Genomic DNA, 285,659 nt, shown 5'->3' with positions numbered 1-285,659 from the left:
TGGCCAAAAAGGAAATGCAAATCAAAACACCATTAAGATTCCATCTTCCCCCAGTAATATTGGCCATCATAGAAAATTCCAACAACAAAGTCTGGTGGGGATGTGGCAAAAGAATGCTACTACTGTTGGTTGCAAAGTAAACTAGAACACTCTGGAAGAAGGCTTGGAGATTCTTTAAAAAACAAAAAACATAGAACTTCTCTATGACCCAGCAATACCACTGTTGGGCATCTACCCAGAATATTACAAATCAGGATACAATAAAGATATTTATATGCTCACTGTTGCACTATTTATGATAGCCAACAGCCCTACAATGCATGAGTGGATCAAGAAAATGTGGTACATATACACAATCGAATTTTACTCATCTGTTAGAATAAAATTGTGCCACTTGCAGAGAAATGGATAGACCTAAAAAAAAATTATGTTAAGTGAAGTAAGTTAGGCTTGGAGAGACACATAACACATGGTGGACATAGGGGAGGAGTGCAATGGTATGACTCCCTTAAACAACTATCCTTAGCTGTGCAAAAACTGCTTAGTTTGATGTAATCCTACTTGTTAATTATCTCTCCAATGTTTTGAGCCCCTTGAAGTCAACTCAGAAAGTTCTTGCCTATGCCAATATGTTCTAATGTTTCTCCTATTCCTTTCTGTATTCTAGGAATAGAAAATGTAGCCCATTTCATTCTACTCCATGGGCTACACCTTGACCTAACTTTTTTAGTGGGTACTTATTTAGCTCACAGTAGTTTCAATGTTTCAGGTCTAAGAGCCATATTGAGATGATATTAGTTCAAGATGACAAATAGGGATCTAATTTCAGTCTATGAATGAATGTCCAGTTTTTCCAACACATTTGTTGAAGAGGCTGTTTTATTTTTCCCAACATATATGTTTGGGCTCCTTGTCAAATACCAGATGGTTGTTATGTATATGGGGTTGTCAAACATATGTTGAATGACAGAAATGAGATATGAAAGAGTACACACTGTCTGATCCAGTTAAATAATGGAGTTCAAGAACCAGAATAAATAACCTATGGTCACAGAACTCAGAATTCTGGCTTCTTTGCAAGTTTCTTAACTGGCAAAGACTGCCAGAGAATTTTCTGATTCTAGAAAGACACTGCATCTTGTTTTGTGTGATGACCACATGGATGTATGTGTAAGAATGGGTCAAAAACCAGGCACCAGTGGCTCACTCTATAATCCTAGCTATTCAGGAGGCTAAGCTCTGAGGATCCCAGTTCAAAGCCAGGCCAAGCAGAAAAGTCCATGAGACTCTTATCTCCAATAAACTACTCAGAAAAAAACAGAAAGTGGTGCTGTGGCTCAAGTGGTAGAGTGCTAACCTTGAGTACAAAGAGGCTCAGGGATAACACCCATGCCCTGAGTTCAAGCCCCAGGACTGGCATGCACGTACACACAAAATTTTTTTTTTTAAAGACTGTATCAAAGCCAGGCGCCAGTGGCTCACAGCTGTAATCCTAGCTACTGAGGAGGCTGAGATCTGAGGATCACGGTTCAAAGCCAGCCTGGGCAGGAAAGTCCATGAAACTCTTATTTCCAATAAACCACCAGAAAACCGGACGTGGTGCTGTGGTTCAAGCAATAGAGTGCTCGCCTTGAGCTGAAGAGCACAGGGACAGTGCCCAAGTCCAGAGTTCAAGCCCCATGACCGACCAAAAAAAAAAAAAAAAGACTATCAAAATGTTTGAGGGGATAGATCACAGATAGATGCGTTAATTATTCTGATCTGATCATGTAACACACTGTTTATATGTCTGGAAACATTACACTATATTCATAGTGTAAATTTCTATGTGTAGATTAAAAATAAAATTACATTTTTCCAGCCAGAGGGATAGTCAGTGGTAGAGTATTTGCTTACAATATGAAAAATCCTGAGTTCAATTTCCAGTACCCACTCTCATATAAGTAAGTAAATAAATGTGCCAAACAACAAAAATGCATACTTACTTTATATATGTTAAATACCAGTAAAAAATGAAAGGATGGGGTTGGACATGCGGCTCAGTTGGTAGAGTGCTAGCCAATGAGTGTGAAAGCTTCAGGTATACAGTTTGAGTTCCAGTCTCAGACCAAAAAAAAAAAAAAAAAAGAAGAAGGAAGGAAGGGTATATATGCTCTTCAAATAGGAGCAATGCAGAAGAGTATACAATGAATAAATAGCAACAAATGCTGGCAAACTTGGGGGCCAGAAGAACCCTCATAAACTGTTGGAAATGTAAATTAGTGCAGTCACTATGGAAATCAGTGTAGTTCCTTAAAGAACCAAAAATATAACTATCCTATAATCAAGCTGTACCATACCAGAACATACCTCTGTTTAACTGCCAAACTCTGACATCATCCTAAGTGCCCATCATCAACTGATGAATGGATCTTAAAAATGTGGATGGATTTATAAAGTGTTCCACAAGCCAGGCACTGATGGCTCATGCCTGTAATCCTAGCTATTTAGGAGGCTGAGATCTGAGGATTCTGTTTCAAAGCCAGCCTGGGCAAGAGAAGCTGTGAAACTCTTATCTCCAATAAACCACCAGAAAACTGGAAATGGCGCTGTGGCTCAAGTGGTAGAGCGCTAGCCTTGAGCTGAAGAGCTGAGGGACAGTGGTCAGGCCCAGAGTTCAAGCCCCACGACTGACAAAAAAAAAAGTTCCACAAGCAGTGGAACATTATTCAACTAAAAAGAACTAAACAGGTAAATGGATATCATCATGCTAATTGAAATAAACCAAACTCAAAAAGGCAGCTATTGAATGTTTTCTCTCAGATGTGAAACTTAGACTTAAAAGAAGAAAGACCATTTGTGGAAGGGACCAACAGGAGGTAGGTGGGTGAAAGGAGAGGTGATTGGGGGTTTGAATAGATCAAAGTACTTTATATGTGTGCAAGAAAATAGAATAATAGACATTAAAATTATTTTTAAATGGGAATATCAGAGTAATAGGGTTAATTTGATCCAAGTATATTACCTGCTTATATAGGCATATTACAACGAAACCCCTTTATACAATTAATAGTCACTAATTTGAATTAAAAATCTTAATTTAAAAAAGTGTATACTGGAAGTGGTACTGTGGTTCAAGTGGTAGAGAGCTAGCCTTGAACTGAAGTGCTGAGGGACAGCGCCCAAGCCCAGAGTTCAAGCCCCACGACCGACAAAAAAAGTGTTTACTCTGGCTGGAGGCATGGCTCAGCAGTAGACTGACTGCCTAGCAAGCAAAAGATCCAGAATTCAAACTCCAGTACTGTGGGAAAATAACAATAAAGTTTTCCTTTATTTCCACAACAACAAAAATCAAAATAGGATTCTGGAACATTTAGATGTATGGCTCCTCGAGCTTCTCTGATCACATCTATATGTTTATTTCTTTACAATATCTCTGGCATTTATGTCATCCAGAGCCTTTGACCTATTTATATATAGGAGTTTTTGCCTTCATGGGAAAAATTCAATAGCCATACTATGCCCCTCTTTCAATTGAGAGGTAGTTAATACAACCACTACTATAAAAAATTACAATCGTTGGGTTGGGAATGTGGTTTAGTGGTAAGAGTGCTTGCCTAGCATGCACAAAGCCCTGGGTTCACTTCCTCAGTAGCACATAAACAGAAAAAGCCAGAAATGGCACTGTCTCAAGTGGTAGAGTGCTAGCCTTGAGCAAAAGAAGCTCAGGGATAGTGCCCAGGCACTAAGTTCAAGCCCCAGGATTGGCCAAAAAAAAAAAAGAATTTACAGTCTTGCTGGGCTTGCCTGTGGCTCATGCCTGTAATTCTACCTATTCAGGAGACTGAGATCAGCCCAGGCAGGAAAGTCTGTGAGACTCTTATCTCCAATTAACCAGCACAAACCCAGAAGTAGAGCTGTGGCTCAAGTGATAGAGCACTAGCCTTGAGTAAAAGAAGCTCAGGGAAAGTGCCCAAACTCTGAGTTCAAGCGGGGGGGGGGGGGGGGGGTGAACTATAAAACCATGCCACATAGAGTTTTAGGTTCAAACTATTGCAGAGGCAATACTTTTTTACACATACAGTCTGGCTTTGAACCATGATCTTCACATCTTAGCATCCTAAGTAGTTAGGATTATAGGCATAAGCCACTAGTTCCCAACTCTTTTTGTTATTGTGATGAGGATATCACTTAGTTGCCCAGGCTGACACTCTTGGAATCAAGCAAAAATTGAGCCGGATGAGATGCTGCACTCAACCCTCCTTTTATTTTATTTTATTTTTTTGGGTCTGGTCATGGGGCCTGAACTCTGGGCCTGGGCGCTGCCCCTCAGCTCTTCAGCTCAAGGCTAGAGCTCTACCACTTGAGCCTCAGCCCCACTTCCAGCTTTTTTCTTTTTGCTTATGTGGTGCTGAGGAATAGAACCGAGGGTCTCATGCATGCAAGGCAAGCGCTCTACCACTGAGCCACCTTCCCAGCCCATCAACCCTCCTTTTATAAGAAATGTGATTATACTATTTGCCTGGGTGTAGCAAAAAGCTTAGATTAAAACTTAAGCCTTCTGACTGCTAACCTGTGGGCTACCAACAGGCTACTTCCTCACCTGCCCAGGAAGCTGAAATCTGAGCTCTTCTAAGCAGGCACATGGTGTTGATGCCAGGCCTCCCAAGGCAAGCTGCTGTGGGAGAGCCTCTGGGCATAAGCAGGCACCAGGTAACATAAACACCTGTCAATCCATGGTCCTGCTGCCGCAGCCCCTCTTCCCTTCCTTCCTCCACTGCTGTAGTCCTGATACCACAGGGGCTTAGGGAAACCTGTGGGGAGGACTCTGGTTTCCACTTTTTTCTCTCACACTACTTCTTACCACCTACCTCAAGCTCATCATGGACCACCAAGGGGGATAGGGAGATGAGGGCGTGGTAAGGAGACCTCAGGAGGCTGACAGTGAGGGGCCTGATGTTGACTCATTCACTGCACTTAAGGATCTTCCCTCCTCCGCAATTCTTCCCCTTTTCTTTTCTCTTTTTCTTTTCCACTACTTCTCCAATCTGCTCTTCCCTGGTCCTCAAATCTGCTCCCCTCCCCGTCCCCCCCCCCCCCCCCCCCCGCCAGGCCTTTCCCTGTTTTCAAAAGCCACTAGATAAACCCAACCCTCCTCATCACCAGCAAGGCCACCCAAGCAGAACACTGCTTTTCCTCCATCCCACTACACTTTGTCTTTCCTTTGCATTTTGTCCTCTCGGACAAGAGGGCAGGGAAGCAGGCCACAATGCCAGTGGGGTGAAGGGGGGGGGGAGAGGGACGGAGGGAGCATCCAGGACGTGCCCCCCGCCCCCCCCGCGCTTGGAGAGCTAGGGCACAGCAGCTGTTGCCAAGTGGACTTGAACTTGACTTCGAACGTGGAGAAGGGGCAGTTGATTACCTAGAGAGGAAAGCTGGAAGTCATCTCGGTCACCTCCCTATCTGCCGTTCCGTTAAAGCGAGGGTGACCTCGGGTGTCCCCCTCCTCCTCCCCCCCTCCCGCCCCAGTTCGGATTCCCGCGCTCCAGTCCTTGCACCCTCCAAAATGAAATCACCTCCCTGCGGTACCTCGGAGGGAGCAGAGCAACCGACCCACGAGAAAACCTCGGGCGGGGAGCTGGGAGGTGGGGTGGGTCCCTCCCCACCCCCACCCCCGGCTCCGGGCTCCCCGTCCCCTCCCTTCCCGGACCGCCGCCCCCGGCGGCCGGCGCGGGCGGTGCAGCATGCGGCAAAGCTCTTTGCATAAATTATGCTCATGACGCAGCAGCTAAAAAAATCCAAGTAGCAGAAGGAGGGAAAAAGGGGGGGTGGGAGGGAAATCGGGGGGGCCGTGGAAGGGGGAAAGCAGAAAAATATATACCTGATCGCCCCCCCACACACCTAGCTCCCCCCCTCGCCCCCGTCCCGCTTCCCGGCCGTGCCCCACCGCCCGGCTGCAGCCCACCGAGCCCCCTCCGGCTCTGCCCAGCCCTGGCCCGGGGGGCCCCGGGGGCGGCGGCGGGTCCCGACCGACTCTCGGGCCGAGTCGCGCTCCGGCCCAGCCGCACTGGCTTCTTTGTCTGCGGGCGGCGGCCGCCCGGGCCCCCGGCCCCGGTCCCTCGGCCCGGGCTGTGAGATGGATCTGTAACCGGTGGCCGCTTTGCACCCGGGGCGAAGGCGGCTCGGGCTCCGGTAAGTAGCGGGGTCCGGGGCGGGGAGGGGTTTGCACGGAGGGGGGAGGGGGCCGGGCAGGGGAGGTTTCGGGTTTGGTTAATATGCAATGCCCGTAATTAGCATAATTTATATATTTATGATAAAGAGAGCGGGGTGGGGGGGGGAAGCCGCGGGACCCGGGGCAGCGGGATGCGGGGCCCGGGCGGCGGGCGGGCGGTGGGGAGCTCGGGCGTGGGGCGACGCGCCGCTGCCCACCTGGGGCCGCCGACCCCCGGGGGCCGCGCCCGGCTGAGCTCGGGCAGGAGGGCGGGGCGGCCGCCAGGTGGACGCGGCCAGGGAACCTGGCCCAGGCCCCTCCCCGTTTCTGCCCCTGGAGCCCTAGTGGGGTACAGATCACAGGGGAGGGGGGCTCTATCCACAGACACTCCCCCCCCATGGCGATCGTGAGCAGATCCTGTCTCCCCAGGACAACCCGGATGTCTGGATTCCCGGTGACTGCCGCCACCCGGAGTCAGCCAGGGCCACCTGTCACCACCTTGCTCCCAGAGGACGGGCCGGACTCCCGGGTTAGAGACCTGGGTGCCCAGAACCTGAGCACCTCATAAATATTTCATCACAATATTATTATTAATACTAGTCGCAAAATGGGCTCAATCACTTCTCTCTGGTCATTCACACCTGGCAGGGCCAAGGGGGTCCGGGAGGGAGAAAGGGCTTCTGACCTTCACTTGAGCTTTGAGATCTCCCTCTGGGCTAGGTAGGGTCTGAAGCTTATTAGCCTCTACCGAACAGCCTAGGCCGCTGCGCCAGGGAAATAAAAAGCCCTCAAGAAGCTTAACTGGGCCACGGACCAGAGTCTCTGAGCAGACATCCTGGCCTAGTCTGCTCCTGGAGATGCCTCCTTCGCAAAGTAGAGGGCCGGACCCCAGCCCACGTGGTTGCATCCCTCTCCTCCTTATCTTGGTAGCCTGAGTCTGCAGGCAGAGACTAGGGTGCTGTTTCTGTGATTGGATCTTCCTTGTCTGTGTTCTCTACAGCTTAATTCCTTCCTTCCTAGGCTCAACAAAAATACCCACCAAAGGCCCTATCTGAACAATTCAAAGGAAGCCTCTTCTGTCTGAAGTTTGCATTGTGAACATGAAAACAGATTTAATCACTATAAAATTATAATAGGGCCTATCAAGTGGTACATTTCTTTATCATTCTAGCTATGAGGGAGGAGAGGGTACTAACTCCACAAGGCCCCTGCTGTCTTGAAATTTACAGTCTATTGGGAACAAGTTTTGTTTTGTTTTGGTGCAGTTACTGGGGCTTGAACTCAAGTACTGGGTACTGTCCCTGAGCTTTTTTTCTTTAAGGCTGTATTCTAGCACTTGAACCACTGGCTTTTGGATGGATAATTGGAGATAAGAGTCTCACAGACTTTCTCTGTCATTCTGACTTCAAACTACAATCCTTAGATTTCAGCCTCCTGAGTAGCTAGGACTTAGCCAAGTGCAAGGCCCTGAGTTCACAACTGATACACACACACACACATACACACACACACACACACACACACACACACACACACACACACACACACACACACACACACACACTGGTGCCCAGCTAAAAAAATTTTTTTACATCAGAGTTCGTGAGACTCTTAATCCCATTTAACCACCAAAAAGCCAGAAGTGGAGCTGTAACTCAAGTGGTAGAGCGCCAGCTTTGAGCAAAAAAACTAGGGGGCAGTACTTAGACCCTGAGTTTAAGCCCCAGTACAGGCACCAAAAACAAACAAAACAAATAAACAAAAAACAACCTCGGAGGAAGAAAAAGAATAGGAAGATGAGGAATCCAGAACATTCTGGCTTTAGTTTGCTCAGCTGTTAACAAAGTTATAACAATGTCTCCAACCCCTACTATGTACCACTTACCTCTGGAGTTGAGTGATACATCCATTAGTATTATATAAAATAGCCCATAGTCAATTCTCAAATGAAATGCTAATTGCTTTCTTTTCTGTATGCATGTGAAAACCTCTTTGCCCCCGTTATTATTATTTCCTCTAGTTTTTGTGATTCTGATTTGTGGCTCCAAACAGACAACTTGTCTTCACAGGGTTCGGTCACTTCTCATTGCTTATAGCAGGCTGGTCCACTATTGGAGATGTTCAACCTCCTATGTGCCTGTTACTCTGGTCCTTGGGCCACTGCCACAGGATTATCTAAGGGCTGATTATGTAGAACCCCAAGGCCTGTTGGGGGGAGGGACTTGCTGGAGATCTTCATTTTTTTAGTAAGTTGACTAAGTAACAATCATGCATATTAAAGCTTGAGACCATAGGTTAATGTTTTTACCATCTCTTCTGGGAAGCCTGCCCAGATTTCTAAGAAAGTACTCTGATAACCCAGAGTGCTGTTTATCTTATCTAAGGTTCTAAGTGTTTGTCAGATTCACTCTGGGTTCTGCTGGGTGTACTGTCTCCCATTAGATTGGAGAAATTGGGACAAATGTCTGGCTCTGATCACCCTTGGTTCCTCCTGAGTGTGGATTTATTTGCCTGGCATGCTGTGGAAGTGAAACTCTAAAGTTTTTTTTAGTGGCTCACACCTGTAATCCTAGCTACTCAAGAGGCTGGGATCTGAGTTCAAAGCCAGCTCAGGCAAACAAATTTGACTTTTTTTTAGTGTGTGTGTGTGTGTGTGTGTGTGTGTGTGAGAGAGAGAGAGAGAGAGAGAGAGAGAGAGAGAGAGAGAGAGAGAGAGAGAGAGAGAGAGAGAGAGTGTGAGAGAGAGAGAGAGTACTGAGTATTGAACTCAGGGCCTTGCACTTGGCTTTTTCACTCAAGACTGGTGCTCTACCACTTGAGCCATACCTCCACTCTTGGCTTTCATCTGGCTAATTGGAGAGACTCACCCGGCTGTATTTGAACCATAATCCTCCAATCTCAGCCTCCTGAGTAGCTAGGATTATAGGCATAAGCCAACAACACCTGGCTCTGAGACTCTTATCCCCAATAAACCACCAAAAAGCTGGAAGTGGAGGTGTGGCTCAAGGGGTAGAAATTTAAGCAGAAAAAACTAAGCAAGAACTCAAACTCTAGTAACAAAAAATAAAAGAAAGGAAGAAGAAAGAAAGAAAAAGACTCCTGTTCCCTTTACTTCTCCAGAAACTTGAGAGCATTTCTCTTCTCTGTCTTCCTACCATACTATTTCTAACTCTTTTAGAAATTGTATTACTACTGTGTCACATCAGCCTTTGCCTTTCCAATTCCATCTTACCCAGGATGCACTAGGTGTGGGCTGGTGCCCACCCCAACCTACAGTGACCATGGATCCTGGAGCCGGGTCTGAGTCATCTCTGACTGTCAATGAGCAGGTATGTTCTGGGACCAAAAGAGGTAGGGGTGGTGAGGGTTATGGGCAAGGGCTTTGGGCAAGGAAGACCCACCCCATTGTTGTTTTCTTACCAAAGTTCATAGTCATTTCGCCTATGTAGAGGGAGTTACCAGCTAGGGTTTCTCAGGGGCTGAGATTGGGACTTAGACTGACTTTAAGATTAAAGTTAAAAGCTGGGTTTGCCGGGCGCTGGTGGCTCACACCTGTAATCCTAGCTACTCAGGAGGCTGAGATCTGAGGATCGCGGTTCAAAGCCAGCCCGGGCAGGAAAGACCGTGAGACTCCTATCTCCAATAAACCACCAGAAAACCGGAAGTGGCACTGTAGCTCAAGTGGTAGAGCGCTCGCCTTGAGCTGAAGAGCTGAGGGACAGCGCCCAGGCCCAGAGTTCAAGCCCCACGACCAACAAAAAAAAAAAAAAAAGCTGGGTTTATGCCTGTAATCCTAGCTAGTCAGAGACTGAAACTGGAAGATTGCAGCTCATAGTCAGCAAGGTCAGAAAAATCAGAGAGATTCTCTCTCTAATTAACCAGAAAAAAGCTGAGCTGGTGGTATGGCTCAAATGGGTGAGCACCAGCTGCAACCTGGCTGAGTGAAAGTGTGAGGCTCTGGTCTGAGTTCAAGCCCTGGAACCAACACACACACACACACACACACACACACACACACACACACACACACACACACACACACACACACACACACACACGAGGGGGGGGAGGGAGAGAGAGGGAGGAAAGAAGGAAGGAAGGAAGGAAAGAAGGAAGAAGGAAGGAAGGAAGGAAGGTAGGAAGGAAGGAAAGAAAGAGACAGTGAGCAAGCTATCAAGCAAGCCAGGCTCTGGTGGCTCAAGCCTGTAATCCTAACTACTCAGGAGGCTGAGATCTATGGATCATGGTTTGATGACAGCCTGGGCAGGAAGTCCGGGACACTCTTTTTTTTTTTTTTTTTTTTTGGGGGGGGGGTCCGGTCGTGGGGCCTGAACTCTGGGCCTGGGCGCTGTCCCTCAGCTCTTCAGCTCAAGGCTAGTGCTCTACCACTTGAGCCATGGCGCCACTTCTGGCTTTTTTCTTTTTGCATATGTGGTGCTGAGGAATCGAACCCAGGGCCTCATGCATGAAGGCAAGCGCTCTACCACTGAGCCACCTTCCCAGCCCGTCTGGGACACTCTTATCTCCAATTGGCTGTCAGAAAACCAGAAGTGGTGCTGTGGCTCAAAGTGTTAGAGCAATGGCCTTGAGTGAAAAAACTCAGGGAAAAGGCCCAGGCTCTAAATTCAAGCCCCACAACCAACAAAAGAAAAGAAATAAAAAGAAGGAAAGAAAGAAAAGTTTGGGCCTCAGGTAATTTATTCTTCATTTTTCTTCTATACACACACGTACACACACATAGCAATTTTTCTTAATAAGTTTACTCTTTGTTATTTTTATTTTCTTTCTTATTTTTATTCTTTTTTCCCTTTTTTTTTTTTTTTTTTTTTTTGTCGGTCGTGGGGCTTGAACTCTGGGCCTGGGTGCTGTCCCTCAGCTCTTCAGCTCAAGGCAAGCGCTCTACCACTTGAGCTACAGCGCCACTTCCGGTTTTCTGGTGGTTTATTGGAGATAGGAGTCTCACGGTTTCTCCTGCCCGGGCTGGCTTTGAACCACTATCCTCAGATCTCAGCCTCCTGAGTAGCTAGGATTACAGGCGTGAGCCACCAGCGCCCGGCTTCCCTTTCTTATTTTTAAATGCAGAAAAAAAGTTTAACATTCCTTAAACCATAATTGGAGGTTTGGGCATGGTTCAATTGGTAGAGTACCTCCTAGCAAGTACTAGGCCCTGAGTTCAAATCCCACCACTGCCAAAAAAAGAAAAAGTAAAACCACATAAACACACACAAAACCAAAAATTTAATCAGAGTGCAGTCCTTCAAAGTTATGTTTGAATGGACCAAAGGGAACTGCTTTGGGAGATTTATTTCAGGCCCACTTTCCTGTTCGGTCATATTGTCCCCTTTTCCAGCACAGTCTCTGGCTGGCTCCAATTTTCCAGCTTCGGGAATGTGTTGTGGAAGTGGTTGCAGACACCGGATAAGGGTAGGGAGAGCTGACACCAACACAAAGCTCTTTATTTGTGTATGTATGTGTGCATTATGCACGCACATGTATGTATGCTGGTATAAGGGCTTGAACTCTACTACTTAAACCACATTTCCAGCCTGGCTGTTTGTTGTTGTTGCTGTTGTTTCTGGTTAATTGGAAGTACAAGTCTTTTGGACTTGACTGTCCAGGCTGGCTTCGAACCTTGATGCTCAGATCTTGGTGTCCTGCATTGCTAGGATTACAGGCGTCAGCCACTGGCTCCAATCCTTACAAAATTTTTAGTGTACAGAGTTCATCCAGGATTCTTGAAGGGTCCTAACAGCAGCATTTCAGTGTGTGGGGAGGAGTAAAGAGCCTGGCATTTGAGCAGAAACCCCAGTGAAAGAAAGGTCCAGGACTGTCCACACCACAGGCTCTTGGAGGGGCCCTAGTGGTCTGAGCATGTTCCCTGGGACCTCAAGCCTGGCTCAGAGGGTCAGTGCAGGGGTGAGGCAGGAGAGACTGCATCTTCAGGATTCCTGCTCCTTCCTTCAGGAATATAGTTTGCAGGAAAATTCTAGCCCCTTATCTCAGAGTTTTGAAAATAATGGTATCAGGAGCTTTAAAAAGTTTCTCATCATTATGGAGCCCTAATTTTTTCCATCCACTTGTCTTTGGGAAATTTCTAGAGGGTTTCAAAGAAAAGGAAAGATGGATTTGTGTCATGGCCCAACCTAAAATGTGGACACACAGCTTGTGGTAGGAGCCTGCATAGCCACCATTCCAGTATCCTAGCAGCCAAGAGGATGTCTGTGTATAAGGCCATTTCCCATTGCCTGCACTACGTCCCACAGAGCAAAGAAGAATATCTCCCAAGTGGTTTGGCTCTGTGGGACTTTTCTCTGTTTCTGTCAGGCCCTTCTTCCTATCTCCAAGAACTGCTTTGTTCTAGTAGCTTCTCCCCTGGCCGAGGCTCTGATGATTCCTGAGGACACAGTCCTCTCTGAGTAGGAGGTGAGCATCCTGAAGTTGCCCTCTCCTCTTTCCCCCAGCCATACCCAGAGCTCCTGCTGCTCCCCCTCCCCCAGCAATGTCTCCCATCCTCCTCTGCTTGCAGGTCATCGTGATGTCAGGCCATGAGACCATCCGAGTGCTGGAAGTTGGAGTGGATGCCCAGCTCCCGGCTGAGGAAGAGGGGAAAGGACTGGAGGGTGCGGCTACCGAGGGCTCCCAGAACCAAGACCCTGCTGAAGCCAGAGAAAACGCTGGTGAAGCTGGGCCAAACAACCCAGACCCCCCTACAGATGCAGCTGGTATGAGGCTATTACTCCAATGTGGCTTTGCTCCCCTTGGGTCCCTTCTGCAGTTTCCTGGTGAGCCAGCCTAAGTCCTGGGGACCCATGTGGCATTACAGCCTTGTCTTCCTGCTCACTGGATAGCCTGTGACCACAGTCTGAACATCTAGCCAGCCTCCAGGGCTATTTCATCCTCCTTGTTCCTGAAATTGAGTTCTCCTTGAATCACTCTCAAAGCAAAGCTGGGATCCACTGAGTGGTGAGGACTATCCTAAGAAATTTGAATCTAGCCCAGTGCAGGTGGCTCACACCTGTAATCCTAGCTACTCAAGAGGCTGAGAGCTGAGAATTGCAGTTCAAAGCCAGCTTAAGCAGGAAAGTCTGTGAGACTTTTATCTCCAATTAACCACCAGAAAATTGAAAGTAGCGCTGTGGCTCAAAGTGGTAGAACACTAGCCTTGAAGAGCTCAGGAACAGTGTCCAGGCCCCCAGTTCAAGGCCCACAACCGCCAAGAATAAATAGATAGATAGATAAATAAAAATTTGAATCCACCTCAGTGTGCTCCTAGATACAAACCAGAGTGTTGGTCTAATGCAGAGAGGCCTGAACTTTCAGGATGGAGGCTTTTCTTTTCTTTCTTTCTTTCTTTTTGTTTTGTTTTGTCAAGTTTCAGGGCTTGAACTAGGCCTGGGTGCTGTCCCTGAGCTTTCTTGCTCAGGGGCTAGTGCAATACCATTTTGAACTATATAGCACCATGTCCGATTTTCTGGTGGTTCATTGGAGGTAAGAGTCTCACAGACTTTCCTGCCCAGGCTGGCTTTGAACCACGATCTTCAGATCTCAGCCTCCTGAGTAGCTGGGATTACAGATGTGAGTCACCAGTGCTGAGCCCAGCCAACCCTTTCAATCTCAATCATTTTTATGTTAGAGCTGGAAGGTTCCAGGAGCTGAGGATGGAAGGGCATCTTACCTTCCTCAGACTGTACAGACAGATGAACTAGAACCCTGAAAACGCCTTTCCCTCCTCTCAGTAGACTTACGGTGCTGTTCTTTTCCAAAGATGACCTTAGGGTATGAACTAGATGCTCCTACAGTACAGATGTGAGAGAACCATGGCTATTCTAGAAGCTAAGCTATGGGCCTAAACACTGCTCCATAGACCACCCTTTTCTCATCATTGAATAAAACACCATATCAAGAGGTTGACGTCTTGTTCTGCAGAAAGTCTCTCTCTCTCTCTCTCCCTCCCTCCCTCCTGTGACTTCCTTCCACGTCAACAGTTGATTTCTCCTCAAAAAGAATTTCAGTGGACTACACCACAAAGAAATAAGGACCAATCAAAAATATTCAAAGCAGTAATGTTTACAAATAAATACATAAGCTGGCTGCCAGTGGCTCACATCTATGTCCCTATCAGGCTGAGATCTGAGGGTCGTGATTTGAAGCCATCCAAGGCAGGAAAGTCCTTAAGACTGTTACCTCCAATTAACCACCAAAAAGCTAGAAGTGAAGCTGTGGCACAAGTAATAGAAACCTAGCTTTTAGCAAAAAAAGATCAGGGACAGGCCCTAAGCCCAAGAGCCAGGACTGGCAGAGAGAGACAGAGACAGAGACAGAGAGAAAGAAGGAGAAAGAGAGAGAGAGGAGTGTACTGGTGCTTGAACTCAGGGTCTGGTCGCTGTCCTTTAACTTTTTCACTCAAGGCTGCCATTCTACCACTTAAGCCATACCTGTACTTTTTGGTGGCTAATTGGAGATAAGAATCTCACAGACTTTCCTGTCTGGGCTGGTTTTGAAGCCCAGTCCTTATATCTCAGCCTCCTGAGTAGCTAGGATTAAAATCATGAGCTTCCAGTGCCTGGCTAAAAACTCTTCTTGACTTCAGACTTCAAGGAAGGCAGAGAAAAGCTGGCTGGCATAAAGAGCTCCTATGACCCTGCAGTTTGGTAAAGTCATATCCAATTTCAGGAACTTTGCCCTGTAAGAATTTCCATGTCCCTGCTTTGTGTGTGTGTGTGTGTGTGTGTGTGTGTGTGAGAGTGTGTGTGTGAGTGTGTGTGTGTGTGTGTGTGTGTGTATTGGTCAGGGGCTTGAACTCAGGGCCTGGGCACTGTCCGTGTGTGTGTGTGTGTGTGTGTGTGTGTGTGTGTGTGTGTGTGTATTGGTCAGGGGCTTGAACTCAGGGCCTGGGCACTGTCCGCGCGCGTGTGTGTGTGTGTGTGTGTGTGTGTGTGTGTGTGTGTGTGTGTGTGTGTGTGTGTGTGTGTGTGTGTATTGGTCAGGGGCTTGAACTCAGGGCCTGGGCACTGTCCCTGAGCTTTTATGCTTAAGATTAGCATTCTACCACTTAAGTCATAGCTCCACTTCCAGCTTTTTCAATCAAGGCTAGTGTTCTATCATTCTGAGCCACAGCTCCACTTCTGGTTTTCTGGTGGTTAATTAGAGATAAGAGTCTCAAAGACTTTCCTGCCCAGGCTGGCTTAGAACCAAGATTCTCAGATCTCTGCCTCCTAAGTAGCTAGGATTATAGGCATAGGTCAGAGGCATCCAACTAAACCAGCACTTTTTGTATCCAAAAGTAGCTTGAATATGAGATGAAGAATTCAGTTGCTGGCTGACTTCCCCTTTGCTGTTTTCATCAATTCTAGCACTTTACCTTCCTGCCCTACTGATTATGTAACAGGTTGTGACAATGTAACAATGTCTTTTAGAGCCAGAAAATGAGGGGTTGGTACCCAGCTATGCACAGACGTGTATTTCATGCAGATGAGAAGAGAAGGTGGCCTATCTTTCCTGTCTGACCCAGAGCTCTCCAGCTGAAGTCTCACACTGAGCAGCACTGGGAAAGCTGCTTCATGGGTCAGAGAAAGCCAGCAACTAGTATTCTGTTATACGAGAAATAAACATGGGCTAGAAGTTACCACTTCCGGCTGCAGGCAAGATATTCTACTCCATTCACCCCTCCCCTCACTTCTTGTTCTTTCTCTCAATTCCACATGAAGTGAAATCACTCCCGGGAATCCCTCCGAGTCCTGCCCCTGCCATTGCCACCTTCAGCCAAGCCCAAACCCAGCCTCAGGCATCACAGACCCTGACGCCACTGGCTCTACAAGCTGCCCCCCAGGTAAGGGCCACCCTAGGGAGTTGGACAGAGGGCAGTGGGCAGGAGTATGGCATGAAGGAACTATGGGATCTGAGAAACTGTGAGGCAGTATAAGGCAGAGGCTACCTACTAGACTCCCCTGCCTTACATAAAGCCCACTGGAAAAGAAGATGTGCATTTGTTGGGCCATCTCCTTGTAGAAATAACATGATCTCTTTCATGCTTGGAAGAGCTAAGAGGTTGTTCAGAGTCCTCATGCAGAGCTAGGGAACATCTCTAGCACAGCGAGAGGCTGTGTGTGGGATCCTGCAGTCCTGGTGACCTTTGCTCTATGCACAATTCTCTAAGGCATCCAAGCAAAGATAGTATTCTCCACCAGAACTTCTTGGAAGCCTCTGCAGACCCTGGACTGCTTAGTTGCACCTCTGCTCTTGTTCATTGTTCACAAATCACTGGTTCTATAGGCAAGGCTAATCTGGCAAGCACCCCTCAGGATGAGGCCTCCATCTAGGCCTTGGACCTTTTCCTCACCCTCCTGTGGCCTTTTCCCTCACTGCCCTCAGAATAATTGTTTATGCTCAACTGGGTCTGAGAGACCAGTGTTTGCTCTGTGGATGTTGATTTTTTCTTTTTATTTTTTTTTCTTTTCTTTTCTTTTTTGAAATCTTGTTTGCTTTTGCAGGTCTTGACTCAGGAAAACTTAGCCACAGTTCTGACAGGAGTTATGGTTCCAGCAGGGGCAGTTACTCAACCTCTTCTTATCCCCATCAGTATTGCAGGTCAAGTGGCTGGGCAGCAGGGGCTGGCCGTGTGGACAATTCCTACAGCAACTGTGGCTGCCCTCCCAGGACTGACCGCTGCTTCTCCTCCGGGGGGAATTTTCAAGCCACCTTTAGCCAGTCTCCAAGGTAACGGCAATTCTCCCCAGGACTGCACCAGATGCCCTGCCACCCCACACTCCACCCTTGCACATGTACTTGCCGTGCTGGACTCAGAACCTGAGGCCCACCCAGGCCAAGAACCCTGCAGTCTGGATCCAGTGTTCCAGGCATCTAACCACAGAGCCACAGCACCAACTTTGGGACTCTAGGCCAGGACACCAAGCCAGCCAGCAGGCCTTTCTTTCTTCAGCCAACTGCCTGAGACTGCTCTCTTCCCCATGCCAGAATTCACCCATGACCAGCCTCCTGAGAAGGATTGCGAGAAGATTCAACATCTAGTTCTTGAACCTACGAGTCTACTGGCCCAAGGGAGGGGGGTGGGAATGAAAGATGTTGACATGCATCAGGCCTTCAAGCATCCAAGGAATTACAACTGCCTGTTCCCATGCCCACTGCCCCAGCCCCCTGTCATTCTTGTGCCAGATGGGATTGGAGCCACTCTGGGCCATGGCTAGGCACTTGAGCACCTCTGTCTCTGCCTTGCTCCATAGCAACTGCTGTGCTGAACACCGCCCTTCCGGCACCTGCACAAGCTGCCCCACCAATCCAGGCTGCTTCACCAGCCCAGCCCCGGCCACCAGCCCAGCCCCAGACGTTGTTCCAGACCCAGCCGCTGCTACAGACCACGCCTGCCATCATACCACAGCCCACTGCTGCCACCGCTGCTGGCCCTCCCCCCAAGCCAGTGGACACCACCCCACAGATCACCGTCCAGCCTGCAGGCTTTGCATTTAGCCCAGGAATCGTAAGCTGCTGCCCTCACCCAGGGCTAACCAGGGATGGACCAAATCTAGGGCTTCGGGTGGAAGTGACCCTTCCCACAGAGAAGGACCAGCCCCTTGAATCCAGCCCTTTCCAACACCAGCAGAGATGGGCTCCCTCTGAGGTCTTCTTACAGCTGTCAGCCTGTCCAACCCAAACAAAAGCAAGCAACCCTCTACCAAGAGGCCTGGGCAAATTCTCCAGAACCTGAACCTCTGGATGAGCCTTGGAGGGTGGGATGTCTAGGGATTACAACCTTGAGAGCTGTCGCTAAGGTGCAGCTGGTGGCTCACGGCTCTGTGCTAGTGTCTTTGTAATGTGGCTCCTGGCTTAGCGGTGGGGTTGCCAGATGTGACTAAGAGCACACCAGCCTCTCCAGTTTGGCCCTTCTACCCCCGCCACCAGGCCTGGCTGGAAAGATTAAACAGAGTTACTGTTCTATGACTGGCCCTACCCTTCCCTGTTGCCCCTGGTGACCCCTTCCTAGTTCTAGGTATTCATCTAGTGGACACAGACCTGCAGCCCTCTTTTATGCCCACTCCACCCCAAATGTCCTTGCACTCTTCCCTCTGTCTGGGTCTCTTTTCACCCTTTTGGCCTCTGAGCAAGGCTCTTTCTCCACCCACAGATCAGTGCTGCTTCCCTTGGGGGACAGACCCAGATCCTGGGCTCCCTCACTACAACTCCGGTCATTACCAACACCATTCCCGGCATGCCAGGGATCAGCAGTCAGATCCTCACCAATGCTCAGGGACAGGCAAGTGGTGAAAGCTGAGGGTGGGTGCTGTGGAATAGCCAGCCAGGTCTTGGGCTAAGTAAGCATCCTAGAAACTCAAACTGGGAGTCAAGCTGAAGACCCTAGCTGTTGGGGCTCAGCTAATGTTGGGGCCAGCCACCGCGGTCCCCTAGAGGTGTTCATTCTACTTGTAGGATTTTCTATGGACAGGCTTTGTGCTGGGTGCTTTCTCATATTTTATCTCACTGTTTTGGGTACAGATCTATTTGGTAGAGATTTTTATTTTACTGGAGAGAACAAGATTCAGAAATACTAAGTTAAGCTGGGCACTAGTGGCTACTAACTACTCAGGATGGTGAGATCTGAACATTGTAACGCAAAGCCAGGGTGATCAGGAAAGTGCAAGAGACTCTAATCTCTAATTAATCACCAAAAAGCTGAAAGTGGAACTGTGGCTCAAGTGGTAGAGTGCCAGCCTTGAGCAAAAAAAAAAACAAAACTAAAGGACAATGCATAGGCCCTGAATTCAAGTTCCAGTACAGGAAAGAAAGGGGGGAAGGAAGGGAGGGAAGGAGGGAAAAACAAAGAAAAAGGAAGGAAGATTAAGAGTACTAACTTAACATTCAGGTCTCTGACTCACAAACAGCCCCACTCCAGCTGTACCTCAGCTCTGAGGATGAAATAAAGGAGCCTCCAGGCTGGATTGTTGATGAGAAAAACAGCCAGATGGTTTAAGTGTTTTGTCCAAGTTAGTTTTTGCCAGTATGGGGATTTGGGCTGAGGGTGGGTTGGATACAACCCTCATACGTGGGGCCCCTCCCTTATTTCCTCTTAGGTTATTGGAACACTTCCATGGGTGGTGAATTCAGCTAGTGTGGCAGCTTCAGCACCAGCTCAAAGCCTGCAGGTCCAGGCTGTGACCCCTCAACTGTTGTTAAATGCCCAGGGCCAGGTGATTGCGACTCTGGCTAGCAGCCCCCTGCCTCCACCTGTGACTGTCCGGAAGCCAAGCACGCCAGAGTCCCCAGCGAAGAGTGAGGTACTAGGGATGGAGGCATTGGGGGTTTGGGGGAGGGAGGGAATGGGTTATTTCCCTTCAGACTGCTGAGCAGAGCAGCTTCTAAAGTTCCTGGGGGAGCAAGACACTTGCAAAAGTGAGGAAGGCTCCTAAGTAGAAGCCAATGGGAATCTATGTATGCTGCAGATAGTCAAAGTGGACTGGTCTGATTGAGCTACAGAATGAACAAACTGGCAGAAAAGCCCCAGGAGTTTATTCTGTACCCCTTCTGCTTCCTTTCCCCCACTACCTTATATTGAGGCTTTGATTATTTTTTCCTCATTCCAGAAGCATTGTTTGAGGGCTTACTATATTCCAAGTACTAAAGATACAAAGATGATGGGGCTGGGAATGTGGCTTAATAGTAGAGTGTTTGTCTAGCATGCATGAAGCCCCGGGTTCAATTCCTCAGTAGCACATAAACGGAAAAAACCAGAAGTAGCTCTGAGGTTCAAGTGGTAGAGTGCTAGCCTTGAGCGAAAGAAGCTCAGGAACAGTGCCCAGGCCCTGAATTCAAGCCCTGGGATTGGCAAAAAAAAAAAAAAAAAAAAAAAAAAAGACTAAAATGTCCCTGTTAGCCTTAGGTAGCTCAGCATAGGGGTGTGGCTAAGGTCCTCTGGGTCCCCAGAAAAGCGAGCTCTGACAGATAAGGGTCAGGTGAGAATGAAACAGGAGCATGAAACTAGATGGATGCTTCTCAAACTTGTGCATCAGAATCACCTGGAGGGCTTGTCAGACTATTTTCTTATTCCATAGGTCTGAATGGGGCCAAGAATGAACTAAGTTCCCAGAGCCATTGGGACCAGTGGTCCTCAAAAGTTGTATGCTGCTTCTAAGCTTTGGAAATAACCACTTAGCCTTATCTGAAAATAGATATTGTAAAAGTATCTAGTTAAAAGAGACATTGTAACCAAGCAGTTGATGGCCCATGTCTGTAATCTTAGCTACTCAGGAGGCTGAGATCTGTGGATTATAGTTCAAAGCCAGCCAATACAGGAAAGTCTGTGAGACTCATCTTCAATTAAATACCAAAAAGCCACAAGAGGAGCTGTGGTTCAAGAGGTAGAGCAGCCGGGCGCTGGTGGCTCACACCTGTAATCCTAGCTACTCGGGAGGCTGAGATCTGAGGATCGAGGTTCAAAGCCAGCCCGGGCAGGAGAGACCATGAGACTCCTATCTCCAATAAACCACCAGAAAACCGGAAGTGGCGCTGTAGCTCAAGTGGTAGAGTGCTCACCTTGAGCTGAAGAGCTGAGGGACAGCGCCCAGGCCCAGAGTTCAAGCCCCACAACCGACAAAAAAAAAAAAAAAAAAGAGGTATAGCACTAGCCTTGAACAGAAAGAAAGAAAGAAAGAAAGAAAGAAAGAAAGAAAGAAAGAAAGAAAGAAAGAAAGAAAGAAAAAAGCTTAGGGACAGAACCCTGGCTCTAGGTTAAAGTCGCTGGGCTGGTATGTAGCTCAGTGGAAAAGCACATGCCCAGCATGAATGAAGCTCTGAGTTTAATCCCCAACACTACTACCAAAAAAAGAAAGAAAAGTCCCTTCTAGTTCTACCTCCAAAGATGACTTCTGTTGACAGCTTATTTTATATTTCTCAATTTTATTTCATGAAAATTAATATGTATTTAAAATTTTTAATATTTTAATTAGTATTTTAATATTTTAAAAGGCAAATTCCATAAAACCTTTCTTTTTTCACATCTTTCTTTTTTCACTTAGCACTATGACTCAAAGTAGTTTGGTTTTTTTTGGTCTGTGTTAGAGATCAAACTTAAGGTCTTCTACATGATGCAGATACTCTCTCTGGGCCATCTCAAGCCTACTTTTTTTTTTTTTTTTTTTGCTGGTCCTGGGGCTTGAACTCAGGGCCTGGGTGCTGCCTATGAGCTTTTGTGCTCAAGGCTAGTGCTCTACCACTTGAGCCACAGTGCTACTTCTGGCTTTTTGTGGTTAATTGGAGATAAGACTGTCATGAGCTTTTCTGCCTGGGCTGGCTTTGAACCACAGTCCTCAGCTCTCAGCCTCCTAAGTAGCTAAGATACCAGCGCCCCGCTTCCAGCCTTACCTTTTTTTCTGTGATTTAAAAATTTTTTATTTTATTGTAAAGATGCTGTATAGAGGGGTTACAGTTACATGAGTAAGGCAATGAGTACATTTCTTGTCGAGCATTGTTACCCTCTCTCATTGTGGGAAGGTCCCAGTAATTACCTATCAGTTTCCTACTCCTAGATTTTTAGAGCCTAGAATAAGGTTGAAGTTTCTCTTTTGAAAGAAGGGATGTGAGAGAGTTAGCCCAAGGGGGTTATTTATTGAGGCTTTGACCATGTACACCCAACTTTTCTGAGTCTCTTAGTGGCTTGTCTCAGGTGTTACATTTAGGTGATTATTTAGAAGGTCATTATCATGGTGTGTGTGTTCATAGGCATCTGCTAATTTTGCTTTTTGTTATGTCACAGGAATGTGCTAGGTGAGTGAGACTCTCATACCCATTTCTGTCCTGCCTGTGCTCCACCCAGGAGTTTCTACTTCCTGAGTTGGCAGAGACCAACAGAGGCTTTTCTCTTTTCTCATAGGTGCAGCCCATCCAGCCCTCACCAGCTGTACCCCAGCCTGCTGTGGTCATTGCTAGTCCCACCCCAGCAGCCAAGCCATCTGCCTCTGCTCCTATCCCCATCACCTGCTCAGAGACTCCTACAGTCAGCCAGTTGGTGTCCAGTAAGTGGCTCTGGGGAGAGGAATGTGGAATTGGCTGGGGGGTAGGGGGTGGGGGATGGAACCCAACCTCCTCAGATACTGCTGTCCTTAATAAACTACCTAGAACTGGGTGCCAGACATGCACCCTAGTTGTTCCAGAAACGGAGGCAGATCTCTTGAGACTAGAAGTTCAAGGCAAACCTAGGCAACATAGTGAGCCCCAAGACCTTGTTAGAAAGAAAGAGGAAAGAAAAAGAAAGGAAGGAAAGAAGGAAGGAAGGAAGGAAGGAAGGGAAAGAGAAAGAGAAAGAGAAAAGGGAAGGAAGGAAGGGAGGGAGAGAGGGAAAGAAGGAGAGAAGGAGGGAGAGAAGGAGGGAACGGAAAGGAGAGGGGAGGTTCCTGAAGTTCCAAAGGAAAGGGAAGAGGGCTTGACTTTGTTATTCCCATTCCTATTGGACAGGATTCTGGGCATATTAGTGAAGGCTGTTCCTGACTGGTTGTTTTTCAGAGAGGCCAAACCATTGGCTATCTCTACTGCATTCTCTCACCCAGTATTTGAGGAATGTGGATGGCCAACAGCTATGCTTGGGGCAGAACTAGGGAGCATGAGGGAGGCCAGCAGTTAGAGCTGGAATTTAAATAGATCTTATACCCACCCCCCCCACCCCCCAATGCAGTGGTCCAGGGCCCTTGTCCACAAGTCTTACTTGTCCTGGTGGCAGGAGTCTTAAAGGTATACAGCCTTTTGACAGATGTCCTCATTCCTCACCACTGAACCAGCAAATAGGCCACATAGGTTGAGTTGATTCCCATTGATACAGTCATCCTTGGTCCCTTCCTCTGGCCTAGAGCCACATACTCCAAGTCTAGATGAGGATGGGATCAACTTGGAAGAGATCCGGGAGTTTGCCAAGAACTTTAAGATCCGGCGGCTCTCCCTGGGCCTTACACAGACTCAAGTGGGCCAGGCTCTGACTGCAACAGAAGGACCAGCCTACAGCCAGTCTGCCATCTGTCGGTGAGTAAGATTGCCCTGGAGAAGGTCATGAGGCCTGCTCAGGGCCTGTTGCCCCTGGGCACTCATGGGGACCAGGGCATCCAGCCTCTTTCCATATTTCTCCTTCTTACCATCCTGTCTCCTTCCAGATAAGGAAGTCTAGACTAAGGATGGATGTGGACACAACTGCAGCAGCCAAAGACTGACTCAGACATTCTAGGGCCCAAATCTATTCAGAAATTGTAGCACAAAAGCTAGTTCATAATAAGCCCAATTCTGGTGCCCCCATGCCTATCATCCTAGCTCAAAAAGAACCTGAGATCTGAGGACCATGGTTCAAAGCTAGCCTGGGCTGAAAAGTCAGTGAGACTCCTATCTCAAAATAATCAGCAGAAAGCCAGAAGTAGAGCTGTGGCTTAAGTGGTAGAGCAAAAAAAAGCCAAGTGAGAGTTTAAGGCCCTGAGTTCAAGCCCCAGTTCTGGTACACACACACACACACAAAGAAAAAGAAAGCTATGTTCGAAAATGAAGCACAAAAATGGGAGTTTTCTCTTGGCCCTCAACTACATACAATACTCTTGTCACACCCTACCTCTCCCTCATGTAAGGTATAACTAGAAAGCGATAGGGCTAGGTTTTTCTGTGTGCAGTTTGCAAACTTGTTTTGCTGCTAGGATCAGCAGAGAGATAATTAGAATTTCAAACAGAAATAAGTGCATGGCTCACTAATGGTTGAATGTTTACATCTACTGCTGCTGCTTGCTGTCTATTCCATGATGTGCTCAGCAAGAAGGAACAGCCTGACTTGTGAGTTATGAAGTCATGTGTGACACTGGTGACACTGGCGACCCCTACAGGCCTACTCAGGATGACTCCTCACAAGCTTTCATTTGGAAACATTCTGGACCTGTTGTTTAGGGCACTATTGTCATTGCCTTGCCCATCTGAGGCCCAGGGCATGGTCTGCCTGCTAGCACTTGGGAAACTGAAGAGTCTGGGCTTGCTTGAACCAGAGAGATAGTAGTGCTGTAGGGGCAGTAAGGGTACCCTGGATAGAGTCTCTCCAGCTTGTGAGGGTAGTACTTCCATCCAGATATGGGGTATGCCAAACAGACTGAGACACTCTCTCTGTCCCTTGCTGGACATGTGTTGCTTGCAGGTTTGAGAAGCTGGACATCACACCCAAGAGTGCTCAGAAGCTGAAACCAGTGCTGGAGAAGTGGCTGAACGAGGCTGAACTTCGGAACCAGGAAGGCCAGCAGAATCTGATGGAATTTGTGGGAGGTGAGCCCTCCAAGAAACGCAAACGCCGTACCTCCTTCACTCCACAGGCCATCGAGGCTCTCAATGCCTATTTTGAGAAGAACCCACTGCCCACTGGCCAGGAGATCACAGAGATTGCTAAGGAGCTCAACTATGACCGAGAGGTAGTGCGGGTCTGGTTCTGTAACCGGCGCCAGACACTCAAGAACACCAGCAAGCTGAACGTCTTTCAGATTCCCTAGGGCTCAGCCCCCAGCCCTGTGTTTCAGCACTTTGTACTCTTCCCTCGGCACCCAGCTGTTGTCACTGCCCTGACAGTCCTACGTGCAGCTGTGCTGGCCCTAGGTCATGAGCCTCACCATGTGCATGTGTGTCAGTGCCTCCCTCTTCTCCCCCAACATCTCTCACACCCTGGGAGGCAGAGAGACAGGGCCACATGAGAGCCCCAGGCTCTGGGCTCTAGGCACTCTGAAGGAGGGTATTTGTGGTGTCTCTTGGAGAAGCACTTTGTAGACATGGTTTCCGAAGGGCAAATTCTATGTCCCACCTTTGGGGCAGGGCTGTAGCACCTCCTGGGGGTCCACCGGCATTAGCTCTTGTTTTTGATGACATTCTCTTTCTACGCACCTCCCCTTTCTCCTTTGCTGCTCCTTTGTGTTACTGTGGCAGCTAAAACAACTCATCCAGCCTCACACTGCCCTCTCCTACTTTGCATAGTTATACTAAACCCCCCGAAGAATCCAAGAGATGCATTTATCAAAGTGTAGAAGGTCAGAAGGTTTCCAAAGCTTGGGACAGAACATGAGTCCCTCTTGTGGTTCATTTGGTGGAGGAGATGACATTACAATAGAATCTTTTTCTTGTGTAATCCATGTTGGAAGGAAGCAAGCAGTGAACTTTACCTGCTGCCTGGGTCTGCTGCTGTCCTGAAATTTCGTAATGATAAGCCCATCCTTCCAGATTTTAATCTAATCTCTGCCCATGGCCATCTGCCCACACAAAAAAAGAGTTTGAGTTGGAAAACATTACCCTAGTTAAGCAAGCAAGCAATCCTGGAGGGAAAAAAAAATGAGGAAAGGAATGCTTTCTCTCTACCATTATTCTCATACCCAACTGGGAATGAGTACTGGGAACTTTAAACAGACAACAAGGCACTAAGGGAAGGTTAACAATCCATGAAGCATGGATGGCAGCCTGAGGAAGTCTTATGTAAAAGCTGACTTAAGCATAATGTTCTTTGTAATTTTAAACCTTGGGGATGGGGAGAAATCTCACTTGATGCAGAGTCATAGACCACGTGTGTAAGCAGTCTCCCCCCCATTCACCATCCCCCCCCCCAAAGCTCCAGAGTAGAAAGGGTTTTCCTCTAGAGGGAGAAGCCATGGCAGAGAGTTGGGCATTGCATCCAAGCTGAGTTTCCAGCCTCACTGTGGCTAGGCAGCTTTTTAGGATTGGGCTGGGGAGGCATCTTAGTTGTAGATTGCTTACCTAGCAATCAATGCACAACCACCTGGGTTCCCTCCCACATGCTTAAAAAAATGTCCTATGTGACTCTAGATTCTCCAGATTTTGCTGTGTATGCTGTGCCACAAAGGAGCACAGTCCCAGAGCTTAGTTTCTAGCAGCTGCCCCTCATCCCCATGCTCCATTTGGACCACCCAAGCCTTCCAGAGTTTGGTAGAAGTGAAAAGAGAGGTGGACAGCTTCCTCACTCAGGCTTCCAGGAAAGAATATATCTCCTGGAGGGAGACTTCACCCTCTAAGTCATGGTTATCAACCTATATGAGATGAAGAGCCCACTTGGGAGGGGTATTGTTGACAAGTTTTCATGAAGAATTATCACCAGTACCAGAATTGGTCAAGGAGTCAGTGACTCATATTTCAGTGAATTAGGGACATGCACAAATGTTTGCACTCAGTAGTGCTTTCTTTTTCTGGGAGACAAGTGGGTCACAGCTGGTGTCCTGGAAGTAGCATCTAATACAGGGTGTGCAAAAAGACACCATCTGTCCTGTGGCATGGTAGGAAAACAAAACCCCAAGAACCACCGGTCTAAATTAGGCTGAGTCACAAGTTCTCAGCCCCTCCCTCATTGGAATCTGTCTTCCCAAGGCTGAACTAATCTTAAACCAGAGGAACAATCCCAAGGCCCAATGGAGGTGGCCAAAGAGTGTTCCCAAAGCAGAGCTCTCTCAGCTATGGTCTCTGGTCCTGACTTCCCCACAAAGGACCACTGCGAAGCATCTGGGGCCTGGGCCATTTGCCCAAGGTAGTTCATGTTGTTTTTCATACCGTCGGGCACCATCAGGGACTTGATAGATGTTTTGTTTTGAAAGTATCTTTCTGGACTTACTTCAGAGCTCTGTGGCTTCTTTGCCAGGGTTAAAATGAGAATGGAAAAGACAAGAGAAGGAACAGGAATGGTTTAACTGTATAATTTGCTTGTTTTAAGAGAGACCAAAACTTCTATGATTTGCTGAATCAGCTGGAGCCTTTGAACCCTGCACGATCTAGGCAGGCAAAGTCCAGGGAAGAATTCTGTCACATGGACTGAGTAACACACTGAGTATGGAATGTTAAACCTGGTTGTTTTGGTGTTCTTAGAAATCCAATCACATTCCCATACCCAGATTTCCTTTCCTGCCTCCCAGGTTTTGATGTTCTATTTCTCAGTACTGAGCAACACCTGTTGAAGGCTGGAGGCAAGAGTGGGGAGAGGGGAGACTGAGGACAAGTACTTGATGTAGTTGTGTGGAATAAACAGTATTTTTTCTTTTGTACTGCGCTGCTTGTTTCTTGGTCACTTGTCAAGGTAGAAACATAAGGAATCAGTATTAGAGACCTGGAAAATACAGGAAACTGCCTTTGCTGTGAACTTGCAGCCTGGAAAATCCCATTGCAAAATCATGAGGGTTAGTGTCCTGTCATCCTACTTCAGAAGCCCCTGCTCTGGTCCTCAGTTTCAGGCCTCCTTATGGGGTTGCAGGCCCAAGGGGGTGTGCCCCTTTTTACTTCTAGGCTACATTCTGGGCATCAAGGATCCCAGAATCCTCTGCTAAACTCATTTCCGGTACCCTCTTCTCTGGATATAATATTGGCAGACTCTGCTAATGGTCTGCACACTTACAGGTCTCAAAGTTCTTTGGAACTGGGTGCTGGTGGCTTATGCATATAAATCCTAGACACTCAGGAGGCTGAGATCCAAGGATCTCAGCTCAGAGCCAGCCTGGACAGTAAAGTCTATGAGACTCTGATATCCAGTTAACCACTAGAAAACTGGAAGTGGTGCTATAGTTCCAAGTGGTAGAGAGCTTGCCTTGAGCAAAAGAGTTCAGGGACAGGGCTGGGAAGGTGGCTCAGTGGTAGAGTGCTTGCCTTGCATGCATGAGGCCCTGGGTTCGATTCCTCAGCACTACATAAGCAAAAAGAAAAAAGCCAGAAGTGGCACTGTGGCTCAAGTGGTAGAGCGCTAGTCTTGAGCTGAAGAGCTTAGGGACAGCGCCCAGGCCCAGAGTTCAGGCCCCACGACTGGACCCCCCAAAAAAAAAAAAAAAAGAGTTCAGGGACAGTACCCAGGCCTTGAGTTCAAGCCCCACAATGGAAATAAGCAAGCAAATGTTATAACAAAGTACCTTAGACTGGGTAGTTTATAAACTGCTCACAGTTATGGAGAGCATGAAGTAAAAAAAAAATCAAGAAATTGGTAATCTAGTATCTGATGCAACATAGACATCTTCACATGATGAAAAAGCAAAAAAGCAAACATGTTCCCTCAGACCTCCTTTTTTAAGGGCTCTATCACCACAACTTAATCTAGATATGTAGAAATCTACATGAATAGTTAGCTTGATTTGTACAGTTCTAATATTGTTTCTCCTTCCATCCTTTCTTCCCTCACTCCCTCCTCTTTCTCCCTCCTCTCTCTCCCTCTTTCTTTCTTTATTTTTGTCGGTCATGGGGTCTGAACTCTGGGCCTGAGCACTGTCTCTCAGCTCTTCAGCTCAAGGCTAGCGCTCTACCACTTGAGCCACAGCACCACTTCCAGCTTTTTCTGCTCATATGGTGCTGAGGAATCAAATCCAGGGCCTCATGCATGCAAAGTAAGCACTCTACCACTGAGCCACCTTCCCAGCCCCCTCTCCCCCTCTTTCTTTCTCTCCCTCTCTCTTTCTTATTTTCATTCTTTTTCTTTCCTTTCTCTCTCCCCCTTCCTTCCTTCCTTCCTTTCTTCCTTCTTTCCTTTTCTCTTTTCTTCTTTTCTTTTCCTTTCTCTTTTCTTTCTTGTTCCTGTACTGGGGCTTGAACTCAGGCCTGGGCACTGTCCCTTAGCTTTTTCACTCAAGGGTGGCCCTCTACCACTTGAGTACACATCCATTTCTGCAGGTTTTTTTTAATGGTTAATTGGAGATCATGGATTTTCCTGCCTGGACTGGTTTCAAACTTCAAATCCTCAGATCTTAGCCTCCTGAATAGCAACGATTTACAGGTATGAGCCATAAATGCCCAGTTATACAGCTCCTTATAAAGATGTAGCTGTAGCCGGGTGCGGGTGGCTGATGCCTGTAATCCTAGCTACTCAGGAGGCTGAGATCTGAGGATGGCAGTTCAAAGCCAACCCTGGGCAGGAAAGTCCGTGAAACTTATCTCCAATTAAACACCAGAAACCCGGAAGTGGTGCTGTGGCTTAAGTGGTAGAGTGCTCGCCTTGAGCTGAAGAGCTGAGGGACAGAGCTCAGGCCTAGAGTTCAAGCCCTATGACTGACAAAAAAAAAAAAAAAAAAAAAAAAGATGTAGCTCTATGGTAAATGAATCTCCATTTGCATTTCCCCCCAAGACTGAAGATGAGTTTATTGATGAGAGAGTATAGCTTTCACAAAGCTTGCTCTCTCCTCTATCTGTCTGTCTGTCTGTCTCTCTCTCTCTCTCTCTGTTGGCTGGTCTACCTCTTAGGCATGGGTTCATGCCATCTTCTTTATAGTGTCCTGTCTCCCACCTTGCTCGTGCTAATGAGATCTCCACTGCATAATTTAAAGTGGCAAAAACAAGGCATTCCCTTTTTCTCTACCCAACCAGCATTTCTGTGCTAGACACTGTGCTGGGTTCTACACTATGTGTCATCAACCTGCTTCCACCCAGGGTGTTAATGGATGTCTAAGACTCTGACACAAGCTTTATAACACTCAATTGAGACAAAATATTAACTAGAATCCAGCACTTACCCCAGCCAGCATAGATCTCACATTGCTGATATGCTAATCCACGCTGAACTGTGACACTTCAGTACACAGGCCAGGGCATAGAAGAGATGCTTAATAACTGTCAGATGGGTAGCTTGGTGCATTTCCTACTCTTCATTTAAGGGAATAATAAGCCTAGGTTCAGGCTACTGAGAGAGCAGGGGCAAGGATTCTGCTTAGCTAGGCAGGGTTTAGATTGTGAAATGTGAGAGTGAATGGAATCTGGCCAGAGACAGAGCTAGCAGCTCCCATCAGGAAAGTTCTGGGAGCTGATATTACTGGCTAAGACCAGTTAAGGGTGGCTGCTGGCAGTTAGCCCAGGAAGATTTTAGAGAAGGGGGTAGGTGAAATAGGTTTGTGGAAGGTCTGTAGTTCTTATTTCCAGGCTTGGGGAAGTTCATTGTTAGGTGGATGGGTTGAAAGGAATTGACTTTGTATGAACTGGAAGAGATGTGGGATGGTTTCTGGACTATAGAGACAAGGGAGGAGAAGAACTTGAGATTGTTTGGAATTGTGTAGCTGTGAAAATTACTGATTTTATTTTCTTTCAACTACAGGGTCCTTCAAAGCAGCTAACTGGCCCTCAGAGGCTCCTTGGGTGGACTACAGGAAGAGGATAAGATTTAAGGCTAGATGGTCAAAACCCAAAAAAGCCCGCCAGGTTATGGTTTCTTCCTGTACTTGGAGGAAAGTGCCAGGTATTGACCTAGGCACCCAGCAATACTAACCTGAGCAAATAGAGTAAGAAGGGAAGCCTAAGGGTTGGAAAGGGGCTGCTGACCTGAAGATGATGATTCCTCAAGTCCTCAAGTCCTTAAGTCTTAGAGAAAAGTGATTTAAGTAGATATGATAGGTGCTAGGATTTACTTTGGTCACAAGAATAGTAATATCTAGGCCGGGCGCTGGTGGCTCACGCCTGTAATCCTAGCTACGAAGGAGGCTGAGATCTGAGGATCGCGGTTCAAAGCCAGCCCAGGCAGGAGAGACCGTGAGACTCCTATCTCCAATAAACCACCAGAAAACCGGAAGTGGCACTGTAGCTCAAGTGGTAGAGTGCTCGCCTTGAGCTGAAGAGCTGAGGGACAGCGCCCAGGCCCAGAGTTCAAGCTCCACGGCCGACCAAAAAAAAAAAAAAAAGTAATATCTAAATATCAATGCCTGGCTTTCTTTTTCTAAATATTTTCCTAAACATGGCACAGTTAAAATTTTTCTTCTGGGCCGGGCACTGGTGGCTCACGCCTGTAATCCTAGCTACTCAGGAGGCTGAGATCTGAGGATCGAGGTTCAAAAGCCAGCCCGGGCAGGAAAGACCATGAGACTCCTATCTCCAATAAACCACCAGAAAACCGGAAGTGGCGCTGTAGCTCAAGTGGTAGAGCACTTGCCTTGAGCTGAAGAGCTGAGGGACAGCGCCCAGGCCCAGAGTTCAAGCCCCACGACCGACAAAAAAAAAAAAAAAAAAAATTTTCTTCTGGGGCTGGGAAGGTGGCTCAGTAGGAGAGTGCTTGCCTTGCATGCATGAGGCTCTGGGTTCGATTCCTCAGCACCATATACACAGAAAAAGCCGGAAGTAGGCGCTGTGGCTCAAGCAATAGAGCACTAGCCTTGAGCTGAAGAGCTCAGGGACAGCGCCCAGGCCCAGAGTTCAAGCTCCACGACCGACCCAAAACATTTTTTTTTTCTTCTGAGCCAGGCACTGGTGGTTCATGCCTGTAATCCTAGCTACTCAGGAGGCTGAGATCTGAGGATTGAGGTTCAAAGCTAGCCCAGACAGGAAAACTTTTTTTTTTTTTTTTGTCGGTTGTGGGGCTTGAACTCTGGGCTTGGGTGCTGTCCTTGCGCTCTTTAGCTCAAGGCAAGCTCTCTACCGCTTGAGCCACAGTGCCACTTCTGGTTTTCTAGTGGTTTATTGGAGATAAGAGTCTCATGGACTTTCCTGCCTGGGCTGGCTTTGAACCTCGATCCTCAGATCTCAGGCCCCTGAGTAGCTAGGATTACAGGCGTGAGCCACTGGCGCCTGGCTAGAGACTCTTATCTCCAATAAATGACTAGAAAAACCAGAAGTGGTGCTATGGCTCACATGGTAGAGTGCCTTGAGCTGAAGAGCTGAGGGATAGCACCCAGGCCTAGAGTTCAAGGCACATGACTGACTTTTTTTTTTTTTTCACCTGGACAACTGAATATACCTTTTTTTGTGTGGTAATAAACTCAGGGCCTCATGCTTGATAGTCAGGCATTCTGCTGCTGAGCTACACCTCCAGACATTTTTGTTTTTACTATTATTATTATTACTATTATTATTATTGTTACTATTTCCTCACCTACTTCTTGCTTCTCATGAAACTAGGATGACAAGGTACGTAGCCACTGAATGCTGTGGAGCAGGTATAGTTATCTGCTTACAACTGAGGAAGCTAAAAATCTCAGTGACAATATGTGGCTATTGTTACTTTGTTTTGTGCTGGTACTGGGGCTTGAACTCAGGGCCTGGACACTGCTGCTTTTATTGCTCAACGCTCATTCTTTTATCACTTGAACCACAGCTCCACGTCTGACTTTTTGGTGGTTAAGAGTCTCATGGACTTTCTGACCAGGCTAGCTTTGAATTGTGATCCTCAGCCTACATTCACTTTCCTTTTTAGATTAGGCTGGTGATAGAGCACTTGAGCCACAGCTCCATTTGTGACTATTCTGGAAGTCACCAAATCAGTACGTGAAGATGCCAGCCCCAGCTGTGATCTTCAGATCTTCTAAATTCTAACATGCCCCCTTCATCACCTTTAAAAAAAGCCACAATACTTTGTCGTTTGTTTTTCAACCTCATGTTTTTCTTTCCAAATGACTTGGGGAGAAGGCTCAGGGCAAAATGATTTATCAATGGACCTGGGTCTTCAGCAGGGTCATATCCTTAGGAGATGTGAATTTAATAAGACAAGAGGCCAAGCATGAATAAACGTACACGAATAGGGAACCTTTGGGCAAAGGAGCCACTGGAAGCGCGTCTGTGTCACGACTCAGAGTCAGGTGTTGACCTGAGCCCGCAGCCCACGCCTCCTCCACTCAGGTAGAAGCCCTTCAAATCCAGACCGCTCGGCCCGCCTCCAGGGGCGGGGAGCTGTGGAGGAGCTAACCTATCATCGCTGTAGAGGCTGATGAAGTCTATTTCTCATTGGCTATCGCCAGGATGACGTTTTTTTGCCGGCCCAGCAAAGGTAGAGGGCGCCATGATTGGTTGGCGTTGAGGCGGCGGGCCAGTGAAGGGGCCTGACGAGTCTCAATCTTGCACTGGATTTTTTTTTTTTCCTGTCCGGGTTTCCTGGCCGTCGAGGGGGGCTGCAGGGGGCGAGGAGACGACTCAGCAGGAACCTGGATTTATTTCTAAGAGCTGCAGGGCTGAGAAGGGGTGACCGGAAGCTCTCTTAGGACTGACCGGAAGTGAGGCCTGGAGGGGGAAAGTGCGGGTCTCGGGAGAGGGGAGGATTCTAGTCGAAGGGGGCGGAGGTACAGGTACAAAAGCGGCCCTGCCGGCTGGGCTTGTGGCTGCTGCGGGTCTGCTCAGGAAGACAGACTGGGCCAGCACGGACGGGCTGCGGAGGCTACCCTGGGGAGTGGGTGGGTGTGCAGGAGTCTGGAATAGTGAAGCCGAGGGAGGCCCCACGCCCCTGGGAGCGGAGCCGGAGAGACTCTTAGAAGCCCGGGCACCCAACACTAAGGTGCCAAGGGAACCCGAGATTAGTTGTGCAGTTGTGCAGGGCAGATTTTTTTTAGTGGTGGTGGTGGTGGCTGGTGGGCACTACAGGTGTGATTTTTGTTTGTAGTTTATGCTGTCTTGCACCCTTGGGGGTAGGATTAAGTGCTGCGCTTTTGTACATAGAAGAAACGGTGTCACCGGGAGCAAGAGCGGAGCCAGGATGGCTTGGGCTCTGAAGCTGCCTCTGGCCGATGAAGTGATTGAGTCTGGGCTGGTGCAGGACTTTGATGCTAGCCTGTCTGGGATCGGCCAGGAACTGGGTGCTGGTGCCTATAGCATGAGGTGAGTGAGATTTTCCCAGACCTTACCACTTACTAACAAAGGCAAGAATAAGAAACACGGGGTTGGGAGGTGGGGAGTGGGCAGAGAGGAAAGGTGTATGGAGTTTTAAAAACGCTGTCTGAAGTTGAGGGAAATAGGGACTTGGTTTGAGTTGGCGTTGTGGAAGAAAGGGAAAAAGAGATTGTAGGCAGTGTGAAGTCTGGGCAGGATTAGGAGGAGGATGAAGAATTGGTCCTTGATCAGCAACCAGAAAGTTGAGAGACTGTTGTGCCAATGTGGGAGGGAGACTTGGGACCTGATGCTATGTATATGTGTGGGTGTGGTTGGATTTATGTGAAGAAGGGTTACTTTCAGTATGTGAGGGACGTCTATGAAGTTGGGGACAGGGGAGCTGAGGATTAATGATTAATATTGATCTATTGCTCATTGGAAAGAAATGAGGAACCTTGCTGCAGAAGTCCACACAGTCGCATCTTATCATTAGCATGCTTTTTTGTGTGTAGGTGTTGGTCTTGGGACCTGAAGTCAGAGCCAAGGCACCGCTCTCCCTTAGTGTTTTTGCTCAAGGCTGGTGCTCTATCACTTGAGCACCAGCTCCATTTCTGATATTTTGGTGGTTAATTGGAAATAAAAGACTCAGGGACTTTTCCTGCCCAAGCTTGCTTTGAACCTTGATTTTAATATTTCAGCTTCCTGAGTGGCTCGAATTATAGGTTATGAACCACTGGAACCTGGCTCACAGGCTGCTTTAAGGTTTCACTTAAACTTCCAGGGTTTCTGAGTTTTTAATCATTAGCTGTGAAATGAAAAAGTGGCAAAGAAAACTTTTAGGTTTGTCTGGACCTCAATGTATCAAACTAATTGCTGATAATACATTAAAAATATGGTTTGAAAGCAGCATATATAACTTATTGGTATGTATTGGCTACCAAAATGGTTTGTTTCAGCTGTAGATGTGGACATGCCTGCTTGTTGGAGTTAGGTGGACTATAATTAGATTTTCCAATTCAGTGTAAGACTTCATCTAAATGAGTCAAGCAACTCAAGAACTTAAAACTTTAATTGGGTTTATGAGGTGATAGGGGAAAGTTCTCTTTATGAAGCAAATGGATGAATTCATCATTCTAGTGTAAGAGCCACTGAGAGTTGGGTAATGTAAAATTTTTTTTTTTTTTGGTTGGTTGTGGGGCTTGAATTGTGGGCCTGGGTGCTGTCTCTCAGCTCTTCAGCTCAAGGAAAGGGCGCTATCACCTGAGCCACAGCTCCACTTTGGGTTTTCTGGTGGTTTATTGGAGATAAGAGTTTCACAGACTTTTCCTGCCTGGGCTGGCTTTGAACCACAATCCTCAGATCTCAGCCTCCTGAGTAGCTAGGATTACAGGCGTGAGCCACTGGAGCCAGGCTTAAAATTCCAATTCTTTATCCTTGCTAATTCAAAGTTGTCTTTTCTCACTGAGGCAAAATTATGAGTTAGAACTTAATACTTAAGTACTTCAGGAATCTTTGCTTACAGTTAGAATAATAAAGTCTATCTTTCTGTAAATATTTTAATGGTTTTCAGGGAAAATTGAGATCTGTTATGCAATGTCTTGAGAAATTTAACTTTAGTGTTTTATTTTTGTCAGTCATGGGGCTTGAACTCTGGGCCTGGGCGCTGTCCCTGCACTCTTCAGCTCAAGGCAAGCGCTCTACCACTTGAGCCACAGCACCACTTCCAGTTTTCTAGTGGTTTATTGGAGCTGTCTCACTGAGTTTCCTGCCCCAGCTGGCTTTGAACCAACCTTGATCCTCAAATCTCAGCCTCCTGAGTAGCTAGGATTACAGGCATGAGCCACCAGTGCCGGGCTTTAACTTTAGTTTTAACTTTAGCCTGTTTGCCTGTAAAAATAGATGAACTGCTGGGTGTGAATGGTTCACACCTATAATCCTAACTACGCAGGAGGCTGATCTGAGGATCGCAGTTCAAAGTCAGCCCAGGCAAGATTGTCTGTGAGACTCTTATCTCCAATTAACCACCAGAAAACCAGCAGCATTTTATGCTGCTGTTCAAATAAAGATTGCCACAGCAAAAAGTTTGATTTTGTTTAGGATAATAAAGTTTAGGATGGAAGTTATTAAATATGATTCTAGCCATATAGTCAACTTCATTAAAAAACATCTGATCATCTGCTGTGTATTCAACTATATATACTCTTCATACCATGAGACTTAACAGTGTAAGAGTGCTACTCATCCTAGCTACTCAAGAGGTTGAGATCTGAGGACCATAGTTTGAAGCCAGCCCAGGAAGACAAATTGGAGAGCCTCTTTTCTCCAGTTAATCAGCAAAAAAGCCAGAACTGGAGGCATGGCTCCAGTAGGTAAATTGCCAGCTATGCATGAAAAAGCCAAGCAAGAGTGCAAGAACTTGAGTTCGAGTGCCAGTACTGGCACATACCGCACCCCACCCCCCCCCCAAAGAAAGAAAAAAGAAAAAGAGTGCCTTACAAATCATACCCTGACTAGTCTTCATTACATATTTTTACATTTATAACTTTCTTCCAACATCAGACTTTTGTTCAGTTTTCAAATATGCTTTATTTCCTTGAGAGTATATCATGCCACAATTTTAAGTACTTTATTTTTTACTTTTTTCACTTTTTTGGGTGTATTATGTACTTGCCTCTATTGTTTTCATAAGCAGCCCTTTAGAATTCTCCATTTTCCCTTATATTTTTCTACATGGCACAGACTTTCTAGTAAAAGTAAATGAGATTCCTTGAAAATATAGACATATAACAAATGATTTCATTTCTGTGTCATGACCAGAATAGGCAAGTCTATAGAGAAAGATTAGTGCTTGACTAGAGCTGTGGAGGAGGAGGGAATGGGAAGTTACTGTGTGCTAATGGACATAAAGTTTCTTTTTGGAGAGAGAAAAATATTCCAAAATTGTTAGTGATGGTGATTGTCAACTCTGACTACATTAAAAACAGTGGAATCATACACTTTAAGTTTAGAGTAAGTTGTATCTCAATAGAGTTGTGTTTATAATTTTTTCCCTTTTCATTTTTCTCTTCCCTCCTCTCCCCTTTTCTTCCCTTCCCATTCCCCTTCCTTCCTTCCTTCCTGCCTCCCTCCCTCCCTCCCATCATTCGTTCTTTCCCTTCCTTCCTTCCTTTCTTTCTTCCTTTCTTTTTCTTCTTTCTCTCTTTCTTTCCTTCCTCCCTCCCTCCCTTGCTCCCTTCCTTCCTTCCTTCCTTTTTTCATTCCTTCCTTCCTCCCTTCCTCCTTTCCTTCCTCTCTCTCTCATTCTTTTTTCTTTCTTCCTCTTTCTTTCTTCAAGTAAAGTTCAAATAACAGAACAGAAAACTAACTTTTTTTGTTTCTCAAAACAAAGTCTTGGGCGGGCAGGCCTCAAACTTGCTATGTAGCCGAGTTTGGCCTTTAGTTCAAGATCCTACTGCCTTAGCTTCTTTTTTCTTTTTTTTGTTTTTATTTTTGTTTTTGGGTTCGGTCGTGGGCCTGAACTCTGGGCCTGGGTGCTGTCCCTCGCTCTTCAGCTCAAGGCTAGCACTCTACCACTTGAGCCACAGCGCCATTTCCGGCTTTTTTTTTTTCTGCTTATGTGGTGCTGAGGAATCCAACCCAGGGCCTCAGGCATGCAAGGCAAGCGCTCTACCACTGAGCCACCTTCCCAGCCCTGCCTCAGCTTCTTGAGTCCTGGAATTACAGGTGTGCCCTACCACTTTCTGCTAGTAAAATTTACCATTTTAAACTGAACAATTCAGTAGCATTTAATATGATGACTTCATTGTGCAATCACCATCTCAATTTACTTCCAAAAGGCTTTCAACACCCTAAAAGAAAACTCTGTGCCCTTTAAGTAGATTGCTCTGCATTTCTTATCGGTTCCCCTGGTAACCACCAGTCTGCTCTATTTCTGTGGATTTATTTACTATATAGTACATGGCTTCTAAGCTTTAGCATAGTGTTTTATCCATATTTATCATATATTACTACTTAGTATTTTTGTGTGTGGGTGTGTGTAGCTCCTGGAATTAAACCCAGAGACTCTCATATGCTTAGTAAGTGTTCTACTACTGAGCTAACATTTCTAGCCCCATTCATTCCATTTTATGGTGGAATAATATAACATTGTATACATATACCACAATGTAACCCATTAATGGACATTTATATTATTCATTAATTAACTTTCTCATTGCTTTGACTGAATGCCTGACATAAATTAGTTAACTTTCTCATTGCTTTGACTAAATGCCTGACATAAACAAGTTAAAAGGTGGAAGATTTATTTTGCTTATACTTTCAGAGAGCTAAAGCCATAGTTGTTGGCTTTGTTGGTTCTGGGCCCTTGATGAGCAGAACATCATTGCAGCAGGAGTATGAAGAGAAGGAGGCTGTTTTCCTAATACTGGATGGGAAGCTGACAGTGAGGAAGGGATAGGAGAGCAAGTGTAGCCTTCTGTACACAGTCCCAGTGACCTCCTTCCTCCAGCTAGGCCTCACTTTCTAAAGTTTGTGTGACCTCTCAAAATAGCACCAAGCATTCAGGAACCTGTGGGACACAGTTTGGTTTAATGAATAATGCTGCTATGGCCTTATAGGGGTTTTTGGTTGTTGTTTTTTTGTTTTTTGTTTTTTGTTTTTTGTTCGGTTGTCGGCCTTGAACTGAGGGCCTGGGTACTGTGCCTCAGCTCTTTTGCTTAAGGTTAGTGCCTGCCACTTTAATCCACAGTACTACTTCTGGTTTTTCTGGTGGTTAATTGGAGATAAGAGTCTCATGGTGAGTTTTCAGCCCGAACTGGCTTTGAACCACAATCCTCAGATCTCAACCTCCTCAGTAGCTAGGATTATAGGCATGAACCACCCGCACCAGCTGGCCTTATATTTTATGTTAGTAAGCTTCCTGTCACTGTAAAAAATACTTGAGCTAATCAGCTCATAACGAGGAAAGGCTTATTTTGGCTTACAGTTAAGACGCTTCAGTCCAGGATCAATTGGCTTCATTGCTTTTGGGCCTTCGTGAGATGGCACGTCACCGTGGGGAGCACAAAGCCTGGAAGAACCACTTACTTACCTCATGCCAGAGAGTAAAAGAGAAAGTAGCTGGGGCCACGCTTTCTCCTTCAAGGACATGATCCCAACGATCAGAAGACCTCTTCACTAGGTCCTATCCCTTAATGTTTTCACTACCTGCCGATATTGCCAAACTGAGCCTTTAACACCTGGGACTTTGGGGGGCGACTTCATATCAAACTGTAGTATGTTTGTTTTATAAAGGGAAAGACCACATGATAATTTGTAAACATTTGTGTACAGATGTTATGGGTATGCCTCCTGAGTAGCTAGCCCAAGTGGAAGAACAGCTGTGAGTGGAAAAGCTAAGTGAAAACTCAAGGCCGTTTGTGAGAACATGGGTTCATTTTCTAGTACCACCATAAAAAAAAAAAAAAGAAAAAGAAAAAAGAAGATTACCCAAGCAGAAAAATTCACCAAGACTCTCAACCAGTTGGTAATGATGTCAGGTACTTGTCAGCAATGCAGAAGATCAAGAGGATCATGGTTCTGGGCCAGCCTTGTTAGAAGAGTCCACAAGACTATTTCAGCAAAAGAAGCTAAGGGTAGTGTCATGTGCCTGTCATTCCAACTATGACAGGAAGTGAAAAATAGGAGTGTAGTCTAGGCAGTAAGCAAACCTTTATATCAAAAATAACCAGTAGAATGTGGCACCCATGGCTCAATCCTCTAATCCTAGCTACTCAGGAGGTTAAGATCTAAGGATCAGGGTTTGAAGCCAGCCCAGACAGGAGCTGTGGCTATGGCTTAAGTGGTAGAGCATGAGCCTTGAGCAAAAGAAGCTCATATATACTGCCCATGGCCTGAATTCAAGCCCCAGGACTGGCACATGCACACAAAAAGCTCAGTATAGGGATTCAAGGGCAGATTTAAGCATGCAAAAGGCAGTGAGCTTGAAGACAGGTCAATGTTAATTATTCTTCTGAGGAGCAAAAGAAAAAAGAAGTGAATAAAAATGAGCAGAGTTTAAGAGACTTGGGGGACACTGAAGCAGGCCCACATATGCATCGTGGGTATCTCCAAAAAAGAAAAAGGAACAAAAATAGTATTTGAAGTAATACCCACAAAGTTTTCATGTATGATGAAAGATAAATGTAAATGTCCAAGAAGTTCACTGAATGCCAAGAATTATGAACTTAGATTCACACCATGACACATAAACTTTAAATCTTTAAAACAACAAGAGAAATGAAATGTCACAGGATGCTCAGTAAGATTTTTTTTTTCAGTACAAAATGAACCAGGACTTCCCAGGTGCTAAACATGGGCTCTACCACTGAGCCACATTGGCAGCCCTCAACATATTTCAATAGAAAACTTTGGAAGTCAGAAGGCTGAGGGCTGATATACTCATAGTACTAAAAGAAAATACAAGCAATCAAACTAAACTTGTCGATCAAGAATCTTTTTTTGAGGAGTCTGATCCTGGGGCTTGAATTCAGGGCCTGGACATTGTCCCTGAGCTTTTGTACTTAAGGCTAATGTTCTGCTACGTGAGCCACAGTTCTACTTCTGGAGAAGTAGAAGTTAACTGGAGACAAGAGTCTTTGGGCTTTCTCTTGCCCTGGCTGACGTTGAACCATAATCCTCAGATCTCAGTCTCCTTAGTAGCTTGGATTACAGGCATGAGTCACTAGTACCCGACTATCAAGAATCTTGTATCTGGGGCTAGGAAGGTGGCTCAGTGGTAGAGTGCTTGCCTTGCATGCATGAGGCCCTGGGTTCCATTCCTCAGCACCACATAAGCAGAAAAAGCCAGAAGTAGCACTGTGGCTCAAGTGGTAGAGCACTAGCCTTGAGCTGAAGAGCTGAGGGACAGCACCCAGGCTCAGAGTTCAGGCCCCACAACCGGACCCCAAAAAAAAAAAAAAAAGTACCTACCTGGTGTTAATGATGCCACAGGTAAGGTTTTTCAATTAGCAATGATGAATTAAATTGTAGGCTGGGAAGGGCTAATCCTACAATGTATGGGTGGGGATGGGGGGAAGAAATAGACACAGCTCCTGAGATAGGGCTTTGCTGATCCAGATTTGTTTGGTTATACTTGTAATGGCTTGTAAACTCTCTGGAAGCAGATTTGTGCCTGACATTAGTCAGATACTCTGTGTGTGTGTGTGTGTGTGTGTGTGTGTGTGTGTGTGTGTGTGTGTGTGTGTGTGTGTGTGTGTGTGTGTGTGTGTGTGTGTGTGTGTGTGTGTGTGTGTGTGTGTGTGTGTGTGTGTGTGTGTGTGTGTGTGTGTGTGTGTGTGTGTGTGGTGTGTGTGTGTGTGTGTGTGTGTGTGTGTTTTGTCCTGGGGCTAGAACTCACAATCTGGGTGCTGTTCCTGAATTTTTTTTTTTTTTTTTTGCCAAAGGCTAGCCTGTTGAGCCACACATCCACTTTTGGTCTTTTGGGGGTGGGGGTGGCAGTACACAGAGATAAGAATCTTAAGATCTCCCAGACTTTCCAGCCAGTGCTGACTTCTAACTATGAGATCCTCAGATCTCAGCTTCCTGAATAGCTAGGATTACAGTGTGAATCACCCATGCCCAGCCTAGTCAGATACTTTTAAGCTTCAAAAATAAGTAAGGCTCTGATAAAGGCTTTTAGGGGCTTTTTTTTTTTTTTTTTTGCCGGTCATGGGTCTGAACTCTGGGCCTGGGCACTATCCCTTAGCTCTTCAGCTCAAGGTTAGTGCTCTACCACTTGAGCCACAGCACCACTTCTGGCTTTTTCTGCTTATGTGGTGCTGAGGAATCGAACCCAGGGCCTCATGCATTCGAGGGAAGCACTCTACCACTGAGACACCTTCCTAGCCCCCAGGGGGCTTTCTAAGTGAAAGAAAAATGAAAGTGCATTTCTTATAGAAGAAAATAAATGGCAAGTAAGTAAAAATAAGAGAGAGTTGAAGACTTGGCGAGAAGAGGGAAATAAATCAACTTTGGTAAATATTGGATACACGTATAAATGTGCATCTATACGACAAGACTGATATAAAGTGGGCATGGTCAAGCATACCAGCAATCCCAGTACTTGGGAGGCTAAGGAAGAAGGATCTTGAGTTCAAGGCCAACATAACACCCCCCCCCCGGGCAAATAAATGATAAATAAATACTTATAACTGTGCTGAAGAGATAGAAAGCCCAGATTTTATTTTCATTTTTATTTTTATTGGTTTGTGGGCCCTGAACTCAGGGTCTGGGTGCTGTCCCTGAGCTCTTTTGTTCAGGGCTAACACTCTACCACTGAGCCATACGTTTTTAGATAGTTAACTGGAGATGAGAGTCTCATGGCCTTTCCTGTCTGGGCTGGCTTTGAATTGCAGTCCTCAGATCTCAGCCTGAGTAGCTAATATTTCAGGCCTGTGTCACCAATACCCTGCCCTTTTTTTTTTTTTTTTTTTTACAGCTTCTGGCAGTGTAGCTCAGTCCGGCCTCAAAGTTAGGATCGTCCTTTCTCTACCTCCTGAATGCTGGGATTACAGGTATCAAAACCATTAAGTGCTTAAAAGATCTGAAACAAATTCCAATAACATTATTCTCAAAGAAAGATTGTCAGATGACCAGTATCTTTCTACCAGGAACAGCATAAAATCAGATATAGTATAATTTTTATTTATTTATTGTGCATTATACTTAACAGTCTGTGTTCCAGGTTTAAGTTGCAGGGCAGAGTTGAATAAAAACATACTGAGTCTTATTGCATTCTGTCATTCTTTTTTGTTTTGACATACAGTCTTAAAATATAGCCCAGGTTGGCTTTGAACTGTTGATCATTTTGCTTTCTCCCTCTTGGCCCTCACAAGTTCTGAGATTACAGAAATGACTACAAACTTGGCTTGAAGTTACATCAGTGTATGTATGTATATATAATGTGTACGTATATATATATAATATGTACATATATGTGTGTATATATAGTATATATATAATGTGTGTGTATGTGTGTGTGAGTTCTAGAGCTTGAACTCAGGACTGGGAGGTGTCCCTGAGCTCTTCTGCTCAAGGATAGTGCCCTACCACTTGAGTCACAACTCAACTTCTGGCTTTTTTGTTAATTGGAGATAAGTTTACTGCCCAGGCTAGCTCTGAACCACTATTCTCAGATTTCAATTTTCTGAGTAGCTAGGATTACAGGCATAAGTGCCTAGTACTTGGCTTCTACTATATATTCTTTTTTTTTTTTTGTCGGTCATGGGGCTTGAACTCTGGGCCTGGGCGCTGTCCCTGCGCTCTTCAGCTCAAGGCTAGCGCTCTACCGCTTGAGCCACAGCGTCACTTCTGGTTTTCTAGTGGTTTTATTGGAGATAAGAGTCTCACAGACTTTCCTGCCTGGGCTGGTTTTGAACTGTGATTCTCATATCTCAGCCTCCTGAGTAGCTATGATTATAGGTGTGAGCTACCGGCTCCCGGCCTACTATATATTCTTAAAGAATTCATTTATGTATACATGAGACAATATATTAGAAATGATCTGTACAACTTGGGGGAGGGTTGGGGGCAGAGGGAAAGTGTGAGAAAAAGGAGGGAGGGATAACAAGTTTGACAAGAAATGTACTTATTACCTTACTTATATAACTGTAACCTATCTGTACATCACCTTGACATTAAAAAAAATAACTTCACACAGTACATTAAAACCTCCTGTTGTCACTGTAAAAAAATTCATTTATGCTTCCTTTAGTATTTATAATACTATAAAGACACTGGAGAAAAAATAAGTGTTTTCACAATAATTTAGTATGATTCATTGCTAGGCAAAGATAATGATACCTTCCTTTAGAGATAAAGGAACCTTATTTCAATTTGTTTTTGTCACATCCCTGCCACTTAAAATAGGACAGAACATAGCAAAAGCTAGCTTTCCTTAAATATCAATCTCTAGGCCCAAACTAGCACACTGCTACTTTCTCCAGTTCAATGTGGATGGAGGACTATGACAGGCTGTCCATATGAGGAAACCTTGGTCATTAGAGGCTGTCTTTGGAGGTTAGCTACTAAAGGACATTTAGAGCCTAGTCATGAACTGTCAATCCATTTTATGGTCTATAAAACTTAAGGCTACATTTGGGTTACCTAAGTTTTACTTATTTTCATTTTTCCTCCATTTTTCCTATATGTAACTTAAAAAAAATCATATCTACATATCTATGTGTGTGTATATATATATATATATATATATATATATATATATATATATATATATTTTAACCTTGAATAAGATATTAAGAAAGCCGGGCGCTGGTGGCTCACGCCTGTAATCCTAGCTACTCAGGAGGCTGAGATCTGAGGATCACGGTTCAAAGCCAGCCCGGGCAGGAGAGACCGTGAGACTCCTATCTCCAATAAACCACCAGAAAACCGGAAGTGGCGCTGTAGCTCAAGTGGTAGAGCGCTCGCCTTGAGCTGAAGAGCTGAGGGACAGCGCCCAGGCCCAGAGTTCAAGCCCCACGACCGACAAAAAAAAAAAAAAAAAAAAAAGATATTAAGAAAGACTATGCAGTATTGAAATCTAGATAATATTAATGGCCATAGCATTCACTGGTAAAACCATATGAAAACAGGAAAATGGAGTTAGTTAGGTCGTGTCTTCTGGTGATAGCCAATGGTATTTTTGTTTGTTTGTTTTTGCCAGTCCTCAGGCTTGAACTCAATCCTAGGCACTGTCCCTGAGTTTCTTTTGCTCAAGGCTAATACTCTACTATTTGAGCCATAGTGCTACTTCCAGCTTTTTCTGTTTATATGGTACTGAGGAATAAAACTCAGAGCTTCATGCATGCTAGGCAAGCACTCTACCACTAAGCCACATTCCCAGCTCTCAATGATATTTTTATATTCATAAATTATTCCTTTTGGGAGGGGGTTGTTAGCACTGGGTATTGAACCAGGGCCTTGCATATACTTACCAAACACTCTGCTACAGTTTTCAACTCTGATAAACATTCTGCAGACTCATTTGGACTTTTGGACTCCAGATCATTCTGGTTTACAGTGTAGATATAATTCCCCCCCACCCCTTGTTAAAATTGCATAAAAAGCTAGTGTGAGCCTGGCATTGGTGGCTCATACCTGTAATCCTAGCTACTTGGGAGATTAAATCCTCACTACTTGAGGTTTAATTACTTTACCTTTCCTAGAATTTGTTTTCTTTCTATTCTTGAGATAATTTTTCTTGAAAGAAAAGGAAAAAAACAGGAAAAGAATTTAGATGTTTTTCTGTCTTAGCTTCATATTAATTAGTATGTACATCAAAGAATGTCCTGTGCCTTTCTTACCATTTTCAAAAGTCTCAGCAGATTTTGGACTTTAGCTTCCTCCTGATATATGTATTGGTACCATTTCTTTTTAAATTTTTGTTTTTATTGAGATTAAGTGAGGGGAAGGTGGTTCAGTGTTAGAGCGCTTGCCTTGCATGCCTGAGGCCCTGGGTTCGATTCCTCAGCACCATATAAGCAAAAAGAAAAAAGCCGGAAGTGGCGCTGTGGCTCAAGTGGTAGAGCGCTAGCCTTGAGCTGAAGAGCTGAGGGACAGTGCCCAGGCCCAGAGTTCAGGCCCCATGACCGGACCTCCCCCCCCCCCCAAAAAAAAGAAAGAGATTAAGTGATTACATAAATTTCACAGTATTGTGAGATAGTGATACTTAAAGTCACAAACACATTTTATCCTTCACAAGGCAAATTGTCATTATTGTGGTCTATAAAGTTTGTGAATTCTATGAGCTTTGACATACAACTATTTCTTCCACACTGGGTGATATGTACATTTCTTTCCTTTTGTTTAGTGTAAGCTGTTCCCTCTTTCCCTCTCATTCCCTCCCTCCCATCGCTGCTCTTGAGTTTCATCAATGTCCAGTGCAAATGATGCGCCGCCTTCTCTGTTGTATGTTTTCTTGTTTCCTTCTGGTTCTGTGTCTTCCTCCTAGCTTCCCTCAGATGTGTGCATGCACACTCACACACACACACACCCATATATGTGGTCAAGAATGTGGAGTCATTTAGTAATGATACGACAAAATGAGTAGAGGTCCTTTGTTTCTCGAGTCCTGTTTGCTTTGTCATATCTCCTTGCATTTTGGATTTAACATCCACATATCAAGGAGACCATTTGCCGTTTATCTCTTTGCTCTTGGCTTACCTTGCTCAAAATGATTTTTTCTAGTTTCATCCATTTCCCTGCGAATGCATTATTTTGTCCTTTCTAATGACTGCATTATATTCCATTGTATATAGGTACCACAATTTTTGGATCCATTCATCTGTAGTGGGGCATCTGGGTTGTTTCCATATTTTGGCAATTGTGAACAGTGCAGCAGTGAACATGGAGGTGCATGTGTCCTTGTACCCAGGTTCCTGTTGCTCAGGGTATATGCCTAGGAGTGGTATGGCTGGGTCATAGGGGAGGTCTATATTTAGCTTTCTGAGGTACCTCCAGATTGCTTTCCAAAGTGGTTGTATTAGTGTATATTCCCACCAGCACTACAGTAGGGTTCCTCTTTTTCCGCATCCCCTCCAGCAGGTACCATTTCTTTTATATCTGTCTGTCTGTCTGTCTGTCTGTCTATATCTATATATGTATATAATCTTACTTATTTTTTGCCAGTTATGGGCTTGAACTCAGGGCCTGGGTGCTGTCCCTGAGCTCTTTTGCTCAAGGCTAGCACTCTACCACTTTGAGCCACAGCTCCACTTCTGGTGGTTAATTAGAACTAAGAGTCTCATGGCACTTGGCTGTCCTGGCTAGCTTTGAACTGTAATCCTCAGATCTTAGCCTCCTGAGTAGCTATGATCATAGGGGTGAGCCACCAGTGCTTGGCTAAAATATGTATTTTTTAGAATAGTGTTTTCCTCCTTTTGCAAGCCTTTAATCCTAATTACTTAGGAAGCAGAAGAGATCTGGTTCAAGGGCTGGGAATGTGTCTTAGTGGTAGAGTGCTTGCCTCACATGCATGAAGGCCTGGGTTTGATTCCTTAGTACCACATAAACAGAAAAAGCTGGAAGTGGCACTGTGGTTCAAGTGGTAGAGGGCTAGCCTTGGGTAAATAAAAGCTCAGGGACAGTGCCTAGGTCCTGAGTTCAAGAACTCGGGGGGTGGGGGGAGTGTTAAAAAAATTGGGTTCTGGTTCAAGATGAGCTAGGCCAAAAAAAAAAAACTTCCAGTGACTCTCTTCTGAGCAATGACTAGGCACAGTGGCATCTGTCATCTCATGCTAGCTGGGAAGTAGAATGGCTGGGAAGCACAAATAGGAGGATCACAATCAGGCTAGGTTGGGTATAAGCCAGATCCTATCTTGAAAATAGCCAGTGTAAAGAAGATGGAGATGTGCCTCAAGTAGCATAGCACCTGCTTAGCAAGCAAAAGAAAAACTTCTTTTCTTCATACATACATATATTATACACACACACACACACACACACACACACACACACACACACACACACACACACATAAATAAATGTATAATATGGATCCATCTAATTCTAAGTTGATTGGTAAACTTTCTGTCTATTCTCTACCTCCCTCCTATTTTCTTTCTCCATCAGATAATGCAAAGATAACAGAATTTCTTTTGAGAAAGAGAGCTAAATGAGGGTTGTAAATACAGAAATTGAAGTTCATGACATTATCCCAGCTTAGTTTCTAACTTCCTTAGTTGCTATCTATTCTTGTCATGCTGCAAGGAAAGCTCATTAAACCTCTTCCTCTTCTAGAAGAGAGCATCATAGCTGATATGCCTGAGGGGAGAAGACCATAGTTATGAGTTAGTAGACACTGGTAAGGGCTACTGCCTTATAGTAAGAGGGTATTTATACTTCAGGGGACCATGCAATAGCAGATTTTATGCCCTAGTTACATACAGGATAGTTCATTCCTGAAACTGCCTGTTTGTTTTTTTCTTCCACTGAAATGCTTTCTGCTATGGCTCCACTCTCAAATATGGGTTTGCACTTGGGAATACATATTTTTGACATATATTCAACTTATCCTCTTAGCAGGTAAGTTTTCTATATATTTATGTTTGGTAGAGCAATGGTAAGATCAAGAACTCCAAAATAATACATGTATATGGCCCTTAGCAGTCTAGAGAATGAAAATAAACAGAAGTATAAATCAAATCAAGAATATTTACTAAGTATATGCAAGAGAAGTTATCTTTTTTAATAACTTGTATTTCATTTTAGTTAATTAGATACACGAAACAATTGGAGAATATAGTAAAATACCAAGTTATACTTCTGCATCAGCTACTTAAAGTCTATCAGAGCAGATTCTTCTAATCTGTACTGAATTTACTAAAACTGGTTCAGAATGAGAGAGAGGGGGGGGGAGAGAGAGAGAAAGAGAGAGACAGAGAGAGAGAGAGAGAGAGAGAGAAAGTAACTGTGTGTATGTTTTGGTGCTAGTCTTGGGGCTTGAACTCAGGGCCTGGGCATTGTCCTGAGCTCTTTCATTCTAGGCTAGCTTCTGGCTCTTTGGTGTTTAATTGGAGAGAAGAATCTCATAGACTTTTCCTGCCCTGGATGGCTTTGAACCTTGATTCTCAGATCTCAGTCTCCTGAGTAGCCAGGATCACAGGTGTAAGCCACCAGCGCCAGGCTTGAATCTGCTTTGAGAGTAGGCAGCAGCCTAGAACTGTGTCTACCAGTGATCTTTCTTTGTTTGTTTGTTTGTTTTGGGTCTGGTCGTGGGGCCTGAACTCTGGGCCTGGGCGCTGTCCCTCAGCTCTTCAGCTCAAGGCTAGCACTCTACCACTTGAGCCACAGCACCACTTCTGGCTTTTTTCTTTTTGCTTATGTGGTGCTGAGGAATTGAACCCAGGGCCTCAGGCATGCAAGGCAAGCGCTCTACCACTGAGCCACCTTCCCAGCCCTGACTACCAGTGATCTTTAGTCTCCATCTCTGGGAATGTGGTAATCAATGCTACTCATTTCCACAGTATACTTTAAAAAATGCAGTATAGCTAAAACATAAATAATTTGAGCACATTTGGGCTTTATGGGTCTTAAAAATCTCAGATGAGGAAATACAGTGTTATGTAGTTGGTTTGGCTGTACTGTTTTAACTTTAGGGATGACTTTGAATCAATTTTAGAATTTCAAACACAAATGGCAGTTCCTTGCTTAGTCATAGGGGCTAGGTGTGATGCCACATAGAGCTGAGACTAGCAACTGTTGCTGTGTATCAGCCTTGCTAAGCAGTGACATTTGAAAAGAAAAAAATAACACTGAATATAATAAGTATAGGGTGGTTTTCTTGAGCTGTTACTATTTCCCCAAGTCTCCTTTGCTTTGATGCCTAGTAATCCTTTTATCTTTCAAGGAATCATCAGATGTGATATATTTGAGAATGGTGTGGCAGTAAGGTTTCCCAAAGATTACTACACTGTTCCTTTAGATTTGTAGTGTTTTGCTTTAACTGTCTATACTATTTGTGATTTTGAGAAGTAGAACTGAAACTAAGTACTTTTCAAGAAAATGTCATAATTTTGTAGTTTGGGAACAATAATATGTTTCATCTGATAAGTTAATATGGATAGGAAAGATTTCCCATTGCCATCACACATCTGAGTGACATTAGCATATATCCAGGCCTGAGGAAAGAAAGTATTGTTTGTGTTTCTGGCCTTTGCACTAATTTTTTTAGTCTCTAGAAACTGTTTTCGCAAAAATGGATTTGCAAGTCAGACTTGCCTAGTATGTATGAGGCGCTTAAGTTTCATCCCCATTAAAAATAAGAACTCTGACAACAACAAAGATTCATAATTGTTGAGCTTGGTGGTGGTATACACTTATAATCTCAGCACTTTGGAGGCTGAAGTAAGATTGTGACTTCAAAGCCAGCCTAGGTTACATAGCAAAACCTTGTCTCAATAAAACAAAATAAACCCAAATCTGATCTGCATCTAGGCTAACTGCTTTCAACCAATAACATCTATCTTTACTGTTTGACCATCTGAAGAAAGTGAAGTTTTTCTTCCTGTTTCGTGTGTGTGTGTGTGTGTGTGTGTGTGTGTGTGTGTGTGTGTGTGTGTTTGTGCTACTGAATTTGTGCAGTATTACACCTGTGTGTTAGGCTACTATCAAGAGTATTTGCTGCTTGTTTTCCAATGAGAATTTGTAGTCTTTAAGATTCTTGGACTTGGGGCTGGGATGGTGGCTCAGTGGTAGAGCGCTTGCCTTGCATGCCTGAGGCCCTGGGTTCAATTCCTCAGCACCACATAAGCAAAAAGAAAAAAGCCAGAAGTAGCGCTGTGGCTCAATGGTAGAGTGCTAGCCTTGAGCTGAAGAGCTGAGGGACAGCGCCCAGGCCCAGAGTTTAGGCCCCACGACCGGACCTCCCCCCCCACCCCAAAAAAAAAGATTCTTGGACTTGGAGTGTAGCTCAGTGGTACAGCATTTGCTTACCATGGGGAAGCCCTTGATTTAACCTCTAGTACTATGAATCACACATAGAGATTCAAGCATCTTCTGGGCGTAGTGGTGATGCCTATGATTCCAGTATTTGGGAGGCTGAGACAGAAGAACCATGAGTTCCCGGTCAACCTGGATAATATATGTAGTATGATCCTGTCTCACAAACAATAACTATAGCAGTATCCAAACAGACAAAAGGTTCATCTATTTCTATTCCTAGCACTGCCAAACAATAAAAAAAGGAAGGGTTGTCTTTAGTTTCTTATCAGAAGGGTTTTTGCCTACATATAATTGCCAAGTATACTGTGTATATATGCTACTGAGGAATACAGGTGCTTATAAGGAACTTGTTTTTTGTCTGTTTATAGCAAAACATTACTTTTTATCTCTTTCATGTTACAAGTATAATATTTATTTATTTGTTTGCTTGTTTGTTTTATTTTTTGGGTCTGGTCGTGGGGCCTGGTGCTGTCCCTCAGCTCTTCGGCTCAAGGCTAGTGCTCTACCACTTGAGCCACAGCGCCACTTCCGTTTTTTTTTTTTTTTCCTTTTTGGTTATGTGGTGCTGGGGACTTGAACCCAGGGCCTCATGCATGCAAAGCAAACACTCTACCACTGAGCCACCTTCCCAGCCCCTCAAGTATAATATTTAAAAATGGAAAGATTTGACTGTATTCCTTTTTTGTTTATTTCTTTTTGAGTCAGGGTCTTGAAATATTTTTAGCCACTAGACGCTTAAATTTGCTATCCTTGTCTTACCCTAAGTACTGTGATTATAGGCGTGTTGCACCCTGTCCAGCAAATGTGAATCTTTTTGTTTTTGTCATGATTCTGAGGCTTGAACTAAGGACTTCACACATGCTAGGTGAACAGACTCCACTAAGCCAAATTGCTATACTTTCCTTTAAAAACAACAACCTAGACCTTAACTATTTATCATAAACATTTCAAACAAATTCAAAGTAAACAAAATAACCTAACCCTTTTGTACCTGTCACTCTACTTTAAAAGTCATTTAAATCTTCATCAAGTTTCCATCTTCTCAGTTTTTTTTTTTTTTACATAATCTTTATGTGTTCATATTGAAAGCACAAATTTGTATACTTAAAACCATCTAGCACATACCTGTCATAGCATAGAACAAGTCAGAACCTGCCTGGTCAAGACCATTGTTCTCTTTAGGTTTGCTTGTTTGAGAATGTCATGTAAATTGAATTATACCTTATGCATTCTTAGTGTCTTTTGTGTTGTTGTTCAGTATTAAATCTTTAAGATTCATCCATGCTGTTGCATTCCTTTGTTTTGCTGGGTTGTGTTCATCCCAGGATTATGAGCACATTTTGTGCACTATTCTCTTAATCGTAAACATAATGGGTTCTTTCTACTTTCTATTCTAAAGCTGTTAACATTCATGTTCAAGTCTTTGAGTGGACTCATGTTTTTATGAATAAATACACATGAGTGAATTGCGTGGCGGACTTTATTTAAAACAAAAACAAAAACAACAAAAACTAGCCACTCTCTTTTCTAAAGTTACTGTCATTTTCATTTCCATTGGCAAGTGTTCAGGTCTAGTTGCTACAATTCCTTACCATTTGGGCTGTCAGTCTTTTTAATTTTAGTTGTCTTCAAAGGAAATTAAAATGCATTTTATTTTAGGAGTGCTGTGTGTGTGCGCGCGTATGTGAGCGCATGCACGCGTTGGCAGTGGGGCTTGAACTCAGGAACAGAGCATTCTCCCTTACCTTTTCACTCAAGGCTGGTGCTCTACTACTTGAGCCACACCTGTGCTTCCAACTCTTTGGTGACTAATTGGAGATAGAGAGTCTCATGGTCTTCTCTACCTGGACTTGGCTTCAAACGATCCTCTGATTTCAGTCTTCTGAGTAGCTACGATTACAGTTGTGAGCCACTGGCACCTGACTTAGTTTATGACTTGCCTTGAGATAACTAAAGATAACCTGTAATTTGGTGCATTTCTTAAATTTTGTGCATTTTTAAAAATTGGAAGTAAAGTACATACAGATCAAGATCCAGGAGAAGTTCCTGGTCATCCTTGCCACTTGATAAAATTTTTTGTTACTCCTTCACCATAAACATTTTATGGTCCCATAGATACTTTCTCATGAATTTTTTTTCTGTTTTTTTTTTTTTTTTTTTTTGCTGGGACTGGGGCTTTAACTCAGGTCCTGAGTGCTATCCCTGAGCTTTTTTTTTTTTTTTTTTTTTTTGCTCAAGGCCAGCACTCTACCACTTTGAGTTACAGTGTCACTTCCAGGTTTCTGGAGATAAGACTGTAATTGACTTTCCTGCCCCGACTGGTTTCAAACTGATCCTCAGATCTCAGCCTCCTGAATAGCTAGGGTTATAGGTGTGAGCCACCAGTGCCCAGCTATGTATTTGTTCTTGATTCCAAAAGATGGTTCTCACTTTGCACATGAAGGAATAAAGATTTTATGGGAGCTTGCCAAAGATTCATCCAAGTTTCCAGGGACTGAAACATAGGACTTTGGCCTAGTTCTGTATTCTTCTTCCTCTAGTACATCAGAATGGCTAGCAGAGCCATTCTAGAATTCTTTGGTTATGTGTCTTTTGTATGCAAGTTAATACAGAATGATAGACATTAGAAGATTTTTTTCTTGGAAGAAGGAACTAAAGGCTCATCTAATTGTTAGTGATATTTCACAGACTGTCACTTTGAAATATATGCTCATTTGTTACTAATTTGTTCTTAATTTTTCTTTGGGGGGGTAGTATTAGAGTTTGAACTGAGGCTTTATACTTAAAAGGCAGGTGCTCTACCACTTAAGTCATGTCTCCAGTACCTTTGCTCTGGTTAGTTTTTTTTTTTTTTTTTTTTGTCAGACGTGGGGATTGAACTCTGGGCTTAGGTGCTATCCCTGAGCTCTTCAGCTCAAGGGGAGCGCTCTACCACTTGAGCCACAGCATCACTTCTGGTTTTCTAGTGGTTAATTGGAGATAAGAGTCTCACGGACTTTTCTGCCTGGGCTGGCTTTGAACCATGATCCTCAGATTTCAGCCTCCTCAATAGCCAGGATTACAGGTGTGAGCCACCAGCGCCCGGCTTTGCTCTGGTTAATTTTGAGATAGGTTCTCACTTTTTGTTCAGACTGACCTGAACCATGGTCCTTTTTAGTGTTTCTGAGGTAGCTGAGAAAACAGGTTCAGGCACCATGCCATCTTTTTCTCTTGAGATGGGATCTTTGAGCTCTTTTTTTTTTGTTGGGTGGTGGGGACTGGGCTGGCTTGGAACTATGATCCATCCAATCTTTCCAGTGTAACTGGATGACAGGTGTGGTCCACTATGTTCATCTATTGATTGAGATGGAGTCTCATAGGTTTCTTGCCCAGAGTGGCCTCAAACCTCTGTCCTTTCGATCTCTTTCCCAAATAGCTAGGGTTAGCCGGGCACCAGTGGCTCCCATCCTAGCTACTCAGGAGGCTGAGATCTGAGGATCACAGTTCAAAGCCAGCCCGGGCAGGAAAGTCCATGAGACTCTTCTCTCTAATAAACCACTAGAAAACCGGAAGTGGCACTGAAGAGCGCAGGGAGAACTCCCAAGCTCAGAATTCAAGCCCCACAACCGACCAAAAAAACAAAAACAAACAAAAAACCAAATAGGTAGGGTTACAAGTATAAGCCACTGGCACTCAGCTACCCTTTTCTTGTGGCTTATTCTATTTATTGAGACAAGGTTTTGCTGTTTTTCATGCAATCATTCTGCCTCAGCTCCTTGTAGATGGAATTACAGACTTGTGCCACTCTGCCTGGCTTTCTTATGGCTGCTAAGGAATTATAAAAATTGACCTAGTCTGAATATATTGTATAGCTTTAATAAAATAGTCAGTGCTAGCTAATGAATAAATGCTGGAGATTCAAGAAAAGGACACTGGCATCCACTCAGCCCTAGTGAAGGCCACTTGGTGAATGACATCACATAGTGAAGGTGATGATAATGCTTTTTTTGTTGTTATTTATGTATCCAGTATACTTCTGTTGGACATATCATTTTGTTTTATTTGTCTCTTTACTTTTTGTGCTGGTACTTAGGGCTTGTACTTAGGGCCTGGACACTGTCCCTGAGCTTTTGTGCTCAAGGCTAGTGCTCTACCGCTTGAGACATGGCTCCATTTTTGCTTTTTGCTGGTTAATTGGTGATAAGAGACTTTCTTGCCTGAACTGGCTTCAAACTGTGGTCCTCAGATCTCAACCTCCTGAGTAGGAGCACAGGCATGAGACACCAGTGCCTGGCTTTCTTTTATTTTCTAAGAGACAGGGTCTTGCTATGTTGTCCAGGCTGGCCCTGAACTCCCAGGCTAAAGCAGTCCTCCTGTCTCAGCTTCCCCTAATGCTGGCATTGCAGGCATGTACTATCATGTCTATTGAGAAATGCATTTAAAAGGGAAATGCAAGGGAGGTGTCAGTCTCCTTTTAACAGGCCATTCTATCAAGAGCTAATCTGATCTCTTGAAACCTCTATTACCCCCTACCTTTTATTATTTCTTTTTGAGAGCAATGTCCCATGACCTCCACTCAGCCTCATCTCCTAAAGGTTCTATGCCTCAACACTGCCATAATGAGGACCAAGCTTCAGGCCAGCATATAATGTTTGTATCTTTGTGGGAACATAAACCATAGTCAGATGATAGCCCTGAGTGTCCTGGATTTACATTTTGGAACACTGCATATAATTTTCAGAGTCCTTTCAGAAACCCTATGTATGACTCCTAGAATACTATATGGATAAATAGGTAGTTAACAGATAATATTTGTCCTTACCTACATTTTTGTGGTCAGAGGGCTGTCATAGCAGAACTAAATGGGTTGGATGATGCTCTGCCAAAGTGCATGATGTTTATTGCTTTCCAATGCAAGATTAGTTAATTGTATTTTTAATTTTTTTTTTTTTTGGTCGTGGGGCCTGAACTCTGGGCCTGGGTGCTGTCCCTCAGCTCTACCACTTGAGCCACAGCGTCACTTCTAGCTTTTTCTGCTTGTGCGGTGCTGAGGAATGGAACTCAGGGCCTCATGCATGCAAGGCAAGCATTCTACCACTGAGCCACCTTCCCAGCCTGATTAGTTAAATTTTTAACAATAAGTCTGCTTTGCCCATTGTCAGATATTAATGAAAGCCATTTGTTTTCTTTTAGTGATGTCCTTGCATTGCCCATTTTTAAGCAAGAAGAGTCAAGTTTGCCTCCTGATAATGAGAATGAAATTCTACCTTTTCAGTATGTGCTTTGTGCTGCTACGTCTCCAGCTGTGAAACTCCATGATGAGACTCTGACATATCTCAATCAAGGTGAAATGTTTCCTCTCTTGTTAATATTGTAGACCTGATGAATTCAGGCTATTTTACTAGGGACGTTTAGAGGAAAAAGGGTAGAAAGTATATTTTTCCATATGTCCTATCAAACTTACTTCAGAGATTTGAGTTTTAATATCACTTTTTTTTTAATGCTGGTCCTAGGCTTGAATGCAGGGCCTTGCCACTGTACCCTGAGCTTCCTTTGCTCAAGAATAGCACTCTACCACTTGAACCACAACTCAATTTCAAGTTTTTTGTAGTGTATTAGAGATAAGAGTCTCATAAACTTTTCTGCTTAGGTTAGCTTCAAATTATAATCCTTAGATATCAGTCTCTTGAACAGCTAGCATGAGCCACCAGTGCCTGAATCATTAATAATACATATATATATATAATTAATATTTATATCTTCTTGAACATTCTTTTTTTTTTTTTGGCCGGGGGGTGGGGGGTCCGGTCGTAGGGCCTGAACTCTTGGCCTAGGCGCTGTCCCTCAGCTCTTCAGCTCAAGGCTAGCGCTCTACCACTTGAGCCACAGCGCCACTTCCGGCTTTTTTCTTTTTGTTTATGTGGTGCTGAGGAATCGAACCCAGGGCCTCATGCATGCAAGACAAGCACTCTACCACTGAGCCACCTTCCCAGCCCTTCTTGAACATTCTTAATTCACATTTCCTTCTTTTTAATTTATGTTTACTGTTTGGTTATTGGCTGAGAAGTGTTAAACCCTAGCTCTACTGTTTGCCAGTTATGTGGCGTTGGACAAGTCATTTTAACTTTTTTTTGTCAGTTGTGGGGCTTGAACTCAGGGCCTAGGTGCTTTCTCTGAGCTCTTTTTGCTCAAGCTTGCACTCTACCACTTGAGCTACAGTGCCACTTCTGGTTTTCTGGTGGTTAAGGAATCTCATGGACTTTCCTGCCTGGGCTTCAAACCATGATCATCAGCTCTCAGCCTTTTGAGTAGCTAGGATTACAGGCATGAGTCACCAGCACCCAGCTTCATTTTAAATCTTTGTTTCAATTTCTTACTTGTAAAAATAGGATTAAGGGGCTGGGAATGTGGCTTAGTGGTAGAGTGCTTGCCTAGCATGTATGAAGCTTTGGGTTCGATTCCTCAGTACCACATAAATAGAAAAAGCCGGAAGTGGCACTGTGGCTCAAGTGGTAGAGTGCTAGCCTTGAGCAAAAGAAGCTCAGGGACAGTGTCCAGGCCCTGAGTTCAAGCCCCAGGACTGACCAAAAAACAAAAAAGAGGATTGGTAACAGCTTAGGAAGTTGTATCTAGTATATAAAATAATCTCTGTGTGTGTGTTTAACGTAGTACCTAATGTCTTATAAAGGTGTATAGTTATTGTTACCAATACTAATGATGTTATCTTGTATATTCAGCCAACTGAATTTCATCCTTTCTGAATCTAGGTAAGTTAATTTGTGAGACGTAATATATGACTCCTTTTTCTTCTAGGACAGTCTTATGAAATCCGAATGCTAGACAATAGGAAACTTGGGGAACTTCCAGAAATTAATGGCAAATTGGTGAAGGTAAAAGAAAATAAGTAAATCCTTCTGTACAATATCCTTTTGCTGACCCTTTTGGGTCAGTATATAACCTTTGCTTTAATATTCTTTTGTTTTTATAAAGGGCTTGATGGTATTTTTTATCTGCCACAGTTGGTCGAGAGTAAACTGATCTGTTGGTTTTTTTGGGGTCCCTTTCTTCATACAGATTTTTCAGAGCTGCAGAAACAAGGTTTACAAGTCTATGTTCAGGGTAGTCTCCTGGCTTGATGATGTGCTTTTGGATGAAGTAACTTCAAGATGATGATGATGATGATGATGATGATGATGATGATGATGATGATGATGATGATGATGATTTGTGTATGTGCGTGCACTTGCATGCATGCACACTACTGCCAGTCCTCGGGCTTGAACTAAGAGCCTAAGTGCTATCTCTGAGATTTTTTGGCCAAAGGCTAGTGCTCTACCATTTGAGCCATAGCTCTACTTCTGGCTTTTTTTTTTCTTTGTCATTTTTGGCAGTCCTGGGCTTGAAGTTAGGGCCTGGGCGCTGTCCCTGAGCCTCTTTGTGCTTAAGGCTAGCCCTCTACCACTTGAGCCACAGTGCTACTTCCACCTTTTTTTGGGTAATTTATTGGAGATAAGAGTCTAATGGACTTTTCTGCCTGGACTGGCTTCGAACTGTGATTCTCAGATCGCAGCCTCCTGAGTAGCTAGGATTATAGGTGTGAACCGCTGGCATGTTTTTTTTGTTTTTTTGCCAGTCCTAGGGCATGAACTCAGGGTCTATGTGCTGACCCTGAGCTTCTTTTTGCTCAAGGCTAGTGCTCTACCACTGAGCTGTATTTTTGGCTTTTTCTGAGTAGTTTATTAGAGGTAACTGTCTCATGGACTTTCCTGCTTGGGCTGGCTTCAAATCATGATCCTAAGCCTCCTAATTAGCTAGGATTACAGGTGTGAGCCACCAGCACCCACAGCTAACTTATTTTTTTTAATTTTGAGATTTTTTTTTTTTTGGTTTACTGGTGGTTTATTGGTGGTTTATTGATAAGAGTCTCACAGACTTTTCCTGCGTAGGCTGGCTTTGAACCACAATTCTCAGATCTCAGCCTCCCGAGTAGCTAGGATTACAGGCATGAGCCATTAGCGCCTGGCAAGATTTTTGTTTTGTGTATGTTATTAGGATGGAACCAACCCCAAGCCTCACATATGCTAGGCAAGCACTCTGACACTGAGCTTTCCCCAGCTCTCCTTGAGATCTTTAGAGGAGCTTTAATAGCTCTTTGGATTCCTGGTATTTGTAGCAAGATAAATAGAAAGTACCATTGATATGATCTATCCTTTGGCCTTGCTGCATCCCTGAAAGCAGCTCTGTTGGAGTTACCCATAAAAATCTGGTCAGAGTTCTCACTCTTGCCATTCTGCTCAAATTAGACTTATCTGATCCAGAAATGGAGGTTCAACGAGTGTCAGCATGTTTCTGTTAGTACCTGCAGGATACAGGCTTCATTCAGTTGTACCAGGTGATCTTTGAATGGCTCTCCCAGAACATCCACTCAATGAAAAAAGACTATGGTAGTTCTTTGTACATAAAATAAAAATGTAACAAACAAAGGTGGAACCTTGCTGTTGATGAGTAGCAATTCACTTTGTAGATAGACAGTAAGGATTTTGAGAATTCACAGCACAGCTGGAACAGTTTTAGTAGAATTGTGAAAAGTGATGGGAGGGATTAATAGGCACCTTCACAAAGTAAGAGTAACAAAAGGAAAGTTGATGGAAATAGGTCTCACAACTTTCATTGATTGTATGATAGGTTAGCAAGCAGGGGAATTGGTGAGTTTTGCTTATATACCTGAAGGGCTAAGCTAGACATTACAAAGCATAACAGTGAAAGTACATAGAAATGTTTACACAGAAGTACGTTGACATTTTAAATGTGATGCCAATTATACTAATGAAGATTATAAGCCAGGTATAGTTGTGCATGCCTGTAATCCCAAGATTTAAGAGACTGAGGCAAGTGGACTGAGAGTTTGAGACCAGGTTTGAGACCTGGGTTACATAGCAAGACCTTGTCTTAAAAAACCAAACCAAGCCAGTGCTGTAATACTAGCTACTCAGGAGGCTGAGATCTGAGGATCATGATTCAAAGCCAGCCCAAGCAGAAAAGTCTCCATGAGACTTCTTTCCAGTTACTACTGAAAAACTGGAAGTGGTGCGGTGGCTCAAAGCAGTAGAATGCTATACTTGAGCAAAAGAGCTCAGGGACAGTGCCTAGGCCCTGAGTTCAAGCTCCACAACCAACAACAACAATGAAAAACAAAACAAAACAAAGTTGAGCATAGGTGGTTCATGCTTATAGTCCTGGCTACTTGGGAAGCTGAAGAAAGGATTTTGACTTGAGGCCAGCCTGGGTATAAAAGTTTGCAAGACCCCTTCTTAATCAATATGTGGAACTGAGATCAAGAGCATATACTTCCAGGATGGCCTGGGTAGAAAAGTCCACAGGTTTCATCTCAGTTGAATAAAGTTGGGCATGATTGTGTGAACCTGTCATCTCAGCTGTGACAGAGAGGCCTAAAATAGATAGCCCTTGGTCTAAGTTCAGGCCCAGACAAGACATGAGACCCTAGCTTAAAAATAACAAATAAAAATTGTTTAAAAAGAAATGTACTCTTTATCTGACTTACATAACCATAACCCCTTTATAATAATGTTTTTGGTTTTTTTTTTTTTTGGTTGGTTGTGGGGACTGAACTCGGCCTGGGTGCTGTTCCTCAGCTCTTCAGCTCAAGGCTAGCAATCTACCATTTGAACCACAGCACCACTTCTAGCTTTTTCAGCTTATGTGGTGCTGAGGAATGGAACCCAGGGCCTCATGCATGCAAGGCAAACACTCTATTACAATCTAAGAAAACAGAGCTGGAGGCATGGATCAGTGGTAGAGCATCAGCCTAGCAAGCATGAGGCTCTTAGTTCAAGCACTAATATTTCTGTAAAAATAAAAAAGATTACATATGAGAAATTACGAAATTTATCCAGGCACAGAGTTTAATATGGTACAGGTTTTCGAGGAAAATGGTTCTTAGGTAATTTTGATTATGACTAAAATCCCACTACCAAGGACTCAGCTACATTGATTTTCAAGGGGCATAGTTCACTGACTTTGTTGTTCTTTTTAGAGTATATTCCGTGTAGTATTCCATGACAGAAGGCTACAGTACACTGAGCATCAGCAGCTGGAAGGCTGGAGGTGGAACCGACCAGGAGATAGGATTCTTGATATAGGTGAGTTAAGACACTGTTGCATAGGAAGTGCCTTTAACTATGGGCTGAGGATTAGTTTTCTTTACTTGACATTTACCTTCATTTATATGCTTTAGAGCTTCAGCATGAACTTTGAAGTGTTTTTTGATTCTTTTTTTTGGTGGGGGTGCGGGGGTTGTGGAGCTTGAACTCTGGGCCTGGGCACTGTACCTGAGCTCTTCAGCTCAAGGCAAATGCTCTACTACTTGAGCCACAGCACCACTTCCAGTTTTCTGGAGGTAAGAGTCTCACGGACTTTCCTGCCCCGGCTGGCTTTGAACCAACCTTGATCCTCAGATCTCAGCCTCCTGAGTAGCTAGGATTACAGGCATGAGCCACCAGTTGCCTGGTTTGAAGTGGATATTTATTAAGAAGAAACATTACTTATACACGATATCAAACTGATATAGCAAGTATGAATACTTTAGTTCCTTGGCAATTGCATCCATTACTTCAGAATGGTTTTGGTTTATCTTAAATTGTGGTAAAATGTTATGAATGTTTTACTTTATAACAGAATTTACTACCCTAGTCATTTTTAGTATGTTTCATTAGTATTAAGTACATTTACTTTGTGCAGCTGTCAGCATTATCCATCCCAAGAACTTTTTTCATCTTGCAAAGCTAAAACTATATACATTAAACAGTTAACACTTTATTCCCCATCTCCCAGTGTCTAGTATCTCATAAAAATGAAACCATATAGTATCTGTCCTTTGGTAACTGGCTTTTATTATTTGGCATAATGTCTTCAGAGTTTATCCTTATAGTAGTATATGTGAAAATCTCCTTCCTTTTTAGGTCTGAGTAATATTACATTGTAGTGGATGGGTATATATATATATATATATATATATATAGAGAGAGAGAGAGAGAGAGAGAGAGAGAGAGAGAGAGAGAATGTGTGTGTGTGTATGTGTGTGTGTATACACTGTCTTTTGTTTATTCATCTGTTAATGTATACACAGATTGCTTCCTTCCATCTTTTGAATATTGTGGATAATGCTGCTTTTTTTTTTTTTGCTAGTATTGGGGCTTGAACTCAGGGCCTGGGCTCTGTTCCTAAGCCTCTTTGTGCTCAAGGCTAACACTCTACCACTTGAGCCACAGTGCCACTTCCAGCTTTTTTTGTTTTATGTGGTATTAAGGAATCAAATACAGGGCTTGCTAAGCATGTACTAAGCATGCTGCTATTTGTTTGAGTGTCTGCTTTCATTTCTTTTTTGCATAAATACCCAAAATTGAGATTTCTGGATCATCTGGTAATTCTAGTTTAAATTTTTCTGAGGAATGAGTATATTGTTTTTGAAGTGGCTATACATTTTACATTCTCATTAGTGCTCAGAGTTCCAAGTCCCATATCCTTACTAATACTTCTCTTTTTCTTTCCCTCCTTCCCTCCCCTTTCCTCCTTCCCTCCCTTTCTTCCTTGTTCTTAGAGTGGAACCCTGGGCCTCTTCCATGCTAGGAAAGCACCCTGTCACTGACCTCCATCTCCAGACCGACCTCCTTCTCCACCACCTTCTCCTCCTTCCTCTCCTCTCCCTTCTCCCTTCTTCTTCTTCTTCTTCTCTCTCCTCCTCCTATTTTCCCCCTCTTCTTCCCTCCTCTTCTTATAAGAACTGTTCTAATGAGTGTGAAGTGGTAACTCATTATGGTTTTGATTTGATTTTTCCTTATGAATAGTGACAGGAAATACATTGGTTATTTGTATATTTTTTGAAAAAATAGCTGTTCAAGTATTGTCAGAGTGTATGTGTGTGGGTGTGTATGTGTGCTGGTTCTGGGTTTGAACCTAGGGTCTGGGCACTATCCTTAAGTTTCTTTAGCTCAAAATTAGTACTCCACTTCTTGAGCCACAGCTTCACATCTGTGTTTTTCTGAGTAGTTTATTGGAGATAAGAGTCTTACAGACTTTTGTACATGGTATGGTTTTGAACTGTAATCCTTAGATCTCAGCCTCTTAAGTAGCTAGGTAAAGGTATGAGCCACTAGTTGTCAGGTTTTGCTTGTCAATCGTGGGGCTTGAACTCTGGGCTTGGGTGCTGTCCCTGAGCTCTTCAGCTCAAGGAAAGTGTGCTACCACTTGAGCCACAGTGTCACTTCTGGTTTTCTGGTGGTTTATTGGAGATAAGAGTCTCATGGCCTTTCCTGCCTGGGCTGGCTTTGAATCGTGATCCTCAGATCTCAGCCTCCTGAGTAGCTAGGATTACAGGTGTGAGCCACCAGTGCCCTGCTTGGGTTTTCTTTTAACTATGTTGACAACATCTTTTTGCTCTTCTTCTTCCTCCTCTCTCCTCCTCCCTCCTCCTCCCTCTTCCTCCTTCCCCTCCTCCACCTCCTCCTCCCCCCCCCCCCCCTTCTTCTTCCTTTTGTGCTGAGGCTTGAACTCAGAGCCTGGGCACTGTCCTATAGCTTTTTCACTAAAGGCTAAAGCTCTACCATTTGGGCCACATCTCTACCTCTGGCTTTTTGTTGGTTAATTGGAGATATGAGTCTTATAGACTTTTCTTCCCAGCCTTGCTTCAAACTACAATTCTCAGATTTCAGCATGTTGAATGGTTAATATTATAGGCACAAGCAACCAGTATGTGGCTATTTCTTGTCTTTTCTTTCGTCTTCTTTTTTTTTTTTTTTTTTTTGTACCAGGACTATGGCTTGAACTCAGAGCCTTACACTCTTGCTTGGTGTTTTTGCTTAAGGCTGGCACTCTACCACTTAAAGCCATACCTCCATTACTGGCTTTTTGCTGGTTAATTGGAGATAAGTGTCTTGCAGTCTTTTTTGCCTAGGCTGTCAGTGAACTTTGATTTTCAGATTTCAGTCTTTTGACTAAATAGGATTACAGGCATGAGCTACCAGCACTGGCTTGATAATATCCTTTTAATACACAAAAGTTTTAAATTGAGCTGTAGTCCAATTTAACTATCTTTTAAATTGGCTATGGTTTTGGTGTCTTATCTAAATCCAGTTATAAAGCTTCTCCTATATGTTTTATAGTTTTAGGTCTTACAGTCAATTAGGTCATGGATCTATTTAGAGTCAATTTTTGTATATGGTACAAAGTAAAGGTCTGCCTTTATTTTTTTGGCATGTGGATGGATATCTAAGAGCATTTGTTGGAAAGACCATTCTTCATCCTTTTGAATAGTCTTGGTACCCTTGTTGGAATTCACTTGACAATATATGGACTCTTGGTTCTGTTCCATTTGTTTATATGTCCTTGGACTTGTTAAGTAAGCACTCTACCTCTTGAGCCATTACACCAACCTCTTTTCACATTGGTTATTTTCAAGATAGCATCTTGCTTTCTGACCAGACCAACCTGGACTATGACCCTCCTATTGGTACTTCCCTTTGTTGCTAGGATGACACCCCCATGCCTAGTCATTGATTGGAGCCTTGTTAAGTTTTCTGATGGGGCTCGTCTTAAACTACCCAATCTCTTCCTCTCAAGTAGCTAAGATTATATTCTTGAGTCACTGGGCCTGGCTTGTTTGTTTTTTAAACAGGGTTTCACTATGTTGCCTGCACTCCCCCTTCCCGCCACTAGGGTTAGGGTTAGAAGAAGAAGAATGCATAAGTCTATTTTAATTCTTTTATTCAGACTTTTTTTATTTGCAAGAAAGAAGTTTAGGGTATGATACATGAAAATCTTTGTAATTATGGGTGAATGAATCCTTGCTTTTTAAGTTGAAACCAAGTAGACCTGGGCATGGTGACAAATGCCGTTAGTCATTGGCACCAGGGAAGTTGAGATAGGAAGATTGCTTGAGCTCAGGCGTCTGAGACCAGTGTAAGAATTCTGTCATTTTGTTTCCAGATATCCCAATGTCTGTGGGCATAATAGATCCTAGAGCTAATCCAACCCAGCTAAATACAGTGGAGTTCTTGTGGGACCCTGCAAAGAGGACATCTGTGTTTATTCAGGTAGGAATGGCTGAAAGCATTCCAAATTGTTTCTTAAAGGAGAAGATGGGTTAATTTGAAATTTTATTTTGGTGGTAAGAATAAATCTGGTCCTCACATATGCTAATAAGAATACATTCTACCTGGAGGGACAAAGGGTAAACAAATGCAGCAGTGGTACTCACTGGATACTATGTTGAAAATGAACTATACAATTTGTGGGTGAGAAAAATGGGTGAGAGCAAGGGAAGGGGTGACATTGTCCAAAAGGAAATCTACTCTTTACTTTTGTAACTGCAACCCTGCTGTATGTTACCTTTATACCAACAATAAAAAAGATTTAAAAATACATTCTGCCACTGAGCTGTACCTTAAACCTCTAGTTGGAAATCTTTTAAGGGTCCTAGCCTATCAAGAAGCCTCAGCATGTGCCTGGACATTGAGAATTTTTAAAAAATTGCTCTTCTAATTTTCTGTTTATTTACTTACATTTCTCCAAAGTAATTGCTGATGGATGTATAGTGTATTGTTCTTTGGTTGTCTCATAACTTACCTAATGCTTATTTGTGTACAAATTATTCTAATTTTTCACTATTATCCATAAAATTATTTCAAACAGTTGCATACTTAAAATTTTATTCACAGATTATGTCCTTTGAATGATTCCTTCCCAAAAATCTTTTACTTATAGTGTGGTGCTAGTGGCTCATGCCTGTTATTCTAGCTAGTCAGGAGGCTGAGATACAGAGAATCTAGGTTCAAACCAACCCAGAGAGAAAAGTCTACAAGCCTCCATCTCCAAAATAGCAGCAAAAAGCTGGGCTGGAACCATGGCTCAAGTGCAAGGCCCTGAGTTCAAATTTCTATTCCCCCAAAATTCTTTCCTTGTAGTATTGATAGCCAATAATTTATTGAAATAATGACTTTGAAATAATGACTTTGTTAGTCAAACCCTTTGTATACATGAATTTAAGACTTTGAACAATAACTAGCTCTGTGAGGTAGGAATAGTCTGAGCCTTAGAATGGTTTAATAACTTAACCTAAGCTAGTAAGTGATCAGTCAGACAAGGTTCTACTATTAAGATTTACCAGTCTTAAGCAGGTGGCTCATGCCTGTAATCCTAGCTACTCAGGAGGCTGAGATCTGAGGATCACCATTCAAAGCCAGCATGAGTAGAAAGTCCATGAAACTCTTATCCTCCCTTAATCATCAGAAGACTGGAGATGGCACTGTGCCTCAAGTGGTAGAGCACTTGCCTTGAGTGAAGTGCTCAGGGTCAGTGCCCATAACCAGAGTTCAAACCTCATGACCAACTTCCCCCCCCCCAAAAAAAAAAATTCACCAGTCTTAGACTTTAAACAGTAGCCAGGCAAATCATATCCTCTACCATTTCTATAAGCGTGCATATTTACTATTTTTTCAAGCCAGACTGTGCCTCCTTTTTTTTTTTGCCAGTCCTGGGGCTTGAACTCAGGGCCTGGGCACTGTCCCTGAGCTTCTTTTGCTCAAGGCTGGCATTCTACCACTTGAGCCACAGTGCCACTTCCAGTTTTTTTCTGTTCATGTGGTACTGAGGAATTGAGCCCAGGGCTTCATGCATGCTAGGCAAGCACTCTACCATTAAGCCATATTCCTAGCAATGTGCCTCCTCTTTCTAAAATCTGTCTTACATAAGAAGCTTTACTAATAGTAGTCTTTCTCCTATAGACTAACTCTATGTTGTCTGAAGCAGATAATAAATTTAATTCCTTACAGCAGGTTCAACATATAGCATTAGATCTGTACATTTATCTTGTTTGAATTTGCAAACAATTTAAAATTTTCAGTGGAAACAAGGGTTTTTGTTAATTTTGTTCTCATTTCCTTCATTAGACCATATTTTCTTCAAGATCAAAAAGAGGAAACAGTTTTTATGAGTGTTCATAAATGGCCAATTAAAAAGTTTTGCTATGGGTAATTACTCAAAATATATCACTGATTGGTTTGGATTGCTAGCTATACTGATGTTTTTATGTTGTATTCTTTTCAGGTACACTGTATTAGCACAGAGTTTACTATGAGGAAACATGGTGGAGAAAAGGGAGTGCCATTCCGAGTACAAATTGATACCTTCAAGGAGAATGAAAATGGGGAATATACTGAGCACTTACATTCAGCCAGCTGCCAGATCAAAGTCTTCAAGGTATTCTTGGGCAATGTACTGGCCCTTGGATCCTTTTTCCTTGTAATTCTATTTTAATGTAAGTTACCAAGTTAGAAAGTTAACTGGACTATGCAGACTGTCTAAGCTAAAAATCACTGAAATAACTACTAAGATACTTGGTCCACTGATACATATGGAGATGGTCACAGGATAGTAAGAACTTGCAAAAAGAGACAAACAAAATCATGCATTCGTATTGAAGCCTGTTGAAAGTATAAGCTCTTCTAAAGCTTACAGAATTATAGAGATGAATGTTTTTTATTATTGATCATCTTTGTGAGTGTATGCACTAGGATTTGCACTCAATCCTTGTATTGATAGCCACAGTTGGTGCTGTACTACTTGAGCCTCACCTATAGTTCTGCTTTTTTTTTTTTTTTGGCCAGTCCTGGGGCTTGAACTCTAGGCTTAGGCGCTGTCCCTGCACTTCTTTTTTGCTCAAGGCAAGTACTCTACTACTTGGAGCCACGTGCTACTTGCAGCTTTTTTTTGTGTAGTTTATCGGAGATAAAAGTCTCATGGACGGGCTGGGAAGGTGGCTCAGGGTAGAGCGCTTGCCTTGCATGCATGAGGCCCTGGGTTCAGTTCCTCAGCACCACATAAGCAAAAAGAAAAAAGCCGGAAGTGACACTGTGGCTCAAGTGGTAGAGCACTAGCCTTGAGCTGAAGAGCTGAGGGACAGCGCCAGGCCCAGAGTTCAGGCCCCATGACTGGACCCCAAAAAAAAAAAAAAAGTCTCATAGCATTTCCTGCCTGGGCTGGCTTCAAACCGTGATCCTCAGATCTCAGCCTCCTGAGCAGTTAGGATTACAGATGTGAGCCACTGGCACTAGGCTTCAGTTCCAGTGTTTTGCTGGCTAAGTGGGGATGAAAATCTCTCAGAATTTGTCTGCTCAGGCTGGCTTTGAACATAATCCTCACATCTCACCCTCCTGAATAGCTAGGATTACAGGTGTGGGGCACTAGCACCCAGCATCATAGTTGATCTTATTTTGGCCTACCTGGTACAGGGGGTTAAGTTATGGGCCTCATATTTGCTAGGCAGGTACTCTACCACTGGAGCCAAACCTCCAGCTCTTTTTTGCTTAAGTTATATTTTAGATAATGCCTCATGCTTTTTCCACAGAGCTAGCCTTGGGACCATGATCCACTTACCCAGGCCTCCCACCTAGCCTAGCGGGAGACATACCATTGTACCTTGTTTGTTAAGATAGGGTCTTTCTAATGTTTTGCTTGCTAACTTTTTGCTTGGACTAGCCTCCAACTGTAATTTTTCTAACTTCGATTTCCTGAGTAGGTGGTTAAAAGATGGAGTTTAGGTCTTTATTTTTATTGCCTGCATAAATATATTCTCATTCCAAGATATTTGGTAATATAAAAGAATTCAGGAGCTGGGTGTTAGTGGCTTATTCTTGTAATCCTAGCTACTCAGGAGGCTGAGATACAAAGGATTGGAGTTCAAAGCCAGCATGAGCAGAAAAGTTCAGGGTACTATCTCCCATTAACCAATTCTGGCAAAAAGCCAGAAGTAGAGGTATGGTTCAAGAGGTAGAGTTCTGGCTGAGTGAGTACAAGCCCTTGAAACCTCTATACTGGCAAAAATAAAAGAAAGAGAAATTTCCCAACTTCTCCCCAGAAGTAGACACTGTCATAACTGCTTTTATACAAATGTTTACATAGGTATATACATAGTTTGCCCTCTTTGAAACAAAGTAGGATTACACTATGTGAATTATTTTGAGACTTAAGAGAGTCTTACTGAATTGCCCAAGGTGGCCTCAAACTTATGATTTACCTGGCCTGTACTGCAGTATTCTTCCTCAGCCTCCTGAGTTGCTGGTGTTGTAGGTATATACCACACCTGGCCTATCATTCCTTTCTAATCCCAAGCAACATTTCAATTTTGTTTTCAGACTTAGATGGTAATGTTTCCTGTCTTTGCATCATTGTATATGTAAGTTTTATATGTGAACATGTGTTTTCAAGAAGATGAGTAGCTAGGTATAAGACAAAATATTTCTTATTTTAGCCCAAAGGTGCAGACAGGAAGCAAAAAACAGACAGAGAAAAAATGGAGAAACGAACACCACATGAAAAGGAAAAATATCAACCATCTTATGAGACAACCATTCTTACAGAGGTAAAAGGATTTCTTTTGGTGAAAATTTCAGCCTATTCTTTTCACTTTCTCTCTCTCCTTCCCCTCTCCCCCCTCCTCTCTCTCTTGTCCCTGTCTCTTCATTTCCTGTGGGGCTCATAATCAAACCAGGGCTTTACACATGCTAGGCAGACAGACCACTACTATTGACATACATACCCTTCATCTTCACTTTTTTTTTCTCAGTCATGGGGCCTGGGCACTGTCCCTCAGCTCTTCACCTCAGGGCTAGTGATCTACCACTTAAGCCATAGCACTACTTCTGGCTTTTTCTGTTTATGTGGTACTGAGGAATCGAACCCAGGGCCTCATGCATGCAAGGCAAGCACTCTACCACTGAGCCACATTCCTAGCCCCAATCTTCACTCTTAAGAGAGAAATATATATCATTTAATTTCTAGCCCACTCTAATTTTACTTTGGAGCATTTTTTGTTTTTACTTACTGAAACCTCAAAAGAATAAAGATTTACTACATAAACAGAAAAGGCCACAAATGGTGTTATGGCTCGAGTGGTGGAGTGCTAGCCTTGAACAAAAGAAGATCAGGGACAGTGGCCAGGCCCTGTGTTCAAGGCTCAGGACTGGCAAGAAAAAAAAAAAAGGTATGCTTTTGAAATAACAATATTTAATGGGCCATTAGAGTGAAATGTGTTCTTTTTTTTCTTTTTCTTTCTTTTTTTTTTTTTGTCAGTGGTGGGGCTTGAACTCTGGGCCTGGGCGCTGTCCCTCAGCTCTTCAGCTCAAGGCAAGCGCTCTACCACTTGAGCCACAGCACCACTTCCCAGTTTTCTAGTGGTTTATTGGAGATAAGAGTCTCACTGACTTTTCTGGACTTTTCTGCCTGAGCTGGCTTTGAATCGTGATCCTCAGATCTCAGCCTCCTGAGTAGCTAGGATTATAGGCATGAGCCACCTGCACTGGCGTGAAATGTGCTTTTCTTTATCAACGCTGTCCTCTGTTTTCAGTGTTCTCCATGGCCTGAGATCACATATGTCAATAACTCCCCATCACCTGGCTTCAACAGTTCCCATAGCAGTTTTTCCCTTGGAGAAGGGTAAGTCGAAAATGAAATTGGCTTGTATTTGTACTAAATATGTACTTCATTATATTTCCACACATAGTATCTTTCCAAATCAACAAGTATTTCTGTTTGGTCAGTCTTTGATAATTTTTTGTATTAACTAAAATTTGGATTATCTTCAAAAGAGACTTAAAGAGTTTAATATAGCCTTTTTTTCTTCCTTCTTTTTCCTTCCTCCTCAGAAATAGCATTAGAGATACCAAAACATTTATGGTCAATTTTTAGCAACTATGAGACTAATTATCTGGGTGGTTTCCATGTGTGCACATGTGTGGACATGCACGTGCACTTCTGTGTATCGGGCCTTGAAATAGAACTCTTGCTTAGCTTTTTTTTGCTCAGGGTTGGTGCTCTACCACTTGGGCCACATCCCTTAGGTCTTAGCCTCCTGAAATCTGAATTCAGTCTCCTGAATCTTTAGGATTATAGACATGAGCCACTAGCACCTAGCCTATCTGGGTTTCTTGATTTGCCCTCTTACTGCTCACCTTGTATTATTTACTTCTTCATACCTGCAGCAGGGAATGTTACTTGGTATTGAAAGCACAGTTGTTTAGACACTAAAATCTGTAGTGGGGAGAGGGTATTTCTTGGTAGTAGAGCACTTGTCTAGTATAAACAAGGCCTTGGGTTTCATTCCCAGCACTGAGAAAAAAAACCAATGTTCCTAATCATTTTTAGGGGCCTTTAAGATGACAGCCAAAATAAAATTTAAGTATCCCTGGGATGCAGTTAACCTTGCTGTATTGTCTTTTATTATCAGAGATATTTGAAAGTCAATATTGATATCAACTCTAGTTTTAAAAAATAATTGGTTTATAGTCCTAGTGTTTAGCATGTGTTCCTTATAGCCATATTGAAACTTAGAAATAAGCTAGCAAATGTGTGTGTATTGATGGATCATAATGTTTGCTTTTTGATTTAGTTGGGTTCTATGTTTGATCTACTTCTTGAAATATTGAAAGTAGCTTAAATGTAACAATTACCAACAGAAAGAAGTAGTAGTTTTAGAAGAAATACGTTCTAGGGCCCTGAGATAATTAGTAAGTTTGAATATCATACTTGAATTTTGCAGCTCAGGCTAAACTAAAACTTCAGCGTTATTCTTTTTTCTTTTTTTTAGTTGAGATGTGCTGGCCTTGAATTCATGGGCTGAAATTAGTCTTCTGCTTCAGCCTTCTAGGTAGCTGGGATAATAGACATGTACCATATACCATTTTAAAGAATTTTTTCTCACCAACTACAAGGATGATACCATCTATTTATAAGCATTTTAAAGTACTGTACATAGAGTTTAAGAATTGTGCTTTACATTTTCTTTTTTTTTCCCCCCTGTAATTCACTATTAGGTGCGACTTTTTCTCCCATAAAGGAAGCAGGCATTAGGGAAGCAGATAATCCAAAATCAGAAGAAGAAAAAAAAGTCAGAGGTGTGGAGATAGCCTTTGGATCACAAATTAAATAGCACTCATTCCTGAAGCTGCTTTAAAATAATGGTTTGCAAGGAACCAGTGGCTACTCACGCGGCTGAGCCCTGAGGATTATGGTTTGAAGCCAATTCAAGCAGGAAAGTCTGTGAGATGCTTAGCTCCAATTTAATCACCAAAAAGCCAGATATGGAGCTATAGCTCAAGTGGAAAAAAACTATAGGATACCAGGGCTTGAGTTCAAGCTCCAGGACTGGCACACAAAAAATTTGTTTATCAGGTGTTGCTCAGTGATAATACACTTGCCTGTCATGTACAAGGCCCAAGGCTTTGGGGGTCAGTCCTTACTACATACATACACTGTTTTTTTCATGATAAAACTGTGATAATATTACATGCATAAATCTTACAATATTTTCCTGTATATGTGAATATTTAATATAGTAAGATAGAAGGAGTAGTAGTAAATCACTTGATTTTATATTTTATTTTATTTTATTTTTTTGTCAGTCATGGGGGCTTGAACTCTGGGCCTGGGCGCTGAGCCTCAGCTCTTCAGCTCAAGGCTAGCACCTTACCACTTGAGCCACAGCGCCACTTCCAGCTTTTTCTGCTTATGTGGTGCTGAGGAATCAAACCCAAGGCCTCATGCATGCAAGGCAAGCACTCTATCACTGAGCCACCTTCCCAGCCCTTATACATATTTTTATAAATATTTTTCTTTTTTGTGCCCCTCCCCCCATACCAGGACGTAAACTTTTTGTTGTTTTGGGTTGTAGGGCTTAAACTCAGGGTCTGAGTGCCATCGCTGAGCTTTTTTCGTTCACTTTGAGCCACAGCACTACTTCTGGTTTTCTGGAGGTCAATTGGAGATAAGAGCCTCATGGACTTTCCTGCCCCAGCTGGCTTCCAATTGTGCTCCTCAAATCTCAGCCTCCTGAGTAGTTAGGATGACAGGCTGAGGCACCAGCGCCCCATTTAGGACCTGTGCTCTTGCTTGGCTTTTTCATGCATGACTGGTTCTGTGCCACTTGAGCTATACCTCTAGTCCAGCTCATTTACTGGTTAAATGGAGATGAAGTCTCACTGACTTGCCAGAGTTAGGCTTTAAACTTCAATCCTCAGAGCTCAGCCTCCTGAATAGATAGGATCACAGGCATGAGCTACTAGTGCCTGGCTTCTAGTGTTTCTCATTGTAATAAATTTCTTGTAAATATTCTTATTTATTTTTTATAATGCTGGAGATTGAATCTAGGCCACTTCAGTCATGCTAGGAAAGTGCTGTATTACTGAGCTATAGTTCCAGCCCCTTATAAATATTCATTATGACATAATGAATGTCATAATGACATTTATATCATAAGTTACAATTTATGGAAATTTTTTGTTTTTTTTTTCTGTAATAAAAAATGTTGTAAGTAATGTAGTTTCTCCATCTTCCTATAAGGGTTTTAGGTTGACATAAACTGAAAAACTATGTTGTTAAGAATATTTTAAGAGGGCTGGAAAGGTGGCTCAGTGGTAGAGCGCTTGCCTTGCATGCCTGAGGCCCTGGGTTCGATTCCTCAGCACCACATAAGCAAAAAGAAAAAAAGCCGGAAGTGACGCTGTGGCTCAAGTGGTAGAGTGCTAGGCTTGAGCTGAAGAGCTTAGGGACAGCGCCCAGGCCCAGAGTTCAGGCCCCACGACCGGACCCAAAAAAAAAAAAAAAATTAAGAGAGCACAGGTTTTTTCAAATCTCTAAGTTAAATCTTTAATTAGAAGATGAAGAATGAGATAATGAACCCTAGTATGTGTCATGGACTCATCCCTTCATTTTAAATGTTTCTTTAGAAATGGTTCACCAAACCATCAGCCAGAGCCGCCCCCTCCAGTCACAGATGTAAGTCTAAAGCTGAATGTCACTTATTTGTGATTCTATATAAATGCCCAATTGTTAGGGAATGTTAACACTCATTTGTTTATTGAATTTTCACTCTGAGCCAGAAGTCATGCTAGGGATCTAAAATATAAATTGATAACTCAAGACCTTGAATTAAAAGTTTTTTGTTTTTTTTTTTCTCCCTCAGCTTTCTATTTGTCTTGTTTTTCATACTTTGTTTAAACATTTTTAAAAAAAAAATTTGGGGGATGGAGTGTCATGATGTTCCCCATGCTGGCCTCAAACGTGTGGCTTAAATGAGCTTCCCACTTCATCTTCCTTATAGCTATTCTTACAGGTACCATTGAATTTAAAGAGCTTATAGTTTAGTGAGGGAGATAAATATAAAACTCCATGGTAGCTTTCATGATTAGAGAAAGATACTGATATGATGTAAATAATTGTAAACAAACTAGGCCTATCTGAGTGTGGGTTTGTAGGTGTGTTTGACTGGCAGTGTACCTAAGGAGGTAACAAATGAATCTATTTAGCAACTAAAAATAAATGCTTTCTCCCTTTCAGAACCTTTTGCCAACAACCACACCTCAGGAAGCTCAACAGTGGTTGCATCGAAACCGGTTTTCTACATTCACAAGGCTTTTTACCAACTTTTCAGGTGAAATTTGCCTTTCCTTTTCTTTTCCCCAGAATGGGATATTTACTTGCATTCTAGAGTCTTCTGGTATTGATGTGATGGGGGTGGTGTTTCTTTCCTTTTTTTAGTTGATCATCAATTGGTTGTATAAAGGAGTTTCAGTTTGAGAAGTCCATTTATGTATACAGTGTTTCTTGATCATAATCACCTTTCTATCATTCTCCCAAGTGAGTGTTTTTCTGATAAAATGAATTTTATTAACTACTCCTGGCTTTTTCATCAGTTTAAAAGCACCTCTTAGTTTGAACTCATTTTAGCTTTAAAATGCTTATTCCATGCAACACTTTTTCAAACATAATTTCCTTAAGGGACATTTGTAGGTAATCTGAATTTTTCCCTTGATGTCTCTATATTGTATTTTATTTACATCATCTACTTTTGGTCAGCACTTGAGTACCAGCAGTGGTAGGAATACACAAATGAATAAGGCATACTTGGTGATCAGAGAAATCATTCATCATCTCGTATAAAAAAAAAATCACATGAGGATTAAACACTAGTAAATAGGTGGTCCAGTGGAAGTGTATATCAAGAGAGATGTTCAGGGGATGGCCTGGTGTTAGGGAACACATGTAACATGTCAGGTAAATCTTGTGTGATAGGAGTCTTGTCACATGGTAGGAGGGTATTTCAGAAGGAAGAAGAATTTCCTTATTCAACAAATCGATGAAAGCATTGTGTTAAGTGGAGGAGTTAGGTGGATGAGAACTGAGACATTAGAGCAGACAGGGATCTATATGCCATGATAGGTTATAAACTGCTGGTGATGAGGTATCCTTGTAAAAGACCCATTTTAATAGCCATTAATGAAGAGAATCTTTGCCTTTGTCACTTATTTTCTTATATTCATTCCAGGGGCAGATTTATTGAAACTAACTAGAGATGATGTGATCCAAATCTGTGGCCCTGCAGATGGAATCAGACTTTTTAATGCATTAAAAGGCCGGTATGTAATTGCTGTTAACATAGCAATGAAGGGCTGGGAAGGTGGCTCAGTGGTAGAGCGCTTGCCTTGCATGCCTGAGGCCCTGGGTTTGATTCCTCAGCACCACATAAGCAAAAAGAAAAAAGCCGGAAGTGGTGCTGTGGCTCAAGTGGTAGAGCGCTAGCCTTGAGCTGAAGAGCTGAGAGACAGCACCCAGGCCCAGAGTTCAGGCCCCACGACCGGACCCCCCAAAAAAAATAGCAATGAAGTTGGACTCAGGGATTCAGCACATAGTTACATAAATTTTGTCAAACTTTTTTTTCCTTCCAGTTCTGGAGTTTAAACCCAGAGCCTCAAGCTTTCTAGGTAAACAGATACCACTTGAGCCATACTGTCTAAGTCAAAACTTGTGTTTTTGTTTTAATTATTTTTTTTGTGTGTGTGTGTTAGTCCTGGGGCTTGAACTTAGGGCCTAGGCACTATTCTTGAGCCTCTTTTGCTCAAGGCTAGCATACCACTTGAGCCATATCTTTACTTCTAGCTTTTTTGGTGGTTTAGTGGAAATTAGAGTCTCATATACTTTTCTCCCCAACCTGGCTTTGAACTGCTGTAGTCCTCAGATCTCAGCCTCTTGAGTAGCTAGGATTTATAGGCGTGAGCCACCAGCATAGCTCAAAACATTTTTGGAAATGCCAGCCATATACCAAATAAAGACAGATGTATATGTGCTGCCAAAATGAGCACCCTTTCATATATTTGATCTAAGGAATTCCCCATACAATCCCAGTTTTCATTTCCAGGTTGTTTTTTCATCTAGAAAATATTCATTGTCTTCAGCATGAGCCAAGTACTTTTGTAGGTTTTATAGATAAACTGGTAAGCAAACAGACAAGATGTAGAGTTTACCATTTTTTTTTAGTTGTACTGGAGTTTGAACTCAGGGCCTCAATTTGCTGTGCAGGTGCTCTACCACCTGAGCCATGTCTCCAGCCCTTGTTCTTGCTTTAGTTATTTTCAGGTAGAGTCCCACATTTCATTGTCTTCAGACAGGGGAGATGATGGCAATGGTGGGGTAAATCTCACTAACTTTTTTTGCCCAGACTAGTCTTGAACCATGATCCTCCCAATCTTCTCCCAATTTTCACCTCCCAAGTAGACTAGGAACCACTACACCTTGGCAACATTTACTTTCTAATAAGGAGAATGATAGATATAAACAATAAGTATTTTGGATAATGATAAGGGCTTTGAAAGAAACAAAACAAGCAGTAGTAAGTTGAATACCTATAATCCCAGTACTTTTGAAGCTGAGGCAAGAGTATTGTCTGGGCTCAGCCTCCTGAGCAGCTAGGATTACAGGCATTAGCCACTGGCGCCCAGCTGTAGTAGCATTTTTAAAGAAAAAAAAAATATGTATTTTGAACCTGATCTATAAAATAGTCATACATTTTGAGGGTTTTTTCCCCCCTTTTGTTGGTTGTAGGGCTTGAACTCAGGGCTCAGCATTGTCCCTGAGCTCTTTTGCTCAAAGCTAGCATTATACTACTTTGAGCCACAGCACCACTTGTGATTTTGTGGTGGTTAATTATAGCTAAATGTAATGGACTCTCCTGTCAGGGCTAGCTTCGAGCTGGGATCCTAAGATTTCAGCTTCCTGAGTAGTTAGAATTATTGACGACTGAGCAATTGGCTCCTGGCTGCACTTTGATTATTTTTAATCTTTACACCAGAACCCACAAATTGAAATGACTACAGGAACCACACAGGTATGAAGGAATGCCAAGGTTTTGCTGAAGAATACATACAACACGTAAGAGATTGTTTTCATGTGAGAATGAGGATCCTAGATTGCCAGAACTGAGTTTTTAAGAAAAGTCAAAGTTTTGTTAGATGTCTCCTTTTGGAACTAATTCACATTCAAGAACAGAAACAATCACTGAGGAGCTAATAAAACATATACATGAGGGGCTGGGAAGGTGGCTTAGTGGTAGAGTGCTTGCCTTGCATTCATGAGGCCCTGGTTTCAATTCCTTAGCACCACATAAACAGAAAAAGCTGGAAGTGTCACTGTGGCCCAAGTGGTAGAGCGCTAGCCTTGAGCTGAAGAGCTGAGGAACAGTGCCCAGGTCCAGAGTTCAAGCTCCATGACCAACAAAAAAACAAAAAATATATACATGAATTGTATTTGTTCCATGAACTTCCACTTCTCAACCACTGGTCTAGTAATGTAGACATACAATCTCACAATGTACTTACCATAAAAACTATAAAACTAACAGTTCTTTTCTACCTCCTTAGGATGGTGCGTCCAAGATTAACCATATATGTCTGTCAGGAATCATTGCAGTTGCGGGAGCAGCAGCAACAGCAGCAGCAACAGCAACAGCAGCAGCAGCCACAGCAGAAGCATGAGGATGGAGACTCAAATGGTACTTTCTTCGGTAGGTGGTTCTGGGCAGACCAGGACAGAAAGGTGAAAATAAGACTTATGGGCATGTGTGATGGGCATTTATCAAATCACTACTGCACCACTTCTGGTTTTCTTGTGGTTAATTGGAGATGAGTCTCACGGACTTTCCTGCCTAGGCTGGCTTTGAACTGAAATTCTTAGATCTTAGCTTCCTGAGTAGCTAGGATTATAGGTATGAGCTTCTAGCACTTGGCCCCAACACTTTTTATACACTTTAAATTTTATAACTAATAATCTCTTTGTTGTAAATGTTATTTTTGCCAACATTTAAATGAAGAAAATAACTTGTCCTACATCTCATAGCCAAAGAATCATGATCTGTACACCGGCAATATGATATCTGAGTCTTAGAGAAAAGTGGACATTCCTAATGGTCAGATTACCTATGAATGCAGAGAACTAACTTTTGTACTGACTATGGTTGTTTTCTCCCCCTTTCAGTATACCATGCAATCTATCTAGAAGAACTGACAGCTGTTGAATTGACAGAAAAAATCGCTCAGCTTTTCAGCATTTCTCCTCGACAAATTAGCCAGATTTACAAACAGGGACCAACAGGAATCCATGTGCTTATCAGCGATGAGGTAGATTTTTTTTTTTTCAGTACAGTTGATTACCAGATGATAATTGAATTTGTGAGGACATATAACAAGAGTTGTAATCAATTTTATTAGGTCAGAGCTTATTTTCTTTCTTCTTCTCTGTGTGTGTGTGTGTGTGTGTGTGTGTGTGTGTCTGTGTGTGTGTCTGTGTCTCTGTGTGTGTGTCTGTGTCTGTGTCTGTGTGTCTGTGTGTACGCGTGTACACGCCAGTACCAGTATTATGGTGTGTGTGTGTGTGTATGCGCCAGTACCAGTATTATGGTGTGTGTGTGTGTGTGTGTGTGTGTGTGTGTGTGTGTGTGTGCGTGCGCGTGTGTACATGCACGCATGCCAGTACCAGTATTAGGGCTTGAACTTAGGGCCTGGAAGTTCAAGGTTGGTGTTCTACCACTTGAGCCACAGCCCCACTTTTGGCTTTTCTGGTGGCTAATTAGAGATAAGAGTCTCAGACTCCTTCCTGTGCTGGCTTCAAACTGCAGTCCTCAGAACTCAGCCACCTAAGTAGATAGGATCACAGGCGTGAGCCACTAGCTAGAGAAAATAGCTGGAGCTTTATATTTTCTTTCTTTTCTCTCTCTCTCTCTCTCTCTCTCTCTCCCTCTTTCCTTTTCTTTTCTTTTTTTTTTTGCCAGTGCTGAGGCTTGAAATCAGGGCCTGGGCACTGTACCTTAGCTTCTTTTGCCCAAGGCTAGCATTCTATCACTTGTACCACTTCCAGCTTTTCTGTGTATGTGGTACTGAGGAATTGAACCCAGGGCTTCATGCATGCTACACAAGCACTCTACCACTAAGCCACATTCCCAGCCCCTAGAGCTCTATTTTCTAAACCAGAGGTTTCAGACTTTTTTGTGTGTGCCAGTACTAGGGCTTGAACTCAAGGCCTGGGTGCTATCCCTTAGTTTTTTTGTGCAAGGCTGGTGTTCTACCACTTGAATAACAGCCCCACTTCCAGCTTTTCGGTGGTTAATTGGAAATGAATTTCATGGATTTTCATGCCTTGGAAACATAGTCCTCAGATCTCAGCCTTCTGAGCAGCTAAGGTGTGAGCCACCAACACCCAACTTTCAGTTCTTTTTTAAATTCATATTTATTTATTTATTTAAATTTTTACTTATTTTTAAGAGATAGGCTCTTGCTATGCTGCCCAGACTGGTGCTGAATTTCTGGGCTCAGGTGATCTACTTGCCTCAGTCTCATGAATATCTGGGAGTGTAGGCGTGTTCTGTTGTGCCTAGCTCAGATGTTTTTGCTTGCTTACCTCCTAAACTAATTTTTAGAAACTATGTATATCCTCTTGCCCATATTTAAGTTGATTTCATATTGTTTAGGTTTCAATAGTTGTAAACGATTGTTCATTTGTGGGAAAAGTTTAAAGACATCATTTCTGGGCAAATGTGACATTTAGAAACAAGATTGTTTTATTTATAAAAGAGTGATTTTTTTTTCCAGTACTGGGACTAAAATTACAAGAATGATTTAATGGATGATTTAGCATCATCCATTTAAAAAAGTACGTGATTATGCTTTTTATGAGTTAAGAGTTTCTGTGTCATTCCTTTGTTTTCCTCAACTCAGATTTTCATTCACTTCTTTTACAGAGTAGTTTTGTTCTGTTTTTGTTTTGTTTTGTTAACACAGGTCTCATTGTGTAGTCCAGACTAACCTTGAACTCATGATCTTTTTGCCTAAGCCTCTTAAGTGCTAAAATAAGTATGCATCAACATTCCTGACTCTCATAGATTTCTGTGCTAACGCAACATTTTTATGCTTATACAGCTTTCGTTGATTATTCTACTATATAGTCTCACTTTTTGCTTGGACTGTTCTGGACTGCAGTCCTCCTACTTATACTTCCTACAGTAGCTTGGTTGACAGGCATTTACCATACTGAAATGGCAGGGGGCAGGAGGGTATAACAAATTTTTTACCCAGGCTAATCTGGAACTGTAATTCTTTTGATCTCAACTTCCCATATAGCTAGGATAATACATACATGCAACTGCCTCTAATTATTGGTTGAGATGGAAGTCTCACAAACTTTTTGTGCAGCCTGGTCTTGAACCTCAATCCTCCTAATTTCCACCTCCTAAGTAACTAAGATTATAGGTGTTAACCACTTCTGTGGTATTGCCATATTTCTTTGAAAGAAAAATTTGTTTCAACCAAAGAGTTTGTTTCAGTAAAAGTTGAAAAGTGGAGCCAGGTGTCAGGTGCCAGTGGCTTATGCCTATAATCCTGGCTATTCAAGAAAGCTGAGATCTGAGGATTGTGGTTTGAAGCCAGCCCTGGCAGAAGGTCCATAAGACTCTCATCCCCAAATAACCACCAAAAAGCTAGAAATGGAGTTGTGGCTCAAGTGGTAGGATGCTAGCCTTGAGTGAAGAACCTCACAGACAGAGGGACAGTGCCCGACCCTGAGTTCAAGCTCCAGGACTGGCACTCCCCTCCCCCCACAAAAACAAAAGTTGAAAAACTGGGAGAAAGATAGAGGGAATAACTCTACATGCATTGTATACATAAATGGATATGTTAAATGAAAACCCCTTAATACAACTAATTAATGCTAAATGTTTTTTTTTGGGGGGGGGTCCAGTCCTAGGGCCTGAACTCTGGGCCTGGGCGCTGTCCCTCAGCTCTTCAGCTCAAGGCTAGCGCTCTACCACTTGAGCCACAGCACCACTTCCAGCTTTTTTCTTTTTTTGCTTATGTGGTACTGAGGAATCAAACCCAGGGCCTCAGGCATGCAAGGCAAGCGCTCTACCACTGAGCCACCTTCCCAGCCCTAATGCTAAATTTTTTTAAAGGAACAAAAAATTAACAATTTGAAAAGAAAAATAAATAAGTAAATGTTATACAACTAATTGATGTGAGTTAAAAGAAAATATAAACCCTCCAAATTGAAATTCTATTTATTAATAAAGTATCACCATAGTTATGCCACTGAATAAAAATAACAAGTATATTACATGTTTTAAGAACTAATTACTAAACATTGATATGTTTTACTAAGTAATTATTAAGCATCAAGAAAAGGCAATAGGGTTAGATTAGTGGTAGAGTAAATGCTTGGCATGCATAAGGCCCTCGGTTCAGTCTTCAACACTTACAAAAGAAAAAAGAATTAGACATGCATCTGCTAGCGAGATTGATTATTTCATTTACTTCCCATAGCCTAACACATGATGAATTGTCTATCATCAACTACTGCCTATTGTAAAAATGACAGAGTTCAGCATCAATTCCATCCTGGTTTTCCCCTAGATTTAAGTGCTGTGGAACCTAATTGACCTAACTTCATTGGAATGGGTAGAGTTCTGTTATAACTGCATCGGAGTTCTTTTTAAACTTCTGTGCTATATCCCAAGAATTGCACAGTGGTATTACCAGAAATCATTATACATATATACATATATTATCCATACATATCATATATATATATATATATATATATACAGTATACTTACATGTGTGTGTGTGTGTGTATATATATATATAGAGAGAGAGAGAGAGAGAGAGAGAGAGAGAAAGAGAGAGAGAGAGAGAGAGAGAGAGAGAGAGAGAGAGAGAGAGAGAGAGAGAGTGCCAGTCCTAGGTTTGAACTCAGGGCCCAGGAGCTGTCTCTGAGCTTCTTTAGCTCAAAGTTAGTGCTCTACCACTTTGAGCCACAGTGCCACTTCAGATTTTCTGATGGTTAGTTGGAGTTAAGAGTCCCACAGATTTTCCTGCCCTGACTGGCTTTGAACTTCAACCCTCAGATCTCAGCCTCCTGAGTAGCTAGAATTACAGACATAAGCCACCATCCCCTGGGCCCAAAATTATTTTGAGTCCTCTCTCTTGACAATTTGATCATTCTTCAGTTGGAAGCCAAGTGATTCATATAAGGGTTGGTTATTCTGATATTAGAGTTCACCATTGTGGTTCCACTTCGGTACTGAGGCTTTCATACCTCAGGTAGAGGTGTGGCACCCCTTTTGACAGTGCTGAACTGTGAACTTGAGACCTTATATATATGCTAAGCAAGCTCTCTACCTCTGAGCTATCTCTTTACCCCTTGGTAAGATTCTAGAAGAGAGAAACTTACGCTTTTATTTTATAAGACATGTTATGAAAATTTTAGAAGAGAAAATGGGGAAGAGAAATTTTAAAAGTATTGGCATATGGCATTAACCCATATTTTACTTTTTTGTTGTTGTTGGTCATAGGGCTTGAACTCTGGGCCTGGGCGCTGTCCCTGAGCTCTTCAGCTCAAGATGAGCACTCTACCATTTGAGCCACAGCGCCACTTCTGGTTTTCTGTTGGTTTATTGGAGATAGGAGTCTCACGGACGTTCCTGCTTGGGCTAGCTTTGAACTGTGATCCTTAGTTCTCAGCCTCCTGAGTAGCTAGGATTACAGGCATGAGCCACTGGTGCCTAGCTCCATATTCTACTTTTTTAATTTTAAGATAAGCCTTTTGAGAAGTAGAAGGAAAATACATGATTAATAGAAATTAATGATGTACTCTGTGACCTATAAAGGCCCTCATATAAACCCCTGTGGATGTAAGGTTGTCCTTAGAAATACAGAAATAGAAAGGGATTGTTTCCTATTTAAAGCTAATATAATTTTTAAACCTCATAATCAAATACAGAAAATTAAAAGGTTTAAATAATCAGCAAATTTTCTTGCTTTTTTTCAGATGATACAGAACTTTCAGGAAGAAGCCTGTTTTATTTTGGACACAATGAAAGGTAATAAAACAGTTATAAGACAAATATCGTTTTCTAAATTGCTTAAAACCTTCTTTCAGGCTGGGTTTATAGCTCAGTGATACAGTGCATGCTACAGCCCTGGGTTCCACCTCATAGCACCAAAAACAAAACATGGTCTTTTCATATCTTATATGCCCTTGAATTTACAATCCTCTTGCCTCAACCTCCTGAGTGCTGTGATTACAGATGTGTTTCCTATAATCTCAGCAACATATTGTACTTCTTTCAGAGGAAAAAGTAGGGTAGCAACCATAATGTGCAATAGAGAAAGTCACATTATTGGAGATTGTTCCTTATATGATTTGGCTTTTGCTATTGTCAAAGTAGACAAAGTATATTTGATGATATATTCATTCTATCTTCCATTGGCAAATAAAGAAATAAAAATGTTGTTTTTAAGCGGGGTGCCAGTGGCTCATGCCTGTAATCCTAGCTACTCAGGAGGCTGAGAACTGAGGATCAAAGTCTATGAGACTTACCTCCAATAAACCACCAGAAAACCAGAAGTGGCACTGTATCTCAAGTGGTAGAGCACTAGTCTTGAGCTGAAGAGCTGAGGGACAGCACTCAGGCCGAGTTCAAGCCCCATGAACAACAACAACAAAAAAAAATTGTTTTTAGCCAGGAACTAGTGGTTCATGCCTGTAATCCTAGCTACTCAGGTGGCTGAGATCTGAGCAGAAAAGTCTGTGAGACTCTTGTTTCCATCTAACTACCAAAAAACAGCAAGTGGCACTGTGGCTCAAAGTGGTAGAGTAATAGCTTTGAGCAAAAAGAGCTCAGGGACAGTGCCCAGACCAGAGTTGAAGTCTCATGACTGATTCCCCCACTCCCCCACCAAAAAAACCCCATGTTGTTTTTGTAATACATATTTATTATAGATGCCCCTTGTTTTATGGTGAGCTCAATATCCTGATAAACTCAATATAAATTGAAAAATATTTTTAAAAATGCAGACTATCATTCATTACTGCAACACAGTACATAGTAGATTATCAGCATTTTACCCTGGTGATCTTGTGGCTAATTTCAAAATGCAGTTGACTGCCAGTGGCCAGCACCATAAAAGACTATCATATTGCATGTATTTTGAACTCAAGAAGGGTTTGAAATTTAAAGTACAGTTTCTAATGAATATGTATGGCTCTTGCATCATTGTAAAGTCAGAAAATTGGAGTGCTTGTAAGCTGGGAATCATGTGTGCCAATATTCTATGTTAATAAGTATGCTGCCCTTTGTCCTGTTCTGAGTCTGTTCCTTCTCACCAAGAACCTTATGATAGTTTTGGTTTTGTCCTATTATGTTTTACAGATGACTAAAGAGTATTTCTCTCTCTTTTTACAGCAGAAACCAATGATAGCTATCATATCATACTGAAGTAGGTGTGGAGCATTCCACGGTCAGTGTCTGCTGCTTCCTTCACCTTCCCCTCTTGAAAACTACCCCTCTTGAAGGAGATATGGAGATTGAAGGTCTTCAGGAACCTGGCTCATCTAACTAACCGTGGCAGGGAGGGAGGAATGCAAACGTTGGATGCAGGTTCTCAGTTGGCCTAAGCACTAGTTGGCCTAAGCACAGATTACTGCCCAATATGCAACTCTCTAGCAAGTTTTTAGTTGCAGTTCTGGCCCCTGCTGTTGAGTCAGTAGGAACATTATTTAAGGTGTATGTAGGGAATAGTGATGATGAGAATTGTGACGTTTGATGGAAAGACGTTGAATTCGTGATATGGAGCCATGTAATTTTTGTTTTCTTTAACCCATACTGGGGCTTGAACTCAGGGCCTGGACACTGTCCCTTATCTTTTTTGCTTGAGATTGGAGATAATAGTCTCATGGACTTTTATGCCTGAGCTGGCTTTGAACCATGATTCTCAGTTCTCAGCCTACTAAGTAGCTAAGATTACAGGTATGAGCCACCAGGGCCACTACTGTAATTCTTTTCTAACATAAAAGTAAATATCTATGTACGTAAGACTAGGTCTTCAATATCTTTTACATTGAACATATTGTCATCTCTCTTTTTCTCTCTGCCACATTTGGTCTCCGACAACTTTATCAACAGTGAAATATATATATTGACTTCTTCTTTCAGTTTAGCTGTAATGCTACAACTAATATGAATTTGGCCTAACATTAATTGAGCTGGGATGTGTAATACATTCTCTAAATGGTTTATCTTTTAATCTTTAAAAAACAACAACAACAACAAAAAATTACATGGAGGAGACACTGGTGATCCCTAACAATGATGAGAAAGACACATGGTGGCGGTAGCTTAGCTAATAGCTCACAAGTAGTGATGTGGAGATCTAAACCCAGGCTTTCTGGCCCTTATTCCAATATCACCACTCTATGTTTTTTTTCTTTTTTCTTTTGTCAGTCATGGAGCTTGAACTCTGGGCTTGGGCACTGTCCCTGCACTCTTCAGCTCAAGGCCAGTGCTCTACCACTTGAGCCACAGCACCACTTCCAGTTTCTGGTGGTTAATTGGAGATAAGAGTCTCATGAACTTTCCTGCCCCGCTGGCTTTGAACCATGATCCTTAGATCTCAGCCTCCTGAGTAGCTAGGATTACAGGTGTGAGCCACTGGCGCCTGACTCCACGCTATTCTTTTTAGCCTGTGCTCACCATCGTTTAATATTGTGGCTTTTTAGGGGAACTGGACTGAGGAATTAAAAGAGACAAACCACACTTAAATAATGATAATCAAAAGACCTGCAAAATCGTGTGTGTTTGTGCGAGTGTGTGTGTGTGTGTGTGTGTGTGTGTGTGTGTGTGTGTGTGTGTGTGTGTACTTGTGTACGTGTGTACTCCTGGGGCTTAATCTGCAGTCCCGGTCACTGTCCCATAGCTTTTTTGCTCAAAGCTATCAATCTACCAATTGAGCCACAACTCCAATGCCAATTTTTTGCTGGTTAATTGGAGTTAACAGTTTCATGAACTTTCCTGCCTGGGCTGGCTTTGTACTATAATTCTCAGATCTCAGCCACCCGAGTAGCTAGGATTATAGGTGTGAGCCACCAGCGCCTGGTTATCACTTATCAGAATCACAAAATTTGAGATGACAAAAACTTGGAATTACATATAACTCCCAAATTCATTGTTCTTGAGTGACATTCATAAATTATTTATTTATAACTGAGTTCAGAAACTATCCTTTCTTCTCTGCATTTTCACTTGGAATAGGAAGTTCTTTTACTTATATAGTGTTCTTTTATGTAAGCCTTATAAGGGATTCATTCCTCTCCCTTCATACTTTTAACCATATATTAGTAATTCCTTATAAAAGATTGTGTGTGGGGGGTGTGTAAACAAATGTGGAGCCTCACTGATCTTCTTTATCAACATGCAAAGTTTTATCCAAAAATCTCTTTACAGATGTGCTTAGGTGAACAAAAATGATGTTAAACAATTCTGTCTATATTGGATTTGGATTTGTGTGTGTATGTTTTTTAAAACATTTGATAAAGTTTAAATGTTTTTTACATGAAGATTTTTGTTCATTAAAATCAACCTGCAACATGGTCTAATTTCTTTTGGTTTGAAACAGTTGGAAACCTTGGAACCAGAAAATTTAGTCAATAGCTTATTTAAAATTAACTCAGGGAACTTGACATGTTAGACCTCAATGCTTATTTAGTGGGTGATTACTAGGTGCCCTCATTTTGAAGAGTCATTTCTAGTTGTATTATGTTCCTGGAACTGCTGCTTAGCTTAGGTGGAATGGGCCTGCCTCTCATTAGCAGGCTGCTATTAGATATGGTTTTCCCCACTCATTCCAGCTAAATGGCAGATTAGAAAGGTTAGATCAGGTAACTTTTAAGGTCTCTTCCAAATTGTTGAGTCAGTGATTCTTATGTACTGAAAGTGTTGTATAGAATTCTATTGACTATAAGTTACACTTTCTAATTTTCTCCTAGACAAAAGTCTTCAGCCAGGCTCATGCTTGTCATCCTAGCTATTCAGGAGGCTGAGATCTGAGGATCGCAGTTCAAATTTAGCTCAGGCAGAAGTCTATGAGACTCTTATCTCCAAGTAACCACTAGAAAACTGGAAGTGGTACTGTGGCTCAAAGTGGTAGAGCACTAACCTTGAGCAAAATTGCTTAGGGACAGCACCTAGTCCCTCAGTTCAGGCTCTACAACTGACCAAAAAAAAAAAAAAAAGTAGTTGGGGCTGGGAATGTGTCTTGGTGTAGAGTGCTTGCCTATCATGCATGAGACCCTGGGTTCATTTCCTTATAACCACATAAGCAAAAATAATGAAATTATATATTAAAATGTTCCTAAAAATAGTCTTCACACTTATAGAAATGAGTTTATATAGCATTGTGATTACAGAACTTAAAATTTCCAGAAACTATCTTAGGACACATACCAATATATACACATGCACACACACATACATATAAGGGTATCTATGTTATCTATCTATTTTTCTGTCTGTACTTGGTATTGAACCAGGACCTTGTGTATGGTAGGCAAGTGCTCTACCATTTAAGCTATGCTCCCAGCCATAAATATCTTAGGCTTTCTCTAGATCTCCGCTGAACATTTTTGGGCTAATGTTATAGAATTGTTAAGAATTGGTACAGTGATAAAACATTCACTTTGCTTTACAAAATTGCATGTTTAGTATTGATCCTTTCAGCCAAATGAAAATTTTAAACTTGCTTTTTTCATTATGAAAGTAATATACAAACTTATAAATTCAAACTATAAAGGTTATTATTTTTTCCCCGTGTATGTGTGTGTGTGTGTGTGTGTGTGTGTGTGTTTGTGTTTGTGTGTGTGTGTGTGCGCGCGCGCATGCTGATCCTGGGTGCTGTCCCTAAGCTTCTTTTGCTCAAAGTTAGTGTTCTGCCACTGGAACCACAGCTTCACTTCTGACTTCTTTGGTGATCAGTTGAAGACTATAGTCTTGTGGACTTTCCTGCTTGGGCTGGCTTTGAACCATGATTCTCAGATCTCAGCCTCCTGAGTAGCTAGGATTATATGCATGAGCCCCTGGCACCTGGATTGCAATTTGATGTTTGTAGTTAGTATTATCTTGCATACCTTTTTATATTAGAATTTTAGTTATACATCATTTTTTAAAATGATTGTTCTTTGTATATTGTTTTGGTTAAGCATATTTGAACATGCATCTTAATGGTGTTTTTTGTTGTTGTTTTGGTTTTCTTTTGTTGTTGTTGTTGGTGGTGGTGGTTGTGGGGCTTGAACTCTGGGCCTGAATGCTGTCCCCCAGCTCTTCAGCTCAAGGCAAGTGCTCTACCACTTGAACCACTGCACCACTTCCGGTTTTCTGGTGGCTTATTGGAGATAAGAGTCTCACAGATTTTCCTGCCTAGGCTGGCCTTGAACCACGATCCTCAGATCTTAGCCTCCTGAGTAGCTAGGAGCCAGCAGCACCGGGCCTTCATGCGGTTTTAAATACATAACCCTAAGATATGGTCCTAGAAGTAACATTGACTAGACTTTTAACTTTTAAACAATGTGGTAATTGATACATAAGTTAAATGGTTTAATATTTCTATTAGAGTGAGAGTATATGAGAAGCAGAATGATTATGTTTTGGGTCCTGTCTGTGATGTGAAGTAACATCCTATTTGACCTACCACTGTTTAAACCATTTCCTTGAAGCACATTAGGTTCCATGTAGAAAAGTCTGTCTAGAGAATTGATAATTAAAAGGTAGGGCTAGAGGCATGTGCCTACCTAGCAAACATGAAGCTCTGAGATCAAACCCCAAGTACTGGGAAAAAGAAAAAAAGTGGTTATTGTGGGAATGGTCATTGCAAAACTTTGAAGGATTAAGTACTAGCCACTAAATGAATTGTGGCTATTAAGTAATAAGATTGTCCAATATTATAGCCCGATATTTGCCCACATAAATTATTTTTTGTGTGTATGCTAGTCCTGGGACTTGAACTCAAGATCTGGCACTGTCCTTGAGTTACTTTTTTTTTTTGGGTCCGGTCATGGGGCCTGAACTCTGGGCCTGGGCACTGTCCCTCAGCTCTTCAGCTTAAGGCTAGTACTCTACCACTTGAGCCACAGCGCCACTTCCGGCTTTTTTCATTTTGCTTATGTGGTGCTGAGGAATTGAACCCAGGGCCTCAGGCATGCAAGGCAAGCGCTCTACCACTGAGCCACCTTCCCCCTCCTTGAGTTACTTTGCATAAGGCTAGTACTCTACCACTTTTTTTGGTGGTTAATCGGAGATAAGAGTCTTACTTATTTTCCTGTCCAGGCTAGCTTGGAACCACTATTTTCAGATCTCAGCCTCCTGGGTAGCAAGGATTACAGGTATGAGCCACTTATGCTTGGCTAAATGATTAAATTTAAGAAGCCATTTAGTTAAATGACTTATGCCTCTAATCATATCTGCTCAGGAGCATGAGATCAGGAGTACTGTGATTCAAGGTCAATCTGAGTAAAAATTAGTGAGACCCAATCTTAATCAATAAGCCAAATGTAGATGCCTGTGGTCCTAGCAATGCTGAAGGCCCTAGATAAGAAGATTGCAGTCTGAAGCTGGCCGTGGCAAAACCCAAGATTTTACCTGAAAAATAAAGCAAAAAAGGACTGACTGGGTGTAAATGGCTCAAATGGCAGAGTGCCTAACTATCAATCATAAGGCCCTAAGTTCAAAGGTGAGTACCACAATAAAATAAAAAACTAAAAATAAAGGGAAATGAAGAAGAAGCCTTATCAGATCATCAGTCTCATAAAGGGAAAAGAAATGCAGATGATCTTATTGGTTAGGAAATGATTATAACCCAACAAACAGAAGACAACAAAAGATGTCCTGATTCCTGGAAGTCAGGCACTGGGTTTGTTGTGACGGGCACAGCGTGATCTCATCACTGAGCTGGAGGTGCTTGGCAAAGCTTGGCAAGTGAAGACTGCTTGGGATAATGGAGCCAGCCATTTCTAATGTATGCATAATGCAAGAGAGCTCTCAAAACTCCTTGTATCCCCAAGTACTCAGAGAAAGTCTTTTGCATAGGGCTGGCTACAGAGATTGGACTCTCCTGAAAAATCACTCTGAAAAATCACAGAAGGAAGTGTCTGCATCCAGTCTTGAAAGCAACACACAGTTAGAGTACAAATATTTTATGTCAGGACTCAGTTGCTCTTTTTCTACTGTGGACTTTTTTCTCTGACCAGATGTAACAATGCTGAGCAGTTTGGCACTGTAGAACTGAGTTGAGCCATTTTTTTTTCTGTGGGTTGTGGGGCTTAAACTCTGGGCCTGAATGCTGTCCCTCAGCTATTCAGTTCAAGGTGAGTGCTCTACCACTTGAGCCACAACATCACTTCCAATTTTCTGGTGGTTAATTGGAGATAAGAGTCTTATGAACTTTCCTGCCCAGGCTAGCTTTGAACCTCAATCCTCAGATCCTCAGATCTCAGCCTCGGAAATAGCTAAGATTACAGGCATGAGCCACTGGTGGCCGGCTGAAGAACTATTTTATTGAATCATTAGTTTGCTTCCTTGGCCAGGGTGATTTTTATATAGGAATTAATCTGTTATGTCTCATACTGATCTATTATAAGAACTCCAGTCTCAACAAAAATTGCATAAATGTCCCACCTAGCTATATCATTGTTATTCTTTTCATAGAGTTTAATTTTTCATCATTTTTCTTTTCTTTTTTCTTTTTGGTGGCAATAGGGTTTATCTTTATACATAGTAAACAGGCATTCTTACTGCTCAGCTATCCCTTGCCCAGCTTTCAATTTTTTTTGTTATTCCTGTAAATGCTGTATTATCGTGTTAAGGCTTTCTGTACTAGAATATTTACTTTTAATTTGTAACTCACTTTTTTTTATTGTAATGATACTATACAGAGGGTTACAGTTACATGAGTGTGTAACTCTTTGATGTAAATTTTTATACCAACTCTAAGACTTAAAGAATACACCAGGCCAGGCCCAGGGGCTCACACCTGTAATCCTAGCTATTCAGAAGGCTGAGATCTGAGGATCGAGGTTCAAAGCCAGCCCAGGCAAGATCTGTGAGACTCTTATCTCCATTTAACCACCAGAAAACTGGAAGTGGTGCAGTGGCTCAAGTGGTAGAGCACTGGCCTTAAGCTAAAGAGCTCAGGGACAGCACCCAAGCCCAGAGTTCGAGCCCCATGACTGATTAAAATATATGTATATATACCAATACTGCAGAATATCTGTTTGACATGAGCAGAAGCACCTATTTTAAAAACACATCTTGTAATATTTAACCTTCACAAACTCCAGTGAAAAACATACTGATAGCCTAATTTTGCAGATGAAGAAGCTAAGAGAAGTTTGCCCAGGGCTGTACCACACAAGTGGAAAAATAGGTTTATATTCAGGCCAGTCTGGCTCCAGGATCTATGTGCTTGCTCACCTATCCTATTACCTCTATATTTCATCAGAAGATTAGTGCATGATAGCCTAAGGACTGCTTTTTTTGTGATTTATTTTGCATCAGTGTATCCTAGCCATTTGGAGTCTCCAATGTCATCTCTAGAGAAAAAAGTGAGTTCTTGGCATTTTTTTTCCCTAAGCCACTGAACCTCACAATTCTAAAGGTGAGACAGATGTGTTGGTAGCCAGTGGATTTGGTTTCAGAATGTCTGGGCTGCAATGAAAAATCCACAGATTTAGAAACAACTTTTTTTTTTCTTTTGCCAATCCTGGGGCTTGAACTCAGGGCTTGGGCACTGTCCCTGGGCTTCTTTTGCTCAAGACTAGCACTCTACCACTTGAGCCACAGCTCCACATCGGGCTTTTTCTGTTTATGGGGTGCTGGGGGATTGAACCCAGGGCCTCATGCATGCTAGGCAAGTACTCTACCACTAAGCTACATTCCCAGCCCTAGAAACATCTGATCTGAATTTGCCAGACACCAGTAGCTCATGCTTGTAATCGTAGTTATTCTGGAGGTTGTGACTTGAGGCTTATGGTTCAAAGTCAGCCTGGGTAGAGAAGTCCATGAGACTTGTATCTCCAATTAACCACCAAAAAGCCAGAAGTAGAGGTATGGTTCAAGTGGTAGGTGCACTAGCCTTGAGCAAAAAAGCTATGAGACAATGCCCAGGCACTGAGTTCAAGCCCCAGTACCAGCCCAAAATAAATAAGTTCTGCTATTCATCCATCTATCCATAGATAGGTACTGTGTCCCCAAACATCCAAATACTGGATTTTGTACTGGATTCTGAGAACACAGTAGACAAAACAATTCCTTTGTCTCATGGAATTTGGTCAAGTGAGTGAATACCAAAAACCACACACACACACACACACACACACACACACACACACACACACACACACACACACACACACACACACACACACACACACACACACACACACACACACACACACACACACACACACACACACACACACACACACATCAGATAATAAAGCTTGGGAAATATAAAACAAGAGACAGAAACTAAGGAGAACCATTATCTTGAAAATATGGCTAACCATATTGGTCTAGAAATGTTAAACTTAATTTTTTTCCATTTGTACAGGGGTAAACGCACTGTATTAAATATGTAAGGTCTTATCTACGTGGGTTTGATTACAGAAACTAATAAAGTATTCTCTAAATAATGAAAAAAAAAAAAGAAAATATGGCTAATGTCTCAGCACTCAGAGGCAGAAACATAATGAGTTCCATGTCAACTTGCACTGCATAGTGAATCCCCATCAGATAGACAGGTAGGTAGGTAGGTAGGTAGGTAGATGATAGAGACACAGGTATGTATGTATATATATGCATACATATGTATGTGTACATTTATTTATGGAATTTTCTGATATGGAGACATTAGAACAAATTGAAGGAGTTAAGTATGAAGCAGGCAAAAGGCCCTGAGGTAGGAGCACTGATTCAAACTACAAGGCCAGAGTGGTAAAACACAGGAGGGAAAAAGTTAAAATAAGGTGATAGATTGTCAGTGAAAGAGGAAGGATCTAAAGGACATACCCAGATTTTTTTACTTCTTCGTTTTTGTGTTTTTTTTCCTAACCAACTTAAAGGTGGGTTGCAAAATTAGGACGCTCAGACTCTAAGGAATTTTCCTCTAAAGAAATAAAGCGTTACGGAGCTGGGAAGGTGGCTCAGTGGTAGAGCGCTTGCCTTGCATGCATGAGGCCCTGGGTTCAATTCCTCAGCACCACATAAACAAACAAACAAACAAAAAAAGCCGGAAATGGCGCTGTGGCTCAAGTGGTGGAGCACTGGCCTTGAGCTGAAGAGCTGAGGGACAGTGCCCAAGCCCAGAGTTCAGGCATCACAACCGACAATAACAACAACAAAGTACACCGCTTAAGTCAGTTTAATCATAAAGGTAGATGGTTACTTAAGCGATTGCCTGTCATTTCTTTATAACTCAGTGCAGGCTCCAGCAAATCGTTATAAAGCTAAGGACAACCACGTTGGGCGTGGAAATGGGGTCCTGGAGAAAGGAAAAGGGGAACTTCACAGGGGAATCAGCTCAGTCATTCACGATGGGTAGCTGAGGAATGGGTCACCTGCCTTTCCGCTTCAAAACGCCGCAGCCACACCTCACTTTTCTTTCCGGGGTCCGTAACTGGCGTGGTTCCGCCTGCCGGCTTATGCTTTGCGGCACTCACCGCCTCCAACTTCCGGCATGCAACGGGCGTGAAGATAGAATGTAGACTACATTTCCCGGCGTGCCCCACGTCCCAGCCAGGACGTGCCGGCGCATATAAGAGCCCGAGCTCTGCGGCCGGAGCCTATTGTTAGCCGGAGCCGGGGCGGTTCTGGCCTTCTGCTGCCAGGGGCTCCGGAGTTGTCGGAGCCGCCCGCTCACCCCCCCCCCCCCCCCCCACGCCTGCCGGCCGGCCGGCCCATTCACCCTCCCTCCCACCCTGCCGCCCTGAGAGCTCCCCGACCGTCGCCGCGGTGCCCGGGACTCGCTCGTTCCTCCGTCCTTTCCTACCCGGGCTGGGGCGACGGCGGCGGCGGCGGCGGGGGTGGCAGAGACCATCACGGGAGGAGGCAGCCGCGGCGGGGCCGGTAATGGGCCTGGGGGTGCGGGGCGGAGGGCGCCGCCTCGTCCTGACTCGGGATCGACCCTCGGGCGGCTGTGGAGGAGCGGTCCGGTCCCGAGCCGGGTGATGGAGGGGTCAGAGATGAGGGAAGCACGGAGCGGAGCGGTCGGGGGGCGGGGAGCGAGGGCGCCGCGGGAAGAGTCAGGAGAGCGAGGGGCACGGAGGTCGCGGGCGCGGAGCTGCGGGGGGCACCTCGAGGGAGACGGATGGGCGGCTCTGGGAGCCGGCAGGCTTGCGGGTGGAGTGGGGAGTGATGTAGGATGGAGGGAAGTGAAGGAAGGGGAGGGGGAATCGGGGAAAATGTGGGAGGAGTGGCTGGGAATTTGTGAGTAGCCGGCAGGAAGGGATGGGGAAGGCTGTGTAGGGGCTGCAGACATTGAAATGAGCGGGAAGGTTAGCAGGAAACAGAGAAATGGGTCGAGAGCTGAAGGGTTTCACCGCTAGTGGTTATTTAAAGGGAACTGGTGACTTGACATGATCCTTCAGCCTCGATTCCTGATGCCTCTCATTTTTTTTTCTTCTTCTTCTTTTTCTGGCGTTGTGTGTAAAAATGAAAGCATCATTTGCCCTGGTTGCTTAGTTTGATTCCCCACCCCCGGCCCAAACACGCAGCCGACTGCTATCCATCCATTTTAGTACTGTGGTTTCGATTCATCGTTTTAAAGGGGTTTACAGCGGCAGTGTGACAACACAAACCATTCTTCAGTATGAAATGTTAGAAGTTATCCCCACGACACAACACTGTCCCCTTGTCCTACAGTGTTCAGTTCACGGCGAAGCCATAGTTCTTTCGGATTTTCTTTTACTGGCTTCCCATCTTGCAGTTCTCCAAAGCCACAATGTTGATGTGTGCCACAATTATAAATGACGGGCTATCCTTGAGAGTTAATGCAGCATCATGTTCTAGTTTTACCTCAAGGATCTTGTGGCCTCCCCACGATGGTAGTTTAGACATGCAGAGCCAAATTCTAACCTTGTTAGTTGAATGGGCAAATAGGGGGAGGGAGTTTCTTTTAAATACCTACCTTAAACAGGAGTTTTTCACTTGAGTTATTTGTGAGTTCATGGTCCTGGTGATAAGAGGACATCCGGATGCATGAAAGTTGTAGTATTTGATAATCAACCATACTATAGTATCTTGTAAAAGGGAAACAGGGCATGCCATCATCTTATTCAGGTTCATCATAAAACTTAGTAACAAGCCTGCCTTTCTTTTTTTTTTTTTTTTTTTTGGTCAGTCGTGGGGCTTGAACTATGGGCCTGGGCACTGTCCCTCAGCTCTTCAGCTCAAGGCAAGCTCTCTACCACTTGAGCCACAGCGCCACTTCCAGTTTTCTGGTGGTTTATTGGAGATAAGAGTCTCACGGGCTTTCCTGCCCGGGCTGGCTTTGAACTGTGATTCTCAGATCTCAGCCTCCTGAGTAGCTAGGATTACAGGCGTGAGCCACCAGCACCCGGCTAAGCCTGCCTTTCTTTAAACCCCACTGGGGGGCTGGGAAGGTGGCTCAGTGGTAGAGCGCTTGCCTTGCATGCATGAGGCCCTGGGTTCGATTCCTCAGCACCACATAAGCAAAAAGGAAAACCCCGCTGGGTGTCTGTGACAATCTTACTAGAGATTTGAGTCCCTTGTCCTTTAACAGGAGATTGGGTTCCAGTTCATTGAAAATCCTTTCTCCTGTAAGATGTCTTCCTTCCTTCCTTTTCTTTCTCCCTCCCTCCCTCTCCTCCTCCCTCCCCTCCCCTTCCTCCCTCCCCTCCCCTTCCTCTCGTCTACTTTCTCTTTTTTTTTTGTCGGTCGTGAGGCTTGAACTCTGGGCCTGAGGACTGTCCCTGCACTCTTCAGCTCAAGGCAAGTGCTCTACCTCTTGAGCCACAGTGCCACTTCCGATTTTCTAGTGGTTTATTGGAGATCAGAGTCTCACGGGCTTTTCTGCCCGAGCTGGCTTTGAACCATGATCCTCAGATCTCAGCTTCCTGAGTAGCTAGGATTATAGGCATGAGCCATCGGCACCCAGCTTCTCTTTCTTTTTATTTGAGACTTTTAATAGGCTTACATTACCTAAACTTTGCATATACATTCTGCTTCCACAGATTTTTTTTCCCCCTTGGCTATCTCTCCTAGTAGTCTTACATGTGCTGATCATTGGTTGGTTGGTTTTGGTAGTTATAGGAATCTTCTAGGACTGAAGAAACTTAGATCTAGTCCTAAAATACACATGTGGATCAGTGGTAGAGTGCTTGCCTTGCATGCATGAGGCCCTGGGTTCAATTCCTAAGCACCACATAAGCAGAAAAAGCTGGAAGTGGTGCCGTGGCTCACATGGTAAAGTGCTAGCCTTGAGCTGAGGAGCTAAGGGATAGCGCCCAGGCCCAGAGTTCAGCCCCCACAACTGTCCCCCCCAAATATACATGCTAGTTTTTGTTGTTGTTGTTATTGTTTTTTTTTCTTTGTCGGTCGTGGGGCTTGAACTCTGGGCTTGGGCGCTTATTCCCTGGGCTCTTCAGCTCATGGCAAGCGCTCTACCGCTTGAGCCACATCGCCACTTCCAGTTTTCTAGTCATTAATTAGAGATGAATCTCACAGACTTTTCTGCCCAGGCTGGCTTTGAACCGTGATCCTCAGATCTCAGCTTCCTCAGTAGCTAGGATTACAGGAGTGAGCCACTGGCACCCGGCTATACATGCTAGTGTTATTTGGTATTAACTGAATGTCTTCTATATATGGTAGATCTGAACTATTTCATATACTCTTGGGAAATCAGCTAGATACTCTTTAAGACTAAAGGCATGTAGTCAGAAAATATCAACTGATTTTCATTTCACTTAACATTTCAAAGCTTTTACAGAGAGATACATTATTTGAGCAAAAGCCTTTGTTTGAGTTGGTCCTTTCGACAATTAACTGTCAGTTATCAGTACAGAATTCTGGTCTCATCTTTATTTCTCTATGTTATTCTAGCTCAACTTTATTTTAAAGTGTGTAGAGTGGGCTGGGAAGGTGGCTCAGTGGTAGAGCGCATGCCTTGCATGCCAGAGGCCCTGGGTTCGATTCCTCAGCACCACATAAGCAAAAAGAAAAAAGCCGGAAGTGGCGCTGTGGCTCAAGTGGTAGAGCGCTAGCCTTGAGCTGAAGAGCTGAGGGACAGTGCCCAGGCCCAGAGTTCAGGCCCCATGACCGGACCCAAAAAGAAAAAAAATAAATAAATAAAGTGCGTAGAGTATAACTTACAATTGTATCCCTTGAATATAGCATTGATCCTCTACCATTGAATATTTGAGAGAGATGGGAATGATTGGCTTCTATTAAAGATGAGTTTGATGAATTAAAAAGCATGGAATCTATTATAGCTGACACTAGAATAAGAGAAAAAGAAAAAAGATTTCTTCAGGTCACTATGGAAGTGGGTGAGTGGTTTGTTTTTGGTGCCCATAAACAAGTAAAATTTGCATCAAAGAGTTGGCTAAGGAGAGTGGAATTGAAATGTCAACTTATATTATTACATTGGTTGTCAAGGAATGGTAAATGCAACTAAAAATAACTAATGGAATTAATTTCAGAGAAAGTGATGCAGATAGGTCTAGGTAAGATGAAGAGAGCTAAAGTAGGAGAAAAATTTCCAAAGTACTATCCAAGTTGATTAAATATTTTTTTGCTTGTTTTTGTGGTGCTGAGGGTCTTAAGTCCTCATCTATGTTATACAAGTGCTCTACCATTGAGCTATATCCCCAGCCCTTTCGTAACCCATGTAGATCTGATTGTTATCAGCCTAAGGAAATTTTTCTCCTAAGTTTAATATCTTTATCTTTTATCCTACTTCCCTATCTACCTCATTATTGCATAGAGACCATTATTCCAGCCGCAGAGGTAGAGAAGGCATAGGAAAAAAGACCAGGAGAGATTGAAACAAGTAGTTTATAACCCTTGTTACATTCAAGAGCACAAAAAGTAACCTAAAGAGAAATGATACTTTGAGGACCACTGTGATAAGGTGGTGTAAAATTTTAGTAATAAGATGATTTTGGAACAAATGCACATTTACGTGTGACTCAGTTCAAAGTCAGCTGGCCTGGTCAGGAAAGTCCACTCTTCAATTAACCACCAGAAAGCTGGAAGTGTGTGGCTCAAGTGGTAGAGCACTGGCCTTGAGTGAAAAAAAGCTAAGGGACAGCACCCAAGCCCAGAGTCTAAGCCCCAGGATGGGCACAGACAGACAGACAGACAGACACACACACACACACACACACACACACACACACACACACACAATTTTCAAAGAAACCCCATACCACCAGAAGCAAAGGGACAACTGAGGAAATTAGAGGACTGCACATTTTCTTCTAACCAGAAATCCTTGCATGCTTCCAGGGTGAGAATAAAGCCCCCTTTCTAGTAATTGCTAGCAGAGAAAGAACCTATAACTTCATTAAAACTGAAGAAGGATTTAATCCCTTTTTGAGAAAGCAGATTTTCTGCTCATTGATTTCTCCTGTGGTTGATAAGGTATTAAGTGAGAAGGAAAAATTAAATTCAGTATCAACATTTCTCTTTGTTTTCATTGTACTCACGTGTACTCAATTACAAGGGTGTTGCCCTGTGCCCATGCACCCAATAATAGGACAGAATGAGAAATTTGTTAGCCAGCTAAAAATCCTAACCCATAAAATGTCCTTGGCACTCTCCATTCTTACCATGTCCTAAGAATGTGACCTCTGATCAGTAGCCTGAAAAACACAACTCGTATTTTGGATTTATTTTAAAATTTAATTATAATTCTTAGCAAGTGCTTGATTTTTTTTCCCCCTCCCTGGCCAAATTTATCTGAGGAATGTGTTTGTCTGAGACTTAGGACGGCTGAAGTCTTTAGGTACATCTGTGACTTGAATACAGAAATTGTCATGATCTGAGTAGATAGATTAGGAATTATGTTCTCTAAAATACTTCTTAGATCTGGTTGACTTTGTAGAACTGATCTAAATTGCTTCCAGGAGACATAGTTTAGAAAAAACAACTCTGTAGCAGGTACTTCTTGCCACTACAGTAGTTGCTCTGCAGTAATGCAGCCCAGTAGTTCTGGGCAGTGTTGTTATTCCTGCTGCATAATTAGCAACTAGTGAGATCATAGTCTGGGGTGATTCTGGCATTACTGAGGCAAAGCAAAGGAGGCTTCTTCATACCTCATCACATGCGGCTTTGGTCTGCACAGCATTCCTCTTGGGCAGAATTGTGTCCTCCTGTAACTCAAGTCCAAAGACAGAGGAGAAAGACTTGAACCTGGGAAATGAGCTTTCAGATTTCCTTGTTGCATGATAGCATGTTGAAACACTGTCTGCAATATTGCTGTAAACAGTAAATTATCCGTTCTTTTACTATTTTTTTTTTTTACTGTTTCCTTTTAAAAGGGCAGAAATTATAAAGCTATGTTTCTCTCACATTGACGATGATGATGATGATGATGATGATGATGATGATGATGATGATGCTAGGCCAGTGTGAGATTGTGAAAGATTTTTTTTTTTATTTTTTTAAATTTGTAGTGCTGGGAATTGAACCCAGTGCCTTGTGTATGCTAGGCAAACATTCTACAACTGTGGTACAGCCCCAAGTCCCAGTTTCTTGTTTTTTGTTTTTGACAGTCGTGGGGCTTGAACTCTGGACTTGGGCGCTGACCTTGAGCTCTTCAGCTCAAGGTTAGTGCTCTATCACTTGAGCCACAGCACCACTTCCGGTTTTCTAGTGGTTTATTGGAGATAAGAGTCTCAGAGACTTTCCTGCCTGGACTGACTTTGAACCACCACCCTCAGATCTCAGCCTCCTGAGTAGCTAGGATTACAGGCCACCAGCCAGCACCTTACTCAGTTTCTGGGTTTTGAAGCTAGTGTAGATTCTAATCTTGAATCCTTTTCTTTAGTACTACATTTGCCCTTTTGAGGACCCTGGTGAGACTCTTCACACTTGTGAAGATCTGGGTCAAGGGTTTTCCTGACTGTGGATGCCCTTTAAAATTAAAAGCTTGAAGCAATATTTCCCAAAGTGTGTTCCAGAGATTATCTGCCCCCTCACATACTTTGGAAACAGTAGGTTCCACAATCAGGTTTGTGAAACTGCTTTCTGGGTTTTCTCCCAGCGTTCACCATGCTCATTAGTATATTAAAAGCCTCTAAGCGGTTCTGCTCTAAGCAGTTTTCTAAACTGATTATTATGACATAGCAGTCCTATTTTTGTGTAAAAGCTATTAATATCCATGTAACTAGTGTATTTAAGATACATACTTTGGGGAATGCCAAGCTATATTATCACTAGGAAAAATAATTGGGTCTAACTTATGTTTAGGCAAAGCCTAATTCTGCCTTTGATCCCCGGCTCCTCCAATTGGGTCCTTGGAGAGCTCTCCTGTGTAACTGGAACAGTGTCTGTTAGTCTGGGCTAAAGATGCCTAAGCCCAGCTGGATTTGAACCCTAGGCCTTCCCTCCAAAAGGAAGAGAGCTGTGGCTACTCATATCATTATAAGAGGGATTGGGACTGAAGGGACTGAAGGGAGAGTAGGAAAATGTTGGCTGGAATCAGTAGAGAAACCAGATGTTGGTGCTGGGTCAAATGCGTTTTCTTCAGTTTGAGAGCTGTGTGTGTAGACTTAGAAAGGGGTCCTGTCTTAGGACAGGAATGGTGACACCTTTTTTCCCTTGGGCAGAATCCTAATGCATCTGGTTAAGTGGTGGTGAGCAGGAGCTTTGGAACCAGCGCGGTAGGCTCCACAAGGAAACCCTCTGAAACCCAATGGATGCATTCACGGGCTCTGGTCTCAAGAGGAAGTTTGATGATGTGGATGTGGGCTCATCAGTTTCCAACTCCGACGATGAGATCTCCAGCAGTGACAGTGCTGACAGCTGCGACAGCCTCAATCCTCCCACAACCACCAGCTTCACACGTGAGTGAGCCATTCCTCCCTGCTTGGTCCCCCACATTCCCCAAGCAGAGAGTCATTACAGCTTGAGACTGCTTCTGTCCAGTTGAGGATTTGCCCAGGTCATCTTTTCTTGCTCTTGGAATACCTCATCGCTCCAAGAGCATAGACTGAAGTGTGACTTACTCCAGCTGATTTTAAGTACATCATGGTTTGTGGGTTCCTCGAATGGGAGTTCAGACGTTCATCCTTTTCCCCGACAAACTCCCCTAGAATTTCAGGAAATATTGCTGTAGCAGGACACAAGTGCTACTGACTGGACAGCTGGTCTACCTCTAGATTTCTTCATTTTATAGTTCAAATAGTTCTTTGGCTTTTTTTTTTTTTGTTGTTGGCCGTGGGGCTTGAACTCTGGGCCTGGGCGCTGTCCCTCAGATCTTCAGCTCAAGGCGAGCACTCTACCACTTGAGCTACAGCGCCACTTCTGGTTTTCTGGTGGTTTATTGGAGATAGGAGTCTCACGGTCTCTCCTGCCCGGGCTGGTTTTGAACCACGATCCTCAGATCTCAGCCTCCTGAGTAGCTAGGATTACAGGCGTGAGCCACCAGCGCCCGGCTTCTTTGGCATTTTAAATATGATGACAGGCCAGGCACCAGTGGCTCACACCTGTAGTCCTAGCTACTCAGGAGGCTGAGATCTGAGGATCCTAGTTTGAAGCTACCTGGGTAGGAATGTCCGTGAGACTCTTATCTCCCATTTAACCATCAAAAAGCCAGAAGTGAAGCTGTGGCTTAAGTGGTAGAGCACCAGCCTTGAGCAAAAAAACTAAGGGACAGTGCCTAAGCCCTGAGTTAAAGCCAAAGTACCATGCACACACACACACACACACACACACACAAAGAAGTTCTGGTCTTATTTTGCCCATGACCAAATCTGACCCACTACCTATTTTTTTTTTTTTTTTGGGTCCAGTCATGGGGCCTGAACTCTGGGCCTGGGTGCTGTCCCTCAGCTCTTCAGCTCAAGGCTAGCGCTCTACCACTTGAGCCACAGCGCCACTTCCGGCTTTTTTCTTTTTGCTTATGTGGTGCTGAGGAATCGAACCCAGAGCCTCAGGCATGCAAGGCAAGCACTCTGCCACTGAGCCACCTTCCCAGCCCCCACTACCTATTTTTATAAATAAACTTTTATTGGAATACAGTCACACCATTGTCTGTGATTGCTTTCATGCTATAACAGTAGACTATCTAGATGACTATAGGGGGTTGGGGTGGGAGTATTATCTTCTCTGTATGTCTGTCTATATTGTCCAGTATAATTTAATGTCATGATAAAAACTTTCCTTATCTACCTTGTCCATTGGTAGCCATTAGCTGTATGTGGCCCATGAGCACTTGAAATATTGTCAGTGTAACTGAGGAGCTGAATTTTTAAATCTTCGTAATTTTAATTAAATTGCCTCATGTAACTAGTGAAGCTATTGATTGTTACATCCTGAAAAGACTACCTAGCTGTCCTCTTCCCAGTTGCTGTCTAAAAATAGATTTTTGTGGCCATCTATTTAGATGAAGTTAGTCTTGAGGCAGTGGTATGAACCAGCTGAGTTCAAGGACCCTACCAACTGTGCATTTATGATTTGAAAAAAACTAGAAAGTTCTGTAGGGACAGGCAACACAAATGTGGGAAAGAGTTTAAGGGCCTCATGCTTAAGAAAGGGGGAGGGCCCTCAACAGGCCATGTCTGAGTTAATGACCTTGTCTCTGCTCCCTTCAGCCACATCCATCCTGAAGCGGCAGAAACAGCTACGGAGGAAGAATGTGCGCTTTGACCAGGTGACTGTATACTACTTTGCCAGGCGCCAGGGTTTCACCAGTGTGCCCAGCCAGGGCGGTAGCTCTCTGGGCATGGCCCAGCGCCATAACTCTGTACGCAGCTACACACTCTGTGAGTTTGCACAAGAACAGGAGGTGAACCATCGAGAGATTCTTCGTGAGCACCTGAAGGAGGAGAAACTCCATGCCAAGAAAATGAAGGTGATTAAGGAGTCTGGTACTTTCCCTATGCCTCAGCAAAGTGGGAAAGGCCCATTTATATGTTTATATGTATGCATGCATATTTTTTTTTGAGACAGTCTCATTGTAGCCCAGGCTGGGTTGGAACTAACCATTTATATATATGAGAAGGTGGTTTCCAATTCACATTTCTCCTGCTTCAAACACCTAGGTGTTAAGTTACATACAGGGTTGTGTTGCCATGCTGGGCTACCCATTGTTTTTTGTTGTTAATACACAACAATACTGATACTGGGGCTTAAACTCTGGGCCTTTCACTGCTCTTGCTTGGCTTTTTCACTCAGGGCTGACACTCTGCACTTGAGCCATACCTCCAATTCCTGTCCATTTATTTATTTTTAAATTTATTCTTGGTACTTAGAGATTTCACCTTTTTGGAATAAGTGTCAGATCTGCAGTCAAATCTCAATCTGAGCCTCTGAGCCTTTCTTGTCATCTTTTAGAGGATTTCTGTTAGAGATAGCAAAATGCCTTCCCCTGCTTATCCACTATCCCTGCAACATTTTTTGTTTGTTTGTTTGTTTTTTGGGTCCAGTCGTGGGGCCTGAACTCTGGGCCTGGGCGCTGTCCCTCAGCTCTTCAGCTCAAGGCTAGCGCTCTACCACTTGAGCCACAGCGCCACTTCCGGCTTTTTTCTTTTTGCTTATGTGGTGCTGAGGAATCGAACCCAGGGCCTCAGGCATGCAAGGCAAGCGCTCTACCACTGAGCCATCTTCCCAGCCCCCTGCAACATTTTTTTTTGCTGGTTCTGGGGCTTGAATTTCATGCCTAAGCTCTATCCCTGAGCTCTTTTGCTCAAGGCTAGCATTTTCCCACTTGTGCCAAGTGCTGCTTCCTGCCTTTTGTGTGTATGTGTGCTTAATTGGAGTTAAGAGTCTCAGACTTTCTTGCCATGGCTGGCTTTGAACTGCTCAGCTCTCAGCCTCTTGAGTAGCTAGGATTACAAGCATTAGACAAGCATGAGCCACTAGTTCCAAGCCAGCCTTTTTTTTTTTTTTTTCTCAGTTGTGGGCCTGGGCACTATTCCTGAGCCTCTTTGTGTTCAAGGTTTAGTGCTCTACCACTTGAGCCACAGCACCACTTCAGTTTTTTGAGTGATTAATTAGAGATAATAGTCTTACAGGGACTTTTCTGCCTGGGCTGGCTTCGAATCACAATCCTTAGATCCTTAGACCTCAGTCTCCCCAGTAACTACCATTACAGGCAACAATTTTTTTTTTTTTTGTCTGTCGTGGGGCTTGAACTCTGGGCCTGGGCGCTGTCCCTCAGCTCTTCAGCTCAAGGCGAGCACTCTACCACTTGAGCTACAGCGCCACTTCCGGTTTTCTGGTGGTTTATTGGAGATAGGAGTCTCACGGTCTCTCCTGCCCGGGCTGGCTTTGAACCGCGATCCTCAGATCTCAGCCTCCTGAGTAGCTAGGATTACAGGCGTGAGCCACCAGCGCCCGGCTGCAACAATTTTTTTTTTTTTAAATCTTAAAATGGCCCGGTACTGGTGGCTTGGCTTATACCTGTAATCCTAGCTACTTGGGCTAAGATCTGAAGATCATGGTTCTAAGCCATCCCAGGCAGAAAAGTCCATGAGACTCTTTTTTTTTTTTGGGTCCGGTTGTGGGGCCTGAACTCTGGGCCTGGGCACTGTCCCTCAGCTCTTCAGCTCAAGGCTAGCACTCTACCACTTGAGCCACAGCACCACTTCTGGCTTTTTTCTTTTTGCTTATATGGTGCTGAGGAATCGAACCCAGGGCTTCTGGCATGCAAGGCAAGTGCTCTACCACTGAGCCAACTTCCCAGCCCCCTCCATGAGACTCTTATCTCCAATTAATCACAGAAAAAGCCATAAGTGGTGCTATGGCTCAAGTGGTAGAGTGCTAGCCTTGAGCAAAAGCAGTCCAGAGACAGTCCCCAGGCCCTGAGTTCTGCCCCAGGACCAGCAAAAAAAAAAAAAAAAAACAAAAAACCACAAAACACTTAAAATGTGAATGCCTGAAATATTTTAAGTCTGTCACCATGGAAACCCAAAGAAGTGGGCGTCCCCCCACCCTCCAAAATACTGTTTCTTTTGTTGGTTTTGTTTTTTTTCTCCCTAGTACAGGGGTTTGAACTAGGGACTCACACTTAGTAGACAGATTAAGCCACACCTTTAGACTTTGTTGTTGTTGTTTTTTGCTTAGTTCTTTTTCAGGTAGGATCTTTTGTTTTTGGATGAGGCCAGCCTCCAAACACAATATCCACCTCCTGCCTACGCCTCCCATGTTGCTGGCATCATAGGGGCATGCCTTCATGCCTGGCATATTGATTGAGATAGGGGTCTCACAGTTGGCCTGACCTGGCCTTGAACTTCAGTCCACCTTATTTTTGCCTCCTCCAGTAGCTGGGATTATAGGAATGATTATAAGGAGTGAGCTACTGTGCTTTACAAGAAGCACAGTTTTAAATATTTTGTCAAAAGATTATCTCTTTCCTCAGTGCTGATTTAGGATTTTTCACCTTCTCTGAAAGGGGGCCTGCTGTTTCTGTGACCCTAGATGATTGATAATCTTCCTGGTGCAAACAACATTATTACATATTTACTTAGATTTGGCTAATACAGTGCATACTATCTGATAAAGCACCAGCTCTTCAGCTTAGGAGAAGACTTATTACAGATAGCTCTTTTTAGCCATTCATTTGCTATCTTCACCCAGTTTGCCAGTCCATGACTATCATTTCTATAAGTCTCCTGGACCCCAGGACTGGAGGTGCAGTTCAGGGGTAGAACACTCACCTATTGTATGAATCCATGCGTTCCATTCCCAACACAGAAAAACAAAACAAAAAATGTGGGTTTGTTTTAGTCCAAAGCATGCTGGCTGCATTATTTCCAGGGTCATAGGTGAAATTCACCAAGAGTGAGGTACAGAACTGGTGGAAGAGGATTTAGGCTTACAAGATCCCATGCCTTTCCCTCTGAGAACTGTCAGCCTGCCCTTAAAGCCTTGCACCTGTTTCTCTAACTGGAATGACATTCAGCCTTGCCTTTCTTCTGAGGAATTCCATCACCAACTCTGTCACCTTCTTGCTGCTATAGCAACAGCTGGGCAAATAACTCTTTTCATCAGTTCTAATGAAGGCATTCTTTTCTTTCTCTAAAAAACAATCCCTCCCTCCCTCCTAAATCTGGTAGAAGAGTCATTTTTCTAAACAGGTTACCATCCTGTTGTGACCCGCTTCTAGGAATTCTAGAGGTAATGCCAGACAAACTCAAGACTGAAATTTAAATTCCTACTTAGAGTGTTTAGTGAGTATAGCAGTGCTGGTATTTGGTACATCTTGATGCTAGGTGTATTATTGTACTTTACCCTTTCCAGGTTGTTTATTCTCTCCCCCCCCCCACCCCCCGTCTTTAATGGTGTATAAGGAAGGCAGCTGGCACACATACACGCATGCATTCTGAATCTCTCAAATACCATCTAATGTTTGTTTTCCTTTGGACCATTCCATTTACATCTTGGGAGTTACTTCATTTTCATTATATGTAATTTTTCTCAATTTTTTTTGAGGGGGTACTTGAACTCAGAGGCTGGGCACTTTCTCTGAACATTTGTGCTCAAGGCTAGTGCTCTACCACTTGAACCATAACTCCACTTCCAGCTTTGGGGGTGATTAACTAGAGATAAAGGGTCTTTTCTGCCTAGGCCGGCTTCGAACTGCGATCCTCAGATCTCAGCCTCCTCAGTTAGGTATGATCCACTGGTGCCTATCTTTTTTTCCTCAATATTTTATTAGTCCTGGAGATTGAACCTACAACCTTAAGCAGGCCAGCAAGTACACACCACTTGAGCTGTGTTCCCTGCTAATATTTTAGTTTTGTCATGTTTATATTTTGCTGTTTTATCCATATAGAATTCATTCTGTTCTTTCCCAGAAATTTCTCCCAAAACTAAAGAATATGCAGCCATTGCAATACCAGTGACTAGAAGACTTGTCACTAATTTGAAATGCCACTTCTACCACAAATTCTATTACATGCATTATTTCTATTGCATTTCTAATCTCCCTGCCTTGAGATTCTAATGGGAGGAGGGAGAGTGCTTGGGAGACAGCCAATCCTAATGATATAGGTCCAAATCCTAAGGTTTTCAGAAAGGTACCTTGGCCTACCTAGTATAAAAGTAATAGACTGGAAAGCCCCTAGAAGCCCTACTTTGCTTTGCATTTCTCAACCAGTCCTCCCTACCCCCAGGAAAAAGAAAAAAAAAACAAAACAGGTATGTGATTTACTACTTAGGTCTGTTGCATCACCTTTCTCCCAGGAGTTCTTTCCTAGCACTAGGCTTATTGTCTGATGAAATAAACCAAACACTTCAGTCACTAGGCTTTCATTCTGCTAGCAGCTTCCAGAGCCCTAGGGACTGTGAGGCCTCATTTTCTTGGATTCTCTAGTGAGTTTGCAGAACTCTTTCAGACACTGATTGTCTTCAGCCTGTCCTTTCAGAGATTCCCTTTCCTGCTCTCTGTCCATCTCAACCCAGAACACCCAGATTCCTGCCCAGATTAATATACTCAATATTATTTATGCCACTCTTCCTTATATAGACCTTTCTTTTGAAGTCACATTAAAAAAAAATTAGAAAGGACAGAGAATGCATTTCTTCTGGGATAGAAGTAAGGGCTTTCTTTGATAGCTGTTAGTCAGTAGCCTTTTTTCCCTTCATCTGACTAATGAAAGGCAGCTCTTCTGCACACACAAATAATTGTTCACATTATGGGATATACTTTAATGCACCTTTTTACCCTGAAGGTAGGTTTTTGGGTTTGTAAGGTACAAGCTGAAGGATGTTTTACAAGGTTATCTGTATATCCCTTAAATACCTGTTGATATACCTTCCTCCCCCCCCCCATTGTTATCAAGTAGTCAGGCTGAGAGTATTGGTGGGGGATGTTTGTGAGCAACTTCCTGCCAAGAGAGAAGGTGAAATATGGTTATAAAATTTTCTTCAGACAGTATTATGCTTTGTTGCACAGACTACCTGCCTTAGCCTCCTAAATAGCTGGGATTACAGGCATGTGCCACCACACCCACTGAGAAACTTGGACCCAGAAAGGCAATGCCTCACCTGTTGATGGGGTGACTTTAGAGCAGCCTACGATTCCTATCCTTCTGCTCTAGTTTTACCACTTAATCTGTGCTCTCCAGTTTGATGGCTTAGTCATGGAGACTAGTGGCTAAATGAAAATTAAAAACTAAAGTTTCTCAGCCCTCACATCTCTCTGTGGAACAGAGCCTTTCTTCCCATGATGGCAGCAATTCAACACATAGTGCTGCTATCTGATCATTGTGAGCAGGCTTGTGTTAACACTCTGTAGGTTGACCTTTCCTATCTCTTGGCAGCTGACCAAGAATGGGACAGTAGAGTCAGTGGAGGCTGATGGCCTGACCCTGGATGACGTCTCAGATGAAGATATTGATGTGGAAAACGTGGAAGTGGATGATTACTTCTTCCTTCAGCCTCTGCCCACCAAACGTCGACGGGCCCTGCTGAGGGCTTCTGGGGTCCACCGAATTGATGCTGAAGAGAAACAAGAACTTCGAGCCATCCGACTGTCTCGAGAAGAGTGTGGATGTGACTGTCGGCTGTATTGTGACCCAGAAGCATGTGCCTGTAGCCAGGCTGGGATTAAATGCCAGGTCAGTCAGAGTCAGCCTGAGATAATCTACACCAAGTCCAGGGGATTGTGGTGGGGGTGCTGGTAAAGATGGAAGGCTGTCCTCCCAGGATGGGGGCCCCACAGCTATGAACGTACTTGGGTTCCTCAGCCAACAAAGGAAACAAGCATGACAGGATTCTTAAGTTGTGGAGGTGCCTCTTACCTTTTATGTTTCCTACCTCAGAGGGGATAAGCAGCGCTGTTAGCAAAGGGAAGATCAGAGGTGTGTATGGTTACGTTAGTAACTGTGCTTGAATTCCGACTGCTTCCTCAAGATAAAAGGAAGCAGGGGCCTGTGGAGGGGTCTACCTGCAAATACTTACAACACCTCGACTCCAACTTTGTAAGAGTCAAAAATGGCTTGGAGATCCTATAATTCAAGATCAGACCTGAGCTGGCAGAATTTAAAGCCTCAGTTTCTGGAGGGGAAGGGTCATTCCTATGTCAGCATTCTGACAAAAGACTTTGGAAGATACATTTTAGTGAAAAGCATTACTACTATCCCAAATAATGAAATTTATCTGCATCATGTATCTCTAGACTGTGGATGCTGAGTCCTTATTGAACTTTTCCTAACCAACCTTTTGTTATTTTTAGCTGTAGCAGATCTGGCTAAATAATTTTTCTCAGACTCAAGTATCATACTGAATCTGTCAATTCACAGAACAGTCCTAAGAATTAGTGGGACTGGAATTGGATTTGTGGCTCAAGTGGTAGAACACCAGCCTTGAGTGAAAAAGCCAAGTGAGAGTATGAGGGCCTGAATATAAGCTCTAGTACCAACACACACACACACACACACACACACACACACACACACACACACACACACACACACACACACACACACACACACACACACACACACACACACACACACACACACACACACACACACACACAGTCGGTGGGACTGGAGTAGTATTCCTATAAGTTCATACTATAGGAAGACATTTGTGTTATTTCTCTGTGCTTTTTGCTTCCTTGTGTTTTTAATTTTTAACTTTTTAACTATTGGTATGTGTGTGTGTATGTATTTTCCCTTTGGGGTACAAAGGGATTTAGGGAGACAGAAAGCATCTCTTTTTCAGTTAGCTGTGTAGACTGTGAGTTAATCTTGTGACTGCTCCAGAACTAAACTGGGCAGCCTTCAGGAAAGGGAAGCAAATAGAGAAAAGCTGGCCATTATTTGTTTGAACCTCATCTCGTGCCCTAGCAAACTAAGACACCTTTGTTTAGTTTCTCTAAAATGTATTTATTGCTTTAGACTAGCAAGATCTTCCATTTACTGTTGCCACTGTAGAAGGCTGTAGGCCTGGGCCTAGCCATTTAGTGTTTGTGAATCAGGTAAGTTTTGGAAGTTCCCAAGGCAAGTTGCATTTCTTCCACTTTTGGATTTGTCAGTATTCAAAGATGTATCTCTGGGCTTTCTAACTGGAAGGAGCCTCTGATGTGATTTTTGTCCACGCCTTACTTAAAAGAGGAAATAATTCCCTGGGGAGAAATAATCTACTCTCTTGAGGTCACACCAATAATTAATGGCTGAGCAGGAGTTGAAGCACATGTGGTCTGAAAAGTCCCATTTCAACTGTTAGCTTGGGCTTGCATGTCATGTGTGGGCCCCTTTGCTGCTTTAACTGTAAGAAGGCATCAAATGCCTGAGTTTGCCAACTAATGTCTCCTGTCTCCCCTGCTGGATCTGTCCATCTCCTCTGGCCTCAACCTCTTTGTGCCTCCTATAGGTGGATCGCATGTCCTTTCCATGCGGCTGCTCCAGGGATGGCTGTGGGAACATGGCTGGGCGCATAGAGTTTAATCCAATCCGTGTGCGGACTCATTACCTCCACACCATCATGAAGCTGGAGCTAGAGAGCAAGCGGCAGGTGAGTCGCCCAGCAGCCCCTGAGGAGGAGCCCTTACCCACGGCCAGCTGCAGCCTGACAGGAGCTCAGGGCTCAGAGACTCAGGACTTCCAGGAGTTCATCGCTGAGAATGAGACTGCAGTGATGCACCTGCAGAGTGCGGAGGAACTGGAGCGGCTCAAGGCTGAGGAAGACTCTAGTGGTTCCAGTGCCAGCCTGGACTCAAGCATTGAGAGCCTGGGCGTGTGCATCCTGGAAGAGCCCCTGGCTGTGCCTGAAGAGCTGTGCCCAGGCCTCACGGCCCCTATTCTCATCCAGGCTCAGCTGCCCCCCGGCTCCTCTGTTCTATGTTTTGCTGAGAACTCGGACCACCCATCTGCCTCGACGGTGAACAACCCGTCCTACTTGAACAGTGGGCCCCTGGTCTACTACCAGGTAGAGCAGAGGCCAGTCCTAGGAGTAAAAGGAGAGCCTGGTATCGAAGAAGGCACAGCCTCTTTCCCCAAGGAGAAGGATGTGAGTGTCTTCTCCCTCCCTGTTACCTCACTGGTGGCTTGCAGCCCCACAGACCCAGCTGCACTCTGTAAGTCAGATGTAGGGAAAGCACCCACCCTAGATGCGCTATTACCTGACGACTGTGACCCCGAGGAGCCTGAGAACGAAGACTTCTGCCCCTCCTGGTCCCCCTCAAGCCTCCCTTTCCGCACAGACAATGAAGAGGGCTGTGGGGTAGAGCAGAGCTCCCAGCAGAATGAGGACCGGCCTCCCGAAGAGTCTGCCCTAGAACTCCCTCTGGCAGTGTGACGTGGGTGCACCATACTGCCTCTTGCCCGTTCTCTATTTATTCCCTTATTTTATCTAACGCCATTTCAAAACAAGACTAGAAGCAGCTGTTGCTCCCATGTTATTTTATTGGGGTCTTTGGGGAAACTGGATGGGAAAGGATTGTTTGTACAAGTATTTTTTAAAATGGAAACAATACCAGGAGCGGCCCCATCTTGATCTGGGGAGTCTTAGAAGAGGCTGCACAGTGCCCAGTACTAAACTTTCTGGGCCATCAAAGCAAAGATGTAGGATCTCACAGGAGTAGCTGGGTAACTCAAGCTGCTGTTCCTCACATAGGGACCAGAACACAAGAATTTGCCTGGCAGAGCCCCTTCTCACCTGGGCTTCAGGCAGGGACAAGCTCATTTCTCTCAGTGGTTATTCTGACATCCCATCTTGGTGTATCATAATCATACACCTGGAAAGGTCACCTGGTTGAATCTACAGAGAGGGTGGAAGGGTCTTGCTTTCTCTACACACCTCCAGGATGTCTAAAATTTTAACACGTCTTCCCCTCAACCTATTTGGTAAATAAGTTAATATTTAACATGTTTGGTGTTTTCTGACCTGCTCCCCACACTGGGGATTCCTGGTCTATAACTTGAATTGTTTCTTTCACATGTTTTTAGATACTAGAGTTAAATTTGTCTGTCTTCTTTCCTCCATCCTTTGACTGAAAAGAAAAAAAGAAAAAAAAAAACTATATTGGCCAGGTGTGTGGTTTGAAGAACCTGAGGCTTCTGCATGTATCTAATGCTATCTGGGTCAAGCAGCTTCAGGTGAGGCTCACCCATCCATCCCATAGAGCATTAACTATGTCCAAAGGAGGCCACAGGAACAGCCTACCATATGGAAAGATGACTTTACTGTTGTCATGTCCGCTTTTTTATCAGCTCCCCACCCTTGGGGAGATTGGAGCTTTAAGTGGAATATAAGATGTGGCAATCTAAGGTCATCAACTCATTTTTGTTTTATGTGTTTCTTCTACTCCTTGTCCTTCTTGGATATATACAGGGTTAGAGTTCTTACACTATTCCAGTTCAACACTAAGAACTGCAGATGTTTATCAGATACCTTCATCTGGATGATTTATAAAAGTTGGAAGCCAAATCAATTCTTAAAGGCTATATACAGTTTCCAGGTTCCACTGAATTCAATATCTAATTGTATTTAAAATGTATAGAATAATACAACTCGAATTCAGACCTTGCCTCCGTCAGTTCTTACTCATGTTCAGCTTATGTTTGATTTCTTTATTGGCAATGATACCTTTGCCTCTTTTACAATGGAGGCAGCAGGGAACAAACACTACTGGTTCTCTAGCATCTTTATACCAAGCTTCATTTCTGGCCAATGAAGCATGGTATAAATTTCATTTCAGAAAAGAAAAAAGTAATGCCTTTTTTTTTGGTGGGATAGGGGGAGATAGTAAGGTCCTGGTGTCTTAGAGCCAACTTCATGTATGTGGTGGCAGTACTCCACCTATATGATCTCTAAACTCAGCCCGAAGGGCATTCACTCAAGACAGGTATAGGTTTTAACTACTTCTGCCTTTCCTGTTCTTTCCTGGTTTTGTCTGGCTTTATGTTTAGAGGAGAGTCCTTCAATACACACAGATCCTTATCTCTCCCTGTGCCTTTGGCTCACAAAATTTAGTCCCTGGGATGTAGATGCTATTCCCACGTAGACTAGAACTGCCAAACACAAGTCTGAAGTTTAACTGGGAATGCAACTCAAAGAAGAAAATAATCAAAGTTTGTTTGAAGGAGTGCTCTGCACATTCCCTCCTTAGAAAGGTTACAACTTAATTTAGGACATGGATTCCAGTTACATATTAAGAAATACATTAGCCTTTGGAGTCATGAATTAAAATGTGTAATTATTATTAAACTCATTGCCAACCCCTAATGTGTTTGATATTCCCGCAAAACTATAGTTTCTTAATCTAAGTCCATTCCTTCATTAACTGTATAATTCTGACTCAAACTGACCCCAAACTTCTGAATACTAAACATTTAGCATTTATTTAGCATTTAACATTTATTGTCAAGCAAAAGGCCTTTTCTACAACCTAAGTCCATCTCATTTCTGGTGCTATCTGAGTTGGACAACGTTATAGCTCATGGTTGCTAGCAAAGCAAGGCCCTGATATAGAAGCAGATTGCTTCAGTCCCACTCATCTAAGCCTAGATGAAAGAAATGACTCATGACCACAACTCTGTTATTTTCCAGTTCCTTTCTCACACACTGTACCCAGGTAGTATTTTTAATGTGAATCCAAAGCTTGTCTGGTTCTCTGAAAACAATTTCCCCTTTAGGTTCTTTACATTGTGATAATGCTGTATTTAAAGAGAATATTTAAATGTAATATTAAACAAATATTCAAAAGAATGGTGTGTTGTTATTAGCAGACTGCAAGTAGTTACTTGTTAGAGAAAGGCTTTTATGGCTTTGTATATAAAACTAATTAGGTCAGTCAAGAAATAGTGTTATCAAGAGAAATACTTTGTGGTGGAAATGGAGAATATTCTATTTGAAATACCACAAGCCTGCCTTGCCTCAGAGGTCCTATGTACCTCTTTAGTGGAAGGAAGCCTTGCTCCTGCCCTGTTACTTCGCCCTTCGTAGTCTCATTTCTCTCCATTCCTAGTTACCACTTTAAAATGTCCACTAGAAGATCAACTCAAATCAGCTCCTTCAAAACTTCCATCCCATGAGAAGGTTCTACTTCAATCAATTAAATCCACATTCATTAGATTATGTCAGTCTTGTAAAAGGAGCCTTAGAAAAGTGATTAGGTTGTACAAGAATAATTTCCATCAGCATATTTCAGGCAGTCTTGGGTTCAAACAGTGCTTCATGCATTTATAGTAAGTTATTACAGAACTACAGGTCATAGATGTACACACAAAAGCTAAACATAACTTACTATCTTAATGTCGATCTCTCCTGGTCTCCCAGGGCTGGGTAGTACCTTCACCAGTTTTGACCTATGGCCCAAAAGAGACAGCCACTGTCGGTTATAGTTGGGTTTCTGCAACAGTGGAGGTAGCAAATAATTTAAGATCCATGGGGACTGTATAACAGCCCTTAAGACAATAGGGGCTGAAGGCTGTGAACACTGGGGAAGAGACCAGTCAGCACTTCTTTTCTAGCTTTTCCTTTACAATGTTCCCTTAAGTTATTCCTTTAAAAAAAAAAAAAAAGTGAAGGTATTTGAAAGGGAGTGGTTAGTCCATGCCAGTAAGGACAAAAGAAAAATATCCCATTTTTGGTCATAGCAGGATAGAAGAGAGCACTCAAAAATACAAGGATTTTTATGCTCCAGTCTAAGTGCAAATCTGATCAGCTAGGAATCCTATGGGGGAAAAACAGCTATGAAAAACATGGCAGTGAAGCCAGGTATGGTGTTGAACACCTGTAGTCCCAGTTACTCAGAAGGCTGAGGTGGAAAGATCCCTCAAACCTTAGGAGTTTGAGGCCAGCCTGGGCAATAGAGCCAGACTCCCCTACCCCCTCCCCCCAAAAAAAAACAAAAAACAGTCAAGTCAGGACAAATGATTCCCACCTCAGGCAAAACCTGACTTTAGAGGACTGAAACAACACATCACAAGCCAAGACTGGTGCAGAGGTTCTGCCAGCTCCAGTTTAGTACAAGGAAAAAGGGATGATGCCTCACGTGGGCCACTCTTGTGAAGAGGGTTTTAGCTTGAGCCGTGAGAGGAATGTAGTTCCCGCGTGGATAGCGTGCTTCTGTGAAGCCCATGGCACCTGCTCCTTTGACCCCACACACCTAACAGTGCACACATATTCTTCTGACAAGCTCTTTGGTCCCACACGGCTGTACTATGTGACTGTAGGACAATGCCATCCACTTCAGGGTTCACTCAGCGCCTTGTCCTAAGGTAGTTGGTGGAGAGTAGGACCACGTTGTGCAGCAATAGGGACAGCTCCGCCTCTGAAAACACCATCAGTGTTAGTGGTTTGGCTAAAGAATGATTTGTCTTCTAACTGCCTTGGAAACTTAAAAACAGGATGGAGGAAGGTATGGAATCAAGAGTCCATTCCCTGCTTAGTTCCAGCCCTGCACGCATGCTTTTTCTTCCTTACACTATATATTTCTATCAACTCATCCTCTTATTTCTTGGTTCTCAAGAAATATTTTGATTCTACTGATGGCAATAGAATAGCCAGAAGTACTAAACACTTTTGTTGCCTTGGGATTCTTCCAGTAGGCACTGATACTATAAAGACCAGTCTCAGCTTCCAGACAAGTAATAACTATAGGCCTAGAAAGGCCAAAACTTCCAAACAGGAGACTGATGGTGCTGATGCCCAACCTCAAATCATTCCTGTTTAGCCAGTAGGGAATTTTTGTTTTGTTTTAGTCTTCAGACCACCTCAACCCAGGGAACATCTTATACTTTCCCAGATATTTTGATTGTCACAAGTAGAGACAAAAGGATCTAGTGGATAGAGGCCAGATATATGGATAATTACCCTTTCAAGCACAAAATAGTCCCTCCAACAAAAAAAAATCAAAAATGACAAAGCTAATAAAGTGCTTCAGATCAGCATGCCCTCCCTCCTTCCTGCCAGTCCACCTTACTCTGCCTAGGCAAGGGAAGAGGTATATGAGTTCATACCTTTTCAATCAGATGTTAAAGTAATCAATCACAAAGTAATCAATAACTCTGGATAAAATACAAACATGAGATGGACATCATTGGCATAATCAGAGAAATGGGTCTTACCTTTCAGGCTGCAGGAAATCTGTAGCCAATCTCCTAGCCAAGTTCGACACCTGTCTTCAGCAATATGTGTAGAATTCAGTCCACGAAGAAAACAAGCCTAAACCACCCAGAAGAGAAATGCCCTTAATAATCATATCAAGTCAGAAATGGAAATCTACAAGCATTCCTCAGGCTCCTTTCCTTTTGACATGAGATAGGATGTGTCACTATGTAGCCCAGGCTGGCCTCAAACTTGGGAGTCCCTGCTTTGGCTTCCTGTGTGCTGGTATTACAGATGTGTGCCAAAATGCCAAGTCCTGAATCCTTTTTAAACGGTACAACCTCATGAGAAACTTTTCACCATGGTACTTTGAACTGATGGATGAGAGGCAAAGAGGCCTAATGCTACAGCTGAAATGGCATACAAAAGCTCATGTTCTAAAGGCTTAGTCCCAAGACAGGGGTGTATGTCAAAGGTACAATGCTTGATCAGCATGCACAAGACTTTAGAGGGTTCAAACACCTAGCACTAAGAAAAATGAAAGGATTAGTTCCCTACTTGGTGGAAACTTTAAGAATGCTGTCTACTGAGAAGTCTTCTGGTCATTGGGACAAGGCAACCTTCCTCCTGTCCTCACTTTCCAGATGCAACAGGTGAGCAGCTTTGCTCCAGTAGACACTCACTGCTGGGATGCACTGCCTCATCACAGGATTAAAAGCAATTGGTCAAATGATCATAGACTAAAACCTCCAAAACTTCCCTCTCAGCTATTTATTACAATAATGGGAAACTGACTAACACACCTATCTAAACAAGACAGTAGGTGCAAAATGTAGAATTTTTAGTTTTTGTTGTTCTGTTTTAACACAATCTAATTATGTAGCCCAGCTAGCCTGGGAATCAAGACCCTCTCACTTCCACCTTCCCTTACCTCCTAAGTGCTAGGATTACAGGTATGTGCTAACATACCAAGCTTAGGGTCCTTGGTTTATGAAGCATTAGGAGAAAAAAAAAGTATAAACCAGAATTACTGTGGACAATTCATTCCTACAATTAGGTACATTGTGAGGGAAGCACCTGGATTTTGATCCAACAAGCCAGACAAGGAGCTCTATAACCTTTCAGCCCATTGTGGGATACTATACCGATTTTACTTCTTGAGCAGTCAGCTGGCCAATCCCCAGCTTTGCCAGAGCTCTGTCCAGCTGATGAATCACCGTGGTATGCGTCTTCAAGCGGTATTTCAACAAAGGAGGAGGCAGGTAAGGTGTGAGAAGCATGGCTCGGCTCAAGGCTTTCTGTGAGAGCCCAGAATAAGAGAAAGTCAAATAGATTGCCCATAAGCAGCAAAGACCCCAAATAGGATAAGGCTGAGGAAATGAGAAGGCCTCAAAGTACTCACGATTTGTATAGCCTGTAGTTGGTTCATGCCCAATGGATGACTGCAGAAACACTCTTTGAGAGCCAGAATATCATGGACTGCTGGGTGGATACCATTCTGTATCTTGGGAGGGGCAAGAATTTGGGGAGATATTAGGAAGGTCCTGACTGGCTCTCTCACCTAGCTTAGTGCACATTGGATCTCACTAGATTCCTAAGTGTGCACGAAGAGTTAGCCAGAGGAATACCTTGGCACATAGATCTTTCAGATGCCACCGAAGCCCGGTGTCAGAAAGAAGAGGGATGGCTCTTTCTAAATAACTAATGATTTCTGAGTGGGACCGCTTCCGGAGAGCATCATAGTCATCTAAGAAATCAACTTGTTGTTTGGGGGTCCAGAAATGCTTGACTAGTAGCTGCCTTGGAAACAGATACCTAAAAGGAAAAAGAACCACAAAGTCACTTGCTGAAACTGGCTTCTTTCAAAGTGGGCTCAGCAAACACTTAACAGACATGTATACCAGGAAGAAGGGATGGAGACACTATTTCTCTCCCTCAGAATTCTTTTACTTTAAAGCATCTGAGCCTAAGGTCTAAAGATAAACTGAAGCAATGTTACTGAAATTTGACATGAAAGCAAGCAGAAGACAAAATGGATCAGGAGACAAAATGGCTCCTTTTGGACTAAAGCATGGGAAGAACATGCTGTAGACAGGACTGCAGACAAAGCTGGACACTGGATGTGATGCTGACAACCCACCTGTAGTAGAGAGTCCTTCTATCTAGACAGTATGGAAAAGAAGAACATTTGTATTTTTTTTGCTTAAATTTACCCACATATGTGGTGATTTTAAAACATGGCCACAGATTTTCTGGCATTCCTTTTGGGGACAGGTAAGGTTTATGTGCCTTCATTTTTTCAATCTGAGTGATTGACCTAGTCAACAGACTGGATCTGAAGTGAGTCTGTGACCTCTGAGACAGGTTATCAAAGGTCATACAGACTTATTCTCTGAAACAGTCACCTTTGGAGCCATTTAAGAAGTCCCCAGAACGATAAGGCTACCATACTGAAAAGGCCATATGCACGCACTATAGTTGATGTTTCTAGACTTCCAGCTTTCCCTACCAAGGGACCATACCTAAGAGTAACTGGAGCTTGGCACCAGTGGCTCATGCCTATAATCTTAGCTAACTCAGGAGGCCGAGATCTGCGAATCACGGTTCAGAGCCAGCCTAGACTGGAAAATCCATGAGACTCATCTCCAATTAACAACCAAAAAGCTAGAAGTGGAGCTATGGCTCAAGTGGTAGAGCATTATACTTGAGCAAAAAAGTTCAGAGACAGCACCCAGTCATGAATTCAAGCCTCAGGACTGGAACAAAAACAACAACAAAAAGCTGGGACTGACTTAATATGTGTTAAATGACATACAATATCTTTAATCCTAGCATTTGGGAACTTGGGAGGCAGAGGCAGGAGAATTCCAAGTTCAAGGTCTTCCTAGGCTATGAGATCCTATACAATGAGATCCTAACTCAGGAAAAAAAAAGTGGTAATACAGATAAGACAAAAAATACATTGAGCAAGCAGCTAAGTGTCACGAAGGAACTTCTGTCAACATCACACAGATGAGAAAAATCAATCACCTGCCTGACCCCTGTGGATATTCTTGACCCACAAAGTCATGAAAACAGCGACTGTTTTAAAGTGGTAAGCTCTGCAATTGTTTGTTATAAAGCAACAGATAATCTGAGCAATATTCAAGAAATAGAAGTCTCCCCTTCAGGTATGAAGATATATCAGAATATGAAATGCATTATTTTTCTGAGGAAAACAAGATTGCCCCAGGTAGTGAGATGCTGTCTGTAGGGTTGAGGAAGATCGTGATCTATTTTATATCACTCAGGACAGCTAGGCCACCTTCACCTACCACTGTGATAACATCAGTAAATGTATTACTGAGTGATTTTTATGAACCTTAGGGGAATGAAAAGACTTGAGCAGGAAGTTTGATAACCTCTGTCTAGTTTCTTAAAAGTGCTACTTAAAATAATTTTTTGGGGGGGGAGTCCGGTCGTGGGGTCTGAACTCTGGGACTGGGCGCTGTCCCTCAGCTCTTCAGCTCAAGGTTAGTGCTCTACCACTTGAGCCACAGCGCCACTTCCGGCATTTTTTTTCTTTTTGCTTATGTGGTGCTGAGGAATCAAACCCAGGGCCTCATGCATGTTAAAATAATTTTTAATTAATAAAAAACATCTAACTGGATATCAGTGGCTCATGCCTGTAATCATAACTACTCAGGAAGTTGAGATCCAAAGGATTATAGTTCAAAGCCAATCCAGACAGAAAAGTCTATTAAGACTCCATCTCCAGGAAGTGGCGCTGTAGCTCAAGTGGTAGAGCGCTTGCCTTGAGCTGAAGAGCTGAGGGACAGCACCCAGGCCCAGAGTTCAAGCCCATGACCAACAAAAAAAAAAAAAAAAAAAAAGACTCCATCTCCAAAATAACCAGCAAAAAGCCAAGCTGGAAGCATGGCTCAAGGGGTAGAGTATCTGTCTAGCAAGGCCCCAAGTTCAAAACCCTACTACTTCGAAAATCAATAATCTAAAATATAATAACAACCTCAAGATACTGGAGAGATCCAAGTGTGTACTCACATTAGCAAGAAGACCAGGTAGTTGGTAAAGGGTGGAATGGAAATGATACCTAGGAAAAGAAACTTGGTGACGTCCCGACGAAACTAAACAAAAACAAAGAGATGCAGTCTCAAATCAAGTAAGTTCTTAATACCAAGGGCAATCCCTCCACCCCACTGGGCAGTAAACTTACATCCCAGAAAAGGTTTACTTCTGTTGACTTCTAGATGGTAAGTCCCTTGAGGACAAACCTCTAATTTATTCACTTTTATGTACCAAAACTCTAGTACAGGACCCCACATTGTAGCAAATCCCTCAGGAAATCCTTCCTGATTTGTAGAATGCATCCCAGAGTCCCATGCTCAGCTTCAAAATTGCCCATCAAGTCACTGTTAAACACTACTTTCCTGCTTCCCTATGATTCCTAGTAAAACTTATATTCAGTAACAAAGTAGATTTTAGTCCTCAGAATTTTTTTTTTTTGGTCCGGTCGTGGGGCCTGAACTCTGGGCCTGGGTGCTGTCCCTCAGCTCTTCAGCTCAAGGCTAGCACTCTACCACTTGAGCCACAGCGCCACTTCCGGATTTTTTTTCTGCTGAGGAATTGAATCCAGGGCCTCATGCATGCAAGGCAAGTGCTCTACCACTGAGCCACCTTCCCAGCCCAGTCCTCAGAATTTTTATTTAGAAAGTATACCAGAAATTCTATGGCACTAATGAAGGCTATAATACTGAATGAAGCCAATTCTGACAAATAATTGGATTCCCTCCCCTACTACCATTCAGTCCAATATTTGGATCTCACAGCAAAAAGGAAAAGTTAACAACAACAAAAACCAACAATTTGAGCTCTTAACTAATTGTAATTACCTCTGTGAACTGCCACTGGCCCATACCTGTCTCAAATGCTCCATCTCCCGGTATGAAAGTTGATGAAATTTTATATTGTGCTCCTTCATATTTAACTTTATTCTTTTAGCCTTTTTGGCATCGGCCCATAACATCTTTAATCCTGCCTCAAAAAACAGATTAGAGGACAGAGTGTAATGTTATCCCAGTCTGAATCTTACCACACTTCTTACTCCATGTTCACTTCTGCATGCACACACATCTGCCCTTCCCAACACTTTATTCAAAAGCATTAAATTGGGTAATTTAAAACTTTGTTGAAGTCAATCAGTCCCACTCACCCACCAGCTAAGTGGTCTTCTGTAATTTGTTATCATCTCCTCCTACTAGTTCATTACTCATTCTTCTTTCAAATCCTAGCTGTTAACCTCAGGTATTGCTTCAATTAACTCTGTTTCCCAGATAGTTATTAATGTATCTCCTTTCTGGCATACTTTCATATATTGTGCAATTTGATATGTTTCTGTGGTTGCATTTAAACTTTCTATATTTATGATCTTAGCTTTGGACAATTTTGTTTTTGAGACAGTCTATGTAGCTGAGACTAGCCTAGAACTCCAGGTCCTCCTGCCTTAGCCTATCAGCATGTGCCTAGAAAATCAGCCACATTTTTTATTTTTTAGATGAGGACTTACCACGAAGCCAATGCTGGCTTAAACTCAGCCTCCTGGCTGCTGGGATTATAGGACTGTGAGCACCACACCCTGCTCTACAAAGCAGCCATTCATATCCCCACTTTATAGATACAGATAGGTAATTTTTCAAGTTCATGATGCAGTAATAATTAGCATTATGATAAAAGCAGGGAGTGTAATAATAGTTATCACTTATTGGGCATTTAATATAGATCAGGCCCTGTTCTAAATTCTTTACATGTGTTGACTTATCTTCACAACTATGTTGCCAGTAGATAGGTTTTATTATTCTCATTTTACAAGTGAGAAAACCAAGGGACAGAGAAGTCATAAGTCCACCCGTACAGCCAGTAAATGACAAGCTGGGATTTGAATTGCTACAGAGTGAGCAACTGACATCATGTGTATGTGTGTGCATGCGTTTGTGCGATTTCTTAGTAACTAGCTGATCTCCAATTTGAACTAAAATACATGTGGTGATATGTCCACCTAAAATAATTGCTACCTAAAATAATTATGGGCCATGATAATGGATAAATCAAACAGCAGATCTGTGTTGCTACAAATCCCTGCCCTTGTACAGGACAAGCAAATTCTACTATAGCCAAGAATGTGGTTAAGCAGGGTATGTGAATATCCTTGTATCCTCCACTCTCCCGTTATCACAAATTGTGTCTCACACCATTCTTCAAGAAATATCCTAGAAACATTTTTCAGATGTGCTAGTTGATAAGAATTAATGTTCAAACATTTATGTAAATGCAGACATCCCTGCTCACATCCAATTAACAAAACCAACTAATGATCTTAGTTATTCTAACTTTCTGACACTGACCAAGAGCTGACTTAGGGATTTCTATTTTAGCTTTGTTTTTACCTTTCATGAAGATTGTATACAGTGCATAGAAGTTAGGAAAATGACGACTCAAGAAACGATGGTATTTCTCATTAATCACTTTTGTCTTGGTCACCACGTAAGAAATCAAGTTCTTCGTATTGGCCTTTGGAGAAAGGTGAAGCTTTGAAGACCTACAAGGAAGATCAAACAGACTATCTGGGAACGAGTCCTGGAAGCCCCTTTCTATCTGTTATTTCCAATGCAAAATACATGCATGTCTCAAAGAATCACTGCCAAGACTTGAAACTTCTCAAATACAAGGACGATCTTTGGGGTCAAAGAGAGAGAAACAACCAGATTAGGGGGGAGACTAAGCAGAAAAGTCAGCAAGTGATATAAGCCAGAAAAGTTTCGAATACGAGGGATTATTTAAAGTGCAAGGTAAAACCAGAGAGAAGTGGGGAAGGAGGCAGTAGCATAAAAACCTGGACTAAGAAAGAAAACGTCTGACAGATGAGTTCAGGATACAGACAATATAGAGCACTGAAAGTCGAGAGGATCAGGACCAGAACCCTGGAGCAGGGATCTTGCACAGAAGAATGAAAATCCCAGGGCCAAGCCTTCATAGAACCCTGAGAATTTAAGCACCAAAGCTGAGCCACTGGAAAGGTCTGGACATCAAAAATGCTTTCCTCTCTCCAGGTCCCTCACCGAGGGGCTCCCCAAGCAAGGCCAGAGCGAACAAGTTGCAGCCTCCGGGTGACAAAAGGTCCAGGGGTGACCACAGCCGAACCCCACAACGCAGCCCGAGCCCAGCACACCCTGGACAGCGCCATCTTCACAGCGAAGGAGCGGCGCGTGAGGGAGGGGGAAAAAAAGCGAGAAGGTCGCCTCCGGGTCAAAGTTCATCATCCCCAGAACGCATGCGTCTTCCCTGAGTGCTGACTGGTAGTTGTAGCTCGCTTGGCTCCCACACAAGCTTGGCCCGGCGAAGGACTCCGGAGACTCCAAGCGAAAGGAGGCCCGGGATTGGACACGGCAGCACTTCCTGGGATAAGGACGCCGGAAGTTGGGTCTCCCTGAGGGAGCGCGGGCTCCTGTCGGTGGTGGGGCTTGTGCTGCAGAGGACGCCGTCTCCTTGAGGCGTCTAGTGCCCTTTGTGATTCCCTCGGGGACTCCCAGCGCCGTCCTTGACCTCTGCTCGTACCTGGGGCGTCGGGCTTTGGCCGTTGGGTGTCGGAGGACAGTTCTCGGGGCCGGGGGCCCGGCGCCTCCTGGCCCTGGAAGGCGGGAGGACCGCGCGGCGCCCTCTAGCCGCGGCGGCCTGCGAGGCCCGGGACCGTCAGGCCGGCGGCGGCAAAGGTTGGGAACAGCCCCGGGTGCTCTCAGGACTGGACGCGCTCTCTTTCTTGTTTTTCTTTTCTTTCCTTCTTAACCCCTCCCTTCGTCCTCTGAACTCGGTTAGGCGAGGTGTGGAGGACATGTTTTTCATGACTGAAGTCCAGGCTTGAGCTCAGATGGTAGTATTTATGTGGAAGACTTGGGGTCACCCTCTCAGAACTAGTGCACTTCACAAAGAGGTCACACTTTCCCCCTGTAATAGCCCCCCCCCGTGTGTGTGTGTGTGTAATCACTTGTTCAAAGTTGTGTGTCCTTTGATTGTGAACTAGACTGAAGGCAGACACTTCTCAGCTCATTGCTGTACACTTAACACTGGGTTCCAGACGTGGCACATTATCGGTGCCCAGTAATTTTTTTAAACTAAACACTGAAAGGATTTCTGAAAGTGGCATCTGGATGCCTCCGAGAGTCGTACGTACAAATATTTTACTTCTATGGAGGAGGATAGAAAGACCATCCCATTTGAAATCACAGGATCTGGATGCTGATCTTAGCACTGGCATTTCCTTTAGTGTATGACCGTAGATATGTCACTAAAAAATAGCCCTGTTTATGTCTCTTTAGAGTAATACATACCTTTTAAGGATTCTAGCCGGGCGCCAGTAATCCTAGCTACTCTGGAGGCTGAGATGTGAGGATCGCGGTTCAAAGCCAGTCCGAAGGGGTCAGGGAGGGAGAATAGGGGGAAAATGAGGGAAGGGGTAACAAGTTTGACAAGAAGTGCACTTATTACCTTATGTAACTGTAACCCCTCTATACATCACCTTGACAATTAACAACAAAAAAGCCAGCCTGGGCGGGAAAGTCCATTAGACTCTTATCTCCATTAAACCACCAGAAAACCAGAAGTGGCACTGTGGCTCAAGTGGTAGAGTGCTAGTCTTGAGCTGAAGAGCTGAAGGACAGCACCCAGGCCCAGAGTTGGCAAATCCCACTACCGACAAAAAAAATTTATGGCAGAGTGCCAGTGGCTGATGCCTGTAATTCTAGGTACTGATGAAGCTGAGATCTGATCTGAGGATCACAGTTCAAAACCAGCCCAAGTAGAAAACTCTCCATGAGACTTTTCTCCAATTAACCACTCAAAAATCAGAATTGGAGTTGTAGTTCAAAGTGGTGGAGTGCTAGCCTTGAGCAAAGAGCTCAGGGACAGCACCCAGGCCCTGAGTTCAAGCCCCATGACTGACACACACACAAAAAGAACATCTGAGAATCACATTTGGAAGCCAGCCAGGACAGGAAAGTCTATGAGACTCTCCAATTAAGCACCAAAAAATAAGACAGAAGTGGAGCTATACCCAAGTGGTATAGTGTTAGCCTTGAGCAAGAAAGAAGCTCAGGACAGTGCCCAGGCCCTAAGTTCAAGCCCCATAATGGACACAAGAAAAAACAAAAAAACAAGCAAACAAGAAAAGACAACACAGGGGCTGGGAAGGTGGCTCAGTGGTAGAGCGCTTGCCTTGCATGCATGAGGCCCTGGGTTCGGTTCCCCAGCACCACATAAGCAAAAAGAAAAAAAGCCGGAAGTGGCGCTGTGGCTCAAGTGGTAGAGCGCTAGCCTTGAGCTGAAAAGCTGAGGGACAGTGCCCATGCCCAGAGGTCAGGCCCCACAACCAGACCCCAAAAAAAAAAAAAAAAAGAAAAGACAACACAGAAATTCATTCATTCATCAAAGTACTACTTTATTGCTTCTGCATGCCATCTCATTGGGCTGATGTTCTTCAACCAGCCATTTTCCATCTGTCTTAACTGCTTCTACCTTTGTCTAAGCTACCAGGCTCTGATCTAGACTACTGAAATAGCTGCCTTACTGTTTTCTTTGGCATTTGTATTGTCCTTTTTCTAATTAATTCTGTATGCAGTATGTAACCAAAGAATGCTTTCAAAACTGCCCCTCTAACAGATAGAGTGGTATATGCCTAAAAGGCTGAGACCTTGGTCCTCCTATCTGCCTGTGGAATAGATAGGATTGCAGATGTACACCACAATACTTGACTCTTTTATTTTTTTTTTTTGAGACAGGGTCTCACTAAGTACCCCACCTTGGCTTTGAACTCAGGATCCTTCTGCTTGGTTCTATCAGTTGAGATTACAGGAATGCACCACTCTACCTGGCTCTCTGAGCACATCTAGGAAAACTCAGAGGAGCTGACCAAAGAATTGGATACTGCTTTTGAACACTGTTAAAGGAATTGTAAATAAACTTAATTTGGTACACAGTTCTAAGGAACATGAAAGCAGTGTTTGCACCTTGTTGGTTATAATAAATTTAGTAAAGAAAACAAAAGATTAAAGGCTATGGCAGCATAGGCCTGTAATCCCAGCACCCTGGAGTTTAAGGCAAGAGGGTTACAAGTTGAAGACTGGTCTGGGCTATACAGTAAGACTTTGTAAAATAAAAAAAAATAATAAGATAATGTGAATTCCCAGGCCTCTCTTTGAGCCAAGGTGGTAGCAGAGGAGGCCTGAACTTTTTGATGGGAGAAGTCAGAGCACAGTCCCCCAGGTCATTTCAGCCTTCCCTGCTCTGCAGCCCTTAACCTCAGTGGTCATTGCTCTCACTGCTTTTCCCGCTCACAGCTGGTTTTCTGCCTTTTGAGCCATGCTTCCAGTTCAGGCTTTTTTGCTAATTAATTCAAGATAAAGAGTTTTGTGGGGGCTGGGAAGGTGGCTCAGTGGTAGAGCGCTTGCCTTGTATGAATGAGGCTCTGGGTTCGATTCCTCATCACTACATAAGCAGAAAAAGCTGAAAGTGACGCTGTGGCTCAAGTGGTAGAGCACTCCCCTTGAGCTGAAGAGCTGAGAGACAGCACCCAGGCCCAGAGTTCAAGCCCCATGACCGACCAAAAAAAAAAAAAACCCTACCCCCCTTTTTTGTGTAGGGCTTGAACTAGGGCTTGAACTCAGTCCTGGGCACTATTCCTAGCTTTTGTGCTTAAGGCTAGCTCTTCCACTTGAGCCACAGCTTCACTTCCTGATTTTTGGTGTTTAATTGGAGATAAGCATCTCACAGACTTTCCTGCCAGGCTGACTTTGAACTGAGATCCTCAGATCCTAGCCTCCTGAGTAGCCAGAATTATAGTCATGAGTCACCAATGTCTAGCCAGAACCTGATGCGTGATGTCTAGGGCACTCACCAAGTCCCCTTGCCAGTGTCTGCCACAGGTTAGGAATCTGTTGGGAAAATCACCCTTATAAATATTGAAAAAGTATGTCATTGGCATAGCTTTTCTCTTTCCTGTCCCAATAATCACCAGGCATACACAGATGATACTAAATCTTATGACATGGAAAACCCAAGTAACACTATTCCCTGGATAGGAACTATTTTTTAAGTCGGTTTACAAGTTAGAGGAATCCTTCCTTCATGGGAATTGCTCTGAAGGTATGGAGTTGTCCTCTCATTCTGAGATAATGACATTGTTGAAATCCCAGTTTGGGAGTTGGGGGGCCAATTCCAAAGTTAGTTACTACTGTTCAGTGCCAAAATGGGAACTTCTTGTGGTTTGAGAGCAGTCTCATGAGATGTCAGACATTCTCCCCATTCCTTATGATGGAAATTGGGCAGCTGAAGAAAAGAGGTCATCAGGCATTTCCCAGTTGGAGAAAAGAAACCATCCACAAACAAAATGGTAGGGACACAGAGAACTCAGTATTGAAAATAGCATGTGAAGACTTTGTTGAGGGAGAAGCCTATCAGATTGTTTGAACCGGATGGTGGTGAGAGCCTGACTTAGGCAACCCTTGCTGGTGGAAGCAGATGGATAGAGCTGGATATTTAAGGCATCGTGTATGTGTGTGAGATTGGACACTGGTGGTGCACACTTGTAATCCTAGCTACTCAGTAGGGTGAGATCTAAGGATTATGGTTCAAAGCCAGCCTGGTGGCAAAGTCTTCAGTTAACTACCAAAAAGCTTTAAGTGGAACAGTGGCTTAAGTGGTAGAATACTAGCATTGAGTGAAAAAGTTCAGACACAGCACCAGGCCTGAGTTCAAGCCCCAGCACCGGCGTACAGGTACCCCCCTACCCCAGCACACACACAGAGTGAGCAGTGGTGGAACCATCTTGGTGGGTGAGAGGGCTCTTCCCAGACCCAGGTAACTGATGACCATGCTTTGCTTCTATGGTTGGCTGTGTTTGATTGCACTGGGCATGTCTTTCCTGGGCTGTGTTCATGTAGTAAGCATCTCTAAAGCTCTGCCAACAGAAGATGGTAACAATGGCTGTAACAGATAAACACTAGATCACTCTGTCTTCCTTGTGGAGCCATTAGACCCAGTGTGTTTCTGTAGTTTGCTATGTGAACAAAGCCACAAGTATGTGCTGTTGCACAAATACAATGTTGCACAAAATATGTGCAATAGCTCATACTTGTTTTTAGGACTGTACTTCTGAATGGGAAAATGTGTGTGTGTGTGTGTGTGTGTGTGTGTGTGTGTGTGTGTGTGTTTTCTGCTTCCTAACTTCTAACCTGAAAACAGTTTAGATAGAATCTTCAAAAAGCTAAATATGTGCAATAGCTCATACTTGCTTTTAGGACTGTACTTCTGAATGGGAAAGTGTGTGTGTGTGTGTGTGTGTGTGTGTGTGTGTGTGTGTGTGTGTGTGTGTGTGTGTGTGTGTGTGTGTGTGTGTGTGTGTGTGTGTGTGTGTGTGTGTGTGTGTGTGTGTGTGTGTGTTTTCTGCTTCCTAACTTCTAACCTGAAAACAGTTTAGATAGAATCTTCAAAAAGCTAACTTTTGCTGCTGTCATTACAATACTAATTTTTTAGTAAACCTTTCCCTTGTTCTTAATTGTGACATGAAATAATTGTGCTGCTCCAACGAACAGGGTTGGAGAGCTTCAGATTAAGTATATGTTGCTCCAGAGCTTTCCTTATATTTCTCCTCCAGCAAAACCAATTTACAAAATGTGCAATTGTGTATTCTTAAACATGTCACATAAACATACTGCTCCTCCAAAGGGATGCTGATACAGCAAAACTTGATAGCTTTTACAAACTCAGGTTTTGGGGAGACGGGGTTTGGAAGAGAAGACTCAAAAAGGAAAAAAAAAAGAGAGAGCCATCGTATTCTTTATTCCCAAAAGCTACCTCTGACAAGAATGTTTCCCTTTTCTTTCCTTTTTCCCTTTCCATTACTTTCCCTCTTCCTCCTCCTCCTCCTCTTCCTCTTCCTCCTCTTCTTCCTTCTTTCTTCTTTCTTCTTCTGTCAGCTGTGGGGCTTGAACTCAGGGCCTGGGCGCCATCCTTGAGCTCTTTTTGCTCAAGGCCAGTGCTCTCATTTTGAGCCACAGAATCACTCTGGTTTTCTGGTCATGAATTGGAGACAAGAGTCTTACGGACTTTATCGCCTAGGCTTCCTTTGAGCCATGATTCTTAGATCTCAACCTCCTGAGTAGCAAGGATTGCAGGTGTGTGCTACCAGAGCCTGGCTGTCTTTTCTTTTTTTGGTGCTAGTAATGGGGCTTGAGTTCAGGACCTCATGTTTTTGCTTTGTTTTTTCACTCAACAGTGGTACTCTACCTCTTGAGCCACATCAACACTTCCTTTTTTTCCTGGTTAATTAGGAGATAAAAGTCTCACAAATTTGTCTGCCAATACTGGCTTTGAACTGAGATACTCAAATCTCAGCACCAGGCTAATCTTTTGAGTTTCTCAAACCTTTGCCAGCTGGTTTCAAACTGGAATCCTATGGTCTCCACCTGGTAGTACTTGGGATTATAGACATGTATCACCAACTTACATTCTATGTACTATACCTCTTTTCTTTGTGCCCCAAAGAACTTGGATATAGACCTTATCTTTGCCAGTCCTTCTAACCAAACCCCAAGCAGGTAAGTAGTCACTGGTTGCAAAATTCTTCCTCTCAGCAAGATGGGACTGAAGTACCTCTCTGGTGCCAGAAGGTGGCACTCTGAAGTAGAGAAAGTAGGTGTCTTTTTTTGTTGGTCAAGGGGTTTGAACTCAATGCTTATGGGCTGTCTCTTGAGCTTTTACACTCAAGGCTAGTGCTCTACCACTTTTTGCTATAGCATCAGGAAGTGAGTGTCTTTACGACCACTTCCGGCATTTTAACTTAGGTTGATACAGATTCTGTCAAGTCAATCACAGCTGTCAGGTGGACATAAATGAGCAAAACTCCTTCCTGGCCATCATCTCAGTGAGAAAGGGAAAAGGAATGGCTTGAAGAACTTCTCATCTTTGGAGCTTTCCTTCCGGAGCACTGTGTTATTGGTGTGCTCTGCTTATCTGGTCCCAGAGGCATTGTGACTGTTTTTATGCACACAGTCTACAGCCTGAATGGACTGTCTTTTTAAAGGCATTCAGGGCAAACCACTGTGTTTCACTCACTGTGCGTTTACTCAGCTTCTCAATACCACACACAATCACAGTTGCTCTCCATGTTCCTCCTCATACCTCATGCTCCATTCCTCCCTCTTGTTCCCTAAACCCATCTAAATGTCCTGAAGATGGTCACAGGGTCTGATGTCATAAGCTTTTGTCTGTAGGTATCAGTAGGTAAACATTGACAAATTGACAAAATAAATAAGAAACCAAAATTCCTTGTGAAGTGGCTATAACTCTATTAGCCTTTGCCCTGGAGCTGGGTGGGTCTAGTCAGTCTCAGATTCACAAACCTTAAGGAGCCTGAGTAAAGGCTGTTGGCAGTGTTTTAACTGTGGGTGAGTTCCAGTGATTAGGAAGGTTCTATCAGGTAATATGTTGCGTTTCTACCAGTAAGGTTGTTTACAATGTCAACATGATTTCCCCCTTTTTGCTTGTTTCTCACAGACAGAACATGTACTTCCACCAATACTCTGGGTACAGTAATCATGTGGAGAAACAAATTCTCCTTACCAGCATATGCACTGTGTTTTAGTAGTATTTTTTGTTGCTTTGTTTTGTTTTTTGTGTTTTGCTTGTCCTGGGCTTGATCTTGAGGCCTGGGTGCTATCCCTGAGCTTCTTTGTGCTCAAAGCTAGGCTTTATCACTGGAGCTACAGCACCACTGCTGTATGTTTATGTGAAATGTTTAAGACTATACAATTGTTCATTTTGTAAATTGTTTTTTGATCTTCTTAAACATGACAGGAAATAACTGTACTGCTGCTGTGTTCTGAGAATTAACAAGGGATGGGGAAGAGCTTCTTTGGCTCCTGTGAAGTCCTGCTAGGGGTATCAGGAGGGTTTACAATGGAGTTTTGGGGAATGTCTAGCAATATATAAACTTGATTCATAATTAGGTTTATTTTTTCTTTGTCCAACTTTGCTTCCTGGTTGTTGTTGTTTTAAACTCAGTGCTTCTATTATTTTAAACATAAAGAATCACTCATGTAGGTTACTCATGGAAGCTATTTCTTTTCTATTTCTTTTTCTTTTGTATAGGTCTGAGGCCAGGATCAAACTCAGAACTCACTTCTTTCCCTCATTGTCTAGCACTCTACCAACTGAACCATGCCTCCAACCCCTACTATTGTTTTTTTGTCAGTCGTGGGACTTGAACTCAGGGCCTGGGTACTGTCCCTGAACTTTTTCACTCAAGACTAGACCTTTACCACTTTGAGCCACAGGGCCACTTCAAATTTTCTGGTGGTTAATTGGAGATGAGTCTCATAGACTTTCCTGCCCAGGCTAGATTTGAACAGTGATCCTCAGATCTCAGCCTCCTGAGTAGCTAGGAAGCTTTTTTATTTATTTATTTTTTTTTCAAATAAAAACATAGCAGTACCAGTGGCTCAGGCCTGTAATCCTGGCTACTCAGGAAGCTGAGATCTAAGGTCTTCCATTCAATGTCTATGAGATTCTTATCTCCAGTTGACCACCAAAAAGCTGCAGTGGAGCTGTGGCTCAAGTGGTAGAGTATTAGACTTGAGCAAAAACTTAGGGATAGCACCCAGGCCTTGAGTTCAAGCCCCAGGACTTGCACACACACAAAAATCACACACACACACAAAATATATACCCCCACACACAAAATATATACCCAACCGTCACACACTCACCCCAGTTTCAAAAAGAAGCTTATATTGCCCAATGGTATCACTCACACTCACAATCCTTGCTGTTTTGGAGACTAAAGAGATTTCCAGAGCAGCTTCGACAATTTAGTGATACCCTGTCATAAAATATAACAAAGTGCTGTGATGTATCTCAGTAATAGAGAACTTGCCTGCTATGTGTGAGGCTCTGAGTTTATCATAGTATTGAAAGAAGGAACAGCTGGGTGTCAGTGGCTCACACCTGTAATCCTAACTACTCAGGAGGCTGGGATATGAGTATCATGGTTCAAAGCCAGCCCAGGCAGAAAAGGCCATGAGACTCTTCTCTCCAATTAACTACCAGAAAACTGAAAATGTCACTGTGGCTCAAATGGTAGAGCACTACGAGGACAGTACCTAGATCCTGAGGTCAAGCTCCACAACTGACAGGAAGAATTCAAGAAGGAAAGAAAAAAGGAAGGAAACGGGTCTGATTATAGATACTTGAGTGTCCACTTCAGTATTCAATTCATACTAACTTGCATCCATCAGTTGTCTTTAGTACCACTTGGCATTTACAGCTCAGCCTGAACATACTGAACACAACAGATGCTGACTCACTTGTGCCTAGATAAGAGCTGGAGAGTCTATCTAAGAAAACTTTATCTAAACCCTTTTGTGCCAACTTTCTGATAACTTGCCTCTATTAGTTCAGAAATGAGTTGAACAAAGACAAAGATTTCCTCTTGGGAATGGGATCAAAGCTGAGAGCTATAAATATAGGACATACCCACCTCGCAACACACATCAAGCAATTGCTGAAGTTAAACGATTGACCTGTGGTGGCCTCGTACCCTTAAGGGCTTCTGTCTTGATTTCTATGACTCATATATTTATTTGAAGTGTGTGTATTAGGCATTGCACCTAGAACATGGTATATGCAAGACATGCACTCTGCCACTAAGCCACATCCCCTAGACCTGGTTTTGTTTCTTGAGCTAGGTTCTAGGCTAGCTTCTAACTCTTTAATCCTCCTTCCTTGTTCAGCCTTCTCATTGCTGGTATTACAAGCATGTGCCACCACATCAGCCCAATATCTTTATTATATATATATATATCTATATATAGGCAATATCAACATATTTCTAATTTTTTTATATTTTTATTATCTTTAAGTAGTTGTACAAAGGAGTTGCCATTCAACAAAGCAGTTTATGAATACAATATGTCTTGATCAATGTCACTCCTTTCAACATTCTTACCCAACCCTCCCAACCCACCCCTTCTCTCTACTTTTCGAATTTTGTAAGATATTACTGAACTATTTTTACCATCTAACAAAACAGTGTATATATACAATGCATCTTGCTCTGTGTCACCCCCTTCAATATTTTCACCCCTCTTCAAACTACTCCCCCTTCATTTGTCTACCTCTCTCCACTTCCCCCTGCAAGTACCCTTGCTTATTTTAATATAGATTTATTTAATATAGATTCATTTATATAGCATTATAGAACATATTTATTAGATATGTTATATATGATAATGGCATATCATTTTGATATAGGGTTTCACTATGGAGCCTTGAACTTGTCATCTTCCTGTGTCAGCCTTACCCAATGTTGGAATTACAGTTATATGACTCTTAAAACTTTGAAATATAAGCCGGGCACCGGTGGCTCACGCCTGTAATCCTAGCTACTCAGAAGGCTGAGATCTGAGGAGCTCAGTTCAAAGCCACCCCAGGCAGAAAAGTCCATGAGACTCTTATCTCCAAATAACCACCAGAAAACAGGAAGTGGCACTGTGGCTCAAGTGGTAGAGCACTCACCTTGAGCTGAAGAGCTGAGGGACAGCACCCAGGCCCAGAGTTCAAGCCCCATGACTGACAAAAAAAAATGTCTTTAAATACACACACATATTTCAGGAAATTTTGATATTTTATCTGATCACAGTGAATTTACAATGAACTTATCAAATTGAGATTTGTTTGTTTATTTGAGATAGGGAGGACAACAGTTTCAGGCCAGCTTGAGCAGAGAAGTTAGTGATCCCCCTTCTTGTTAAATAGCTGGATGCAGTAGTAGGTTTCATGCTTTCCAGGCAGGTGCCAAAGACCTCTGTCCCTTTTTGCTCAGATTACTTTTGATATAGGGCCTAATTTTTTTTTCCAGAACTGGCCTGGGCAATGATCCTTCTATTTTATGCTTCCCACTGTAACTGGGATGACAAGGGCATAGTGGTAGCATGCCACCATACCTGGATTTTATTGGTTGAGATGAGATCCAGCACACTTTTTGCCTGAGTTGGCTTGCAACAAAGATCCTCCTGCTCCTTGCTTCTTGAATAGATAGGATTACAGAAGTGAGCCCCTGTATCTGTCTAAATCTCTTTTTAGCAGTGCTTGGGTTTTGAACTCATGGCTTCCTGCTTGTTAAGTGGTTACTCTACCAACTGAGTCATGCTTCTAGCCCATTTATGCTATTTTTTGTTTTGTTTTGTTTTGAGATAGGGTCTTATTTCCTGCCTTGCTGTGCCCATGGACTATGATCCACCTATTTATACTTCCCATGAAGTTATGATGACAGGCATGTACTGCTACATTACATAGGCATTCTCAGAGCAATAGGAGTGTCTCTGCTATTCAGCAGACTCTTAATGAAGATCAGAGCTCATACAGCTGGTATCTGAGGTGAGGGCTCTGAAACCTGGGAACCTTATGTGTGCACTTCCAGGTGCTTAGTGTCAGTGTTGCATTGAATTACAGTCTACAAAGTAGTGTCTAAATAGCTCTTAATTAAGAAGAAAGAGGTATTAGTATGTAGAACAGTGAGTGTGGCTGGCACACCAAAAGAACGCATCAAATGTTAGCTACCGTAGTTTTGTCTACTAAGTACACATCCTCCCACCAGATGTTTGTTTTCTTTTTGTTCTTCTTTCTCTATGTTAGTGAAAGGCAAAACCTTCCATCTGTACAAACCGGAAACCTATAACTCATCTTCAATTTTTTAGTTTCCCTACTCACTTGATGGCCAAGTCCTCAATGTTTCTGGGGGTCCATCCCTTCTCTATTTCCAATGCCAGTTACTTAGTTGAGTTATTAATAGAGTAACTGGTTTCTCTGCCTTTATGTTTTCTTTACAAATCATCACTAGGCATTTTTTTGTACTATTTCATAGTTACTGCTTTTTTGTTGGTTGGTTTTTATACCTGCAAGATTAAGCAGCTGGGAGGACAGCAGGTGCTGGTACCATGTGTGCTGTACTGGTCTCTCAGCTGGCTCAACTCACTGTTGCTGGACAGCAGCCAGGCCCTCAGCTCTTTCAGCTCCTCTTGGATCTTTTTAGCTTCTCTGGCTCATGAAATAGCTGAAGTTTAGCTCTGCAGTACAGGGTGCTATGTTATCCTTGTCTCTTCACATGGAGAATCGATTCAACTTTCAATATTGTGTTACTCTGTTGTCCAGCCTAGCTCTGGATTCCTAATCTCAAGATACTTCTCCCTCATCCTCCCAATGAGTGGCAATGTAGGCACCTGCCATTAGGCCCAGATCCTTTCTTCCTTATTTTGATATACATACATTTGTGCACATTTATGTATACATGAACACTTTTTCCTGTTTCATGTTTTTATTTACCTAGTGGCTAACATGAAAGTTATTAAGAATAGTTAATCTTAGCCAGGCACTGGTGCCTCGTGCCTGTAATCCTAACTACTCAGGAGGCTGAAATCGGATTTTCCCAAATTGAAGTGCACAGGCAGAAAAGTCTATGAAATTCTTATCTCCAATTAACCACCAAAAAGGGGAGTGGAGCTGTGACTCAAGCGTAGAGCACTATCCTTGAGCAAAAAAAAGCACAAGGGCACTGCTGAGGCCCTGAGTTCAAGCCCAGGACTGGCAAAAAAAACAGTTAATGTTATATTTCAGGATTTAAGTCACAGAATATCATTTGGAAATATGGTTGAATCAGTGTCACCTACAGATGGATTAAGGGTCTTTGTATCCTCTTTTGGCAGAGAATGAGCATGTCACTGGTTCCATAAGAGTGTGTGTGGATCTATGCTGCTCCTGACACTTGAGCCCCAGCTCCACTTCTGGTTTTGATAATTAATTGGAGATAAGGGTCTTACTGACTTTCCTCCCTTGGGCTGGATTAAAACCTGGACTCTCATATCTCAGCCTCCTGAATAGTTAGGATTATAGGCATCAGCACTAGGGCCTGCCTGCTTTTATGTTTGATGGCCAAGACTCCATGGAAAGGACTTACATTCAGAAGTGAATGGGTACAGCTGTGATGTGAGGAAAGCAAGAGATCCCTTGTACTTCTTCTAGCCAAAGAGTTGTATAAGTGGTTGGTGTGTACAATAGTATTGGTGTTCATAGTAATTTAGAGGCAGCCATGATGATGGTGGATGTGGCTATGGAAATGGCTTGCTGGATTTGGTATTGATGCAAGCAATTCTGATGGTGGTAGAAGCTACAATGATTTTTGCAAGTACAATCAGTCTTCAAAGTTTGTGTTTATGATGGAATGTTATAAATTACTAAGTCAATAGTCTGATCATGATGCTGAAAAGTTTGTCTTTTTAAAAAATAAGATTCATCTGCCAGGCACTAGTGGCTCATACCTGTAATCCTAGCTACTAAGGAGGCTGAGATCTAAGGATCGTGGTTCGAAGCCAGCCTGGACAGAAAAGTTTGTGAGATTTTTATTTCCAATTAACTACACAAAACATGTCAGAAGTGGATCTATGGCTCAAATGGTAGACTACAAGCCTTGAGCAAAAAAGCTTAGGGACAGTTCCCAGACTTTGAGTACAAGCCCCAGGACTAGCACACAGACACAGACATAGACACAGACACTCACAGACACACAGACACACACACACACACACACACACACACACACACACACACACACACACACACACACACACACACACACACACACACACACACACAATGTGATTCATAAAATTTGAATCCATCCTGGTAAACCTCTGTAACAATGTGAACGTTAGAATTCCTTCAGGGTGATGTCAGAACTATTTTAAATTTATTTATAACTATTTGAGTGGAGTTGTCATTGTCTTCAGAAATGTTGGTGTAGTTTAATTGAAAGTCCGTGTTATGACCTCTGATATTCCACACTGAACTTGAATGAATCAGCCGTAGTTCAGTTTCTTTCATCAATTAATGTGCCTTATCTAGAGTTAATCTGTCTTACCCAAGATTAATCTGCCTTACCTAGAGTTCACCTTTCTTTCTTTCTTTCTTTCTTTTTTTTTTTTTTTGAGTTGGTTGTGGGGCTTGAACTCTGGGCCTGGGCACTGTCCCTAAGCTCTTCAGCTCAAGGCGAGTACTCTACTGCTTGAGCCACAGCGTCGAGTTCACCTGTCTTATATGGAATTCTGCTCTGCTCCTGTGCCTTTGTTTTTTACTTTGACTAGAATCCTGATCTTCTCTACCTTTTTTCTTTGTGATGGTACTGGGGCTTCAACTCAAGGCCTCCAGCCCACTCTTGCTTAGCTTTCTTGCTCAAGCATAGTGCTCTACCACTCGAACCACATCTTCACTTCCAGCTTTTGATGGTTAATTGGAAATAAGAGTCTCTTGAATTTACTGTGCCACTGGTTTCAAACCTAATCCTCAGATCCCAGCCTCCTGAGTAGCTGGAATTAAAGCTGTGAACAACCAGAGTCTGACTACTTTTCTGCCATATTCTTCACCCATCACAATTACATCCTTAAGAAAGCCTTCCTTGACCTCCCAGCACTAATTAAATGTCTTTCCTTGTGCTCCTGCTTCTTGGCATTGGGGAGCTGTGTCTTTAGCAGCACCTGTGACTTTGTGTCATCTTCTCTTCGTGGTCTCTGCTCGGGGGACTAAATCATCAAAGGGTAAAGCCTGATGCTTATCTCTTTATCTGTGGACGCACATAGAGTCTGGTACTAGAAAATGTTTCACAAATGTTTACTGAACAGTGAAAATAAGGGTTGTTACTTTGGAGTAAGGTCTCTTGTACTTTAACTTGTAAAGTCCATAGGACACCACAGTCACAAAACCTGCTAGACATGTAAATTTTAAAGGTACAAGTTAGATAAACAACAGACTATGATTTCCACTGGAGAGTTAAACAAAAGACTGTCTAAAGGAGGAGACCCTGAGCAGGGCAGGAAAGTATGTTGGACTCTTATCTCCACTTAGCTACCAAAAAAGCCAGAAGTGGAGCTGTAGCTCAAGTGGCAGCACATCAACCTTAGTACCCAGGTCCTGAGTTCAAGCTTTGAAATCTGCACCAAAAAGAAAAAAAAAAAAAAAGGAGAAAGAGTGTCTGGGAGATAAGCAGGCAAGGTGCAGGTTGGGTAAACTTTATTTTGAAATGCTTAGGACCAGAAGTGTTGTGGATTTCAAGTGTTTTCAGACTTCGGATTATATGAAAATACATAAGGAGATACATGGAAGATGGGGCCCAAGCCTAAACATGAAATTCATACACAGGGTTTATTTACAGATACTGGGGTTATTTTCTACAATATGTTTTTGTATGTCTGTGCTTTGACTGTGACTTGTCACATGAGGATAGGTGTGGACGTTTCTACTTGGGGCATCAATGTTGGCAATCAAAAAGTTTTTGGGTTTTGAATTATTTGGAATTTTAGATTATAGAGGTTCAACTTGTATCAAAGGATACGTGAAAAAGAACTGTGTTGACCTGGGTGTGGTAGCTCACACTTATAATCTTTAGAAGTCTGAAATCTGAGGGTCACAGTTCAAAGCCAGCCTAGGCAGGGGAATCCATAGACTCTTATTTCCAATTATCTAAAAAAAAAAAAAAAAAGTGGAAAGCCTGGTAATCCTAGCTACTCAGGAAGCTGAGATCTGAGGATAGAGATTCAAAGCCAGCCTGGGCAGGAAAATCCGTGAGACTCTTATCTCCAATTAACTATCAGAAAACTGGAAGTGGTGCTGTGGCTCAAGTGGTAGAGTGCTAGCCTTGAACTGAAGAGCTCAGGGACAGCACCCAGGCCCAGAGTTCAAGCCCCATGACCAACCAAAAAAAAAAAAAAAGTGAAACACTGTGGCTAAAGTGGTAGAGCACTAACTTTGAGTAGAAAAGCTCAAGAACCCCTGCCCAGGCTCTGAGTTCAAGACCCTCATTCCCCACCACCACCACCACAAAAAAAATGTTGGAGGTAACATGGTTCGTTACTTGTAATTTTCCTGAGGCATGATTTCCAATTGTGCATGCTACAAGGCTGTTATCTAGGCAAACTACTTTGTTTGTAAAAGAACCAATCCTACATCCCAGCCCCATAACTTTTGAATGTTTGGCTCTTCTCCTCTTTTCTTATCATTGGATAAGGAATACATCTAGTAAAATGATAAGAGATATTGTCCTTTGGTAGACAAAAAAAGTGACACAGTAAACTTTGACAAGAAGTGAAAATATAGAAATGCATATATCAGAAGCTTATGAACTCTGGGAAGAACTGTGATCCTAGAAAGATACAAAAGGCTATGCAAATGTTTCTGTGTTCTCACAGACATGAAGAGATGTATATACTCTATAACAATCAAATTCTGTGTAACTGGCTTTGAAACAGAGATCTCATCAACTAAATAGGAATGATTGTAGAAAGAGTTTTAAAACACTGTGAGAAAAATTAATGAAGTGAGGCTCAGAGAGACAAATGGCACATTTTTCTCTCATATATGGAAGTTAGATCTAAAATACAAACTTACATGATAGCATATAACAGGGTTATATACATGTACACATAAAAATGATGTACTTAGCCGGGCACTGGGGGCTCACACCTGTAATCCTAGCTACTCAGGAGGCTGAGATCTGAGGATTGCGGTTCAAAGCCAGCCCAGGCAGGAGAGACCGTGAGACTCTTATCTCCAATAAACCACCAGAAAACCGGAAGTGGCGCTGTAGCTCAAGTGGTAGAGCGCTCGCCTTGAGCTGAAGAGCTGAGGGACAGTGCCCAGGCCCAGAGTTCAAGCCCCACGACCGACCAAAAAAAAAAAAAAAAAGATGTACTTAGGGGAGAAATCCAATGGTGCAGTTCCTTTGATCAACTAAAGAAACATTCAACAAAATGAATATTAGGAAGCTGAAACACATTGGGGAGAGCAACAAAGGTGTAATCACAAATGGAAGGAGGGTGAACAAAGTCATTATGTTCAATATACATTATGTAATAATGGAACTATAAAACTTGAGGATAGGGAAGGAATGGGGAATGATAGGGAAGAATGATGAAATGGATGACATCGATCAAGACTCATTGTACTCATAACCTGACTTCTGTTTCCTAACCCTGCTTACTTTCAATTTATTGGACATTCAGTTTTCTCTTTTTATTTAACCATAGCATAGCTGCTGTATTAGGCTGAAATCAATCCTTCCTTTCTTCCTTCTTCCCTTCCTGCCTTCCTGCCTTCCTGCATGCCTGCCTCTCCCTCCCTTTCTCTCTCTCCTTTCTCTCCTTTCCCTCCTTTCTCTCCTTCCCTCCTTCCTTCCTTCCTTCCTTCCTTCCTTTCTTTCTTTCTTTCTTTCTTTTTCTTTCTTTCTTTCTTTCTCTTCCTTCCTTTCTCTCTCTCTTTCCTTCCTTCCTTCCTTCCTTTCTTTCTTTCTTCCTTCCTTCCTTCCTTCCTTTCTTTCTTGGTTGTAAGATAGGTGCTCTGCTACTTGACCTATGCCCCCAGCTCTTTTTTAGTTATTCTTCAGGTAGGAACTCACAATTTTTGTCCAGGACTAGCCTCAGATCTATACCTACTAAAAAGCTGGGGTAACAGACATGAGCCATCACATCCAACTAGGCTAAAATGTACTTCAGTCTTTGAAATTCAGCTCAAAAGTCACTTACACAAGGAAGCCTCTGGTGTTTCCCCAGGTGGGTGGAATTGCATTCTCTGGTATCCTTTTTTCTGAGATGCAGCATTTATCACCATGGCTCTGTGCACCCAAGGATCATATCAACTTGTCCAGAATTCTTTTCCAGGTACTTAAAAAAGTCACACAGTAGGCATTCAGGTGTTTTTAATGGGGGAGTACTGAAAGTGTGCTCAAGAGCAGAGCACATAGTAGACATTTAATTGTTGTTGTGGTGGTGTTTTTGTTTTGTTTGCTGTTGTTGGGTTGTTTTTTTTTTTTTTTGTCGGTCATGGGGCTTGAACTCTGGGCCTGGGCACTGTCCCTGAGCCCTTCAGCTCAAGGTGAGCGCTCTACCACTTGAGCCACAGCACCACGTCCAAGTTTTCTGGTGGTTAATTGGAGATGAGTCTCACAGACTTTCCTGCCCAGGCTCGTTTTGAACCATGATCATCAGATCGCAGCCTCCTGAGTAGCTAGCATTACAGACATGACCCACCAGTGTCCTGTGCTCTACCCCTTAAAAATAACATGGCCAGGTGCTGATGGCTCACGCCTGTAATCCTAGCTACTTCAGGGGGCTGAGATCTGAGGATTGCGGTTCAAAGCCAGTCAGGGCAGGAAACTCCATGAGACTTGTATCCCCAATTAACCACCAGAAAACCGAAAGTGATGCTGTAGCTCAGTGGTAGAGCACTAGCCTTGAGCTGCTGACAAAAAAAAAAATGGCAGGGGTGTAGAGCACTTTTCTAACATACCTGAGTCCCTGAGCACGGGGCGGGGGGGGGGGGGGGGGGGAGGGGGGGGAAGTACGGGTGGATATAGGCAGGAGGGAGAAAGGGAGGGAAGGAAGGATTGAAGCCTTCCTTCTTGCCTTCCCTCCTCCTCATTCCTCCACTCCCTCCCTCCCTTCCTTCTTCCTTTCTTTTTTTTCTCTGTGTGTGTGTGTGTGTGTGTGTGTGTGTGTGTGTGTGTGTGTGTGTGTGTGTGTGTGTGTGTGTGTGTGTGTGTGTGTGTGTGTGTGTGTGTGTGTGTGTGTGTGTGTTGTCAGTCGTGGGGCTTGAACTCTGGGCTTGAGTCCCTGAGTTTTTCAGCTCAAGGCCAGCGCTCTACTGCTTGACCTACAGTGTTACTTCCAGTTTTCTAGTGGTTTATTGGAGATAAGAGTCTCATGGACTTTCCTGCCTGGGCTGGCTTTGAACCATGATCCTCAGATGTCAGCCTCCTGAGTAGCTAGGATTACAGGCGTGAGCCACCGGCACCCAGCTTCTTTCTTTCACTGCTCCTGGGGCTTGAACTCAGGGCCTGGGCTCTATCCCTGAGCCTGTGTGTGCTCAAGGCTAGCACTCTACCCCTTGAGCCACAGTGCCACTTCTGGCTTTTTCTGCTTATGCAGTGCTGAGGAATCAAACCTAGGGCCTCATGCATGCAAGGCAAGCACTCTACCACTGAGCCACTTTCCCAGCCCGCCCATTTTGCTTTTATATTGAACTAAATTTAGAAGCTGTTGTTCATGTACATGTCACAAAATTTATACTCTGTGGAAACCAAAAGGAAAGAAACAAAGGATTTACTCTGTGGCAACATAAAGGTAGACTATTCCAGAACTACTGTAGATAACTAATAATAATAAAAAAAAAAGCACCTTCAGAAGTTAGTGTGACTCAAGGATAAAGGAATCTATAGGTCAAGAGCAGGGCCTCGTAAGGGTTGGTTACAGGAGTTCCAAGTTCAGGGAAGCAGTCACTGATCAGTTGGCAAAGGCACATTTCTTACCTTCTGGTCTTCCGCTCCCTTTCATCTTCTATAAATATGTGCCACCCCAAGCTTTTCCTCTTTCAGGCAATATAACCTTTGCTAAGACTGCAGGTCAGAGAATTTTTGCTTTGTCCTGGCTCTAAATAAGGAGACCTTTACCCAGCATTAGCAAGAACCACCCTTAGTGCTGCCTGGCACGTCCACAGCAATTAGAGCAGAAGGACAGAGTTCAGAAACCACTTTGAGGGAGGTTCTCCCCCAGCCTTCACAAGGTCACTTGGGAGCCCTTCCATCAGTACTCAGTGTGGTGCATGGTCCATTTTACTGAGTTGCTCCTGAGCTTTGTTCCTGGAGGAGAAAAGAAGCCCCTGAGTTGAAGTACTCTCAGTCTGGGTATCTTTACGCACTCAGCAAGGTTCATTGGTGTCTTACCTAGCCTAGTCAATGTTAGACATATCTTCTGCCATGCTGAGAATTGCAACTGAGCTACAGCCTCAGCCCAAAAAGACTTCATAGCTTTTGCCAGTTTGTGATACCACTGTATTCAATGTATTACAATAAAGATTTAACAGGTTCACATCAAACAGAGATATGTCAATAAATGTACCTGTATTACTCTAGAGGGAGTTATTGGCTCTGTCTCAGAGCCGTTGCTGTCCCCTTTACCTGCAACTTCTTTCCCAGATAGATTTGATATAACATGCTTTTATGCAAAATCACTGACATTTTCTCTTAATGGTCCCTTCTGAAAATAGTCCTTATCTCCATGTAGTTCTTGCTGCTCCTCAATGTGCCTTACATTTGTTTTTAAAATAGAAGTTATCATCCAGGTGCTAGTGGCTCATGCCATTAATCCTAGCTACTCAAGATGTTGAGCTCTGAGGATTGCGATTCAAAGCTTGCCCAGGCAGGAAAGTTTGTGAAACTTTTATCTTCAGCCAGCAAACAAACAAACAACCAGAAGTGGAATTATGGCCTAAGTGGTAGAGCACTATTCTTGAGCAAAAAAGCTAAAGGACAGTGCCCAGGCCCTGAGTTCAATCCTCAGTATCAGTACAGAAAATGTATATAAAAGTTATCACTATATGTATTTATATATGAACTTATTGACTTTATATACATATATATATATATGTATATATACACTTATTGACCTTTTTTTTGTCAGTTGTGGGGCCTGAACTCTGGGCTTGGGCACTGTCCCTCAGCTCTTCAGTTCAAGGCTAGCACTTTACCACTTGAGCCACTGCACTACTTCTGGCTTTTTCTGCTTATGTGGTGCTGAGGAATCGAACCCAGGGCCTCATGCATGCAAGGCAAGCACTCTACCCCTGAGCCACCTTCCCAGTCCCCTTATTGACTTATTAACTGTCTCCCCCACACAATGTAAGTTCCCTAAAAGCAGGAATATTCTCTCAATCATTACCATATCCCAGTGCCTTCCTTGTACTACACTCAATAAATACTATATTTGTTAAATGAATGAAACTAAAAACAAGCATATGCATTTTTGTATCCTTGCTGTAATGGTCTGATGAAATAAAACAGTTTAATAACTAGCTAAGTAGGGTCGCCGGGCGTCGGTGGCTCACGCCTGTAATACTAGCTACTCAGGAGGCTGAGATCTGAGGATCACAATTCAAAGCCAGCCTGGGCAGGAAAACTCTGTGAGACTCTTATCTCCAATAAACCACCAGAAAACCAGAAGTGGTGCTGTGGCTCAAGCAGTAGAGTACTCCCCTTGAGCTGAAGAGCTCAGGGAAAGCACCCAGGCCCAAAGTTCAAGCCCCATGACAGACAAAAAAAATATATACATAAATAGGGTCACTTTAAAAGTCTTTCTATGGGGACAGGAGGGAAAAACGGAGAGAACATAGGAAGGGGTGACATTGTCCAAAAAGAAATACACTCTGTATCTAACTTATATAACTGTAATGCCTGTGCACATCACCTTTTTTTTGTATGTGTGCCAGTTCTGGGGCTTGAACTCACGGCCTGGGTGGTGTCCTTGAGTCTCTGTCCTCAAGGCTAGTGCTCTACCACTTGAGCCAAGTACCACTTCTGCTTTTTTTTCTGAATAGTTTATTGAGGTAAGAGTTTCATGGACTTTCCTTCCCAGGGTGTGCTCCTGAGTAGCTAGGATCATAGGTGTGAGCCATTGGTGCCCAGCTGTACATCAACCTTTTAAATAACAATAAAAAATTGAAAAAAATCTTTCTAAACTACCACTTTTCAGCAATAGGAACATAAGTCATTCTGAGCTTCTGGTTCAGAGATGACTAGTTGAACAGACTTCCCCACTAACCTCTGTTTCCCTTAAGAGGAATTTAATAGGGGTTGCCCCCTTCCCTTACCCCTTCCCCTACCTGCAGAAATCAGTTTGCATTCCATGTTTTAGCTTTGGGGTTTGGCTTCTAACCCAAGGGAGGTATGAGAGGAAGCATTCCCTGGGATTTGGGCTGGAACTATAGAAGAGCTATTCTTCACTTGTTAGGTAGAAGGATCAAGCCAGCGTAGAGCATCTGGTAGCCTCTGTTCTGCCTGCCTATGGAGACCTGCCTGAGGATAAAACTGCTGGTGCTGAACACAAAGCAAAGATGGAGAATGCCAGAAAGCAAGAGACAAATTAAGAGTGGCTTGGTGACATTATTTGGATCCTTGGATTCAGCCCCACCCTTAATTCACTGTATCCTTAGCTTTCTCAATCAGCTGAGTAATTGAATTCCTTTTGAGCACAACCGGTTTGAGCTAGGTTTCTATCACTGGAAAAAGGGCAAAATGAAAATCATGCCTGTTGCACACTTAGCTATATTAAAACATACTACACGAACTTGTTTATTTAACATTTGCGAGTCACTTAATTTTAAGTTATATGAAAATTAGATATGAACAATTAGATATGAAAAGGTATATGTTATTTTTGTATGTGTGTGTTATGTGTATGTGCTGGTCCTGGGGCTTAAACTCAGGACCTGGGCACTATTCCTGAGCTTTTTTTTTTTCCCTCAAGGATGGTGTTTTACCACAGCTTCACTTCCAGCTTTTTTTGATGATTAATTGGAGATAAGAGTCTAATGGACTTTCCTGCCCAGGCTGACTTCAAACCATGATTCTCGGATTTCAGCTTCCTGAGTAGCTAATATTACATGCATAAACCACTGGTGCATGGCTCTGTGTTTTTTGTTTTTGTTTTTGTTTTGTTTTTTAGGCAGGATTCCGCTATATAACCTGGGATAGCCTTGAACTCTCCAACCTCTGGTATTATAGCTATGTCTGACCACATCCAAGGGGTATGTTATATTTTTAGTTCATTAAACTTGAGCTTACCAAAATCAAGCAATTTATGCAACCTCACATAGCTAATAAATGGCAAAGCAAGAACTGTAATGTAAGCCTTTCTGGCTTTAAATCCAAGAACTGCTATACAGCTTGACAGCTGCTTACGCTACTTGTATCTATTTTTTATGAATATTTTCTCTCTTAATAGAAGAGAAACTCATTTAAGCAGGACCTTGATTTTTGTTTAGTTCTAGAGCAGCTTCCTGGAAGGAGTGGGGCTCAGAGTAGGGATTGTGTTCCCTGGTGGTGAGGTTAAATGGTCGGTCAGTCTGCTGCTAATCATAAAAGTGCTTGTACTTGGCTGACTGAAGTGAGACATTTGTATTATGGTGGTGTTGCCCCAGGTTTTTATTTTATATTTTATTTTGTCGCTTGTAGGGCTTAAACTCTGGGCCTGGGCACTGTCCCTCAGTTCTTCAGCTCAAGGCTAGCACTCTACCACTTGAACCACAGCACCACTTCTGACTTTTTCTGTTTATGTGGTGCTGAGAAATCGAACCCAGGACCTCATGCATCAAGGCAAGCACTCTACCACTGAGCCACATTCCCAGCCCTGTCCCAGCTTTTTGATTGATTCTCACAATAAGAAATATTTTTGACTGATTCTCACAATAAGAAATATATTTTAAATCAACTCATAAATATATTTGGAATCAGCTCAGTCTACATATGTGCATTATTAGCATAATGGTGTACAAAGCAATACCTTCTTCAGAACTTGTGAGATTCTCAGCCTCTGATTAGTTTTTCTTCCTCCTCCTCTCCTGATTTTTTTTTTGACAAATATTCTTTCTATATTACCCAGGAAGGCCTTCAACTCCTGTTTTTCCTGCTTCAAGTCTCCCAAATGTGAGGGTTATATGACATTTTCTATTTCCTTTTTTTTTTTTTTTTTGCCAGTCCTGGGGCTCAGGGCCTGGGCACTGTCCCTGAGGTTCACTTGCTCAAGACTACCACTCTACCACTTGAGCCACAGCACCATTTCTGCTTTTTCTGTGTATGTGATACTGAGGAATCAAACCCAGGGCTTCATGCATGCTAGGCAAGAACTCTGTCACTAAGCCACATTCCTAGCCCCTCTATTTACTTTTTATTCTATTCTTCTTCCTTTATATTTCCTTCTTCAGGTTGAGATTAACTCAGGGCCTTATGAAGGCTAGTCAAGTACTCTACCATTAAACCTTACCTCCATCACTCAAACAATTTTATGATCCAATAATGAGTTAACAATAAATTTGAGAAGCACCATTAAAGGTCATGTACATGCAGAGTCAATTCAAGCTGTCTTGTAATATCACAAATATTTATTGAATACAAATGATGTGCTAACTATATTGTAAGCTGCACTAAATGATAATATACATCTGTCTTCACAAAGCACACAAAACAAGTGGCAAAAGAGAGGGATTAAACTCAGCTACTGAAGTATGGGTTGAGGTAATGCTGAGAGCACAGAGCGGGGAAACTCCGGATGTGTGCAGGAGGTAGGGAAGATGACACTTACCTGCAGTGAAGGCTTTGCTTAATGGAGAAGTGGAAAGAAGACTGGAATTGTGCTGTGTGAACCTTGAGTATTGGATAAAAAGTATATTCTGGATCTGGATCTGTACTCCCAGGATGTGGGAGATCAAGACAGGAGGATCAGAGACAGAGACACAGAAGAATCTGTATTTAAGTGTAAACTGTTTTTAAACTAAAAGATATATATACTCATCCTGAGCTCATCCCTTCCCCTCTTTGGTCTGTAGGTAATAGGGAACCACTAAAAGTTCTAAGTGGAGGGGCTAGAAAGGTGGCTCAGTGGTAGAGCACTTGCCTTGCATGCCTGAGGCATGCACCACATAAGAAAAAAGCCGGAAGTGGTGCTGTGGCTCAAGTGGTAGAGCGCTAGCCTTGAGCTGAAGAGCTGAGGGACAGCACCCAGGCCCAGAGTTCAGGCCCCACGACCGGACCCAAAAATAAATAAAAAATAAAAGTTCTAACTGGAGAAGGGAAATCATCATATTCGACAGAGGGACACTAGAATTGAGTAAGAGCTGTGGAGGCCTAGCAAGAAGGTGATCATAGAAATAAAAAGGGGGAAGCTGGGTGCCAGTGACTCATGCTTGTGATCCTAACTACTCAGGAGGCTGAGATCTGAGGATCACAGTTCAAAGCTAGGCAGTGCATGAGACTCTTATCTCCAATTAACCACCAGAAAACCAGAAGTGGTGCTGTGGCTCAGGTGGTAGAGCACTAGCCTTGAGCTGAAGTGCTCAGGGACAGTGCCCAGGCCCAGAGTTCAAGTCCCACGACCGACAAAAAAAAGTGGGGGGGAGGAACTGATCTCATGTAGGTAGACTGTTAGTGATTGCAGTAAGGGAGAATGAGAAGTCCTTGGTGGTTTACAGAGATTGGGAGTGTGGGAAATTACACAAACCTACTGTATGAGGTAAAGATATGATCATCTGGGAAATATCAGAGTTGCCTTTCCAGCTGGACCCACAGGAAGAATGTAACTAGGAAGTAATTATAGAGGGAGTTGTAGCTCATGAGAAGCTCTTGAGAGTGACAATTTGGAGTTATTGTCAAGAAAATTAGGTGGCCAAGACAGAAGGATGCCAGCTTTGGGGTCCTCCCTGAAGGTTTGGTGAACAGGAGACATGCCTGGTGTTCAAGGAGACACACAGACTATTGATCAGTGAATGCCCAGCAATGGGACAGGGCTTTGGAAAAGGACAATGCTCAGTATTGTTTTAGAGATGAGCCTCACCCAGACATTGCATCTAAGGAGACTCTTTGGTAGAAAGAACATCTAAAGAGAAACTATAACAAGGAGAAGTTAACAAGGAACAAGAGAACAAGTTAACAAGAGAACAAGGAACAAGTTAACAAGAGAAACTATAACAAGGAGAAGTATGTATATTCCATCCAAGTACAATATGGAAAAGAAAAAATGACACTGAATTTGGGGGACTAAAAATATGCTTGAAGAAATAAGAAAGGAAGCCAAATCCAAGACTACAAAGGCATGAAGTTTAATGAGTTTGGATCAGTAGCAAGGGAAGGAAGCAAGATTAGGCAGAAGAAGCTGAGCTATGATGCAGAATGGAACCTCAGCCAACCTCCAGAGCTGTCTGGTTGGAATGAGAGAGGAGTCTTTAGACTCCCACATAGATCAGTCACTGGGCTGCCTGGGAAGGTAGTGTGATGTGACAGCCCAAGGTCACCTGCCAGCTGCACTCCTCCTCCCAACAGCTGGGTCTTAAGTCCTTTGTTCGAAAAGGAGGTCTGGGCCGTACATGCCAGTGCTTGCACAGAAATAGCTGACAAGATTAGCAGAGTCAAGGGAGGAATATTTTTACTAAGTTTTTTTTGTTTTTGTTTTTCCTTTTTTTTGTCAGTCCTGGGACTTTAACTCTGGGCCAGGGTGCTGTCCTCAGTTCTTCAGCTAAAGGATAGCGTTCAACCACTTGGGCCACAGTGCCACTTCCTGTTTTCTGGTGGCTTATTAGAGATAAGAGTCTCATGGACATTCCTGTCTGGACTAGCTTTGAACTGTGATCCTCAGATCTCAGCCTCCTTAGTAGCTAGGATTATAGGCATGAACCACCTGTGTCCAGCTCTGCTTTTTTTCTTTTTGTTTTGTTTATTTGTTAGTTGTCGGGCTTGAGCCTCTTTGTGCTCAAGGCTAGCACTCTACCTATTGAGCCATAGCACCACTTAGTTTTTGAGTGGTTAATTGGAGATAAGAGTCTCATGGACTTTCCTGCCCAAGCTGGCTTTGAACCATGATTCTCAGATCTCAGCCTTCTGAGTAGGTAGGATTATAGGTGTGAGACACCAGTGCCTGGCTGGTTTTTTAAAATGTAATTTTATTGTTATTATTAAGGTGTTGTATAAAGGAGTTACCATTTCTTTTTTTTTCTTTTTTTTTGGGGGGGGGTCCGGTTGTGGGGCCTGAACTCTGGGCCTGGGTGCTGTCCCTCAGCTCTTCAGCTCAAGGCTGGCGCTCTACCACTTGAGCCACAGCACCACTTCCGGCTTTTTGCTTATATGGTGCTGAGGAATTGAACCCAGGGCCTCAGGCATGCAAGGCAAGCGCGCTACCACTGAGCCAACTTCCCAGCCCCAGAAGTTACCATTTCTTAAATCAGATAATGAGTACATTTCTTTTTTCTTTTTTTCTACTTCTAGGGCTTGAACTCAGGATCTGGGCTCTGTCCCTGAGCCTTTCTATGCTCAAGGTTAGTACTTTGCCATTTGAGCCACAGCACCACTTTGAGTACATTTGGTTTTTTGGACAATGTCACACCTTCCTTTGCTTTCTTCCATTTTCCCCTCCCGTCCCTGCCCACAAGTTGCATAGTTCATTTTCTACATAGTGCATACTGCATAGAATGACTGTATTTGTTCATCCTTTGGAGGAATATTTTTTTCTCACAGATAAAACACAACTATGGAAGTTTTGACATAAAGAGAATATCCTAATTATCATTCTTTGTTGGCTAGCAGTCATGTCATATAAAAAAGATGATACATTTATAAGACATCTTTTCTATACATAGCCTTTGCCAATACAAGGTTTACAAAGATAAGATAATTTCCTCTACTCATAATTTCCTCTTCCTTTCCCACTAGTTCTACCACAAATTAGTGGGAAAGGTCTATGGGACCTACATTAGGTTCCCCATAATATGTAGAGAATAAATGAAAGTGCTTGAGCAGAGTAAGATAGCAGACAATGCAAAAGTGATTAACACTTCCTGAAAGAGTCAGGTCATGACCACAGAGGTGGGCATTTCAAGGAAACCTTGAAGAATAAGCAGGAGTTTTTCAGGTAAAGAAGGAAAAGAAAAGAAGTAGTTAATTTCAGGTTGTTGTACAGGGGAAAAAGCATAGAAAGAATGCTTAGAGCATGGATGGAAGGAAAGCATAGAATGAAGACCCTCATTTATTTCATATTTGTTTACTTTTTATGGTCCTAGGGCTTGAACTCAGGGCCTGGGGACTGTCCCTGAGTTTTGTGCTCAAGAAGAACCACTTTAGCTGGCCACTGGTCACTCACACTGTAATCTTAGCTACTCTGGAAGCTGAGATCTGAGGATCATGGTTCAAAACCAGCCCAGGCAGAAAAGTCCCTGTGAGACTCATATCTCCAACTAGCCACTCAAAACCAGAAAGTGACGCTGAGACTCGAGGTAGAGCACTAGCCTTGAACACAAAGAGGCTTAGGGTCAGTGCCAAGGATCTGAGTTCAAGCCCCATAACTGATGAAGAAGAAGGAAAAGGAAGAGGAAGAGGAGGAGAAAGAGGAGAAAGAAGAGGAGGAAGAACCACCACTTGAATAAATGTACATATATAAAGACATGCATACGTCAAGGCAATCTCCTTACACCTGATACCCAAACATAGTGACATCCACACAGGAATGTGTTGCTATTGCCATCATATGGAATGCTTATGAATTTATCTTAATAGGATTTTAGGAAAGAATAGTATTTGAGCTATTTGAATGGAAGGAATTGTCTGGTGTGTATGACATGGAGTTGAGTGCTGGCTGCTGGATCTAATGGCTTTGCTGGGTAACTAATTCTGTATGTCCTTAGGCAATTCACTTAACCCCACCCCCAGCCAATCATTCATAATTTGCAAAATAAAGGTCGATTCCTGCCTTGGGAGGAATAATCCTCATAATAATATGAGGATTAATGAATACTTGTGAAGTGTTAAATTCAGTGTTTGCATCCAATAATAAAATTTGGTTGCTGTTATAGTCAGTTACTACTGGGGATTAACTGGACGGGAGTGTCTGTTGTCTAGGCATTGAAGGCTCATGCATGTAATGCTAATCTGAAGCTAGCCTGCAAAGGGTCGAAAAGTCTGTGAGATTTTTTTTTAAGTTTTTAATTGTTATTATAAAGGTGATGTATAGAGGGGTTGCAGTTTCATAAATCAGATAAAGAGTACATTTCTTTTCTTTTGCCAGTCCTAGAGCTTGCATTCTAGGCCTCGGTGTTGTCCCTGAGACTCTGTGCTCAAAGCTAGTGCTCTACCACTTGAGCCATGGACTTTCCTGTCTGGGCTGGCTCCAAAGCATGATCCTCAGATCTCAGCCTTCTGAGTGGCTAGGATTACAGGCGTGAAGCCACCAGTGTCAGCTGTAGTACATTTCTTTTTGGACACTATTCCCTACTTCCCTAGTTCTCTCATCCCCACTTACAAGTTGTATAGTTTGTTTTCAACATGGTGTCTAATGAGTACCACTGCTGCATTTCTGTGCCCCCTTCCCCTCCCAAAGACAGACACCTGAACAAACAAAATAGAAACTGCAACAAAGAAAAAAAAAAAAAACTAGGAGCTGGGATTGTGGTTTAGTGGTAAAGTGCTTGCCTAGCACTTGGGTTCGATTATTCAGTACCACATAAACAGAAAAGGCTGGAAGTAGCGCTGTAGCTCAATTGGTACAGTGTCCAGGCTCTGAGTTCAAGCCCCAGGACTGATAAAAAAGAAAACAAAAGTCTTGTTTCCATTTCCTGGAGTTCATTTTGATAAATATTATTTTATACAAGCAGATAAACATTATGAGACTTTTATCTCCAATTAACCACCAAAAAGTAGGAGTGGAGCTGCCTTAGATTGTACAGTGACAGGCAACCTTGAGTGAAAAAGCCACGCAATAATACAAGGCTCTGAGTTCAAGCCCAAGTACTAGAGCATTAGCGCGGCACACACACACACACACACACACACACACACACACACCATACTACACATGCCTATGTTGGAAAAAGCATCTGACTAATGGAAACAACAGGTGTGCTAGTTCCTCACTGTAAAATCTATTCCTGTTTTATAATTTTTTTGGTACTAGGGTTTGAAGTTGGGGTCTTAAACTTGCAAGGCAAGCCCTCTACCACCTGAGCCATACTCTTATCCTTAGAATTTGGTGTTTTTGTGCTACTGAGGATTGAACTCAGGGCCTCTCTCTTGAACCATGCTCCCAACCCTTGTGTTTCTTCTGTGTATGTGGTATGTGTGACAAGTGCCCTGCTACTGAATTATACCCCATCCCTACTCCTACTTCTAGAATTCATAAATTTGAATGTTTTCTCCCTAAAACATTAGTTAATAAATGATTTTACAGATACTTATATTTTAACCTGAAGAGGACAGATTGTCCCTAGCCCATGCTGCAGAGACAACTCCTTTTTCCTCTTTTTTTTTTTCCCCCCTTTTCTTTATCTTTTTGTACTGGTCCTGGGGCTTGGGTAGTATCTTTTAGCTTTTTGTTCAAGGCAGGTGCTCTACTATTTGAGCCCCACCTCCACTTCTGGCTATTTGCTGGCTAGGCTGGCTTTGAACCAAGATTCTCAGATCTCAGCCTCCTGAGTAGCTAGGATTACAGGCATGAGCCACTGGCACACAGCTGTCTTCTTTCTTTTTCCTTTCCCCCCCTTTTTCTTTTTTGGTCAGTTGTGGGGCCTGAACTCTGGGCCTGGGCACTGTCCCTCAGCTCTTCAGCTCAAGGCTAGCGCTCACCACTTGAGTCACCTTCCTTTCCCTTTTCTTTCTTTTGGTGAAACTAGGGTTTAAACTCAGGGCCTTCTCTTGGCTAGGTTCTCTATTACTTGATCTACACTTCCAGCCCAAAAGACTTTACTTTAGGGGGCTGGAAAGGTGGCTTAGTGGTAGAGTGTTTACCTTGCAAACATGAAGCCCTGGATTCGATATTTTAGCCCCATATAAGCAGAAAAAGCCGGAAGTGGCACTGTGGCTCAAGTGGTAAAGTGCTAGCCTTGAGCTGAAGAGATGAGGGACAGCGCCCAGGCCCAGAGTTCAGGCCCCATGACCGACAAAACAACAACAACAACAACAAAAAAAACCTTAGGGAATCAGTTTGATGTAGAGTGAAGAAGACAGGAGACAGATGGTGTTCTGATTTGACTTTTAGTATTTAATCAAGCCCCCAGGCAACAAAACTTTCATTTAGGTGGCTGGGAATGTCACTTAGTGGTAGAGTGCTTGCCTCACCTGCATGAAGCCCTGGATTCTATTCTTCAATACCACATAAACAGAAAAAGCTGGAAAAGTGGCGCTGTGGCTCAAATAGTAGAGTGCTAGCCTTGAGCCAAAGAAGCTCAGGGACAGTGCTCAGGCCTTGAGTTCAAGCCCCAGGACTGGGCAAAGAAGGAAAAAAAATAGACTTTCAACTAGGGTTGTGGATAGAGTATACACAATTCCTTCTACAGACACAAAAGGTGTTCTGGCAGAACCCAGAGCCACTTGCTGAAAGCATACCTAGATAATTTGATTACTGCTTTCTTCCTATTTCAGGTATTTTAAATAGTTTCCCCGTGGTAGAATTTCCCCATTCTTTCAGCTCCCCTCCTCCCAGATTGAGAAATCTTGGCTTGCCTTTTTTTTTTTCTTTAACTTTTCCATCAGGCAGGTGTCCTAGGTTTGTCTGGATCACTGATTGACTAGGTGAATGCCAGCGGCTCCTTCAGATCCCAAGGGGTAGACCAAATGGCATTTTCACCTATACTTTGAGATTCCTCATAAGTGTATCAATACTGCACGTACTAAGTGGAAAATTCATGTGGGGTGTCACGCTTTGGGTTAATGGGTTTCAACTCATGTCTCAGCGGGGCAGAGTCCTAGTGCCTAAGCAGCCCTGGTACAAGTACCTGAATGAGCTTCATGCCAAGGGGCACGGCATCCAGGAAAGCCTTCCCTCTTACGCCACCCCTTTCATTCACCGGCAACCACAGGGCCTCCTAGTTTCTGCTCCTGCCAAGTCGTACAGAAATAAAATCTTAGAATAAAAGTCTTCAATTGCTGTTTATTAATATCAAGGAGTGGCACAATGCTTCCCTTTTCATGGCAGGTCAAAGTTGAAATTGGATTATGCTTTGGAGGGTGCGGTTTGTCTCTTGACATTTTTCTCCCAGTATTTACAAATGTTGTTCCCGAGAGCAAGCAGTGTCCCTACTAACCAAAGGAGGCGCCCTTGTCAGCATATATAGAGACAGTGGGGCCCCGAGAAAAGCCAAACCAGTTCTGCACCATGGGGAAGAAGCAACTGAAGAAGGAGGCAGCTCCAAACTGCGAGCTAAGTAAGTAGCCAGCAAGTAAGTCTACTAGCCAGGGAAGCTGCCAGCTCAGCTGACCTGGAAGGACGTCAAAAACAGCCTCAGACCTTTCATCTTAGATGCAGCTGAGGTTCCCAAAGGAAAGATCCCAGTCTAGAAGGACTTTGTCAAACCTTTCTCAGACTCCACAGAGTCTCTGTAGAGACATTCTTAGAACTAATTTGTGCATTTTCTGTTTTCTCCAGGAGAAAGAGCAGATCAGATTTTTTTTTGTATTATCTTTTAGGAGTAGTTGTACAAAGGGGTTTCAGTTCAACATAGAAGTACAGTGAATACAATGAAGATGAGGTTTTTTTTTTTTCCACTGTAGAATTTGCTTTTACTTTATTTGGATCCCCCCCCCCTTTTTTACAGTTCTCTGTCCTATCCTATTATCTTGGATTCCTACTAATGAAATTTTCTTGTAGCAGTTTCTATGTGAAAAAAGAAGCAGGTTATCTCTTATGCTGTAACAGTAAGAATATTTTTGGTGTATCTAGTGGACATCGTACAAAGCAATCTGTCAGGCCATTTACTCTCCAGGCATCTTCAGAGAAACAGTCAGGGTGAGGTTGGGACTCGGGTGGGAGTAGTGATTGCTTTGCTGTAAGCAAGGATTAAGTGTGGGCAGAAGGTCAGCAGAGCTGAGTGGGATGGAGGGAAATAATTAAATGGGAGGCTTCCAAGTAGGACACCTGAGAGCAGTGGAACTTGCTACACCAGCAAATGCTCTGTTGTTCCTCCCAGACGTGGGGTGTATTGTCCTGACAAGGCAGCACAATACAATGCTATAAAAGTGAAAGAAAGAGGTAATGGCAGGTACATACATTTTAATTAATTAATTGCTGGTCCTGGGGCTTCAACTCAGGGCCTGGGTGCTGTTCCTAACCATTTGTGCTTGAGGCTAGAGTTCTATTGTTTTAACCACAGCTTCACTTTCCGGCTTTTTTGTTGGTTAATTGGAGATAAGAGTTGGTTAATTGGAGATAAGAGTCTTTTGGACTTTCCTGTTTCGGCTTCGAACTGCCATCCTCAGAGCTCAGCCTCCTGAGTAGCTAGGATTACAGGCGTGACCTACCGGCAGCCGGCCCTATGATTCTTTATAGGATGTAGTTGTTCATCGTGGTGAGTCAGGCCTCCAGAAGAAACAGGCTTGGTTATCAGAGCCTAAGGCAGGCGGCGGAACTGTCACGGGAATCTGGTCGCTACGCTGCTGGCGTGATAAACTCCTAGCTTTGTAGGTCTGCGCAGCGCCGGAAGAGGCTCTGAGAGACGCACCTCCCGCGGCGGCCCCGCCTCCGGTCGGAGCTCGGGGTGGGCGGAGCCTCCGTACGGACTCTGCTGGCCACGCACACCGACAGCTGCAGGGGTCTAGCCAATAGGAATGCGGGGCTGCCGTCTTGCTGACCAATCGCGGTGGCTGGGGGGTTGGCCAGTTCGGCGCTGGCCCCGGGATGTGGAGCGGCGGGCGTCCTGACAGCGTGTCAGGTGGTTACGGACCCCGTGAGGTGAGGGTCGGCGGGGTCTAAGGCCGTTGAGCTTTTCCACAGCGGGTGGATGGGTCTAGGGACTGGCCGGCTAGGACCGGCGAGGAGCTGGCGAAGGGCGCCGGCGCCTTGTGGGGCTTTGAGGAGAGGTGAGGGCAGGGAGAGCTGAGTCGTCTCGCCCGGTGCCGGGAGGAAGATGGAGCCTCTTTATTCCCAGGAAGACTGGGGACAGAGGGCCGGGGGCGGGGAGCGACCTCCGGAGGTCGCGGAGGGCTTCGCGCTCTCCCCGCCGCGGCCTAGGACTAGACCCAACCCCCCGCCCGGCTGGACCCGGTGCGGAGGGTGCGCGACCCGCCGCGGCCGTGGGACACCCTGGCGCTGGGGCCCAGGGCAAGGTCTCCCGCCGCCGCCTGATCGGCGCAGCCCTGGCCCGGTCGGTCTCTGCGGCCTCCCGCCCGAGTCCAGCGGGCATCCGAGCCGAGCGGGCCCGCTCACCTGCATGCAGGTGGCCCGGGGCCCTGTGTGCAACGCCAGAGCCTCGTCTTCGGGCTTCATTCAGAGCCGGGTGTTTCTGTGAGACACCGCACACACCAAATGCAAGCGTGTGGTGTCGCTCCGACTCCTGAGTTTCTTCGGTTCCCACTAAATCTGATCCTTTGGTCGGAACTTGAGCCCTTGCTTTGAGTTTCCCTCTGTGTAGATTGGGAATGTTCTATTGCCCGTTGCTTTGTAAAGCAGTGAGCTAAAGAGAGCGACCTCTCTATATGGAAAACAACATATGGATGACAAGCTAGCAGGGAAAGATGGACTTACAGAAATGTTGCTGGCCGTAGTTTCAGTGATCTGGTGAACCACGGGAAGCTGCTTGCCTTGATTTCGGTGGTACCTGAAGGTCCATCACTTCTTGCCCGTGTTAACCTTCATGCGATTTTCTTAGGCTCTGTTCTTTTGTTCCTCATACTTAAAATGGGGATCAGTGATCTCAATTTAGAGGGTTATTGGTGAGAAATTAGTTGGGTCATATAAAGTACTTGGAACAGTTTCCTCCACATAGGAGTTTTTGTTGTTGTGTATACACTTTGCCTTCTTTCTCCCTGAAGAGTCTACCTCATCTGTCCTTTGCTCAGAATCCCTTGGCCTCCTGCTAGTGAACCCTCAGGCCAGTTCTTTCTGCTTAATTAACTTTGGTGTGAGGGTTCAGTGTAATTACCTATGAAGAGAGGCTTTCTTCTGAGTATTTTATTAATTAAGTTTGGAAATCATTGATATTCTAGGTCACTTTTTGTGTTAACTGTGTTAGTAAATGAAACCTGAGAACATCATTGGCTGTTTTTTTCCACTGGGTAATATTTCATCTGCAGTGTTGCTTGATTTAGGGAGTTTATACCAGACATAATACCAAAAAGGCCATGATTACAGCATACTTGCTTTCTCATCTTTTTCCGGTATGACTGTGGGACTCAGAAGGGGAATTTTTGGGCAGCCTGGCAGCACTTCTTGTTAAGGAATAGGGAAGCTTGATGTGAATTGAACCTCAGTCTACTGTTTCTGTTAGGAAGCAGCCTTGGTCCTTTGGTTACTCTACAGAGACAGTTAGCAGCTTTGATTCAGTTTTTGTTCTTTTTCTTCCCTGGTCCTAGGGCTTGAAATCAGGGCCTGGGCATTGTCCCTGAGATTCTTTTTGCTTAAGGCTAGCCTTCTGCCACTTGAACCACAGCTCCCGTTTTGGCTTTTTTGGTAATTTATTGGAGATAAGAGTCTCACAGACTTTCCTGCCTGGTTGGCTTCAAACCTTAAATATCAGCCTCCTGTGTAGCTAGGATTACAGGCTTGAACGACTAGCACATGGCTCAGCAGCATAACTTTTTTTTTTTTTTTTTTGGTCGGTCGTGGGGCTTGAACTCTAGGCCTGGGCGCTGTCCCTCAGCTCTTCAGCTCAAGGCGAGCGCTCTACCACTTGAGCTACAGCGCCACTTCCGGTTTTCTGGTGGTTTATTGGAGATAGAAGTCTCGCGGTCTTTCCTGCCCGGGCTGGCTTTGAACCGCGATCCTCAGATCTCAGCCTCCTGAGTAGCTAGGATTACAGGCATGAGCCACCAGCGCCCGGCAGCAGCATAATTTTTAATTGAGATGAAATACAGATATAATAATTGTCTTATTTACTGAGTAACAATTCAGTGATGTTCATATACTCACAAAATTCATTGATGTTTGACTCATTTGATTCTGTGTTGAGGCAGTGAAGTGAAAGAGAATGGTATAGACAAGGTAGTGTCTTTTCTGATTGACAGCACTGAGAGCTTGGATGGGTGTTCCTAATTGTACATCTTTATTACCTGCCTCATTGCATAGTGTATATGCAAATGTCTAGACAGATATATGCCCTTTGTAGGGGCTTAAAAATCTCTATTAATCTTTCTTAGTGCTGTCTGGGAGACTCCAAAAACTTACTAATAATTGCATGGGGCACTGTTAGGAACTAATCACAATGAGTTTATTGTAAAAAAGAAAGAGTGGTGCTTATTACAGCAGCATGGTGACCAGTACTGAGTTTAGTTGTTCAGCTTTGCACAAAGACAGTGTAATACTTTTTGGGTTTAAAATTTGTTTAAAATTTGTAGGTAATGAATGGAAAAGGCACAAGTTAATTGTTAAAATTTTATCAGGTTATAAGAAGGCATATACGAGGCTACAGAATCTGGTACTATGTGTTATCTGACTCTTCACATACAATTTTTATTTGCTTTATGAGAAGAAACATTAAGGAAAATTGTTAGGGTCAGTTTGCATTTGATAGCGATATGTCAGAATAAATTGGTTGAATGTTATCTAATGGTTATCATTCTTCATATTTGCCAGAGAAAGGTTATTCACTTGTTTATTCATTTGTTTATTCTGAGTGACACTAGAGTTTGAACTCAGGGTTTTGTGCTTGCTGGGTAAGCACTCTACCACTTGAGTTCCATCCCCAGCCCTTTTTGCTTTCCTTACTTTTCCAATACAGGAAAACAACAGCTTGCAGTTGGCCCAAGCTGCCTAGACCATGAGTCTCTTGTTTATGCTTACTTGTAACTGGCATGATGTGTGCTTTATGTCCAGATTTTTTTTTATTGGAGTCTTTTTATAAATGGAGTCTTTTAATAAAGAAAAAAGAAAGGGGATTCTGGAAATGTGGCTTAGTGGTAGAGTGCTTGCCTAGTATGCGTGAAACCTTGGGTTCAATTCCTCAGTACCACATACATAGAAAAAGGCAGAAGTGGCACTGTGGCTCAAGTGGTAGAGTGGTAGCCTTGAGCAAAAGAAGCTCAGGGACAGTGCCTAGGCCCTGAGTTCAAGCCCTTGGACTGGCTCAAAAAAAAAAAAGGAAAGAAAGAAAGAAATGAAGTCTTACAAACTTTTTGCCCAGGTTGCCCTGCTCTCTGCCTCCTAAGTAGCTAGAGTTACAGTTCTGAGCCATCATGCTTGGCCTTAATAAGGGTACCTAAGCAAGTATGAGAGCAAAACTTTTACCCCCAAGCAAGAAGTAGGTGTAGACTGTTTTGAAAAGGGACTTTCATCCAGTGGAGAAGGTCTTTGAAATTGTTCACAGACAATTGTGATTCAGGACAGTATGATCTTCTGACAGTGTCAGAGGGCCAGGCTGATCCAGGAAAGGGAAACATTGCTGTAGAGTTCTGGGAAGGAGGAAGTTCACAGGAAGTACACCCCGTGAAGATTAGGAGGAACAAAGACCAAAGTAGAGGCAGTAGAAATGAGACTTCAGTGGTGCTAACACTGAGCAGTCAGGGAGGTTTATAAGCTGATTGAACATCAGGGACATGGAGCAGAGAAAATGAACAGTTCTTTTTAGTGAGAACCAGGCCCTTCAGTTCTGAAGTCTGGTTGATGAATGATACTTTTATCTAAATGATCAGTACCTCTCCACAGCCTGGGCATATTTCCCTACTCTTATCATCTTTGACACCCAGGCAGAGCTAGTTTCATTATCAGTACTCTTCCTCCCCATATTTTACTCTCCTTTTTTCCCCCCCATTTTTTGAGATAGGGTTTGGTGCCCAAGGCTGCTTCAGCCTGCCAAGTATTCAGTTTGTAAGTATGTGCTCAGTTTTGTCTTGTTCTCCCTTGTTGACATTTCCTTTATTTTTACATGGTCTTCTTGTTAGGTGCAACTGAAAAGTCAAACTCAGGTGAAAAATAGCAAAGTTGGTGTTGAGTTGAAATTGTGATTTTTCCAGTAGGACAAATAAGATGTCTCCATGTTGAGCTTATTGCTGCAGCATGTAAAGTTAATTGAAAGAACAGTTTAAGCTACTATCTCAGAGGTCATTATGACAGACTCATGGCTCCTATTCATTTAAAGCACATTGTATAATAGCAGCACTGTTTGTTCTTTACCAACAGGGTATATGGTGTGGTTTTTAGTTGCAGACATTCTATATTACCCACTTGGTTTCTTTCTTTTGTTCTCTCTTTTCCTTCTTTGGCAGTTCTTGATTTTGAACTCTTGGTGTCACACTTGCTAGGCAGGTGCTCTACTGCTAAGCCATACCTCTAGCTCTTTGTTATGCTGGTTATTTTTTAGATAGTCTTTTTTCCTGTCTGGAAGCATCCCTGGACTGCCTGCTTTAGGCTTCCTGTTATAGGTGATATGATAGACATGCACCACCATATCCAGTTAGTTTCTTTTTGTTGAGGTGGATTCTTGAGGATTTTTCTGCCCAGGGTTTGCCTCAAATCTCCATCCTCCCAATCTTAGCCTTCCAAATAGCCAAGATTATAGATGTGAACCATTGATGTTCAGCTTCTTTGTTTCTTTTGTAATGAAACAGATATAATCACTTTCTCCAAGGGGCAGAGGCAGGAAGTGGAGAAAGGAGAGACTAATAACCTCTCATTAATATTTGTAGGATTTGGGAAAACAGCTGGCTTTGTTTGAAGCCCTTAGGTATTTAATGAAAAGCTTTATTGATTACCCATCATCCAAACAGCAGGAGCTCACTTTTGTGCAATATAATTATTGGTTAATAGTGACGGTTTAGTAGCACTATAAAGCACTTTAGCCTGAAAGTAGACCTTCAGTGGAAAGAGAATTTGGGAGGACTTGGAGCTCTATGTTCTCTTCAGAACAAATGGAAATAGAAAAAGAAGTCACAATTCTTTGTTCTCTAAGTGATACTTGAGTATCGCTTTTTAAGGCCTTGATCTGTTCACTCGGCAGTTTGTTCTTTGTCACCAGCTTGTCTCTGGCACTGAACAATGGCTGAGGGGCTGGGAAGGTGGCTCAGTGGTAGAGCGCTTGCCTTGCATGCATGAGGTCCTGGGTTCGATTCCTCAGTACCACATAAGCAGAAGGAAAAAAGAAAAAGAAAAAAAACAATGGCTGAGGAAAGCATCGAGAAGAGGAGGTGGCTTTGCCAGTCAGGTTTAAACATTACTGTTCACATTTATATAATCAGTTACTTTCTTGTAAACGTTCCTCTGGTTGCCTCTGTGTAGTAATACTGTCATTGGTTTCACTGCAGTGAGAGAAATGTAAAACTTTAGAGGACCTTCAAAAACATTCTTTTCTAAAGCTTAGACTTTTAGAGGGACTGTTTCAACTTCAAAGTCAGTGGAATGGCTGCAAATGCCTTTGTTCTTTAGGAAAAGTTGATAAGTAAACATTATTTCAAACTCAAACTAGTTTTTAGCAATAGGAGAAAAAAGAAAAGTTTTTTTGGGGGGATGTGGGGGGTGGTTGGTCATGAGGCTTGAACTCCAGGCCTGGGCACTGTCCCTCAACTCTTCAGCTCAAGGCTAGCGCTCTACCACTTGAGCCACAGTGCCACTTCCAGTTTTCTGGTGATTTTTTGGAGATTAGAGCCTCACAGACTTTCCTGTCCTAACTGGCTTTGAACTGCGATCCTCAGATCTCAGCCTCCTTAGCTAGGATTGCAGGTGTGAACCACCGGTGCCCTGCGTACAAACTTGCTGGACAGTTTTAAAAACAGGCTTCTTCTGAGTTCTTGTAAATGTTACTAACGTGGAATTGTTAGGTGATAGAACTTAAAGCTAGTATATGTTTTTAAAGTAAGTTAATTTTCCCTGAATTTCAAACTTATAGGAAAGTTGCAAGAATAGTAACAGGAAATAGATATTTTCAAGATCATATGGTAAGAGTAAGATAGTGCTAAAGCAGTAGGTGCATTGGGGGAACTTGGAGGAGGATCACTTAAGTTGGGGAGCCAGGAAATGCTCCTTGGAAGTGGGCTTCTATTCTTTGCCTTCATGTGAAACTCCCAAATCATAATTTCACACTTTGAGTAGCCATGTGGACACTTAAACTAGTAGTAAATTAAGCTGAAACAAGTATTTGTTGCCACCTAGACAGCTGCAGATCTCTGATTGTGATTTGTAGAAGTCTTATCAGAGTTCAAATGAACATTGTCAGTGTCCCTTTCTAATATTGCAAGAGAATCTGTATGAGCTTTAAAACTTTAAGGAGTCAACAGGTTGGAAATATAGTGCATTGGAGTACCTGGATTCCATCCTTGGCACTATATAAAACTAACTTAATAAATAAACATGTAAAACTTGTTTTTAAGTGCCAACAGTAAACAAGATCTTCCCTTCAGTTGACCTTGTATTTAGTTCTATATTACACAGTTTTTCAAGTATTAAACAGAAAATAAAACTTTTTTTTCCCCCATAAATAAAGACTCACTCCATAGCTCAGGACTGGCCTAAGACTTGTGATCCTCCTGCCTCAGCCTCCTAAGTGCTGGGATTACACTTGTGTACCACCATGCCAAGCTCCAGAAAATAATAATTTGATTAACATTTTCTCTTGTAATATAGTCTTACAACTTTTGATAAAGAATAGTATAAAATAGTCATTACATTGAGTCATGAGGGTATCTGGGCACTGGTGGCTCATACCTGTGATCCTAGCTACTCAGGAGGCTTGAGATCTGAGGATTGCAGTTGAAAGCCAGTCCAGGCAGGGTAGTTCATGGGACTCTTGTTTCCAATAAATTATTTTTTTAAAAAAGCTGGAGTGGAACTGTGGCTCAAGTGATAGAGTACTAACTTTGAACAAAAGAGCTCAGGGACATGCCAAGGCCCTCAGTTCAAGCCCCAGGCTGGCACAAAAAAAAAAAGTGAGTGCCATGTTTTTTACCGTTGTTGATTTTTTTTTTTTTTTTTTTTTTTTGGTCAGTTGTAGGGCTTGAACTCTGGGCTTAGGCGCTGTCCCTGTGCTCTTCAGCTCAAGGCTAGCTCTCTACCGCTTGAGCCACAGTGCCACTTCCAGTTTTCTGGTGGTTTATTGGAGATAAAAGTCTCACGGACTTTTCTGCCCAGCTGTCTTTGAACCTCGATCCTCAGATCTCAGCCTCCTGAGTAGCTAGGATTACAGCCGTGAGCCACCGACACCTGGCTTGTTGATTTTTTTTTTTCTTGTCGTTCTTGGGACCTGAACTCTGGGCCTGGGCACTGTCCCTGAGCTCTTCAGCTCAAGGCTAGTGCTCTACCCCTTGAGCCACAGCACCACTTCCGGCTTTTTCTGCTTATGTGGTGCTGAGGAATCGAACCCAGGGCCTCATACATGCAAGGCAAACACTCTACAACTGAGCCACCTTCCCAGACCTTCTTGATTTTTTTAAAAACTGCATTTATTTTTTATTTTGTTCTGAGGCTCAAACCTAGGACTTTGCACTTGCTAGGCAATCACTCTGCCACTGTGCTACATCCCAGCCCTTGATTAATTTTTTTCCTTGGGGGCAGGGGTCATTTGTGGGGCTTAGAACTCAATGCCTGGAGCACTGTTCCGGAGCTTTTCTGCTCAAGGCTCACACTTTGCGACTTTAAGCCATAACTCCACCTTCAGTTTTCTGGTGGCTCATTGTAGATAAGAGTCTTGTGGACTTTCCTGCCTGGGCCGGCTTTGAACCACCATCCTCAGATCTTAGCCTCCTACATAGCTAGGATTACAGACATGAACCACCAATACCCTGCTCCTTGATTTTTTTTTTTTAACCAGTCTTGGGACTTGAACTCAGGATCTGGGCACTGTCCCTGAGCTTATTTTGCTCAAGGCTAGCACTCTACCACTTGAGCCACAGCATCATTTCTAGCTTTTTCTGTTTATATGGTATTGAGGAATCAAACCAAGGGCTTCATGCATGCAGGGCAAGCACTCCACCATTAAGCCACATTCCCAGTCCTTGATTAATTTTTGATAGGAGGAAAAGTATTACATTTTAGGTAAATGACACTTTATGGTTATAGGTGCACTAGAGTCACAGAGCTCTATTACTCATATTTGTGAGTGTGTTGCTGGGTTAATTCTGGTTGCTTATGTTCTAACTCTGGATCTTTCCTTAATGTTGTGAACTGACTGGAGCAACCTTGGAGTCCTAGAGAGCAAAGCTGCCTAGCTTCCCACTTCCATATTGGTTATACTTCTTTTCATGAGGACTTAAAATATTACCCAACTTAAATATACATCCAAGCTTTTCTCTTACCTGCCATAATTTTGTTCTGTAGACATCACAAACTATGGATCTCATAGATTGCTGACTAAAAGCTATAATTAGAAAATCAGAATCTAGAACTCATTTTCTTTCTTGGAATAATAATCTTTACATATCTGAAGACCAGACTTCTTGTATTTTATTGACTCTGTGTGTACTTTTGATGGGAATGTCCACTTAGAATGCCACTAATAATTATTCAGTGTTTTTTTTCATAAAATATTTATACCCATAATTACTTACAGACTACAGTCTTAGCAGAAAACACAATATTACTTCAATTGTTTGCTTTTGAAAAGTATGTTTTGGGTAGGAATCTTCCTAAAATAGATTATGTATACTTCTGTACCTTCTTTATCCTCCCTCTCCCCAGTGTTGGGTCTCAAACCCAGTGACTTGCACGTGCTAGTCAAGAACTCTACTACTGACCTATATCCAAGCCCTTGGTATTTTTGAGATAGGGTCTTGCTATATAGCTCAAGCTGGTTTCAGATGAGATCAGACATGTTCGGAATGGTATGGCAGTAGACATAGGCTGATTTCAAACTCATGATCTTCCTGCCTCAGCCTCCCAGGTGCTAGCACTACAGGTATGTGCCAATATGCCCAGCTCCTGTTTATTCTTAAGGTACCAGCCATCCTTACAGAAGCAGTATGGTTTATGCAGTTTTGTGTTACTATACTCTGTTTTCCTGTGAGAGCCGTAGTCCCATATCTGATTTGTGGTTTCTATATTCTTGAGGGTTAAGATAACCTGATATCATCACTTACTAGACATACATCTTTACAAAAGTAAAAAGGCTCTGGCACTTCTAAGAGTTGGTGCTGTGATTGGAATTTGAGTGAACGGGCTGAAGGGAGTTGTATTTAGTCAGTGTTATTTGGATCTGTTGGCTAGTATTTAGCCACTTGGTGATTTAAAACCTGACAAACCAAGAGAAACAGAACTTGTTTGTTATTGATTATTGGGGGGAATGATGATAGGTTGTTCTTTTTTTGTCAGTCATGGGGCTTAAACTCTAGGCTTGGTCTCTGTCCCTCAGCTCTTCAGCTTAAAGCGAGCGCTCTACCACTTAAGCCACAGTGCTACTTCCAGTTTTCTGGTGGTTTATTGGAGAGTCTCACGGATTTTCCTGCCCAGGAAGGCTTTGAAGCATGATCCTCAGATCTCAGCCTCCTGAGTAGCTAGGATTACAGGCACCTGACTATGATGATGTTTTTTAAATTAGTAAGTAATGATATATATATATATATATTTTTTTTTTATAGTCCGGTCGTGGGGCCTGAACTCTGGGCCTGGGCGCTGTCCTTCAGCTCTTCAGCTCAAGGCTAGCACTCTACCACTTGAGCCACAGTGCCACTTCCGGCTTTTTTCTTTTTGCTTATGTGGGGCTGAGGAATCAAACCCAGGGCCTCGAGCATGCAAGGCAAGCACTCTACCACTGAGCCACCTTCCCAGCCCCAGTAATGATATATTTTATATTCAAGGTAACTGATGATTGGCCTGACCTCCTTTCATGTCTAGATACTAGAAGTATATAAGATAGGTATAGAGTATGTTTGTTGATACAAAGATTATCCAAAAGAGAAACTAGAGCACTGTTCAGTTAGGGAAAAGACTACTTCAGCAGTCAGAAATAGCTAATAGGAGGCTCTATTAACCTTTAGATAGGACTTAGGAGAGGTAATCAGTTGATAATAAATACTACTTTGTCCTTCCCTTGTACATTTAGAATCAGCTGAGAAGAAAATTCCAAATAGGTCCTTTTAAAATTTTAAACTCGGGGAGGGAAGAGATGGTAAGAGAAAAACAAAGGAGGGGGCAACAATGCTTGGGCATAGAAAATTACTGATATCCTTTAGTCCTGCTGGTACCTTTGCTTGCCTTGAGACCCAGGGATGGTTAGCTACTGCTTCTAGGTGTTAGGGGTTGGAAAATGAGAATGAGCTTTTATAGTTAAAAATCTCTTCAAGGATCGGGGCTGGGAAGGTGGCTTAGTGGTAGAGCGCTTGCCTTGCATGCCTGAGGCCCTGGGTTCGATTCCTCAGCACCACATAAGCAGAAAAAGCCAGAAGTGGCGCAAGTGGTAGAGTGCTAGCCTTGAGCTGAAGAGCTGAGGGACAGCGCCCAGGCCCAGAGTTCAGGCCCCACGACCAGACCCCTCCCCCCACCCCCAAAAAAAATCTCTTCAAGGAAATTGGATGTTGTAAAATAGTGGCCTTCGCTACTAGCTCACTGGTGCTCATAGTACTCTTCCAAGATTGAACCATGATATTCATTTGTTAAGTGGAGCAGAGGGTTTTAGGTTTTACATCTTTGACCTTTAAAATATCAAAAGGTGAGGGAGTGTGGTTTTAGGCATTTGGGGTAATTTAGAGGCAAAGACAGTGGATAATTGTTTGGCAGCCTCTCTGTAAGTGCTTATTAAATAAAAAGGGCTTGCCTAGAGGCTAGATATGATTCAGTAGTAGAGTTTCTACCATGTGAGTGTTCATTCTCAGCAACACACACACACACACACACACACACACAACCAGGATTTCCCTATATCAGTACACACACACACACACACACACACACACACACACACACACACACACACACACACACACACACACACACACACACACACACACACACACAAAAACAGGATTTCCCTATATCAGTAAAATACCTTATACTTCAGTTTGGCTTGAAAATTTATGTCTGATCAGCAGAGACATAATTAAAGGCATCTCTATCACTTGAGCCACACCCCTTTTTGTTTGTGGATTGTTTTTCTAAAAAAAAGTATTGATTAGCCATGCCACATGTCTCTATGTTTGTGTCCTGTCTCCTGTCTCCTGGCTCTTCTCCATTCACTTCAGCTCTCCATTGGAGGTGAATTGGTTTGTTAGTATTGTTTTTGTCCTTTCCTCTCTGGCCTTCATGGCTCAGTTTCCTAATAGTGTTAAGTGTATTTGCTGGGTGCTGGTCTTTGAGACAGGAGTCTACCCGGCAGTTGCCGGCCTTTTAATAAAGACTCTTGATTCGACCTCTGAGAATGTGGCTTCTTTGTATCTCACTATTGAATTTGCCTTACAACACCTGCCCCTGTCATCTGACAACTGTGTAATATTAGGTAAATTATTTAACCTCTGTATGCCTATTTTCTCATCTAAAAATGAATGATACTAACACATACTTCATAGGGCTTTAATCAGAAGTAAATGTGTTCATATTTATAAAGAACTTGGCAAAGTAGGGTGACAATGTTGAAGGGGGTGACCCTGATCATGATGCATTGTATTCATAAATTTTTGTTAAATGGCACTCCTTTGTACAACTACTTAAAAGATTATTAAAATCATATTTAAAAAAGTATTAAGTATTTGTACAAAAAGGGTAAGTCAGGTTATGAGTATAACGCATTTTAATCAATGTCACTCCTTCCATCATTCTTCCCCACTTCCTCCCCTCTCCCCTCTCTACCCTCAAGTTACATAGTTCAACCTTTACAAAATCTATGTTGAATATAATAACTGCATTTGCTCACCCTTCCATTTGTGTCCCCTTCCTCATTATCCCCCCCATAAAAACCACGTTTCTGCTTTATTTGTATTTTGTATTGTATTTTGTTTTTGAAAGTTTTGCTAACTGCCTTATTAGTTTCCTAAGTTTGATCCTCTTGCCTTTGCCTCTCAAGTAACTGGGACTACAGCTGTTCTCCACTACACCTGCTTTTTTTTTTTTTTGGTTGTCGTCAAGATGATGTCTAACTGTGTAGCTCAGGCTGATCTTGAATTCACTGTTTAGCCAAGACTGGCTTCAAACTTGTAATCTTTCTTCTGCCTTTTGAGCACTGGAAATAAGAGACATACAGCACCATGACTAAAACTTTTCTAATTTTTGTTAGGCAGCTCTTAGTCATATTCTGAAAGCTGTAATTATTTTCAGCACTGTCTAATTTAGTATAAAAATACTATTCATAGACTGGGTTTACTTGTACTGAGAAACAGAATTCTGGCTCTGTACTTGTGGTTGTATTTGCTAATTCTTCTTTCTCTTTTTTTTCTCTTTTCAGAATCCTATTCTAAGAACACAGGAACTCAGGTATCTACCATGGTGTTGGGTCCTGAACAGAAGATGCCAGATGGTAACTTACAGCTTTGTGTTATTGTATACTTTTTGTTTGGAATTAGGCTTATGATAGTAGCAGAAAATTACCATAGTTTCCTTTTGTCTGTTTCAACAATACCATGCAGAGGTCATTCCTGATATAATAAGAGACATATGAATATAAATTTATAACCACAGAGATCTGCCTCATATCTTATTTTCAATTTAGAGATGAGCCACTATTAGGTTTGTTTTGTATAGCAATAATGCTTGCACAGACAGTGCTATTCCCAGACTTAGCCTAATGTCCTCTTGAGTGCTCTGACCACTCATTTCGCTTTTAATGTCTCAGCAGGCAGCAAGACATACAATACAAAGTAGTCTGTATTTTACTGGAACTTTTTTTTTTCTATTGTAAAGATACTATACAGAGGGTTACAGTTACATGAGTGAGGTAATGAGTACACTTCCTCTTGAACATTGTTACCCCCTCCATTGTTTTTTACTGGAACTTTTGAGTGCCTAATCTTTCCTAAATCTGAGCTTCCTTTTTGGAATTTTCATTCCTTTTCTATAAGTATCCTCATCAATGTAATCAAGCTTGCTATAGAAACAAAACTCTTCCTTCTCTGGTTGGCAAGTGTAAGGATTTATTAGCTATTTGATGCCTGTATCAAAGTGGACTTGGTATATTTCTGGTGGGTTAGATCTTTTCTTTCAGACCTTCTACTTTCTGCATTTAAGATTAATTGTAACCAGGCTGAGGTGGTTCATATGTGTAATCCTAATTATCAGGAAGCCAAGAGTTGGAGGAGCACAGTTCAAAGTAAACCCAGGCAGAAAAGTCCTCAAGACTTCATCTCCCATTAACCAGCAAAATGCTGGGCTGGAGGATGGCTCAAGTAGTAGAACACTAGCTGTGAGCAAAGCAAGCCTAGTGAGAGCACAAGGCCCTGAATTCAAGCCCTAATAGTGGCACCATAAAAAAAAAGAGAGAAAAAAAAAGAGGTTGATTGTAAAATGCAGGTCTTTGGGAAACACTGAAAACAGGCTAAATGAGTCCTGCTATCTCTGTCACCTATGCCAGAGGCCTTTCCTGTAGGGCTTAGTCAGGACACAAATGTTTCTGCCTATGGGTTTCCTGCAGTACAGGTTTTTGCCTAAATTACAAGGATTTTGCAACTTCTACCCCCATCCCATTTTTCTTTCCTCCTCCTCCCTCCCACTTTCCTTTTCTTTCTTCCTTTTTTAATCCTTCCTTTTTTGACATGGATTGGCTAAAAAGTCCAGATTGAACTTGAAATCTTCCTGCCTAGCTCACAACAAAGACCCACAACACAGCACTCAGGTAATTTCTACCTTTTTTGAGAATCCTGGTGGAGGTATAAAGTCCTACCAAATACGAATGTAGAGAGTACAGTCTAGTAAACATATATTTCCTTTCCTTTCTTTTTTTCTGGGCAGCATTAGGATTAGAACTCAGGCTATGTACTTTTTTTTTTTTTTCTGGGCAGCATTAGGATTAGAACTCAGGCTATGTACTTGTTAGATAAGCAGTCTGTCATTTGAGCCATACCCTCATCCCTTTATGCTTTAGTTATTTTTCAAATAAGGTCTTAGTTTATGTCCAGGTTGCCTTTGAACATGATCTTTCTATTTATACCTCCTGCATATCTGGAGTAACAGATATACTCCACTATACCTCAGCTTTTGATTGAGATGTTGTCTTGTTAACTTCTTTGCCTGGGCTGACCTTAGGCCATAGTCCTCCACCACGTCTCCTGAGTGGATGGGATTACAGGCATTCACCACTGTGTCTTACCCCTTTAAAAATGTTCGACTTTAAGTTACTAATGGGATTGCTCTGACATGATATATTTTAATCCCTAAATGTCAGTGTTTTGAGAGAAAAACGAAATAATTATAAAAATGACTGAATGTGACTAGACATGTGGAGTAGAAACCCCATTGTGAAATTAGTGTTAAAACTGATCTAATTGTGATTGGAGATAAGTGAAGGAATGGTGGGGGGGGTGCAGGGAGAGGGAGACAGGAGGAGGAAAAGGAGGAAGAAAAGAGGGAGAGCTATATTTGGCAGATCTTTGAGACAGGTCTTACTGTGTAGGCCTTGAATTGAGGACCTCCTGCCTCAGCCTTCCTAGGGCTGGAATTGCTGGCACGATTACCACACTGGGCTTGTACTTTAATTTTACCATGTCCATATGTTATCTAGTTAAAAATAATTCTTTTAGTAAGTGAGATGGCTCATGCCTGTAATCCTAGCTACATGGGAGGCATAGGTAGGAGGATCACAATCTAAAGCTTGTGTTAGGCCAGGCACTGGTGGCTCACACCTGAAATCCTAGCTACTCAGGAGGCTGAGATCTGAGGATTGATGTTCAAAGCCAGCCCGGGCAGGAAAGTCTGTGAAACTCTTTATCTCCAGTAAACCACCAGAAAACCAGAAGTGGCTCTATGGTTCAAGTGGTAGAGCACTAGCCTTGAGCTGAAGAGCTGAGGGACAGCACTCAGGCCCAGAGTTCAAGCCTCAGAACCAACAAAAAAAATAAATAAATAAAATAAAATAAAGCTGGCGTTAGCAAAATTGCTACCTAAAAAATAACCAAAGCAGGGCTGGGAAGGTGGCTCAGTGGTAGAGTGCTTACCTTGCATGCATGAGACCCTGTGTTCAATTCCTCAGCACCACATAAGCAAAAAGAAAAAAAAGCTGGAAGTGGCACTGTGGCTCAAGTGGTAGAGCGCTAGCCTTGAGCTGAAGAGCTGAGGGACAGTGCCCAGGCTCAAAGTTCAGGCCCCACAACCGGACCCCCCCCCAAAAAAAATAACCAAAGCAAAAAAAGGGCCTGAGTTTAAACCCCCTCAAAATTATTTTAAAATAATTAGATAAAAAATAAACTATTGGGAAAAAATAGCCAGAATTAGGATGGTTTCTTGTATATTTAGGTATAAAATGATTTAGTTTTAGGTGCTAAGAATATGTAGCATAGGCCGGGCACTAATGGCTCACACCTGTATTCTTAGTCAGGAGGCTGAGATCTGAGGATCATGGTTCAAAGCCAGCCTGGGCAGGAAAGTCCGCAAAGCTCTTTTTTTTGGGGGGGGGAGGGGGTCCAGTCATGGGCCTGAACTCTGGGCCTGGGTGCTGTCCCTCAGTTCTTCAGCTCAAGGCTAGCGCTTTACCACTTGAGCCACAGTGCCACTTCCGGCTTTTTTCTTTTTGCTTATGTGGTGCTGAGGAATCGAACCCAGGGCCTCAGGCATGCAAGGCAAGCACTCTACCACTGAGCCACCTTCCCAGCCTGCAAAACTCTTATCTCCAATAAACCACCAGAAAACTGGAAGTGGCGCTGTGGCTCAAGTGGTAGAGCCCTCACCTTGAGCTAAAAAGCTGAGGGATAGTGCCCAGGCCCAGAGTTCAAGCCCCACAACTGACCAAAAAAAAAAAAAAAGGAAGAATATATAGCTCAATAATGGAACAGTTGGCTAGCATGCTCAAAGCCTTGTGTTTAGTCTCTAGTATTACTAAAAATTAAATAAAAATTATTTCATTATTATTCTGGATGAATTGTTAGTGTGTTTTGTTCATTCTAGTTCATTTTTGTCTCAAATATATTAATTCAGGTGATGCTTCTGGGGACCATGCGGACACTGTCAGTGTTGGTGCCATCAACCCGGCCTATAGTAACTCCTCCCTCACACAGTCCACTGAACCCTCAGAGGAACCCTTTGCCACATACTTTGATGAGAAGATTGCCATTCCTGAAGAGGAGGTTAGTGACAAGTCCTTGGATGGGACCCTGTGGCTAGAGAAAGCCTGTGAGGGAAAGATCTGCTATATAGCTCAAGCTCAGTAACTTCAGTTTGAACTTTGGCAGTCAATCCATATTGACAATTAGAATTAGTAAGCTGCTGAGGAAAGCGACAGTCTGCACACAGTTCTGCCACTAGTGAACACGGTTTGGTCAGTAAAGTATTTTAGTTGTTACCTTTTTTCAAATGTGTTTTCTATCCTGTGTGTTGTTGGGCACAGAGGCTCTGACTCTGTTCCTTTGGTTTAAGAATATGACACTGGGGGCTGGGAAGGTGGCTCAGTGGTAGAATGCTTGCCTTGCATGCATGAGGCCCTGGGTTCCATTCCTGAGTACCACATAAGCAGAAAAAGCCAGAAGTGATGCTGTGGCTTAAGTGGTAGCATGTTAGCCTTGAGCTGAAGAGCTGAGGGACAGCACTCAGGTCCAGAGTTCAAGCCCCACGACCAGCAAAAAAAAAAAAAAAAAAAAAAAGAAATTGACACTGATAGAAGGAACAGGTAAGAGAGGGCTCTCAAGCAGGGAAGTGACCGGCTTGTTGATAAAAAGTGGTATGAGACAGATATGAAACATGGACACATGTCATATCAAACACTAATCCCTTGCTTTTGTGAACCTGATTCTGTTATTTCATGTTTGATAAAAACACAGAGAAATTAGTTCATGACTTTGAGGTGACATTCCATTTGATCTGTTTCCTTTCTTGTACAGTACTCCTGTTTCAGCTTTCGTAAACTCTGGGCATTTACGGGACCAGGCTTTCTTATGAGCATTGCCTATTTGGATCCAGGAAACATTGAATCTGATTTGCAGTCTGGAGCAGTAGCTGGATTTAAGGTGAGCATCTAGTGTTTGCTTCTTTTATACATACAATATACACTCACATCCTTTCTCCAACCTGCATATTAAGTAGTCCTTTTTTGTGCCAGTCCTTTTTTTGTGCTGGTAATTTTGAGATTAGGGTCTCAAGTTTTGTCTTGGCTTAGGACTGAATTGTGGTCTGTTATGCTTTATACAATAGGTGGGACAACGACTCTTATGTACCACCATACCCAGCTTCTTTGTTAAGATGGAGGCTCACAAACATCTTATTTTTTTGTTCACTTATTTATTTATTTTGGACTGGGCTGGCTGGAAATGTGATCCTCTCAATTTCAGCCTCTCATGTAGTTGAAATGCTAGGTGTATGTCATCATGGACAGCTATTAGTTCAGAGAGATATTGGGTGTATGCCTGGACTAGCCTTGAATCATAATCCTCCTGATCTCAGCTTCCCAGTAGCTAAGATTACAAGCATAAGCCACTAGTTCCCAGGCTAATGGGTTCTTTTGTAAATGTTTTCAACTTGAAAAAACTTGCAAATGAACTGCTTTGTCTAGAAATACTAGAAATTTAACTTTAAATTTGATATGTTTAACTTTAAATTTGAACTAATAAACTATATGTAGATAACAATTTTATTATTTTTCTATTTTATCATTTGTCTGTACCTCTTGCTGCTGTGGTAAGCCCAGGTGTTGCAATTATCCAACTTAAATGTTACATGACACAGAATATTTCTGTGAGGGCAGTTAATTCTGGTAAGTTGTATACTGAAGTTTAAAGCAATTTCTTACAGTGCTCACATATTTGTCACCATACATGGTGAAAAAATTTATGTTGTCAGTAGGATTTCTGATAAACAGCAGGCTGCTAATAGTTAAGCTATTGGAGAGTCCACTATACAAGGTTTAGCATTTCTAACTGCTGCATTTTTCCAGGGTCCACTGTACTTCATTGGCAGTGAAACTTAAGTGAAAACATTTGCCACCTGTTTTTTTTTATTTTGTTTTATTCACATAGTTTCTATGAAAAAAGGAGAAACTACAGATAGGAGAATCTTAGAAAAATCCAAGGTACCTACTGTGTCATTGGTGCAGAACTCAGGCCATTTGATTCCTGATCTGGGCTCTTTTCTGAGTGTACTATTTTCCCCTTTACATTACCAAACAACCAAGGAAAGAAAGGAAGCAAGGAAGCAAAGTGGTCTAATATTTTTTCCGGTGGCTTTTGTTCTTAGTTGCTCTGGGTCCTTCTACTGGCCACCATTGTGGGTCTGCTACTCCAGCGCCTTGCAGCTAGACTGGGAGTGGTCACTGGGCTACATCTTGCTGAAGTGTGTCACCGTCAGTACCCAAAGGTAAGTAGTGTGCTGTCTTATTTGTCTCTTACCCATGTAGGAATTTGTATCTGGCAGATATATTCCTTACTGAGCCAGTGGACCATTTGGGGTCAGTGACCGTGAAGATTGGAAGTACTAAGGGAAATTCTGCCATTCTTAACTTTTTTCTTCTTCTTCAAAATATAACTTGGGATTCATTTTTTCCCAGAAGGTTTTTTAAGAAAAATTCTGCTTGCTGTTCATTTACTATTCCCTCAACTTTCTGCTGTCTAGCTACACAGACAATGGGAGTGGGTGTAAGGTGCCTTCTCCAAGCACTTTTATGCATATAGCCGTGTTATTACATCAGTTTGTGTGTGTGTACATGTATACATATATATATATATATATATATATATATATATATATATATATAGAGAGAGAGAGAGAGAGAGAGAGAGAGAGAGAGAGAGACCTATCTTTTTTTTTTTTTTTAATTTTGGGGTCCAGTCGTGGGGGCCTGAACTCTGGGCCTGGGCGCTGTCCCTCAGCTCTTTTAGCTCAAGGCTAGCGCTCTACCACTTGAGCCACAGCACCACTTCCGGCTTTTTTCTTTTTGCTTATGTGATGCTGGGGAATCGAACCCAGGGCCTCATGCATGCAAGGCAAGCACTGTACCACTGAGCCACCTCCCCAGCCCCGAGACCTATCTTTCTATACATAGATCTTTTTTACTTTGTCCTCACTGTGAATAAGGTAAGCTTTTTCCTTTTACTACAAACTATATGTGGCAACAGTTTTGCATTTGCTAATTATTCTTCAGTTTACTCTTTCCCCCTCGGAGCTATAGCTTCCTTCTACATATTTTGGGTTTTTCTGCCTCCTAAGGCAGAAATGAACTCCATGTCTGGAAGTCTTTTTTTTTCCCCTTGGGTAAGTGGGTAGGTGGGTGGATTGAGGCAGCATGGCTGTGGACCAAACTCAGGACTATGAAGCACTAGGAGGATGAAGAGGGAGCTTTCTTTCCCCCAGCACTTTCATGAATATATCCGCAATACTCTGGAAGTTTGCATTATATTTTGTTTTGTTTAAAAAACGCTTATAAAAGTCTGTGTGGGTCTGTGCCAAAGGGTGAATTCTAAACAAAGTAGGAAATTTTTAGAAATAAAGAATTAGAATCCCATCTTTTTACTCTGCTGTGTAGGTTCCACGAATCATCCTGTGGCTGATGGTAGAGTTGGCTATCATTGGTTCAGATATGCAGGAAGTGATTGGCTCAGCCATTGCCATCAATCTCCTGTCTGTTGGAAGGTGAGCGGGTTTTCCTCTACAAAGTTATCAGTGTTATGTTGCATTCAAAGCCAGGGTAAAAATGAAAACTCAGTTCATGTTTAATTCAACTTCAGTGTTACTCTCTATGAAGCCTTTCTAGAAGCACCTTTATCTCCCCCAGCAGATGTAGTCGCCTATGGTGGTACATTTCTCTGTTTCTTCTCCTATGATGGTACATTCTTTTTTATAGAGTATGTGTCATTTGAATTGCAATTATTTATTTGTATGTCAGTTTATCCCCACTGGATAGTGAGCACCTTGAGAATAAGACCCAGCATTTTCAGTTGTATGTCCTAAATGTCTGACATTGACTCTAAATCAAAGATTCAATGCATGCACAGAAGTTGGAGCTGTGCTTCCCAACTACCTAAGACTTGACTTCCTATCACCAACTCTTTTCCTCCAAGTATTCTATATGGGGAGAACTATTGGGAAGAGAATGGTTTGAGTGTTTCTTTCTTCAATTCCCATTTCTTATTTCTAACCTAGGGTTCCCCTGTGGGGTGGAGTTCTAATCACCATTGCAGACACTTTCGTATTTCTGTTTTTGGACAAATATGGTAAGGAGAGTGGGAATGGGGAATTAAAGGAGCCACTCCCCATGGCATGGCAGCTGGGGTGGTCTGCCTTCTGTGAGCTCACTGCTGCATTCCCTCCTTAGGCTTGCGGAAGCTTGAAGCATTTTTTGGCTTTCTCATCACTATAATGGCTCTCACATTTGGATATGAGGCAAGTGTGGCAGGCTATGCATTAGCCTCTTAAAACAAGGTTTCCATTGTGTTTTGATTATTTCCTGGTTTGTGTTCCAACCCAGATACCCCCAGGAATCAGTATATTCATTTAAAGTAATAACATCTTTCTATGTCAAGTTCAAATAAACTTGTATCTGCTTACTGGCTTGGCTAAACATTGGAAACTATATCTACTCTATGAGTAGATCTTGAAATTGTCCCAAAGTTTCTAAGAAATGCCAATGCAGGGAAGAACATAATGAGAAATGTCTATGAATGAATCTCTCACCGTACACTAGTGGCTGTGATAGGTGATTTTTAAATGAATATAGGTGACTATATAGTGTACTAAGTGTGGATATTCAAGAACGAATGTGATACTAAATATTTAGATTATATAGTCACAAATTCTTTAACATCTGGAAGTGAGTCCCTTGTTATTAGTTACTCATGTAGCTGTGATCAAAATACCTAAGAGAACTTAGGAAAGATTCATTCAAGAAGGTTTAGCCTCTGGTTTCTTGTACTCATTGGCTTGGGCAGAATATCATGGCAGCATGAGCATGTGAGGAGGAAGTTCCTCACCTTCCTGTCCACCTGGTGGACAGGAAGCAAAGAGTGACAAGAAGAGGCAGAGCCACATGTGCTCTTCAAAAACACCCCATGACCCATTCCTCTAGCTAGGTTCTATCTCTTAGTGTTTTCAGCACTTCCCAAAATAACACTACCACCTGGGGACCAGGTGTTGAACATATGAGCCTTTGGTGAACAGTTCATATTCTAACCAAAAGAACTTCTTTTGTTCTTTTGTGGTTGTTTTTGTTGTTGCTAGGTATCAAATCCAGGGCTTTGTGCATATTGGATGTTCTTCCACTTAAGTATACTCCAGAGTTTTTTATTTCTTGAAAGAATATAGCCTTCTAAGTTGGGCAAGCTGACCTCAGAACTTCTAGGCCCAAGTAATCCTCCTACTTTAGCCTTTGAAATACCTGGGACTACAGGCATGTATCACTGCACCCAGCTATTGTTTGAAATTTTGGTGATTTTCTACTCTTCACACAAATAGGTCATTGTGGCAGGAAGAGGGACTATAAGGAATAAAGGAAGCCGGGTGCCGGTGGCTCACGCCTGTAATCCTAGCTACTTCAGGGGGCTGAGATCTGAGGATCACAGTTCAAAGCCAGCCCGGGCAGGAAAGTCCGGGAAACTCTTATCTCAAATAAACCACCAGAAAACCAGAAGTGCTGCTGTAGCTCAAGTGGTAAAGTGCTAGCCTTGAGCTGAAGAGCTGAGGGACAGTGCTCAGGCCCAGAGTTCAAGCCCCATGACCAACAATAAATAAATAAATAAATAAGAATAAAGGATGCCAGAATTCTCTGATCCTATGTTACTTCCTATCTCATGTTTTATCAAAGGCTAATCAGTGATGTTGATGTGTAGTATGTTACAGTGAAACCCAACCAGAGCCAAGTACTCAAGGGCATGTTTGTGCCATCCTGTTCTGGCTGTCATACGCCACAGATTGAGCAGGCAGTTGGCATTGTGGGAGCTGTGATCATGCCACACAACATGTACCTGCACTCTGCTTTAGTCAAGGTAAGCAAGACCCTTACATTGTTGGCCTTCAATACAGTTCATAGGATCATTCCCTTTAACAACAAGGAACATAGATTTAGCTTATAACTCTTAAAGTCCTGAGGTACAAGATATTTCTAGTGCTGGACATTTATAAACTCCAAATACTCTTGAATTATGTTCTTATCACCAAGTTGACCAGAAGCTACTAACCCCAAAAGAAGCTATGGCTAACTTTCTTCATGTAAGACCTGAAAGTGTACCAAGCCTTTTGTTTTTCAGCCTCCAAAGCCTGAGTCACCTTGTGGTAGGGGGTCAAGAGGGGAGGAACCCAGCCAAGCTTTACCAATAAGTCTTAGTATTCACTTACTGGGTGATTTCAGAGACTTTTTATAATTAAGACTAAAATCAGCAGGTCAGTGTTTGCAGGTCAGTAGTCTTTCCAGCCACTATATCTGAGGGTTCACTTAGTCACTCTTCCCTATCTAGGGAATGTGCAGTGCTGTCAAAGGGTATGGAGTTCTTAATCACTTAATGGACTTGGATTTAAGTCAATTGTTGGATCTTGTATTTCATCTAGTCAGTTGTTTGCTGTCTTAATCTCTCAGCTGACTCTAAAGTTCTAAGTTTTACAAGGAAATTTGCTGCAAGTGGTGAAAAATTGACTGCTGCTATCTCTTTAGTCTAGACAGGTAAACCGGGCCAATAAGCAGGAAGTTCGAGAAGCAAATAAGTACTTTTTCATTGAGTCCTGCATTGCTCTCTTTGTTTCCTTCATTATAAACGTCTTTGTCGTCTCCGTCTTTGCTGAAGCATTTTTCGGGAAAACCAATGACCAGGTGGTGAGTATAACCAGGGTCGTGGATAGTAGTGAGTATTAGGGTAAAATGAAGGCTAAATGAGGCAGGAAACCACAACAATGCCTAGATGCCCAGGGAAAATATATCTATAACCTCAGTTCTACCTATACACTAGTCAGATTATGTGTGGCTGGCCCAGTCTATCTCTGTCTTTCGCAGATTTTCCTGGAAAGGCACCTGGCCTCTTACTCACCATTGAGTCATGCTGTCATGTGGATGACTTCAAAACTCTTTGGCTGCTTCTCCTTCCATTTCCTGACTATCAGCTTCTCCCTGTCTGCCAGCCTTACCACCTAAGCTGAGGACAGGTTGGGAAGAGCTAGCAAACAGAAAACACACTTTGTGACAAGTATAAAAACACAACATTTGTTATTCAAATCTGTGTCTTGGACTCCTGATACCTATATAATCTTTTTTCTTTCTTTCTCTCTTTCCTTCTCCCATCCTTCCTTCCTTCTTTTTTTTTTCTGTTGTTTGTTTTTGTGCAGACCTGGGCCTTGAACTCAGGGCCTGAGAGTTGTCCCTGAACTATTTTATTCAAGGCTAGTGCTCCACCACTGGAGCACAGCTTCATTTCTATCTTTTTTCCCCCCCTTTGGTAGGTAATTGGAGATAAGACTCTCATATTCTTTCCTGCCCAGCCTGGCTTTGAGACTTGATCCTCAGATCTCAGCCTCCTAAATAGCTAGGATTACAGGAGTAAGCCACTAGTGCCTACTTCCCCCTACCCCTCCCGCAAAGCTATGCTGAGTACCAAGCCTGGTGCTTTGTGCATGTTGAGTGTATACTCTACCACTGAGCTGTACTTCCAGGTGCTTTTTTAGTTTTTATCACCACTTGTGTTTTAGGGCCTCTAGCTCTCTTTTGAATGAATTCTCCCTATTCCATGTCCTCTCATGTTTGAAGCCTTCTATAGGCCTCTTCTATCATTGTTTAAAATGAGCAAGATTTATGTATTGTCAGGGCACTCTGACTTAATAAGGAAGTTTGACAAAATGGGGATCTAAAAGATTGTGGAGGAGGATTGCAAACAATAATGCCAGTGTCTGTTCATTATCACATCCTGCTCTAGGCTTTCTTTCAGCCTACTCCTTTTAAAAGGCCTTGATGTGATTTGTAGTAGAGCTCTTATCTGCTTCCTGACTCTAAAACAAAAATTGCTCTTAAACTGCTTTGGGTTCTAGGTTGGTGTCTGTAAAAACAGCAGCAGTCCCCATTCTGGCCTTTTTCCTGAGGATAACTCAACTCTGGCTGTGGACATCTACAAAGGGGTAAGCATGTGCAGGTTTGTGATCTTTGCTCTTAAATCAATCTTGGCTTATTTTATGGTCTTTTTGTAAGTTTGTTTCAGATCTGACCATGTTTGCTTTAGAGTATTATTTATTTCAGAGATCAACTTGCTAGACAAGCATTTGGGTTATATGATTAGGGTGGATTGTCATATGGTATCAGTTGAAAAGTTTCCAAAATCCTGGTGACAGCTTATGATTGTTAATTATGGTAAATAATGTTCTTTACCAGGGTCTCTCAGTCCCTTTATTCTGCTTATATCATAACCCTCCAATAGTATACTGCATTCCCCAAATATATTTGACCTTTCTTTACACTCTTACTACTTTCCAGAATGGGGGAGGGGTACAGAAAGATAGGGGAATGTGGTATAGGCTTCTGTTATTTCTGTATGTAAGATGGAGATGAATGCTTTAGGTGCTTGGAGAAGAGAGTACTAGGCTGAGTAATGAAGGAACGTCCAACAAAGTTGAAAATAAAAGCCTATCGAGTCAGCTTAAAACTGAGCCTAGCTTTGGAGCAGTGTCTAGCACAGGACTTGGTATGAGTGCTACCTAACTAAGAAGAAGGAAGAATGCCACAAGGATGAGCTGTTGGCTAAGCAGATGACTAACATAGCTCATCTTCCCTTGCCTCTCCCAGGGTGTTGTGCTGGGATGTTACTTTGGACCTGCTGCACTCTACATCTGGGCAGTGGGGATCCTAGCTGCAGGACAGAGTTCTACCATGACAGGAACCTATTCCGGTCAGTTTGTCATGGAGGTATGTGCTAGTGTTAAATAGAGAGATGACACAGACATTTGATGTTTTTTTTTTTTCTTTCTTCTTTCTTTTTGTTTTGTTTTGTTGCAATCCTGGGGTTTGAACTCAGCCTCAGGCTTTCTAGGCTGGTGCTCTTCCACTTGAATCATGCTTTCAGTTCTGTTTTTTGTTGGTTATTGTTGAGATAGGGTCTTACCACCATTTCTGCCTGTGCTGTCCTCTGTGATCATTCCACTATCCTAAGTAGCGAGGATTATAAGCATGAATCATTGGCTTTGGGCTTCTTTATTTCATGCTTCTAAGTTCTCTCTCATCCCCAATGCTCTCTTTTCCATTCCAGAAAATCATCCTGATTCTGTGTTTTCTTTCAGGGGTTCCTGAACCTAAAATGGTCACGTTTTGCCCGAGTGATTCTGACACGCTCCATTGCCATCATCCCCACTCTGCTTGTTGCTATCTTCCAAGATGTAGAGCACCTAACTGGGATGAATGACTTCCTGAATGTTCTGCAAAGCTTACAGGTGAGCAAGGAGCTGGGAATGCTCACATCATATTTATTCAGACATTAAATCTTGCCATCAGGCATCAAGTCTTGTACTGACTACTGGTAGTAGGACATTGAGGACTTACATGAATAGTTTTTCAGCTTGTTGAATTGGAATTATGAGACCTAAAGAATACCATATTACAATTCATTAATCCAGCAAACATTAAATGGTTATAAGACTTTTATGCTAAAGGGGAAGGAGGCAGGAGAATGGAGAAAAGGATGGTGAATGCATACAGTCATAATTTTTTTTTTGTTTGGGTTTTTTTTAACTGTATTTTTTTTGTCTTTTCTTTTTTGGTACTGGGGATCGAACCCAGGACGTTGCACTTGCTAGGCAAGCGCTTTGCCACTGAGCTACATCCCAGCCCTACAGTCATAATTTTTAATGTACATACAGGAAAATGGAAATAGGAAACTTTAGAAGATAGGTAGAGATAGGATAGATGGAAGGGCAGGAGAACAATGGAAGAGGTTACATTGATCAAGATGCGTTATACAAGCCAGGCACTAGTCGCTAATGCCTATACTAGCCACTCAGGAGGCTGAGGTCTGAGGATTGAGGTTCGAAGTCACACAGACAGGAAAGTCTGTGTAACTCTTGTCTCCAGTTTTTTTATTTTTTATTTATTCTTGGTTGGTCCTGGGGCTTGAACGCTGGGCCTGAGCACTGTCCCTCAGCTCTTCAGCTCTACCATTTGAACCACAGCACCACTTCCAGTTTTCTGGTGGTTTATTGGAGATAAGAGTCTCATGGCCTTTCCTGCCCAGGCTGGCTTTGAACTGCGATCCTCAGATCTCAGCCTCCCGAGTAGCTAGGATTACAGGCTTGAGCCACTGGCATCCGGCTTGTCTCCAGTTGTTTTGTTGTTTTTTTTGTTGTTGTTTTTTTTTTTTTGGCCAGTCCTGGGCCTTAAACTCAGGGCCTAGACACTGTCCTTGACCTTCTTTTTGCTCAAGGCTAGCACTCTACCACTTGAACAACAGCACCACTTCTGGCTTTTTCTGTTTATGTGGTACTGAATAATGGAACCCAGGGCCTCATGCATGTTAGGCAAGCATTCTATCACTAAGCTACATTCCCAGCCCTATCCAGTTTTTAAAAAAAAAAAACAGAAGTGGAACTGTCGCTCAAGTGGTAGAGCACTGATCTTGAGCACAAAAAGCTCAGGGACAGCCCTCAGGCTCTGAGTTCAAGCCCAAGGACTGGTGTGAATATAACAATGAAAGAATGCCAAATTCTGGGGAGGCTAAGAAGACAAGTCAGATTCAATATTTTGTCTTTGTTTATGGACACTTATGATCACCATTTATCCTAGATTACAGATAGCTTGAAGGCTCCATAGATTTCAGCATAAAGTTTGAGTATGTGGGGATGATAGAAATAATTGTGATTTCCTTCTGTTAGTTATGTTTTTCTTTGTGATGGTACCAGGGGAACCCAGAATCCATGTCTGATTTTTTTTTTCCAGCTTCCCTTTGCTCTCATACCTATCCTCACATTCACAAGCTTGCGGCCAGTAATGAGTGACTTTTCTAATGGAATGTGAGTATAGTTTCCATTCTTTCAAAGGGGAAACTTCTATGTGGAAATAGGGAACTTATATCTAACACACCAATCAGAAATTAGTCACATCAGGGATTTTACATGCTTTGATAAATGATTACTAGCAATCATTTGGTATAGAGAATGGAGAATATGAATGTAGTAAAAGAGGAAAAACAATTTTTCCATGCAGTTTTTTAGTGCTGAATTTTACTTAAGCTTTAGCCACTGAAGTTTGAATTCTGTGTTAAATGATCTCAATGTGAAAGGCATAAGCTAATACCTTTTGCATACATCTGAAGGTATGCAATTTTTGCATTATTTGTCAAATTTCAATGGCCTCTAATGAAATTACTAATTGTAATGCTCAGGCTTGTTACTTTTTTAAGGTCCCAAATTTTAGAATAAATATTAAGATTTATTTGATATATTACTTCTCTTGTTACTTTCTGTTATTGCATAACTTTAGCTCTCTTTTTGCAATGCCCCAAATCCTTATCATATTACCTTTATGAGATGCAATTTTCTGTCTGTGGCCAGTTTGGACTGTTTTACTATCTACTGTGCTGATCTTTTACAGAGGCTGGAGAATTGCAGGCGGGATCTTGGTCCTTATTGTATGTTCCATCAACATGTACTTTGTAGTGGTTTATGTCCAGGACCTAGGGCATGTGGTGTTGTATGTGGTGGCTGCAGTGGTCAGCGTGGCATATCTGGGCTTTGTGTTCTACTTGGTAAGTCCAGTCTGGAAGGAGAAGGGGCACAAATATCTGGGATGGTACAGGTTGGGCAAACTGATGTTCAGAAATGGATGGATCCAAAAGATCACAGAGCAGTCTACCTCCTGGCTATTGAAGTATGGCATTTTCAAGGCATCTGTTTATGTTTCTAATCATCAGACTTACTAATATAATATTTTTCTGTTTCTATCTTCAATTCCTGACAAGGAGAAAAGTAGGTCTAAGAAACAAAAAAAGTAGTAAGAATGAAAGTGGAGAGTGAAACGAGATGGAGCTGGAAAAGGCATGTGCACTGTGAGCTAGAGCTGTCAAGTGAGACACAGGTGGGCTCAATTCTGGGCCAGCTTTACCACTTACTAGTTATAAAGAAATAAATACTCTCATTGAATTACTTTATAGTTATTAGAATATCTTGGTTTTACAAATAAATAATCTTGGTTTTAAAAATCCTAGTTATGGGGCTGGGAAGGTGGCTTAGTGGTAGAGCGCTTGCCTTGCATGCCTGAGGCCCTGGGTTCGATTCCTCAGCACCACATAAGCAAAAAGAAAAAACCAGATGTGGCACTGTGGTTCAAGTGGTAGAGCACTAGCCTTGAGCTAAAGAGCTGAGGGACAGCGCCCAGGCCAGAGTTCAGGCCCCACGACCAGACCCAAAAAAAAAAAAAAAAATCCTAGTTATGGAGTTGAAGGTGTGGCTCAGATGGTAATGTGCCAGCCAAAGAACAAAAGTAAGCATCAGGTACCAAGTTTGAATCCTATCTTGAACAAAAGTAAAAAAAAGAAACCAGGTGCTAGTGACTCCTGCCTGTAATCCTAGCTACTCAGGAGGTTGAGATCTAAGGATCATGGTTCAAAGCCAACCGAGGCAGGAAAGTCCATGAGACGTAATCTCCAATTAACCATCAGAAAATGGGAAGTGACACTATGGCTCAAAGTGGTAGAGTACTAGCCTTGAGCAAAAGAGTTCAGGGAAAGTGCCAAAGCCCTCAGTTCAAGCTCCACAACTGGCAAAAGATAATAAGAAAGAAGGAAAGGGAGGGAAAGGAAGGGAAGTCTTGGTTATAAAACTTAGTTATGGGGGAGAATGGTGAAAGGGGTGGCATTGTTCAAGATATAGTGTACTTGCCGGGCGCTGGTGGCTCACGCCTGTAATCCTAGCTACTCAGGAGGCTGAGATCTGAGGATCGTGGTTCAAAGCCAGCCCGGGCAGGAGAGACCGTGAGACTCCTATCTCCAATAAACCACCAGAAAACCGGAAGTGGCGCTGTAGCTCAAGTGGTAGAGCGCTCGCCTTGAGCTGAAGAGCTGAGGGACAGCGCCCAGGCCCAGAGTTCAAGCCCCACGACCGACAAAAAAAAAAAAAAAAAGATATAGTGTACTTAAAAACTGATTTGTTGAAATGAAACTCATTTGTACAACTATTTAATGAGAATGTTTTAAAACTAATTTTTAAAAAACTTACTTACAGGCAGGTGCCAGTGGCTCACGCCTGTAATCCTAGCTACCCAAGAGGCTGAGATCTGAGCATCGCAGTTCAAAGCCAGCCCGGGCAGGAAAGTCCATGAGACTCTTTTTTTTTTTTTTTTGTCGGCCGTGGGGCTTGAACTCTGGGCCTGGGCACTGTCCCTCAGCTCTTCAGCTCAAGGCGAGCGCTCTACCACTTGAGCTACAGCGCCACTTCCAGTTTTCTGGTGGTTTATTGGAGATAGGAGTCTCACGGTCTCTCCTGCCCGGGCTGGCTTTGAACCACGATCCTCAGATCTCAGCCTCCTGAGTAGCTAGGATTACAGGCGTGAGCCACCAGCGCCCAGCTTCCATGAGACTCTTATCTCCAATAAAAACCACTAGAAAACTGGAAGTGGCACTGTGGCTCAAGCGGTAGAACACTCGCCTTGAGCTGAAGAGCACAGGGACAGCGCCCAAGCCCTGCAACTAAGCAAAAAACAAAACAAAACCCTTAGTTACATAGAACAGGAAGGGAATTTTTTTTTGGGGGGGGGGAGAGGGGATCTGGTCGTGGGGCCTGAACTCTGGGCCTGGGTGCTGTCCCTCAGCTCTTCAGCTCAAGGCTAGCGCTCTACCACTTGAGCCACAGCGCCACTTCTGGCTTTTTTCTTTTTGCTTATGTGGTGCTGAGGAATTGAACCCAGGGCCTCAGGCATGCAAGGCAAGTGCTCAACCACTGAGCCACCTTCCTAGCCCCGGAAGGGAAATTTTTGTTTGTTTTTCAATCAGAATCTCACTCTGTAGCCCAGGCTTCTTCCAATCTTAGTCTCCTGAGTACTAAAATTACAGGAGTATGGCACCATGCCTGCCTGGCCACAGTCTTTGTACTCTTTATGAAAAAAAAATATTTTTAAGTATAGAGTAAACTATGTAAAAATGATAACAGTAGTCATTTTAGAACGGAGCTTGTAGGTTTTTTTTTTTTCCAGAAGTTCTTGAACATGGCTAGTATTGGTTTAAAAAAAAAAAAAAAGCCAGCTGGGCTCCAGTGGCTTTTTATGCCTAGGATGCCTGTAATCGTAGCTACTGAGAAGACTGAGATCTAAGGATGGTGATTCAAAGCTATCCCAGGCAGGAAAGTCTGTGAGACTCTTTATCTCCAACTAACCACTAAAAAATCATGCTTTATACATGTTTCTCTGAAGAACACAAGGGTTGTTTATAAGGATCAGCAGACGTTATGCCATTTCTGCTGCAAGAAGTAGTTAAAGATAGAAAGTAGAATCCTTCTCTTGATATCTAGAGTACTTAGTCCCCTTGCCAGTGTCTACCACAGGTTAGGTATCTGATTGGGAAAACCACCCTAATGAATACTGAAAAAGTATGTCCTGGATTGGTATATTCTTTCTGTTTCCCTTCCCAATGTCAGTCATGTAAAGATGATACTAACCCTAGCTCCTAGGAAACCAAGTAATTATACTGTAAGCCCACCCACATTCACAGACTTATTACACATGGTTTTGACCAAGTGCTGTCAAAAAATAATTTTTAATCAAAGATACTTCAAATATAAATTTTTGAATTACCACAAATACATTATATAGCTCAAATGATGCAGAAAAATTCTGTCAGACTCACATTATTGTCAGCTGTATTTAAATCATTGTGTGATTCACTGAGTGTTTCCCTGTCCTTAATTTTGTGAAAATATACCTCTCCCCAAAGCAAATACTACCCATAAAACAAGGTAACAGGGTAATTCTCCCAGTCCAAAAAGGACTTATAAGGGACTTTACTTAACTGATAAAGTGAAAATTTTAGGTTTGTTGAAAAATGGCATGGCTTTAGCAGAAGATGAATGGCAGTATGGGAAAAGTGAATCAAGCCACTACATTACAGAGCTCTATGATTCCTGAGCATTGGCAGTTCTTGAGCAGTGATCTCCTTGGAACTGTATATATGTGGATATCAAGGGTCTACTATGTCTCCTACACAGCAATTGTTCTTAAAATTGGCTTAGAAGTTAAAAGAATCCTTTCATGCCAGTTGCTTATGAAGGTGCTGGGTTGTCCTCTGTGATCCTGAGACTAGAGAAGTTATTGATGTTCCATTCTTCAAGGTGAGGGCTGATTCTAGTGTAGGTTACTGCCATTTAGTAGCTCAAGTGACTACCATGTCTATTAGTTATTTCCCCATTCCTCATGATGAGGAGTAGGGAGGAAGAGGATGTAAGAAAATGGGTCAGCAGGAAATTCTCTGTTGGATAAAAGAAACAAGTCACAAACACAAAATGGTAGAGATAAGTCAGTATTGAAAATAGCATGCAAAGTCTTTGTTGAGGAAGAAGCATACAGGGTAGGAATGGGAGCCTGTGTTGGGCAGTCCTTGGCAGTGGAAGCAGGTGGATAAACTGGATATTTAAGGCAGGCAGTAGTGTATATGTGAGCAGTGCTGGAGGAGCTATCTTGGTGGGTGAGAGGACTCTTCCCAGAGGCTGGTGATTGATAACCATGTTTATCTTCCAGGGTTGGCTGTGTTTGATTGCATTGGGCATGTCCTTCCTGGATTGTGGGCGCACGGTAAGCATCTCTAAAGCCCTGCTGACCGAAGACACCAACGGTGGCTGTGCTAAGTAAACACTGGATTGGTCTGTCTGTCCTCCGCACGGAGCCATCAGAGCCAGTGTGTTTCTATGGTTTACTGTGTGAACAAAGCCACAAGTATGTGCTGTTGCACACCCAGCAGTTAGGACTCAACTGCTAGTTGGGAAAGACTTTGTTTCATGTGTGTTCAAATGAAGTTCTTTTTTTTATTTTTCCTTTTCTTGATCTCCTAACTTGACAACTGAATTAGGTACAATTTTGAAAGCTGACATTTGCTGCTATTATTGCAACACTAATTTCTTAAGCCCAAGGCCAACTGTTTGTCCTTCTGAGAGAGAATTTTCTGTGGATGATTCTTAATCAGACTGTATTTTTTTTAGAAATTGGAAAATGCAACACATTTTTCATAATACAAACTACAATTATTGTCATAACAGGTATGAAAGTTTTGTTTATCAAAAAGATAATAGAGTTTAAAAGCCTGAGAAACACTTTTATGGACACTTTCAATTATTTTAATTATAAAAAATACAAATTTGAGTGGTTTCTTCTATATGGAGTAGAAAACTTAGAGACAGAAACTGCCAGATGTGGTGATGTAAATCTGTACTCTGTAACCTTTAATCTCAGCTACTTGGGAGGCAGAGACAGGAGGACTGCTATGTAAGACCCAACAGGGAAAAAGTGAGGCTCTCATCTCAAAAAAAGTAAACTTGGCATGGTTCTTCCATATGAAATAGAAAATTAAGAGACATGAATCCTGAGGCCAGACATGGTGGTGTATACTTGGGATGGAGAGACTAGAAGATTGCTGTTTAAGGCCAACCAGGGCAAAAGTTAATGAAACTCTCATCTTAAAAGAAAACAAACCAGCCCTGGGCACCAGTGGTTCGCACTTGTAATCCTAGCTACTCAGCATGCTGAGATCTGAGGATCATGGTCTGAAGCCAACCTGGGAAGAAAAGTCCCCCATGAAACTCTCCAATTAACTATTCAAAAACCAGAAGTGGTCCTATGGCTCAAGTGGTAGAATGCTAGCTTTGAGCACAAAGAGGCTCAGGGACAGCACCCAGGCCCTGAATTCAAGCCCTATAACTGACAAAAAGGAAAAAAAAGAAAAAGAAAACCAAAAAAAAAAAAAAAAAAACCTTGGCATGTTGGTTCATGCTTGCAGTCCTAGCTTCTTGGGAAGCAGATGTAGGAGGATCATGGTCTGAATCTAGCCCAGGGCAAAAGGCCAAGGTTCTGAACACAAACCAAAAAAGCCAAAAGACTGGAGTGTGGCTCATGGAGTAGAGTGCTCATCTGTCAAGTACAAGACCTGAGTTCAATCCTCCATACTACTAACAGAGAGACAGAGACCGGGAATCCCATTGGGCTCAGAATTTTTAAAATTTATTTCCACTTTCCCTATCTAGAGGGAATTGTTACTAATCATCTACCTACTGAAGGTATTCCTCAGAGACTGCAGTCCTGAGATTAGTAATAATCATGTTAACCGAGAGATTTCCTGATGATATTTATTCTTGGTAGTAACAGATTTCCTGATTATATTTATTTTGACCATGTTTGGTTATTAGCATTTCCCTTTTCTGTCAAAGAGAGTGGTGATAACAAAAGATGATAGCATTTATGAACTGTTATTCTTGAGAGACTTTGGAGGTGTGGAGAAAGGTCTCAAAAGTGCAAGAAGAATCATCGATGTTATTCCTGAAATTAATCTCTCAGCAGAGTGTTTTTCTCACATATTACTCTTGATGGTGCCCAAGATGACTATCAGGTAATCTCGAAGGCTATAAACCTAATAGGAAGTATGCTCTCCTTGCTCTCACTCTCCTGCTTTTTCTCTTATCCTCTCCTCCTTTCCATAAGTCAGTAGGTGGCACTGTGGTTACAAAGACCCCTCTCAGCTAGGTGGGACTCTCCAGCTGTTCCCTAAGAGGGAAAATCTGATGCCAGAAGGCGGAGTTCTGGAGTACAGGAAAGGGTGTCTTCAGCTGGGAGCTTCAGCCACCTCTGACATTTTTACTTAGGTTGACACAGATTCTGTCAAGTCATTCACAGCTGTCAGGTGGACATAAATGAACAAAACTCCTTCCTGGCCATCATCTTGGTGAGAAAGGGAAAAGGAATGGCTTGAAGAACTTCTCATCTTTGGAGCTTTCCTTCCGGAGCGCCGTGTTATTGGTGTGCTCTGCTTATCTGGTCCCAGAGGCATTGTGACTGTTTTTTTTGCACACAGCCCAAGCACAACCTGGATGGACTGTCTTTTCGAAGGCATTCAGGATAAGCCACTGTGTTTCACTCACTGTGAATTTACTTAACCTCTCAATATCACACACAATTACAGTTGTTCTACATGTTTCTCCTCATGGTGTTCCACTCCTCCCTCTTGTTTCCCAAACCCATCCTAAAGGTCCTGAAGATGGTCACAGGGTCTGATGTCATAAGCTTTGTCTGTAGGTACCAGTAGGTAAACATCAACTTGATACAACATATACATACACTAATTCCTTATAGAGATTCTGTACCTTTGCCCGTGTGTGGGTGGGTCCACACATTTAGAAACATTTAGAAGTCCAGTCAAAAGCTGCTAATTTTTTTTTCTGTGCCATTCATGGAGATCAAACTATGCGTTATACCACTGAGGTACAACCTGAGCCCTAGAATCCTTTAAAAATCACATTTATGGCTTAGAATGAAAAAATGTCTTCCCAGTTAAATGGCATTTTATAATTCTATGAGTGTAATATCTTACCATGTCAAAACATTCCTTTATTCCCTTTGGGTCTTACAGAGGGAAAGTCCATCAAAACAGTTCTCTGTACAATGTGTAAAAATTTAAGTCTTCCTACTGGCATGGTGGTGTATGCCTATAATCCTGGCACTCAGGAAGCTGAGCAGCATGATCCTGAGTTCCAGGCCAGCCTGAGATACAGAGCAACACTTCATCTCAAAAACAATGTTTTCAAAAGAAAAAAAAAAAGTCCCCCAATGCCAGTCTACACACTTGGCATATGTTACATTTTGGCAGTATGTTTGTGTGAAATGTTCAAGGATATACAATTGTACTTCTTGTAAATTGGTTATTGTTCTCCTTAAATGTGACATGGAGTAACTGTTCTGCTACAGTGTCCTGGGAATTAACAGGGTTAGAGGAGCCTCAACTGGTTCCCACGAGGTCCTGCTAGGGGTATCAGGAGTACTCACAATGGAGCTTTTAGTGAACATTTAAAATGTAAATTCAATTTGTAATTAAAATTTTTTTCTTTTTCCAATTTTGTTTCCTGGTTATTTTTTTGACCTTGAAAATACTTAGTAATAGGGTCTCAACAGCTTTGATAAGTAGATACCAAAATGTCACTTACCAACTAAAGATGGACACTGTGCTCACACTGTTAGTGTTTCACTCCTTGAAGAGAGAGAGAAATAAGTTTATACATCACTTGGAGGCATGGTTTTAGTCCTTAATAGACTTTAGATTAGTTTCAAACACTTAAACACTAATTTTTGTTTTCCCACGGGCAATGTTGTTGTAGCTGAATGTCACATCATTACCAGAGTTCAACTTGAAACTTTATTCTGCCTTTTTTTACTCCACACCAGTCAGATAGGTTTGTACATTCTATCTTTGCTGTCAGAAAAAATATTCGAAGAGAAGAATCAAAATTGCTTAGCTTATGAACAAGTAAGCATTTGGCAGACATATGACATAAGTGGACATATTGTCACCTGTTATTAAATACAAGTGGAGAAACATAAGTCGGCCCTTAATTTATCCTGAGCAACATTAGTATTCATTTTCCTTTTCTGCCCATATGCTTTCCTGCCTGTCTTAGGAGCAAAATACTGTAATCCCCTAGAGTTTCTCCAAGTTGACTTTATTTATTTAGCTCTTGTTAATTTTGTTTAAATTTTAGAACTGAAATAGGATACAAAGCAACCTGAAGATCTGTATTTGAAACAGTTCTAATTCTGTCCTTTGGAATGCATTCTCCTCTTTCACTGGTAGAGTCCGTGTTTGCCTTTCCCTTACAAATGTAAGAATATAAAAGTCATTTCTATGTGGTAGTCCTGGTCTGAGCACTTGTGCTGTCTCATTAGTCCTTCTAACAAGAGGCTCAGTCTCTATATTCATGAGGCATCTGAAGTGTCAAAAGTAACTGCCCTTATCACATTGCTGAAAGTGGGTTGGCAGTTGAACATGACTAGCTTAATATTAGAGCCCACATACTCATTTTCAAACTTTCCTGTGTAATACATAGTATATCTTTCTTAATGGATAAGGTTACCAAGCTTGGTTCTTTAGTAGCACCAATAAACAACAGAACATTTAAGCCAGGCATGATGGTATGTGCAAGTAATCCTAGCATTGAGGGTAGAAGGGTTGCAAGTTTCATGCCAGCCTGGTCTAGATAGAAAAACCCTATCTCAAAAAACAAACAAAAAAATCCATAAGACAGAAAATGCTCTGGATAGTATTAGAATTTGCCTTTTATTTTTAATTACCTTTTTTTGTTGGTCTTGCTTGAATTCAGAGCCTGGGTGCTGTCTCTGAGGGGTTTTTTTTTGCTCAAGGTGCTAGTGCTCTACCACTTTGAGCCACGGTACCACTTTCAGTTTTCTGGGGACTAATTGGAGATGTATCTCATGGACTTTCCTGCCTGGACTGGCTTTGAACTGTGATCCTCAGATCTCAGCCTCCTGAGTAGCTAGGATTATAGATATGAGTCCCTGACTCCCAGCTAGAAGTTGCCTTTAAAATTGTATTATCTTTGGTAGCTTTAAGTTTGCTAGATTGGTACTCTACCACTACAGCCATGCTCCAGCCCTAGAAAATGTTTTAGCTAGTAGTTGCCCACAGACTTTGGTTTGTGCTTTTGGAAGGTAGAAAATGGGCACAGTTCTTCATGGTCCTACCTGGCAATAGCTAAGAGCTAGTGTAAGTATACTGACTTGTATAAAGTCTCTGCTCCCCAAAATGTTTTAGCTTATTTCCGTGCCACTTAGCCACACATCAGTATCTCAGAACTACATGAAACCCTTCTCCAATGAAGGACTTCTACCTACTAATTTAACTAAGTGACACATGGTGCCATAGAACTAGTAATGCAAGCTTTGCTTACTCTGTAATGAGGAAGTCCACCATCTTTGCTCACACAGAAAAGGTTTTAATGAATTACCAGTGAGTCTAACAAAGACTGATAGTCACTGGAGCCTGTAATCATAAGATCTTTTTTTTTTTTTTTTTCGGTCATGGGCCTTGAACTCTGGTCATAAGATCTTAAAATGAAGAAGCAAGCTGGCCCAAAGAACCATTTCCTGGCCTTAATTAAAGCCAATTCCACCCCAGCATCTTCCTTGCCCACTGTTGGGAATGGTTTGGTCCTGAGCATCATCTGGTCTATGTCATCTTCACACATCTTTGCACATCATCACCACTTTCCTGAGAGGTCATACAGGTCATGCATAAGGTATTAAATATACTTATTGAAGAATAACAAGAGTTATTCTTCAAGTACTAGTGTACTTGGTCTTTCCCAACATAGTAATCATTCCCATTTTTCCACATAAGTAGAATAAAGATTCAAAGACACAGGACAGGATCAAGATCATAGGAAGGGATAGAGTTGTGTCTTAAACCCAACTCTATTGGAAACATCCCAATAGGGTACTTTTCACAGATGTATAATCTGCCTTCTGTCTTATAAGCTTTTGTTCTCAAAAGGCAAGAATATTCCTAAAGCTCTAGTTTATAACAAAGGGTAATTGTCCAAAGTTGTTATATTTAGGGGATAGAAAATAATAGAAACTTGTAACTTCACAGTACTTCCAGCACAAAGCATCTGGATTCACTTCTCTTGACACTGGACCTGGAACTATACATTAAAGATAACTAAGGCAATTCTGATTCCATTTGGTAAACTCTGGGATCTGTAGATTGTCCTTCTTTTAGCATATTACCTTTCCTTTTGGGGGGTTTGAACTTGGTGTCTTCATTTGTTATGTGGGCGCTATACTGCTGAGCCACGCCTCCAGCCTTGTTTTTTTACTGGTTCCCTTTATGATAAGGTCTCACTTCCTGCCTTGATATGTGCTTTGACCATGATCATCTATTTTAGGTTTCCCATAGTTGATAGGATGATAGACTTGTGCCTCCATAGAGCTTCCCTCTTTTGAGCTGCAGTCTTAGGGACTTTTCTACTAGGCTAGCCTGGAAATGTGATCTTCAAAATCTCAATCTCCCATGGAGAATTCCCTCCCCCGCCTCTCTCTCTCTCTCTCTCTCTCTCTCTCTCTCTCTCTCTCTCTCTCTCTGTCTCTTTCACACACACACACACACACACACACACACACACACACACACACACACACACACACACACACACACAACCACACACAACCACTGCACTCAACGATGGGTCTTGCAAACTTTTCTAGCCAGGCTTGAATTATAATCCTTGCATTCTCATCCTCCCAAGTAACTAGCATTATAGACATGCCACTGGGCTCAGCTATCTTTTCATTGTTTTAAAATTATAGAGCTCAGGATTTAGGCCATTTGAAATCTAATTAGAATAGTCACAGCACTGATTTTACTGACAGCTTTTGGTACTACCTCCATCCTTATTATGTCAGCTTTTATTACTTGCAATATTAGAATCCAATGTTGTATGTTTAAGCCATTTCTTTTCTGAGATAAAAATAGAGCTGCACTTTTTTTTTTTTTTTTTTTTTTGGTCCGGTCATGGGGCCTGAACTCGGCCTGGGCGCTGTCCCTTAGCTCAAGGCTAGCTCTCTACCACTTGAGCCACATTGCCACTTCTGGCTTTTTTCTTTTTGCTCATGTGGTGCTGAGGAATCGAACCCAGGGCCTCATGCATGCAAGGCAAGCGTTCTACCACTGAGCCACCTTCCCAGCCCAGAGCTGCACTTTTTAAAAAGTCCTAAATTAATATGATTATAGGTATATAATATGTAATTATGTAATTAACATAATTATAAGTAAATAATATGATTATAGGTATATAATCAATGTGTCCATCTCAATATCTTAACTATTTGAAAATCATCTATCTTTTATCTTTTTTGTCCTTAGTACCATCTGGGATTGACAGCTCGGCCTGAACTCTACCTTCTGAATACCATGGATGCTGACTTACTTGTGTCTAGATGACGAACAGCCTGAGAGACTATCTATGAACACTTTCCCTAATCCCTTTTGTGCCATGTGTCTATTAGCATATCTCTGATAGTTCAGAGGTGAGTTTTGTTCAAGTATTTTGAACAAAGGCAATTTCCTTATGGGAACAGGGGTAAAAGCTGACAGCTCCAAGTGTAGGTCAGAGACCCACCCACCTTACACAGTTGTTCAATGGCCAGAATTGGATGATTGGCCTTTGATGGCCACTCATTACTATAGGCTTCTTGACTTCTGGGATTTATAAAGTATAATGTATATGTATATATATATATATATATATATATATATATATATATATATATATATATATAAACCTGAACATATCAGTTTAAGTAGAATTTTAAAGCTATCCAAAACTGATAGATTTTTTTTAAGTATTATTTAGGGAAATGAGATATTTTTGTCTGGATCAGAAGAAAGGAAAGGGAATAATGCGTTTTTCCCTTTTGTCAAACTGACTATCTTTTAAAGTGGTACTTTACTCTGCCAGTTAAGTTTTATTTCACTGTCATGGACCAAGAGTACACCAACATGTCTATTAGCACTAGCACATCATTTCTAAAGAAAACATATTTTCAATTTGATTATCATATTTAACCTAGGATATCAAACTTACTTTTTAACTATTGTTGTCATTGTGGTCTCTGTTCTTGAATTTTTTTCTAGCTATTAAAAAGCAATATGATGGTATTTGTCAACTGGTTTACTAGGTAGTAAAAGATCCAGAAGCCATTCTTGAACCAATGATTTATTTTTTTATGCTATAATGTAACTCAGCCCAAAGAAAATATTAATAACATATAACTGTTATTAATAGCATGAGATAACAAAGGCACTAATCTTTCTAATGTTTTCATAATTCTACAATGTCTTTTCTTACCACTTTTCCCACTAACTGCAAATACCATTTTTAGAACTGACTCAGTTGCTAGGAGTGGCTCATATTTTTATTGTTTAATCTCCTAGAAAATGCCAAGCATTTCATTTTTAAGATATTTATATCAAATAGTATGAGATTAGTACTAGAGTGGAACTTAGAGCTTTAGTCCACTTGTCACTAGCTGCTTGCCTGCTCACTTTTTTTTACCCCTGTTCCTAATCAGGATTTTTTTTCCCTTATACTTTTTGTAATGAAAAAAGTTCATATTTAAGAATTCAAATTGGACTGGAGGTGTAGCTCAGTTGTAGAGCACTTGCCTACCTTGTACAAGATCCTGTATTTGATTCCCTAGCAATTCAATAAAGACAAGTTTTTTTTTCATAATTATCTGATTAAAGACTCAGAAGATTTGCAGCACCGGGCCCACATTTCTGCATGGAAGTCCAGTTTGCTGGAACTGAATCATGGCCATCCATTTTCAATGTTGTGGGCAATACCCCTCCATATCCACAATTTCTTTTGGCTCCCAAGGTGTTGAGTCTGCAAACCCTGCAGCCTTTTTGTGGCTTTGAACATCACTTTCATCTTCACCACCAAAGGTAAATATCTGATCTCTCTGCCTTATTACAATACTTAAGTAACTCTTAATAATATATTAGCATATAAATATTATTTTATTCATATGTTAATTGCGACATTGCTTAGCTTCATTTTTTAATGGTTTTGTCCTTTGAGTGGCAGGGAATTTTCCAAACAGATACTCATTCCTCAGTTGAGGAGCTCTTAAGATGTCAGATAAGCCAGGCACTGGTGGCTCATGCTTGTAATCCTAGCTACTCAGGAGGCTGATATCTGAGGATCATGGTTCAAAGCTAGTCGGGGCAAGAAAGGCTGTGAGACTCCTATTTCCAATAAACCACCAGAAAACCCTGAGCTGAAGAGTGCAGGGACAGCACCCAAGCCCAGAGCTCAAGCCCCACGACTGACCAAAAAAAAAAAAAAATGTCAGATAAGAATACAACATTGAGGGTGGTCATGTGGTAGAGTGCCAGCCAATGAGTGAAAGCATCAGATAGAGTTCAAGCCCTGGTCTCAGGCAAAAACAAACAAACAAACCTGACCTTGTAACCTAACATAGAGACTTTCTGACCTAAAAACTGAAATAAAATAATAAAATTAATATGGGCCCCAGGAGCTGGTGGCTCATATCTGCAATCCTAACTACCCAGAAAGATCACGAGTTTAATGCCCGCCTGGGCTACTATTAGAACACTATCTTAAAAACAAAAAACCAAGCAGCAGTAGCCATCAAACACAGATGAAAAATAGGACATTGAAAAGACAATGTAATTAGTGGAAACATAACTGGTGGCCTGGGCATGATGAAAGACATGTGGGAGCTGTGAAATGGAGGTACAGAAAGGGCTAAGTACCACTCCAGATCAATCTCTGATCTAACCACCCAGAGCATGTCCAGGTTCTTGATCTGGTTCCAAATCCTGAGTATACAAACCAAGTACAGAACAGTGAATATTGCTTTCCTAGTCCCTTCCTGCCAGCTAAATTTGTATAGGCTGCAGAATTATGAAATGTCTCCTCTGCTTTGTATCCAGATGCTAAAACTTTCTACATTTAGCATGTATCAAATGGGTTTTTATAAAATTTCACAAGTTTCAGCTAGGTTTAATATTTATTAACCTCAAAGAGTCTATTATATCATAAAAGTGGGGCATATGTAATGTACAAGCATGTAATTTAAGAATACCATATAGCTGGGTGCTGGTGGCTCACGCCTGTAATCCTAGCTACTAAGGAGGCTGAGATCTGAGGATCATGGTTCAAAGCCAGCCTGGGCAGGAAAGTCTATGAGACTCTCAACTCCAATAAATGACCAGAAAACTAGAAGTGGCACTGTGCCTCAAGTAGTAGAGTGCTAGCCTTGAGCTGAAAAGCTGAGGGACAGTGCCCAGGCCCAGAGTTCAAGCCCCACAGCCAAAAACAAACAAACTTGGAAGTGGTACTGTGGCTCCAAGTGGTAGAGTGCTAGCCTTGAGCAAAAAAGCTCAGGCACACCTAGGCCCTGAGTTCAAGTCCCATGAGCAACCAACAACAAAAAGAGTACCATATATACAGTAAGTCTAGATTAAACATTCAGAACCTTTATGGAATATTAAAAAAATGTTCTCTCAAAAGAAAACCCAGTCACTTAATCCTTCTCTAATATATGATTTACCATTCTGAATTTCTCTGTGAAGTATCCTTATGCATTATAATTTTCCTGTTTCTATAACAAAATACCTGAGGCAGGTTGCTCTATTAGAAGAGATTTATTTAGCTGACAGATCTGGAGGATTGGATACATGGTGCTACAAATTTCCATCTCTAATGAGAGCACTTTGGCTATGTCAGATGGTGGGTTGCATCAAGGTGGGGACACAGGCAAGATGGAGAGATCACAAGGACCTAAGTACAATTGTACCAAGAATACAATTCAGTCCGGGCATCAGTGACTCATACCTGTAATCCTAGCTACTAAGAAGTCTGAGATCTGAGAATTGTGGTTCAAAGCCAGCCCAGACAGGAAAGTCTGTGAGACTTTTATTTCCAGTTAACCACTATAACAGCCAGAATGGAGCTGTGGCTCAACTGATAGAAGGCTAGCTTTGAGCAAAAAAGCTCAGAGACCACACACACACACACACACACACACACACACACACACACACACACACACACACACACACACACACACACACACACACACACACACACACACACACACACACACACACACACACACACACACACACACACACACACACACACACACACACACACACACACACACACAGTTTTTCAGACATTAGAGCACTAAAGCTTTTGCCCAGGAAGTGTTTTGCAAACACAGGTATTATACAGTATCTGTTTGTAGAGTCTTCCCACAGTGACCCTCCCATCAACCCAAGCTGAAGTAGAAAAATGAACATTATTCTCAACTTTTCTCCAAATATGAGTTTTACAACATGGTTTAAACACTTTGTAAGATTTCATACATAGCTGCTTTTAATTAATAAATACTTGTCATTACTTTTCTTTTTGTTGTTGTTGTTGTTTGGTTTTTGTTTTTTGTCAGTCATGGGGTTTGAACTCAGCCTGAGCGCTATCCTTCAATTCTTCAGCTCAAGGCTAGCACTCTACCAGTTGAGCCACAGCACCACTTCCTTGTCATTACTTTTCTTTTCTTTTCTTTTTTTTTGGGGGGGGGTCCGGTCGTGGGTTCTGAACTCTGGGTCTGGGTGCTGTCCCTCAGCTCTTCAGCTCAAGGCTAGCACTCTACCACCTGAGCCACAGCACCACTTCCAGCTTTTTTTCTTTTTGCTTATGTGGTGCTGAGGAATTGAACCCAGGGCCTCAGGCATGCAAGGCAAGCGCTCTACCACTGAGCCACCTTCCCAGCCCCTTGTCATTACTTTTCTAAGTAAAATAACTGTATTATTTTCATTTACTTGGTAGCATTATAATATTAGAGAGCCTGTTGGATTTTGTAACAAAAATCACTCTCTGTTCAGTGTCTGATGCAAGATGAGGCCAGCTTGGGCAACATAGTGAAAACTTGTACTTGGAATTTTTTTTTTTTTTTTTTTTTTTGGTCAGGTCGTGGGGCCTGAACTCTGGGCCTGGACGCTGTCCCTCAGCTCTTTGGAAATCATTTTAAAAAATACTTTAAAAATATTTAAGCCAAGCACTGGTGGCTTATACCAATAATCCTAGCTACTCAGGAGGCTGAGATCCGAGGATCACAGTTTGAAGCTAGCCTGAGTAGGAAAATCTGTGAGACTCCTGTCTCCAATAAACTAATCAAAAAGAGCCAGAAGTGGGGCTTTGGCTCAAGTTGTAGAGCACTAGTCTTGAACACAGAAGCTAAGAGACAGAGCCCAGGACCTGAGTTCAAGCCCCAGGACTGGAAAAAAAAAATTAAATCTAGGCAGCAATGTCTGTCAGACTCTTATCTCCACTTAAACAGGAAAAATCCACAACTGGAGTTGTGCTTCAACTAGTAAAGCAAGAAAGTTGAGTAAAAAAGCCAAGGAAACTGGGTGCCAGTAGCTCATACCTGTAATCCTAGCTATTCAGGAGGTTGAGATCTGAGGATCACGGTTTGAAGCAGCTTGGGTAAGAAAGTCCATGAGACTCTGACCTCCAATTAACTACCAAAAAGACAAAGTGGAGCTGTGACTCAAGTGGTAGAGCTTTGAGGAGAAAAACAAACTTAACTAAGGAGGAGTGCCAGGCTCTGAGTTCAAGCCCAAGGCAAGACTGGCACAAAATAAAACAACAAAAAAAAGCAAGAGCACAAGACCCTGAATTCCAGCCCCAGTACTGGCTTCTATAATAAAGTACACTTAGTCTGTTTTACATGCTGAACATATACTGAGAGCAGTATCTTGCTAGTAGCTGCATTAGAAATGCCTTTTTTTTTTTTAGGGTGAGGCTCTTGTGCAGTAGTAGAGCACTTACCTACATGCTCTGTATTCCATCCATAGTATTGCAATAAAGGAAAAAAGTCAGGAAAAAAAGTATCTAGAAGAACTGTCAGCCTAGTTTGGTGGCTCACACCTATAATACTAGTTATTTGGTAGCTGCAAGGAAGATGGAGTAAAAAGTTCACAATACCTCTTCTCAATAAATCGTTGGGTGTATTGTTATGAACCTGTTATCCCAGCTATGATAGGAAATATAAAATAGGAGACTTGTGGTACACGTACATACCTGGCTAAAAAGACTGTCAAAATAACCCATGCAAAAAAGTTCTGGAGGGCTGGGCGCTGGTGGCTCACGCCTGTAATCCTAGCTACTCAGGAGGCTGAGATCTGAGGATCACGGTTCAAAGCCAGCCCGGGCAGGAAAGACTGTGAGACTCCTATCTCCAATAAACCACCAGAAAACCGGAAGTGGCGCTGTAGCTCAAGTGGTAGAGCGCTCGCCTTGAGCTGGAAGAGCTGAGGGACAGCGCCCAGGCCCAGAGTTCAAGCCCCATGACCAACAAAAAAAAAAGTTCTGGAGGCATGGCTCAATAGTGGAATGCCTACCTAAAACCTACTACCAAAATAAAGAAGGAATGTTTCTTAGCTAACTGCTGTGGATTTGGAAGTCAGCTTCTTAAACATTTGAGACTTAATACAAAACCTAGGAGAGTTCTGTGTGATACTTCTTCAGTACAGTTTGCTACACACTGAAAATTCATTCTTCATAGGATTGCCGGAAGCTCTTGTCTTTCTTGCTTCCAGCCTATAGCTTCATTTTTTGGACACATTGAAGAATCGAGGTCTAATGTAATCCTTATACATAGAATAGAGAACACCTAGAAGTAGAAAAACATACATTACTTAGATGTCTATGGGAAATAAACACTGGATTTCTTGCATTGTACTTTTCTGAAATTAACCTACAACTTACAAACAAAACCTTCTCTTACCAACTTATGACTTCTCTACCAACTCAAGTGGCTTGTAGAAACAACCCTGAAGAGTCATCTAAGATGAATATGAAGCTGGGCGTTGGTGGCCCATGCCTGTAATCCTAGCTACCCAGGAGGCTGAAATCTGAGCTGGAAAGTCCATGAGACATATCTCCAGTTACTCACTAGAAAACGGAAGTGCAGCTGTGGCTGAAAGTGGTAGAGGGACAGCCTTAAGCACAAAAGTTCAGGGACAATGCCAAGGCACCAAGTTCAAGCCCCATGATCAACAACAAAAAAGATAATCAGAGTCCTGAATAAGCTCGTTACTACGCCACCTCAAATTTGAATTTTAAAGTGTTGGGAAAAATAAAAAGAAACTGGGCAAATTTGGCTCAATTTAAGATAAAAAATAATAAGTATCACTTAATTTAGCAATGTCTGCTTGTGCGCAATGTCTCAAGAGAAACATGTGAATGGATCTAACCCCTGTTTTAGGGCTCTACAGTATAGTGGGTAAATTAGCTATGGGTTTAGGCAGTGTGGCTTCCACGAGGTCCTGGGTCCATGCTAACAGAGAAGCAGACAAGTGAAGTTCACTGGGGAAGGAGGGAAGTGTTTCCATGAATTCCTGGGATGTCAGCAAATCTTCACATCTAAAAGCAAGTTGGACTCCAAGATTTAAACTCCAAGTGATAGCCCCCTTTCAATCCCATTGCTATCTCCATAATCAAAATATCAAATCCTAGTTATCTAAATGAACTCTTCACTTTCCTTTCAATTTTCTTCTGAGACTTCTCATTACTGTCTTTATAGAGTTCATAGAATCTAATGTTAAGAAGTTCTTGTGTCTCCAAATGATAACAAATTGATGCATACTTCTCTAGTGAAATATTATTATAACTAGAGTTAATGCATAAAATTCAAACCAAAACAATTTTGTTTTTAGCCTGAATCATTGTATGTGTGGAAGGAACATTCTCAGATTCTGAAGGAATCTTGGAATCATTTCCCTGTCACTTCCCTGTCCTTATTGGACAGAGATAGTTACTGCATCACCTAAATATTGGTGTTTTCTAAAGTACCTCATTCACACCTGCTGCTTCACTGCTAACCCAGTTAAATTTCTAAGTTAGATTTCCTCCATCATTGTACATAGGACCCTTCCACATCCCAAAGATAGGTAATACTCAAGCTTTTAAATTGTATGTAAGTGGTCAGAAGTGATGGTGTATGCCTATAATCCTAGCCATTTGGGATATGTAGGCAGGATGATAGTGAGTTTAAGGCCAATTTGGACAAAATTTAGGGAGACCATGGGCTGGAAAGGTTGATCAGTGGTAGAGCGCTTGCCTTGCATGCCTGAGGCCTTGGATTCAATTCCTCAGCACCACATTAGCAAAAAGAAAAAAGCCGGAAGTGGTGCTGTGGCTCAAGTGGTAGAGCGCTAGCCTTGAGCTGAAGAGCTGAGGGACAGCACTCAGGCCCAGAGTTCAGGCCCCACAACCGGACCCCCCCCCAAAAAAAAAAAGAAAGAAAAGAAACTAGAAAACACATCTTAGGTTTAATGCCTAGAACTGAAAAAAATAAAAACAACCATACATAAATATGTTGAGCATGCCCTTCAAATGTGCACTTAAACAATATAACTGTAGTCTGTTTTTGAGTACAGTTTTCCTCCACTTCTGAAAGCTTTTCTTGTTCTTTTTTCTTTTCTCTCTCTCTCTCTCTCTCTCTCTCTCTCTCTCTCTCTCTCTCTCTCTTTTTTCTTTTGTCAGTTGTGGGTCTTGAACTCTGGGCCTAGGCGCTGTCCCTCAGCTCTTCAGCTCAAGGCTAGCACTCTACCACTTGAGCCACTGGGCCACTTCCAGTTTTCTGAGTTGTTTATTGGAGATAAGAGTCTCATAGAGGGGCTGGGAAGGTAGCTCAGTGGTAGAGTGCTTACCTTGCATGCATGAGGCCCTGGGTTCGATTTTTCAGCACCACATAAGAAGAAAAAGCCATAAGTGGCACTGCAGCTCAAGAGGTAGAGTGCTAGCCTTGAGCTTAAGAGCTGAGGGACAGCACCCAGGCCTAGAGTTTAGGCCCTATGACCAACAAAAAATAAAAAGAGTCTCACAGACTTTCCTGCCCAGGCTGGCTTTGAACCGAGATCCTCAGATATCAGCCTACTGAGTGGTAGGATTACAGGCATGAGCCACCGGCACCCGGCTTTTAATTTTTCTTTATTAATTAAACATTTAAGACTGGATCTGGTTAAATATCCCAGGTAGCTCCACTTCCAGATATATTTTAGTGGCTAAAAGGAGATAAAACAGTTCATGGACTTTCCTGCCCAGGCTGGCTTCCAATAGCTGTCCTCCCATTTCAGCCTCCTGAGTAGCAAGGATTACAGGCATGAGCCACCAGCTCTGCTTCACTTTAATACTACATCTTTATGAAGTATGCATTTCACTTGTGTTGTTATCCTCCATTCACAGGATACAACCTTGTATGAGATTTCCACAGTATCAACCTCATGGCAGTGAGGGTTAGGAGTGTCTTCTTGGACACTAGAGATTTTAGGCCCCTCCCAGAACTCTGTATTAGGAATTAAGAGCCCTGAGTTAATTATTTTCTTTTCACAACTTCTAGCATGCTCAGAAATAATTAAACTTATTCTATGGCTTAATTCTACGTAAATGTTCAATAGCAGTAACTACCATAGGCTGGCTTTCTCTAAGTACTTGATTCAAATACTGAATTTTTTTTATTATTTTAAAGTAGTTCTACAAAGAAGTTCCCATTCTACAAAACAGTATATGAATACAAAGTATCTGACATTGTCATCCATCGCTCCTAACCCATCCCTTCTCAGAGAGGTGATACTTTAAGATATTGCATGTTATGGCCTGCTTCTAGCATCCTATCATGGAAGAAGTTCATTAATGCCTTTAAATCTAATCAAATCAAAGACTTGAACCTATCTTCAGGGCTCTGGCAGCTCTAGCAAAATACTTTTAGGATCATCCAAGTCTCAGTCAGAAAAAAACTACCAGTGGTCAAATATAAACAAGAGCTTATTGTAGAGATAGGACATTCAGTAATGTTGGGAGCTGGGTAAACTGTCCGTGTGAAGCTGTTGCTTATATTTCTAATCCTGGTCCTCAAGGCAATAGTGAGGAAGGAAATATAAACTGGAATATGCAGGAATATGCTGGAACTCAAGAAAACATTCTCCCGTTGGGCACTGATGACTCACGTCTGCTACTCAGGAGGCTGAGATCTAGGATTGTGGTTCAAAGCCAGCCCAGACAGTAAAGCCTAAGAAATTCTTCTCTCCAATAAACCAACAGAAAACCAGATGTGAAACTATGACTCAAAGTGGTAGAACACTAGCCCTAAGCAAAAAATGTCAGGGACAGCACCCAGACCCTGAGTTCATGCCCCATGACTGACAAAAACAACAACAAAAAAAAAAAAAAAAAAAAAAAACAGAAAAAAAAAAACAACCATCTCCCTGTCCTGTCATGGGAGACAAGGAGAAAACCACAGCTGGCCTCGGAGTAAGATAAGCTGAAAAGGCAGTGGGCCTGGCTGCTGCCCAGCAAAAGGGAGCTGAGCCAGCCAAAAAAAATCAGAGTGTGTACAAGCTGTAACAGAACCTGATGCCCTGCATGTCAGCCTTCAAGATGTAAAAAGAATATTGCAGCTGCTACGTCCATGCTCATATTCCAAATCTTTTAGAACATGAGCCAAGCTAACCAAGAACTATGCAGGGAAGGGGATTTAGGGAAGCATAATAATTATACCTTAGAGCCAGACACAGGTGGCTCACACCTGTAATCCTAGCTACTCAGGAGGCTGAGATCTGAGGACCATGATTCAAAGCCAGCCAAGCAGGAAAGTCAGTGAGACTCTTATCTCCAATTAACCACCAAACCAGAAATGACACTGTGACTCAAAGTGGTAGAGCACTAGCCTTGAGCAAAAGAGCTCAGGAACAGCTCCCAGGTCCTGAGTTCAAGCGCCACAAATGACAAAAATAAAAATCACACCTTAGATAAACTGATACAAAACCAGATGCTTATGGGAGTTTAAAGGCTATGAGCTGAAAGGTACAAGATAAAAGGGGAGGTAAAATGTTTAAATACAGAAGACACATAGGAAAGGAATCTACTGCCGGGCACTAGTGGCTCATGCCTGTAATCCTAGCTACTCAGGAGGCTGAGATCTGAGGATCACAGTTCAAAGTCAGCCTGGGCAAGAAAGTCCATGAGACTCCAATAAACCACTAGAAAACCAGAAGTAGTGCTGTGGCTCAAGTGGTAGAGTGCTAGTTTGAGCTGAAGAGCTGAGGGACAGCACCCAGGCCCAGAGTTCAAGCTCCATGACCAACCAAAAGAGAAAAAGAATCTATTTTACAGAACGGTCAGAACCAGGTAATACAAAACTTTTTGAGGGGCTGGAAGGTGGCTCAGTGGTTGAGTGCTTGCCTGGCATGCATGAGACCCTGGGTTCGATTCCTCAGCACCACATAAGCAGAAAAAGCCGGAAGTGGCGCTGTGGCTGAGCTGAAGAGCTGAGAGACAGCATCCACAACTGACCAAAAAAAAAAAAAAAAAAAACTTTTTGAGATAAACAGATGTTTACCTAGAAAGACAGGAAGAAAATAATTATAAAATCCAGAGTAGCAGTTACCTATGTAAAAGAGGGGGCTATAGTTAGCAAAGATTTCTGGACATAATCTTGGGTGTTCATTCTACAATGAGTTGATAATCTGGTCATTTAAGTCTCATATGCTATTCTCTAAATACATATTTCATCAAGAAAACATGTTAAAAGGGCTGGGTATGGTGGTGTGGACCTATACTCCCCCAGGAAACAGGAGGCTGAGGCAGACCCTATCTCAAAACAAACAGCCAGCCAGGCATTGGTGATTATGCCTGTTAATCCTAAATACTTATGAGGCTAACATTATCAGGATCACAGTTCAAAGTCAACCTGGGCAGAAAAAAAATTTTCAAAAGATACTTTCTCAAGAAAGAGCTGGATGAGTCGGTGCATTCCTGTTATCCTAGCTGCCAGGAAATTTAACATAGATGTGATAACTACACAAGTGCTTAGGCAAAAGTGAGATCCTACCTTAAAAACAAAGAGAAAAGGGCTGGGTAGGTGGCTCAGTGGTACATGAGGCCCTGGGTTCAATTCCTCAGTACCATGTAAACAGAAAAAGCCAGAAGTGGCGCCGTGGCTCAAGTCGTAGGGCACTAGCCTTGAGCTGAAGAGCTCAGGGACAGTGCTCAGGCCCAGAGTTCAAGCCCCATGACTGACAAAAAAGAAAAAAGAAAAAAAATGAGGCTTGGCTCAGAGGTTAGAGTACCTGCCTAACAAACAAAACAAACCAAACAGAAACTATATATACATAATTAATATATAAAATATAGATAATTATTAATATATAAAATATAGTTAGATATATTAAACCAAACCAACAAAACAGAAACTATATATATTATATTGATATATTTATATTTACGAATATACATAAAGGAAAAAGAAAAGGCTAGTGATAATTTGCAAAGGAGAAAAAAAACCCATAAAGACAGAAAAACCAATTATGCAATGCATTTGGATCTCAACTAAGTAACTGGCATTGGAAATAGAGAAGAATGGACTCCAGAAACATTGAGGACTTGGCTACCAAGTCCTGGGGAAAGTAAAGGGAATCGAAGAGGAGTCCTAAGTTTATAGTTTGTACAGATGGAAGGTTTTGCCTTTCACTAACATAGAGAAAGAAGATCAAAGAGTAGGTTTGGTTGGGAGGATGAATATTTAGTAGACAAAACCACAGTAGCTAACGTTTGATAAGTACTCTTGTGAGCCAGCCACATTCACTGTTTTACAAAAGAGCTATTTAGACAGCATCTTGTAGACCAGAATACAGTGCAGCACTAACTCTAAGCATCTGGAGCTGCACACATCAGGTTCCCAGGTTTCAGAGATGGTACCTGCCTCACTGCCCTCACCTCAGATGCAACTGCACTCTGAGTAGTCCCACTCCTATAGCATCAAGAGATTCTTGAAAAATAGAGGCACTATTGCTCTGGAAATTCCGGATGTTTTAAAAGCTCCATATCAGATTCCCAGGATAAAGCTTTTATTATATACCAATATACCAAATCTACCCTCTGAGATAAAAACTTTTCCCTGCCCCCTCCACCTTGTTTTTTTTGGTGCTGGTCCTGGTGATTTGAACTCAGTACCTGGGCACTGTCCCTGAGCTTTTTTTTTCTCTCAACACTAGTACTCTATCACTTGAGCCACAGCTCCACTTCCAGCTTTTTGGGGGCTTAATTGGTCCAGCACCCATGGCTCATGCAATCCTTAGATCTCATCCCCTGAGAAGCTAGGGTTACAAGCATGAGCCACTGATGCCTGACTTGTTTTCCATTTTATAGATTAGAAAACTGAGACTCCAGGAGTAAATCAATCTTTCTTTCTTTTTCATTCTTCCTTTCTCTCTCTCTCTCTCTCTTTCTTTTTTCTTTCTTTCTTTGTCTTTCTTTTTCTTTCTTCCTTTTCTTTCTCTCTTTCTTCCTTTCTTCCTTCTTTCCTTCCTTCCTTCCTTCCTTCCTTCCTTCCTTCCTTCCTTCCTTCCTCCCTTCCTTCTTCCTTCCCTTCCTTCTTTCCTTCCTTTCTTTCCTTTCTTTCTCTATCTCTCTTTTTGTGCATTGACAAGGCCAATCTCTTTAGGCTTGATTTCCTTTTTTTGTTGTTGTTGGTTGTGGGGCTTGAATTCAGAGCCTGGGCACTGTTCCTGAGCTCTTTTGCTCAAGGCTAGCACACTACTACTTTGAGTCACAGCTCCATTTCTGGTTTTCTGGTTGTTAACTGGAGATAAGAGTCTCATGGACTTTACTGCCTGGGCTGGCATTGAACCACGATCCTCAGATCTCAGCTTCCTGAGTAGCTAGGATTACAGGCATGAGCCACCAGTGCCAGATGGGAGAATGTTTTCTTGAGTTCCAGCATATTCCTGCATATTCCAGTTTATATTTCCTTCCTCACTATTGCCTTGAGGACCAGGATTAGAAACATAAGCAACAGCTTCACACGGACAGTTTACCCAGCTCCCAATATTACTGAATGTCCTATCTCTACAATAAGCTCTTGTTTATATTTGACCACTGGTAGTCTTTCTTTTCTGACTGAGACTTGGATGATTATAAAAGTATTTTGCAAGAGCTGCCAGAGCCCTGAAGATAGATTTTCTGAACAGTTCTGGGATATGTGGGTTTAAATCTTTGATTTGATTAGATTTAAAGGCATTACTGAACTTCTTCCATGATGGGATGCTAGAAAAAGGCCATGACATGCAATGTCAACACTTTCCTAACTGGTTTTTTTTGTTGTTGGTGGTGGTGGTGGTTGTGTGGCTTGAACTCAGGCTGGAGGCTGTCCCTGAGCTGTTATGCCCAAAGGTAGTGCGCTATCACTTTGAGCCACAGCTCCACTTCCTGTCTTCTGCTTGTTAATTAGAGATAAGTCTCTTGTACTTTCCTGCCTGGGCTGGCTTTGAAACACGATCCTCAGATCTCAGCCTCCTAAGTAACTAGGATTACAGGAGTGAGCTACCAGTGCCTGTCTCACTTTCTTAAATTATCACCTTTCACCACTTGATTCAAGTACTTCTAAGCCAGTTTATGAGTTATCTGGTAGCTACTGCCATAGAATATTTAGTAGAATTAAGCCATAGAATGAGTTTAGTTATTTAGAAAATAATAAGCTCAGGGCTCTTAATTCCTAACACAAAGCTCTGGGAGGGGCCTAAAAGCTCTGAGTGTCTAAGAAAACACTCCTAACCCTCACTGCCATGAGGCTGATACTGTGGAAATCTCATACAAGGTTGTATCCTGTGAATGGAGGATAACAACACAAGTGAAATGCATACTTCATAAAGATGTAGTATTAAAGTGAAGCAGAGCTGGTGGCTCATGCCTGTAATCCTTGCTACTCAGGAGGCTGAAATGGGAGGACAGCTATTAGAAGCCAGCCTGGGCAGGAAAGTCCATGACACTGTTTTATCTCCTTTTAGCCACTAAAATGATTCTGAAGTGGAGATGTGACTCAAGTGGTAGAGTACCAGCCCTGAGAGAAAAAACTAAGAGACATTGCTGACACCTTTAGTTTGAGTCCCAGCACTGGCACATACATATATACATACATACATACATACATATATGAGGGCTGTTACTTTGGAGTAAGGTTTCTTGTACTTGGTTCAAAATCCTCATAGTGCAGTTTATAATAAAATGACCTTACATAAGTTCCTGTTCCTAAGCCCTATGCCCTTCATGGAATGATCTGTGACCTAACTGTAGGCCCACTGTACTCTGACCAGAGGACATTGTAACTTTTCTCATTAATACAGACAACAAAAAATTGGGTAATTTACACCCCAAGTTGTCTTCTTGTTATGTCCAAACAGTTGGATAGCTAGCAAATTTAACTTTGGTTAGCTAATTAGCCACAACACTATTATACCTTTTCTTTGGATTTGACTATGTAGGTCTTAATTTATTAATTAATGTTAAAAAGATTTACCTATTGCTCATATTTGTGAAGTTTTCAGTTAGCAATAAATGCATCTTAGTAAACCTCACTGGCTACGAATCTGCCACTGTGCAAAGCATCAAACTCAACAAGTCTGTTTAAATTTGTGACCTTCTGAACATGTTTTTCTCAAACTACAGCTGCTATTCAAATAGGCTGACAATTTAGAGGCTGTAATTTTTTTTTGCCAGTCCAGAGGCTTGAACTCAGGGCCTGGGCTGTCCCTGAACTTCTTTTGCTCAAGGCTAGCACTCTACCACTTGAGCCACAGCACTGCTTCCAGCTTTTTCTGTTTCTGTGGTGCCGAGGAATTGAACCCAGCGCTTCATGCATGCCAGGCAAGCACTCTACCACTAAGACACCTTCCCAGCCCATGGAAATTTAGCTACTGCTCTCAGTGAGTTTTATAAATGAGGTAGCCTCCCTCCCTCCTGCTTTCCCTCCCTTCCTCTTCCTTTCCTCCTTCTTTCCTTCCTTCCCTTGTTGTTGTTGTTTCCCCCAATACTGGTAATTAAACCCAGGGCCTTAAACTTGGTAGGCAAGTACAGTATGCCCCTTCTTGTTTTGTTTTTAGTTTGTGTTTGAGATAGTGTCTTGCCAACTTTACCAGGGTTGACCTTGAACCTGAGATCCTAGGTTGCTGGGTTTACAGACATATGCAACTGTGCCCTCCACTACTGTTATTATAGAGGATAACCACACATTTTCTAGTTCACTAATGGGACCATGTTCATTCTTACCAGGTTTTTCTTTTTTTCTTTTTTCTTTTTTTGTGTTGGTCGTGGGGCCTGAACTCTGGGCCTGGGCACTGTCCCTCAGCCCTTCAGCTGTAGACTAGTGCTCTACCACTAAGCCTAAGCCCCACTTCCGGCTTTTTCTGCTTATGTGGTGCTAAGGAATCAAACCCAGGGCCTCATGCATGCAAGGCAAGCACCCTACCACTGAGCCACCTTCCCAGCCCCACCAAGTTTTTTTTATGTGTTTATCTTTAATTATCTTAAGTCCTATGGCCACATAATTTACAAATTATCTCCTCTACTTGAATCATTTTCTCTAGGAAATTGGCAAAAGACATCACTATCAAACACACATACATAGTAGTTGCACATTTTGTTTCCAAATAGCTGCTTAAAGACAATCCTGAATTATAACCTAGTCTATCTTAGTAAAGAATTAAAAAATCAAGTTGCTATTTTATCTATCATGGCCACTTTTAAAAGCATCTGAACTTACAGATCAACTATAAAATGTGGGAAGTGTTAAATATTCTTTATTTGACATTTATACATAAGCCACAATAAATACCTTTCAATAAAATATTTTAGACACAGGGAATTCTAATTAAATAGGCTTAGTTAAGACCAAAAATATAGATATTGCTTCCTCATCATCAACCATTGCCTTTAACAGGTTAATGATCATAAATTAAAATGAGTTAATCTTGCTTGGTTCTGAGACAGTGAAGAGATTTCCCCGGTATTTAAAGATGTTCTTATAATTAGCTATATAAATCTCAATATAAAACCAATTGGAGATGCTATTATTCTCTATCTTGCTGAAATATTGACCATTAGTAAATCCAATCATATCACAGAAAGAGCAAACAATGACAGTATTCTTTTTGTAAGATTATATTCACTTAACCACAAGCCAATTTCACTTAAATCAGAACCTTCCAAAAATATGCTGTCAGCCATTCATGATCTGAATTCTGATGTTAGAGATCAATTAAATTATAGTACACATTAGAAAGTCATGAGAGATTTATTTTGCAATAAATAAATAAGGCAGAGGCTATTACTCATTTGTAGCTTTTTTGATATAAGCTATCAAATCTGCCCTTTCTCTCTTCTTAATCTCAGTGAAGATCATTTTTGTTCCAGAGACATATTTTTGGGATTTGGAGATAAGTGTCTCATGGACTTTCCTACCTGTGCTGGCTTGGAACCACAATCCTCAGATCTCAGACTACTGAGTAGCTGGGATTGCGGGTGTGAGCCACTGGCACCTGCATGAGCCATTGATGCCTGGTAACCATGATGTTATCTTAACACAATATGAATCTGCTATTGTGGATGAACAGAGTGAGCATGAATACTCTGAAAAACAGATGAACATAAGAGACAAATTAAACAGGTTACCTAGAGTCACAGCTCCTACAGCAAATCCTTGGGCAGCAACTCGCATGTGAATTAGATGAATGGATACTTTCTCCTCTCTTTTGTACTTTAACTTGTAAAGCCCATATGACACCACAGTCACAAAACCTGCTAGACCTGTGAATTTTAAAAGTATAAGTTAGGTAAATAGCAAGCAAGAATTCACATTAGAGAGTTAAACAAAAGACTCTAAAAGAGGAGTGCCTAGAAGACAAGCAGGCAAGACACAAGTTGGGTAACTCTTACCTGAAATGCGTGGTACCTGAAGATATTTTCAGAGTTTGGAATACCTGTATATACATAAGGAGTGCATGAGGATGGGACCCAAGTCTAATACCTTATTTGTAAAGACTGAGTTAATTTTATACCATATTTTTAGTATGCTTGTGTTTTGACTGATTTGTCACTTGAGGACAAGGGTGGAATTTTCTTCTTGGAGGGCATCGTTTGGCTTATGAACAGGTATGAAGAGGTCCAGAAGGAGATCCTGAGGCCAAAGCACATCACAGAGTTCAGCCAACCAAGCAGAGAAAGAAAGAAAGAGAAAGAAAGAAAGAGAGAGAGAGTGGGAGAGAGAGGGAGGGGGGAGAAAAAAGAAAGAAAGAAAGAAAGAAAGAAAGAAAGAAAGAAAGAAAGAAAGAAAGAAAGAAAGAAAGAAAGAAAGAAAAGAAAGAAAAGAAAGAAAGGAGAGAGAGAAAAGAAAGAAAGTAGAGAGAAAAGAAAAAGAAAAGAAAAGAGACACAGAGAATCTCCTAGAAGTTATAGGGATGGGCAGAAAGAAGGAGGAGAATCAGAATTGTCTGGACAAGATGACTCTGGCACAGGTGGCCTTTGAAAACACTCAGGACAAGTGGTAAATGGAAAAGATCTGGAAGTGAGCATGGAATGGAGGACTCAACAGATACCTGGACATGCACACAGAGCCTACAACATCCCAAAGTGTGCTGTATCAAGTCCTCCCTACTCCGGACTGTGGGGGAGTAAGGGAAGCTCTGCTCCCCTGTGAGATGTCTGCTCAGACTGTGTTCTCCAAACCTGATTAAAAATCAAGACTGGGCTGGGAAGGTGGCTTAGTGGTTGAGTGCTTGCCTCGCATGCATGAGGCCCTGGGTTCGATTCCTCAGTACCACATAAGCAGAAAAAGCCAGAAGTGGGTGCTGTGGCCCACATGGGAGAGTGCTAGCCTTGAACTGAAGAGTTGAGGGACAGCACCCAGGCCCAGAGTTCAAGCCCCACAACTGGCAAAAAAAAAAAAAAATCAAGATTGATATTTAACTAGGTCATGCTAGAAGGGAGGCTTGTTTCATTTGGAGAAAATTTGTGGTTTATCCAGAGGATAAGGTCATTTTTAGGTAAGCACCATGGAAAGAAGACCTTCTCAACCAGGTACAGGTGTCTCACACCTGTAATCCTAAGAAATCAGGAGGCTGAAATCAAAGGACCACTGTTTCATAGTTTGAAGCCAGCCCAGGCAGGAAAGTCTGTGAGACTCTTATCTCCAATAAACTACTCAGAAAAAGCCAAAAGTAGTACTGTGGCTCAAATGGTAGAGAAAAAGAAGCTCAGAGACAGCACCCAGGCCTTGAATTCAAGCTATAGTCTTTCTCTAACTTGCCTCTAATACTCAGGTCCAGTCAGTTTATCCAGATTTTCAGACAAGACACAGTTCATAAGATAAGAAACTCATACCAGCAGAGCCTATAAACTGCAGATCAGATCCCCCATGCGCTGCCCTGACCTGCCTATAGCTTGGACTTTCATTTTTCCATTCAGGTTCTGGGAAGCCAGTTGGTGCTATGTGGCCTTCAAAATGCCTCTCAAACACCTGGTCAAAGAGACTATATCACCTGTATTGAAGATAGGGTAGAACATAGGTCTTGGTCTCTTCTGAATCCATGACTGGCATGTCTGCCATGGCAGACATTACTAGTCAATCACAGTCCTTAGTAATGGATGGAACTCAGGCACAGCCAGTTTCACCATCTCAACCCAGACAGTAAAAATACATGTTCAGAGCTGGTACACCATGTGAGGCCTGTTTAGCTTCCTAGCCTAAGAACATGTTGTGCGTGACAGAATCAGGGCAGAGCCCAGCACAGAAAGAAATTAGTATAGTGAGGTAGAAAGGCTCTGGCACAAGATCAAACGGTGTGTGCTGTTGGCAAAATTATTGAAAACAACTGAGAGAGAAACCAAGTGCTGCATTTATAGCTATCATATATAAATGACCGAATAAAGGAAACTCAAGTATTAAACAAAAAGAACAGTGTTAAATTGGATGTAACAGAGCTTAAGGTAGGCCTTAATATTTCTTGGATTTAATATTTGTACTTTTGACTCCCCCTCAAAAAAACCCTCAAAACTGTATAAGTTTTGTAACTTGAATCATACATGGAATCATATGGAAACTTGTAGTTTCCTGATGCCTGATTTCCAGTTGTTCATACTACAAGATCATTATCTGGCGCTAGCCAATTAGCTCGTAAAAGAGCTGATCCCACAAACATAGCTTTTGAATGTTTAGCTTTGTTCCTCTCTTATCAAATAAGGAATAAATCTGGTAAAGTGAAAGAGATATTGCTCTATTTTAAGAGAGAGAGAGAAAGGGAAAGAAATAATACAAGTGACAGTAAACTTTAATGCTGCCTCACCTGGAATTGCTACTTTAGAGAATATACTACAAGGAAATAAGCAAAAGAAAAATTTAGAAAGTGACACAGAAATGTTCTCGGCTACACTGTCTCCCAGGAAAAACAAAACAATGCAAATAAATCAAACAGAAGAAAACTTGTCTACTTATAAAATTTTTTTTGCAAGAACAACTAGTATTAATATACATACCTTTACCTAGGAATTCAAATGAAAGAAGCAAACCTAATCTGTCAATACAGAAAATTTTTTATGCTACTAGGATTTGAATTCATAGTTTCATGCTTATTGAGCAGTAAAGGCTTGTACTTAAGCCTTGTCTCCAATCCTTTTTGCTTTAGTTTATTTTTCAGATACTGTTTTGTGTTTTTTCCTGTGGCTAGCCTTTGACAGAGAACTTTATTACACCTAGTTAGCTGGGATTACATAACTAGATTTTTTTTTTGTTGAGAGAAAAAAAAAAGTTACTAAGTTTTTTTCTCTGGGTTATTCTTGCACTACAATCTTCCTGATCTATGCCTTCCAAGTAGCTGGCATTACAGTGTGTACCACCACACTGGGTCTACAGACTTTAAGGATATATAATGTATATTGAGAACTTAACAGTGATCATAAGACAATTCTGAATGAAAAAATAAATTGTATTTATTTCTATTTTTATGGCTCAGTGCTAGGGCCCTTTTATTGTTCAGTGCCAGGCCTTTTGCATGCTCTACCATTTAGTTATAGCCCAAGTCCAATAGATCATGTTTATAATGGTAGACGTGATTTAAGATAATCAATTTAAGATAATCAAGTTTTAAAAATTGTCTGCACAAGACACATCATCCTGTAACATGATACCCTGTAAATATTGTTTAAAAAACAATAGTTAGCTCTTCTTTACAGGTGGCTCACACCTGTAATCCTAACTACTCAGGAGGCTGAGATCTGAGGATCAAGGTTCAAAGCCAGCCCGGGCAGGAGAGACCGTGAGACTCCTATCTCCAATAAACCACCAGAAAACCGGAAGTGGCGCTGTAGCTCAAGTGGTAGAGTGCTCGCCTTGAGCTGAAGAGCTGAGGGACAGCGCCCAGGCCCAGAGTTCAAGCCCCACGACCGACAAAAAAAAAAAAAGCCAGCCCGGGCAGGAAAGCCCGTGAGACTCTTATATCCAATAAACCACTAGAAAACCAGAAGTGGTGCTATAGCTCAAGTGGTAGAGCGCTTGCTTTGAGCTGAAGAGCACAGGGACAGTGCCCACGCCCAGAGTTCAAGCCCAGTGACCGACAAAACAACAACAACAAAAAACAATAGCTACACTATTCAATTATATATATATAATATATATGTATAAATGTTGTCATTATTTCTAGCAAAAGTTTGGTTTTCTTCTCTTGAGCAAATCAAGGTTGTGGTCTTACTTAAATTGGTTTTTGTATCTTTTAGTGAGATTAAAGTCAGAACTATTATTGTTTTTCACAGTATTTCTGTGGTTTGAGTATAATTGTATTAGCTGAGAACACTTCAGTCTTTGTGCTTTAATCACCCTGTCTCCAGAAAAATAATTTAATTTACAACAGGCACAGTGATTAAACTGTTCATTACAGGGATCTGCGTATACTTAAACTGAGGTGTTTGTTTTGTTTTGTGCTGGTCCTAGGGCTTGATCTCAGCAACTAGACGTTGTCCCTGAGATTTTTTTGTTCAAAGCTAGCACTTTGCCATGTAAGTCATAGTTCTAATTTCATCTTGTTGGTCATTAACTTGAGGTAAGAGTCTCATAGACTTTCCAGCCTGAGCTGGTTTTCAACTGCAGTCCTCATAAGTAGCTAAGATTACTGGGACGAGACACCAGCTCCTGGCCTATTTTGCTTTTACAATGAGTTCTTACTGTATAGTTTAGGCAAGCTTGAGCGTGATTCTTTTGCCTCAGCCTCCTAAATCCTCCTAAATTGAGTGAAACTCATGTAAATAATGACAAGAAATTGCTAGAGCTGCGATTACACTTAATGTAAGCATATAACTTAAACCTATTTAAAATATTTTGGGGGGGATAGTACTGAAGTTGCTTGGCTTGATCAACTGGTGCTCTATAACTTGAGTATTGCCTCCTGCCCTGCTTTTTAATAGTTATTTTAGAGACAGAGTCTCATGGACTTTTCTGGCTATACCAACTTCTAAAGCTTGGTCTTCTAAGTAGCTAGGTTTATAGGCATGTCTGGCCTATTTAAAATATCTTATGGAGGAAGTGGTGCTGTGGCTCAAGTGGTAGAGTGCTAGCCTTGAGCTGAATCGCTGAGGGACAGTGCTCAGGCCCAGAGTTCGAGGCCCATGACCGACAAAAAAAAAAAAGAAAAAGAAAAAGAAAAAAATTAAAATATCTTATGGAATTAATATCCTTACACACTTATGTAACCCAGATCTAATAAAGTTATTTTTAGTGTCCAGATTTTGCTTAAGGCTGCCACTGTACTCCTTTTTCCACAGCTCCACTTCCGGCTTTTTGGTAGTTAACTGAAGATGAGTCTCAAGGATTTTTTTTTGCCTAGGCTGGCTTTGAACCTCAATCTTCAGATCTCAGCTTCCTGAATAGCTAGGATTATAAGCATGAGCCACTGATACCTGGCCAGGATTGTTTTGTTTCGTTTTGTTTTTAAAGCCCACCTACATATAGTTCTTATTGAAGATGTAAACAGATACTAAACGTGGGGAAAGTGAAAAGGAGCTAATACTTCAGATGTAATCGTAGTACCACTTCTTTAACTCAGAGTTCACTTATCCATCAACCTTAATATCTGGAATATATGGGAAGTCAGCAAGTAGGACAACTGAACAGTCAAAACAAGCCCCACATGGGGTGGGAATATGGATTAGTTGTAGTGTACTTGCCTAGCATGCATGAAGCCCTGGGCTTGATTCCTTAGTACCACATAAACAGAAAAAGCCAGAAGTAGTGCTGTGGCTCAAGTGGTAGTGTGCTAGCCTTGAGCACAGAGAGGCTCAGGGACAGAGCCCAGGCCCCAGGCCCAGGAAAAAAAAAGCCCCACAAAATTTATGCTCTCCAAGTATACCCATAGGCCCCAGATTTCCCACAAAGTTTTACCCAGAATAGATTCATAGACCTTCCAAGCTTGTATATCTCACTTCCACAGAAAAAGAAATAGACATTTTTAATTCTACTCTAATAGTAATGAAAAAAACTTAAGAATCTATAAACAATAGTGCTAACTTAAAAGTTAGAGTTACTGAACAAAAAAACATTTTGGCAGTTTATGACAGCATAATAAATTGTTGGAGCTGCTATTTCTGAATCATGACAGGAAAGATTAATTCTGGGATAGTCTGGGAACTAATAATTACAGAAAGACCTTTAATGGAATGGATAAAGTGCACTCAGATTTGATGCTTCCAATAATGATAGCAAAAATTTATTGGGTTGTTACCATATCCTAGAAATTATTATCAAAGGTCAACTCATCTTCATGCTTAGAGTTAGCTTTTTATATTTTTATTTTTTTTGTGCTGGTCCTGGGGCTTGAACTCAGGGCCTGGGCACTGTCCTTGAGTTTCTTTAACTTAAGGCTAGTAACACTCTACCACTTGAACTCTTGCATTACGTCTGACTGTTTCAGAGTAGTTTATTGGAGATAAGAGTTTCATGGACTTTCCTGCCTGGGCTAAGCTTGAACCGTAATCCTCAGATTTTAGCATCCTGAATAGCTGGGATTATAGACATAAACCACCAGCACCCAGCTTAGAGTTAGCTTTAATTAGCTGAAATTTTCAATTCTCTGGAACATTTCAATCCTCAAACATTCTGCAGTGTTACAACACTCTATGTACATGCATATTGTGCCTGTACAGTTTTCCAGTATTCAGTCAAGATTTATACTTACCTACAGGGACAAACGGGGAGTCTTTAGACTTCCTGATCAGTCGGGAAAATGGGCCTTCATCCTTACCTGCTGACCACTGGTTATCTGAAGACATTTTTCTCTCTAGTAACAATAGATTAATGTGGTTACTGTAAATGATTCTAGAAACTGTTTACTCTCTCTCCCAATATTCTTTTGATTCAGTGTACTTCTATCTTCATTTGTTTGACATTCTTGTCTGCGAAGCTGAAACAGTTGTCCTTTCTTCCTATCACACTTTTCACTTCAAAATCCTAACCAGAGAAACTGATCATCAGATACAATCAGCATGGTGTAAAAATTAATTCAGATAGCCAGGCACAGGTGGCTTATGTCTGTAATCCTAGTTACTCAGGAGGCTGAAATCTGAGGATAGCAGTTCAAAGCCAGCCTGGACAGGAAAGTCTGTGAGTATCTCCATTTAACCACCAAAAAGCTGATAGTTGAGGTGTGGCTCAAGTGATAGAGCCTTGAGTGAAAAAGCTAAGGGACAGCACCCAGGCTCTGAGTTCAAGCCTAGTGCTGGCACATACACACATAATACACACACACACACACACACACACACACACACACACACACACACACACACAATGAATACAGGTTATAATTTTATTACTTGGTACCCTTTTACTGTATAGCATTCAGAATATTGAAGAACCTTAGCTTCTTCACCCAAACCTCAGAATTTCTTCCCCAAACAGTAAAAATATAGGTTTTCTTTCATAATGGCAGTGCCAATGTAGGAAGTAAACTCCTTCAGTCTTAGGCGATGGGAGAATGATACTCCAGTTCTTCAGGATGTTCAGGACATTATGAAGCCATTCAGATACTTAACAAGAACCTCCTATGTGCCAAGTGCTAGGTCAGAGAATGGAAGATGTCTTCCTTCACTGATTGAATGAAGAGATTTTCAAGAGCAACTACAATCACATGTAGTAGCACCTTGGTTTGTTAATGTACAATACATTAGTTTTCGCTCTCAAATTCAAACACATTCCTTTCTTCCTAAGAATGAGATTTCAACAGAAAATAGAACCCTGTAAGTGGCAAAGCACAATACCTGCTACGTGCTGGAGGCAAGTACCCTGCTGTCCTGTCTTCTGATGTTCTTTGGGCAGAGGCTGTGGATCAGAGCAGGTATTATAAGGCTGGAACACATTTTCCTGCAATTACCAACTAATTGATAACAGGAAAACCAAGAAACACACCCTCAAGGGAGTGGCAAGCTGATACTAGCTGAGATTCCCATCACTACTAGACTCTCATTGGTAGTAGCGTGTGGCAGAATAATTTGGGCTCTTGAAGACACTATTTTAAAGACATGAAAGATACCAGGAGCCAGTGGCTCACACCTGTAATCCTAGCTACTCAGGAGGCTGAGACCTGAGGATTTGGGTTCAAAGCCAGCCCAGGCAGAAAAGTCCATGAGACTCTTATCTCCAATTAACCACCAAAATAATATAATAAAGCCAAGGCTAGGCACTGATGGGTTCATACCTGAAATCCTAGCTACTCAAGAGGTTGAGATCTGAGGATCATGGTTCAAAGCCAACCCGGGCGGGAAAGTCCATGAGACTCAGCTCCAATAAACCACTAGAAAACTGGAAGTGCTTCTGTGACGAGCGGTAGAGCACTTGCCTTGAGCTGAAGAGTTCAGAGACAGCACCCAAGCCCAGAATTCAAGCCCCACAACTGACCAAAAAAAAAAATTATATATATGTATATAAGGCCAGAAATGGAGCTGTGGTTCAAGTGGTAGAGTGCTAGCCTTGAGCAAAAGAGCTCAGGGACAGCCAGCTGGTGGCTCATGCCTTAAACCTACCTACTCAGGAGGCTGAGATCTGTCGATTGTAGTTCAAAGCCAGTGGGGCAGGAAAGTTTCATGAGGCTCTTTATCTTCAATTTACCACCAGAAAACCAGAAGTGGAGCTGTGGCTCAAAATAGTAGCATGCTAACCTTGAGCAAAAGACCTCAAGGACAGCACCCAGGCCCTGAGTTCAAGCCCCATGACTGACAAAAAAGGAAAGAAAAGAAAAAGCAGCTCAGGGACAGCACTGCATAAATAAATACCAGCATACTGGGGGAGGAAAAGCAGGTTCTTTTCAATGATTTACAGCAACCACAATTTATTGAGAAATATGTTGTCATGTCCTTATGAGAGAAATACGTCTTCAGATAACCAGTGGTCAGCATTGACGAGTCAACATGTATCACTACTGATCAGGAGCTCTAGAGCTTTCCCCTTCATCTCTAGATAAGCACAGACACCGGCGGTGGTGTCCTCGCACCTGTGGCCCCTGCAGATACGTGAGCAGGTGAGCAGTAAGCATGAGCATCTGTGGAAAAGGATGTGATGTCCTGTGGCTCCTAGCCAATCACAGGGCAGGGCAGGCAGGTGAGTGAGGAAAGGAGCTAAGAGAGCCCACCTCCTGTGCCTGCTCAGGTGATCCCAGGGTGACGTGGCAGCGTGGGGGCAGCCCAGCGGACCCTTGAAGTCAGAGATCTTTCCTTGCTCACCTCCTCCCTCCACCATGCCATCATGGAGGCTTCAGGCTAACGGCAGAAGACCAGGTAGTGTGCATAGTTTTAGTTTGTTTTTTCTCTCCCTTTAAAGTTTTAAATAATGTGATAGTCACAGAAACGTTCCCAGAATACTACAAAAAAACTGTCTGGCATCCAGCTTCTCCTTTACTAACAGTTTTCCTTTCTTTGTGCCGTCTGAGTGTATTGAAGCGTGTTGTGCTTTTACATATCGTGTTAGGGCACATCGTGTGCTTTGTATGCATTTGGGGGCATTCTACAAATTCTAGTGCAGTGACCAAAATCAGGAAGCTAATGTTGACATTGTTAACAAATCAGGAAGTTAACATTGTTCTTGCTAGGATCCAACCAGATCATATTTTACATTTAGTTGTCAATTTGTATAGTCTGCTTTAATCTGAAAAGTGTGTGTATGTGTATGTGTTGGTACAAGGGCTTAATTGAACTCAGGGCTTGAACTCCATGCTGTCCCTCAGCTGCTTACAGATACATTTCTGCCTTTTTGGTGGTTGATTGGAGATAAGAATCTCAAGGACTTTCCTGGCTGGGTTGGTTTTGAATCCTTCAGATCTCAGCCTCCTATATAGCTAGGGTTACAGGTGTTAGTCACAGGCATGAGACCAGTGCTTGGTTTTCTAAATCTGAAATACTGTTTTAGTCCTGGTTGTTATGTTGTCTTTTCTGACTCTGACAATTTGGCGGTGCAAGACCAACCTCCCCCTACTTCTCTCCTCGCAAGCGCTCCATGCTTATGAGACCAGTACTCCACTGCTATACCTCCAGGCAGTTATTTCATAGCATATCGCTCCATTTTTATTTCTTTCGTTATTTCTCATTAGATTGAGATTGTGTATTCTGGCAGAAAACCATTAAAAATTATGCAGTGTCATTGTTATATAACACCAGAAGGCACATACAGCCAACTTGTCTGGTGTGTTTGATTTAGTGTTGTGTTCTTAAATAATGAAGTGTTAGCACTCCAGAGGGAGGAAAAGGCCCACTCTGTAGCATTTTCCAATTTCAGTGCTGTAAATACTCTCACTGTGGTCAATTTCAACGTAATGTCCTTCACCTCTGAATAAAAGTTTGGAAACATTCTTTTTCTCAGCTGGTAGGGGTCAGTTCTTTCAAGCAAGTAGTCTTAGTTGTAGAGTATTTTTAGAGGTTGAAAAATTGCTTAAAATAGATTGTGATGATGGCTGTTCAATGCTGTACATATTACTAAAATGGTTTAATTGTATGATTTAGGTAAGTTTTTTTTTGTTTTTTGGTTTTTTTTGCCGGTCGTGGGGCTTGAACTCTGGGCCTGGGCGATGTCCCTGTGCTCTTCAGCTCAAGGTGAGTGCTCTGCTGCTTAAGCCACAGCACCACTTCCGGTTTTCTAGTGGTTTATTGGAGATAAGAGTCTCACGGATGTTCCTGCCCGTGCTGGCTTTGAACCGAGATCCTCAGATCTCAGGCCCCTGAGTAGCTAGGATTACAGGTGTGAGCCACCGGCGCCCGGCTGCTTTAGGTAAGTTCTATGGTGTTTGAATTATATATCAAACTGTTACTTTAAAATAAAAGTCATTTGGTATCAGGGTAAAAGTCATTTGGTAGCAGGGTTTTCTGGCTCATACCTGTAATTCCAGCTCTTAGGAAGCTGAGGCAGCAAGATTTCAAGATTGAGACCAGCTTGGGCTAATTATTATGTAGTAAGAATTTACTATCTTCTTGTTGGAAAGTTATTTGAAAACTTTTTTTTTAATTGCTGACAAAAAGATGGCTTTGGGCAAATAAATAAAGTTGCATCTGTACAAGTCAATGGGCAGCTCAGTCTTCGTGGTTTAGGAAGTGGTTACAATGTAAAATGAAATATTTACAAGTAAGTCTAATTTCAGAGAGGTTTGAGGGAAAAATATGTTGTGAAAATAAAACAATGCATTGGTTAAAATAAATGAGAGTACTTTAATACTCTCCACACAGGAAAAGAAAAGATCCTGCCTTAAAACCAAAAAAAAAAAAAAAAAAAAGGTCACTTAGGGGATTGGGGTGGTGGTACCTCATTGGCAGAGTACTTGCTGGAATTACAGGTGTGCACCACCATACACCTGGCTTAACTTTCATAATTTTAAAGAGATCAGAAGTGGAAGGGTTGGAGGGAAGACTGAACAATATGATCAGTCATTAAAGGACTATGAGTAAACAGATCCTATGTAAAACTCTTCAGAAGGGGCTGGGAAGGTGGCTCAGTGGTAGAGCTCTTGCCTTGCATGCCTGAGGCCCTGGGTTCGATTCCTCAGCACCACATAAGCAAAAAGAAAACAGCCGGAAGTGGCGCTGTGGCTCAAGTGGTAGAGCACTAGCCTTGAGCTGAAAAGCTGAGGGACAGCACCCAGGCCCAGAGTTCAGGCCCCACAACCGGACCCAAAAAAAAAACAAAAACAAAAAATCCTTCAGAAACAGAAATTAAATTGGCATGGGCAATTGTGCACTGTCTTACAAAGTGCTACTTAATTTTCTTTATGAAATCTAGAGTATTCAGACAGCATTTGTTTGACAGTTAACTCTTCCATTCCACACTGCCTTCACTTTGATTGTGTTAGACCAGGTTTGTGTGTCATTGAAGGTACTATAATCTTTTACATATTAGGCCTGACTTTCTTTTCCACTTTAGCTGATAAGGCCTCATCTCCCCCACCTCAAAGATCTCCCTATTCTAATTCCCGGAATCTATGATTATGGTAGGATATTATATGGCAGAGGGAAACTTAGGTTGCAGATGAAATTAAGATTGCTAATTAACCTTGTAATGGGAGATTGTCCATTTATAATATCTACAGGAGGCTAGCATAATTACAAGAATTCTCCTTAAAAAAGGAGAATCAAGTTAGATTCAGAGAGAGATTTGAGTGTGTCCCCCTGCCAACTTTGGAAATGGAGGAAGGAACCCCAGACCATGGAGTGGTTTCTAGAAGCTGGGAAAATTGAGACATCATTTTTTAAGGCAGGGGAGAAGGATAGCTAGTGATATTCCTTTGGAATGTTGTCCTCCAAAACTACAAGATAAATTCATGTTGTTTTAGGCCACCAATACTGGGAATTTATTAAAGCAGCAATAGGAGAGCAAAATGTGCCTAACACTTTTATGTAACACAGTCTTCCCTCAGGGAGAGGACAGGGTGGGTATAAAGATGGAAAATTGGGATCACAGTTCTGTGACACTCCCACCAAGAGAAACATGTAGGAATGAAGAGGAGTAAGGATGGAGCCTGAGGAAGTGGAAGCAACAAGGAAAGTTGAGATAGAGCAGTGGCAAGAAGGATTGAGAAGACCCATTGAGAAAACAGTGTCCCAAAGCCATGGGAGTCAGAGTCAGACATTACAGAGTCCATATATATGTTTGTGAAGCATTCTTAGTGGTGATCTGTGGAGAACAGTTTCAGTTAGGGGTAGAATCCAACTGTGTGCTTGCTTTGGCAGCACATACCCTAGAATTGGAATGATAGAGAGATGATTACAATGGAAACCCAACTGTAATGGATTAATTGGGGGTAAATATATGGAAAGTGAAAGCCGGGCACTGGTGGCTCTTACCTGTTTGTCATCCTAGCTACTCAGGAGACCGAGATCTGAGAATCATGGTTCAAAGCCTGCCTGGGCAGGAAAGTCCATGAGACTCTTATCTCCAATAAACCACCAGAAAAAAATGGAAAAATGAACAGAACTGGAGATCATCATGTTAAGTGGGCTGGGCCAAACTCAAAATCTCAAATATCATACATGGTCACTTCTAGACATAAAATTACAGGCAGGGTATATGTATAAAAAGGAGATTCTAGCAGGAGAACCAACAGGAGATCAGGGGAAGAAGAAGGTGCTGGGAGATAAACATGATCCATAGACACACAATGTATGTGTATATGCAGATGTGTGTCTAGCATGATGAAACTCAACTAAATACTGTCTGAAAGGTGAGGAGGTATGGGCATGGCAGTTCAAGCCTGTGGTCTTAGCTTCTTGAAAGCCAAGTAGCCTTTCCTGGAATGGTGACACTGATGAAATTTTTCCCATCCTTTCGTGACTACTTATCTCTTTCACTAGCTTACTGGTATGTGTAGATGAGCCTCGTCTGTGGGACTCCTGGAGGGTTTTGTTTGTTTTTTAATTATTAAGTAGCTGTTCAAAGAGATTACAATTCCATGAGTAGAGTTGGGACTTTTGTCTTAAAAGTTGAGTAGTGATGAGAGCAGAATGATACCTATCTTTTTAATTATAAAAGATATTTTACTTCTACCAATTAACTGTGGAATTCAATCATGTGAAGATTATACATTTTCTAAAAATTTTGAGGCAGGGTTATGCAACATTTTATCTTTAAGTATATTTTATTATTTAAACAGTAATTATACATATTTATGCAGTTATTTATTTACTCAATACATGAATGCACTGTGTAATGTTGGCATCTTTTTTTAAGTGTCCCAGAAAATCAGTTTGGCAAAACACAAGTTTATCTCTTTTCCATCTAATGAACTTGAGCACTCTCATAAAATCTGCTTACTTCGTTAGCTACAAACAGCTTCTACAAAGACAGCTCATAGATACAAACGAGGTATGCTAAATCCCTCTAATCTTCCTTCCTATTTTACTTTTCCTTCCCATTTTACTTGTCAAGCTAAGCAGCCAGTATCAGGCTGAAAAACATCAGAACAAGCTCACACTTGATCCCACTTCTCAGGTTATGGGAACAGATGATTATCTCTAATCCAACAGGAAGAGCTTTTCAAGTTTATTGCCCACAAAGTTTGGAACTAAAAAAAATCTAAAATCAGTTGTTTAAGAAAGCAAATATGGAGTATGGGAAAAGAGAACAATAGAGGGGGTTATCCTTCTTGATTAAAACATAAAAAGGAAGGACAGGAAAGTAAAATGGGAAATATTATCAGAGTACTTGGCACACACACATAAAAATTAAACCTGAGGGCTGGGAAGGTGGCTCAGTGGTAGAGCACTTGTCTTGCATGCATGAGGCCCTGGGTTCGATTCCTCAGCAGCACATAAGCAAAAAGAAAAAAGCCGGAAATGGTGCTGTGGCTCAAGTGGTAGAACGCTAGTCTTGAGCTGAAGAGCTGAGGGACAGCGCCCAGGCCCAGAGTTCAGGCTCCATGACCGGACCCCCCCCCCAAAAAAAAAAACAAACCAGAAGTAAGTGGTGCTGTGGCTCAAGTGGTAGAGTGCTAGCATTGAGCAAAAGAAGTTCAGGGACAGTGCCCAGGCCGAGTTCAAGCCCTAGGACTGGCAAAAAAACAAAAACTCATACCTGTAAGCCTAGCTACTTGGAAAACGGACCTGGAGGGCAGAAAAATTTGCAAGATTTCATCTCCAATTAACAAAAAGTCAGACTGGAGGTATGGCTCAAGTGTTAAGAGTTCCAGCTGTGAGCAAGAAAGTTGAGAGATGGAGGCCCCTAGCCCATTACCCAGTACTAGCAAAAAAAAAAAAAAACAAAAAACAAAAAACTAGCCAGCAATGAGATGTTTAAATAAACAACACACATTTAAATATTTACAAAGATAAATGATTCTATGCTTAACCCATCTGACCAAATATTTTAAATGGGAGGAAACTACAGTCTGGTGCCTCAAGTCCCACCGCTCCATATTCTGCAAGCCAAGCCCTCTTCCACAAGCCACTCATCCCTCGTTGACATCCACACATTGCACTTGTGCTATTTCCAAAATCGCTCTTTCTCTTAAGAATGCACATATCTTCTCTGATTAGCTACAATTTGCCACTTCTCTAAAACATCTCCTAAGTTATCTTCTCAAAAAAAAGCCAGGGGCCTAGCTATTTAGGAAGCTGAGATCTGAGGATCACAGTTCAAAGCCAGCCCGAGCAGGAAAAGCCCGTGAGACTCTTATCTCCAATAAACCACCAGAAAACTGGAAGTGGCGCTATGGCTCAAGTGGTAGAGCGCTTGCCTTGAGCTGAAGAGCTGAGGGACAGTGTCCAGGCCCAGAGTTCAAGCCCCATGGCTGACAAAAAACAACAACAACAACTCTGAATTCACAGTGTGACTTTTAGGGACCGTCTACCTGCTTCTGCTCCCCTCCCCCCAACTATCCTCCCACCTTACTAAGGCACTCAAGTTGTTGAGGGATTTATCTGTCTCCCCCCATTTCACTCTCTGCTTTTGGCTGACAGGGTACTGTCTTTTTTTTTTTTTTTTTTTTTTTTTAGGGTACTGTCTTAACAATCCTCCTTACACCTGGTCTTGGCATCAGTTAACCTTGGCCAAAAATGTAAATGATCCCAGCTTTTGGCTGCTTTTGTTTCCATTCTCAGGTGGTTCTTAGAAATCTTGTAAATTACCTTCAGATGCCACAAAAGTCCAACTCAAGTCATTCTATCACATCTCTACACTCCTCCCTCATAGCAAATAACTACTCATTTCACAGGAAGAACAAAGCCATTAAGTAGGACTGGAAATAGAAGAGCTTTACAGATTCCCCTCTCTTGACTAAGGATGAGGTCTTCCCCCAGTGTCTGAAACACTAGCCAAGGGCTCTGGGTTCTTTTCTTCCAAATCTTCTGCAAATTCTCTCACTTTTGCATGTCACCTTTCTGAGAATTCCTTCCCTGGGTTAAAACATCTAAGATCCTTTTTTTGGTAAAGACAAAATAGCATGTCAAGCCGGGCACTGGTGGCTCACGACTATAACCCTATCTACTCAGGAGGCTGACATCTGAGGATCGCAGTTCAAAGCCAGCCTGGGCAGGAAAGTCTGTGAGACTCTTGTCTCCAATAAACCACTTGAAAAATTGGAAGTGGCGCTATGGCTTAAGTGAGCGCTTGCCTTGAGCTGAAGAGCACAGGGACAGTGCCCAAGCCCAGAATTCAAGCTCCATGACTGACAAAAAGAAAAATAGCATGTCAAAAAACAGTTTGCTTTCTCCTGGAGTTACTGCCTTCTTTTTCAGATCTTTAGTGAGTTTTTGCTTTTATTTGCTTATGGTTTGTTTGCAATATTGGGATGTAAAACCAAGGCACGGCCAAATCTTTAACAATGTCAAATATGTCTCTTCACTTTCCATTTCTTTCTTTCTTTTTTTTTTTTGGGGGGGGGGTCAGTTGTGGGGCGTGAACTCTGAGCCTAGGTGCTGTCCCTGAGCTCTTCAGCTCCAGATGAGTGCTCTACCACTTGGGCCACAATGCCAGTTCCAGCTTTTTCTGTTTATGTGGTGCTAAGGAATTAAACCCAGGGCCTCATGCATGAGAGGCAAGCACTCTACCACTGAGCCACCTTCCTAGCCCACCACATTTTCTTTATCCATTCTTCAGGTGTTGGGCACCTGGGCTGATTGCACTGTTTGGCTATTGTGAATAGGGCTGAGATATAATGCTTGTGTTGTGCGTCTGTATTGTACATTGACTTGCATTTTTTCAGATGTATGCCCAAAAGTGATATAGCAAGATCATGAGGTAGTTCTATTTTTAATGATGAACCTCCATATTGATTTCCATACTGGTTATATGTATTTATATTCCCAAGAAATGGTAAATTTTGAATGCCAATTTTGTTAGTTGCTATGTATATGTATTCTACTCTTTTTTTTTTTTTTTTTTGTCGGTCGTGGGGCTTCAACTCTGGGCCTGGGCGCTGTCCCTCAGCTCTTCAGCTCAAGGCGAGCGCTCTACCACTTGAGCTACAGCGCCACTTCCTGTATATGTATTCTAGACTCCCAAGTGTTTTCATTCAGACAAAAGAATATCTTTCTTGATCTTCATCTTGCTTGTTTTATACTGAACTATATATTAGATGCACAAACTTTCTCATTTCCTTCATTCTTCATCAACATGAACTCTGCCTCTGTTCGCTGACATTGGACTAGCCAATGATTCCAAAGCTCAAGAGAGAAATTTTGTGATTTTTATCTCCTCCCTCCCTCCCTTCTTCCCCCTCTCCCCCTCTACTCTTCCCCTCCCCTTCTCCTCCTCTCCCCTTTCCTCTTTCCTCTCCTCCCCTCTTTCCTCTCCTCTCTTTCCTCTCTTTCTCCTCTCTCTCCTCTTTCTCCTTACCCTCCTTTCTTTTTTCTCTCCTCTCTCCCTCTCCTCTTTGTGTCTCCTCTCTCTCTCCTCTTCTGTGCCAGTTTGGGGCTTGAACTCAGAGCCTGGGCACTGACCCTGAGCTTTTCACTCAAGGCTAGTGCTCAACCACTTGAGCCACAGCTCCACTTCCAGCTTTTTTGATGTTTAATTGGAGATAAGAGTCTCATGGACTTTCCTGTCCAGGGCTTGCTTCAAACTGCTATCCTCAGATCTCAGCTTGAATCTTGAATAGCTCAGATCATAGGCATGGGTCACTGGGGCCAAGCTCTTAGAATTCCTTAATGTAACCTGAGTGCTTTTGGCTTAAAGATTGAGATGAAGTGATACCACATACTTTTACTTTTGTTAACACTGTACTATCTCTTGCTTTAATAGACAAACAAGAATTGAATTTCAGTTAAGTGCTGTGTTTTTTCAAAGCAACACCAAGGGGCAGGCTCACTTAAAATCAAAAGTACAGAAGGAACTATTGTGTAATATTTGCTACCTTTTCTGTTCAAGTATGAAACATGTAGGAATTCAGAGGAAATAATACTTAGGAATTAAAAAAATTAGGAATAGAAAAATTTTAGGATAAATGTAAGAAATCTTAGTTTTGAGGGGAGATGGTATCCACTAAATGAAAGTTGGTATGGGCCTCGGGTCTTAAGATCTCGGCAGCAACAAGTGGAAGTAATTGCTCAGACTTGCTCTCCAGGCTCTGGTGCCTAAACCAGCTTGCTTGCTTTTAGTTTCTTCAACTTGTAACTTTCTCCTTTTGTTCAGTTCAGTTGTGGCACACAAAGAGTTTCATTCAGCTTCACTCATCCTTTGGTATTCAGCTGGAAGTCACTTTCACAAGGAAGCATCTGATCTCCTCCCCTTAGGCAGAGGGATATTCTCTGGTACCCGGTGTTTTTTTGTTTCTCTCAAAGCTAACCTTTATTATAATTGCTCCCTGAGTACAGGGACCAGGTCTAGTTTAGCCAGAACTCTATTCCAAGTACCAAGAGCATAGTACATAATAGGTGCTTGATATTATGCATCAGTTAAATAAAAATTCACTGGGCATGGTGGCATAGGCCTGTAATTCTCGCACTCAGACTGAGGAAGGAGGATCATGAATTCAAGGCCAATCTGAGCTGTATAGTGAGTTCAAGACTAGCGTGGAGCATAATGAAAGCTTGCTTCAAAAAAAAAGGCAGAACAAAACATAAAGGGAAAAAATAATAGTTTGGGGGTCAGTTCAATGGTGGAGTAGTGCTTTCTTAGCATGCACAAATGCTCTAGCACCAGGGCAGGGGAAAAAATGTCAACATTTAAATGTGAACATTTAAAAATGCCTAGGTGTTATCACTTCCTTTCTCCTCATTATAAACTTTATGTAGATATTATACCAGTTACAGATGAGGCTAGAGAAATAATTTGTCTAAGACTAGTGTCTCATGCCTATAATCCCAGCTACTCAGGAGGCTGAAACCTGAGGCTCACTGTTCACAGCTAGCCTGGGTAGGAAAGTTCACAAGACTCTTAATCTCTAATTAACCACCCAAAAGCCAGAAGTGTAGTGTGGTTCAAGTGGTAGAACATCAGCCTGGAGTGAAAAAGTTACGGGACATCATCCAGACCCTGATTTCAAGATCCAGTGCCAGCATAAAAAAGAAACCAAAAAGCTGGGAAGATGGCTCAGTGATAGAGCGCTTGCCTTGCATGCATGAGGCCCTGGGTTTGATCCCTCAGCACCCCATAAACAGAAAAGGCTGGAAGTGGAACTGTGGCTCAAGTGATAGAGCACTAGCCTTGAGCTAAAGAGCTGAAAGACAGTGCCCAGGCCTAAAGTTCAGGCCCCACGACTGACCAAACAACAACAACAACAACAACAACAAAACCAGTCATGACACTTTAGGGACTGAACAGTGCCCCCTCCATCTTCCTAGAGTCCCATCTGGGTTTGGGAATTAAATTGAAATAGCATAGATTAATAGGAGAAAAGCATAGTGCACGTTGGATGGGCATGGAGGGAGCCCTCACAGAGATAAGAGAACTGAAGTTACGATTAGCAGCTATAGCTTTATACTGATTGGACAGAGTAGTAGCCTGGGACAATGTCATAAGACTTTGAGCTGATTGGGTTCCAAATAGCTGGGAAGATAAAAGTCTGTTTAACAATTGTTGCTTAGCCAGGTGCCAGTGGCTTACACCTGTAATTCTGGGTACTCAGGAGGCTGAGATCTGAGGATCATGGTTCAAAGCCACCCTAGGTAGGAGACTCTTATCTCCATCTAACCACCAAAAACCACTTCTGGCTCAAAGTGGTAGAGCACTAGCCTTGGGCAAAAGAGCACAGAGACAGTACCCAGACCCTGAGTTCAAACCCCATGATGAACAAAAGTTGTTTGTACTTAGTTCCTCTACCTTTAACTTTCTTCTTCTTGAGGATATTGTACCTTTCTAGTAGAGGAAGGGTGGGTGTCTTTCACATGGGAATTTCATCTGCTTTTGAGAAATAGAAAAAAGGTCAAAAAATCTTTTGTACTTACTGGTGTTTGTTTGATTTTGTTTTGTGTGTGTGCAGGTACTGGGGTTTAGTCTGTTCCTTAGTTCTTTTCTCAAAGCTGGCACTCTACCACTTGAGCCACAGCTCCACTTCAGGGTTTTGGTGGTTAATTAGACATGAGTCTTATAGGCTTTCCTGCCTGGTTTGGCTTCTAACCACCATCCTCAGATCTCAGCCTCCTGAGAGCTAGAATTAGAGATATGAGCCACCAACACCCAGCTTATACCTGCTGTTTGTATGTTTGAGAATTTTTATTAACATATTATTAGTTAGTTGTAAAGAGGGTGTTTCAATCTGACATTTACATAAATACCTACAATGTACCTGGATCAAACTCCATCCCCCAATCTCCACTTTTTCAAGTATATACTTGCTGTTTTATTGGACATTTTAAAACTTAACCAATATGCAACCTAAATAAGATATGCTGTCCTCATATATTTTAACCCCTCTTATAGCAAGGATGGATCTAGATCACTTTGGAGCCAAAGCCAGTGTTGCCTTTTGTCTTTTATTTTCATCTCACCAATAAAAGCCAACTTTTTCTGAGTCATGTGACCTCCAATCAGCATCATCTGCTCAAAATGCCTTTTCTGTGCCTCAGCTTACAATCTTTGAATAGACTAATTGCCTTTGCTTTCCCAGACTCATTTCCATCATAGACCCTGTGATGGGAAATATACAACTGACTTACTTACTTTGTCTCAGTCTATGTACTCAGCCTCAGGGAGGAAGCTCTGTGACCTAGTAGACAGTCAGCATGATCTACACCTGCTATGCTACCATAAAGGTTGGTTCAGGGTAAGACTTATGTCCCTGTATTGCTAGTCATGGCATGTTTAGACTTGGTGAAGACTTGGATCTTCCTCTTTCAAGCTGGCTTTGGGCCCTGGAAGCATGAAGATTGAAACCTCTTCTGCCCACGTGTTTCCCAGTAGGACAAACAGGAGGGCAGAAATGACTCTGAAGTGTCTCGTTTCTGATGATATTCCACGAGTCCTGTTCAGTCTTGCCTGAAGCTTGCTTCCCCAATGCTTTTCACTAATTTGAGTTAAGTCTTTTACCAGTGTAAGCCTGCTTGGGTTGAGATTTTTGTGATTCAGTAGAATCACATGGCACTATGTTGAACATGAACTATAGAACTTGTGGGGGGCTGGGAAGGTGGCTCAGTGGTAGAGTGTTTGCCTTGCACGCAGGAGACCCTGGGTTTGATTCCTTAGCATCACATAAAAAGAAAAAGCCAGAAGTGGCACTGTGGCTCAAGTGGTAGAGCTCTAGCCTTGAGCTGAAGAGCTGAGGGACAGTGCCCAGACCCAGAGCTCAGGCCCCACAACCGACAAAAAAAAAAAAAAAAAAAAGAAAAGAACTTGTGGATGGGGATAGGAAGGAAGGAAAATCTGGAAGATAGGGAAGGAGTGACATTGTCCAAAAAGAATTGTACTTTTGGTTTTTTTTTGGGGGGGGGTGTCTATCATGGAGCTTAAACTCAGGTCCTGGGTGCTGTCCCTAAGCTTTTATGTTCAAGGCTAGCACTCTACCACTTTAAGCTATAGCTCGACTTCTAGTTTTTTGGTGGTTAACTGGAGATAAGAGTCTCACAAACTTTCCTGCCCAGGGTGGTTTCCAACTGCGATCCTCAGATCTTAGCCTCCTGAGTAGCTAGGATTACAGGCATGAGCTGCGGAACCAGCACCTGGCTAAGAAATGTACTCTTTCCCTGACTTATATAACTGTAACCCCTCTGTATATCACCTTTATAATAACAATAAAAAGACATCAATAGGCCGGGCATTGGTGGCTCACACCTATAATCCTAGCTACTCAGGAGATCTGAAGATCGAGGTTCAAAGCCAGCCTGGGCAGGAAATTCCATGAGACTCTTATCTCCAATAAACCACTCAGAAATTGGGAAGTGGTGTTGTGGCTCAAGTGGTAGAGTGCTCACCTTGAGTGAAGAGCTGAGGTATAGCGCCCAGGCCTAGAGTTCAAGCCCCACAACTGACAGAGAGAAAAGAAATCAATAGAATACTAACCAAACAGGACCTGAAAGCCATTGGACATATTTCCTCTCTCTCTCACTCTTCCTTCCCTCTCTCCCTCTTCCTTCTTCCTCTCTCTTTCTCCCTCTTCTCTCCTTTCTCTCACCCCTATTCACCATCCATTCCCTCTCTCATACTGGCTTTGAACTCTGGTCCTTAGGCTTCCTAGGAAGGTGCTCCACCAATTGAGCCATTCTCTCAGCCCATTTTTCTTTTATTATTTTCAAATAGGGCCTTATTTTATGTCCAGGTCTATATCTAGATCATGCTCTTCTACCTACCCTTCCCATATAGCTAGGATGACGGGCACACAGCACTATGTCTAGTGTTTTTGTTAGAGATGAGTCCTGTAGTCCTCTCAATCTCAGCCTCTGAATGATACAGTAGGAGCCACTGTACTGATTGTTTTGCTCTTTTGTTACTGTTTCCATTTTGTACAGGCTTAAGTCACTTCCTGGGATTCTTAGAATTGTCTTGGTACGTGTTCTCAAGGGCCAGAGAAAGAAAGCTGTAAGATAACATGGCAACAATGACTGTTAAGCAGATTTTGTAGTGTTAGGAATTGGGGCTTCTAAAATTTCTTCAGTAGCTTGTGGAAAAATGGTCCGAATGTTCATTTCTTTATCTGTTCCTCAGTTTTCTCTGTCAAAAGTGAGTATATTTAGAGAAGAGGACATGAGTTAGAATGTGCCTAGCTCTTCAGTATTATCTTCCAGAGTGGTGATGTTTCACCTGTGCCTTTCATATGTCTTGGTGACTATCCTGACGTAAATCCTGTAAATGAAAAGGGTAGATAAAGGAGGCTTCTGGTCTGGGAGACTAGAGGAGGCAAATTCATTCAACAGTGTTCAAGAGCCTGTAGGGAGCACCCAGCTGCACTACACCAATAACCATTTTCATGTTAGAAAGATGGCACATTGCGTCCTTCTTGCTCTGAGGATTTCACAGATGGCATCTCTGCACTTAAACGTTTCAAAACTTTTTCAGAGGGCAAATGAGAGCGAAATGATGCAAGTGTTTCATATGTATGTATGAAAATAGAATGATAAAAAGCAGTTTGGATTGTTTTAAGAAGAGGGGGGTAAGGGAGGGTGATGGGGGGTGAGGTTGATGAGTACATTGGATGCATATGTGGAAATACCAAAACAAAAACTCCCTTGTACAACTAACATACAGTAACAAATTTTTTTTTAATTTGGTCCTTCTACATAAATGTGTAATAATTTTCCATCATGAAGGTAAGGTTTCTCAGAGACATTGACAAACATGGGGCCAAGCTGGCAAAGATATAAACTATTTCTTTATTTCCATTTCTGAACTGAATATGAATTTTTTGGTTGATTTGACATTTAAAATAGTACTTCTGTACAAATCATCTCAGAAAATATACTGCATTTGTTAAGCCACACAATAACTATTGCTGAAAATCCTATTAAATCCTCTGGCCCACCTGTACTTTTATATCCAATGCACTTCTGATGTTTTTCACCATTTTTCTTTTCTTTTTTTGGGGGGTCCGGTCGTGGGGCCTGAACTCTGGGCCTGGGTGCTGCCCCTCAGCTCTTCAGCTCAAGGCTAGCACTCTACCACTTGAGCCACAACGCCACTTCCGGCTTTTTTCTCTTTGCTTATGTGGTGCTGAGGAATCAAACCCAGGGCCTCAGGCATGCAAGGCAAGCGCTCTACTACTGAGCCACCTTCCCAGCCCCTCACCATTTTTCTATAGTTGCAAAAAACAAGCCATCTTGGGACAAGAGTAGAATTTGATCACAAATAATCCACTTGACTGCTTCTTTATAGACTCATGAATTGCTTTTAAGGAGTACTTATGTAGGGAACCTAGTTACACAAGCTTTTCCTATTTTACAGTGGGTTCTTTCCTTGACTATAATCTACTACAGTTAGCAAAGTGTGTGCTAGATAATAAAGAACTGAAACTAAGAATGTTAATTGCCTCATATATAGTTTTATGGTTATACTCATGTCAGTACAGCCTTCAAGGATAGAGGACTGCAATTCAGGAGAACAAGACAGAAAGCTGCATGGCTTGGCATGTTAATTCTAAAAGACAAGCCAGAGACACTCAGAATAGTAAATAGGTTTGGACTTCTCTCTCTTTCAGAAAAACTGTGTTTAGACTTGGAGTTTCAATTCACTAGTGTTTCTTTATAAATGCTTCTTTTTTCAAAGTTTTGTTTTGAAGTGGTTTAACTGCTTCTTATCACTAACCTCTTAAAGAGGAGAAGTTAAAATCTGTTGAGAAAAAACCAGGCATGGAGATGCACACCTGTAATCCCAGAATTCAGAAGGCTGAGGCAGGAGTTGCTGACCAGCCTGAGCTACATAGAAATTCAAGGCTAGTAGGAGCTTCAAGGCAAGACACTGTCTCATAAAACAAACAAAACTTTGATTTAAGTAGCAATTTAGGAGAACTGGGAAAATTTCCAGGTCACTATTGGAGGCAATAGTCTTCAATTTTAGACCACTGTTTCCTTTGAAGGTATGTTTTGGGTTGGCTTTGACTTTATGGGAAACAGTTTTAAAAAGTGACTAGAGGGGCTGGGAAGGTGGCTCAGTGGTAGCGTGCTTGCTTTACATGCATGAGGCCCTGGGTTTAATTCCTCAGCTCCACATAAGCAGAAAAGCCGGATGTGGCGCTGTGGCTCAAGTGGTAGAGCACTAGCCTTGAGCTGAAGAGCTGAGGGACAGCGCCCAGGCCCAGAGTTCAGACCCCACAACTGACAAAAAAAAAAAAAAGAAAGTGACTAGAGCTGGGCATTGGTGGTCACACCTGTAATTCTAGCTACTCAGGAAGCTGAGATCTGAAGATCCTGATTGGAAGCCAGCCTGGGCAGGAAAGTCCAAGGCTTTATTTCCAAAATAAAACAGCAAAAAGCCAGAAGTGGAGGTGTGTAGTTCAAGTGGCAGAGTGCCAGCTTTGAGAAAACACACACACACACACAAAAAAAACCCCTAAGGGATAGTGTCCTTAATTCAAGACCTAAAACTAGCACAAAAAAAAATGGCTAAAATATGACAGAAAATTTTAAGGATGAATTCATCTTTACTGAAAACCAAGATTTCCTTTCTCCCAATTCATATTTTTAATGTAAAACTGAATGAATCCTTACATTCTTTGGCCCACCCAGCTCCATCTGTTCCCTCCCCTCCACACACACACATTCATTATACACTCTATTTCACGGCATAGCCGTAGATGTGGGGCCGCACCAGTGTCCAGGACAGTGGGGCCTGGACATGTTGCAGTTTCAGCTTAGAGAAGCCGGCACGCTCCAGGGTCTTCCAGCTCTCTCTGGTCAGTTTGCACCCATCAAACAGAAGGAACCAGGCAGGATCCAGGACCTGTTGCCAGAAGTAATTCCAAGTAGAACGTTCATCTGCCACATGTTCCATGAAACAAAAGGCTCCTCCCTGAGAAAGAAAGAAAAAACATTTCAAGGGCACTGATTTTGGGAAAACAGTTTTATAAAATGAGCATAGCTTACTTTGCTTAATATAATTTCTTCCAAGTCTTTCCCTTTCCTGATGAATGGGACAATATTCTTTCTCATGTAAGCATAGAATTCCATTGTGTATATATACTACATTTTCTTGATCCATTCATCCAGTGAGGGGCATCTGGCTATGGTAAAATAATACTGCCATGAACATAGTTGTACTGGAGCTTTAGTGTGGCCTGGTTTGAGATCAATTGGATAAATTGTATGAAGTAAAGTAAGCGAGACCCAAAAAAACATAGGTTGCATGCTTTCCCTCATTTGTAGTAATTAGAATGTACCTATAAATCTACAAGTAAACACAATGGATGGTAAAAGACAAAAAAATACACTTGGACATGATAAATTAAATAAGAATTTACACATTCACTCAGTGAGACCAAAGGAAGATATACTTAAGAGAGGATCACAAGGCTCAGTAGCTATGTGTATATGGTCATGTAAAAATATGCTTATCAAAATGAACTAAAAAAATGGAAATGAGGTTTTTTTTGTTATTTTACTTTTTGGTGTTTTTTTTTCCTCTTTGTTGCTATTTTTGACTTCTTTTTATCTTCTATGTTAAGTTTATCTATTTGCAGTGAAGGGAGGGTACAGGGGAGCACAGAAATGGAAGGAAAAAGGATGAACTAATGCAGCAGTGATACTCACTAGACACCATGTTGAAAATGAACTACATAACTTATGGGGAAAAGGGATTAGGAGGGGAAAAACTGGGAGAAATGAGGGAAGAGATGACACTGTTCAAAAAGAAATGTACTCCTTACCTGGCTTACATAACTGTAACCCCTCTGTACATCACCTTTACAATAAAAATAAAATTAAAAAAAATAAAATGAGCATAGCTTCTGATCTGATGTGGCCTCCTAGGACAACCTGATTAGAAGTCATGAGTAAATTAAAACTTAGAAGGACATTGTTTTGGTCAGCTGTTTTAGGTTCATGAAGTTTTTTGTTTATTTTTGTGTGGGTCCTAGGGTTTGAACTCAGGGGTTGGGCGCTGTCCCTGAGCTTCTTTAGCTCAAGGCGAGGGCTCTACCACTTGAGCCACAGCTCTACTTCTGGCTTTTGGTAATTTATTGAAGAGTCTCATGGACTTGCTTGCCTGGCTGGCTTTGAACTAAAATCCTCAGATCTCAGCTAGGATTATAGGCATGAGCCACTGGGAGAGGCTGTTGTGTTACATTTATCCACATTTTATGTCACATCTTATCCGGAGCTCGCTGGGCATGGTGGGATGGCTTTTGGTAATTTATTGAAGAGTCCCATGGAGCTCGCTGGGCATGGTGGTATGTCTGTGATCTGAGGGCTTGGACATGCTGGCCCAGCACTGAAAGGCATCTCACGTTTGAGTTTTTGTGGCAGGCCACCACCATTTCCTGTCCTGCCAGCGAGCAGGACATTTGGTATGCACGTGACTTTGTATTGTTTCCCTAAATCTGAATTGTACTATATAGTAAAATCCGGACTAGACTATATAGTGTTTTGTAACCTTTTCGTTATTTAAGTATTTGGATATTATTCTGAACATGACTTAAATTTTACACAATATTCCATACCACTGAAGATAATGTTGGTTATTCTCATTCAGGGCCTGTCCATTTTTAACCATCATAAATACTGTTACAGTGAACATTCTTTGGTTTCTTTTGGCAGTACTGGGGTCTGAACTTACGCTTGCTAGGCAGCTACTCTACCAGGTGAGCCATTATACAGCAGTCTTGGTGATCATCTGTAATTATTGCTGAACAATTAATTTGCTTAGCAGTGGAATTGCTGAGTCACTGACCTGGGTCTTTTTCAAAGGGTTGGAGGAAGTTTTTGAATTGACCTTTGGAAAAAATTGCATCACATTTAGACTCAAAGTAGTAACTGATATTTCCAGTAAACACTCATCCATACTGGCTTTTTTTTTTACTTTTTTCCTATCTTTACCAAAGCAATGATATTTATCTTTTTAAAAATATGTATATATTTAATATCCTTAATTGGGCAAAATCGGTGGGGGTGGGGGTGGGGGTAGGGATGGTGGTGTGTGTGTGTGTGTGTGTGTGTGTGTGTGAGTGTGAGTGAGATGGTTGTGGGGCTTGAACTCAGGACCTAGGCACTGTCCCTGAATATTTTTGCGCAAAGCTAGTGCTCTACCATTTGAGCCACAGCTCCACTTCCAGCTTTTTGGTGATTAATTGGAGGCAAGAGTTTTATGGACTTTCCCATCTGGGCTGGCTTTACTCCCAATCCTTCTATCTCAACCTCCTGATTACAGCTGTGTACCATTACACCTGGTTGAGAATCAGTCTGTCTTGCTACTTTGAGGCAAAGACCAGGATCATATTATGCTTATGACTCCTATCTTGAATACTTTTCTCTTGAGGATCTATCAGAGAATAAAGTAGAGGAAGAGTGAACAAATGCAGTCATTATATTCAGTGCACATTATGTAAAAATTGAACTATATAAATTGAGAGTAGAAGTGGGAGGCAGAAAAAGGAGAGAGAATGATAAGGGGTGACATAGATCATACTTATAACCTGACTTATGGAATTGTAACCTCTCGGTATTTAATAAAATTTTTAAAAAACTTTTAAGAAAAGAAAATGGATCATAGAACATTTTCCTAGAATTGTAAGTTGAAGTGTTAGGATATATATACTTCATGATCAGCTCTGTTTAGAACAAAACCATTTTAATCTAGTAGATTTTTGGTGTGTATGCCATTCCTGGGCTTGAAGTTAAGAGCTGGGTTCTATTCTTGAGATTTTTTTTTTTACCCAAGGTTGGCACTGTATCACTTGAGCTATAGTTCTCCTTCTGGCTTCTTGGTGGTTAATTGGAGAAAAGAATGTCTAGGGCTGGAAATGTGGCTTAGTGATTGCTTGCCTAGCATGCGTGAAGCCCTGAGTTCGATTCTCTTTTTTTTAATATGTTTTTTATTGTGAAAATACTGTACAGAGGGGTTAAGTTACATGAGCAAGGTAATGAGTACATTTCTTATCAAGCATTATTGCCTCCTCCTTTGTTTTTCCCCTACCATCCCTTCCCTCCCACTTCCACAACTACACTCTACACTACCCGCTCCCCACCACCTACATTGTAAAGTTCATTGTTCAACAGGGTCAACCTGTATCCCTATTTGAACATTTTGTTTTCTCCCTTTCCCTCCCCAAATTATACCAACATCAAATACAGTGAAAACAGGGTGGGTTCCATTCCTTAGTACCACATACACACAAAAAGCAGGAAGTAGTGCTGTGGCTCAAGTGGAAGAGTGCTAGCCTTGAGCAAAGAGAAGCTCAGACAGTGCTCAGGCTCTGAGTTCAAGCCCCAGGACTGGCAAAAAAGAAGAAAGGAGGAAGAAGAGGAGGAGGAGGAGGAGGAGGAGGAAAAAGAAGAAGAATATCATAGACTTTCCTACCTGGGATTGGCTTTGAACCTTGATCCTCAGATCTCAGCTTACTGAATAGCTAGGATTGTAGGCATGAGCTATTAGCATGTAGCTAATGTTTTATTTGTTTTTAAGATAACAAAGGTAATAGAAAGTAATCAGAGTTTTGTTTTTTTATGTCGGTTGTAGGGCATAAACTTGTTGCCTGGCACTATACCTGAGCTCTTTTTTTTTTTTTTTTGTCAGTCGTGGGGCTTGAACTCTGGGCCTGGGCGCTGTCCCTCAGCTCTTCAGCTCAAGGTGAGCACTCTAACACTTGAGCTACAGCCCCACTTCCGGTTTTCTGGTGGATTATTGGAGATAAGAGTCTCACGGTCTCTCCTGCCCGGGCTGGCTTTGAACCGTGATTCTCAGATCTCAGCCTCCTGAGTAGCTAGGATTACAGGTGTGAGCCACCAGTGCCCAGCTATACCTGAGCTCTTTTGCTCAAGGCTAGCACTCTATCAGAGCTCTGCTTTTGGTTTTCTGGTGGTTAATTGGAGATAAGAGCCTCACAGATTTTCTTGCCCTGGCTGGCTTTAAACAGTTATCCTCAGATCTCAAGCTCCTTAGTAGCTAGGACTACAAGATATGAGTCACCAGGGCCTAGAGAAGAGTTTTAAGTATAAAGAATTTCAGACTTGGGGCTGGGAAGGTGGCTCAGTGGTAGAGCGCTTGCCTTGCATGCCTGAGGCCCTGGGTTCAATTCCTCAGCACCACATAAGCAAAAAGAAAAAAGCCGGAAGTGGCGCTGTGGCTCAAGTGGTAGAGCGCTAGCCTTGAGCTGAAGAGCTGAGGGACAGTGCCCAGGCCCAGAGTTCAGGCCCCATGACCGGACCCAGACCCCCCCCCCCAAAAAAAAATTCAGACTTTACAGAAAGACATAAAATGAAAAGTTATTTTTCACATACAACCAGTCCTATTGAAAAGAATAATACTGTTAATATTTGTCTGTTATTCTTATTAACATATATGCAAATCTGTATATCTTCCCACCCTTTTCCCTCCCCCCCTCCAAAGGACTTCGCTCCCTACATTCTGTGCTCCTATTGCTCCTTTTGGTTTAACTTTGCTCTTGGGGATTTTTCACATTAACATAGGTCTCTCTTGTTTTTAAATAGCTGCCAGGAATTTGTACTAGGGACAATTAGACAACCTCCTGTTGACCGTGTGTACTAATGTAAATACTAGTTTAACAAATATGTTGACATAAGGACACAGTTTACACATTTATGGCTGTAGGATAAGTTTTTATTGGATATGTATGCACATATCCAATGTACACCTGAAGCTTTGATGGTATTAAATGACCCTTCAGAAGGTACCTCCTCCAGTATACAGGATGTTCCGTTTCCCAAATCCATTCCCACACCATATTAACAGTGAGTGAATAGGTAAAACTGGTACCTTAAAGTACATTCTTTAGCTGGAAATCTGAGCACTTTTTTGTATAACTGGCTATAATTTGTATTTTGGTTTCTACATGTTGATTATCTTGTTTTTCTTACTGATATTTTTTAAACTGTCACTCTATCCAGATGTTGGGGGCTCATGCCTGTAGTCCTTGCTACTCAGAAGGCTGAGATCTGAGGATCACAGTTCATAGCCAGACTAGGCAGGACCAACACACACACACACACACACACGTCAGCAATTTTATTGATTAGTAATCATTAGCACAAGGAGAATTAACCTTTTGTCTATCATCTTTATCAAACACTGTATCAAGTTTTTATTTTATTTTATTTATTTTTGTCAGTCCTGGGCCTGAAGTCTGGGCCTGGGTCTGTCCCTCAGCTCTTCAGCTCAAGGCTAATTAGTGCTCTACCACTTGAGCCACAGTGCCACTTCCTGCTTTTTCTGCTCATGTGGTGCTGAGGAATTGAACCCAGGGCCTCATGTATGCAAGGCAGGCACTCTAACACTGAGCTACCTTCCCAGCCCCATATTTTATTTTTGTGCCAGTGCTAAAGCTTGAACTCAAAGCCTAGGCACTGTCCCTGGGCTTTTTTGTTAAGGCTAGGGCTCTACTATTTGAGCCATAGCTAGTTCTATGCTGGTTAATAGGAAACAAAAGAGATTCATGGACTTTCCTGCCCAAGCTAGCCTCCATTGTGGATCCTCAGGTCTCAGCCTCCTGTGAAAGCTAGGATTAACAGGAAGGAGCCCCTGGCACCTGACTGTTTTTATCTTTTTGTTTGTTTGTTTGTTATAAAGGTGATTTACAGCGGGGTTACATAAGTCAGATAAAGAGTTCATTTATTTTTGGACAATGTCACCCCTTCCCTTGCTCTCTCTGTTTTTGCCTTCCATAAGTTGTACAGTTCATTTTCCACATAGTGTCTAGTAAGTACCACTTCTGCATTTGTTCACCCTTTGTCCTGCCATTTGTGTGCCCCCCCGGTGCCCTCTGAGACAGAAACATGAACAGACAAGAGGAAGAAAACGTAAACAGCCCCAAAGAGAAAACCTCTAGTGTCCTTTTCCTGGAGTTCATTTCAGTAAATATTCTTTTGCATGATCCGATGCACGCACACAGGCAGTGCGCCTTCGTGTTCCTCTCCCGTGTGTGAATGCTTACAGTCCCTGCTTTCATTCTTCAGCTTTGATTAGTGCTCCAGCCTCTCCTCCTGGACTCCGGCTGCCATAAAGGCAGTTGATTCCCAGCCCGCCTCGCCCGTTTCACTCACCGGCCGCAGCACTCTGCGCACCTCTCGGAGAATCTGCTCGGGGTTGCGCACGGAGCACAGCACCAGCGTGCAGACCACCACGTCCACCGAGCCGTCGGCCACCTCCCGCATGTCCTCCCCGGCCGCCACCACGAAGCGCTCCAACTGCAGGTGGCGGCTCTCCGCAAGGCTCTTGAACAAGAACCGCTCGAAGTTGGGGTTGGGGTCGATGCAGGTCACCCTGCACCCGGGCGGGTAGAACTTGAAGTTGGTTCCCGTGCCGCAGCCCAGCTCCAGCAGAGACAGCTTCCCCGAGGGCCCCGCAAACTCCTGCAGGTGACTGAACAGCTCCTGCTTCCGGCTGGCCATCTGCGTGTTGTACATCACCGAGAACCGCGACAAGAAGTAGGGGAACCATCTTTTGCATATCCAGCTCCACAAGCCCAGAAAGTGCAGGAAGTACATGGGGAAGGTCACGATGTAGACGACCAGCTGAAGGATGAAGATGGCGAGCGCCATGGCTCAGGATACGGGCAACACCGCAAACTTACACAAGTCTCCGAGCAACAACTGGAGACCCGACTCTGAATTAATGACCCAGGCGGGCGTCGGGCCCCGCCCCGGACAGAGCCACTGGCCGGGCCGGAGCCCCGGAGAACCAATCAGCTCGCCGCGCAGGGAAGACTCCAACTAATCAGCCTCGGGCAGGATGGCCCACTCCCCCTGAAGTTTTCACCAGGCGCTGTGAATGAGTCCCAGCTTTTCCTTAAAAGGGAAATGAAGTACAATCCTTTATTCCAGATCTCTTCCTGTTTCCCCTTCTCAGAGTTGGGATGGTCCACACTGGCTGCTTCTCTGCTGGAAGTCTCCTTTGGTGCCAAGGAGTTTCACCCCACCCCACTGTGTCCTCATCTCGTCCTTTACAAACTGAAGAGTGTGGGTGGAGCCCGTTTAAAGCACGACAGAAAAGCAAGCTGCCTGCCCGCGCTCCTTCATCTGAACTATCCTCCAAAGGGCCCCTTCACTTTCTGGACACCATTACTCCAAGCCCCCAGCGCGTGTTGGTTGGTTGGTTTTTGCTGAGGAAGTATTAATAAGTCTGCCTGGTCACAGTCAGCCAGAATTCCCAGTTCCACAATCTAGGTTGAGCTTTCAGATGATAATAATTCAAAAGCAGGACTGTGGTTTTGAGCCTCCCCTCTTTCAAAGGCTGGGTCCTAGTTTTTAAACTGTGCTTGAGGAGCTGGGAAGGTGGCTCAGTGATAGAGTGCTTGTCTTGCATGCCTGAGGACCTGGGTTCGATTCTTCAGCACCACATAAGAAAAAAGCCAGAAGTGGCGCTGTAGCTCAAGTGGTAGAACGCTAGCCTTGAGCTGAAGAGCTGAGGGACAGCGCCCAGGCCCAGAGTTCAGGCCCCATGACCCAGGCCCAGAGTTCAGGCCCCATGACCGGACCCCAAAAAATAAATAAATAAAAATAAACTGTGCTTGAAAACACATGACACAGAGAGTGTAGACAAGTAAAATGACACCCCAGAAAGGAACCCCAGTGCTCAGGAAGAACATCTGCCCAGCAAGGGAGACCTTGAGTCTAGTCCAGGCTGGCCTGAAACCATAATCCTTCGGATCTAACCCTACTGGACAGCTAGAATAACAGGTATGCACCACTGTGCGTGGCCTAATAATAGGATTTTTATATATGACCCTAATTATGTCAAGGTAATTCTAATCATGAAACACTTGAATTTTACCTTTATTAGGGGCAGCTTTAAAATGGGTATGTGATTTGTAGTCTTCTGTAAGTAATTGTGCATAATGTTATTGATTTTGATTTATTGAGTTATCCTTGCTTCCCTGGGATAAATGTCACTTGGTCATGGAGTGTGATCTTTTCAGTGTGATGTTGGATTTGGTATGTTACTATTTGGTTGAGGAGTTTTACATCTTTTTTTGTTTGTTTGTTTGGTTGGTTGGTTAGTTTTTGGTCAGTCATGGGGCCTGAACTCTGGGAGTGCTGACCATGAGCTCTTCAGCTCAAGGCAAGTGCTCTAACACTTGAGCCACAGGACCACTTCCGGTTTTCTGGTGGTTTTATTGGAGATAAGAGTCTTATGGACCTTCCTGCCTTGGGCTGGCTTTGAACCACGATTCTCAGATCTCAGCCTCCTGAGTAGCTAGGATTACAAGCGTGAGCCACCGGTGCTGGACCTTGCATATATTTTTATTGACTTATAGTTTTCTCATAGTGGACTTCTCACTTTAGTATTAGGGTAAGATCTAATGCCAAATGCTGACCTGAAAAATGGTTTCTTGGAGGGGGAGAAGGATTGTCATTCTTGTGCGTATGTGCACGCACTGGTCCTGGGGTTTGACTTCAGGCCGTAGTGTTATATGGGAATTCAATCAGTGAGATATAGAGAAGCCAAATTTTATCAGGTCAAATCAGGAGTCTTTTTTTTTTTTTTGGGGGGTCTAGTCATGGGGCCTGAACTCTGGGCCTGGGCGCTGTCCCTCAGCTCTTCAGCTCAAGGCTAGCGCCCTACCACTTGAGCCACAGCACCACTCCTGGCTTTTTTCTTTTTGCTTATGTGGTGCTGAGGAATCGAACCCAGGGCCTCAGGCATGCAAGGCAAGCGCTCTACCACTGAGCCACCTTCCCAGTCGCAAATCAGGAGTCTTTAATAGAAAGCTAATGAGTGCAGGCAGACTAGTGTCCCAAAAAAAAAAAAAAAAAACCAAAGTGCCAAATGTTAGCATAAAGCCTTTATAGGCAAAAGCCATAAAGCCTTTATAGGCTAAAACCATATTAAGGCAGATTCCCCATGGTATAGAGACTAGCAAAGCATGTTTACAGAAGCAAAACAAGCTAGTTATAGGTTAGCTAAGGAGGGCAGTTGGAGACAATCTGGTAAAGTATGGAGCCTTCCTGGAGTCTAACAACCCATGACATATCTGCAGTTCTTGGAACGATCTATGCCCTATCTATAGTTCTCAGAATTGAGTGAAATATCCCTGTTACCTATTAAGATGTTAAGATAGCAGCGGAGACAAGATGGCATTGCTTAGGCCCAGCATCCACCTATGTCGTTCCCCACTGATTTTATGTACCTGGCATCAAATCATTGATTCTTCAGGGAAGAGGGCTTTACTGGGCCCTTATGACCATGAGCTTTACCAAGCTGATATGATTTGGAACAAAGTTTATAAAACAATTGAGAAGGGTATGATTGGGTGGGGGGGGAGGGGGGGAGGCTGGGAAGGGAGGTGAAGGGTAAACAAAGGAGGAGGCTGCAATGCTTGGTAAGAAATGTATGCATTATCCTGCCCATGTAATTGTAACCCCTCTGTACAGTATGTTCTCAAATAAAATAAAATAAAATTTAAATTAAAAAAAATAAAAAATAAAAAAAAAACAATTGCGAAGGCATGGGCCTACAGTGAGACCCAGAAGAAGTAAAATTAAGGGCCCCATGGCTGCAGAACTGAGGACCAACTAAACAATTTTTAGAACCAATTCTGGAAAATTTCCAGCCTCTGCCCCCTCATTTGTTTTGTCTCACTATAGAAAGGCTCTCCTGGGGCTTAGTGGTAAAGTGCTTGTCCAGCGCCCTGCGTTCCATTCCTCAGTACCACATAAAAAAAGCCAGAAGTGGCTCTGTGGCTGAAGTGGTAGAGTGCTGGTGTTGAGTAAAAGAACCTCAGGGACAGTGCCCAGGCCCTGAATTCAAACTCCAGGACTAGCAAAAAAAAAAAAAAAAAGGCCAGATCAAGATCAGAAGATGGGCCTATAGGCCATTTTGGGGGCTGGTGGGTGTATGCACATTCTTGAATAGCAAACAGGGTGTCATGGTCCCTTCCTGTTAGGTATAGTCTAATTCCCCAGGTCCACCCAGTCTGCCAAGAAGAATCCTGGGTGTTTCTTGGCCTAAATTGTAAAGGGTTGCATTTTCTTGCCTGGCACGATGAAGGGTAGGTAAGATGCCAGACTTGAAGGTGGAGGTCTCCTTGTACCCATGTATGCTGGAGATGGTGTCACAACCCCACCAGGGACAAAAGAACTCTCCTGAATTTGCACATTAAATATTAAGCTTTCCTGGCCCTAGACAGATGTAATGTCTGTAGGCTTTTGTCCACTGACTCAGAGCCATAGGCCGCTACCTGCCCCCTCTCCCCTTCCCCCATGGGAATGGTTAGGCTTCTGTCTAAGAGGAATTATTTCTTCAAAAAGGTCACAGAGGTCAAGTTGGAACTCAACCCCTTGCCATAAACCTGTAATGGTGAGGTTAGGGACAGGCTGTGGCACTGTCTCCAGGACCTGTCTAGGCATCTCCTGCTGAATTGTCTTAAGGAAGCATTGTTTGCCAGTGTTTCAGAGAGGATCCCGGGGGAGTAAGGGAGGGGGGCTTCCAAACATTATTTCAAATGGGGTAAACCTTACCCCATGTACATGCAGTTTTTAATAGAACCAAGGGTAAAAGATTGGCCCAGTTTTCACCAGTCTCTAAAATTAATTTAGTGAAGGTTTCCTTAAGAGTCTGATTCATCTGATCAACTTGCCCTGAAATTTGAGGCCAAAAGGTACAATCAGTGTTTTCCATTAATGTTTAAGACTTTTCTCACCTGTTGGAAAGTTTTTTTTTTTTTTTTTTTTGTCGGTCATGGGGCTTGAACTCCGGGCCTGGGCGCTGTCCCTCAGCTCTTCAGCTCAAGGCGAGCGCTCTACCACTTGAGCTACAGCGCCACTTCCGGTTTTCTGGTGGTTTATTGGAGATAGGAGTCTCACGGTCTCTCTTGCCCGGGCTGGCTTTGAACCGCGATCCTCAGATCTCAGCCTCCTGAGTAGCTAGGATTACAGGCGTGAGCCACCAGCGCCCGGCTTGTTGGAAAGTTTTTGATATAAAAGACCATTATCAGAGCCTAAGGTTAAATGCAAGCCAAAGCAGCGTATAATTTCATGTAAGAACTTTTCATCACAACGTTGTTGCCTGCTTTGAGAAATGCCTCTACCCACCCTGAAACAATGTCAATGAGAACTAGGAGATTTTTTTTTTTTTTTTAATTTACAGTCCTGGGGCTTGAACGCAGGGCCTGGGCACTGTCCCTGAGCTTCTTTTGCTCAAGGCTAGCACTCTACCACTTGAGTCACAGTGCTACTTCCGGCTTTTTTAGAGATGGCCGTGTGCTTGTGGGCTATGGCAAAGGCATCTCTACTGTCTGTGCAGATGGTCACAGCTTTAGCCTTTGCCCACCAAAGGGCCTGTCAGAGCAAGTAATTCTTCCTGTTGAGCAGAGGTTCCGTGGGGAAAGGCTTGAACCCAAATGACTTGAAGTCACCACCACAGCTCCTGCGTGACTTACCCCCTCCTTCACAAAGCTACTGCCATGGGTGCAGAGTACTGCCTCGGGTTCCTCCAGTGGAATGTCAGTCAAATTAGGACAAATAGTCTGAGTCAAGTCCATCACATCTCAACAGTCCTGTTTAGCACAGTGGGGGGCCAGGCAGGTGACTCCCGCCTATAATCCTAGCTACTCAGGAGGCTGAGGATCATAGTTCAAAGCCAGCCTGGTGGGGAAACTCCATGAGACTCTTATCTCCAATAAACCTCTAGAAAACCAGAAGTGGTGCTGTGGCTCAAGTGGTAGAGCGCTTGCCTTGAGCTGAAGAGTGCAGGGACAGAGCCCAAGCCCAGAGTTCACACCTCGCAACAGACAAAAACAAAAAAGGCACAGTGGGGTTGTCATGTGGCAGGAGGCTGGCTGGATTTATTGCCTGGGTTTTGTTGAACTGCATACCAGGATGGTGTAGCAGCAGGGCCTGCCATTGAGTAATTCTAGCTAGCTAATGCGATCACCCCCTTTTATCACACTCCTTCCCCCACAAAAAAATAGCCTTCCCAGCAGTTTTCCTTGTTTCACCTTCATAGTTGCAAGTAATCTATTTTGACAGAATTCAACCTCGTTTGAACAATTTCATTTTGATGATAAACTCTTAATTATTTATCATTTATTTGCATAAAATACATATTTAACTGAATATGTTGCATAAACTCTAGAAAAGTATTCTAAATACAAAGTTATATTTATAAACTAGAACCATCAAGCTCTTTCAAAGAGGCCAAAGTGCCAAATTTACAATAGTATATCTAATTTTTTTTCTAAATGATATTCACATGAGACATCTAAAGTAAGCAATTAGTTGCTACAAAGAATATGTTCATTATGTAGAATAGAAAAAGGGACACCATATAAAATAAAAATAGCAAAGTCTTCAGAATGTCTTCATGTTGCTGCTAGAAAGATGATAGATCCTAATAGAACAAGGATCTGAAAGGTGTCTTTAGTGCTTGCCTGGGAGAACTGGTGTGTCAGCCACTGTTGGTAGAAGGATGGCCCACAGTAGATACCAGGAAAATATCTTCGGCCACAGCCATGTCCATAACTGGTAATTCCCATGACAAAAAACCTCTTGTATTCTGGTAAGTAGCACATTAATGGTCCACCGCTATCACCCTATCAAAAGAGTCCCAAAATAGTGTTAGTATTTCTAGCACTGTTTTTTGTTTTGTTTTGTTTTTTGTTTTTGTCGGTCGTGGGGCCTGAACTCTGGGCCTGGGCGCTGTCCCTCAGCTCTTCAGCTCAAGGCTAGCACTCTTGAGCCACAGGGCCACTTCTGGCTTTTTTTTTTTCTGCTTATGTGGTGCTGAGGAATCGAACCCAGGGCCTCAGCCATGCAAGGCAAGCATTCTACCACTGAGCCACCTTCCCTGCCCTGAGCCACTGTTTTTTAAGCAGGACTAGAGCTGGGATAAATTATTTACATTAAACAGATATGTAAGCATTCAGTTTTGTATTCCTCCAAGTGATAGCACAGATTTTTATCTCACACAATAGACTCACACACAGACTGTAGTAATAGAATTAAGTGTAGGGTAGGAAGAACAGGGAGACAGATGGCTTCTTGGCAGAAGGACTCCCTGGCCATAGATATAATACTCCCCTTTAGCATGTTAATGTAATGCTTTAGATCAATAGATTTTTCGTTAATTATTCCAACTTAAGCAGGAGGCATGCAGCCTGTCCAGTTGTTTGGAGGAACCATATAAACTGGTGGATAAACTTTTGTGCATAGTTTTGAAGTAGAATACTATAATGAAATTCTTTATTATGCTAGTACTCAGGCTTGAACTTGGGGCCTGGACACTGTCTCTTAGCTTTTTGGCTCAAAACACTCTATTACTTAAGCTACAGCTGCATTTCTGCCTTTTTTTTTTTACTGTTTCTATTTTTTTTTTATTGTGAAAATACTGTACAGAGGGGTTACAATTACATGGGCAAGGTAATTACATTTCTTATCAAGCATTGTTGCCTCCTCCTTTGTTTCCCCTTCCCACCCCTCACACCCCTCCCACCCCCGCCCAAAGTTATAAAGTTCGTTTTTCTACATAACGACTTGTACATCTCCTTGTTGCAGTGGGTCTACCTGTATCCCTATTTAAATGATTTGTTTTTTCCCTTCTCCTCCACAAATTATACCATCATCAAATACAGTGAAAGCAGGGGTTATACTGTGGGGGAGGGACATACAAAACAACAGAATGCCTTTTTTTTTTTTTTTTAATTGAAGGTAAGAGGTTCACAGGCTTTCTTTCCCTGGCTGGCTTTGATTAGTGATTCTCAGATGAGTTCAGCTTCCTGAGTAGCTAAGATTACAAGTGTGAGCTACCAGATCCCAGCTCTAAAAAGATAATTTTAAGATCATATATATATAGTAGGTGTATGTGCATGGTTTGTTAGCTAGACAAGCAAACTGGGATCTTGCAAAGATGGCATCTTTTCAAGTGTTCACACTGCCTGGTACAGGAAAATAAGAGTAGAGAGAGACTCAATAGTACTGTAGATAATGAGCCTCTTTCATTGTTTATGTAAGACTGTTACTCAGGATTTCATAATGTACTCAAAACAATGATACTAAAATATCAGTGTCTAAAGGCTTAAGGATTGTTTCTAAGTGATTACAATTCAGGGTTAGGTGGACATTGAATAATTCTAGGTAATAATTTTTTATGTTGTGTCCAGGAATGCAGTTCAGTTGGATTGGATTCTTCATCCCCACTTGTGGCTGGTACTCTACCACAGCCACACTTCCAATTCAAGAACTGGATTCTTTCTGATTTATTCATCAAGATTGTGTTGTGTGTGTGTGTGTGTGTGTGTGTGTGTGTGTGTACGTACATGTACACCACTCTTAGAGCTTGAACTTAGGGTCTGGGAACTCTCACTGATCTCTTATGTTTAAGGCTAAAGCTCTACAACTTGATCCACAGCTCCACTTCCAGCTTTTTTTTTTTTTTTGTACCAGTCCTGGGGCTTGAACTCAGGGCCTGAGCATTGTCCCTGAGCTGGTTTTTGCTTATGGCTAGCACTCTACCACTTGCACCACAGCTCCACTTCCAGATATTTTGGTAGTTGATTGGAGATGCATCTCATGGACTTTATGACCAGGCAGGCTTCAAACTGTGATCCTAGGATCTCGGCCTCCTGAATAGCTAGGATTACAGATGTAAGCCACCAATGCCCAACCTCAGCAAGATTTTTAAGGGAAAAGACACAGGAAAGATCAACATTATATTGTCAAGATAAAAATTAATAGAAGCGTAGAGTGCTAGCCTTGAGCTGAAGAGCTGAGGGACAGCGCCCAGGCCCAGAGTTCAAGACGCATGACCGGACCCCAAAAAAAATTAATAGAAGCTGGGTGCCGGTGGCTCACACATGTAATCCTAACTACTCAGGAAGCTGAGATCTAAGGATTGTGGTTCAAAGCTAACCCAAGCAGGAAAGTCCATGAGACTCTTATCTCCAATTAACCACTAGAAAACTGAAACTAGTGCTGTGGCTCAAGTGGTAGAGTGCTCACCTTGGGCTGAAGAGTGCAGGGGCAGCGCCCAAGCCCAGAGTTCAAGCCCCATGACTGACAAAAAAAAAAAAAAAACATTATAAAAAGATGAATAGAAGATGAGAGCATGGAATTCTCTAGAAAAGTGCAGAGGTGGTAGATGTGGAAGAGGCACACGGAAAGAGGAGAGGAGTCACTCAGTGGTAGAGTGTATGCTTGGCATGTTCAAGATCCTGGGTTCAGTCCCTGGCATGGAGATAGAGGAGAGGGATGAGGCGGTGTGTAACACTTTGAAAAACTGCCAAGTTGCATTCCAGCAAAAGTGTCTGAGAGTTCCAGTTTCTCCACATTCTTGTCAGAACTTATTGTGTCTTATTACAGCCCTCCTAGTGAGTGTGAGCGGGTATTTCCTGGCTTTGCTTGCACTCCCTGTCGTCACTGATAGAATAATTCCACTCTTAATTGGAATCTCTAAAAGAGACAGAGACATAGAAAAAACAAACACAGGGGGAAAACAAAGGAGGGGGGAACAATGCTCGGTAGGAAATGTACTCATTACCTCACTCATGTAACTGTAACCCCTCTCTACAGTATCTTTACAGTATGTATGTATGTATATATATATATTTTTTTGGGGGGGGGTCCGGTCATGGGGCCTGAACTCTGGGCCTGGGCCCTGTCCCTCAGCTCTTCAGCTCAAGGCTAGTGCTCTACCACTTGAGCCACAGCGCCCCTTCTGGCTTTTTTCTTTTTGCTTATGTGGTGCTGAGGAATCGAACCCAGGGCCTCATGCATGCAAGGCAGTGCTCTACCACTGAGCCACCTTCCCAGCCCCATAAAAAGTATATATTAAAAAGAAAAACACAAAACCTCGTGCCAGTGGCTCATGCCTATAATCATGGCTACTCAAGAGGCTGAGATCTGAGGATCATAGTTTAAGCCAGCCCAGCTAGGAAAGTCCATGAGACTCTTACCTCCAATAAACTACTCTGAAAAAGCCAGAAGTGGCTCTGTGGCTCAGGTGGTAGAGCACTAGCCTTGAGCACAAAGATGCTCAGGATTAGTGCCCAGGCCCTGAGTTCAAGCCCTAGGACCAGGAAAAAAAAACACAAATGGTAATAACCATGTTATTATGATTTAGACCACCCAAAAGTAAGCAAAGGCCTTGTTCAGATTACCTTCTGCATTTAGAAAATACCTTACCCTGCAAGTGTCAAAGGCTCCATCTTCATCACCTGCACAAAAGGAAGTTTGAGGAATTACACCTGCATAACCACTCTCAGAATTACATAACTTTCGAGAAATATAATGTACTTCTGCTTCCTGTAAAACATGGGTTCCATTACCTGTTAACAATACAAAAAAAAACAGTAAAGTATTTTGGAATGTGAACAGTGATTTACAGTGTTTAATAGGTTGATAGTAATCTTCTTTCCCTCTCTTCCTCCCACCCCACCTTATCTCCTCAGTTTCATTCATCCTCCCCAGATTCTCACAGCCACTGATCTGTTTTCTTGCTGTGATTTGCCATTTGGAATGTTATATGAGCACAATCATCAAACATACAGCCTTTTGTATCTGCCTTATTTCACTTAATGTCATGTTTTGGCATGTTTCTACATTTTATCAAATCAGTTTTTGCACCTCTTGAGATATTTTTGTCCTTTAATGAAGCACTTTGTGAATCCCATTAAGAGATTTGCTTTTGGTGATACTGAGGTTGAACTCAGGGGTTTGTGCAGAGACTTCTAATATTAAAATACCCTTGAATTTCTGGGAAACACCACTTCTGATAAATTTGATTTATGACATACTTGATAATTTAATAATTTACTTGGAATGTCTGTTTATAATACTGGACTTTCTTATAGTTGCTTGGTTTGGGCCTTAAAATTATTGTTGTTCATGGATACTGAATTGAGGTATTTTCTCTCAATCTGGATTTTTTGGACGTACTTATAAAAGATTCAAATAACTTACGTTGTAGGTGTTTTGTTTTTGTTGTTATTGCCGGTTCCAGGGATTGAACTCAGGACCTTGTACTTGCTAAGCAAGTGTTCTAACCCCCTTGAGCTGCTTCTCTAGCCTAAGCATAAGATTTTTAAACAAATTATAGGCATACATAAGGCCCTGAATTTGATTCCTAGGGCTACTTTTTTCAGTGTATATTTTAATCTTATTTATATCTGTACCTTCTCTTTTCCCCAGTCTTACTAGTGTTTATTGTTTTTTCTAAGAATTGGATTTCTCTTTTCTTTCACCATTTTCTATTAATTATGTTAACTTATTTCTTCTTTCTGTAGGTTTATTATAATGTTCTTTTAAACTTTTAAATTTAGACATTTAATTTATAATTTTCAGATTTTATTCTTCCTATTATGTCAAATATTTCCTCTTCCATAGTCCCACCTAAAAATAAAAATATCTAAATCTTTCTGGACAAATTACTTCACCTCTTTAAAAAAAAAAAAAAAGGCGGGGGGGGGGGGACAGGGGCAGGTGCTGGTGGCTCATGTTTATAATCCTAGCTACTCAGAAGGCTAAGATCTGAGGATTATGGTTCAAAGCCAGCCAGGGCAGGGAAGTCAATGAAACTCTTATCTCCAATAAACCACCAGAAAATGGGAACTGGCACAGGGGCGGGGGAGGGAGGGAGGGAGGGAGAGAGAATCTTTACCTACCAATTATTTGCAAAGCACCAGATTCAATTCCCAGTATCACAAAACAAATACTTTTAAAAGTTGGGTACCAGTGGCTCATGCCTGTAATTCTAACTACTCAGAGACTGAGATCTGAGTCATGGTTTGAAGATATCCTGGGCAGAAAAGTTTGTGAGACTCTTATCTCCAATTTATCAGCCAAAAGCCATAAGTAAAGCTGTGGTTCAAGTGGTAAAGCATCAGCCTTGAGCAAAAATGCTCAGGGATAGTGCCCAGGCCCTGAATTCAAGCCCCTATACTAGCACCAAAAAAGAAAGGAAAAGGAAAAAGTTTGAAAAAGAAATACCTAAAAGGATTAAACCTCTCTCAAAAATCAGGAAGATATGTGTGGGCAAAATTTGCACCGTAATTACCTTCTTCTTTTGTTCTTCCCCAGCCACTTATAAAACATTTTGTGTTTTGATCTAGTTTTTGGAAAATACCAAAAGGTAGACATATAGGTTGAATATAGTCATTATACTTCACAGCTTTTTTTAAGTGAAAAAGTGCAATATCATTCATGAAAGTATCCATAATGAAGTCTGGATGGATAATGATTGCTGTAATTTTTATCTTCTTGCTGTGTGGACTGTTCATGTATATATCATTGGTTCCAATCACCGCTCTCCACATTAAAGGGTCTCTGAAAGAAAGCATAGATTCTCATTATAAGTGTGTTTGGGTCCATATTCTTTTTTTTTTTTTCTTTTTCTTTTTTGATGGTCCTGGATCTCGAACTCTAGGCCTGGGTGTTGTTCCTGAGTCTCTGTGCTCAAGGCTAGTGCTCTGCCACTTCAGCTGCAGTGCTACTTCTGGCTTTTTCTGAGTAGTTTATTGGAGATAAGAGTCTCATGGACTTTTCTGCTGGGGCTGGCTTCCAACTGTGATCCTCAGATCTCAGCCTCTGGAGTAGCTAGGATTACAACCTCCTACTAGTTGTTGTTGTGGGTTTTTTTTTTTTACTGATAGATAACTGAACATGTTAATTCTGCTTTAATGGTCACAAAGTATAAAAGTACAAGTTTCATTATGTAGGAGAAGGAAAAAAGATGAGGCAGAAAATCCAGACACAGACTCTACCTTTCTTTGTCCTCCCTCATTCCCTCCCTCCTTCCCCCTTCTCTCCTCCTCCTCTTTCTTTTCGGCAGGCAGCGTTGGGGTGTGAACGCAGGGCCTTGCACTTGCGAGGCAGGCACTCTACCACTTGAGGCATTCCTCCAACCCACGATAATATTACCACAGTCTTACCAATGTACACATACATATATGTATATGTATCTATCCATATACGTATATACACATGTATGTACATATACCTAGGTATATATGTGGATATACATATACACATAGGTGTATATGTACCTATGTATATATGTATCTATCCATATACTCATATACTTTGGGACCACAGCTGTTAGATTTCTGATATAAAACTAAGCAACAAATTGAACTCCAAGTAGATTAAATGTTTAAATGAATAAATCTTCTAAGTAAAGCATTCCCATCTTTCAGAGATATCCCAAGTGATAACTCTGGAGATTTGCTTTAAAACAACTGGAGAAGGTGAGCTAGGGCATAACTCAATGGCAGAGCACGTGCTTAGCATGAGTAAGGCACTGTGTTTCAGACCCAGCACCACACACACCACACACACCACACACACACATACGCACACATACACATACACACACCCCCACACCCCCCCACACATACCCCCACACGCGCACACACACACCACACACACCACACACACACCACACACATATACGCACACATACGCACACATACACACACATACACACACACACCCCACACACATACCCACACGCGCGCACACACCCCACACACATACCCACATGTGCACGCACACACACCACACCACACCACACACCACACACACATACACACACACACCACACACACACACACACACACACACCACACATACACACCCCCCCACACACACACCCCACACACACACATGGGAGATTGAGCTGGTGATGTACACATGCGTGCCATGAAAGGACAGGTGTAAATAACTTCAAGGTGTGTGGCAGGTGAATAGGAATCATATAAATATTTCCTCTACTTTTATAATTTTTTGAAATATACTAGAACAAAACATGTAAACGTAAGATTTTTAAAAATACGGATTAATATATAAGATAGATACAAGTAAGGATTTTATATAAACCAAACCAAAAATGGTCAAAAGATCAACAATTAACTTTCTGTAAACAGATGTTGTACCTGGAATTCAACTGTGGAGAACTTTCAGTGTATGCACTGTTAGTTAGCAACTGTGGAGAACTTTCAGTGTATGCACTGTTAGTTAGCAGAGTTTGAGTGAGTGTTTGATGCCAACAATGCATTTCATCCACCCCCCCCCATATTCTCCCTTCCTCCCCTCCCCTCTCTCACCATGTGTGAGCCCTTAGGTTCAATCCCTAGTACACAAGTGCACACACACACACACACACACACACACACACACACACACACATACATACACATTCACACAAACACAAACTGCAGACTGAAACACTAAAAGAGGCAAATTTTACTGCACATAAATTATGTCCTTCATTTAAAAATAGTAAAAAGAGAAACAAGAAATGTGAGAAAAATACATTCAAAAAATGATTTCTGCTGGGTGCTTGTGGCTCACGCCTGTAATACTAGCTACTCAGGAGGCTGAGATCTGAGGATCAAGGTTGGTTCAAAGCCAGCCTAGGCAGGAAAGTCTGTGAGACTCTTATCTCCAAGTAATCACCAGAAAACTATAAGTGGTGCTGTGGCTCAAGTGATAGAGTGTTCACCTTGAGCTGAAGAGCTCAGGGACTGCCCAGGCCCAGAGTTCAAGCCTCACAACTGACCAAAAAAAAAAAAAAAGGATTTCTGTCAGAGTAAGTTAGGAGTGGTTTCTAAGTTGTACTAGATACTGGTGCTACTGCACTATATACATTCTCTTCCAGTATTAATTATGTGGAGATTATTAAAACAAGCAGCATCTTTTCAGGGCTGGGGATGTGGCTCAATGGTAGGGTACTCCCCTAACATTTGTGAGACTTTGGGCTTGATCCTCCGCACTGTATACAGAAACAATTCTCTTTTCCTAGTCATAATCCACTGGCACTAATATATAATCATGTCCCTGTGTGAGGAAAAGGATTTTGCCCCATTGAGTATATGATCCAGAACGGACAGAGGTGTCTATTTCTAGGGGAGAGTGGGAGGCCCTGATTAGAGGGTAGTTAATTCATAAATTGGGCAATGATGACATTCCCTAGGACAAAAAGCTGAGCTGGGGCTGGGAATGTGGCTTAGTGGTAGAGTTCTTGCCTAGCAAGCATGAAACCTGGGTTCAATTCCTCAGTATCACATACACAGAAAAAGCTGGAAGTGGTGCTGTGGCTCAAGTGGTAGAGTGCTAGCCTTGAGCAAAAGAAGCTCAGGAACAGTGCCCAGGCTCTGAGTTCAAGCCCCAGGACTGGCAAAAAAGAAAAAAAAAAGCTGGGTTGGCCCACATAACTAATAATAAAAATTGAGGAGAAGAAAAAAAAAATTGAGGAGAAGGCCAGCTAGCTATAGGAGCTAAAACTGAGACTATTAAAAAGAATGAAAAACCATAATGGATCATAGAAAACATTCTCCTGTGTATCCCCCTTCTCTCCAGAATTATTATTCAGCATTGGGTCTTAGAAATAAAGAAAAGACGGAATGTCCTGAGTTCATACCACAATGGCACCAAAGAAAAAAGTAATTATGAGGTAATTATAAAGAAATCAAGAAGCCGGGCGCTGGTGGCTCACGCCTGTAATCCTAGCTACTCAGGAGGCTGAGATCTGAGGATCACGATTTAAAGCCAGCCCGGGCAGGAGAGACTGTGAGACTCCTATCTCCAATAAACCACCAGGAAACCGGAAGTGGCACTGTAGCTCAAGTGGTAGAGCGCTCGCCTTGAGCTGAAGAGCTGAGGGACAGCGCCCAGGCCCAGAGTTCAAGCCCCACGACCGAAAAAAAAAAAAATCAAGAAAAGAGAGTTTTAAGGCTTTAAGTTTCAATGTATTGTAGATATCAGTAGGCTAGAACCTGAGAAGAGTGGATTAAGTAGATCCTTAATCACGTTGGTCACAGAAATCAAGCTGCAAATGAGAGTTTACAGATCAATGTAGATAAAACAAGTCTTTTGTGAGGGCCAAATATAGCCCATCTCTTGTTTTTATTTAGCCCATAAGAAAAGCATATTTTCCTATTTAAAAAATTAGCAAATGTTAATTGTACAAACTAATGGACTTTGATGTGATATCATCTTTCTTTTTTCTCTCACTTTTCTTTTTAAGTAGTAGAGAGTAAAAATTGAACCTGGGGCCTTATGCATGCTAGGCAAACACTGTGTCATTTGAGCCACAATCCTGTGACATTTTCATAAATGCATACAATGTATTTTAATCATAGTCACCAACTACTTCTCTCTGTCTCTCTGTGTCTGTGTCTGTGTCTCTCTCTGAGTGATACTGGGGGGACTTTGGCATGCTAGGCAAGTAGGCAAGCACTCTATCACTGAGCTATATACCCAGCCTTACATTTTTAAATGCTTGGGGAAAAAAATGAGCTAAAATTTTCAATGACTGATGAAATCCATCAATATTTATATATAAAAATAGAAAAAAAACATTAAGTTTTATTAGGTCACAACCACACCCATAAATTATGTATTTTTTATTACTACTTTCATATGACCTGTAAACTTTATTTTCTCTCTTGATAGAAGAAGGTCACCAACTGGTGACTCAATGACTCAACAACTAGGGTTGGAAGTGCAGCTCAGTGCCTGCCGGTTAGCAAAGCGTCAGATAACCAACAAGTTCTAGTATTGGACCTAAACAAAAGATTCAACAATATAGTACACTATAAAGCATTACGGTTACTTGCAAATATATGGCTTCACTGAAAGCAGGTGGAGTCAAATAGACCTCTGCCACTTGAGTGTATCACCTGAGGATAAAACAGGAATTATGTTCCAATACATACCTAGCATCGTTAGTGCAGTGGGCAGCTGTGAGGACCCACCTGTCTCTCACTAGGCTTCCCCCACATATATGAGCAAGGAGATTGCCACTTTGAATCTGCAGGCTAACTATCCATGGCCAAGCGCCGACTTGAGCTTCTGCGCCCCCTATAATCCGAGACCCTTCCAACATATGCCTAAGGGGAGCCCTTCCACAATCTAAAAATAAAAAATGATACATTATTTGGCCTGAGCACGTATCATATATATGGTATGTTACTTCTTAATCTGGATACATTAAGCTAATTCTTTAAATTCCTTTTTTAAAAGCTGATGAAGCACTGGTCACTGGTAGCTGTAATCTTAGTGACTCTGGAGGCTGAGATCTGAGGATTGTGCTTAGAAGCCAGACTGTGCAGACAAATCTGAGAAACTCTTATCTCTAATTATCCCAAAGCCAGAAGTGGTGGTGTGGTTCAAGTAGTAGAAAGCATGAGGCCTTGAGTTGAAGCCCCATTATTGACTTAAATTAGAGACTGATGAAGCAAGCTGGACACCTGAGGCATGCTCAGAATTTTGAAAGATATGAGATAAAGGAGCTTAAATATCCCATAGTTGATTACTTACAAATCAACACAGTTCATTAATTTAAAAACTATTCCCCTGAAATAAAAAATAATTAGTTGTTTTTCTGGTAGGTTTCCCCATTTTTCCAGCATGAACTGGTGAATTAAGAGCCTGAGACTAGCTGGTGGCTCATGCCTATAATCCTAGCTACACACGAGGCTGAGATCTGAGGATCAAGATTTAAAGCCAGCCCAGGCAGGAAAGTCCTGGAGGCTCCTATCTCCAATTAGCAAAACAGCCAGAACTGGAGGTGTGACTTAAGTGATAGAGCACCAGCCTTTGGCCAAAAAGCCACGCAAGAATGTAAAGCCCTAAGTTCAAACCCCAGTACCTGCACAAAACAAACCAAAAAGGTGGGCCCAGGGGTTGGGGAAGTAGCTCAGTTGTACTGTGTGTGTAAGTAGTCTGGGATTGGTGAGTCAAGAGCTACAAACTCTAATTTTTGCTTGTTAATTAGTTGAACTAATGGTTCTCAACTGCACTGGGAAGAGTTCAGCTCCAAGCGCTGATTGGTCACTATCCATCTACAAACCCAGGAGCAAAACCCCAGAAGTTCAAAGGTCATTATGGCAGGCTAGGGGTGTGGGGGCCTGGCTAAATTCAGTGGGGTGAGGAGGGGCCAAGGGGGGGCCTCAGGGGGGGGCAGTTGGAGGAGCCAGAGGGGCAGAAGGGGATGGAAGGGGACGGAAGGGGACAGGGAGGTCAGGGAGGTCAGGGAGGTCAGGGATGAGTGACACTGCCCTTTGTGGCCAAGTCCTCCTTCGGCCCGTGGGACTTTCCGCGTGCCGCCTTGGGCCCCGGACCATGCTGTTCCTGCGGGGGGCCGACCCCTTGCCTCCCCGAGGGCGAGTGGTGCTCAGGAGACAGCAGGGCACTCCCCACCAGCAGCCAGGCACTCAGGAGCATCGGCCCCATCTTGGCGCTCTCCAGGGCAAGATGGCGGCCGGCTTGGGTGGAGCCACCGGAAGACCCGGCCCCAGCCGAGGTACCCGGATGAGGATACTGGGTGGGCTCCCACTTACTGGGCAGAAGTGCCCCGAGTGGGGGCTCAGCCCGCGGCTGCGCTGGGGAGCCGCCCGGCCCGGTCCCTACTGTGTACCCCCGGGGCGCTGGGGAGGATCCCGGGCCAGGATTCCCCGGGAGCTGCTAGCTCACCCTGAAGGGCCGGGGAGGCTCCTCGAATGAGGCAGGCCAATGGTGGACCAAATGCTGAAGACCGAGGAGACGCAGCCAAGGCCCCGCAGAGCGGCAGTTGGGATGGGAGCGCGCGTAGCTATGGAGGGAAGCAGATGAGCCCTTCAGATGGCCTTGAACACCTAGACCCCGCATAACCTGGTAGAAATCAGGTACTGGGACTTGTAGAGTTGAAAACAAAGCCTGACCGATGCTGATTGCACCATACCCAACAGACAGACAGGGAGACACACACACAGACACACTCACCCAACACAGACACACCCAACACAGACACACATTTACCCTACTCAAGTTTGAGAGATACATTATTCCTTGCCTCTGAATAGGCCAAAAATGTCCCTGACACTCCAGCATCATAGAGGACCAGGTGGCACAAGTGGCCCTGATTCACCAACCCATGGAACAAATAGCTCTTACCTTCATGTCTGTACTGCACAGTGGAGCCTGCAGAGTAGTTGAGGGTAATGAAACAAATCAAAGTATGTGAGTGTGTTCAGGAAGCTAGACACACCAGCTCAACAGTATGGCAGAAGACCAAGACTGAGCCAAAGACTGACATGACCAAGACTGTTGCTGCTGGGCAACAAACATTCTTTGCTTGACTAAATGTTAGTCACATTCTTGAATTTTCTCCTAGACCTATGAGTGTAATCCCTCATAAAATCTGCTTCTAGCAAGAACATTGCTAAATTTATTTAGAAAGAAATTTCTATCCTTGATATCTGATTAGGCTTCTAAATGATGATGATTGATCTCCCTGGTCTGTCTTCACAAAGATCCTGTTAGGTGGGTTGAGCCAGAATCTCTGGTACTTTTTATGTTCTCTTTATTGATGTTGCACCCACTGATCCTCTTTCCTGCTGCTTGCCTGTGGATTCCCACAGCTGTATTTGGAATAAAGCCCAATCTTTCCTGGATTCAAAGTACCATTGTCCTAGTTGCTGTATCTCTTTGTGTCAAAAGAAGGGGCGAGGGACACTGGTGTAAAACTTTTTGTCTTCCCTGACAACCACTGCTCTGGGTTTTGTAGAATTTGGTTATACAACATGGTAACTACATATGGCAAATAAATAAAATTTATTTAATAAAATTCAGTTCTTCAAGTGTAGTGATTACACCTATAATCCCAGCCTTCAGGATGTGGAGGCAGGACAGTTGTGAGTTTTGTTTTGTTTTTGGGGGTTTTTTTTGGGTCCAGTCGTGGGGCCTGAACTCTGGGCCTGGGCGCTGTCCCTCAGCTCTTCAGCTCAAGGCTAGTGTTCTACCACTTGAGCCACAGCGCCACTTCCAGCTTTTTTCTTTTTGCTTATGTGGTGCTGAGGAATCGAACCCAGGGCCTCAGGCATGCAAGGCAAGCACTCTACCACTGAGCCACCTTCCCAGCCCCAGTTGTGAGTTTGAAGCTAGATTCTATAACATAGAATCTGTGTCAAAACCCCAAATTATTCAACAAACAAACAAAATCTGTTCTTCAGTTTCACTAACCATGTTTTGCCAAGTCTCAGAGCAAGTCCAGAGGCCCAAGAACAATGAATGCTGATATCCGAGGACAGTAAAAAACGAATTCCCAGAGAGAACTTGGCCCTCAATAGATCTAACGACACTACAATTTTGAGTCTGGATCTTCTTTTCTGTTATTGACTTAAATATTAATCGCTCCAGTAAACTCCCCTTAGATACAAATAAAGAAGTTCCAAGAATTACATAATTTTATCTTTCAGTATGTTAATAATTATTTCAGTGGCTGACCTCTGTAATCCTACCTACTCAGGAGGCTGAGATCTGAGGATCGTGGTTTGAATTCAGCCCAGATTGGAAAGTCCATGACACTCTCATCTCTAATTTGCCACCAAAAAGCCAGAAGTAGAAAAGAACTAGCCTGGAGTGAAAAAGCTCAGGGGCCTAAGTTCAAGCTCCAGGACTAGTGTGCGCATGTGCATGCGCATGCTGGAGCGGGCACGTGCACACACCCATCCACCATTATCATATAATAGGAATTGAATTTTTTAATAGCAATTAATTCAATGAAGCCAGCATTACATTTGAAGAACTCAGAACACAAGTGCCATCCAAATCCAGAGCCTTTACTGAAGGAGGCACCAACAAATTAGGTCTGGTTGAGACAGAAGAACCCAACCTTTCCTGTGGGTATTTGGCTGAGACTTAAGCACTGTTAAGAACTGTTAATGTTTATGTCAGAGGAGCACTTGGTGTCTTACTGTTTGAAGCCAACCCAAACAAAGAATTTCACAAGATTCCATTCTCCAGCAAAATGTTGGGATAAAAGTATGGTTCAAATGGTAGAGCTCCGGCTGAGCAAGTATGAGACCCTGAGTTCAAAGCCCAATACCAACAACAACAACAAAAAGGAAATATTACCATCACATGCCTATAATCCCTAGCACTTGGGAGATAAAGGCAGGAAGATCATGAGTTTCAGGCAAGTTAGAGCAAAAGGATCTATCATTCAGCTGTTTATGCAACAGCTACTCATTCACCATAGAAACCAAATGAAAAGCAATGGTGGAAAGGCAGAGAAGAATTTAAATCATGGCCATGTTGGGGACATGGAGACCAAGCACCTCTGGAGTACTGACCTAAGCCTTAGGTTTCAATAGGACAAGCAGTCCCCAGCTCTGTAATGAAAACAGTGTAGTGGTCTGTGGGTCAGTGGGAGTGCTTACCAAACATTCCCAAGGCTCTGGGTTTGATCCCCAGTAATCCTAAAGAAGAAGAAGAAAAAAAAGCCGGGGGAGGCGGGAGGGGAACAGGAGGTATGTATGATGAAGTGGTCTCGCTGAAATTGTGGTCTGGTTGGTCATAATCTCAGTCTGCCTCTGCAGAGTAACATCCAAAAAGTCCTTATTGCTGGGGCAGAAGAAAAGAATCTAGTTTCCATGACTATTCCTCCTGTTCCAAGTAATGCACTTTTGCTTGGAAGTCTGTATTCTTCTGGCTAGTATTTGACTGGTATATTGTTTTCCCATGCTTTTACAAGAACTACCAACTTTTAAAAGGCTTATATAAAGATGTACTAAGATTTTTTTTTTTTTTCAGTCCTGGGGTTTGAACTCAGGGCCTGGGCTTTGTCCTTGAGCCTTACTATGCTCAAGGCTTGTGCTCTACCACTTGAGCCACAGTGCTACTTTCAGTTTTTTCCGAGTAATTTATTGGAGATGAGTTTCAGACTTTCCTGCTCCAGATGGCTTCGAACTGTGATGGTCAGATCTCAGCCTCCTGAGTAGCTAGGATTGCAGGCATGAGCCACTGGTGCCCAGCCTAAGATTTTATTTCCTAATTCAATCTGTGTCTTCCAACTAAAATACCCAATTCATTTTTTTTTAAATGACTGCTGATAGAGATTGGTTTCTGCCATCTTATTTTGGGATATTTTTCCATCTCTTTGTTTTTTTGTTCTTTCCCTCTTGTTTCCTGTGTTGCTGGACTGGTATTTTTATTGACAATTCTATTTCCTGGAAAATTATAGAATGAAAATACAAGGGCTTTTGCATTTTTATTTCCCAAGCATAATATTTGTTGTTTTTTATTGTACGTGAATTCATAAAAATGTACTTGCTTATTTACTTCTGAATGTAATAAAGATAAATTGTGTGGCCTTTTTCTTACTAAAAATTCTTATTAAAAATTCCTTGCTAAACCAGGCACAGGTGGCCCATGCTTGTAATCCTAGCCACTCAGGTCAAAATCTAAGGATTGTGGCTGAAAGCCAGTCTGGGCAGGAAAGTTCATGAGACTTTTAGCTCCAATTAACCACCAAAATTCTGAAAGTAGAGCTGTGGTTCAAGTGGTAGTAGCATTGACCTTGAGCAAAAGCTCAGGGACAACATCTAGGCATTGAGTTCAAGCTCCAGGACTAGTACAAAAAGAAAAAAAAAAGGAAAAAAAATTCCTTGTCAGATATAAGGAGACTTTTATTATTTTTCAAACTTGGATGTAGACTGTACTAACATTTGACATTCATTTCTTGTCATTTTTTGTTTGCAGAACTGCTTTTTAAGATAAAGGTGCCATCTAGTGGTCATATTTAAGTAGAGCCTTTAAAATACAGGTTAAAATGTGTTTGTGACTTTAACTATCACTAATCCACAATACTGTGAAATTTGTGAAATGTATGTAATCACCTAATCTCAATTTTTTTAAAAAATGAGAGAAGAGATGGGTTAGGAGTGATGGGTGGCGATGTTGTCAGACACTTTGTATTCATATACTGTTTTGTAGAATGGGAACTTCTTTGTACAACTACTTAAAGATAATTAAAAAAAAATAAAGCAATAGAAAAAAAGCAATACAGCCTAACAAAGCTTTTTACTCTGACACCACAGGTAAAGTGCTATGGATGGAACTCAAGTGATAAAGCACTTGCTTAGCATGCATGAAGGGGGTTTTAAAAAGCACAGGTAAGGGGGCTGGGAAGGTGGCTCAGTGGTAGAGCACTTGCCTTGCAAGCCTGAGGCCCTGGGTTCGATTCCTCAGCACCACATAAGCAGAAAGAAAAAAGCTGGAAGTGGCACTGTGGCTCAAGTGGTAGAGCGCTAGCCTTGAGCTGAAGAGCTGAGGGACAGCGCCCAGGCCCAGAGTTCAGGCCCCACAACCGGACCCAAAAAAAAAAAACAACACAGGTAAGGAATGAGATTAAACTCTCGGGGCTAAAACCAGATTTTGAGGTTGATCAGACCTACGGCTAATCCTATTTTTGTTGTGTTTACTGCATGACTTAGGGCAAGAAGCTCCTTGTACCTTAGCTAATACGAAGAAGCACTGCTATGTATAGTTATTTATAATTAGTTATCATTTAACCATATTATGAAGTAAACCTAAGATTGGTGCTATGGAATGTTTGTGTGTTGGGATGGACTAAGAGTCACTATTGAGTGGGATTTTTGTTTTAGACAGGGTTTTGAGGCGCAGACCTTGATCTCTAAATGACCCAACTTCTTGAGTTTTAGTATTACAGTTGTGTGTCACTATTCCTGGCACTAAATTGGGTTTAAAGCTTAGCTTCCTAGTTCTCATGTAACCTCAAGGATATGAAAATTAAGGTCCTGAGGCTGGGAAGGTGGCTCAGTGGTAGAGCGCTTGCCTTACATGCCTGAGGCCCTGGGTTCGATTCCGCAGCACTACATAAGAAAAAAGCCGGAAGTGGTGCTGTGGCTCAAGTGGTAGAGCGCTAGCCTTGAGCTGAAGAGCTGAGGGACAGTGCCCAGGCCCAGAGTTCAGGCTCCATGACCGGACCCAAAAAAAAAAAGAAAGAAAATTAAGTTCCTTGAGAACTGCTATACTAGTTTATCTTTCCTTTCCTTGTAATGCTTGGCTTATAAAAGGCCTTCAAGATAAATTGGCCCAAATGAGCTGGGTAATCCTAGCTACTTAGGAGGCTGAGATATTAAGACTGTGGTTCAAATATGGCCCCGACAAAAAAGTATGTGAGACTTTTATCTCCAGTTAATCAGCCAAAACCACAACAAAACTAGAAGTGGAGCTGTGGTGCAAAGTGATAAAGCAACTAGCCTTGAGCAAAAAAGCCCACAAAAAGTGCCCAGACATTTAATTCAAACTCCAAAATGACAACACCCACTACCAAAATGCCCAATGAACTGTTTGGTGGCTCACACCTATAATCCTCAGGAGGCTCAGATTTAAGGATCATAAATCAAAGCCAGCCTGAATAGGAACTCTGAGAGTCAAATTTGCAAAAAGGCAGGAGTGGAGCTGTGGCTCAAGTGGTAGAGTGCCAACCTTGAGCTAAAAAGCTAAGGGGCAGCATGAGGCCCTGAGTTCAAACTCCATTACTGGCATGCACACACACACAAAATCAGTGAATGGATGACTTTCTTTACCTTAGTGCATTACTTTCATAGTTCTTGGTGCATAATAAGCATACAATCAATGGCAGGTGTTAAGGAAATGACACGAGTATATATACTATGTGTAACTTTGGATCTAAAACAGATTTACATTGATGTATCTATCATTTACATTACTTTCCTGCCTGGGCTGGCTTCGAACCATGATCCTCAGATCTCAGCCTCCAGAGATAGGCTAACAGTTGTGAGCCACCAGTCATTAGACTCCACCAATCTTTTCACTAGCTAAGTGCTTGTGAACTTTTTGCTCAGGCTGGCCTTGAAGTGTTCCTCCCACTCCCTGCCTCCAGAGTATCTAGGATTCTATGCATGAGCCACACTCAAGCTTGTACATTAGTTAAATCAGTAAATGATGTTATAATTACATATAGGTTTGCTATCCTTTGTAAGTAGAGCATTATTTTGTTTGCCTATAACCTGTTGATTCTTTAGTTATTAAACCCCTAACCAAATTTCACATTTCAAATTTCACTGAATTACCCATTGATAGCATCTTTTCTGGGAATCCATAAACTGCTTTTTAACAACTGATTATATTATTTTCTATATTGCTCCTATGACATTTTAATTGGCGAAAAATGCAAGATTAGCCTGGTAACTTCCACCATAGTAATTGCTGAAAGAATGTTAAAATTTCCAGTTCTAACAAATACCTATTTTTCATGTCCTAGTCAATAAAACTTAAACAGCCTCATTTTGTGTGGGATGTAACTTTCTGATAAATTTTTTTGTTGTTGTTGGTCATGGAGCTTGAACTCTGGGCCTGGGCGCTGTCCCTCAGCTCTTCAGCTCAAGGCTAGTACTCTACCACTTGAGCACTGCGCCACTTCCAGCTTTTTCTTATGTGGTGCTAAGGAATCAAACCCAGGGCCTCATGCATGTGAGACAAGCACTCTACCACTGAGCCACCTTCCCAGCCCTGATAAACTTATTACATAAAAGTTTAATCCACTGCATTCTGAAACTAAACTTCATCTTTGGACTATAATCCAATTAAATTCTTTTTTTGTTGTTGGTTACAGGGCTAGAACTCTGGCCCTGGGTTCTGTCCCTAAGCTCTTTTGCTCAAGGCTAGTGTTATTCACCCTGGGAAGGTGGGACTCTAGGGTGGACCTTACAGCTAGCAGTCTGCCACTTCGAGCAACAGTACCACTTCTGGTTTTCTGGTGATTAACTGGAGACAAGAGACTCACTTTCCTGCCTGGGCTGGCTTAGAATCACAATTCTCAAATCTCAGCCTCTTGGGCAGCTAGGATTACAGGCATGAGCTACCGGTGCCCAGTTCCAATCTAAATTCTTAGAAGTGCAGTGTTTGTTTACAAGTATTTGGGAATGAGGCACTAAGAACTAGGCTAGTGTTATGACCCAGAATATCTACCTAATGAGCCCCAAGCCTCTTTGTGGTTTTTATGTCTAGTGAGCCACCATTTTGAAAGTCTGATTTTATACAAGTAACCTAAATCATGTCTTTAGTGACCCATGTTTTTTTTTGGGTCCGGTTGTGGGTCATGAACTCTGGGCCTGGGCGCTGACCCTCAGCTCTTCAGCTCAAGGCTAGCGCTCTACCAATTGAGCCACAGCACCACTTCCGGCTTTTTTCTTTTTGCTTATGTGGTGCTGAGGAATCGAACCCAGGGCCTTAGGCATGCAAGGCAAGCACTCTATCACTGAGACACCTTCCCAGCCCCTGATCCATGTTTTTCTAGTCTTCATAAACTACTGCCAAGTCAGTGGTGTTTCATTTTAAAAAGATCCTTTTAATGAAAAATTTCATCAAATTTGCAATGTAAACGTTTCTAGATAAAAGGCTCTTTAACAATATCCTAAGTACTTCTGCAACAGAAATCTTACTTTATTGCAAAGGGTAGCCGCCTGAATCAAAACAAATGTATCCCTCTTTAAAACAAGTGTGGACCAGAAGGTAAATAAAATATATCCTCACTTTAAAATTGTATTATAGTTTATAATTAACACAAGCATGTCACTCATATATCATGCATTATATTTTACATTCAACAAACAATTTTATAAAATGTCCTTTAATTTCATAGACATGGAACATTACTGTATAAAGAGCAGTTTTGCAGTACAGTTTCAAAGTGTACACAAATTAGAATATAAAGGTTAAACACTGGTGTACTGACCACATTTTGAAGTTTTCAATAAACTGCATATAAACCTTATAACTCAGATATTGGCCAATCTGAAAACTTTGCATAATACAAAAGATACTTTGAGATGCAATTTTTTACGAAACTATATAAACATTTAAAATAATCATTAAAAAACTCAACATTAGGATTTATAAAGATTAGCTATAAAAATATATTGGCAGTCACTTCTCTTATAAAGGTATCACTTGCTATGCTACAAAATAGTGTCTAACATAAAATGGCCTCAATAACTGTACTATTTTAGAACCTGATAAACCTTATATTAAGTTGATTATAAAATCTTCTTGGAAAAACTTTGGTATGCATCTTCAGAAAGTTTTTGTAAAAAATAGTATTTTCAGGGCTTTTGTAAACATTTCATTCTATTAAAGCACAACAGAATAAGTAATGGATATTCAACAGTATATATACAGGATACAGAATCAAAGAACCTGTTTATTATATCTGTAAAAAAAAAAAATCACCCTTACCAGAGTTAGCCAAAAAAAAAAACCCAACTATTTAAAAATTTCAAACTTTTAAACAGTTCTCTTTTCATTCTGATAAAAAAGTTACAAAATCACCACACTCCATTCATTGTACCTTAGAAGCTTTCTAGGACAAGACCTCAAAGTTGGTTCATCCAGTCTCAAAAACCCCCTTGGCCAACAAACCAACAATAGAACATGTATACATAATTAGAACACATAATTTATATACTTTGTAATAGGGTTTCTTTTACATTTGTAATTTAGAATTTACTGGTAAAAATAAAATACACACATTACCCCATTCAACTGAAAAGGTTAGATTTCAGGAGATAATAAGAAATGCAAACTTATAGGGTATATTGATTAAATCTACCAAATTTCTTATCTGCCATTTTTGGATCGACAACTATTATTCCTTAGAAAACGTAAGCTGTTGGAAGTTCACTCCGTGCTTCCTGAGCATGCGTAACTCTTGCAAGCTTCCACGGGGCCCGCAGCTTCCTTGAGGTCCTTTTCCACTCTATCCTGTCACCATCTCTCTGCACTAGACATTTATTTACCTTTGCATTGCAAAAGCCTAAATAAAAATTAGCTTCACTTTTGACCTTTTATCAAACTTCAATAAAAAGAAAATCCATCTAATTTTTAGACCAGTCCACAAAAATACTCTCCTTAACAATCAAACACTCTTATGAGAATAAAGATCCTTCAAAGTTTTTAACTCTTCTATTAGAGTTTTATTTTGATTTTCCAGGACTGCAACTCGGTTTTCCAGGCACTTCACATATTCTTTCTTCTTCCTTCGACATTCTCGAGCAGCTTCTCTAAATATAAATATTAAAACACAATATTAGAAAAAAACTTTTTTTTCTGGTGGTGGGACTGGATTTGAAATTAGGGCTTCAAGTTTACTAGACAGGTGCTCTACCACTTGAGCCATGCCCCTAATTCTATACTTCATATATATATATATATATATATATATATATATATATATATATATGTATGTATGTTTTTTGTTTTGTTTTGTTTTTTGCTGTTGTTGTTGTTGGTCGTGGGGCCTGAACTCTGGGCCTGGGCGCTGTCCCTCAGCTTTCAGCTCAAGGCTAGCGCTCTACCTCTTGAGCCACAGTGCCACTTCTGGCTTTTTCTGCTTATGTGGTGCTGAGGAATCGAGCCTAGGGCCTCATGCATGCAAGGCAAGCACTCTACCACTGAGCCACCTTCCCATAATAATTTTTCCTGGTTATTTATACCCTTTATTTACAAAATTAAGGTATCATTTATTAGATCTTAGGTATAGTGTCCCTGAGCTCTTTTGCTCAAGGCTAGCGCTCTACCACTTTGAGCCACAGCTCTATTTCCTGTTTCCTATTGGCTAATTGGAGATGAGTCTTGCAGACGTTTCTGCCTGGGCTTGGCTTTGAACTTGATCCTGATTTCAGCCTCCTGAGTAGCTAGGATGACAGGCATCAGACACTGGCACCTGGATCAGTTCTAATATTGGAGGCTAAGTTTTTCATGTCTTAGAACTTCATGTAACAGTGTCATTCAGTATTACTCTGTGTGTTCTTGTAGACAGGTTCTTGCTATATAGATGTAGCCAGGTTGGCTTCTAGATCTCCAGCTTCAGTCTTCCAAGTGTTGGGATTACAGGTGTGACACTATGCACCTGTCTTATCATATTTTTGACATTCTGGCTTATTTCTTTACATTTCTTGACATACTGCATTGCAAGGATATAATGAGTTTGTTTTCTCATTCTCTTCAATTGTTTCTAGTTAGGTACTATGCTTGTTCTTAAGCAATCTATGTGTAAACATTATTTTATTTCTCTTGAATAAATACCAAAGTGAAATTCATAAATCTCTTGTTAAGCTTTGACAAACAGCCTTAAGTCTGAATTACAAATAGTCCTTCAGCAAATGCTCAGCTCTTTGCATGGTTTCTTAGAACAATTCTGTAAAGTCACAATAAATATTACATATTTTGGGTTTTGTTTGATTTTTGGTGATACTGTGGTTTGAACTCAGGGAATCTGTGCGTGACTAGCCCTTCACCACTTAAGCTATATTGCTAAACCCTACTTTTTGCTGGTTATTCTGAATATTCTGCCTCAGTTGACTGGAAATCCTCCAGCTCTCAGCCTCCTGACCAGCTAGGATTACAGGCTTGAACCAGAAGCACTCAGTTTTATACTATATATTACTGTTTTTATATGTTGTCCCATCCATGTTTCTACATTAAGTATTCAGGATTTTTTTTTTCACTGCTAGGGATCAAATAAGGCTTTCCGCATGATAGTAAAGCATTAATTTACCACTGAGCTAGATAGAGCCCCAGGTAATAAATTTGTTTTAAGTCTGAAGCCTTGAGCTTATTTTTGGGATTTTTGAGACAAGGTCTAACTGCTGCTCTTGAACTCATGTCTGTCTTAGTCTCCAGGCACTTATGAATTTGTACCACAATCCCCTGCTAGACTCCTACATTTAAACTGTACCCTTATCACTTACTAAGCAGTATGTAAATTTGTTGGAGTCTGGGTTAATTAAGTGCTTTTCCTCCCAGGGGTTGCAGAAGTGGGGATCATTCTAAACAAAGTAAACTTTTTTTTGGGGGGGGGGCGTGGTGGGGAAAGTGGCTTCTCAAGCTGGAATCTACTCCTGGTGCAGATGGCGTGAACAGTGCTGCAATGCTAACACATTTATTACAGATAAAGCAGAGGCAAGGTCTGAAAGGATTGACTCAAATTCTGAAAAAAAGTTCTACCAAGGACAAATGTTATCAAACTGCACTGTATGTTAAAAGCCCTGTAAAACAGTCATTTAGTGTGGCAAACTTTACTGTTGTCTTAATTTTAGTAATTGCCACAGTGACTCCAACTTTCAGTAATCACCTTGATCAGTGAGCAGCCACCAGCATCCAGCAGGACCTTCTTTCAGGAAAGAAGTTATGACTTGCTAGAGAATCAGAGATTGTTGCATTTTTCCAATAAATGTTTTAGACATAGTACTTTGTGTGACTCGCTTCTATTGTATGTAACATTTGTCATATCTCAGTGGTATGGACTCAGATCCATGATATATTAAAACTCCATTTAACTCTGAGCCCAACAACAACAAAGTAGTGTTTTAAAAGATTTGTTTAGCAATGTTATTGTAAAGGATACAATAAAAATTGAAGAAATGATGGGCACTGATGGTTCATGCCTATAATCCTGCTACTCAGGAGGCTAAGAATCAAGGGGAAAAATGTTAGTAGAGCTGTGGCTCAAGTGGTAGAACACTAGCCTTAAGCAAAAAGAAGCTCATGGACAATGCCCAGGCTCTGAGTTCAAGCTCTAAGACCAAAAGAAAAAAAAGCTGAAGAACTGGGAAAGTAAAGGGATGACATTGTCCAAAAAAAATTGTACTTACAGAAGTGGCACTGTAGCTCAAGCGGTACCAAAAAAAAAAAAAAAAAGCAAGATACTCATTACCTGACATGGAATGGTAAACCCTCGGTACGCCTTAATAACAAAATTTCATATATATGTGTGTATATATATATAAATAAATATAAAAACCATAAAGATGAACTGTGGGTCTTTTATTTTTTTATTGGCCATGGGGCTTGAACTCTGGGCTTGGGTGCTGTCCCTCAGCTCTTCAGCTCAAGGCGAGCACTCTACCGCTTGAGCTACAGCGCCACTTCTGGTTTTCTGGTGGTTTATTGGAGATAGGAGTCTCACAGTCTTTCCTGCCCGTGGCTGGCTTTGAACCTTGATCCTCAGATCTCAGCCTCCAGAGTAGCTAGGATTACAGGTGTGAGCCACCGGCGCTGGGCTTTGAACTGTGGGTCTTAATACCCTACTAAATAGACTGACCAGTAAGACTGACCAGTAATTAGGAATGGACTAGAAATAAACTAAAATAAAGCTGCTATAAACTTTTTCCTGATTTCTGATGATATGGGTCCAAGTAATACCTGGTCATGTGTTCAGACTTGTGAAAGCATGACCTGTTCTGATGGTATAATTCTACTACCCACCTATTTTTCATCAATCTTATTTCTCTCTTCAACTGAGGGTCATCTGTCTTAGATGTCTGAGATGTAAGCGTCACTGGAGACGTCATCACCACGGTTTGTGGCAGCGAAGTAGCTGAAGGTGTGGTTCGGATCTGATATGTCTGCATATCTCCTGATGCAGCTGTGTAATCAAGACAGTGAGTTACTTGAAAAATATCTTTTAAAGTATTTTGTGATACTTTGTATGGAGAGTTAAGCACACTTACTTTGTACAACCACCTGGTTGCTAGGCACAAGGATTTGCTGTCCATCAGAGGTCTGTGCATACTGGAGAATAGTACCTTTCTGAGCACCACTTCCTGAATTTGTCATGGTTAGTGTCTGCAGGCCCTGTACTCCATCTGTGCCTGGACTGGCCAGCTGTAAGGCTCCGTTTGGGGCAATGGCAACTTTAACCAGAGAAAGAAAATAGAAATTGTAAAGTTATGTAATATATCAATGCAAAGTTGGGGTTTAAAAAAAACCCCAACTTTTAAATTCATGTTTGCTATTGACATTCTCTATAACTTGAGCTACCCTAAACCCTGTCTGAGCCCTTTTGTTTTTGAGACAGAGACTTGCTAACCTTGACTGGGTTGGCTAAATTCATAATCCTGTCTCCACCTCTATATTTGGGGTTATAGGCATGTGCTGCCATGCCCAGCTAAACATTATTTTTAAAAATAAGTCTGACGCCGGGCGCTGGTGGCTCATGCCTGTAATCCTAGCTACTCAGGAGGCTGAGATCTGAGGATCGCGGTTCAAAGCCAACCCGGGCAGGAGAGACCGAGAGACTCCGATCTCCAATAAACCACCAGAAAACCAGAAGTGGCGCTGTAGCTCAACTGGTAGAGCGCTCGCCTTGAGCTGAAGAGCTGAGGGACAGCGCCCAGGCCCAGAGTTCAAGCCCCACGGCCGACAAAAAAAAAAAAAAATAAGTCTGATAGAAGGGATCACAACATTGATCAAGATACATTGTACATGACTTCTTGAAGCCCCTTTGTAAAACTACAAAAAAAAAAACCTAAAAAGACTTTGAACACAAAAGTACTATAGAGCCAATTTCGATTCAAAACAAATAACAGAACTTGTGCATCTGTCAAAACAAAAAACAGGTCTGAATGCAGTTCTACTTTTAAGCTCAATTGACTACAAGAAAGTAAATGAACTGCAAGAAAGAAAATGACATGTGTTTATAAAGTTTTATAGTTCAGCTGGGCACTGATAATACTACCTACTCAGGAGCCTGAGATCTGAGGACTGTAGTTCAAAAAGCCAGCCTAGGCAGAAAAGTCCCCATGAGACTCTTACCTCCAATAAACTACTCAAAAAAGCTAGAAGTGGCGCTGGCTGTGGTTCAAGTGGTAGAGCGCTTGCCTTGAGCTGAAGAGCACAGGGACAGTGCCTAAGTCCTGAGTTCAAGCCCCACGACCAAAAAGAAAAAAAAAATTTTTTTTAAACCCTTCAAGGCTAGAACTACTGGCTCAGGTGGTAGAGAACTTGAGTTAACCTTAGTAGTGTGTACACACACACACACACACACACACACACACACACACACACACACACACACACACACACACACACACACACACACACACACACACACACACACACACACACACACACACACACACACACACACACACACACACACACACACACACACACGTATACAGATGCAGTGATTTGTTTAGAACTTGTATTTGCAATTTGGTTTTTTTCTGTGATATACATTATATACACATTCATTTGTAAAAGTATAAACATTTATCAAGCCCTATTTATTTGCTTCAAGGGTAGAGGTGACCACCTTCCATAGCTCAAGGCAAGCACTCTACCACTTGAGCCACAGTGCCACTTCGTTTTCTGGTGGTTAATTGGAGATAAGAGTCTAACAGACTTTCCTGGCTGGCTTTGAACTGCAATCCTCACATCTCAGCCTCCTGAGTAACAAGGATTACAGGCATGAGCCACTGGTGTCCAGTGGCAGCCATTATTTTTGGTACACATTTCCCAATTTTTTCTTATGTTCACATAGATTGAAAAGTATGTATTCAAAATATGTATCTGTAAATGCATGTTTTGATGTTAAATATGTGAAAAAAATAATTTTTTTTGCAACCTATCGTTCTATCTTGTTTAACATTTATATTTACCTGGTTATAGTCACACATTTGTCAAAAGTAAATTTTAGTGTGTATGCATCAATATTTTAGAAGGAATAGCCAGGAAAATTCTGAAAAAAATTTTAATATAATCATAGCAATTATATACAGAACTACAGATATGTATTAAATACTGTTTTCATCCTGTGCTAAAATCCTATTTTAGTGAGTTAGAGACATTGAAATATGCAAATTATGTTACTACCATAAATTGGGTAGGAAACTAAAAAACAGTTGGATTTCCCAACTCCATACTAAGATAAATTTAAGATGAGTGAAAAGGCTTAAAAAGCTAGAAATGAAACCAAAAATAATCCCAAAAGAAAAACCTGGGAAAGTCTTTCAATACCATAAAAGGAAAGAAGCTTGAAAAAGTACGTATATGTGCTTGAGTGGGTATGTTTCTTGTCCAACTGTGTATTATGTTTGAAATTTTTCCTAAGAATGTTAAAAACTAAAAATTTGATTTTAATATACAAAGGACTAGTTTGTTATGTCTTTGTCAAATGTCATTTTTTTTTTTTTTTTTTGGCCGTGAGGCTTGAACTCTGGGCCTGGGCGCTGTCCCTGTGCTCTTCAGCTCAAGGTGAGTGCTCTACTGCTTGAGCCACAGCACCACTTCTGGTTTTCTAGTGGTTTATTGGAGATGAGAGTCTCAAGAATTTTCCTGCCCGGGCTGCCTTTGAACCTTTGAACCACCATCCTCAGATCTCAGCCTCCTGAGTAGCTAGGATTACAGGCATGAGCCACCGGCACCTAGCTTCAAATGTCATTTTATAAAACAGATTATAGGCAACCCTCCCACCAACAAAAAAACTGTTACAAGGTATGAGCAACTAATCTATGACCTGCTGTTGAACATTAGACAGGCATTTTGTTTTCTACTGTTCTCTCTGTCCTATTGCTTTGCAAGGATCACATTTGTACCCTTTAGATCTTTAGCTAGTCCCAAGTTGAGATTAGATTTTTCCTTTTTTTTCCCCCTGTCTGGGCTGGCTTCAAACCACAATTCTCGGATCTGACTTCCAAGTAGCTAGGATTATAGGTGTGAGCCACCAGCTCTGGCTGGGATTTTTGTTGTTATTCTTATTGTTGCCAGTCCTGGGGCTTGAACTTGGGGCATGGGCACTGTCCCTGTGCTTCTTTTGCTCAAGGCTACACTCTACCACTTGAGCCACAGCATCACCGTCTGGCCTTTTCTGTTTATGTGGAACTGAGGAATCAAACCCAGGGCTTCATGCTTGCAAGGCAAGCACTCTACCACTAAGCCACATTCCCAGCCCTTGATGGGATTTTTACACCAGTGGATGCTCACTTTGTTGTAGGTACTGACTAATCTCTATGTCAACATTTTTATTTTGTTTGTTGTTTTTTTTTTTTGTGGGTCTGGCGTGGGGCCTGGGCACTGTCCCTCAGCTCTTCAGCTCAAGGCTAGCGCTCTACCACTTGAGCCACAGCGCCACTTCTGGCTTTTTTCTTTTTGCTTATGTGGTACTGATAAATTGAACCCAGGGCCTCATGCATGCAAAGCAAGCGTTCTACCACTGAGCCATCTTCCCAGCCCTTTGTCAACATTTTTAGATAGAGGTTTATTTATAAACTTGACTAGCCCTTGATTATTCATGGCAGGCAAACTATAAATCACATTACCCAAGTCTGAATTCTCTTTCTGATTCAAATTTCCTTAAACTTCAAATTCAATTGTTCCCGTTTAATCTTTTTTTTAACTAACCCACATAAAATTTCCACTGGAATTAGGGTCATGGACCTAACTGGCTACTGCCAAAAGAGCATTCTGTAAGAGGTACTGTAGTTTGAAGGAAAAGCCCCTTTCTAGATTCAAAACTAAGTGAACAATTCAAAAGTGAACAGTAATTGGAGGAATGGCTCAAGTGATAGAATGATAGTCTAAGCAAGAATTGGAGGCCAGAGTTCAAGCCCTAGCCTTAGTACGGTAAGCCCCCCACCAAAAGGGTTAAGAGGCGTGGTTCAGATTGTAAATCACCAGCCAATCAGTGAAAGTGTCAGATACTGAGTTTCAGTCCCAGTCTCAGACCAAAAAAAGGGGAGAAAACAAAAGTTATACTCTGTAATTTCAGTAACACATACTTGTTTATGAGATGAAAATATAAATTTATACTTTTAGAAAAAAAACTTGATTTGATTAATGATTCATTTTTAATAGGAACTAGTTTATCTTTATTTCCCAGAAGACTAAAAGTAGTATTGTGATTAGGATTCTCAACTTTTTCTTTCTTGTGTATATTTTCCATGTTAGAACAAAAGACTAATGATATATTTCAGAGGAAAAAGAGGTGCCAGTGCTCACACCTATAATTCTAGCTGTTCAGGAGTCTGAGACCTGAAGATTAGTTGGAAGCCAGCCAGAGCAGGAAAGCTGGTGAGCCTCTTATCTCCAATTAACCACCAAAAAGCCAGAAGTAGAACTGCTGCTCAAGTGGTAAATAAAATGCTAGCCTTGAGCAAAAGCAGCTCAGTGACATTACGTAGGCCCTGAGTTTAAGCACCAGGTGTGACACCAAAAAAATAACTGAACTCTGGCTCTCTAACCTACAGGATGTGTGACTGTAGGAACATTATCTGTAAGCCTCCATTTCCCATCAGTGACAGTTTCTACACATGAACAATGAACAAACTATACATACTGTATTGTCCGCTGCTAGTTTGATAGATGGAAGTTGGAACAGACATAGATGTGACAGCAGAAACGCCAGGATTTTCTCCTTTTCTACTACGTGTATCTTCTGAAGAGAGGTCTTTCAAAATTTTTCTGTAAAAGATGAAACTCATTAATATTGATAATGAGAATGGCTTTATACAAAGAAATTGCTAAGATTTTCTTCTCTCTTGCCCTCTCCCTCCCTTTCTCTCTCTCTTCCATTCCTAGAAATAAGGTCATGCTGAAGCTGGTCTTGAACTCATGATCCTTCTGCCTCAGTCTCCCAAGTGCTAGGATTACAGGTCTACTCTTTTTTTTTTTTTTTTCTGGTCATGGGGCCTGAACTCTGGGTTTGGGTGCTGTCCCTCAGCTCTTCAGCTCAAGGCTAGCAGTCTACCACTTGAGCCATAGCACCATTTCCGGCTTTTTGTGCTTATGTGGTGCTGAGGAATTGAATCCAGGGCCTCAAGCATGCAAGGCAAGCACTCTACTACTGAGCCACCTTCCCAGCCCTACAGATCTATTTTAAATCAAAGTTTAAAAGTATAATTAGCCAGGCAGAGTGGTTGTACTCTTTAGTTCTAGCTACTCTTGAGGTTGAGACAGTAGGATGGCTTAAGTCCAGGAATTCAAAATGAGACTGGGCAACACAGACTTTTCCTCAAAAACAAACAAAAAGTAATCCACCAGATACCTAAACTATTGTGTCAAGGGAATACTGTTTAGCATATATTATTACATGCTGTGATCTAGGACAGTTAAATTTTAGATTATGACTATATGGAAAAGAGAGTCATACACTGGGTACAAAAGTATTTTCCTAGGCACGAGAACCTTGTAGAGTTGTGTCAGACCTCAAGTTTGTTGTTGTTTTTCTGTTGAACCTAATGTCATGCACATGTTAAATAAGTATTCAATTGAGCTACATCCACAGCTTCCTTTGTAAAGTTATAAATTTCTTTCCACTGTGAGGTACTTCATAATTACAAGGTACTATTCACTATCTAAACAGTACCAGTGACTTAAAAAAACCTGTTTTGCAAAAGTAGCTAGGATTGCACACCTGGGAATACTAGCTAATCAAGAGGCTGAGATTTGAGGATCAAGGTTCAAAGCCAGCCCTGGCAGAAAAGTTTGTGAGACTTCATCTCCAATTAACCAGGGAAATGCCAGAGTGGAGGTGCAGCTCCAGTAGAGCAACAGCTATAGGCAAGAAACCTAAGCAAGGAGTTGAGGCCCAAACTTTAAGCTCTAGTATCAACGTATACACATGACCCATTTTGTTTTTTCCAATCTCCAACTCCATATAATGAATCCATGATTTTTAGAAAGAAGATTAGAAATAAGTTTCACTATGCAGAAGGCTGAGGTCTGTGACCTGAGGTTCAGAGCCAGCTCAGGCAGACAAATACGTGAGAATCTTACCGCCAACTAACCAGCAAAATGTTGTACTGGAGGTGTGGCTTAAGTAGTAGAAGAGCAGCCAAGAGCCAAAAATGAGCAAGAGCATGAGACTCTTGAGTTTGAGCCTTAGTGATGCCATGAGAAAGAGAAGAGGGGAGAGGGAAAAGAAGAGAGGAAGGGCTGGGAAGGTGGCTCAGTGGTAAGAGTGCTTGCCTTGCATGCATGAGGCCCAGGGTTCGATTCCTCAGCACCACATAAGCAGAAAAAGCTGGAAGTGGTACTGTGGCTCAAGTGGTAAAGAGCTAGCCTTTGAGCTGAAGAGCTGAGGGACAGTGCCCAGGCCCAGAGTTCAGGCCCCATGACCAGCAAAAAAAAAAAAAAAAAAAAAGAGGGAGGAAGACTGGGCATTGGTGGCTCATGCTTATAAGCTGAGATCTCAGGACTGAAGTTTGAAGCTAGGCTGGGCAAACAAACCATCAAGACTCTTATCTCTAATTAAAAACCAAAAGGCCAAAAGTAGAGCTATGACTCAAGTGGTAGAACATTAGCCTTGAACACAAAACTCAAGGACAGTGCCCAAGCCCTGAGTTTCTTTTTTTGCTCAAAGCTAGTGCTCTACCACTTAAGCCATAGCACCACTTCCAGCTTTTTCTGTTTATGTGGTACTGAGGGAATCAAACCCTGGGCTTCACGAATGCTAGGCAAGCCCTCTATCACTGAGCCACATTCCCAGCCTCAAGCCGAGTTTCAGTAGTAAGTAAAACTGATTATTCTAATATAAAGAGGCAAATATGCCGTAGGTATCACTCAACTTAGTGAAACAGGACTCATGACAAGAACAGAGATTGGAAAACAAAGGAGGGGGGTGTAACAATGCTAGGTAGGAAATGTAATTATTACCTTACTCATTTAACTGTAACCCCTCTATACAGTATCTTTACAATTAAAAAAACAGAGATTGGAAAGTATTTTTTACTAAAAGTGAAGATCTTCCAGAAGACAAAAAGGGTCTTTCACGGTATCTCTGCTAACCTGGCAGCCCACAGAGGAACTCCCCCTTCTACTACTACTCATAACTGCCACTTCCAGAAACAAGCACCTACCACTGACAAAAGTGTTCTGTGAACAATAAGAGCTCATTTATACTTAAAAGTATATCCACCCAGTGAAGCTGGAGAAGTTTAAGCCTCCAATAATGTACCCATGCCCTACTTTGCAATATTTGATTACTGCAACAGACCTTCTATTCTAGACCATATGCTTTTGGTCATTCCCACCACCTCCACCCCCAAAATACATTTGGATCTCTTTCTCCAGCTTCCTCTCCTTTCTCTACTAAGATCTAATATGCAGCCAGGTGCCGGTGGTTCATGCCTATAACCCTAGCTACTCAGGAGGCTGAGATCTGAGGATCGTGGTTCAAAGCCAGTCTGGGCAAGAAAGTCCGTGAAACTCTTATCTCCAATAAACGACTAGAAAACCAGAAGTGGTGCTGTGGCTCAAGCGGTAGAGCGCTCGCCTTGAGCTGAACAGTGCAGGAACAGCGCCCAAGCCTGGAGTTCAAGCCCTACAACCGACAAAAAAAAAAAAGAGCTAATATACAGACTGCGTTAAAAGAAGTTTCTTCAAAGACAACAATGGAGGTGACAGGCTATAGGACTATTTTTGGGCAAAGTGTGTATGAGTACATATCAAAATCATCTGGAGGGCTGGGAAGGTGGCTCAGTGGTAGAGCGCTTGCCTTGCATGCATGAGGCCCTGGGTTCAATTCCTCAGCACCACATAAGCAAAAAGAAAAAAGCAGGAAGTGGCGCTGTGGCTCAAGTGCTGAGTGCTAGCCTTGAGCTGAAGAGCTGAGGGACAGCACCCAGGCCCAGAGTTCAGGCCCCACGACCAGACACTCCGCCCCCCCCCCCCAAAAAAAAAATCATCTGGAGAGGATTGACTCCTTTAAATATCTGCATAAACTGAGTGTGATGGTACACTCCTGTAATCCTCACTCCGGAGTCTGAGGCAGGAACAATCACAACTTCAAGGTTAGCTTGGCTCAAGTTCCTGGCTAGGCTGCAGTGAGATTTTGTGCAAAAATATAAACAGTAAATCAGATTTGTCTTGCCTGTGCTTTGAACCATGACCCTCAAAAATCTCAGCTCCAAGAGCCACTTGTGGCCAGTTACAAATCCAGTTATAACTGAAGACTTCAGTAATAATAAAACTTGTAGTCAGAGCTGGGAAGGTGGCTCAGTGGTAGAGTGCTTGCCTTGCATGCATGAAGTCCTGGATTAGATTCCTCAGCACCACACAAGCAGAAAAAGCTGGAAATGGTGCTGTGGCTCAAGTGGAATAGCGCTAGCCTTGAGCTGAAGAGCTGAGGGACAGCACCCAGGCCCAGAGTTCAGGCCCCACAACTGACAAAACGAACAAACAAACAAACATGCAGTCAGAATACCAGCAAGATGATAGACCAAGTAAGTATCAGCAACAAGTGTCATCTACCTAACCTTTCTGGAATACTTCACCAAACAGCTCTAGAATGAATTCTGTTCTTTTCTCCAAGCTCAAAGCTAATATTCATCTACTTTCATTTATTTGTTTTCTTTTTGATGCTAGAGATCAAATCCAGGAACTTGCACACACTATTACCACTGAACTACCTATCTGTATAAATCTGCCTAAACTAGACATTTCATATAAATGGAATCACTTGGATTTTGTGATTGGCTTCTTTCACTTAGTATTTTCAAATTTCATTATAGCACCAGTAGTTCATCACTTTTTATTGATAAATATTCCATTGCATATGCATCACATTTTGTGTTTATTCATTTATCAGCTAGCAGACCCTTTGGATTATTTCTGGCTATTGCTACAATGCTGCATCCAGGCTCTGAACAGTGCCTCTACAAACATTCCTGTAGACCTATGTTTTTCTTTCTCTAGGATACAATTAGCTTGGAAGTGGAAGGGCATACGGTAACTGCATTCTGTAGAACTGATGGACTGTAATTTATGAGGTTCTAATGCCTTGAGATCCTCAATACTATCTTTTTGAAAAAAGTTTTTAGACCTCCTAGTGGGTATCTCATGGTTTTGGTCTGCATTTTCTCTGATGACAAATGTTGAACATTTTTTTTCTGTCAGTTGTGGGGCTTGAACTCTGGGCTTTGGTGCTGTCCCTGAACTCTTCAGCTCAAAGCTAGCTCTCTACTACTTGATTCACAGTGCCACTTCCAGTTTTCTGGAACTTTTCAGACTGCCTGGGCTGGCTTTGAACCGCGATCCTCAGATCGCAGCCTGTTTAGTAGTTTGCAACAGGCATGAGCCACCGGTGCCATTTTTCATGTTTATTGGTCATTTTTATGTCTTCTTTGGAGAAATGTTTATTTGTACCTTTTGTCTTCAGGTTTGTCTTCAGCTTGAGGCCCCTGTCTCAAAACAATACAAAAAGGCGCTGGTGGTTCATACCTGTAATCCTAGCTTCTTTGAATGTTGAGATCTGAGGATCATGGCTCAAAGCCAACCCTAGCAGGGAAGTCCATGAGGCCATCTCCAATAAACTACTCAGAAAAAGCCAGAAGTTGTGCTGTGGCTCAAAGGGTAGAGAGGTAGCTTTGAGCAAAAGAAGTTCAAGTCAGAGCCAAGGGTCTGAAATCATGTTCCAAGACAGGCACAAAAAACCCCAAAACAACAAAATGATACAAAACACCAACTTTGCTTTGAACCTGGAACCCATGCTTTCTTTCTTTTTTTTTTTTTTTTTTTTGGGGGGGGGGTCCGGTCGTGGGGCCTGAACTCTGGGCCTGGGCTCTGTCCCTCAGCTCTTCAGCTCAAGGCTAGCGCTCTACCACTTGAGCCACAGTGCCACTTCCGGCTTTTTCCTTTTTGCGTATGTGGTGCCGAGGAATCGAACCCAGGGCCTCATGCATGCAAGGCAAGCGCTCTACCACTAAGCCACCTTCCCAGCCCTAGACCATGGTTTTTAATAGCTCAGCTGGGGTTGGAACAGCCTCACTTTTCACTTTTCAGTCACTGATCCTTATCCTTTGTTATGCCTGATGTCCTGACTGTTCCTTCCCTTCCTTGCAGAAGTAGACAGTGACCTGATTGGGTGAGACAGGTGGGGGGTAACCAATGTCTCATCTCTACTAGCTCTTTACTCCCACCTTTCTAAATGCCTTTAAAGACTGTTTTCTTGCTGCTTAATGGTATCTCCTCACTCTCAACAACTTCTGCAACACTTTCCATTACCTGGTTATCTGTCTGAGTGCTCTACCACTGAGCCATGTTTCCCGTCCTTTTTTGTATTGGTTGTTTTGAGACAGTCTTGCCCACATGTGTACCTGGACTATAATCTGCCAATTTTATGGACACGGGATAACAGACCACTACGTCCCGTTTCTTTGGTTGAGATAGTCTCAAAACTTTTTCCCCCTTGCTTGGTCTGTTCTGGAACCAAAGGATCCTTCTGACTGCAGCATCCCACACAACTGGAATGACAGGTGCATGCCATTATGCTCAGCTACTGGTTGAGACGGGGTTTCACATGTATATCCAGGCCGGTCCTCCACTGCTTTTCTCCCAATCTCGGCCTGCCTAGGATTATAGGCATGAGCTATCAGCATCCATAGAATTGCTTTCTAATTTCATGGTTGGATTGTATATTGCTAGCTACTGCATGGAAATGTTATTTATTTTTGTATATTGATCTCATAACCCACAACCTTGCTGTTTTTGT

At 42.4% G+C, this 285,659-nt stretch overlaps 8 protein-coding genes across 34 annotated transcripts in view; 4 read left to right on the top strand and 4 right to left on the bottom strand.

Moving 5' to 3' along the window:
• The first annotated feature begins 5,669 nt into the window (after nt 1-5,669).
• Nucleotides 5,670-27,228, top strand: Pou6f1 (POU class 6 homeobox 1). 3 transcript variants are annotated; one of them, XM_070041256.1, is made up of 12 exons: nt 5,670-6,171; nt 6,620-9,519; nt 12,515-12,613; nt 12,717-12,912; nt 15,898-16,019; nt 16,681-16,906; nt 17,431-17,684; nt 18,330-18,458; nt 19,273-19,476; nt 22,068-22,209; nt 23,038-23,206; nt 24,345-27,228. In XM_070041256.1, exons 4-12 carry the CDS (start codon nt 12,726-12,728, stop codon nt 24,688-24,690), a joined length of 1,779 nt encoding a protein of 592 aa, XP_069897357.1. In that variant the 5' UTR covers nt 5,670-6,171; nt 6,620-9,519; nt 12,515-12,613; nt 12,717-12,725; the 3' UTR covers nt 24,691-27,228. The 3 variants fall into 3 exon arrangements, with proteins under 3 accessions (XP_069897357.1, XP_069897351.1, XP_069897356.1); XM_070041250.1 differs by lacking the exon at nt 12,515-12,613 and having other exon boundaries at nt 9,427-9,519; XM_070041255.1 differs by lacking the exon at nt 12,515-12,613.
• A 5,656-nt stretch (nt 27,229-32,884) lies between these two features.
• Nucleotides 32,885-84,423, top strand: Tfcp2 (transcription factor CP2). Of its 4 annotated transcripts, none has more exons than XM_070041228.1 (16): nt 32,885-33,120; nt 33,560-33,718; nt 55,364-55,515; nt 56,984-57,060; nt 60,225-60,330; nt 64,172-64,278; nt 66,290-66,442; nt 68,493-68,603; nt 69,588-69,676; nt 72,964-73,012; nt 73,574-73,667; nt 74,562-74,652; nt 76,930-77,072; nt 77,543-77,685; nt 82,382-82,433; nt 83,799-84,423. In XM_070041228.1, exons 2-16 carry the CDS (start codon nt 33,597-33,599, stop codon nt 83,834-83,836), a joined length of 1,527 nt encoding a protein of 508 aa, XP_069897329.1. In that variant the 5' UTR covers nt 32,885-33,120; nt 33,560-33,596; the 3' UTR covers nt 83,837-84,423. The 4 variants fall into 4 exon arrangements, with proteins under 4 accessions (XP_069897329.1, XP_069897338.1, XP_069897318.1 ...); XM_070041237.1 differs by having other exon boundaries at nt 33,533-33,718; XM_070041217.1 differs by having other exon boundaries at nt 33,504-33,718.
• Nucleotides 84,424-93,305: 8,882 nt separating this feature from the next.
• On the top strand, nt 93,306-110,914 carry Csrnp2 (cysteine and serine rich nuclear protein 2). Of its 2 annotated transcripts, none has more exons than XM_070041108.1 (5): nt 93,306-93,503; nt 100,229-100,465; nt 102,215-102,474; nt 107,888-108,184; nt 109,947-110,914. In XM_070041108.1, exons 2-5 carry the CDS (start codon nt 100,315-100,317, stop codon nt 110,868-110,870), a joined length of 1,632 nt encoding a protein of 543 aa, XP_069897209.1. In that variant the 5' UTR covers nt 93,306-93,503; nt 100,229-100,314; the 3' UTR covers nt 110,871-110,914. The 2 variants fall into 2 exon arrangements, with proteins under 2 accessions (XP_069897209.1, XP_069897216.1); XM_070041115.1 differs by lacking the exon at nt 93,306-93,503 and adding an exon at nt 96,683-96,943.
• A 45-nt stretch (nt 110,915-110,959) lies between these two features.
• Letmd1 (LETM1 domain containing 1) lies at nt 110,960-123,303 on the bottom strand. 7 transcript variants are annotated; one of them, XM_070041171.1, is made up of 9 exons: nt 123,234-123,303; nt 122,066-122,217; nt 120,541-120,656; nt 119,667-119,749; nt 117,254-117,440; nt 117,028-117,129; nt 116,771-116,923; nt 115,646-115,742; nt 110,960-114,849 (listed from the first exon to the last, which is right to left on the bottom strand). In XM_070041171.1, the coding sequence occupies exons 2-9, from the start codon at nt 122,070-122,072 to the stop codon at nt 114,779-114,781; spliced, it is 816 nt and encodes a 271-aa protein (XP_069897272.1). In that variant the 5' UTR covers nt 122,073-122,217; nt 123,234-123,303; the 3' UTR covers nt 110,960-114,778. The 7 variants fall into 7 exon arrangements, with proteins under 7 accessions (XP_069897272.1, XP_069897238.1, XP_069897230.1 ...); XM_070041137.1 differs by lacking the exon at nt 123,234-123,303 and adding an exon at nt 122,848-122,881; XM_070041129.1 differs by lacking the exon at nt 123,234-123,303 and adding an exon at nt 122,738-122,877.
• Nucleotides 123,304-123,311: 8 nt separating this feature from the next.
• Nucleotides 123,312-243,816, top strand: Slc11a2 (solute carrier family 11 member 2). Of its 9 annotated transcripts, none has more exons than XR_011376209.1 (19): nt 156,096-156,141; nt 168,570-168,641; nt 172,247-172,395; nt 173,146-173,271; nt 174,494-174,613; nt 175,779-175,885; nt 176,396-176,466; nt 176,568-176,635; nt 178,078-178,233; nt 178,896-179,054; nt 180,257-180,343; nt 181,005-181,124; nt 181,496-181,645; nt 183,144-183,217; nt 183,798-183,951; nt 187,929-187,982; nt 195,106-195,269; nt 196,489-196,689; nt 243,605-243,816. XR_011376209.1 is itself a non-coding variant. In XM_070041097.1 (17 exons), exons 2-17 carry the CDS (start codon nt 168,608-168,610, stop codon nt 195,181-195,183), a joined length of 1,707 nt encoding a protein of 568 aa, XP_069897198.1. In that variant the 5' UTR covers nt 123,312-123,388; nt 168,570-168,607; the 3' UTR covers nt 195,184-196,474. The 9 variants fall into 9 exon arrangements, 7 of the variants coding, with proteins under 7 accessions (XP_069897198.1, XP_069897151.1, XP_069897159.1 ...); XR_011376211.1 differs by lacking the exon at nt 243,605-243,816 and adding an exon at nt 239,234-239,277; XM_070041097.1 differs by lacking the exons at nt 156,096-156,141; nt 196,489-196,689; nt 243,605-243,816 and adding an exon at nt 123,312-123,388 and having other exon boundaries at nt 195,106-196,474.
• On the bottom strand, nt 235,231-244,189 carry Tmt1a (thiol methyltransferase 1A). Its single transcript, XM_070041195.1, has 2 exons — nt 243,692-244,189; nt 235,231-237,491 (listed from the first exon to the last, which is right to left on the bottom strand). Exons 1-2 carry the CDS (start codon nt 244,187-244,189, stop codon nt 237,255-237,257), a joined length of 735 nt encoding a protein of 244 aa, XP_069897296.1. The 3' UTR covers nt 235,231-237,254.
• A 5,528-nt stretch (nt 244,190-249,717) lies between these two features.
• On the bottom strand, nt 249,718-261,818 carry Tmprss12 (transmembrane serine protease 12). The gene is made up of 5 exons (XM_070041020.1): nt 261,640-261,818; nt 260,296-260,491; nt 255,636-255,904; nt 253,766-253,908; nt 249,718-250,179 (listed from the first exon to the last, which is right to left on the bottom strand). The coding sequence occupies exons 1-5, from the start codon at nt 261,812-261,814 to the stop codon at nt 249,949-249,951; spliced, it is 1,014 nt and encodes a 337-aa protein (XP_069897121.1). The 5' UTR covers nt 261,815-261,818; the 3' UTR covers nt 249,718-249,948.
• Nucleotides 261,819-269,732: 7,914 nt separating this feature from the next.
• Nucleotides 269,733-285,659, bottom strand: part of Atf1 (activating transcription factor 1) — a 43,407-nt gene continuing 27,480 nt past the window's right edge. For all 7 annotated transcript variants that reach the window (XM_070040980.1, XM_070040970.1, XM_070040960.1 and 4 more), the window contains 4 exons: nt 279,507-279,631; nt 274,900-275,082; nt 274,655-274,814; nt 269,733-271,449 (listed from right to left, as the gene is read on the bottom strand). In XM_070040980.1, coding sequence (XP_069897081.1) covers nt 271,305-271,449; nt 274,655-274,814; nt 274,900-275,082; nt 279,507-279,631 — 613 coding nt within the window. In that variant the 3' untranslated portion in view covers nt 269,733-271,304. The remainder of the gene's footprint in view (nt 271,450-274,654; nt 274,815-274,899; nt 275,083-279,506; nt 279,632-285,659) is intronic.

Source organism: Dipodomys merriami, unplaced genomic scaffold (assembly GCF_024711535.1).
Source record: "Dipodomys merriami isolate MVZ:Mamm:240054 unplaced genomic scaffold, mDipMer1.0.p SCAF_10, whole genome shotgun sequence".
Taxonomy (NCBI): Eukaryota; Metazoa; Chordata; class Mammalia; order Rodentia; family Heteromyidae; genus Dipodomys; species Dipodomys merriami.
This window is presented reverse-complemented; position numbering and strand designations above follow the sequence as displayed.

Coding starts and splice junctions, on each gene's coding strand:
- Pou6f1 (XM_070041250.1), top strand. CDS start 9,472: ATGGATCCTGGAGCCGGGTCTGAGTCATCTCTGACTGTCAATGAGCAG. Junction 17,685..18,329: donor TTGCATTTAGCCCAGGAATC/GTAAGCTGCTGC, acceptor CTCCACCCACAG/ATCAGTGCTGCTTCCCTTGG. Junction 18,459..19,272: donor TCACCAATGCTCAGGGACAG/GCAAGTGGTGAA, acceptor ATTTCCTCTTAG/GTTATTGGAACACTTCCATG.
- Tfcp2 (XM_070041217.1), top strand. CDS start 33,507: ATGCTGTCTTGCACCCTTGGGGGTAGGATTAAGTGCTGCGCTTTTGTA. Junction 57,061..60,224: donor TTAATGGCAAATTGGTGAAG/GTAAAAGAAAAT, acceptor TGTTCTTTTTAG/AGTATATTCCGTGTAGTATT. Junction 77,686..82,381: donor ATGTGCTTATCAGCGATGAG/GTAGATTTTTTT, acceptor GCTTTTTTTCAG/ATGATACAGAACTTTCAGGA.
- Csrnp2 (XM_070041108.1), top strand. CDS start 100,315: ATGGATGCATTCACGGGCTCTGGTCTCAAGAGGAAGTTTGATGATGTG. Junction 100,466..102,214: donor CACAACCACCAGCTTCACAC/GTGAGTGAGCCA, acceptor TGCTCCCTTCAG/CCACATCCATCCTGAAGCGG. Junction 108,185..109,946: donor AGGCTGGGATTAAATGCCAG/GTCAGTCAGAGT, acceptor TGCCTCCTATAG/GTGGATCGCATGTCCTTTCC.
- Letmd1 (XM_070041129.1), bottom strand. CDS start 122,862: ATGGCGCTGTCCAGGGTGTGCTGGGCTCGGGCTGCGTTGTGGGGTTCG. Junction 119,750..120,540: donor AGATGGAGCATTTGAGACAG/GTATGGGCCAGT, acceptor GTTTTTGTTTAG/TTTCGTCGGGACGTCACCAA. Junction 116,924..117,027: donor AACTACAGGCTATACAAATC/GTGAGTACTTTG, acceptor GGGCTCTCACAG/AAAGCCTTGAGCCGAGCCAT.
- Slc11a2 (XM_070041050.1), top strand. CDS start 154,442: ATGGGGAAGAAGCAACTGAAGAAGGAGGCAGCTCCAAACTGCGAGCTA. Junction 174,614..175,778: donor GTCACCGTCAGTACCCAAAG/GTAAGTAGTGTG, acceptor TCTGCTGTGTAG/GTTCCACGAATCATCCTGTG. Junction 187,983..195,105: donor TCCTGGATTGTGGGCGCACG/GTAAGCATCTCT, acceptor TTTTGTCCTTAG/TACCATCTGGGATTGACAGC.
- Tmt1a (XM_070041195.1), bottom strand. CDS start 244,189: ATGGCGCTCGCCATCTTCATCCTTCAGCTGGTCGTCTACATCGTGACC. Junction 237,492..243,691: donor TGCGCAGAGTGCTGCGGCCG/GTGAGTGAAACG, acceptor TTTCTTTCTCAG/GGAGGAGCCTTTTGTTTCAT.
- Tmprss12 (XM_070041020.1), bottom strand. CDS start 261,814: ATGGGGCCGATGCTCCTGAGTGCCTGGCTGCTGGTGGGGAGTGCCCTG. Junction 255,905..260,295: donor CACTGCACTAACGATGCTAG/GTATGTATTGGA, acceptor GCTTTCTTTCAG/AGACCCTTTAATGTGGAGAG. Junction 253,909..255,635: donor GGGAAGAACAAAAGAAGAAG/GTAATTACGGTG, acceptor TATTGTTAACAG/GTAATGGAACCCATGTTTTA.